This window comes from Melospiza melodia, chromosome 8 (assembly GCF_035770615.1).
Source record: "Melospiza melodia melodia isolate bMelMel2 chromosome 8, bMelMel2.pri, whole genome shotgun sequence".
NCBI classification, from domain to species: domain Eukaryota; kingdom Metazoa; phylum Chordata; class Aves; order Passeriformes; family Passerellidae; genus Melospiza; species Melospiza melodia.
In genome coordinates, this window is record NC_086201.1 from 16,024,046 (window position 1) to 16,240,647 (window position 216,602).

The following is a 216,602-nucleotide window of genomic DNA, read 5'->3' on the forward strand; positions in this document are numbered from 1 at the left end:
AACTGAACTTCCTGCTCTCCTAAGGCTATGAGAATGGCATAGGTGGGTTTGAGCAGGAAGGGAAACTTTACTGCATCTTTTCAGGGAAGCAGCAGGATGCAGTGGGGCCAAGTCCCTGCTGTTTTCTCGATGACAGAAACTGAAGCCACTGATACCAACTTTGGGCATGTGGAAAGTTTAAATGTCATACAGACTACTGTGAATAGCTGCTATATTCAATATCCAAAGAAAACAGGCATCAGGTCCCTGAATGTCAAATGCACATCTTCATAAAAATCAAGATCACATTGACATAAAATACAGGTTTGTCACTAAGGACTGAACAGTCAGAAAACTTGCCCTGAAGCTGCAGACTGAACATTCATAGGAAAACAGAAGCTGTTCTGGGAAAAGCTACCATCAGTAAAGATCCCTACTTAGGGTATCAGATCCCACTATCGGCACCTAATGTAACAGGTCCATTTCTGCCCACCCCCACAGAGAGCTTCAACTGCATCAAACATCACACACAGTTCTATCTTTGCTCTTCACTGGGCAGGGGCAGAGACTGTGAAATTAGCAAAGCCCTGGCCAGGCAGCAGCATTTTTTGAGGCACATTTAACTCTGTAGGAGAAGTTGAGACAAGGTAAACCTCTATTTGGGGAAGAACATAGAGGCAGGCACTCCCACCTCTACAGCCACACCAACAACAGCTCCTGAGACAGGCAGGCCTCTGAGGGCCTGTGCAGCCAGTAAGCAGCTGGGGCTGAAAGGCCACAGGATGCCCACATAAGGGCAACAGTCAAAGGAGAACACCACAACCTGTACCTGGTGTCAGTCTAATCCTGTTTAAAATAGTTCCTTTGTTGCTCCTTGGAAGAAAGTGGAGATTAGCCTAGCATCCCATTCACACCCACCCTGAACAGGACAGGGAGAATCCAGTGAGATGTTAGGGAACCCTTGAGGCAGCAGTATGGAAGCCCTTAGAAAGACATTACACCACTGCAAAACAATGAAACAAGGAAAACATGACAATTCAATAAATATAAGCTTTTATTACAATAGAAAATAGTAAAACTCATGTTAAAATAGACTCTTGCTTTTGGACTTCTCAGAAAAAGCCTAAGCCTTGCTTATTCTTGTTGGTGCCCATCAAGGTCCTGACCCCTAAGCAATGAGCAACACATTTCTGAGCTGAGAACCTCAAGGCTCCTTCCTCCCAGTGACAGTGAAAGACTACAGCAGCAGACTGAGCCATGCCCCATCAGGCACAGAGGCAAGGGCTCTCTGTGGGATTGTGCACAACATGCTTCATCCCCTTGTGCAATCAGGCTCCAGTTTGAAGCAGGTAGCTTTAGGGAAACCATGGACAAGAAGGAGGGAGAGGAAAAAAAAAATCATCAGCATATGATGATAGCTGTCCTGAAACAGCTAAGAAGGCAGCAAATGCATCTGCCAGAAATGGCACCTGACTGCCTTTGGGTACCTTACACACTACTTATTACAAGGAACACTCTCCACCTTCTCCTTGGGTGTCCAATCCAGTGCAAATAACTGACTGTGCAGCCCGAACCATCGTGTGCTCCCCTCTTATCCACCAGAAGGGGCCAGGGGCAAGAGTAGAGTGGAAAACAGAGGCCACAGGACAGCAAGGCCAGATGGAGTGGGAGACACTTGCGCACCACTGCTGGCACAGCAGCACTTGGCTGCAGGCCCTGGCTGCTCCAGCCCCCAGGCTCACTCCAGTGCCTCGTGCACAGCCTTCCGGAGCTCGATGGAGAACATCTCCTCCCAGGGCCCGCGGATCCACTCCACCAGCTCCACCAGGAGCTCCGGGCACTCTGTGCGGATGTGCCACGTGCTCTCTAGCTTCAGCACCTGGCAGGGAGGAAAGGCAGGCAGGTGAATGAGCAGACTGGCCCGACAGGCACCAATCAGCCTGAGCCACCATCCCCCAGCACAGCTGCCGGCTCCTCCTAATTCCTCTGTGACCTCCTCGACCCTCTCTGCTGCCAGCAGCCGAGTGTCCCTTGCAAGACTTTCCAGTGTGCTCCCCTGGCTCTGTGGTACAAGGCCCTGGGTTAGGATGGGAGATGACAGCTCCAAGACACTCCTGCAGGAACAGGATCTGAGCACAGTCAGCCCCCAGCACCCTGAGCCCATGAGCACCTCCCGCTTACCTCATCGTAAAGCATCAGCTTGATGTCACAAGGACAGAGGCGATAGGTGATGATATTGCTGATACTGGTGATTGGCTGCTTCTCCTTCAACTGCATGTTGCTCCTGGGAGGCATTTCTGCCTCATGGTCTTCATCCAAGGAGGGCTGCACCTGCCACTGGTGATTCTCCTCCAGCAGAAATAGCATGCTTCGGGTACTCAGCAGGGTCACAGGAAAAGCAGATGCCCCTAAAAGGATATGAGGGAATAAGAAATGCTTTGCTGAGAGCCTGAGTCACCACAGAACCAGCTTTGCTCTCCATTCCTTCCCTAGGGAAATCCTTTACAGCAGCAATAACTTGGGTGAATGACTTTATCCAGTTTCCTGAGTGAAGAGGGGACCAGGGTACTGAAATGTGGCTGGGCTTGACCAGCTTATCCAAGGTTGTTGCAGGAGCATGCACATGAAAGACCACTGCCCAGCAAGGCTTGTCCAGCTATGCCCTCAAGTGAGGCAGGAAGAGTCATCTGAGTCCTTTGACCTCTTAAACAACATTTTACTACTCCTTAGTTAAAATTTGACAGCTGCAGCTCAAAGCCTGCCTTTTTTGGCCTGAATTTCTCTGGCTGCAGATATCTGATGGGTGGAACAGAGAGCACACACATAAAGTTTAATACCAAGCTGGGATGCATCATAAATACGACAGGAAGTAAAGTAGTTTTGATAAACTTTAGGTAACATAAATATAATCCAGCTCTTTCAGTTGATGCAAATTAAAAGCACTACAACTTGGGAATAAGTTAGATGCACAGTAATAGAAACCATTAGCAAAACTGGCTGAGGTCACAGGGGATCACAAGCTGATGCAGCAGTTATGTTGCTTTTCTCATCACATCTCACTCTTGGGAATTAGTAGGACTATCAGAAAGGGGATGTTTAATTAATCCTGTCTACTTGGTAATGAGATCTCAGCTGGAACTGTGTCCAGTTTTGGGCACCATACTCTAAAAGAGGAGAAAACTTTAGAGTAAGAGAAACACACTTTAAGTTCTCCCTCTCACATACTATTTGTTCAGCTTAAGGATAGCAATAAACATACTTCCCACAGGTTCCTTCTGATCCTCACACTCCCATGCCTCCCTGATGGTCAATGGTGATCAGGGGTGCAAAAGCTTAGCAGATTGGTCAGAATGTGATTAAGAGTTAGGTTGCTTTTTTTCAGTGTCCCAAGCTATGACAACACTGGAATTATTCACTCAAACCTCAAGTTTAACATGTCTGTCCCTCAGCAAGGCCTGGAACAAAACCTGAAGGGCTCCAGCAGGCTCCTCCTGTACTATCATCTCAGGTTCTGGTCACCTACTTCTGTTTTCCCAAATGAAGAAGCCTTTCAGCAACTCAGACAAACCATCTGTTTTTATGACTCCTCATCTTTCCCTCAGATCAGGGCAATGATCCAGCCCTCACATAATCTCCAGCTTCTCAAGCTGTCACCAAAACTGGTGTGCAGGACCAGCTGCTCCCTAGAGCTTAGACTTCCATGTAGAAAAGGACTGGGAGATTTGCTGGATGAACAGAAGTATGCTGCTATTCTACACAGCCCAACACTAGAAAAGAGCCCTCACCCATGCCCCTAACCCATTTCATTGCTGGAAAAAAGGCACAGCTCTTTTCCCCCAGACTGTGCACTAAAATTACAAGCATGTAAGCAGACAGCACAATGTGCAGGACATCTGGCTGCTGAGATCTCCTGTACCTTGGATCAGGTATGCCAGCAGGTAGAAGAAACAAGTGTCATCTGCAGCTGCAGAATCTGTGCTCTTGGAGTCCAGCAGAGGCCTGGAGGAGATACAACATTGGACTGATAAGGAAGCAATCTGTTTCCAGTCTAGGCTTGCTGTGAACTAGCTACTATTCCCAGTCCTCCCAGTGAAGGGAAGGACCCATGCCTCCCAGATAATGCAAAGTCCCTCCTTCTCCTGGTCCTCTGACTACCACCTTGACAGCCAGGAGCCAAATGTTTCTTGCAAGTAAGAAGGCTGCCCTATGCCTCCCACTTTTACTCCCTCCATTATAGTCTGGCTGCTCCAGAAGAGCTGAAGTTGCCCTGCCTGGCTCAGCCCATGACACCCTTTGCCTGCTCACCCTCAGTGCAGCAGGCACTTGAGACAGCTGCCCTAAACCACTAACACAGGCCTGGCTGCAACTCCAGTGGTGCCTCCTTCTGTGCTACCCCCAATGCTTCCCAGGGTCTGCTGGACAAGCAGACATCCCTTCCTACCTGAAATCCAAACCTCTCACAGGCTCTTACCATAACCAGTGCTGGGGATTCATTTCCACAGTGGGGATTTCCTTCACCTTACTCCTGTGCTTAGCAGGCAGTTCTTGCATGAGATCTAAAGAGGGGGAGAAGGCAGGTGTCTTTTATTGCAAACCCAAGGGCAGCACAAAACAGCTCAGGACACTTCTCTACTGTTCAGAGAGGTGTTCCAAGTTATGATGGCAGTGAGATTCTCTCCCAGCTCTTTTTCTGACCTGTCAAGAAGTTTATTTCCAACATCTATCCAACAATAGCTGTCCTGATAGTTCCCCAAGAACAAATCTTTCAAATCCTCTGCCCAACGCCCCTACAGCTCTACTCTTACCTGTCAGGGTCTGCAGGAACTGGTCACAGCAGCTTTGGTTCCGGATCAGCAGATTGTAGGAAGTTTTTGGGTTCTCAAACTCCATTCTCAAGGTCTGGTGGCAGAGTCCCACTTCCAGATGAGAAATATCAGACAGGTAGTGAGAGTCATTCTTCTTCAGCCAGTCTGCAGGTTGTCCCCTAATCACAGAGCACAGCCCCCAGCTGCAGCAGGCTGCCCCATCTCCTCTCCCACTGCAGCAGGGAGTTTGCCAGCAGGGCCTGTGCATGTCACCACCCCTGCAGGGTAAGGGCAGCAAGGCTGGCACAGGCTGGCACTACCCAGCACTCACAGACTTGCTGCAGGGTCCTCACCTGATAGCTCCAGTGACTTCCAGCACATAAATCTTGAGGTCAGAAGCAACCAGGATTGAGAGGAACTCTCCTGGCCGGCCAAACTTCACCATGACCACCTAGAGCACACAGAGGGTGGGTCACAGCTTTGGCCTGCCCCTTGACAGCTCATCCACAGAAAGGCCAGACTCAAAGACACTTCAGCTCCCTTCGCACCCCACAGTCTCTGAGACGCCACCTCGGTGCAGAACTCGCAGGGTGGCAAGAGGGACAGCAGAAGAGCTGTAGGAGTGGTGCTGTGGGAGCTCACCTTGAGGAAGCACTGGAACTCCTCAGCATTCTCCTCAAACACTTCCATGTCCAGGTAGAGCTTCAGGCGATGATCCACTGCGCGGAAGTCCCTCGTGTTCAGGACGCTGTTTAGAGCTGAGGAGAGCAGAGGGCAGCAATGACACTGTCCCCTGGCCAGGGGCTGCCTGAGCATGCACACAGGCACCAGGGCACAGTGTCACCCCCTCTGCACACTTGCTTCCATCAGGTCTCTCCTCAAGACAAAGGGCCAAACCTGTGGGCTTTACAGGCCACAGGTCTCCATGTGGAGATAAAAGAGGAATTCATTGCTCCAACACTTGCTTTTTTTTTTCAGATATACAAAGCTTTGGTCTAAGTCAGATTCAAACTGTTCTTGGCTGTTTAGTCACAGAAGGACATTGCTTTGCTGCTGGATTTGGCAGGAGGACAATTCTTTATCACAAAGCCAGAAAGATATTTCTTATTTCAGCTGGTGTCAGCTCAGGTCAACTTTTTAACTGGGTTTGATCGTGGCAAGGTTAAAGAGGCCTGAGGAAGACACCAATAAAACTGCTAAAGAGTATATATAATTAGGTTTGTCATGAAATTGTATAACCAAAAAATTTACACAACAGCCATAGTACTGCCCGAGAGTTCACACTTCCCAGCAGAGCCTGTTCTCCACCAGAAATGCTACACTAATCAACCACTCCTCACCAGGAACTTTCCATAGGCTCCGTTTTAAATTGGGACCTCGCAATTTGACCCCAGAAAAGAGACTGCCTTATTTCTCATACTTCAACTGTACAAGACTGAACCTAGCAACCTTAAAACTTTGATTCTACACTGACTCCTCTTCTGAGGCACAGCAGTCTTGAAGGACTGGGGGAGACCTCTATAGATCAATAAAACAACAGGTTATAAATCAGAACTACACTCAGCTGCAGTAGAGTCATTTGCTGGGCTAGACCAGATAACCTCCACAGCTCCTCTCCAACTTGTTATTCTGTAAATCACAACCTGCTACCCAGCCAAAGGCAATCTGATACATCAGAAATCCAAGGTCCTTCAGAAAAATAATTTGTGGACCTCCTGTCTTACATGACAGCACTCAGTCATGTAAGACTTACACACAGCCAGCATGCAGTCTATTGGACAGGTTTTGTCATCTGAAGCTCACAAAAAAAAGTGAGGAAAGCACAAGAACTGTAGATCCACAAACCAGAGCCTCCTACTAGCCCACCAGCCTCACACTGCACTTAAGCCAAGAATAAATAGAGAGTAATTGTGCATACTACTCTCCAAAGGTAATGCTCCAGCTGGCAGCTCATGGATGCCACAGGAACCCAGAGTGTCCATAACTGGGCAATGCAGCTTCTAGAACAAGACCCTATTACTCAGAGTCTAAGCAATAATAGGTATTAGGAGCTGACTCACTTTTCCTACCTTCAGGCATGAGGATTTAACAGAGAGGGGAATGAAAATCTCTGCTTATAAGAACCACATGTTTATGGCTGCTCACACTTGATGTCCCCCTTCCCCATTAAACAGGAGAAAGTGTACCGTGCAAGCACCAGTGATAAAACCAGCAACAAGCTGCCAACACCCCTAAACCCTGCACAGCTTCCTCATACTCACAAGGACTGAGATTCCACGTTTCCTCGGACTCAGAGTTGACAGAGAGCGGGGAAGGCGTGGGCCCCCGAGAAGCGCTGTGACGGCAGCTTCCCACCAGGCTGCCCCCGCTGGTGTCCGGGTGGCTGAGGGACAAGGACTGGCTCTTCACACCCTGCTCCTTCCCAGAGCCACCCTCTGATCCACGGCAGGTGGGATGAGGAGTGCTGCCAGGCTCAGGCTCAGCGCTCAGCTCCGGGCTCCTGGCGCTGTTGCTGGTGTCTATCTCCGAGCTGTCCTCCCCACCAATGTAGAACTGCCCGCTCCCAGTGGCCAGGACAGACATTTCCTCTGGGCCCTCCTGCTGGCTGCCTCCCTCCAGCACGGAGTCTGACAGGTCCTCACTCGTGCTGTCGGCACCGGGCAGCAGAGGCGTGCTGGAGCACTCCTCTGAAGGCAGAATGACCACGTGGTCACTGGAACAAGTGGGACAGGCTATGGGCTCTCCAGCTGCTGCAGGACCTGTGAAAGAGTTTGTCAGGTATAAAGAAAAGGCAGGATTTTACTTCCCCCCACCCCCTCTGCAAATCAAGAAACCTCCCTTTTCAAAGTAGAGAATAGTTAACAGAAACCTCCCTTTTCAAAGTAGAGAATAGTTACAGTCTGACTTGAGCAGCTTGTTGAGCAACTTGTTCAGAAGCATATCCTACATACCTCCCCTCACAAATCAACCAGAAATTCTGGATCAGTGCCACATGAAATAGTTCTGCTCAGATTTAGGGTAGCCCAGTGTGTGCTGTGGTTGCAACTGAAACTGTACCAGGGCTTTGTCTCGTGACTTTCCTTCACTTCACATCTGCAAGTGCCCACAGAACCTCAGAAGCCCAAGCTCATGACCAGTCAATCCAATCTTCCTTAGCCACCTCCATCCCCAGCATGCTGTGTCCCTTTCCCAGCTGCCCTCATCCCTTCTGACACTGATTCCTGTTGCTCCCTTCACCCACACCAGAACAGACTCCCAGCTGGATCATGGGATTCCCATTACTCTGGCAGGGACAAGAAAGTATCCTGGGGTGGAGAAAAGTGTTGCAGCCAGGACAGCACTTCTGTGTTCATTGCAGTACTTCAATCCCAGGATACTTTCTCAAAACAGCATCTTCTCAGCTATGGCACTCCCCACTTGGAATATAAACTGAGCTTCAAAAAACACAGCAATCACAAGATGCCTACACAGGAATAGCCACATCTCAGCTGAAATACCACATTTAAACAGCCAAAGAAAAGCGTGGAGAAATGGGAAAAAGTACAAAGACCAGCAAGAAACTGAATGTATGAGATATGACTGACAAGTAAATTATCTAGATAATTGAGCTTATTTAGTCTAGAGGACAGAAACTAGGAAAAGTTGCCAGGGGAGAACAATGGCCCTCAAGTACAAAGAAAAAAATAAATTGCTCCTCCGAAGTGGCAGCAAGAGTGGCTTAAGATCACAGACAGGGAGACTTAGATTAGGGTTCTGGTTGTTTTTCTGATGTCTAACAGCCAAAGTTTTACCTGAAATACTGATGCAGATTCCCTGGAAACTTCCATTAGCAAAAGCTCTTTAGAACAAATAAAGTCTCCGTGGCAGAACTGACTACATGACCTTTAAGTCCTTTCCCAGACTTCAGTTTCCAGCACCCTTGTGTTCCCCCAGGCCACTCAGCACAGGAGTGGTGTTTACTTAACCTTAAACCAGTGGTTTATTCCTGCTAGGAAACAAGGCTTTTCCCAGTCCAAGTAGGCCAAGTGAGAGTTCATCCCAATTAGGTTTTAAATTCCAGTACAGACAACACATCTCCTATACATTCCATGCTCTGCACCACAACTGCCACCCTGGAAGTCTGCCTGGGCATTAATTAGCAAACATCCTTCTTCTTGGCACTACAGCCTACCTTGACCTGCGGCAACTAGAGTCTCCAGGATTTTGGTGTCTCCAAGCTCTGAAGAATAGGAACCTTGATGCCAGGGGGGCAGGGACTGTGAAAACTCCTGCTTGCATTTCAGGCACTGGAGCTTCATGGACCCCTTCTCTTGGTCCTGATTTCGCCGATTCTCCTCAACAGCTGGGGACAACACTTCAAGGATACACTATAAATAGCAGCACAGGGAAAAGGGTTCTGTCAGGTAGCTATGATTGTACTAATAAAATCAAGCTTCTGACACCAGCAAGTCTTTTCACATGTCTCACTATAGCATTTCAGAGTGTAAGGGGTGCAAGAATATTTCCCAGCTGTGCAAGACTTGCCAAGGGCATGGAGCTTCACTGCAGATGACCAAGACAACCTGTTTTTGCAGGTCTGTGCCTGATAGCTACATACTGACAGGCTCCCTCTGGAACTCTGATCACAAGGGTCCCATCTATTTGTGCCTTGTCTCTAACAACTTGTTCAAATGTACTTAAATCTTGAGAGAAATTACTGAATGAGAGACCAGAGTCCCTACAGCAGCTGTGTGGACATAGCACTGACATTCACTGTCCAGAGGACCAAGCACAGGCCACAAAACATTACATTGCATGTGTACAAGTAATGATCACTAGCTTGACTACAAACTTTTCATCCCAAGAGGGAGGAAACTGCAAGACTCTCTCCTTGAGAGCAATGTTTATGCTACAGGAGCTCCACTGCCCAAGCCATGCTCACAGGGCCCTCCACAGGTCACCTGTGCAGACGAAGAAATCCCTACAAGCCAGACATGGGCAGCAGGTGCTCGTGTGCTCTGAGAACAGCAGCCCTATGCTGGCTGGAATAATTCAGTGCCTTGCAGTGACAGTGGCCCCTCCCCAAGGCCCCCACCTGCAGACACTGCTCGGGGCAGTCGTCAAGCACCACGTATCTGCGCTTCTGCCGGTCCTTGCGGATGTAGCTGAAGTGCAACGTGAGGACAGGGAAAACTCGCTCCAGGTCCTGCAGGAGACAGAAAACACCCTTTCTAGGATCAGGGAGAAGCTTTCACAGACTACATTTGCTTGCAAAGGGCTGAAACATGGCCATACAAGCACTTAATTTAGTGAGTCCTAAGCATCCCTCCACAGCTGATAGCATTTGGGAGTCTGGTAAAATGGGCAGAAATAAATAAACAAATATAAAGCTATTAAGTGCTGACAAGACTTGCATTGAGTGCTTGAGAAATTGCATGAGCGCTTGAAACTTACAACAGTAACTCTCAAGGCCTAGAACAAAGCGTTTCAAACAAAACATCTTTTTCATAAAGGTATTTCAGAAGAATATCAAACCACAAACATTCAAAAAGGCACAAGGGCAGGGTTTAAAAATGAGTTGGAGCTTTTAGAGAAAACAGAATTAGAGAAACCTGTGAACATGTCTGTATGCAGACTGAATGTTAAAATCTTACCACATGGAAAAAGGGATTTCCAGACTCCCTTTCTAAAGAACCACAAAAGCCAAATAGGGCTGGTAATGCTAAAGTGTGCACCTAGAGCAGATGGCACACTGCCCACTGAGCTGCCAAACTAGCCTCTGTGCTGCTCTAGAGACAATGCAATCCACAAAGAGTCCTCCAAGACCAGGGTGATATCCCAGTGAGGAATGGATGGGAAGGAGATCTCCATTTCGTTTAAGTTCCTCTTGAGAAGCCTCTCATTCCTCCACACCAGAACAACTCCAGCCATTGTCTTTAAATTCCAGCTTTGGAACAGATTTGATGCTGGCTTCTGCTGCATTATCACAGTTAGTCTAAGCAATAGAGATGCCATTAGATACACATGCATTGGGTTAAAGGGATGCTCAATCAGGCTTTGCAGGAGCTAGGGAAAGACCTGCAGGATTCTCGACAGGAGCCCAAATCTAGAATGCTGCCATACACAGGGAGTAAGACAAAGGCTCACAGAGAAGTGTAACTCACCATCCTCTTCCAGGTCAACTCAGAGGTCTCCACATTCTTCAGGCATTTCAGCTCCAGCTTGTGGAGGACTCTGGCAGCCTTCAGTTCCACCTCAATCACATGCTTAGCTGTGACTCGCAGGAAGATCCACTCTGGCTCTGGGTCCCCTTCTCCTTCTATTTGGCTCACCAGCACTGGCTGGCACAGGTCCACTGCCAAACAAGACACAATACAGGTCAGTACATGCAGTAGGCCTTCAGTCCTGCTGGACCTAGGTCCTTAGCATTCCCACAATACTAGGCACCATGGTACAGCTTCAGAGACAAAACACATTTGATTAATCTACTTTGTTCTCCTCCAAGCCCTTAAAAACAGCAGTGAAAGGACCTGTTTACCTTCTACCTTCTCGTCTTCTTCCTCTCCAAGCATTAGCTCATCTGCCTCCTCCTCTCTCTGTTCTCCTTCCATAGGCTCATCCAGCTGTACTTCAGGCTCTTCTTCCTTTGCAGTGTCATCCAAAGGAGGAGAGGATCCTTCTTCCTGGGATACCTGGGGCTTTCCTTGCTCTGGGTCAGAGCTCTCGCTCTGCTGGTCCATTGCAGCAGGTGTGCCTGTGATCTCCTCTGCAGAGCGACTGTGGGACACTTGGTCATGCTCCTCCAGGTGTCTCTTGTACTGCAGCCAGTCAGCACCAAAGCGATCCCTGAAGCTGGCCAGGCGCTTCATCTCCTTCTGATGCTCTAGGACCAGACCTGCAAAGAGAAAACTTGGGAAGTATGAAGGTAGTCACCAGGCCAGAACATTCTTACTGTGGGCACTTTAGCTGTTATGTTATTAAGGAGACAACAAGGCTCACCAGCAGAGAGGGGTAATGCCTGGGGCTCATGTTCTGTGTCACTTGGCTCCGAAATACTTGCTCTGCGCACTTTGACCTTTCCCTGGAAAAAAACAGGATAAAAGTAGTTGTGAAACTAGAACAATGAAAACAGCACCTGATGAGGGGCTCTGCCAAGCTGAAGGGTTTATAGCTGTTACAGTATAGGCACACACCCTGAAAGAGTTGTGAGGGTATATGAAGATTAACATTAAAGCCCTTTCCTAACACACAGCAATGTAGAGGCTCACTAACCACGCAGTCAGTACCAGACCACATCTCAGTGCAGAAGGCTTTCACATCAAGGCATCCCCTTCACCCAACACACCAGCTACATGGCTAAGAAGCTACGTCAGTCCCTGACCTTGCTTTTCTTTCGAGAGACCTTGACAGCCACGTTCTCTGATGGGGACTGGCTGTCGCTGAAGTCTGCAGCACAGGAGCTCTCCAGTGCACTGCGGTCCAGTGCAGTCTTCTCTGAGGTAGAAGTGTGGATGGACTGGGACACACTTTGCACAAGTCTTGGAAGGTGCTAAAACAAGAAAAAGAGAGTATTTCCAGCTGAGTGCAAAGGGCAGACAAGGTAACCAAGCCACAATTCAGGCTGACAGCTTTCCTGCTCCTCACCTCAAGCTTTCACCATCTCTAAGCACTGGCAACAGATCCTGCCTGATTGATTGGATTGTTTATCACAACCACTCTCATTTACCTCAATCTCTGCCTTTCTTAAAAATAGCAGATGGGAAACTGATAAGTATTTTGCTGACATGTAGCTCAAGTGTCAAGTACCATACAGTACCTGAAGAGAAAACAGGCAAGGCTCCAAGTCCTGCAAGGCTACATAAGCCAGAATAAGTCACACTGGCCAGTTCCAGCAATTATTAGGAATCAGCATGAACTGAGACAAAATGATCTGTGTCAAAGTCAAGGTAGCCCATAAAGATTTAATAGGACACATGACAATGCAAAAACCTGTCAGAGTTCCCAGTCCCAAAGCCAGCAAGATCAGTTTTTAACAATTATACTTACCATTAGGTCTGAGGAAGAGAGTGGCTCCCCGTCCAAGAAGAACTGTAATTAGAGACCCATTTGCAGTCAGATTCCATTTGGCTGGCACATACTCAGGACAACTTCTGCTGACTCCTACATCCCTTCAGGCCACCCTAGGGTTGGGATCCCTGGCAAAAAAACTGCAAAGAAACAACCCTGTTCCTGCCTATCCACCACTCCTTTAGCTGTAGCTACCTAACAGCATGTAAGACCAGAAGGGACCGTTGTGGTTTTCCTGTTTACAGACTTTATAACTTCCAGAGACGTATCCAAGACAGTTCACGGAAGAGGTACAATGGATTATTCTACAACAACTCAAATTGTTTTGAAAGGTATTCACTTTCACCTCAAAGCCTTTATCCTACTTCTAGCCTGACTTCACATAGCTTCCAGTAATCTGAGCTTTTTCCAAGATGCAGTTTGAAGACAATGAATCCAGCCATTTGCCACTAATATGAAGGGCAGACCAGCTCTGGAACACCTTTGACCCTTAGCAAGTAAGTTTATTCTGCTAAACTGCCAAACACTGGATTTGCTGGCTTCTTTATTTGAAATCAGATTACCAAGAACTGACCTAAGCACTGGAGTGTAAGGGAACAGTAATGACACCTGACTGAGAGCAGAGTGAAGGAGACAAAGAGGTGGCCATGGCTGCCAAAGCAGTACATACTTTGGTCAGATGGGCAAAGACGTGAGCTCCTTCTCTGCACAGTCCAGCTACATCATTACTATCTAGCATGAGCAGAGTAAAGTTCCATCAGTGAGCAAAACTGAAGAGGTAGACAGTGAAACCATATTAAGATTTGAGGTGTTGCAAACCTGAGATCAGTATTCAACTCTGTGCTGGCCAGCACATGACATAAAAATGTAAGGTTAAACTACTCTACTGCAGGTAAAAAAAAAGAAGCAACCACAAAAGAATCACCACTGTTACACAGCTGGAATAAATCTACAAGTTTCTTTTCCCTCATTTGCCCCAAGTGTTAGAACACCCTATGCCTTCAACAGCAGGGGCAGAAGGCAGGTGGCTAATACTCACATTGGAGAAGGCTGCCCTGGGAGACACATGGACAAGGGCTGCAGATCGGTGATTTTGATGGAACCATATTGGGTTTCCCTCCAAATATAGCTGGGTGAGGGAAACACACAAGTTGTTATTAGAAGCAATATTCTCTACCCCAGTCTATCCTGCCTGCAGGCTCCAGTCTTTCTCTCTGCTTCAAGAAATATCCTTGCAGTGGAACAGTTATCAAGCCAGGAGAGGACTAGGCTTTTAAAATTCTTCTTGAAATTAGTTCAGCAAATAGAGAAGCGATTAAAGTACCTCCTATTCATGACCTAAATCATTATGAGTTTTTTCAGTACTGACTCTGAGAAGTGTTGAAAGAACAGTCCTTTGCAGGCCCAGAGAAGCCGTAGATGTCCCATCCCTGGATGTGTTCAGGGCCAGACTGGATGTGGCTTTGAGCAACCTGGTCTAGTGGGAGGTGTGTCCCTGCCCATGGCAGGAGGGTTGGAACTAGACCTTTGAGGTCCCTACCAACCAAAACCACTCTCTGATTCTATGATCTTCTTTCACAAGCACTATAGTGACTGCCAGGCTCCTTCAGACTTCTCTGAACACACAAATCCACAACAGGATTATGGGAGGATCTTAACTGAACTTGACAATGTTAAAATCAGAAAGGGCGAGCAAGGAAATGGCGGTGAATATATGAAAAAAGGTTAGCTTAAGGAAGGGTCACTAAAAATGAAGGCTGAAACACAGGTGTCTCTGTAAGGCTGCCCCATCAGTTTCCTGCAATAAAATTAAATGCTCAAGAGTTGAACCTATCTTTCAAAACTCTCTGGTTACTACAAAGTCTCCATCTTGCACACCCTCACCATGAAATCCCTAATTTACCAAATCATCAGGCTTTATGCTTACTTTTTTTAAACAGTGCAGAGTGGACAATGGTGCCAGCTGGGCATGTTCCAGCAGCAGGTTATAGGCCACATCCAGGTGCTGTAGATTCACAAGCTGTTCCACCCCTGTGAACAAAGCAAGAAGCCATCAGCATACTAGACAACATAACCTTCCCCACAACTGAACCCTAGTAAAAATAGTTGTGCCCAAGATTCCAAGTTCTGTTCATTCCCAAGGACGACAGAAAGGCTTCAAACTCAGAAATGCTTCTCCCCTGTGGGCTCACCATTGATGCTGTCGAGCTCATTGTTGCGCAGGATCAGAGTCACCAGCTTGGATCGGCTGAAGATGCCAAGGGCTGGCACCTTGGACAGGAAGTTGTATGCCAGATTGAGGTATTCTAGCTCTGTAAGGGTCTGTTCAGAGAGAAGAGCAGCATTGGATCAGTTGGGACCTTATCTCAAAGCCTGGCCCTGAACTCAAGGCAGGGCACTAGCTTCTACCATTTTTTTTCATCCCAACAAGGTGAACCAACAAGTGAGTTTCTTTAGACTGTTTCTGTAGGAAGAGTTCGGTGTTCACATTGGGAGTGGTTTGTTTAGGGGCACTCAGCATCATCTGACTGCTTTACAAAATTTACCAGGAGCACCTTTCTCTTTCCTCACCAACTCTGATGGAGCATAGGAAAGGACTGCACATCCTGCCTCAGCAAAAGGAGTGAACTACCAAAATAAACCCTTTCTTACCTTTGTAAAGATGATGGGGAATGATACATTGTGAGCCCACCAACTCCACAAAAAGAGTGTTTCATAGCTTTCCTTCAAAGAAGCAGATCCAGCCCAGCAAAGCATGGATTTCACTGCTGTTCCCCACAAACACACATGCCATTGTGATGGACTATTCCTTTTCTAGAGTAACTGACCAGTTTCTCAGAGCAGGAAGTAAATGCTGCTGGCAGTTTGGACAAACTGAACTACAGCCCCAGGCCTGGCTACATAATTCTCACCGGCTGCACAGACTACAGCAAAGCCTTGGTCACAGTGGAGTGCCCACCCTGTGGGGGGGCTGTACACCCAGAGTACCCTGTGTGTATCAGTGCATTTACCACTCAGCCATGCTGGGCTGCCAAGTGACAACTAGAGCTAACTCTCTGTCTTAGAGGTGAGGAACACAGCGTTCTCTGCCTCAGTGGCACTCAGACTGCACACACAGGGCAATGGTTTTCAGGCTGCAAGCACCAGCTCCAAGCCACATCACATATGTAACTTCTTTTACTGTATCTCACCTAGTAGGAAAGTGATGTCAATGATTACAGAATTTTAGCAGCATCCTCTGCATAGGAGGAAGCTCTGCTGGTCAGCCCAAAATACTCACCGTTAAATAGTGCTCACAATCCTGGATCTTGTTGTGACTCAAATCCAAGACCCTCAGAGCATTCAGTAATTGCTGAGGGACAAAAAGATACTATATCAGATCCTACAACTGTCTCTGTTACAGCATGAAAAGCCTCTCCTGCTGGGAGAGGCCAGCAAAATTAACACTGCCTGCTCCCTCCCACCCAGACCTAGCAGCATCAGTAACAGAAGGCCTGGCTCTTGGCTGTGATCACCTCCTCTCTTCTCCTCAGCCATGCAGGAAGGATGCCCCACTCACCAGTGAGTCATCCAAGGCAGTGATTGAGTTATAGCTGAAGTTCACAGTCTGCAGTTCCAACCACGGGAGAGCACAGCTCAGATCTCCACCGCATGCTGAAATTATTTCCTAGGAGGAAGAGAGGAGCCATACCTTGGTGAGTACTAGCTGCTATAGTAAAAGCAGATGAACACAGGAGAACAGTCTAGAAGGTGGCTGACATACTTGTTTTGCTTAGAGAGGCAGTGACTTTTATGTCCCTAATTCAAGTATTTGGAGGTGATGCGAATCCCATGGCCAGATATTTAGAAAGAAGGGAGATGCTTTTGTTTCCTCTGAAGTGGCAATAGTTAACCTAATCTGTTAGATTTCTTAGGCTCAGAACACTGAGCACAAAGATTCATGCTAACAAAATTATTTCCAGGTCTCCCCCAAATAAAAGCAAGATACACACTTGTATCCTAACAGATAAAGAGCTCTGAAAGCACTCCCTACCATGAGCCCCTGCTCTCCAGCAGGTGTCTGCTTCTACATCCCAGAGAGAAGCCCAGAGGCCCATGGCCAGCACAGCCCATGCTGCTCAGCTCTTCGTGGCTGGAGCTTGCCTTCACATCTCAGAAATGTGCTGGGCAGCAGTGCAGGTAAGACACTGTGGCACAGTATTTCCTCTGACAATAAGCTCTAAGAAGGCTGCTGAGGTATAATGAAATAAACCTTGACCAGCTGCAGTCCTTGAATGTGGAAACAGCCAGATACACAGAGCTGTCAGACCTAGCTGGCACAAATGTTGTCTAGAGCCAGAAATTCTCAAGAAGCTACAGAGAAGATTACAGAGCACATGTGCTTGCAAGCAGGGAATCCTTCAACACTGCTTGAGACAGGAGTAGGACCCCAGAACAGGGAAGGGAGATGAAACCATACACAACATGAATGAATAAAAGGAGTGACACAGTTTCCTACATTTTCCCTGTGTGAAGAGCTATAGGAGCTGTAGGATGAAGACAGCCTTTCTCTTGCAATTGACCCATAAGCTGTGTAGACACTCACCTCCAGTGTACTGATACATTTGCAGCAGGTTAGAGATTCCAGCTGAGAATAGACAAATCGCAGTCCCCGGAGGCAGTGTGGAGGGACAGACTTCAACTGCAGCAGTGATGAGAAAGTAAGAAGAACATACATCAAAATATTACAGTGGTGAAGCAGGTCCAAGTTTTACCCCAAGCAAGTGTTGCAGAAGCTTAATCTTAGCCTTCCAGGGAAGCCACAAAAGCCTACCCAGTTTTTAGGAGCAGAGGCATTCTGCAGCCACAAAACTAGCCAAGAAAACCCAAACAGCAAGACTCAAAATCACTCTTGCCATCTATACTTACTTCCAGATGCCGGAGGGACTTGAAAGGGAAGATCTTCACAGCAGATTGCAAAACACAGTTTGGAACATGAACAAGCTGGAGAAATTAGAAAAGAAGTCTCATGTCAAGCTTGATTTGTGCTGCATTATCACCTTCCTGATGCACCAACCGCAGCACCTTGAACAGGCTGTCCCTCCAGCTCGGGTGATCCCTTAAAAGCCCTCTCCCAGTGTTGGTAGTGGCACTGTCTCCCTGGATCCATAGTACAGTAGAGGTCACAGACAACAGCATGTTAGTTAGTGTGGTCTGCCAGCCCACAGAGCTCCTCTTCATCTCCCCTGCCTACATGGCTATGCCACTTTCAGCGCCACTGGGAGGTCTGACAGCTGGATTCCTCATCAGCCAAAACCAGCAAATCTACTAAAGACAAAACTAACTGCTGGAGGTATGTTTATCAAGCAGCTGAGTAGAACTAGCACTCTGGTGGGAGGTGTGCATGTACATTTCACCACAAGAGGCCAAATAAGGCAAATCACAAGCAGATAGAATGGGAAACAGAGTTGGTCTCCAAGAAACTGTTAGTGTTAGACTGAGGTACCTGCAAACCTCCTCTTTGCATTCTGTAGTGCAGCCACAGGTCCTTTCAGCACAGGGCAGTTAGGCTGTGTTCATGCACCATAAAGCAGCTTATAAAAACCACCTTCTAACCTTCTAGCACATAAACAGTATTTCTGGCTGCTACTGAAAGTGAGTAATGAAACAGTTACCACTTCCACTGTGGACAGCAAAGTACAACCAGAAAGACCATCTCTGCCAGTTACATATACTTTCACATAGAAGTGACTCATCAGATGCAGAACTGACATCCTAAGGTCTCATCACCTCTACTGCATCCACAGCTACAGCCCTGCCAGGAATGAATCACTGCCCACTGCCTGCCAGCACTAATGCTGCACGTTGAACAAGAGCATTTGTAAGTGGAGCTTGCACTGGCAAGCTTTAATGACCAGGTCTAGCAAAGTTTATTTCAGATGCCATTCTTGCTGTGTCTTGATCATCTCCTCTCCCTCCACCGTCTTAAAAATCTATCAGGCTGATATAAATTATTAGCTTCTCCAAGTAAATGAGTTACCAGACATCAATGGGCAGGGGCTTCTTTAGAGGCTTGTTCCAGAGAGAGCACATTTTCCAAAGAACATGAGCTCACCACAACATCCCTCTGATTGCGTGGTCCCTCCCTGCCTCCTCCTGCCAGGAGACATATGTTTCTCCCCAGACTCTGCGCCCCTCTTTACTACACTGTTACAAAATCCTCCCAACAACATTTTGATACTGCTCCACTCTCACAGGGAAAACAAGTTTTTAAAGACACCACGGATTTTAGTGCTCAGCCGCAATACCTTTTGAGCCCCATGGCAGAGCCCAGAACAGCTGCTAATGCCTCTTCCCCCTTTCAGGCTCCTTTCACCTCTGCTACCCACCCAGCATGTCTCAGTGCTGAGCAGAATCATGTGCAGCATCAATGCACATGCCACCTTTCGAAAACCTCTCGGAAGAATTTCTTGATCTGCAGTTATATCTTTATTACAGCCTCTTTACTACAGCCTATTTATTGTTAAAATTAATGAAGATACGTTACTAGACATATCCTGTGCTGTGAAACTCATCAACCAGAACCACTGCCCAGGCTGCCGAAGTAAGCACCAGCCTCAGAGTGTGCACAGCATCTGACCGTCTGCTCAAGTTCCCTGGCTCCACTGCCTTGGGCACATCAATCATCAACTCCAGGAGCACTCAGCTGTGCTCAGGTGCCAGATGCTGCCTGAATTGCTCAAGCTCTTCAGGAAATAATAATTTCCCCAACAACGACAACACCTTACCAAGGACGGAACTTAATTAACTCCTGTTGCCCCCGTTTTTAACTCCGAGAAACTTTCTGCTGAGTTGCACGGCTGACCCTAGGTAAGCAGCTATAGACTATCGTGCTAAGCGACGACTCCACTCAAGAGCCCTGGGGGAGCCCTGTGACCCACGGGGCCCGCAGGTCACACGGGGACAATGGGCACCTGAGGAGGCTGCTCTGAGGCTGTGCCTGCCACCTCCCCTGGCCGGCCCGGCCCCGCTGGGTACGGACCTTCAGAGAGTGAGTCTTCTGCAGGACATCGAAAAGGAACTGCGCCTGGAGGATGGCGGCTGTCTCGGCGGGGTGCGAGGGCAGCGCCACGAAGCCCCGGTTCTGGTTGCGGGAGCCCAGGTGCTGTTCGAAGACCTGCGTGAGGTGCTGCAGGGTGGAGGTGAGCAGCGTCAGCGTGCTGGAGCCGTCCAGGACGAGGTCCCCTGCAGGACAGGGAAGGGACAGGACAGGCCGTGAGTGCCCACACGCCGGGGGCACTGACGCGACCCGGCCCGGCCCGGCCCGCGGCGGCCGCCACTCACCCGCGTCCTGCAGCAGCCGCGCCAGGCCGCGCACCAGCGTCTCGGCCGCCGCCATCTGCAGCGGGGAGGCCGAGGCGACCCCGGCCCGGCCCGGTTCGGCACGGCCCGGCCGGTCCCGCCGCCGCTCCGCCGCTCTTCCGCGTTGCCGCCGAGGCGCGCCCTTCCGCCGCACCAGCGAGGCGGCCGCCGCTCACATCCGGTTGCCATGGAGCCCGCCCCAGCGTCCCCCTCCCGCTCGGCGGGGCCCTCGCCCCCCGGCCCCCGCCCCGCCGCCGCCCCGCGCCGCCGCCCCGCAGCCCTCCCGGTAAGCGGCGGAGGCCCGGCAGCGGCGGCGCTCGGCGCGGAGCGGGCCGGGCCGGCGGGAGGCCGGGGAGCAGCGCCGCCCGCCGCCAGCGCGGCGCGGCACGGCACGTGTCGGGCGGAGCGCGGCGGCGGCGGGGCCGGGGCGCGGCGCGGCGGCGGCGGCGGGCGGCTCTCCTGCTCCGGCGGTGCGAGGTACGGGCCGGAGGGAGGGGGTCGGGGGGTGGGTTGTACCTGCGCTGCTGCCCCGGCTGCAGCAGCTCCGCCTGGCTGCCCTGCCCCGGCCCGTCTGCGGAGCGCTCCGGTGCTGCACGGTGCGTGGCGCGGTGCGGGTGGCTGCCGGTGCGGGGCATGGTGCATGGCACGGCACGGTGCGGGGCGGTGCATGGCACGGGGCACGGCACGCAGCGCGGTGCTCGGGGCTGGATGCGGCGCGGCTTGGAGCAGTCCCGCGCTCCGCACCGTACGGGCTTGCACGGCACGGCACGGCACGGAGGTGGTGCAGTGACCCCGGTGGCTGTCTGTCTGTGTCCCTTTCCTTCCCCGACTGTACGTGTGTCTGTCAGAGCCGTCCGTACGTCCAGTGGAGGGGTGGCTTGTTACTGTCTGGTGTTGGCACTTCCTTCTGGAGTGAATTTTGTTCCGTGTGTTCGTTTATGTGTCTGTGGACCGTGCAGGCTCCGTCCCGTCTGGTACCCTGTGAAGGGCCTGTTGAGAGGGAGAGTCACGCAACAGACAGTGCTTTAGGAGTGAATGGCTGTGATGGTTCCAGGGTAGTTCAGTGGAGTAGAGGATTCATTGAAATATTTAAGCCTTCTAAAGTGTTTGTGTAATAATACAGATTTCAACATAGCCATGTGGGAGAGAGATCTACAGGTTAAAACCTTTGTGCCACAAAACTTTGTGTGTTTACTGTCTTATGTGTTGCCTTTTCATTCTGGTATGTGTGTCCTGTTCCTCTGCCATGACAGAGGAGAGGTAGGGGCAGCGCAGCCCACTCCTGTTTTGTTTGGCTTTGAGGCTGTGAGTGTCACAGTAGCATCCAAATGCTTTGATGTATGCAGCAGCACCCCTCCTGCTCCTTTTCTCTGTGGACACGCACATCAGTATTTCTTCCCAGGAAAATCTTCCAAGGCCTCTAATCCTTCTCCTTTGTGAGCTCTTCCAGTCTGTGCCTATCAGCCAGAGTCCCTTCTCCTCCCCTATCCTCAAACCAGCTTTGCCCCTGTGGCTTTATCCCTATCTTAACATCCACTCCTAGTCTAGACGTTCCACAGCTAAATTATTTTCAGCCAATGGCCAAGGGATTAAGGAAGAGCTGAGGGGATGGATGTGGGACCTGATGGCTGTCTCCATGCAGCCGCTTGCCCACGGAGCTGGGGCAGCCTGCCTGCAGCGTTACTGACTCATCTTTGTTACAAAGGGACAGCGTGAACTGCTCGCCTTGGCCCTCAAAGGTGTGCCAAATTTTGTTTTTCTCAGCAAAACAGGGAAGCACTGGCACTGTGAAGCAGCCTTTGGGGATGAGGGGGAGCCCCACTGGAGTCCCTGTGATCAACATGTGGGAGATGCTGTAGCTGCCAGCATCGCAGGGATGTGCCTGCTCACTTTCCTTCAGAATCCCTTAAGCCTAGGTGGTTGGTACAATGGTCAGTACAAGGTATGGTGGTTTTTGTGAGCCAGTTCTGTTTACCGATGTGCTCCTGGAGAGAGCAGGGATGTGTGAGTGCACACAGGTTGGCAGGCTGTGGATTTTTCTGGCCTCCCTTTGAATCTGGCCTGCTGGCATGACGCTTCTATTACTGAAAATTACTTCTAGCGGGAATGCTGAATCACGTACTCCCCATAACCAGGAGATACAGTAGGATGAAGGTATCAGTCATTTGCTTTTCTTTAGTGGTGTTTGGTTTTTTATTTTCCCATTTCATCGTGTGCTCTTCTTAAGGCAACCCAGGCAGTGATGCCAGCAGGCTGGGCACTTCAGCATGGTGCTTATTAGCAGAATTCTCCCTGATACTCCTTTTAAGTTTCTATTTTCAATTTTAACCTATTCTTAAGTCTCTTTATGAAGGGCTGCCTGACAAAAAAATAATCTTCAGTTGTGTTTTACATCCTTGAGATCTTTCCAGACTGCTGGTTTGTTCCATCCCCATCTTAGTCATCCCATATTGTGCTAGATAAAATTAGCTCCTAACCTTTCCTTATAAATCAATCCCTCTGGCCCACTGGCAAAATTTTGCTCTTCTCTGAACTCCATCTGTTGAGGGTGGTAGAAACGCCAGGCAGGATCCTGAAGGTTTCCATCCCACCTTCCTCCAGAGGTGTCACAAAGTGAGGGGCAAGTGGCCTCTAGTGGCCGTGGACAGCCGTGAATGTGCTGAATGGGAGCAGCAGTGTTTCGGGCTGTGGGCTCTCCATTCTTCAGGACCAGGAGAGCTGGTAGGGTTAGAATCAGAGAACACACCTCTCATCCTCACCTCCTCTCTCGTCCCCAAAGCGTCAGAGCCTTCCAGCCCCAAGTCCTGTCAGATTGAGGTGCCCACACACTGCATCGTGCTTTCATTGATGGAAACCCCGTGGGTATCTCCCAGTCCCTCTGAAATTTCAAAGCAAGTCCCCAGGGCTCTCTTACTGCTACTACAACTGTCTGGCTTTTAGCTGTTCAGCCTCATTAGAGTGATGGCTTCAGCATAATTCTGAATGTGCTGCTATGATGGGTAAAGAAAGACTAGGTGCTGGATTTTCCCTCCCTTTTAACTTCACTTTGGCAGTCGGGCTGTAGTTTTAAACTCAGTATAACATCTTAGAAATCTGGTGTCAGCAAAATATGTTGCACCCAGTAGTTCTCCAGGATGTGAGTTTCCTCCCTCCCAGAGCACAAAATTGAGCCTCTGCCTTGCTTCAGACATACCTAAGGTTTCCCTGAAACAAAGCACATTGCTTCACAGCCCTGCTGATAGTTTTAGTTTACTTCAAAGGCCCCACAAGGCATGTTAGTGGCACAGAGGTGAAGCTGAGCATTAGTATTTCTTTTGTTAAATTACCCTTACCATTTTGCTAAGTATTAAGGATTCTGCCTCTACAGGACCCGCTGTCCAAAGCTCCATTATCTTTTTACTCCCTAAGTTATAGTCCTTGCAACATGTTTTTTTTTCAGTCATTCTGTAGCTGTGACTGTTCTGTTCCTTAAAAATGTCTAATCCTTTCTTTAACCATGGTGATGCCATGGCCCTGCAAAGTGAGGCTCCCCTGCCAGCTCTTCCCACTGGAATAAAATGTTCCCTGCCTTCAGTTCCAAAAGTACTGCTGTTTGTTTTATAATGGAATTATACTCTTTTCTTGAATTAAATTAAAAAAAAAAATAAAGCTAAAAAAAAGGACAGGTATTAACCTTTTCTCTATCATGTCTCCTACTAAAAGGATGGCCTGGTTGCTGCATTTGCTGTTTAGATGTCTGTCTTGGCAGCCTATTTCTCGTGAGCTGTTGATGTCTTACTGAGGATGAAATTAGTGATGAGTCCAATGAAGTGTGTTTCAGGGGTTTCTTCCATTATGTTTTGCCTCATTCCTGATAATTAGGAAGGTAGAGCAAAGGACCATCGTTCATCAGTGGTCAGATTAGCTCCTCAAAATCTTGCCTTACAGATGGCCCTGGGATTTTTGATTTGAATAAGCTCTTCATGTTGGCAGAGTAAGCAGAGTGTAGACGTTCTGGAGATCTTCAAAGACAGAAGGAATGATGAAGTGACCTTACTGGTTTCCTCCTTAGACAATCTTTAGTGTTTTGGTCACCTGTCTTGAACAGTGTCCCATGCTAGGTACTTCAGATGAGATAGTAAGAAGCCCCTCAGCAGATAGCCAGGACATGGACTGTAGTACTTACTCCAAAGCTTTCATAGCTGGAGAATAGCTTGTTCTGAAAGATGGGTTTAATTTCTCTTAATTTTATTTGCCATAAATACAAGTTGTTACCAGAGAGATGGCCAAGCTATCCTCTGACATTGCAGTGTTTTGCTTCTTGATGACATCACTGAAAAAAAACCATTTTGTCAATTTTGAATTCATTTGTATTCTACCCTTGTAGTTTTAACAAATGTCCCTTTTCTTGTGCTGTGAGCTGAGGACACTTTGCTTCTCCCTGTGCCCAAATCACTGTGTATATGCTTACATCTTCTCTGTTTCAGATGAGTTTTTTGGGATCTTCCCAGTGCCAGCCTCTGTATCATCTCCAGTTCTTCCTGGAGTGCAGCCCATGCTGTTTAGGCTGTGCTGCTGCTGTAGATGGTTTGACCTGAGGTGTTTCTGTGTTAGTCTGTATTGCTGTCCTTGTCAAGCATAGCACCTCTTTGCCTTCCTCACCTGCAGTTGTATATTGAGCAGATTGTTCATTTGTGCTGTCCTCAGGGACTTGTGTGTCCTTTAGCCCTGCCAGTGCTGACAGAGCACAGATCTGCAGCCTTGGTCTCCTTGTAACATGTATTGTTTTGTGTGTGGCGTTTGAATGATGAACTGTTTGTCCTTGTCCTATCTCTGTGGTCTGCACAGCTCTCTCTGTGGTTCCTTCTGGCCTTTTTTGGGATCTGTCCAGTTAAAGCTAGGTGCCACAGGACCATTCTGCTGCCTGCTCCTGGCATGTACCCCCAGCACCTGATCTCTCCCACTTTTTCTTTCCCTGGTGGTCAGTCACGCCCCAGCTTTGCACTGGTGTGCTGCTGTAGAGATGGCTGAGCAGGAAGCTTTCCCTTCCCTTGCACAGCCCATGCAGGAGCTATATGTAGCTGATGTCTCCATTGGCCCCTGTGACCTTTCAGAGAAGGACAGGATCCCATTTATCCGTGATCAGCGGGGGCTGGTGGCCAAAGCAGCATGGGCTGGGCCACTTGTCCCTGCACACTGCTGGGGACAGGCCTGTCCTAGTGATGCCAGGGAGGTTCTCCAGGGGCTGCTGAGGTGACCTCTGGATCAGGAGCCAGGGGCTTGAGGGCAGTGGCCAGCAGTCTCCCACGACATTCCCTTGTCCTGCCCTCTCTCCACAGGTTATGCCACTCTCCAGGTTTGCTGGGTGCCTGCCGGTGAAAGAGAAGGGTTGATATTTTGCCCAGGCCCTTAGGTCCTGAACCAAAATGGCAGCTGGAGAGTCCCCTCCCGTAGGAGATGTCTTCATCAACTTGCAGCAGGTGAGCTGGGAATCCAGCAGCAGCAGCAGCAGCAGCAGTGGGGCTGTCTCTTCCCCGGGGGCCGTGCTCCTGCTGGCTGAGAGCAGGGCCGGTGTCCTGGGTGTCCTGGCAGCGTGCTGCAGCAGGGCAGGAGACACAGCTGTGCTTACCGCGACAGGCTGCACCGAGCTGCCCATGAGCCTCGATCCTCAGCACACAGACAGCAAACTGCAGCCCAGGAAAGGCCAGAGATTGCTCTCTGAGGTCCCTGTGCCTCCACATGCCATTGGGTAGGCTACACAAGTGACAGAGGGGCTGAGCTGCTTGAAAACAGACTGTCCCTCTTTAGGCTGGGCTTGGGACACCTGTGCTAAGGTGAGAGAAGAAGCAGTCTCACCCACAGACACAAAGCTGCTCCTAGGCCACAGCTAAGAACAGTGATGCGAGGAGAGGGATCTCTCAGCTAAAGCTGCCTTGCTCCCTCTTTCTGCCTAGCAGATTTGTCACAGTTGGGCCTCCTCCTGTTTCCATGGAAACACGGGAGTCCACAACAGCTCCACGCTGGCATTTCGGCTATATTGATGGAAAATTTTACCAGCTGCAGCTGCTCAGGAGAAAGGAAGAAAGAAAGAAAGAAAGGCCAGCGGGCACCTGGTGATGCTCGTGTCAGGGCACTTCCACCAGCAAAAGACAGAGAAGTTCCCATTGTCTGAAACTAGAGGAAAATGGGCAGAAAAGCCTGAAGAAGGCATCCAAGAGGAATGGGGAGTCTCTAGATTGTGGAGGGGAGGTGGGAAGGCACAGGGTAGTCACTGACCCAAGGGCAACTTACCAGAGCAGGGATGCTGTCTCCCAAGGGGAAATACAGAGGAGGTCTAAGAATGAGAGAGATGGCAGACTGGGCAAAGGGAAGACCAGAGAGCAGCAGTTAAATGTGAGGAGAGAGCAATTCCAGCCAAACAAAAGCTATGCATTTCCTGTAACGGGAAAACTGGCGCTGGCATATTCCCTTGATACCTGCCACTCAAGAGAGGTGTGGAGGACCACTAAGGAATCCCTGCAGAGTGTGCCTTGGAGCTTGATGGTCTGTTCTGGCACTTGATTTTGAGCAGAGCTGTGCCTCTATGTGAGACATTGTGCCCCAGGCCTGTTGTATGGAGCCTGGTGCTGTTGGAAGGGCAGGAGGATCCAGAGGGCTTTAGGGGTCTGCCGTGTTTGATTCTTACCTGGCGGTTTCTGTGCAGGGCAGAGATGACGCAGAGAAAGCCTCTCCTGGTGCCGAGGACGATGAGGACTTGGATAAGACTTTGTCAATCGAGAGATTTGGGGACCTGATAAGCAAGTCAGCATCAAGCAATCTGGAGAAGCAAAGTCGCAGCTACAGTGAGAGAGATTTTGAATGTATGTAGGTTTCGAAACGTTGTACCCCCTTCTACCCTCACCACCAGCCCTCTCTCAGTCCCATGTGCTCTGCAGCCTTGTGCCAGGACTGCAGATTGTATTAGCCTGCTATTCACTTCCTTCCTCCAGAGCATTCCCAAGGTGCTGTGTACACATAGTTTAGCACCAGTGCCCATGGCCTGTTTCCAGTCTGTTCCTGTTTTCTCTGTCTCCATAGGCATAGCTGCTGCACAGCCCACCCAGCAGCCGTAGCTCAGCCCAGGGTGTTTGTTCACCTTCTAGACCAGTCTCTGAGACCTCTGCAGCTACTTCTCCAAGTTGAATTTTCCAGTTTTGAAACAATTTTTCTTCCATGTGGCTGCAAAGAAACAACCAAACATGACCAGAAGCCAGGCTGTCCTCCCCAGTCTGAGAGCAGATGGCTCCAGTCAGACATGCCTGTGTATTTCTAAATAGCACTCGAGAATCCACTGGGCTTATCTGATCAAAGAAAGGAACTGCAAAATAAAAATGGAGTGTGAATTTAAAGTGCTGTAGTTATCTCACCTGAATTCATCTGAGCAGCATATCTATTCCTCTGTCTGCTCTTTCATGATGAAGGCAACTGGCCTGCCCAAAGTCACTTTGTGTGTTAGATGAGAATGTACTGACAAGAGTGACCATAAGCTGTTGCCTGGTGTAGGTGGGTGATGTTACTTTGTAGTAACAGCAGTGAAGGGCAGGAAGAGGCCCCCATCCAGCAGCCTGTTTGTGTGGCAGACACGTAGCAGTGGTTGGGAGATTTTCCCAGTCTGTGGCTCTGCACAGTCACATATTGCTTCTTTTCCAGTTTGGCTTTGATGAGCTACAACCTTGGGAACATTATGTCCCAAGTACATCATCAGGCTGTTTTCTGCTTGGCCACTCATTTCCAATGGCTGTTATAAAAGCTTGCTGGTAAAAGTCTATTACTGTAGTGCACCTCAGCTGCTGTTTTTTTGCCTGTGTCATTTCTCTACAGAGGCTCCATTTAAATAACACTTCCCATCTGGGCTCACAGTCACTCGTGCACATGGCTGCAAGGTGCTGATAGCTTTGCTGTGGGTTGAATTCCTGTCCTGTAGGACCTACCTGCTCAGAAGCTCTGCCTGTGTGCACAGGTGTGCAGGTTGGCTTGGAGGACATGGATGATCTGCTTGAGCATGCATGGCAGAAGCTTTTTGAAAATTTTAACTAGAGATTTGTACTGTTTGGGGTTGGGCTTTTTCCCCTTATTAATAGGAGAATAATTTTTCTTTTGTCAGAATCAAGCTTGTTTTCCTCTGAACTCCTGATGTATTTCTGTTGTGTAGGGCTACATCAACCTTGGTTATCAAAAGTTTTATGCAGTTTGTATTCATAAAGCTGGAAGATCTGGTTAGGTCATTAGACTTTTAAAGATAACCTACCAGCCCATAGAGGTGAATGTTCTCTAGGCTTAGAAATGTTTTCTGCCTCAGTCGAAGCCAGGAATTCCTAATATGTAGGCTCTTCCTTCTGGGCTCCTTATCTAAATTATTTTTTCATATCTCTTGTATCAAGTTCACCAAGAGATGTAATCAAACATCTGGGACACTAGTTTGGCAGTAACTTTCCATACAGGCAGGCAGTGCAAGGAAGGGAGCAGGGAGGGAGGGCAGGGACTGGGTGCACAGGAGGACAAGGAGGAAGAAGAGGGAGGTATGAATCCTTTCGTGTTTGGGAGAGGTGTGTTTTTCCCACCTGCAGACCACCTCTGTGGAGATGTGATCAGTTGACCTGAGGAAGGCTGAGTGCAGGGGTGAAGAGGAGAGCAGTGCTCCCCTCTTCTGTGCCAGGTCACACACCATCACTACCCTTCCCTGCAGCCCAAGGCTTCAGTCTCCTTCTGATCCAAAACATAAATGTTTCTGTCTTGGACTGAAGTGAACAAGCCAGAAGGGAAAGATGGGCTGTGTCCTCATCAGCAGCTTTGTGCTGTTGAAGGAGTAACATGTGTATAGTTGGGGTCTTCCTTGCTTCTTATATTAGAAATTCGTGCCTGACCTACCTGTGGCATGCTATGGAAGTACAGCAGCAGGACAGGAGGGTTTATCTTCCACATCTTGTGAATGAAATAGGGCACACCCAGTTAAGTCAAAGAAAAAAACACTTTTGAGAGAAAAGTGTTTCTAAAGAGCCCAAACTCTTTCCAATGTGCAGACGTCTGACCATTCTAAATCTCGTCAAATCTTGCCACAAGCTGCTTCTTCTGAAACAGGGGGATGTGTGAAATATCCCTGCTGTTCCCAAGGGGGGAAACAAGGAAGAAAAGACTTGAGAAACCAAAGGAAAGGAAACATGACAGCAGAACAATGAACCTGCCTGGCTCTCCCAGGGAGAAGGTTACAGCCTACATTGAAAATGTCCTTTGAAGGTAGTTTTCACTATAAACAGATTTTGCTGCCATGTCACAGGAAAGCTGGGAAGGAACCAAACCTAAACCGTCTGGAAACAATTGCTCAGGAAGAGCTGCCGAGCAACACCCCCTTGCCAAGTGGCTGGTGCCCCCTGATTTCAGCCTCTCTGGGTGCAGCCCCAGGACCTGTGTGTCCTGTAGACTGTCCGTGGGAGGCTTTGTGCCTGCAGCTAGCCCTGGCAGCAATGGCTTCTCTTTCTCTCACAGTGGGGTGCTGAACTTACCCTCTTCCTTGCCTGGTGTGTTGCCTTTGTTTTGGAATGAAGGCTCAGAAATGTCCTTAATTTCTTCTCATTCTGTAATTCCCATGACACCCAGGTCAAACCTGTATGAATTTCTCTTTGTAGATTAGTTTAAAGAAAAGTCCTTCTGCCCTGTTTCTTTACCCTGGTTTTTAAAAGACAGCCTCCTAACTGAACCTGAATTTCAGAGGCTGGTACAACACATACTCTCAAAGTACCTGGGATTTGGACTTAGGTTACTTCTGCACTGTTGTTCCTGTGGCTGTGTAGGAGGAGTTTTTTGTCAAAGCCTGGGGGATAAATAAGCTACGTCTATTCAACCCAAAGAAACATTATGCAGAAAAGAAATCATTACCATTTAGGATGGAAAAGACCTTTAAGATCACCAAGTTCAACTGTAAACCTAACACCAAGTCCACCAGTAAGCCATGGCCTAACCAATAACTAATGTCCCTAAAAAGTTTGTAAAGGGCCCAAATTATGCTTGTTTGAGGATGCAAGAAACATTTCCCCATGTTTAGGAAGAGGATGTTGCCCGTGGCAGGTCACTGCAGCTCTGCACAGCCATGCAGATGGCTTTTGGCAGCACAGGGAGAGTGCTGCCTTCCCCCAGGCAGTGGAGCTGTGTTGGGGTGGTTTGGGATTGCACAGGGGCTCTATCCCCACCTATCCCAGGCTGGACACAGCCTGCCACATCAGTGAAAGAGCTTTGCTATGTCCCTGTGGGCTGGTGGCTCTCCTTGCCCTTCCTGGCCCTTGATCTTCAGACCATGCTGTTTCCTGGAGGGGCGCCTGGCAGGTTCCTCCCAGCCTCTTCCTGCCCCTGACTCTCTTTTTCTCTCTCAGTCCACCGCCAAACCTCGCACCACATCCATCATCCCCTTTCCACTCACCTCCCTTCTGCCCTCAAGTTCCAAAAGAGGCCACCCCGTGCCAGCAGGAGGAAAAAAAGGAGGAGGAAAAAGAAGAAAACCTCAATACCTCCCTCGGAGGTGACCCCCACCATCCAGGAAGAGGACGAGGAGGGAGGAGAAGAGGAGGAAGAAGAGGAAGAAGAAGAAGAGGAAGAAGGAGAGTCTGAGGCAGAGGAGGTCCAGGAGAAAGAAATCTCTGTAAAATCTGAGGCTGAAGCTCGTGGGAAGGACACATCCCCTAAGCTGGAGTCCCCAAGCAAACCAAAGGCAAGGCCAGGATGTGCCTATCTGGATGGGGCTTGGAGTCTCTGGAGGGAGGTGGTAGGAGGGTGCCAGCAAGTTGCTGCTCAGGGATAAGAAGTTGTAGCTGTGCAGTATTGTGGGAAGAGTGTTTTTGTCCTTGCCTAGTAGAGTTGGTCTGGTAGAGACGGCTGCCAAAGGACAGTGACAGGTAAGTCATTGCTTGGTATGGATGCAGGGGTGGGTGTGCATGAGCATTTTGAGGCTGTAAGACCCATGAGGGAAGATCAGTGTGTCTTGTTCTTAAGTTTTATAGTACAGTGGAGGGCTCAATATGAGCAGTCCCAGGGTATGGGGCATGTGGGGAGAGCCACTGTGGCCCATTTTGGGGAGGATGCGTGTGCCAAGGATTGGGGTGAAGGCTGCCTGCCCAGCTCCTGCTGTCAGGGCTGTTGTCTCTGCAGTTCACCGTTGGCAGCGATGAGGAGGAGCCCAGCAGCACTGCGGCCCCCGCGCAGTTCCACGTGGAGGAGGAGTGTGGCATCCTGTCCCCCATGCCTCGCTTTGCTGACCTGCTGCAGGACAAGGGCCCTGCCTCTCTCCACAGGTAGGTGAGCAGTGCCAAGCTGCCTGCTGCTCTCCCTGGCTCAAGGTCACTGCACAGAGTCTGTCCCCAGGGGAGGTGGCTGTGCTTAGCCCAAACTTGCATGCTGAGTCAGAATGGACATGGATGCGCCCCAGAGGGAGAGCATCTGTGAGCAAGAGGGCTGCTCTCTGGAGGGATGATGATTCCATGGGACTCCTGCAACCTCCATGAGATCCCCATAGTGCAGGATTAGAGGCACTGGGCTGCACACCTGGAGTACCCTTCCTCCCAGCTAACTTGTGCTGTCATGCTGAGCTGCAAGCTGGGAAGCCCCAGGAGGGGACCATGAGGCCATTGACTCAGGGGTAGGTCCCTGACACTGGGCACAAGCTGATCCCACTCTGTGGTAGGGAAGAGAAGGAGCAGAAGGAGCAGCCTTCAGGTTTAGCAGGAGATGACTCCTGGACCTGCTCCTTCTCAGGGGCTTGCCAGTCAGGGCTGGGCCATGGGACCCCAACCCCTGAGGCCACTGGCCATTGTCATTCACCCTGCTTACTACTGTCAGTCTCTTTGGTTCCTACAGCCCCCCCGGGCCTCGAGAGCGTCTGTCCCGTGGGTGGGAGAAGCGCAAGGCCTGGGGCCAGGTGGCGAGCGGCCCCAGGGGTACCTATGACTTGAAGGAGAGGATGTGCATCGGCAGCATGACCACCCTGGAGAGCGCGGCCTACCAGCGCGTCCCCACTGACGAGGCCGAGGCCCAGATGCTGGCGTCTGCTGACTTGGATGGCATGAAAAGTGAGGCTTTACAACACTACTTGTCTTACCAGTGCCTGTGTCCCTTTGTCCTGTGCTTCTCTTGGTGTCCCTTTGTCCCATGCTTCTCTGGCTCTCCCCTAGCAGCTGCAGGCATGGTCTTCAGCCTGCCACAGGACCTGGTCCTCACCTTCCTGCTCCCCACATCCTTCTTTTCCATCAGTGTCTCATCTCTGTCAGCTTTGTATTGTCCACAGTGCTGATCTTTATGTTTTCAGCATCTCTACTCCCACCTACCCCATGGATGCCTGCTCCACCGCCCACCCCCCTGTCCTCTCCAGTTCAGGGTTCCCAGCATTTCCCTGAGACCCAGCTCTCTCCTCTCCTGACACACTTTCCCAGCGATCAGCCCTCTGTATGACACACTGCCAGCTCTGCTATTGCAAAAACCTGAGGTGAGGAGCCGCCCCTCTCCTCTGCTCTCCTGGCAGAGGCAGCTGCCTCCTCTGGAGCGCCTCAGAGGGGGACTGCCCCTGTGCGTGGCACGAGGACAGAGACAGAGACGTCATGGAAATGCACGCTCCGGGCCTGAGGACATGGAGAATTCAATAGGTTGCTCTGCAGGCTGGAGAGGGAGGGAGACACCAGAGGGGAGTGAGGGAGAAAAGCGGTGCTGCACATGCAGCCTGGCTGTGCCCGGGCCACGGGTGCTGCATCCCTGGGCATCTGGCACAAGACCCCACGGAAAAGCGAGGACCCTGCTCTGGAGGAGCTGGTGGGCAGCCCCCCACAGAAGCATCCCTGGGTGGAGCCAGGCTTCCTGGAACCTCATCAGTCCCCGGGGCTGCTGCAGCCGGCATCTTCATGCCCCGTGAGCAGGGGAGCGAGGCACCGGGGCTGGCCCCAGGGCTGTGCTGAATCCCCCAGGGGGGCAGCTTGCTTCCCACACGTCAGCCTGCCTGTCCTGGCTCCTCATCTGAAGGCGTGTCGTTCATGACACCTGACCCCTGACCTTCACAAGGACAACATGACAACCCTTCAAGAGAGAGAGGAGCCAGCAAAGGAATCAGAAGGGGGCAGCAGCCCGGAGGTAGTGATAAGCACCTGTATTCGCAACTCACTCGGCTATGAAGACTTTGATGAATTTGCCTTCAATTTTGAAGACTATGATTTATGGGAGGCCATCAGAAACCATCTGGGCTACCCAGGCGGGGAGCCCACCTGTAAGTACCAGAGCAGTGACCCCATGATTGCAGCTGTAGATCAGAGCCCCCTGCTACAGTGCATAACCCCCTCCTGTGTTTGTTGTCTGTACCCTCTCCATGTCAGGTTGGTCTTCTGGTTTAGAGGAAGTACAGTCTGCCCCACTGTGTGTCTGGGGACACCAGAGGAGCTGCCTGACGCCCGTGTGTCTGTGTGAGGTCTTGGTACCAATCTGTGTTGTAGTGCTGAGGTGCTTTCCCCTGTGTGTCTTGCTCGAGCAGCTCCAGAGGCAGCTGCATCTTGCTGTTTGTGCTTGTCAGGATGTGGCCCATGCTGTGGGCAGAGAAAAAGCAGCTGCTCTGAGGTGTGTAAAGACAAAGAGATTTCCCCTTCCATTTGTAGCACAAGGTGACAGTGTGCTGCTGCTCTTTTTCCTGGAATTTGAGTTAGGGTGCAGATCTGACAGCAGAGGTGGTATCAGGTTCTAGCTCTGCACTGTAGCCTAATTGCCCAAAGGAAAAAAAATAACCTAGTCTTTGTATCTGCATGCTTGAACATGGCTGTGAAACTAGCTGATGGCAGGCTGGCTGGTGTGCCTGGAGAAAAGAGGAAGAAAGGAAGCAAGAGTGGGAAAAGCAGGGAAGGAGAGAATAGAAATCTTGAGAGTCAAGAATGTCTTCCTGTTCTCTGCATCTGTTTCTGTACCTTCACATCCCCTGCAGAACAATCTCTGAGCTCTTTCAGAGACCATGCAGAAACCAGAGCCTCACTCCCATCTCTCTCAGGGCTCCTCCCTTGGTACCTGTTGCTAAAAGGTAGCCCACCTTGGGAGTGTTACTATTCATAGCCATGGCTCATGGGTGTCCTCATCTGGATCATGTGTTAATTTTTCAAGGGATTTTAGGAGCGCACATGGGAGGGTGGTGTCCCAGAACTAGCCCACTAAACAGTTATACACAGAAGAGTGGGAAAGCAGAGTGATTGTAACTGGAGCTCAGGATGCCTCGGTTCAGCTTCTGCCTCTGCCACAGACTGTTTGATCTCAGGCAAAAAACTTAATTTGCCCTGCCTTTCAGTCCCAATATTGTGTTCTCTTTGTCATCTGTTCCATCCTTATAAGCCTTCAGGAAAAAATGTCTGCCTGTGTGCTTCTGCAGGGACCAGCTAGTGGGGATTAGCTTCTGGCTGTTACATTAACAACTTTGCTACTTGTTACTGTAAATTGATAGGGCATATAATAGTAGCAAAGTTCAAAATAGAAACCTGGAGCAAATTGGTCCCATCAGCTGTCCCAAGCTGAATGACCTGTAAATTAAAAGTGTGAATAAATTGTTCCAGGTTCAGCTTGGAAAACATGGATATTCTTGGGAAGGTAAAAGGGGCAGATCACCTGCAAGGTGTGATAATGCATCACTTACCAAGTGGGGAAAATGGGCTTTCTAGTAGTTAACACATTCATTGATTGCTACGGCTAATACTGTAGGTGCTCTATACAGTAAACTCTTAATTGTATAATGAATCCACATCGTGGATCAATCCTGCAGAGAGGTATGGCAGAGTCAGACATGGCTGAGACACCAGAGTCTGTTTTGTGTAGAGCCAGCTCACTTTCAGCCAGTGCCACTTGCCCACCTATTTACTCCATGGCAATGTCTCTTCCAGAACCAGCTCAGATCCAGGAGGAATATATTTTGAACAGAATGGAGTCCTTGGTCTCCTTGCATTCTTTTAACTGTTTAGAGTGTGGAGAGTGTGGAGAGTACCTGGCACCTGGTTGGCAGCAGGGATGAGCTATCCCTATCACACTGAAATCAGCATCAGCCAGGAGAGACTTGGGCTCTGTGCATGACAGGGCAGTAGCTTTTTCCAGAAGTATCTTTTTATATATTTCAAGAGTCTGCGTTTAAAGTCCTTTTTCTTGCTATAGCTTAAGCATTAGGGTGAATGGGCAGTGTGCATTATCCTTGTGATGCCAGGATAGCAGGTTGCTGTCTAGTACTGATACAAATACTTGGATGCCTCTTTCTGGTCTTCCTTCTTGTGGATTGAGGGAAATGAAAGGAGGGGAGCAGGAGCTATTGAAGGTGTAAATTGAAGGCAATTGCCTGCTAGCGAAGGCATTCTTGGGGAAGACTTTAACCAGTGCAGTCATATTTGTCATATTCAGATGTTCATCTGAAGAAATCTGACTGTGGAAGCTAACGTGACGAGATCATCTTTTGGAAAGAGACTGTAGGAGATGCTGTGTGGGAGGGTGACATACCAGTTCATTGTAGTGGAGCTACCACAGGAATTGCAGTCTGTCCTCTGATGTCACTGTTTTCACACTCAGATCCTGGGGAGCACTGGAGAGGAGCTACAGCAAGAGCAGCACTCCTTGGGGAGTTTGGCTTCAAGCAAAAATGACAGATGTATATGCCCTGAGCATATCACCCTTTGGTCTCAGTCTAAGATCCTGTCCTGAATAAGGAATTTTAGGTGCTCTCTTGAGCTTGACTTTCATTAGGGAAGGCACCAGAAATGGTCTCTGTAGAGCAGCCTGGAGCATTTCAGCTGGGTTCTGCTTGGGACTCCCTAAGCCAGTGGTTCTCCTAAATTAAGACCAGGTGCCCACCCTGCTCCTATGAGTTGTATCCCCCAGCTGGCATCTCAATATCCACAAACACTACCAAGGAAGAGAAGCAAAGTAGATCTCTCCTTAGTCTGCTGTAGGTAGGGCTCTGGAGATATGCATTCACTGATGCTCTCTGACCCTGCAACACTCTGATTCCTGTCCCTGTCACTGAGTGTGGGAGTCACTGGAGGTGCTGTCAGGAAACGTGGCTCCTTGCTTTTTATCTGTCCTCCAGCCATTGTCTGGCTAAGACTGTGGATGCTTTCTAGGGCTGTTGTTAAAGAGCACTGTGTAATAAGTTGTCATTGCTGAGAGGAAAACTTGCTGTCCTTTGTCTTGCTGAGTAGAGTGTGCCTGGGGCCTGGTTTTCCAGGGACACAGAGAGAAGGAGTCCCAGGGTGCATAGGAGAATCAGAAGCTGCAGGGATTGGAGCAAAGGTGCCAGATACCAAGATCATCAGCATGCTGGACTGCTTGTTTCATGCATGAGCTCATACTGAGTGTGCTGAAGTGGCTGCTGTGCGTGCAGGAACGGAGAAATCCATGTGAAACTCAATGGAAGCCCCACACGTGCCCGGCTCCCAGAAACGTTCGTGGTGGTTATTGGGCCGGTATTGGCTCCTATCGACATTGCAGGGCAGTAAGTGGAGCAGGGAGGAGTCCCACCATCAGCAGGACGTGCATCAGCAGGGCAGCCAATGGGGGAAAATGTCCTCAGGCTCAGTATTGATTCCTTTTATATTTAATTTAGCGACCCAGATTTCCAAGGTGCAAGGCCATGGTATGCCTGGCCTGATGCTGGGTGTGTCTTTCCATGCCAGAGGTGTACAGATATTTTTCTGCAACATCAAAGAGGCCACTCAGATGTAAAACCCTGTGCTTTTTACTGTCTCTCATACCCTGAAGCTGCAGGTCTTGAAGCTAGGTGCAGAAAGCTGTATGCAAGTAGAACATTCACCCCAGCCAATGGAGAGCTGCCCTTGCTCTGCCAGGGAGAAGACCTTGGCATTGTCTTACAAGCACAGCCAGCAAACCTCAATTGACCAAAGCTGAGCAAGAGCCCTGACTCCATAATCTAGTTGGGTGAGCCTGCCCATCCTATAATGAGGCTCTGAGGGTTTCCACATTCCTGTGGGTTGTCTGTGCTGAGAAAGATACACTTGCTGTCCCTGGGTAGTGTCCAGGGAAATCCTCCCTGGCAGGCTGTTGCCTGGTGCTGTTTCTCTGGCATTGCAAAAAGGCTGGCATGGTTGTGGCTGCATTTTGGTGGGCACTGGCTAGCCAGCAGCACAGTGATGGGTCTGTGGAGCAGCCTTAACAGCCTTTGTGAGGCTTTGCCTCAGCCAGCCAGTCTCTAACTCAGACCTTTTTGAGGACATTACAGCAGCACTGCGGATCATTTAGAAGCAGCGATAGCTCAACTTCACTGCCAGCCTCTGAGCCAGCCCCAGGCTGCAGTGTTATCCTACAGTCTCGTCACACAATTAAATAAAACAGACATTGATATTTCCTTATGTCTCCCAGACCAGCAGCTAAATAGCCTTCCCTTTCACTGCCCTTCATGCTTGCTGAGCACCAGACCTTCCCTGGTGCAAGGGTGAGGCCCAGCTAGGTGCCTGCCTTTGCTGGGTGGGTGCAGAACTGTGCAGGCAAGGCTGCAGGTTGCTTTTTTTGGGAGATTATGGGGAAGATTCCCACACCACTTGTTTGAGTGCCACGAGTAAAAGCATTTGTGATGAAGCTCCAAGAGTAAGCACAGCCTAGGAGGAAGCCTTCTCTGTAAAGAGGTTAGCTCACATCTCTGGAAGAGATGAAAGTAGGCAAATGAGGCAGAAAGGATCTTCAGAATTCTGGCGGAGTGTGGTGAGTTCTACAGCTGCCAGGGCTTTGATAGCCTAAGTTAATGAGAGAAGGACGTGCTTGGATGTGTTTCCCTGCCAGACAGTGTATATCCACTAGACAAATTGGTGGCTTTTTTCCTTTCCTATGTCTTCAGGCCACCGCTTTGAAGATAACCCAGGTGTGAGGAGGCATCTTATGAAAAAACCATCTCGGAGTCAGGTCACCAGGACAAGCAAAAAATTAGCATCAACTCCATCTGTCAAGAAAAAGAAGAAGAAGAAGAAGTTGGATAGAAAGCCCCACGAGGTATCCATGTGCTGTCCTCCCACATTTGTTCAGAAGCCATAAATCAGGACTAGAAACATGCAATTCATAAAGTGATGTCTTTCAATATAATTAATTGTTTACATGACCTTGAGGGTGACATTTCATGCTGTTATCCATTACCATGAGAGCTGAAAATACACTTTCTTCAATATAAGGGGAGATTTCCCTGAAACCACAAAGCTCTGACTTTAGGAAAGACATTTAAAAGTCACAGAAATTGTGATGTTATTGTGGCAATTGGCAGCACAGTAACATTGCTATCTTTGGTAAGTGTGGGAAAATTAGGGGGACACCAAGAGGAAGGCAGAGGACAAAATTGCAGCAGTTTGGTAGAAAGGGATGCTGCATTGCATTATTCTCTCCTTTCTGCCCACATCACGTGACTTGGAGCTTTCTGGTGCTCCATGTGCTGATGGAAACTCCTGCCATGCTGTCAATGATATTTATCCTGGCTGCTTCTGTGCAGTACACCTCTGGTTAAACCATGGCAGGTCTGTTCCAGTATCCTGTCAGACCAGGCAGTACCTTGAGAAGAGAGCTGAGGCTTTCTGTGTGCTGCTGGTAGAGCTGTATGCATCTCATGTCCTTGTGGTCCACATTAGGTGTTTGTGGAGCTGAATGAGCTGGTGGTGGATAAGAACCAGGAGATGCACTGGAGGGAGACAGCCCGCTGGATCAAGTTTGAGGAGGATGTGGAGGAGGATACAGCAAGGTGGGGGAAGCCCCATGTGGCTTCACTGTCCTTCCGCAGTCTGTTGGAGCTCAGGAAGACTATTGCCCACGGTGAGTGAGGAAGAGCAGACCAGGGTTTGTCTCTTGCTCTAGGACAGGTTTTGTTGGATAGCTTCTGTCACTGTTAGGTGCCTCACTGGAGGCATGAAACAACATCTGTGTCCAGGCTTCATGTAGGGTCTGTGGAGACACACTCTGCAGCCTGTTTTCAGGGTTTGCATTAGCTCAAGGGTGCCTGTGTTAGTTCCACACTCTGCTTCACTGGTCTCAGGCACATGGAAGCTGCAACCCCCAGCTGTGCCTTGGCCAGCAGGCCTTGGAACCATCTTTGATGAGGTCAGTAAATTTGGTCAGAGTGGGAGACTGAAATGAAAGGAGATACCAGAATGACAACTGCATCTTGGAGCTTTTGGGTTCTCTTGGGGCAAGGGTTTACAGAAAGGACATGGGGCACTTGGGAATCTCTCAGCTGAATCTGTACCCCAACCAAAGCCTGGCTCCTGGTGGAACAGCTGTGTCCCCAGAGTGTGAATGCAATGGGGAGTGTTGCACTCTAGGAGCAGGGCTCTTCCCCTCATGCTGGCAGGTGCTGTCCTCCTTGACTTGGAGCAGACCACTCTGCCTGGCATTGCTCACCTCATGGTGGAGACCATGATCATCTCTGACCAGATCAGGGCAGAAGATCGAGCCAACGTGCTGCGTGCCCTGCTGCTGAAGCACAGGTGGGTGCATGTGGGTGCGTGCTCTCAGGGCTGGGGGTTACCTGTGAGCCCCAGGTGGCAAGGGAGGCACGTCACCTCATGGCCACCACTCTCCCCTCAGCCATCCCAATGATGAGAAAGAGGGCTTCTTCCCGAGGAACCACTCCAGCTCCAGCATGAACTCCATCGTGGGGAACCACCATCACAACCACACCACGGACACATGTGTGCCCCTCATGGGGGAGGAGCGCATTGAGATGGCTGACCCCAAGGCCAACGAGACTGAGTGCAAGGAGGTGAGGGTGACCTGGGGGGGGTTACTGTGTTTTTTCCACACTCTGGGGACAGCTGTTGGCAGGCCATGGTGCCCACCTCTGAGTCCCTTTGTGGGGAAACTTTGTAATGCAAGGACTGGATCACCTGGAGCACTGGACTGGACTGCAATGGTTGCTGCATTATGATTTTGGTACCTAGTTATGGCTTTGCACTGTGTGCAGATGTCTGCTTGAGCATGTAGTGGCAGCAGCAGCCCTGGCACTTGCAGGGTGGCCTTTGCTGTGAGGGTGCCTTGCTGTGAAGCAGGCATTGGGTGTGCAGCCAAGGCAAGCCCAGCTGCATTTGTGCCAGTGGGGTACGAGGCTGTGTAGGGAGACCAAAGCATGGGGACTTCACCCTTACTTATTTGTGTTCTTTCCTGGCAGAAAAACCCACATCTTCATAACTCTGAGGGCCATCGTAAATACTTGAAGCTAATGGAGAAAATCCCTGAAGATGCAGAGGCCACAGTGGTGCTTGTGGGTAAGAGGTGGCATGTAGAGTCCCCCAGTGACTAGTGCAGATCCTGGTGTGTCCTCATTCCCCTGGGATATTTGGTCCTCTCATACGTTTTCAGCTGGGGAATGAGCCTGGTACACTCCCTCCTTTGGTGATGGTTCATCTTCTGTTTGTGTATAGCAGATATATGGCCTCCCAGGCTAGTTCTTTTCCTAAATTAAAAAAGAGGTTGACTGATGTTGCTCCTGGGAGCTGGGGCCCAACTTAGGGGTGGAAGGCTCACAGTATGTCTGGTTTTGCAGCTCAGAAGTAGGTGAGTGGTGCCTGAGGGACTGATGGCCAAGCCATCACCCCGCCCCTTGACCATTGCTGCTCTCTTGTCTGGCCTCTTAACACCTTGCAAGTAGCTGGGCCCTGTCCCTGACCAGTGTTGGCTGCTGGCTGTGTGTGCCAGCAAGCTTTGAGCTGACAGAAGCAGGGCCTGGCTGGTGGCAAGGTCTCAGGTAATGACTGTAGCACTACCAGGACATATTTCCCTGTACAGGAGGGCTGTGAGCAGACAGGCCTGAGCATCAGTGGGCTTGGTGCCTTCTGATTGCAAGAGTATTCCTCTTGGCACTTTGCTGGCATTAACTTCTCAGCAAACTACACTACAAGCAAAATAAATGTCATTGTCTACCCAGTAGATTAAAAGCTCAGGCAAAGAGACTTGGCAGCTCAACCTAACTGATGCTTAATCACGATGAGGCCAACTCAGGTTCATAAGTGCACTTTTGAGTACTCAAATAACTAAACATTGGCTTGTTTCTGAGCTAAGGCTGTGTCTTGGGATTTGCTTTGACTCTCAGAAGGCCCAGATTTGCCAGCCTGACATAGAGCACAGCTCTTTGCTGGACACAGATGGCAGAAAGATCAGTAATAATGCCAGTGAAATACCAGTATTCAATAAACATTTGTGCTGGGTATGTGAAGGGAGTGGCTGGTGTGCTGGAGGATGCAGGAGTACTTCCCAATCTGTTAGGAACCAAGGAGACTGCCAAGCACTGATGAGATGCAGACATTGTAAAACAAAATGTGCAGTTTGCACCTATGAGTCTTTAGAGCACTGACTTACTTTTCTCTGAAAAAAAAAAAAAGTTTAGGAATACAGGGAAGATACCAGTTAACGGAGAAAACTCATAGCTCAAGGAGGGGAGAACAGTGAGCCAGTTCCTATAGGCTGTTTAACCTGACATCCTTCTCGGCCAGCATAGTGGCAGAGCTAATATGGGATTCAATTACTAAAGAGCTAAAGAATATGAATGTAATTATTACCAAGCAGTAAGGTTTATGGGAAATAGGTCATGTCAAACAAACCTGATTTCATTCTTTGATGAGATTAGAAGTTTGTTTGATAAAAGTAACATGTAAAAGTTTCCTTCCATAAGTGGGAAAAAAACCTTCTGATTTAAACTTAGACCCTTATAGTGTAAATAGAGCCCATCTGTAGGGATTGAGAATGGGCTAACTGGGAGGCTAAAGAAAGTAGCACTGCTTTTGAATGATCAGTGAAGCGCTTGGAGCAGTCCTCAGTGTGAAGTTCAGTGCTGTGTCTGTGGTCTGGAGAAAGTACACGACTGCAGGGCTTGTAGGAACCTCCAAAACCCCTGTCTGCTGTTAAAGGCAGCCCAGTACAGCCCACTCCAATGATTAACTCTGCTCCAAACATTGCCCCCTGGTAGGTTGTGTGCAGTTTCTGGAGCAGCCAACCATGGCCTTCGTCCGACTGAATGAGGCTGTCTTCCTGGAATCTGTCTTGGAGGTCCCAATTCCTGTCAGATTCATCTTTGTGCTGCTGGGACCTAGCCAGGCCAACATGGACTACCACGAAATTGGCCGCTCAATCTCCACCCTCATGTCTGACAAGGTGAGGAGCTGGTGGGCAGTGATGCTGTGGGGGAGCTTTGCTGGCTCCTCAGAAGACAGCCCTTAGATGAGAGCTGCGGAATGGCTCAGGTGGGGTAGGCAGGTGTGAGTACCTGGGATTTTTAAGATCAGCCTGGCTTGGCCAAGGTAGAATGCTCCAGTGGAGAGGAAAGAGTAGGACAGACACTTATTTGGCTGGGACAGAGTGTGCTAGGCTGGGTGAAGAAAGGGACCATGAGTAAAAGCAGGAGAAAAGGATGTCCCAGGGTTAGAGGAGTGGTGTTCAGTTGACATTTCACAGAGAGGTGGGGAGGCTGAGTGATGCCTGTGACCATGGCACCTGGCCTGGACTACACTAACAAAAACCCAGCAGTTCCTGGGGACTGTTTTCAGGTGTTTAGATGGAGCTTTTTTAGCTGAGTCCCATGGCTGGGGCATCCATGCAGAGGAGCATATCCATATAGGAGAGATGAGGAGACAGTAAGGTTTTTCACCCAAGCAAGTGCACTGCTAGAAGTCCCCCATCTGTCTAGATGGCAGAAATTGAAATTGATTACCTTAGAAAGGAAAGACAATCTGAGCATCTGCTGCATACATCCAGCACAAGAGGATCAGAGGTTCACAGGTCCTTCCTGCTGGTGCCACGTAACTATAAGCAAGTAACAAACCTTCCTGTACTGCCTCTATTGCACAACTTTCACTGAACTGGAGACTAAAAGGCTCAATCAGAAAAAGTGCATTAGAGGCAGCAAGACTGAAAGATTCCTTCCCTGAAGTTGTGTGGGGCTCAGCTGAGAATGTGTTTTTAGCCAGAAGAGGAGAGGTGCCATTCCAGCTCCAGTGCTGTGTTTGTGGGCTGAGCTCATTCATTTGAGTCTCTGGTGCTCCTGCTGGAAGAGCAGAGCCAGCTGCTGCAGCCAGGACTGGCCACAGCAAGGTTACACAGTCCTGGCGCCGTGGAGAGAGCACAGTATCATTTACATTGAAGCTGTGGCTCCAGGGAGTCTGTGTGCTGCAGGGACCTTAGCTGTCCCCTACCTCCTTTACAGGCTGTTCACTCATTCATCATCCTCCAGCCTTTTCTCTGGAGGCGTGTTCCAGAGGCACTGCAGCACTTCCACCTGTTTGCCAGCAGCTCCCTGCCCGGTCTCCTTAGTCCTTCCTTGCTAGCCTGCTCTAGCTGTCAGAAATATCTCCCCTTTTCTGCCTAGTTTCCTTTGCATGGCTTCCCTCATGCTGTAGATGCCTATTTTCTTGCTCTCTTTCTGTCTCCCATGTGGACACTCCCAAGAATCTCTTATGCTCCCTGCTCAGTTTGTGGTTCTTGTGCTTTCTAACTGTGATGCTTTAGGGCTCTACCAGCTTCTCCCTCGAAACAGGAGGTGGGATTCAGGAGTGTGGGTCACAGAGTGGCAGTAGTGAGATGAGTAGTGGATGGAGGGGGAGAATGTTCCTCTAAAGATCACAGCAAGCATTGTCTTTCCCGGCTGTAGTAGCTGGGTCTAGCCTTGGTATGACCCTTCTCCCTCTCTCTTTTTCCCTGCCCCTTCCAGCACTTCCATGAGGCTGCATACATGGCAGATGACCGTCAAGACCTCCTCAATGCAATCAACGAGTTCTTGGACTGCAGCATTGTCATTCCCCCATCAGAGGTGGAGGGGAAAGACTTGCTCAAATCCATTGCCACCTTCCAGAAGTTGCTGCTGAAGAAGAGGAAGGAGAGGGAACAGAAGTCCATGAAGGAGGGCACTGCTCAGGAAGCCAAAGGTCTCTCCATTCACATTTGGGCAAGTTTGTGCCTAGTGCCCTGTGTGCACCAATGGGCCCTCCCCTCCCAGAGCGTGGCAGAAGGGTGAGCAGGGCCTGGCTCCTGCAGTGGGGAGTGGGGAGCAGGAAAGGGGAGCAGGACAGTGACTGTGGGCAGCCCTGGTGGCTGGGGACAGCTGGAGGCAGTGGGATGTGCTGTTGCAGAGGCCCACCAGGCTAGTGCTGCTCTGTGAGGTACTGGGGAGAGGGACAGCCCAAGGGCCCAGCTGTGTTCCTTGCTGAAGCCTTGCCCTCCATGCACCTCCAGAGCTGTGTGAAGTGAAAGCTGAGGAAGAAGAGGAGGAAGCTGAGGATGACCCTTTGAAGCGAACCGGGATCTTTTTTGGAGGTCTGGTTCGGGACATAAAGCGCAGGTACCCCAAATACCTCAGTGACATCAGAGACGCCTTGCACAGCCAGTGTCTCGCAGCCGTTCTCTTCATCTACTTTGCTGCTCTCTCTCCTGCCATCACCTTCGGGGGACTCCTAGGTAATGGGCCTGCTTTCTGGTCTGCTCTTTGCACTCTGGGACACTGGCTGTGTCTGTGTGATGCTGTTCTGGGGTGGGCTTTGGTGCTGTTCACTCAGGGAGAGTGGTAGTGCTGTGCCTCAGCTGCTGCCTTGTTCCCTCCCTGCCATTTGGCCTCTCCAGCCTCGGCTGCCAGGGCTCCCTCCATGCTCCCTGCCTAACACAGGGCACCTCTGACTGATGGGATGGGGACCTGCCTCCTCTGTCGAGAACTGCCTGTCTGTGGTGATGGTGCCTGTGTCCGGGCTGTAACACTCATACATTGTTCTCTTTCCCAGGAGAGAAAACTGAGGGTCTCATGGGGGTCTCCGAGCTGATAATCTCCACCTCAGTTTTAGGGATCCTCTTCTCCCTGCTTGGAGCCCAGCCACTCCTGGTCATTGGCTTCTCAGGGCCTCTGCTGGTGTTTGAAGAAGCTTTTTACAAGGTAAATGTGAGGCAGTGTCTATGCTTGGCACCTGCTCACTGTGTGCTTGCTCTGGAGAGGGCAGCTGGCATTTCTCAGCTATACAAAGGGTCTTTGTTACTGTGAACTCTTTGAGTCCTTCCAGGCTGCTCTCAGCTCAGCCAGGGCTGCCCTTGGCTCTGCTGACCCTTGGCAGGTCCCACTACAAGGACTTCTACCTCCCACTGCTGTATCCATTGTATCCATAATCCCTTGAGATGTGACACTGATAACAGCACTCCTCTACATGCTGATTGTGAGGACAGCACTGTCTCCCAGCCCTGTGCTGCAGCTCATTGGGATAATGAGCACTTGTAGCTGCATCCTAAAACTTTATTGTTCTTGGGGCTTCTTTTGAAGTCCATTTCACTACTTTTATCTTTGTCAGGTTTCCTTTTATGGGAGCTCAATAACATTGAGTGTACCACCCATTTGGGATGTGCCACATATATTACTCCCAACTCTAAGGATGAGCCCAAGGGTGTGTGGAGGGGTATCCTGGCCAGCCAGGATGCATATGTTTCTTTCTCAAGTAGCATGACCTCTTTGCTCTTGAAAGCATCCCTGTATCACTGTACCTTCAAGCAGTGGATCTAATTCTTCTCCTTTTCTCTGACTCCCAGCATGTCTGTGTCTTTGAAAAAGCATGTTTTTTTCTACAGCTCGATTTTCACCTTGTCAAGAGTTTGGAGCTGGTGATGCTATTGCAGAGTGGGAATTTCTCTGCTCTCCTGTGACTGCACTTCTCACTGACCACTTTTGCTTTGTCCAGTCACTGTGTACAGAGGAGTACCTCTGCCTGTGGTGGTACTGAGGGAGGCTGCAAAGGGGAGGGATGTGATTTGTCCTGGAAACAGCTGGGGTGTGTAGATGAGAAGATGCAGTGGAGATGGTCTCCTCTGTGGTGGCAGCCTGGGGCCTTTTCTCCACGCACATACAACTGTCTGTACACAGGGTGCTGTGTGAGATCGTGGCCTTTATGCACTGGGATGTAGCAGGATGCTCAGGCTCTCCTTTGTAGGGAACAGGCTTGTGCTGTTGAGTGCATGGAACAGCGGAGAGCTGTGTTTGAGCAATGGCACCTCCATATGGGTGGGATGGGGAGTGTTATGCTGGGCTGGCTTCAGCAGAGCATGAAGGAGGTACTGTTACAAAGACTGGAGCAGTAAAGACCTGCTTGGTGTGAGCTGTCAGGTGTTAATGCAAAGTCTGCAAATTTACCTGTGATTCTAGCCATGAATTGACTGTTTCTGTGCTGGATGCCCAAGCAGATGTAGATGCTTTTTTCCAGGACAGTCTTTGATCTTAATGGGGAGTGGATGCAGGAGGCAGCCTGAGGAGACATGAGTAACTCCTTCCCCTTTCCATTTCAGTTCTGCCAGACACAAGGCATTGAGTATCTCACAGGCAGAGTGTGGATTGGTTTGTGGCTCATCGTCTTCATCTTCATTATCGTGGCAGCAGAAGGAAGCTTCTTGGTGCGCTACATCTCGCCCTTCACCCAGGAGATCTTTGCTTTCCTCATCTCCCTCATCTTTATCTATGAGACCTTCTACAAACTGTACAAGGTGAACCTTCCCTGGGGAGATGGGTTGCTGCATCTCTTAATCCCTTAGGAACCTTCTGCTTTAGCACACAGGAGGCGAGGGAACAGGGCCAGCTCGGCCACAACTTTCCTAGACATTCTGCAGAGCAGTTCTTTGCTGGTCTCATGCCTCAGCCCAGCTGACTCCTGTGCCACCACAGAGAGTGGCAGGAAGAGCCCTAATGTCTCTCTCCCCTTCTCTTCCTGCAGGAGGCATTAAAGAGGGGCCACTTTTCTCTCCCCAACCCTCTCCAGCTGGGTAGGTTGCGAGGCGAGGTGACGGATGCTGGGATTGTTCGTGCCCACCATCTACTGCCCTCACCTCTCCACAGAGCAGGACAGCTCCGCTTCCCCCTGCCCCAGTAGTGACAGTGCCCCCTGCCCCTCCTTGTGGTAATTTGTCTGCTGCTTCTCTCACCTGCTCAGGTGTTTGCAGAACATCCTTTGTTGAAGTTCTACCCACCAAACGTGCAGAGCAGCGTGAATGCCAGCGTGCTCTCTACGGATGCGATGTCACTGGGAACCAGGATGCAGCCCAACACTGCTCTGCTCTCCCTCATCCTCATGCTGGGCACCTTCTTCATTGCCTTCTTTATGCGCAAGTTCAAGAACAGCCGCTTCTTAGGAGGAAAGGTGAGAAGTGTGTGGGATTCACATGTCAAGGACAAGGGACACACCAAACAAATAATGCTTCTGGCTACAGATCTTTATTGTCCAGAACACTTGGACATCCCCCAGAGAAACACCAGAAACCCTTTAAATACCTTGCAGGAGGGATGGTAGCTCACCCTAGGGTGCAGACAAGAGCTGACTGTTGATGATGGTATCTGGACTGTCCTGCTCCAGTGAGGCTGCTGGAAAGTCCTCTGGACCTTGGGAAAGCTCCTTGGATTGGATACAAGGAGAATAACTTATATTCTAGTTAAACTAGAATATAAGAAGAAGAGCTTACAACTTTTTCTCTTTGGACATGTCTCTACATGCAGGGTACCTGTGTAGTACCTGGAGCACTGTGTAAATAGGCCAGCAGGAGCAATTAGCCAGTCATACAGGAGCATGTTGTGTGGGCAGTGGGATGCACAGCCCCAGGGGTTAAGGCTGGGTTTCCTTGCCCTGCCCATCAGCAGTGCTCAGGTTTGCAGTGGTGTTGGCCCCATTTGGGGCTTCTCTCTGCCGTAGGCTCCCTGTGCATGCACGGAGCTGCCCTGCTTCTTTGCTAATGACAGGTCTGTGTTCTGCAGGCGCGGCGGATCATCGGAGACTTTGGGATCCCCATCTCCATCCTGGTCATGGTGCTGGTGGATTACACCATCACTGACACATACACACAGGTAGGTGCCAGCCGAGCCTTTCCTGCAGCCCAGCAGTGATCCCTGTGGCACTGGCCTGCTCTTGTGCAAAGGGGAATTTGTATTTCCTGCCTCTTTAGTCATAACAGCACAAAGCAAACAGAAACATTCCCCTCATCCTCACTCCCACGCTGAAGGGAAGCTCCCAGGGTCTTGCTGAGGCTGAGGCCAGAGCTACAGGGACTGGAGTGCCCCAGTATCCTTCTGCTCTTCTAGCTGCTAGTAGGAGAAAGCTTAGGGGCTTTAGGGAGATTCAATGCAGCTCGTTCCTTCCTTTGCAACACTAAACACTTGCATTCAATCGACAAGACATAAACTGTTTATGCACCCTGAAGAAGGTGGCATGTAGAATAGCTTCAATGGGGTATTTGTCATGAGTTTAGTACTCAATGTACTTATTCTTTCCTTGATGGTAGGATACTAATATTTTGATAACTTTATCTCAAATACAATTTTTTTCCCAGTTTATGCACAAACTTAAGTTTCATAACTTAATGTTATCGAACAAACATATCTCACAGGTTTTATTTTTTTTCTCCTTTTTCAGTAGATATGGAATTATATATTGGGTTGGGTTTTTGTTTTTCTGGTTTTTTTGGGGTTTTTTTTTTGCACTAAGATTGGGAAGAGGTTGAAAAGTATTTCCTGTTCATCATGCAAGCTTTTTATCAAAACAGCCCAAGGCCTGGTGGAATCCAAATGCATTTTTATTCATTTGAATTTCAATGAAAAATTTCAGTCTATCAGACATTAGTAAAATCATGCACTTTGTTACATTCTTTTCATACCCTTCTACACTTTTCCAGTTAATATCAAAAGCATTATCATTTTAGTATTAACTCAGCAAATGTACAAAGCTTTCCGAGAAAATGGTACTTAGTTACACAGCTTAACTCAAGGACAAACATTCCAGAAATATTATTCATACTTATGCTGATTAACATAAATGCAAATCATAAACTCTGCCTGCAGTGCAGATAGCAGAAATTGCTGTAGAGCCGCACAGAGCCAAGGGTTCAAATGCTGATGAACGCAGGGTCAGGATGATGGGCAGCTAGGAGTCTGTGTGGTCTGATGGGAGCAAACATGATATTCCCTCTGAACATGGTCAGGGTGAGGTCATTTCCACAGAATGTGGCCACTTCTGGGGTTTGCACTTCAAAAACAATGCTGTAAAATGTCTCAGAAAAGCCTTGGAAAGTCTAGAAAGCCACCTCAGAAAATGGTAGGCAGTTCAGAACACTTAATTTGTCCAAGCTGAGGTCAAGGAAGCATTTTAACCATGGTCTGCAAGGACTGACATGGGAGCGATGTTCCTGAGAGAAATTTCCTTGGTCTCTTGGAAAAAATGAAGGGAATTTATGTAGCTGAAAGGAAATGACACAGGCCTATGATAAAGAACATGGGGTTTTTTATACTGAAGGGGATTATCCATGAGAAAGTCCTGCTCAGTTCAGGGTGGCTTATCCCATCATTGGAGTAATTCAGAATAGGGAGAGCAGGAGGATCAAAGCTGTGTGAGGCTGTGGGCTTGTTTGTATTAATGAGTAACTGCTGGGTTTTGCAACTACACCACCAGAAGCTGAATGTCCCCTCCGGCCTGTCGGTCACATCCCCTCACAAGCGTGGCTGGTTCATCCACCCCATGGGCAGTAGTGGGACCTTTCCACTGTGGATGATGTTTGCCTCTGCCATCCCTGCCCTCCTGGTCTTCATTCTTATCTTCATGGAGACACAGATCACTACGTGAGTACCTCCCCCTCCAACCTCAACCACTGCTAACCCCTAGACAGGCAAGGCCAGGATGGGTGCTGGTTCACTTGGAAATGCAACGGACATCCCAGAGGAACAGCAGGATTCTGGCCATTTCAGACTGTACCTTGGCTTCTCTCGTCATCCTTTGGTTCCCCTCTTGGCAAATGCTGTGGTGGAGACTGCCTCAGCCAAGCACAGGAGGAAACTGCTAACCTGAGGCTAGCAGCCACCATCCCCCTCCTCAGCCATCTTTTTGTTATCCCCATGTGTGCTGTCTCCAGAGAGCGAGTTGTCCCCAGCTGCAGTGCTGTCCCTGGGCCCTGACCTGGGCCTTGCACTGACCCAGGCTCTATTTTCTTCCAGGCTGATTGTTAGCAAGAAGGAGAGGAAGTTGCTGAAAGGCTCTGGCTTCCACCTGGACCTTCTGCTCATTGGCACTATGGGGGGCCTGTGCGCTCTCTTCGGGCTGCCCTGGCTGACGGCGGCCACGGTGCGCTCTGTCACGCATGTCAATGCCCTGACCGTCATGAGCAAGGCCATCGCACCCGGGGAGAAGCCCAGGATCGAGGAGGTGAAGGAGCAGCGTGTCACCGGAGTGCTCATTGCTGCCCTTGTCGGTGAGCCTCTGCTCAGGGAGCAAGGGAGGGGAGAGGTCAGCACCGAGCACTGGAATCTCCTGGCAGTGTCCCTGCCCCGTGGGCCTGTCCATGCTCTGCCTGCTCACTGCAGGAGTGCCCACACCTACCCATACTGAGCTTCCTTTCCCTTGTGCTCCAGGGCACAGAGGAGGTGGGGAGGCTGAGGTGCCATGTGGAGGGGCTGGTGTGGGACACGCATGCCCTGAGCTCTGTCTGTGCAGGTCTGTCCATTGTGATGGGGAACATGCTGAGGCAGATCCCCCTGGCCGTGCTCTTCGGCATCTTCCTCTACATGGGGGTTACATCGCTCACCGGCATCCAGCTCTACGAGCGCCTGCTCCTGATCTTCATGCCATCCAAGCACCACCCTGACCACATCTACGTTGTCAAGGTGAGCAAAGGCAGGTTGCACAGAATGAGGTAACGAGGAGAAGAGGAAGAAGAAACAGGTGAGGGGAGGATGGCATTTTGTTAGAGTGATACTGGGCTTAGTGATCCTGCTTGGCTGCAAGTTTGTGCTGAGAAGTGCAAGGCATGCAGAGAGGTGGTACAATGCTGGCAGGCTGCACCCAGGAGTGTATTGCCAGGATATTGTATGGATTTGACAGATAATTTGTAGGATTGATGCACTGCTTGAGGGGGTAGAGGGACACTGCCTTGCCAGGTGGGTATGCTGCCAGGTAGCACAGAGGCTGATGTGTTAGGGAGTTCTACCTGGCTGTAGAGTAAAGGAGGATGGACTCTGCAGCAGCAGTACTCTGCTGTACTATGCTATGCAGAAGAGTTTTGTTTTGCCAGTTGGGTCTTTGTTAATCTGTGTGGAAAGATAATGTGTTCTTAGACTGGATTTACCTACTAGGTGAAGACCTGGAGAATGAATCTCTTCACCTGCATTCAACTGGCCTGCATTGTACTGCTCTGGGTGGTGAAATCTACAGTGGCATCACTGGCCTTCCCCTTTGTCCTGATCATGACAGTGCCATTGCGACGCTTCGTGCTGCCCCGCTTCTTCCACGACAGGGAGCTCAAAGCGGTGAGCTGTCCTCAGTCTAGCTTGCAACACTGGAATAAGGTTGAGGAGATTTGGCAGCCTGAAAGGCTGGGAGATCATGGGCCAGCAAAGCCTTGAGGGTGTTTGCTCAATAGCAGTAAGTGGGTGGATGGCTTCCTTGGATCTTGTAGCCCTGGGAGCGCAGTAAGAGATGGATGGGCAGCCTGGGGCAAGGAAACAGGTTCCTACCAGGCAGAGGCCTGGAATAAGGATTTCCCCTTCCATCTTGTGGCTCATTCATCAAGAAACACACCAATTCCCCACTGAACCAGCAGCAAGAACAGCCCAGCAGCACATCAGAGCCTATGGCTGTAGGCACTTCAGCATGTAACCACAGTGCCAGGGTGCTGGCAGCTCTTCAAGAGCTGGCAGCTCCTCTGCTGCTGTCAACATCCTGAGCTTTTGTTGGAGGAGAGCCTGGAGCAGCACCCAGAAGTGAGTGCTGCCAGCAGGGGGAGAGGAAGGAGCTGCAGTGCTGAACCAAAGCCCCAGGCTTTAGAATAGAAAGGGCATTGGGCTGGGGACGCATGGATGGGCATGAGGGTTTAAAGAAGGAGCCTGTTGGGAGGGGAAGGAGCAAGAGCTTTGCTTTTCCCAGCACAGCTCAGCTGACTGGGTGGCTGTGTACTGATCCCTCTGTGCCAGACTTAACCCCACAGTGGGGGCAGCTGTGGCCTTCATAGCCTGGTCTCTGCCTCTTCTCAGTTGGACTCGGAAGATGCGGAGCCAAATTTCGATGAGGACGGCCGGGATGAGTACAACGAGCTGCACATGCCTGTGTGAGCTGGGAGCTGCCCTCCCTGCTCGTGAGACAGGCGGCTCAGGCCTGCTCACCCCTCCCAAGAACTAACTGGAGACTTGCCATGAGTCACACTGTCTCTTGCCTGGACCAATGAATGGCTGTTCCATAGCCCTGCAGGATGCAGCCTGGCTCTGGCTGCCCCATCGCTCGCTCAGCAGAGGCTGTGAGTCTCTCTCCTCTTGGACCTGGTGTGCTGAGAGATGCCTCTCACATCCCAAAGCTGTGTGGGTCTTGAGTGCCCCTGGGTCAGGGGTCTGTCCCCTCCCTGCTGGAGGCAGCCTGTGCCTGGTCTCCAGGCGGTGAAGGGGAACCATGCCAGCTGGTGCCACTGCATTCCCCTCCACTACCATGATGCTTGGGTAGCTTGGGCATCTCAGCACGTGACACTGAGCACTCACAGGAATGGGCCAGAAGCTGCCTCTTCTCCCAGGCCAGCAACCTCCTTACTCAGCTGGCAGATGCCTTGCTCCTGCTCTCTCTGCCCCCTTCTAGGAGTGCTCACACCGAGCCTCTGCCACAGCTTCTGGCCCACGAGGCTGCTGCAGCCTGGCAGACAGGCAAAGAGGGACTGGCACCCTAGCCAGTCCTCCAGACCATTTTCTGTCCTGTCGCCTTCCCAACTGACTGTTTTCAGCTCTTGCTTGACATGGAAGAGGCTGTTTGGCTCCTCTCCCTCTCAATCTTCCTAACCTTATTTCCAAAGGCAAACTGCACAGGGAGGGAAGGCTGGAGACAAACAGGTATTCAGAAGCCTTGACTACTTGCCCTCTTGCAGGAATTAAGAGGAGCCCTCTGCCATTCTGCACCTCCACAGAGGTTACAGGAGTAAACACTCATCACAGGGCTGTGTCCCAGTTCCTGATCCCCACATTCCTGTCTCTGAGAACAAACAATGTTTAAGAAGCTACACATGAAATATAGTGCTGGAGCACAAACCAGTCCTTTGGGTCCCCTCCTTTTCCCTGTGCAGTGATCCACTGAGTCTGGCTCCCTGCAAGCCTGCAAGGAAGTCACTGAAACCCCAGCCCCAGTTTTGCTGCCATACTGAGATCGCCTTTCACATCCAGTGGTGCCCTCCAGGTAGGAAGGAGCTGCACTCAGGGTGCCCAGCACTCAGCCCCCATCACCTCTGGGCAGCTCCACAGAATCACAGAATGGCTCAGGTTGGAAGAGACCACAGTGGATCATCTGGTCCAACCTCCCTGCCCAAGCCAAGTCATCCCAGAGCACATGGCACAGGATTGTATCCAGACAGTTCTGCAATATCTCTAGGGAGGGACACTCCACAGTCTCTCTGGGCAACTTGTTCCAGTGCTCAGTCACTGCACAGTAAAGTTCTTCCTCGTGTTCAGGTGGGACTTGCTGTGCATCACACCTTCCCGCCTGACAGACCTGTTCCCTGGGGTGTCCCCGAGCGGGCAGCCTTTGTGCAGAGCTGGTCCAGGATCTGTTTGATGGTTCCCTTGCTGCCCCTGGAAACTCCAAGGTTAGTGCCAGGACAGAAAGGCAGCTCAGCCTCTTCCTGATGGTCAGAGCTGGACTGTTCTTCCAGAGGAAGCTGGGATGCTCACTTCACCATTGGACTTGGGAGAAGATGCTGCCCCCATTCCCATGTACCAGCCTGGCTCCTGCGAGAGATGGTGGGTGCTTCATTACCGGGAGGGTCCAATGCCTTCCTCGGGAGGCTGCAGAAATATCCCATCAGAGAAAGAAGCCTCCCCACAGCAGGTCCTGCCCACAGCCTGGCCCCTACAGGGCCCGGGGCAGAGAGACAAGTGTCTCTGTGTGTCTGTGGCCGTGTGTGTCCTGTCCTCCCTGTGTAGTGTAGGAGGCCTGTTGTTTCTGTGCATTGTGACTCTTCTGATTGTAGTGGAAACAGCTACACCAATAAACTCTTCACAGGAACTGTGCCTCTGGCTCTACGCTTCTGGTTTTATCGCCAATGGCAATAAATTAAATGGATTGAAATTCCCCAGCACAAAACTTCCTTGCCCACCACAGCCAGCAAGGCAGCAGGCCCCAGCTGGAGCAGGGACTGTCACCATGTTCCCAGTATGGAGGTGGGCTTTCTGTCACCATCACTGAGCAGACTGGTTACTGTGGACTCAGCCTCCACACTGGCTGCTGGAAACAGGAGGCTGAGCCCCATGTTTCACCACATGAACCACAAGAAACACATTCTCCTGCCTGTTTGCCACCAGTTCTCCAGGGAGTGATCTGGGATTGGGCCAGTGTTCACTTTCTCCCTCATAGGGGACTCATGCCAGTCCAGGACTGCACTTCTACCAGAATTTTCTCCCTCTTTGCTATATGAGAAGGGGTTTATATTTACAAAAGTAAACCTGTCCAGAGACTTAAAAATAGAAGTTCTTTTCCCAAAATTATCAACCTTATTATTTCAAATAATTGTATTGTTTAACTAAACTGTTTGGGTTTCTGCCACCTGGGTTCAAGTACACTCAAGTTATCTTCTGCAGTTATTTTTGTTCTCTGCAGCCAGGAGGGACTGGCACACTTCTGTCAGATACCACTGGCAGACATTCACATGGCTGTGTGGCTGGGAAGTTAAGGAAACTGCTAGCTAAAGCCATTTCTACAACAAAACTATGAAGAAGGGCCAGTGGCAAAGTTTCCCCTTTCCCTTGTGTGTCTGAAAGTCCTTGCAGAGGGTTTTGTCTCTGCTTTTCAGACACTCAAACTTCATTGCAATAAAATGGGAAAACCTTGTTTCCTCTTCCCCATGAGGAGGGGTTTGGGGGGTGTGGGGCAGGTAATGGTGGCAGGAGGTGGCAGCACAGTCCATTCCTCACACTGGCAGGAGTGAGAATGGCTCTGGTTTGCAATCCCCAACACAAGTGGGTTTGTTCAGATGTGAATTCCCCATTTTGGGGAGGGCAGAGCTGATGCAGGACAATGTGTGAAGCTCCAAGAGCAGCCCCAGCTGAGTGGTGCTGGGGTCCTGCTGGCTGTTGCAGATGCCAAGGACCACCCTCAGCAAGTGCTGCTGAACACTGGGGACCTTGCACATCCCTGCCACTGCCCCAGCCCAATGCTCTCTGTCTCGTGCCCTCCATCCACTTCCCCTTTGTCCCTGCAAAAGAAGGGACTCACCAGCCCCAGGAGAAGCACCAGGAAGAGAAGAAAGAGCTGAGCAGGGCCCTGCTGACCACCAGGGGAGGAACCTGCCCTCTCCAAGCATGGACACAAACCTTCTTTCCCATGGGAACAGCAAGTTTGGACATGTCCCTTGTGCCATAGCCAGCCTTTCCCAGAGCCAGTTGCACAGACATTGCCACAGAACTACAGGGCAGAGATGAAGCTCCATCGAGCTCTTCTCCCTCACACAGGTCTTAGCAAAGGATATTTTCCTAGCAGGGATGTCTGAATCCTGGGCGCAGGCTCGGACAGCATGTTTCTTCAGTACAGGTGAGTGCTCCTGTAATTTGTCCTGCCTTCACTCCTTTCCCTGGGAGGTTTGCTTCCTGGCTGCTGCCCTGTGCCCCTGCCTCATCCCTCCCAGCTCATCATCCCCTCAAGGCCCTCCAGCCCTCCGGCTCTCTGACGTGCCTGTGCTGGGACTCTTTGCAGAAGTGATTGAGGCACTTCTGGGACAAATCTGTGCCTGTGTAAGGTTCCCCTGTCCAGGTGCATACTTTTGGCTGGGATATACCTGGTCACAAGCTGCTGTGTCTTGCTCAGCAGAGATGGCTCTCATGAGTTCCCATGCAAAGAGGGGGCAATGCTGCTGTGAGGTGTGGACAGGGAAGGCTCAGCCTGAGCTCTGAAATATGACTGCCAAAGCTTCCTCCCTGCAGGAAGCAGCAAGGAGGTGGGCTGGCACCCATGAGTGCCCTGCGTGGCTCAGAGGGGGCCATGCAGGAGTCAGAACAAGGAGAAGTGCTGAGCATCAGTGCTGCACAACATCCCCCATCTCTGCTGCCACTTTGTTCTGTGACCCCCTGGGCTGCCAGATGTGATCTTGTCATTGAGCAGGATGGAGAATAATCCTCCTCATGTGATTTCTGCAGAGAAGGGGGGACCTTGTGATCTCTGCTGCAAGAGCCCAGATGGATGATTTCCTTCATCCATCAGCCCAGTGTCCCTGGAGGATGTCCCCCCCCTCCAGCACGCAGAGTACAGCAGCCTCACTGGGGCTGGGACAGGCTGGGGCTGCCTCGTGCTGTGCCAGGCTCTCTTCCTCAGCACAGACACCTGGCCAGAGGCTGGGGCCAGCTACTGGTGCTCTGAACTGGGGCTGCACTCTCTTTTCGGCCCTGGAGGTGTTAGCACAGCCATTCCTGCTTTTTTCCTTCACTAATCCATTTCAGGTTGGCTCCCAGGACTTAAAAGGGACAAGCACAAAACAGGACAGGGATTGGCATCAGTTTGGCTGCAGGTGCACAGCAAGAAGAGCTCTCTCCTTCAGCACAAAAATGATTTTGCAAGCTGAAACTGTGCAGGGAAGATCAGGAAGAGGAAACGTGCATGGCTCAGGCTACCAGCACCCATCAGCAGAATTCAGCCACAGCCAGGGGTAGTGATATGACACCATTTAACCTCCTTGCTTGCTCGCCTGGGTTGCTGGTTGTGAAGGAGACAAAGAGCTCCCCTGGCAAAACAGCCCAGTCTGGAATTGCCTCCACCACAGCTGCCTGACGTACTTTCTACAGCGTGAATCACAGAGTAATGGTATCTGCAAGCAAAGCCCTGCTTATGCATTTAGTCGAGCAGAATCCACAAAGCTGCTTGTAGCAGAATCAGCTGTGACCTCCACAGCATTGTGCCATTAATAGCAAGGTTTGGTCTGGGTCAAACAAAAGCAGGGCAGACTTAATAGGAGAGGAAATGAGATGGATGCGCTCGGCTGGCCTCTCCCCACATGCTCCTACTGTAATTATAGCTGGTGCTGTTCAGCTCCCTCATTCACAAGTGTCATCACTGAGGCTGCATTTCTCGTGGCCAAGGTGTAAAAGCCACACACAGATTTGTTGTGGCCCCAAGCAAAGTGGCAGCAGCACAAAGGGAGCAGTGGCAGGGAACCTCAGCTCCTCACTGCCAGGAGCTGGATGTGTGGCCTGGGATGTGGAAGGGAAAGGAAGGAAGGGTTGGGCTGAAGGAACAGGAGCAGGACCGCTATCTGCAGAGAAAGCTGGAGATACCTGATTATGGGTTTGGTTTGTCAGCATGGCCAAGTGCAGAAGGGGCTGGTAGAAAGTCCCAGCTGTGGTGCTGGTCCCAGTGATGCAGCTCAGGAGGCTGCTTCAGAGAGACATGGGGGTGGCACATGGTCACAGGGGGGTGGGTGTGCCCACCATCCACCCTCTGGGCCCATCTGCTCCAGTGCTCTGCTTTTGTGCTCTGGCTGAAAATGAAGACAACATCCTGTTTTCCTGACCCTAGAGAAAGGGCAGCCCTGGAGGGCATTCCTGTGCCTGGATGGGATAAGAAGCTTTTCCCACTGTGATCAGACTAAGCAAGGGTGTAGCCACCCTTGACCTGAGCTCTGTAGTGTGCCGAGGCAGCGCTGTGCATTGCAGTGAGACGGGCTCACTGCTGGTGGCTGAAGTGATACAGGAGCCGGCAGGGTGCCCAGGACAAATAAACCCTCCCAGCCCACACCGTGCTCCCTTAGGAGCAGGACTCCCCCTCATGCTCTGCTCTCTGGGGGAGCAGGTGCCGCAGTGCTTGGTGTGACCCTGTGAAAGCCTCTCCAGACATCCTTAGTCACATTCCTCTGGAACAGGGACACATCTGGTACAAACATGATCCTGTCCCCAAGGAGCTCAGGCTAATTCCTGTCACAGAGCCTCGGAGCAGCCCCGGGCAGGGAGAGCTTCGGCAGAGCTTTGATCATCACCACTGTCACTTTGCAGGGGATGGGGCTGCAGCAGGGATCCACAGCTTCATCAGCTGAGCTCAAGCAGCCCAAGCCTGAGCTGGTCTGGCCAGGCTGACCAAGTCTGAGGGGTGGCTGGGCTACCCACAGTGTGGGAGTGGGAGAAGGGAGAACCTGCACTTTTCTAATGTTGATTTATAAGCTGATTTCAAGGAATTGTGAAACTAGAACAAGGAAAGGGCCAGAAGTGTGGGATCAGTTTGCACCCTACTGCATGGTCTGTGTGTCCCCTTCCTCTTGCATGCATGCAGGCTGTGTTAGGAGAGTGCTTTGGCATCGGGGTCTGGCAGTGGGTGGCATGCTTGATTTTTGGCTGCTGTTCTCAGTAGTTCTCCGTCTTTGGTGAACACATTCCTGGCTGTCCTGTGCTTTGTGCGAGGGGGGATTTGCCTCAGTGAAGCAGCAGGGCCTGGCAGGGGGGCTGTGATGGTGGCAATGCACAGCAGAGAATGGCTGCCCTCCTTCTGCATCTGTGCCTCCCTATGCCTTTGTCTGGTTCAAGGTATCCTGTCTCTGCTGCTGACTCTCCCAACTGAGATCATGCCAGGGATGACAGTGGAGGAAATCAGCCCTCCACCCTACAAGCACAGTTCTGATGAGCCATTGAGGACCTGCAGCCAAGGTGTCACAGCTCGTCCCCTCACAGCTGATGGGAGAGCAAGTCTGTCAGATTCTTCCCACCCACAGTGGGAAGGCCTGCCTGCCTCCCAGGAATGTGCCAGACCCATGGCAGAAGAGGAAATTAAGATATTGTCTGGAGTCCAGGAGGAATTCCTGCCTCAGCTTGTTCCTGCCAGTCCTCTGCCGACCTTCCCTCGGCATGGAAAGCCCAGCAGGAAGCTGACTCACTGTCTGCTGCTGCCACGCTGGGTGCGGGGCCGGCTGCCTGAGGGCTGCTCCTTTCATGGATGCAGGGATCGCTCACTGCACAGACCCACCAGCACCTGCCTGCCCTGGCTGTCCTCTCCCCGAGCCCAGCACTCTGCTGACAGGCAGAGAACAGCCATGGCATCCTGGTTCTTGTGCTGGGCTGCGAGGAGGGTTGGGAGCTCCTTGGGTTGCTGCCACTGCTGCCAAACACTCAGTGAGCGCTGCTGTGCCAGGCTTGGGGAAGGAGGCAGCCCCGAGGCTGGGGGAGGAGATGGGGGCTGATGGACTGGAGAGGTCCTGGGCTCTTCCTGCACAGTGGGGCTCATGTGATAGTGAGTCAGCAATCACTGCTTATCAAAGCTCTGTGAAGAAGTAGGTGGTCACGGCCACCCCTTGCCAGAAGCAGCACCTAAAGCCCCTAAAGCCAGCTAGGGAACAGTTCAGAGATTGCAGTTTCCAAGTGGGCTGTACGAATGCAGGACTAATGCTATAATCCTTCAAAAGAAAGGAACAAATTTCAGGTGTAAGTTTCTTGTCAAGATTCTTGCCACCTTTTCTACTCAGCTGATATAGGGCTTACAGTGTCTGTCACTGATGTCCCATTTGGGGAATCCAATGTTTATTGACTGAAGAGCTGGAAAGTTACTTTGTTCTAAGGACTGGGTCAAGGCATCTTCCATTTCCCTCTTGAAAAGTGTCAGCCAACAATAGTGTAAACGCTAAAAACCTTGCCTTTTTGAAAGGTTCTACCCTTCCCTTCTACCCTGGATGACAGGAACCATGACAGGAACCATGGCCAGAGTTTCTCCTTAGAAGTCTGGGAAGGGATGTCTGGTGGCAGAGATGCTTGCTGGTGGAGACTGCTGGCTGGCAGGCAGATCGAGGAGAAAGAAGTGTGCTCCTCAACTTTCCCTTGGTTGTGAGGAGCTCCACGGCCCCCTGGTGACCAGCCAGAACTGAGAAGCTTAGCAGCCAAAATTGTCTGCAGAAACAGCATCAGCAGGAATCCCCTCTCCTCCTGTGAGGAGAAGGCTGGCTGTGGCAGAAACAGCCAGGTGACAAATGTGTGGCTGTAAGGACTGTCAAGGACACTGTGAGTAGATCTATCCCCTTGTCTGACACAGTGATTGGCCTTGTGGATAGAGGTATTAGATGTGAGATAAGAACTGCAGTTGGGCTTCTGGTGCCATCTTGCATGGTGCTTCCATAAAACAGGGAAAGTGGTGTAGATTAAACTAATCCAGCACAAGTACAAAAGAGCCTGCACAGTCACGCTCATGATAGCTCTCAATAACTTGGTGTTAAAATGGAAGGACACAGTGACAGTGACTCATATATCAGGAAACTACCAAAAGGCCCAGAGAGTGAGGGTGGAAGAGTGGTGGGGGTGTCATCACAGGTTAGGCAGTGGCCTCAGTGTGACTCTGTCCAGTGGCAGATGTCAAACAAGATATTGCCAATCTACCTCAGAACCCTCTCCGTGTTTTAAGCAGTTTAAAACCTTCCCATTATTGACTATAATAATACTAAATTAAAGTACCCTTCCCCCACACCCCTCCATTAGATTTCCTTTCTTTCAGAAAAAAGAAATAATTTCTGATGGAAAGAAACACCTTCACAGAGCACTTGTGAATCATGATCTGGCCACACTTCAATCTGTGATCGAGTTCTATCTTTGAACTATGATTTGGAGAAACTTTGCTCAGAGTACTGCTCTTTGCCACCTGTTCCAAATCTGAGAGACATCATTTTGAAGCTCTATCAGGATTCCTGTTAGCGGTTCCTCTCCCTGCATCACGCTACGATGGTCTGCTGAAGGAGCCCCAAACCCGAAACGTTTGCTGTTCTGGGTGACATCAGTTGCCCTTACAAAGGTGCGCACTTGGCTCCTGTGCCCTGTCCACCAGTGTCCCCCGTCCCCGCCGCGTGTCCGTGGGTGGCACCGGCCGCTCGGGCCTCCCCCACCCCAGCCCTTCTCAGCCCCCTCCTCTCGAGAGGCGCTCCTCTTCCTCGCCACTCTCACCCCGCTGCTGCTGAGCGCTCCGGCCCCGGCACGGCCCCTCCGCTGCCGCAGCAGCCGCGCTCCGGGGCGGGCGGAGCGGGGCGGAGCGGGCGGCCCGGCCGCTCCCCGCTGCCCGCGGCCGGCGAGGCGGAGCCAGCGGGGCCGGGAGCCGTGCCCGCCCGGCCGCGGCGGTGCGGCGCTCAGAGCCGGGGCTGCGCTCCGCGGGGCTCCGCCGATGGACGCCTCTCTGCGCCAGGTGGGCAGCGGCGGCACGGGCGCGGCGGGGGCCGGGCGGGGGCCGGCAGGACTGGGTCTCAGCCGGGCATCGGGGTGCCGTGCCCGGGCCAGGAGCGCCCCGGGGCCGTGGGACGTGCGCTCCCCGCGGGCCGCGCCCCCGCTGCCCCCTCGCCGAGACGGTCCCGGTTGCACTTTCTCTGGAGCGATGGGATGCGGAGGGTTTTGTCCCCGAGCGCTCCCCAGCCCGGCGCGGCACCGCGCAACCCAGCGAGGGGCTGAAGGGGCTGCGGGAGCCGGAGCCCGGCCGATGTGCGGTGCCGGCAATGCCGACCGGGGCTGCTTGCGGGAGGAGAGGTTTGTCGCATGATAGTCATGGCTGCCCGGTGCCGGCTCCTTAATGCTCTGGAACGACTTGAGGGTCCGGAGCCTGCTCCTGCCTGCGTGTGTGTGTCTCAGAGCGGCTGGCCTCGGGGCCCCGGGCCGGTGGGCAGGCGGGCAGCGTGCGGCGGGAGCGCCCTGCCCTTCCGTGCCGCTGCCCAGTCACCGTCACGGCGGCGGGCAGAGCGGCTCCCGAGGCCGGACCCGTGCTGTTACCCGCGGCTCTGGTCCCGCCTGGCCGCGGTCCCTCCCCGGCTGAGCGCACGGCCGAGCGGACACGGTGCTGCCGTGGGGAGCGAGTCACTGAGTGCGCGGGGCCAGGTGCCGGGCACAGCCCAGGCGCTCCGAAATTCTCTGTGCCTTTTTTCTTGCCTGAGCAAACACAGGTCTCCAGCCCAGCCTGGTGATGCCTTTGGTTGTGAGGGACAGGTGGGTGCAAGGCCAGGGCAGCCCATTCTGGACCCATGGTGACAGTGGGTGCCCGTGGCATTGGCAGTGGGCATGGCAGACACTGTGGGGTGACGGGGCCTTCTGGAGGTCTGCGGCTGAGGTCTGAAAGCCTCCTGTTTGGGTCATGACACATGTGCCCCCTCCAGCCCCAGATGGTTTCCAGGCCATTAACCCCAGTGTCTGGCCCTGCGAGCCGCGGGTACGGAGGGGGAGCTAGCAGCGCTCGGAGCGGCCCGTGGTCGCTGGGCTGGAGCCCTGATGATGGGCTCGGGCCTGCCCCCTCCCTGGCGAAGCGCTTTCTTTATCAGAGCAGATGTTTTCCCAGATCTGGCCCCAGAGAGGAAGGAGTGGCTGCCCCCGGGCTGTGCAGCTGGGGCTGCCCCGCAGCGCATCGCCAGCATCCCTCAGCCATTAACTGATTAACCTGCTGCTCCTGGAAGTCTGGGCCGTCTGTATCTAATCAGATGGAGGACAGTTTCCCAAAGGGCCATTTCACCACAGCCTTTATGCCCACCCCTCTGTCAAGAGGAACCTCCAGGCCTCTTGCAACAGGAGTAGCCACTGAGGAGGCTGAAGGAACTGATGGGAATGAGAGGCTGGAAAGGGGACGCCCAGAGGTGCACGCCTCAGCAAGTAGCACCCTTCAGAGAACTGCCTGCTTTGTCCAGCTCCAGGACGCTCTCCAGGCATGATTCTGCCATTATCTGAAGAAACAGGGATTTCCAGGGGAGGGCTGAGGGGCAGTCCTGGAGCCAGAGTCTCTCTAAGTGTCACACATCTCTGGTAAATCACAGACTCTAATCCTGATGAAGCAAGGTAGGCTAGGCTGGAGAACTGGGGTGAGTGTGTGCAGGAAAGCATCAGACTCTGCTTTGCAGGAAAGGCAGTGGGGGTGGGAGAGAGGGAATGTGACTTCCCCAAAGCCGGAATGTTTGGCATTTGCTGCACCCCAGCCACTCTTCCTCCTTCTCCATGGGGGGTTCTTAGTGGGAGGGAAAGCCTGAGTAGAAAGGAGTTGCCTCACTTCTTTCTGCAGCAGCAGAATACAAGCTCGTCCCAGGAGATGCGTGTCATGTTTTGGAGTGAATAGCTTAAACCCCAATGTGCTCTTGGTCCTGCCTTAGCAGGCTCCCATGCTGTGCTTGCAGCATTTAGATTATCACACTCAGCTGTGGATCAGTATCTGGGATTAGGTGGGGATGCCATGGGTGTGCACAGCTCCCCTAGCTCCCCCTTTGGCATGCTGGAGACCAAAATGGCTTTGTGAGGGTTCAACCCGCTTGCCATCCTGGTTCTGCAAGGGAGGAATAGTTTTGGCCAGGTGTGCCAGCTCGACACTGTGGGAGGGTTTCCCATGTGCTGTGCCCTCCTCTGCATGCAGACCCCAGGGGCAGTGAGCTGCTGGGGTGGTGGGTGCTGCTGCTCTTCTCCCACAATGTCCCAAGCGGGTCAGATTAGAAAACCTTCATCCTCAGTGAGTGGTACAGCACTAAGATGTGTGTGTGCCTGTGCCATGGGAGCTCTGCTGTGCAGCATGGCTCAGAGATGTATGTGATGGATGAGGCCTTTGCTGCAGCAGGGTGTGAGTGGAGGAGCCGTGTGTGTGTGCTCTGCCATCCTTGCTTGGCTGCTGCAGGGAGTCCTGTGCCCAGGCAGGAGGAGGGCCCTGGAGGCCCGGGCTGTGGCACGGTGACAGATGATGGTTTGCCTGTGTGTCTGGAGTGTGGGCAGGATGTGGGGTTGACACAGAGGATGTGACTCGCTCTCCAATTCCCCCTAAGGAGCAGGAATGTCATGGACAGGGTTAAAGGAGACACTTCTCCCATCCTGTCCTTCTGCACTCCAGTTGGAGTGACCAGTTAGCTGGGTCCCATAGTCAGTCAGCACTGAGGAGCAGCATCCAGTGGAGTCACAGATGATGCTCTCCTTCTCATGTGCCACTGGCCTAGAAATGCTGGCATTTAAAGTGTTAAACAGTTTTCCTCATTGCTCTTGTGGTGAAATCCAAAGCTTTTCATCTGTGTTGTAAAATAAATCCCCTGAAATTCTTAAGCTTTCTGACATGGGGAAAGGCGGGGTAAGTCTGTGTTCATTTCCTGCATGGCTGTGGTGATTGGAATTGTCCTCTCTACAGCTGTCATGGTCTTCACTTACTCTTCCCCATGTTCCCCATCCTTTCCTGGCCACGGCCCTTCTCTTCTTTGTGGCCTGAGACATCTGCCATGGAGACAGGGAGAGGATCCATCTGTCTGGGGAATGCACGCAGATCAGGGAGAAGCCTCAGAGTCAAGGCTGTGAAGGAGTACTAAGGCTACTGAAGATAGCATCATGCATGCCCTGAGCTGCTTTCTTGGCCCAAACTGAGGTGGAAGCAGCTACCTCTGCCAGGTTTCTTTTGCTCTGGCAGCTTTGCCCTGACTGCTGACTCCTTGATGCAAGTGGAAAGTGCCTGACTGCTCCAGAAAGCCATCAGGGAATCTACAGAGCCTGGCCCTTTGCTGGCCACAAGACACTCAACTAAATTTGCTGTGCTTTGGGCATCTCATGGTGTGAAGTCATGTGCATAAACATCTGCAGGCAGATGGGGAACATGGGTAAGGAGAACAACTGAAAGGATTTGACTGTGAATGCACCTTTGCAGTGTGGAGCCTGCCTGATTCATGGGTGCAGCAGGTACAGGACTGGTCTGATTTTTGGTTGCACATGCAATTCTCACCACCTTTGGGCTCTCTTGAAGCTGTTTGGATGCATCATCCAGAGACCTGTGTCCCCAGGGAGCCCAGGTTGTGCTGGGTGGGAAGGGTTTGCACATGGCTGGATTAGGTTTCTCAATAGCTTGGTTTGCCCTTCCCATGCTCCCTGCAGTTGGGAGAAAGAGGAGCTCCTGTGAGAGAGGAACATGGCCAGATGTCCAGGAGAATCTATCCAGAGACTCTTGTCTGAGATAAGGGAAATGGTTCAGCTGACGTGGATGATGCTGACCATGAGTGATGGGCTGTCTTTACAGATAACAGTAAGCGGAGTGCCCATGGGTTAACAACCATTGTCTTAGGAAAATGCCATCTTGGAAAGAAAAGGTACAAGAACATCATCTTCTTTAGCAGTGAGGCTGCTCTTCGAAGGAGTATTCTGGCCAAGCCTGTCTCCACCTCTCAGGAACACGTGCTTTGCCAGTTTCCCCTGACAACCTCCTCTCAGTCTACTCAGAATATTGTGACCTCTCAGAAAGAGGACCTGTAGGGATTAAGAAGAGACAGAGGAATGCTGACTGTTACATCCATCTTGTGTATGTAATGCTCTCTGTATCAATACCACACAGAGCACCCCCTCTCTGTTTAATTAGCCTGTATAGTGCGGCTGAAGAGCAGTACCACAGTCCTTGAAGATACCCATGCAGCTGGTGTAGCATGGATGTTCCTACACACGGGATCCTCCATGCAAGCTGTGTCTCCCCTGAACCATTCAGAGTGATAAAGAGGCAGATATAGGACAAAAGGGTTTGACTGCCCTGTTTTGGAGCAGCAATTGCAAGGAAGAAAGCTCTTGTGCCAAAGGTGACATGAAGAAGTGTCTGGCGGAAGAGAGGGAGTCCTGCTAGCTCCCTCCTTAGGGCATTCATCTGGAGCCAGGCTGCGTGAGCCGTGACCTTGTCACATCCCATCAGCAGCAAGAGGGTGGGCTGGCACAGGCTCTCAGTGAGAGCCCCACATGAAGGGAAGCCAGGCAGCCCTGGGCCAGCATGCAGCTGCCCCACTGTGGCCTCCAAAGCCACCTTGTTCTGCTGTGGTTTCACTTCTTGCCACGCTTACATTTAACAGAATGATCACAAATGTTTTGCAATTTCTTTTTCCCGTTTTGCTGTAAGGAGAATATGTGAACTATCTAAATGTGATTATTAAGAATGAAACTTGTGAGAGTCTGGATTTCCTGGTTATGTTGCAGTTACCCTAAACTCTGCAGTTCTGCCTCCTCATTTCCATCTGAGATCACCCACAGTTCAGTGGTGATGTAGAGCCAAGTCTCAGGGAAAACACCTATGGGGGGCCTGTTATGCCTCACTTTGCACAGTGCCCAGGGGACTGAAGGGTCGTGTCATACAAATGCAATAATTATCACAGCAACTGAACTGGTGGTGGGGCCTCTCACAGATCCAGTCATCAGTCTATTTGATGAGAAGGTGGAAATTAGGGTTAGGATGATGGGGGGTGTATTAGTGCTGTTTATTTCTGTTACTTGCATCTTGAGCCAATGATGAAGATTTGGCTGAATCACACTTTCTAGAAGGGCTTCTTATTTCTGGAAGATCCCTTGCTTTTTGCAGTTTCTTCAAGTGGTTACACAACCTTGTTTTAAAATAAATCCTTCTTCATTTCTGAGGTGTCTGGCAGATCCATCCGTTTTCAGGTCCTACTTTTCTTCTGCTTCATGAGACTTGCTTTGTCCCAAATAACTTCTCTGTCTGCAAAAAATGATTTTCTGGCACCAGGTTGCCTCTGGGTTGCTGGCAAAGGTGAGCCAGCAGGTAGCAGAGAGGGGTCTCAGTGCTACTGTCTGTCGAGTGCTCCCAGCAGGGTTGAGTCAGTGAGGATGCAGGGGCAGAGATGAGGTTTGCAGCCCATGCTGGGCCACATGCTGCTCTGATCCCCCACTATCACTGTCTGGGCTAGATAGGTCAGCCCTAGCTCTGGAAAATCTACATAATGACATTAACATCTTCACAAATACTTTTGCACTACAAGGGATCCTTCTGAATAGCAGAAATGACTGAGCCTTTTATGTTGTCTCTGGAAGGCTTCTTTCTCACACCTCAAAGCATAAGTAAGCAGTAAACTTCCTTACTCCTGTTTATACATCCCAGACATGCATCAACTCTTGTTACCACCAAATGTCCTGGGAGTTTCTGCTCAGCAATTTGCAATCTTCTTTGGGTCTGTGACTTTCCAGAAGACATTCCTCTGTTTGAAGTACTCCTTGCATTCCTTCTCTCCTGATGATGACCTTTCTGTTTGGCTGTACTTTAATCCTGTTTTGTTCTAACAGGGGGCTGTGGAATCCACACTCCTCTGATGGTCACTCCCTTGTGGGGACTTACTTATCTGCCAGATGTTGGCATCTGCTAGTACTGTCAGAATTACATGAGATTTTAGGTCCTTGATGAGAATGTAAAATACTACTGACCCTGTCACTGCAGACATTTGTTGGAAACTCCCTCAATTAGTAGTGATCTTCCCCATCATTACAACGGTTTTGAGATCCCTTTGCTGCTGTTTGCTCCTCAAGAGCTGACTTTTACTGAAATTCTGTGTTCTACATGGGCAACACCATGAGAGTCAATCATGATCCTATTTATCTCATGTGCTTGGATGCTGAGGAAGAAGAAGCCTTTTTGACTAGACTTCTTTACCCATGTTAACTGGCACTGGACAGCAGTTAAAGCCAGAGTATCCTTAAGATGGAACAGCAGAGAGCAAAACCTCTGTATTTTCCCTTGGGTTCTCAGACTCAGAAACCCATGGTTGCCAGGGATAATCCTGCTATCAATTAGACTCTGACTCTTTCAATCTCTTGGAATTTCCTCAGCATTACCAGACTTAGAAAAAAACTAATAGCAACTGTTGAGAAACTTTATTGGACAGATCTCTGGGAACTCTTGGACCTGTTGATTTTTAAAATGTTTTGTGTCTTTTCCATTTACTGAAAGCACTTCAGCACCACAATGTGATGCAAGATGGGTGCTTTCCAGGGATGTTTATTAGAAACTTCTGTCTGTCTCCATCACCACAGCACCAAGCCTGCCAGAGTTAAACAGGAAGTGTTTGGACAATGCTCTGGAGAACATGGTGTGACTCTTGGTCCTGTGGAGGGCCAGGAGTTGGACTTGATAACCTTTGCAGGCTCCCTCCAACTCAACTTATTCTGTGATTCTATGATAAATCCCAGTGCTGCCATCCACATCTAGTAGTTGGAAGCTGCTACTAGCACGTCTTTGTACCCAGTTATTTTAGAAAAGAGTGAAACAGACTCTACTGTCTTTCCTGTCTCCCAGCTTCTTTCTTACATGGGTTGTTTGCCCCAATTTTCCCTATTTCCACTCTTATTTCGGATCAAAACACTGCATCCCAGCTCAGAGGCACTCCACTTGCTTTCTGAGTGGTATTTGAAGGAAGGACACAGAGGACGAGCAAGAACCAGGAAAATGTCTCACATGAAGAGTTTAAAAACCTGAGATTACTTTATTAGTGAAATGACAAATAGGGGGAGACATGGCAAAAGAGCAGAAAATAATGGATGAGACAGAGAAGGTGGATTGAATTCCTCTGTGTCTCTACCTCTGCTAGAAAAAGGGATTTTGTGCTTCACACTGGTTTAAAAACGTACGTTTCTGTATAATGTGTGAGTAGGTGGTAGAACTCCACAAGGTAGGGAAAGTCAAGGATGTGGCAAGATGCAAAAAGTTATTGGGCATAATCCCAAATTATGCATAATAACCATTGCAGAAGAAATACTGTTTCAGGGCTTTTGTCTGAGATTTTTACAAAACATGTGGCTGCCCAGTGACAGACCGCTGTATCCTTGTGGCTGCCCGAGGCCCTGGGCTCTATTCTGTGCACCTCAAACACTGTCCCTCGGCCCAGCCTCACCCTTGAAGCCATTGGCTGAATTTGAGAGAGGGAGGGAACTGCAAGGGAGCCGCCTCGCTGTGTATTTGGTGGCGAGGGGGAGAGGCTTCTTTGAGAAGCGCTGCCCAAGTTGAGAGCGGGCAGGAATATCTTTTACTTGCTCAGTTTCAGCTGCAGGCTGGTCAGGGGAAGTTTTGCTGGGGCCAGGCTGGGCTTTAGCAGATGCCACGTTACCTCCTTCCTTTCAGGGCTACAGAAGGGTTGTAGGAGGGCCAGTGCTGCTCTGATGTGACAGGTAATATACATCTGTAGATACCTGTGTGATTAATGTGCTTAGGGAACAACTAATTTTAATTCAGTTCCTAACTGAAGTTTTAGGCAGGGAAGAGCTTGTAATGAAGGCATGGAAGTGGTGTGTACTTTTATGGACATAATGAAATTCAGTATGCATTTTCAAGACTGGTGAGAATTGTTCAGGTGGTTGCAAACTCTGTAGGATTATTACTTCATCTGAGGAGAGTGACTCCACTGCCCGTGGTGGAATTGCAGGGGGCAGCTCATCTTAAACTGAGCTTGGAGAGAGTGTAAAGTGGAGTCTGGAAGGATTCACACCTGCCTCCTTTTGTGCACCTTGTGCTCGTGGCAAAGGGCAGCTCTGAAGTATGTGGAAAACAGCTGGGGGCTCGTTCCCTCCCTGCCCATGACGAGCAGTTTGTGTGGTTCCTGTAGTGTGTAGCTGCTTCTTTGAGAAGGTTAACAATTACCTCCACAAACCAGGCATTTCCTGGGAAATATTTGGAGATGTTCTGGAGAATGAGAAGAGAAGCTGTGCAGCAGCCAAACTGGGGGAGGAGACAGGAACAGAACAGATGGGAGGGGGAGGCAAAAGGGGAGTGGGAAGCAGTGCATATACATTAGTGACCAGAAGTGACAAACTCTTAGTGCTCTTAGATTATTTAAAATGCACAAACCTTTTCCTGATACGGCTATTCTGCAAAGCTGCTGGCAGACTGAGGGCTCTGCTCCTTAATTAGTGGGGAATGGGGCTGCTAATTGGCAGAACTAGGATGAGTCATGGGCTCAGCCTGGGCTGCAGCTCTGGAGCAGCAGGACCCGCGGCTGCAGTTTGTGTCCAGCTCTGAGCCCTGCTGGCTTGCAGGGGCTGCCCTAGCTCAGTGAGCTGCTCTTTGGGAATTGTGGGACCAGACAGGTACAATCCAGCCCCTTTTTGCTCTGCACTGTGTCTCCCTCAAGCCTGACAAGAAGCAGGCTTTAGTTTCTGTTGTCCCTACTGCTGTTGCAGGTATTGTCCCTCTTGCCAGCTGCTCCATGCTGGCTGCTGCCAGCTGAGCTGTTCCTTCTATCTCTCTTACCTGTGATCTCTGGGCTGCCCCTCCCTTCCAGGAGCTGGTCCTGGTTTTGCTGATCAGACACAGCCCATGGCTTCATTTCAGCCTGCCATCAGAAAAACAGCACAGTTGCATTCCTTACCATATGGGGCTAGGCTGCAGGGACTCCCCCTCCCCACCAATCCTACATCCATTAGATAAGGCTCTTTATATTTGTCCTATCACTTATTCATGATCATCCAGATCAATCTCTTGGAAAGTGCATTTATTGAAACCTGATTCCGGCTTTGTCTGAATCGCAAGGGCCTTTCTGGCCCAGTCTCTGCCTCGTGGTTTGCAGCCACAAAGCCACTGGGGCTGGGAAAAGAGCTGGCTCAGCACTGTGCTGCCAGGAGAGCCTTTCCTAAGCCTGGGAGCATATGGATCCATTGCCAGGAGAAACACAAGGCTTGGATGCCCAATACCCACTGAACAGCCTCAGTGTGCTAGGAGGACAAAGGTAAGTTATGTAGGTAGTACTTGTAGTTGAAAATTTGTTGCACCCACAGAGGTTTTTGTCTCAGACTCTCAGTGCAGGGGTGTACATTTTTGAGACATCCCTGCCCCTTGCAGAATGGGTGATTTGGTATAATTACCTAAATCAAGGAAGGCACTGCAAGCATCTCTTGTAGTATTGTGTTTGTAGGTAGATCTGGAGGCTGAGACAGTCAAGTTCAAACACAAAGAAAACATTAAAAACATCCTGTACGGGAAAAAGCAGACAATTGTATGCACCTTTCACACACTGAAAGGTGTCTTTTAAACAAAACCACTTTTCCTCTGTGAATAACCCTGGACAATTGATGCAGCCAGCCTGGTTTAGCCCCTCCTGAGCATGTTACTCCTGGCAGTTGTGTAGGTTTGTGCACAAGGAGGAGTGGGATGTCTAAGTGCACTCAGAGAGGGGCAACCCTGCTGTGTCCTGAAGTTCAGTGGGACAGCTCATTCTTGCTTGTGCCTGGGAAGAAGCAGTTCCCAGACGACAGAGGGTGTCCTGGGAAAATGTGAAGATCCAAAGGTAGTCCAGAACATGGAGTAAGGGGAACAGAATAGGAAGACTTGTTTCTGAAGAGTGATACAGCTGTGGAATTTCTTCCTTCATGTCAGTCCCTGAGTGGGTCTCCTGCTGGGCTGGGAGGCCCTGGAGAGGCCAAGGCACCTGCATGTACAGGGTTTTGTGTCTTGTGCTCTGGAGCTTACCTTGCTGCCTTCAACAGCTGACAACTGATGAGGATGTAGCTGCTGGCTACACACTCTAATGTGTGGGTGCCTTGCTGCTGCAGTAAGGGCTGTGTGCTGCCTTTCTGCCTCTCTGCCATTCCCTGGGTGCAGCACACAAGATCTCCCTTATTCTTTCCCTGCTGACACACCATAATGCATCTCCTGAGATCAGATACAGGCATGTGAATGCAAGGGAGAACTTCTGGTTTCAGTCACTCTTAAAAAAAATAAAGGCATAGAAGGCCAAGAAATCTGTGGCTTCAATTGAATTTTGATATCATGAATAGCAGGAAATGTTATTTATTTCTGAGTCTAGGATCCAAAGTGCCATGTGTTATTTGAACTGAGAAATGGCAGCTTAGAGTTTACTGTCCACAGTGGAAGGCATTATGGTGTGACCTGGGCCAGTACTGATGAAACACTGCTCTCTGTATGCAAGCTACTTTGTTTTCTAAATCACACCCCCATGGTACAAGATCACTTTTCAGGATTGTGCTTTGCTGTGCACTTTGTGGCAAGGCAAGTTCATGGACAGATTGTTACTGAGGCCATAGGAATGAGGATGTTGGTCTCAGAGTTTAACATCTGAGTGACCTGCCCTCAATATAGGAACTGGTACATTACTGTTCCATTCTTCCTTTCTGTTCCTGCCCTTGTTCCCTTTAAAACCAAAGCAGCAGACCAACCTAATAAACTCCTAGTAAAAGAATAATTGGGTGGGGATGAGCCTATTATATAAGGGGCTTGAGTTAACTATATGATCAGTATTCAGCCAGCTTTATTTGATGGAAAGTGGTTACACAAAATCATCACTGCTGTTCCTCCTCTGTCTTACAAAGGTGTTCTCAAATTGGTGTTGCTTGTTGCTTCACATTGTTAAACTGTTTTGTCTGTGGGTGAGGGTGGACCTTTTGTATCTCAGAATGGAAATTGAAGGGTTTTTTCTCTTGTCCTAGAAGTGCAGGGTTTCAATCATGGTGCTTGTGGGACCTGGGGCCCCAGAGCTGGCGCATCACGCTGGGCACTGCTCAGTCCTGCTCACCTTGCTCCTCCTATGGAAGTTCAGCCTTGCTGCCTGGCAGTTTTTGGAAGTTTTCTTCTCAATTTAATCTTTTCAGCTGATCAATGAAATGTGTAGCATTGGGGGACAGGGGAGTAAAGTGGGGCAGTCTCTTTGGTGTCACCATCTGCTCCCGTATTTAGTCAAGGCTCCTTGGGGAATTTCATGTTTAGAGAAAAGGGCTGGTGGAAGGAGATGCACTAAAACAAACTCTGCCTTTCAGGAAATGGGGCTATGGCTATGCTGGGCAGAAGTTAAAATAATTATTTGCTCTGTGGTTCCTTTTCTGGCTGTCTCAGCACAATATTCCTTTTGGAAACAGCATAACTGGGTGCAGTTACTCTGCTGTGCAGAGGCAATTGCTGTTGTACAAACAGCTACAACATCAGAGTAAACTGAAGTAAGTCATTCTGGGCAGCTGGAATATCACAGGGCCTGGGAGTTTCAGAATTCAGTTGCCTTCTATTCCTTAGCAGCTCACAGAAGAACCTGCCATAAGCTTGTGTGGTGTTGTACAAAAGAGCTGTGTCCCTTGGAGGAGTATTTGTTAATACTTTTGCACATGGACTTCTGCTGGGAAAGGGGTCTGAATCAGTCTGGACTTTTAGATAATTTCTATGTGTTGAAGATAGCTGAGTGATCCCACTGCCTATCTTCCCTTTTCCCTTCTGAGTAGTACCTATTAAATAACAGTATTCATGCCCATGGATTGTCTATTCTGTGTCAGATTATCAATTGCCTGTAGCTCCAAGTTAATTTCTGAGCTCAGGGAGTGGGAAGTCTGCGTAACCTGGGTGTCCTGGTCTCCAGGGGCAGTGTGTAGGGTGCTGTGGTGGTGGCACACTGCCATACACAGGGTGTGTGTGCTGTGGCACTGGGGCACAGTGTGCATGGCGGGGTGCAGACTTGTCTTCTGATTAAACTGCACTTGCCTCAGGCTCTCATCCCTGCCACCCTGGGTTACTGGTGTCGGAAGGCATTGAAATGCACTGTTGGGGATGTTTACACTTAGTGTCTTATAAAAGGCTTTCTTTCATCCCACTGTTTGGAGACACAACCTTCCTGTTTTCTGACTCTTTGCTTTCTACCATGGCGGTAATAGGAGTCTGGTGAAAGTAGCAAAAAAATCTTTAAACATATGTTGATGTGCATATGTTTATGCACACTAGTCAGAATGTGATTTGGGGAATTGATGATTTCTCAACAGAAATGTCTTGCCCAGATGCCTCAGGACACTTTATTTCAAGCATCCAGAATTTCGGAAAATCCAAGAGGATGTAACAAATCCTCTGTATAGTTCCTCAAAATCTGTGTGTGATGTACTGTCCACACCAGTGCTCTGGGATCTCAAATCTGTAATGTAAGATTCCATTTTTTTCTATTGCTGTTGTTCACTGGCCATGAGGATGATCTCTGCAGACCATCCATGGGCTTAGGTGCTGATCAGATGCAATGGTGCTTTTCGTTCACTTGGTGAGGGAAGATTAATCTGCTTGAAACTCTAGACCAGAGCGCAGCAGTAAAGCTAGAACTATGTACACCTTTTTAATGTCATTAAACCCAGATCTTTTATTGGGAGGACTGGAAATTGGCCTATAGATGTATCTCCTACAGCAAAGAAAGTCCAGGGTACTAAAGTGTTTAGAGTGACTTAAGCAGTTTAAAAAACCCCACCTAAACTAAAAACAAATCATTAAAAATAGAATTAGTGTTTCACATTTTGTATAATGTAATATAGAAACACTATTCAATTTCTTCAAACATATTAAGCCTACAAGCAAAGAGCTAATGGTGCTGATGGGATTAAGAGGGTAGGAAGGGCTTAAAGCTCCCGATCAATAATTTAGGGGCATAAAAAAAAAGGGAAGAAAGTCAGTCTATGAATCAATGAAAGGCAGCATGGCCCTAATGTTACTCAACAGTTGAGCACTTTGGATTTTTCTCAATATTTATCTAAGCAGAGTTTATGTGATTTCTATGGGAAGACATGGAAGTGATTAGTTTGCAATAACTGAAGTGTGGTGTGACTTCATGCCTAGCTCTGTAATTGCAGGTCATGCCCTGATCTGCCTTCATGCTCCTGCTGTTTCCCTTGTACCAGGTCCCACAGGCAGAAGGGGCCAATCCAGCAAACTTGTTTTCCCTACTATTTTGGTAGGCAAGCTGTGAGATTTACCTGTCCTGCAGATCCCTGTGTGTGTGTTACCAGAAATCTGAGCTTGTGCTCAGACTTGTCTTGAGAGACATGGAGAAGTTTAAGATGTTGTATTGTATGTGAAACATCATATATAAAACCAGATATAAACACCAGTGCATACATACATCAGGCATCAGGACCATCGTGTATACATCAGTGTGTATATACATCAGAGAAACACTCAGGTCATGTCATTTACCAAAGGAAACTCTTGCCAGAGTTTGCAAACAAAGCTCTGTGAAATCCTCTTAGCTGGTGATTTCTGGAAACATTCTGACTTACAATGATGCGTGGGTGTATTGTTTACATTGTAAACATGCTTTATTTATATTTTCTATTATTATTATAGCATGGCTTTTAATGACTGGCTATTCCAAGTTTTAAAATATTTAGACAGTCAAACCAGCTATTCTGTGTGTTCGTATCTTTCCATGACACTTTCTGTAAAAATTGGTCTTTCCTTACTTTAGTTTCCGCATGAAGCTCATTAAAATTGCTTTTTCTTCCGCTCCTGTTACATAAGGAAAAAACAAACCCAATTTCTCTGAAAATGTCAGTAGAACTTACTTAAATATTTTAAGCAGCTGTAGCTTGGAAGTAGCTTCTGAATACTGCAGCTTCCCCCAGCTTTCCTTGGGTGCAGATCTCACGGGCTCCAGTTCTTTCTAATGGGATGTCTTCTGGTTTTTGCAGGGTGCCAGGGTATGGCTGCAGGAGCAGGACCAGCTGCAGCCATGCACTGTTGGCGTGTGTGCCAATGGAAATGTTCTCTTCACCTCAGATTATGGCATGGTAAGTGAAGTTTGCATGAGTTTGTACCCTAAGCCAAGCTGTAAGATGGACTTCTTGGTTTTGCATGACCATCATGTTGAAATTTATCAATGGAAGTGCTGCAATTCTCTCTGAAAAGTGACCTGGCTCTGTTACACCAAATACCTAACAAATGTTAAAAGAAGAAGATTGTTCTTCTTGTTCTCTTCATTTCTCTGCCTACCTCACTTTTCTTGGTTTCCCTTGTGCCATCTTTGGAGGAGTTGCATTAACAGCCTAACAAAATCATTATATTGGCTAAGTGCTCCTGGAAGGAGGCAGCTCCAATAACCAAGCAGCCCCTCCTGCCAAGCTGTGCCACTCTAGGGGTTCTTGTGCTCACCACCAGCTGCTCCAGCAGCTTTTGCTGTCAGCCCTTTGGCCAGGGGCACGTGGCAGTGGGCTCCCTATGCCAGTCAGTGTGTGAAGGCTGCAGAGATGCACAGAACAGCTCAGCAAGGCAGCCAAGCTCCCCTGAGAGCAGATTTCTCCAACAGGGATAAGAACAAGCTCCTTTCCTGCCTGATTTCCAGCCCTGTGCTCCTTGTGGTTCCCTGGGGTGCAGTACTCATGGAATAATATTGGTAGGAAGGGACCTCTGGGGATCATCCAAGTCCTCAGTGAGTCAGCTCGCCTGGCTAACCCTGGGAAATCTATCCACAGCCTTCAGGGAGGTGCTGGGCGAGTCAGACTGATGCCTGGGCTGGGAGGAGGATGGGGAAATGGGCAGGACTGTGCCCTCCAGCAGTGAGCAATTAGACCTGCTCAGCCGTTGAGGTGAATGGGCCCTGCAGGTGGCTGCTTTGTTACAGAAAAATGGACAGGTTTTCTTCGGCCTCTTACCTGGCAAACAAAGGAGGGCACAGGGGGAAAGGGGATTTAGAACTCTGGTTTGTGGAGTCAGTGGTAGGACTATGTTTTTCAGTCTTGCCTTGAAAGATTTGAAGTCATCATTATTTTATAAAGAGCCTGATTTGTTTCTCAGAGATGGAAATTCCCTTAGCAAACACAGATTTTTGAATCTGGTTACTGTAGTCTCCTAGACCCCTTCTTGAGGAGTTGACTTGTTTTGGGAGTGCTGGATATCACTAACACATTTTAAGGGATCACAGGTAATGCAGCGGCCTCCAGAGGGACAAAAAGTGGTGACAGGACTTCTGTGACTTTCCCAGTTCTGTCTCTTCTGACATGCTGCTGTGGCCTTCTAAAATCTTTCAAACCAACCTGGGACCTCTGAAAGGACACCAGAAATCCCATTTTAGAGCTGTCTGTCCACCTCCAGCCTGTGCCCTGCATGCTGGAAAATATGTTCAGGATAATGCTTAGAAAAAAGCTGGGTTTGGGTTTTTTTCTTCCATGAAACAAGAAACCGCTAGGCTGGAGGAGCCATGTGCTTTATGGCTCATGGAATAAAAGCTCATGGAGATCATTAAAGGGCTTTCTTTGTTCAGTGCCACCCACAGGAGCTGTCCTGTGTGCTTCCCTCACCTGCCACATTCATTGTTTCATCCCTCTGGGAGGGACTGGCACTCCTACCCCGGGTGAGGACTCTGATAAATGTCTTCACTTTGGCTTGGATGGGGCAGGTGATCCCTGTGATTTTTAGCACCCCAAATCTAGTTGTCCTCATGTTTGCTGTGGCCCAGCATCCCTGCAGCTCTTGCAGCTCTGAGGTAAGAAGTCCAGTCATGCTTCAAAGCTTTTGTCATTTGTTTTCACTTCCTTAAAAACACCTCAGGCAGTAAATCCATCAGAAATGTGACTTCCTGGGAGGAAAGGAGGAGCTTTGCTTGTGAAACAGAAGATTGGAAAGCACGATCCAGACAAAACAGCCAAATGCTTTATGGATAAATATAACTTGGATGCCAGGTGGGAGCTTTGCTGTGTGCTCAGGATGGCACTAATGGATGGAATTGAGTTTGAAAAGGAATCATTTCTCCCTTGCTGAGCCTGGTGAGCAGCACTGGCAAACCTCATCTTGGCTTGTTTGCTGCCCAGATTTTGCTTTATTCCTGACCATTGCAGGGCCTTGGTGAGAGTCATGGTCATTTTACCCTCACTTTGGGCTAAATTTGAGGCAAATTGAGTTTATCACTGGTAAGAAAGTAGAAATCTTTGGCTGTGAGGTGCCTATTAGACTGAAAGGTGATTATTTTCTTTCCCAAAAATAAAGATCTGCTTATTAACACATATAACTTTGTGTTTTTTATATTAGCTTGTTAAAAAAGAGATATTCTGGGGGCAACTTTGCTGAGAGATCCATTTGCCTGAGTTCTTACTTGCTTCAGGAAAAATCAGCTGTCACATTCAGCTCAGTAGTGCTGAACACCAGCCTGGCATACTCTTCCTGGAACAGGATGATGGAGGAGGATCTTTGAAATTGCTCTCCTGCAGATTGCTGGAAGCATCCAGGGGTGAGCAGTGGGGTAACAAAAGCTTCCTTACTGGGACTCCGAGGGTGGAGCATCATCCTGCTTGTGTCTCAAACCTCTGAGCTCCTTGAAGAAAGTCACTTTGGCAGTCTTGGGACATGTGTCTGTGTCCAGGAGCGTGGATGATACTTGCAGCCTGCCCCTGAAGGGCAGAGAACAAATGAAAAGTCAGCTTTCTTCCAGTGCCAGGGATGACCTGAAAACTCTCCCACATGTCACAAGTGTCTTCCAGAGGCACAGAGCCATCTCCTCCCAAACCTCAGTTGGGCTGGAGGCCCCAGTCAAGTGGCTCAAGACAGGTATAACCTGAGTTTCTAAGCCCTATTACTTATTTACTTGTGTATTTAGGACCCCTGTTCCTCTTCAGGGTTCCATTTCCTGCCATGTTGTCATCAAGAACAAGGAAATGAGCTCTGACCCATCACTTTTAGTGCATGGCAGCCTCTGGACACAGGTACTGTCAGCTCCTGATATCTTTTAGGACACTTGTCCACTCAGCTTTTTGTCTTAATGTTTTCTTAATGTTTCTCTTCTGGCCCAAATGGCTGCAAGTGCTGACAGAGCAGTAGTAGATGAGTAAGTACCAGGTAGCTATAAGGGAAGATCACATCATGCTGTTTTTTACTTGTCCTCTTCCAAATTTTGGGTAAGTCAGCTGACAAGAGAGAGCCAGGGTCATCTGCTGCCTCCTGGTTTGAAAGTGCTGTATTGATTTTGTTCCTGACAGTCCAGATGTTGTGCATCTGCAGCTTGTACTCTCTCCTGAATTTAGTTGTCTCATTCTCCCTTTCTGCTCCCTCAGTTTTCTTGTGAAAGTGCCTGAGGTCTCTGCTCTGAAGAAGAAAAAAAAAGTTTTACTTTTTTTAGGATCATGCTTGCAGAGTGAGGGTCCTTCTGCTGGCAGTCAGACCTCTCTGACACCCAGGAGCAGAACTGCTGTGGAGAGGCCTGGTGAGAGCCTTTTTGCAGGACTGGGCTTTGTTTTACACTGATCGTGAAGGTGAACTGTGTATTTTTGAAAAAAAAAAATACAAAATTTTTTGAAAAAATTTTGAAAATTTTGAATTTTCTTTTTAAAAATTTGAAATTGAATTTTTGAAATTTTTGAAAAAAATTCACAAAATTCCTGGCTGGTGGAAGAAGTGGGCTGTGAAGGAGCCTGCCAGTGGAAGAGGCTGAATGGTCCTTGCCACACAGGTGTGACTGGTGAGAAATGGGGCAAACACACCTGAGGGACTGAGCCTCCCCAGCTGCCTCCCAGAACAGAGCTGCTCTTGTGGTTGTGCATCGCGGTGGTTTGCAGGGGATCTGTGCTGGGTTACTGCTGCCCTGCAGTGGCAGGGTGCAGCTCAGAGCCCTGGGGCTGAGCACCTGCAGTTGCTGCAGCTGTGAGAGCCCTGCAGGGACTGGCAGGGGGCTGGGTGACCTCATTCTGTCTGCAGCCTGCAGCTGCATGCACGGCCTCTCCCCAGCACAGACAGCAGCCTGAGCATCCAGGGAGGTGGGCAGGAGAAACCACTTAGGGCAATGCTACAGATTAGAGCTGGTTCTCTGTGGGACCGGTCAGATTCTCCCTGGCACTCAGGAGGGCTGACAAGCAGGGATGGAAATGAGGCAGGGACCAGAGCACTGGGAGAGGAGGAAAAGCACAAGATTCTTTGGTGGGGTTACTGCGGACCAGTTTCCTTCTCCAGGATGCCTGTATGAAGTCTCCCATCTGTCTCTCTTTGGGTCTTACCATCCAGCACAGCTTTGGATGCTGGGTGGGAGATGGCACATGGCTGAATCCAAGAGTGGGAAGCAACTGAAATAACCTGCGTGAAATGCCAGCATCGTGCTTGAGGAGGTGGAAAGGAGGGCTGGGATGTGCATGTGGTGGAGGGGAACAGTCACATAATCTCAGGGAGTGAAGGAGATGACCTGATAACTGAAGAGGGGGTTATTGAGGAGGGGAAAGCTCTAGCAGGAAGAAGGATGCTGCAATTGAAACAAGATGAGTGCAGCTGCACAGAGAGATGAGCACTTCCTAGAGCAGTGATAGAAGTTAATAGGTGTCGCTGTACAAATATTTTGAAAGCTGTATCATACACATAAGTGTCATCACACAGAGAGAATGTCACTACTTTATTTGGCTTCTCATGTGCTTTGCTTTCCTTTGCTCTTGAGACGACAAACTCTTCCAGATGCTCTCTGGCTGCTGCTATGGAGGGTGCAGGGCCAAACTCGCAATGTGAATTAGCTTTTCCTCTCCTTCCCCACAGTCAGAGACATGATCTCACCTGTGTTTTTTGTGAAAGACTGTTCCTGGTCTCTTGGGAGCAGCTGCCATCATTATTCACAGTCATGAGTGCAGTGTGTAATACCTGTCTAGCCTAGCAGCTGTGCCCTGCTTCTGTTAAGGGGAAATTAAATAACCTTGTGTTGATTTGTCCCCATCAGTGGTGAGAGATTGACTGTGTAGCAAAAGAAGGGAGGGAGTATGCTGTATAGTTTCTGGCCAGAGGGCTCAAATATATAGGAACAGGAATGGAAGAGTGACTGTAAAAGTAGGGAGCAGATCCATGTTTTATTAATTTCCTTTTCCAGTGCAAAAATATAAAGGTGCGCATTTCTGCTAGGAAATCCGACCATGTGCCCAGGTGTCATTAGACTATTTGTCCTTCTCCCCATTCTTCCAGGTGTTCCAGTACCCCAAGGCCGCCCTGTCCAGAGAAAAGGTCTTACCCATGCACCAGACCAGCATTGATGGGGTGGAAGACATGTCCATGCTGGGAGATCTGCATGAAGCTGCCATCCTGCTCAACCTTCACCAGCGCTACCAGCAGGGTAACATCTATGTAAGTGCTCCTCCCTTTTGCCTTAATGGTTTTTGTTTAGCTTCAGGGCTGCCACTTTGCATGAGAAGTGCTGATGTTATCCTTGTCTCTTGAGGATAGGAATTGAAGGGGATTTCCTGCCTTGCCAGCTCCATCATCCCTGTGAGATCCTACCCTTATCAGAGGGGCCTCTTTGCCTCTATGGAGGAAATTCCAAAACATGAATGTTCACCTCTGAGCTTTGTGGTGATTGCACAGCTCTGTATCCTCTGTGAACATCCATGTTTGATGAGCTGCCATTCACATTCCCCAGGTTCCCCATTATGCTGTTCCATGGTTTATGGCCAAGCAGACTGGAAAGTGCAATGTACAGAGAGACTTGCTGAGTATCCCTCCTGATCTGACAAAGATACCGCCTAACAAAACTAGGAATGCAAACCTGTTGCCCAGCTGTTCTGCTTTTACATGCAGTTGTACCTTTTGATTTTGGTTTTTTTTTTTTTTTTTGATTGCTCTGCTGTCCTTGCACAGATGAATGAATACTCATAGCATCTCCTGATTTCCCTCTCAGGAAGGAGACAAGTACTAGGAAAGGGACTTGTGAGGAAAAGCACACCTGGGACAAGACATTCCTGAACTGCTGGGATGGCAGTGCTCTGCTAAGACTTGGAGAGAACAAGGAAGATAGATTGCAAAGACTGTCTTACCTTGCTTGTCCATGCTATGTGCACACAGAGTTTTCAGAATATGACAGAAAAAATGAAAATCTGTGTTGCATAGCAACCGTTATCAAGGCAACCAAACCATATGCACCTGTGTTCCAGTAAATTATCAGTAAAGTGACCCTGTTTCTGAACCACCTCCTGCACTGGATGCAGAGGAGACTGTAATTTCTTTTTTCTTTTCTTTTCTTTCTTTCTTTCTTTTTTTTTTTCCTGTAGGCACCTTTGCCTGTCTGTCAACAGAGCCTTGTGACCCTGTGACAGTAGCCACATGCACACATTATTTTGATGGCCCATGTCCTTGCTGCTCTTTTTGTCCTGTGTTTGACACATGCTATGTGTTTCTGCAGCTTTTGACCCCGTTTGGGCATATTGCTCCTGCTTCTTCTTCCTCGCACCTTAAAATGCAATGCAGGATTCTCTTCCTTTTCAGTCTGTGCCTTGCACCAGAAATGCCACAACACCAGCAGTATCATAGCAGCTGTACCTCCTTAAGCCTTTCAGCTAGCTCTGATATGTCATTCCTCTCTTATTCAGCATTGGTTCTGTGCCTTCTCCATCTCTGCAAAAAGGTGTTGAAGTTTAGCACCTTTACACCTTGTTTTTTGCCTTTGCATCATGCATGAATCTCAGATGTGCATCTTGGGTCTGAAATTTTTGGAGATGTATGAAGGGGCCTGACCTCTGCAACATGCTCAGCACTGAGAAGAACCCCTCAGTGTTGGATTATTAACCCCACCATGAGCTCCTAAAGGGGATTCTTTCTGATCAGGGAGTGTAGGTAGCAGTATATCTAGACTGCTCTGGCACCCATAATTAATTTACTACAGCAATACTGACAAGCTCAACAGTACCTTTTGTTTTCCAGATAAATACTATTCAAACTCTACCCAACTGTTGAAGGAAATTATGTGAGCACAGCAACAACCTGCATATTCCCTCTTCATTCTTACAATTCCTGTATTTCTTAATAAAAGTAGACCAAACATAATGAGAGTGATGCAGAAATGGCCGGGGGCTGTACTGCCCCATTTTGTGCTCTCCTTAGCAAAGCCATGCCTAACCATCCAAGTAGCATCTATTGTCCTGAAAAGTAGACTTGCCCCATGTGGCTTGTCCTGCTCTGGAGAATTCTTTGGGGGCAATTGCTTTGCTGATAAAGTAGCTGGTATGTACATGGCTTTACTGCCATTAAAAATTATTGATATAAATTGTCTATAAGGGAATGCATGTGATGAGGAGACTGCAACTGGGTAGTGGAAAGGTTTTCTAGGAACACCTTTGAAAGGGATGGCTGTACTGGAAGAAGTTCTGGAAAGGAGCTCTGTTCCTAGTGAAACTACAATGGAAAATGCAAACTGAAACATCTGAGAAGAAGAGATGCTGTAAAGGACATAGAAATGTCTTGTAGTCTCTGGGCAATGCCTCTTCCTCAGCTGCCTGTACAATGCTTTTCCCCAGTTCATGTTTTGGCACCCAATGCTTTCCTCTCTCTCTCTTTCTGCACCTCTCTGGCCAAAGATCATCTGCTTCTTATTGCTTTCATAACCAATTAATTCTATTTCTGCCCACAAAAGTCCCTGTCAGAGGGTCCACAGGACTTGATCCATGATAGTGTGTTTATACTGATAATGCAATTTGTCCTAGGTGATTTTCCCTCCCACAATGATCTCTGAGTGCTGCTTTAAAAAATGAGTTTTAAATATTTTGGTGACTGCGGCATCTTATCAGTCTGGCTTCAGAGCTTGGCATTGCTATAGGCTCAGATTTCATTTGGCCTGATGAGTCGTCCTTGTCACCACGTGTTTAATTTACAGCTTCTCCAGCAGATACATTCAAATGCTTTTATATCTGATGGGTGACTTATAGTTAGTTCATGGTTTGAGCTAATGCTAGATGTTGTCCCTGACCGTAAAGCTTGGCACCTCCTGCAGCAATCTAAGTGTTTATTTGGTCATGTCTGCTGAGAATGGGTGTTCCTTGAGTAGAGCAGTCCAAGATGTCCCTGTGAGGGAGGCCACCACACCAGCAGCATGGATGTTGACCATATTACAAAGCCATCATTAGGAGAGAGGTGGCACCATTGCTCTGAGCTGCAGCTCTGAGAATAACTGGATTTGAGCTGGTTGGCTGAACCGAAAAAGTCATGCCCCAAAAAGCAAAATTAATTTCCTTCCACTGCACAAAATAATACATTTGAAATTCAGTGTTGTTGTCTGGGTATTTTATTTTAAATCTTGCTACCTCTTTTTTTGGACTGTGAGATTTTCAAAATAAATATTTTCAAAATAAAATGTTTAGAAAATATAAAAATGTTTAGACTTGAAATCTAGAGCTTTATCTTCAGCTGTCAATTTTGATTTGGTTTACCAAATGATTTAAGCTGCACCAAACAGCATTTTTGCAGCAGAAGAAAAATTATATGCTTTAGTGGTTCTTTGCACATGTGTGTAGTGTGTGTGTTTGTGTTCTAACTCTGTTCGGGAGGTTCTTGAGCCCTGCCAAGCCCCCTTTGCTTAGGACTGTGTCATTGAAGGTATCTCCTGACTCCTTCAGTCCTGGCTCTGCTGCTCAGCTGCAAGCACAGTGCAAAGTAGCTGGGTATGAAGATGGCTTCATGTTTTTAAATTGTGTAAGCTTAATTTAACAAGGACAATAGGATAAGAATGTTATATTATAAAGCAGCAAAATTCAGATTGCCCCATCCATACCCAGCTGTACAGCTCCTTCTCTGGAGTTCGACATCTTTGCCAAACTGTGCAGCTCTCTGCTGAAGCTCAGTGTCCTTATTTAGGCTTTCTCCTCCACCATGACTTATTTCAGGGTCTGGCTTTGTTGTGATTTTTTTTTTCTCCCTAGGAGCTTGCTTCATTTCCTTTCTGTGTTTTGTTTTTTCCCCGTAGACAAACATTGGCTCCATCCTGGCATCAGTAAACCCCTACAGAGCCATCCCTGGTCTGTACGGTGTGGATGCCATGGAGCTGTACAGACAGCACCGCCTGGGTGAGCTGCCTCCCCACATCTTCGCCACCGCTAACGAGTGCTACTGCTGCTTGTGGAAGCGCCATGACAGCCAGTGTGTTCTCATCAGGTCAGAGATGGACAGCCAGCTACTCCATGGCTGCATCACACGCCTTGCTCCTGCTCTCCCATTTGCACTGACATCTGCCTGAGTACCCTCACCACCCTCCCCGCCTTTGCCTGATCCCTGCTTGTCACAGCGGAGACGTCACATGTTTGTTCCTAGAGATGTGCCGCGGCTAGGATGGTCATCAGCTCTGTCTGTCCTGGATTTGTGAATGAAATGTGTGCTTTTTCTTAACAGTGGAGAAAGTGGAGCTGGAAAGACTGAGAGCACCAAGTTGCTCCTGAAATTCCTGTCAGCCATGAGCCAGACCTCCCTTGGGGCCCCTGTGTCTGAGAAGAGCACTCACGTGGAAGAAGCCATCCTGGAGAGCAGGTACAGTCACCCTCGTGGGCACCCAGAGTGCTGGGTCAGCCTGCTTTGGGGGGCCCTGCCTTTGGGGGGCCCTGCCTTTGGGGGGCCCTGCTTTTGGGGGGCTCTGCCTTCTGGCAGGGATGGAACCAGACCTGGTAGAGAGGATCACAGAGGTGAATGATGTCACATCAGGGAAACACGAAGGTTGCCATCCTGCTGGGATGCCTCGCCCTGGCTGCTGTCCCAGCTGTCCATGGATGGATTAGGCTTCTTTCCAACAGCAATGTGGGATGTGTCTCCTAAGCTGGAGAATTAATACTCTAGCTCTGGACTGTAGCTGTCCTCACAGGGAGTCTCTGTCATACTCCTGCTTTCCTCCACGAGCCCCTGCTTTCCCTCAGCCTCCCTGTGTTTCAGGCTGCTGGTTTGTCTGGCCCACAGGAGTCCCATGGGCAACCTGGCAGCTCTCCTGCTGTCCTGGCAAGTGATTTAATGGAGAACCATCCATGGGAGCTGGCACCAGGGAACAACCACCACCCACCTAAACCCTGACGAGGCATCAGGCAGGCAGGGAAGCGCCTGAATCAGATGTGTTTGAGAGAGAAGCTGGCAGCAGTGGGGGAATGGAGACACGTTTCAGGGAAAATGCTTCATGCCAGAAGAGGTGCTGACACCCCTGAGGGACCATGACCCACAGATGACCTACGCTGGAACAGAGAGATGAAAGGAAAAAGTATCTGCAAAACCTGAGGAAGAAAAGTGTGGCTGAGGAAAACTAGTAAGACGCAAAGAGCAGCAGAGAAAATAAGGAAGCAAAGAATGACAGAGAGAAGCAGTGTGACCCCAGGCTCTCGTGCTGTGATGCTGGGGAAATTTTGAGGGAGTGAGTGTAACCTGAGGTATAAAAGAAAGCTGAGGCTAAGAAATGGAGGGCAGTAGGTGTTTGACATCAGGTAAGCCTGGGGAAGAGGCAGGAAAGGTACATCTGTTTTGTTGTTTGTGTCCTTGTTTTCCTTAATACCTGAATTATATTAAACAAATTACATTAGAATTTCCCAGACTGTCTTGCCTGTGGCTGAAGGACCTTGCTGGCAGTCCTGCAGTTTGGTACTGTCAGGGTGAGGCTGCAGACTAGTCCCAGATGGAGCCTGTGATAGTTGCAGAAACCTCCAGACGAGGCAGCTGTGAGAGCACTGTGGGTTTTAGGTCCTTATAAAGCAGAGCAGCCTTGAGCAGAAGGGCTGCTGCCCTTGGACCTGGTGTTCCAGAGACTGTTGTTGGATGATTTATCCTTTGCAGGTGTGCAGGTCTTAGCAGGCACGGAGGCAAATCGGAAAAAGCTCTGAAGAGCAGTACAGTCATGACTTAAGATCTGCAAAATCTGCTTTAAGGCAAGCGGCTTAGAAGGCTCAAGCACTCTTAGCAGTGAACTGATAACCTGACAGTGATCAGAGAGCTTATGGTGCTGGGTAGGTGATCCCTGACTCTGTAAGATGCCACAGCTGTGAGCTGGAGTGAAGTTAGAGAACACAACCTGTTCTGTGTGCATCTCTAGTGCTACATGAACCATTGCAATGTGAATGCAAGAGAATCTGATTTGTCACCGTTTCTCTGAAGACAAGAAGCTGAAGGCCTGGCCCAGACCCAGAAGCTGCTGCTGCTGCTTCTCCTATGGACCCTGCCTCATGTGTTTGAATTTCAGCTGCACTTGCTCTGATATTGGCCCTCCTCAGGTTCACTTATGGTGGATCTTCATGCTTGCAGCCCAGCACATACCAAGGAACAACACTGTACTATTTCTCAGTTTCAGACGACATTGCAAACACAGTGTTCATCAGCTTTCTATAATTTGCTTGTTTTGGAACTTCCAACTTGGGGTATTTCTCACAAATCAGGCTCTCAAAACTCCTTTGGCACTGTTGATTTTGTCTCTTTTCCTTCTTGAAAATATCCATCAGTTCATTAAAAATTCTGTTAACTTTTCAGCTTTTTTTTCTTGCTTCACTCTGAAGCTCCCTTCTCCATGTTGGGTGCCACTGCTAACCACAGCATAACCACCTTTCCTGCTATTCACCCCCCAAGTCTTCAAATCTTTTTATCTTCAACTGTGCATCAGAATCCTGAGCTGCATATGGTGCAGTATTTCTGAACTCCATACTTCTCTTTCTGCTGCCCTGCTGAAACTGGTTCCCATTATTTTGAATGCTTTAGTGCATCCTGCCCACACCCAGCAAGCAGCCAGCATCGCCTTCCTGATGTGCTGCTCCACCTTGCAGTGCACTTCTGTCTCAGGTGCCACACTGTGATGTGCTGCTGGCACAGCCCAGGCCCCTGCCCTCATTCCTGGCTGAACCAGCTCACCCCACCCTCTGCCTTGCCACTGCTCAGACTCCCTCCTCCTTATTTTCCCCCCTAAGCCTGAATGACTTTGCACTCATGTGTGTGAGCCCATTGCCAAACTGAACTAGGAAATAAAGACATTTCCTTGTGCTTTTCGTATATAATTTAGCATGATTTAGAGCCACAAAGATTGGCCAGCTGGCTCCTGCACTCTCACTGCATCTGGGGTGGTCATATAACATAACCCTGCTGTCCCTTTTCCTGCCTGTCCCTGTTAATTTTGTTGATTCGTGGCAGTGGTGTGGATATTTCTGTGCAGTGTCCTTATTTGCATACTTGTTTCAGAGGTGTGGGTCTTGGAGTTCAGATTCTCCAGGGCAAGGAACTTTCCTGATCTCTAACTGGCATTTCAATGGTTGTAGTGTGTTATAAGAGAGGAATTTTCATTTCTATTCTTGTTACTTGAAAGCCATTGTTTCAAGAGATGTTAGAAAAATTCTGCCTGGATTTTCCTGAATGTTGTTGACTATTTCCTTAAGCACAGCTCTCCTTTAGGTAACACTTGCAGGGCCTGAAGCCTTCTGCAAACTCCAGGGTGTCTCTAGTTGTGGTTATTTTTTATGCTGTATTTACTAACTTTGTGAATAATCCCATATCTGCCCCAGTCTCCAGTGGGACTGCACAATAGATCTGTGGAGATGTCTAAAAGTCAGCATTTCTCAGGGTAATAACAGCAATAATTTTTGTTTAAAACTATGTATGTTTTAAAATTAGACATGAAAACATACAGGCTGTTCTTGCAGCATCTCTGTGATTCCTTGCTTGTCAGCCCTTCAGATTATTTTAGAATTGGTTTAATTGCAGAAATGAATATTGTGATCCTGGATTCTGTGTGTCATTTTGAGTGGTTTAGGCTTTTCCCTTGTACTGTTCTGTTAAGCAAGTACCAAGCATTTTACTGTTAAGCAAGTACCAAGCATTTTAACTGTTTTTTTCTGAACATGGGAAGGTGAACAGCAGACAAAATTCTTCAATTTATGGCTGGTCTGATGTTTGGTGATAGATTTTTTTTTTTTTTTTTTTTTGGACCTGAAGTGGATGATGATGCTACTCTCTGAGAATGTAATTTCCAAATCTATAGTGTGTGTATAGTCCCTACACTTGGAAACGATGTAGCTTATATCAGCCTAAGCAAGATTTAGGTAACAAGGGCTTGTGTGTTCCAGTACCAAATTGAAGTACCAAACACATTGTTTTATTACCGTTTGTTAATTTGAAGATGTTTGCCTGTAATTTTAAGAGATGATTTATCAAAGGCAGAAGGAAAAAGGTAGAATGAATATAGAAGTATGTTGTTTGAAGCTACAGAGTGTTTGCCATATATGTCTGATGGTTCTGAAAATCCTTGAAAAAGTACACTTGTATTCATGGGATGTGCTGTGTAGAGGACACAGCCTGGCTGCTCTTGCCACCTTTCATTTCCTGAAGCCACACTGGTGGGGAATGCCCTTGACAGTGTGAGCACCAGCTGCCCATACAGACTGGAGACTGATTTAATTAACTGCAATCCCAAAGGGTTAAAATTTATCTATCAGCCTGTTAAATTGCTCTTGCCATCCTTCCTTTCCCTTGAGCTCTTCCTGCTTGTCCAGGCTGGTGCTGTAACAAATAAATCTCTCGTGTCAGAACACAGCGTGCAAAAATGTCAAAAGACTGGGCAGACACTTTGTTTTAATGATATCCCATCACTAATCATATCTTCATTGCCTTGTTTCTACAGCCCCATTCTGGAGGCCTTTGGAAATGCCAAGACAGTTTATAACAACAACTCCAGCCGCTTTGGCAAGTTCATCCAGCTGCACTTCTCTCAACATGGGCACATCCAGGGAGGCCGAGTCACTGATTGTATCCTTTTCTGCAGCGCACCAGAAATGGATTGAGTGAGAAAAGACCAGGACGAGCTCAGTGTAGGTCAGGAAATCCCCCATCAAAGTTCTTCAAAGTCAATTTACAACAGTGGGAAAATTTGCAACTTAAACAGGGAATAAGTGTTTGCTTTGTGGCTCTGCAGTACCTAACTCTGGGAACCTTTTGTCTCAGTACCGCATTAGGTAGGGGCATAGTTTGACTTTTCACTTCGTTAATCTCAACACTCGATGCTTAAAACCCTGGAATTTTCTACCTTGGAGGATTCCCTAGGTTGATTACATTCTGTTTGCTCCACATAAAATTGTTCATTTATCTTAGCTCTGCCAATGAATTTGTGATTGAGAAAGGTGAGGCCAAAGTAAGAATAAATATATTCTGCACAATATTTGGGTGCAGAAGAGAATTATGAGTCCCTGTTTTGGGCTGTCATCTTCAGTGGACCTTGGAACCCTAGTCATAGAATCACAGAATATTTCAGTTTGGGAAGGACCCATAAAGATCATTAAGTCCAACTCCCTGCTCCTCTCAAGACTACCTAAAATGAAATCATAGGACTTATGAACACTGTCCAGATGCTCCTTGTTGAGCTTGGTGACGTGACCACTTCTGTAGGGAGCCTGTTCCAGGGACAAGAAGGACAGTGGAGATTGGACACAGTCAAACTGTGTTGAGCCATGATGACTTTCTTCCCTGTATGGCCAGGTACTCCTCTCCCAAAGGCTTTGACACATCTTTTGTCTCCCTGAGGGAGGTAAAGCTGCCCTGGCTGCATTTCCTGATGTGTGTTCAAAGCTGCTGCTGACTGCAAACCACACCAATTGGCAGTGGAGTAGCAGCCAGATGAATTTACAGCTGTTGTAAATGACAGACTGGGATTGTTTGGCCTCTGCTCTTTGTGCTGTGAGGAGATTTAAGATAGTGGTCTCCTGCAGGAGCAATGAAAACTGATGCAAGACTTGCTGTGTGCAATGCAGGCTTTCAGATAAGAGTGGCCGCTAATCTTTGTAGGTGTCCCTTATGTGGCTCATCTTTTGTTATGTTATCTGTGCTCTACATGGCCCTGCCCTTTTAAATATCTCTTTGGCACATCATACCTCCTTGGACAGTGAATAGAGAGGATGATCTAAGATGATTTTAGAACCACTCTACTGGCTTTCCAAACTGTCAGTTATTTCATGATTCGTTGCTGGTTGCAGGGTTCATCTCAATGTGCCTATCATCAAGAAATCTGTGCTTCTGTCACTTGGATGTTTTTTCCTTAACGTGCTATTCAGATTTACTGGAAAAGGTAGGTGTCACCTCCACTGAGTGCTGGGTGAGCCCTGTCCTCAGAGAAGGTGTGGCAGTGCCAGATCACCTCCCGGATGAGGCTGTCTGCACTGCAGCTTGCAAGCATCAGCTCCTGTGTTACTACTGCAACTGCCCCAGATGAGGAAGAGGCAGAGCAGCCTCTTTGTGAGACTCTGTGTGATAGATACAGGCTGTATTTATCACAGCCTGTTCTCCCATCTTTGATAAACTCTGTGCGTAACAGAAAGAATCCAAGAAAGAACTGTTAACTGAGGAGAAGGGGAGAGAGAAGTACCTGGAAAAGCGGCTCCACAGAGAAGCACATGGGGTACAACTCCAAATGCAGGCATCTCTGATTGGATGTAGTTTACTTTGGAGTTGGGAATTCACTGAGGAGCAGGGCCAGAACTGACAAAGTTCAGTTTGTTAATGTGTATGCCCAGCACAGCCACAAAGATCTTGATATAGAATTTACTTAGACAAAACCATAATTAAATAGCAAGAAGCCCCTCTTGTGCATTGGCCCTGGAGATTTACCTGTATCCTGGTCCTCTCTTGGCCTTTGCAACCACAAGTCTGATCTTTTTCTGCTGGCTACTCTTGTATTCTTTGTTTCAGAACAGGGTGGTACATCAGAACCCTGGGGAGCGGAATTACCACATCTTTTATGCTCTACTAGCTGGTGTGAGCGGGGAGGAGAAAGGTAATTTCATTTTCTGGATATGTCTTTTGTGCTGTTTCCAGTCCAACATGTGAAGCAGGTGTAAGTGAGTTAGAGCATGGAGTGTTCATGTACTTGATATGTAGCTTTTTCTTGAAGGCCAACAATGTGGTGATTTTGTGGCAAACAGAAAGGAGAGTTAAGAGAAGGAGGCTGAGGATGACAAAAATTCCTTATGAGAAAAGACTTCAGGCATTCTGTGCTGAAGGAAAAAGTATGTGCAAAGTGATGAGGTGATGTAACTGGCTAGAGGCAGAGGAAGGGTAAAGAATCTTGATTCAGTTGCTGGTGGGAGCTGTTCAGGGAGTTCAAAGGATGGACTGATAGATATATTTTTAGAACAAATCTTCAGTATAGGTAATAGTAGAGAGAAGAATTGCAAAGACAAGCGATGTAGTGAAGGTACTAGAGTACTACACAAAACATGTCTTGTGTTTGAACAAATGGTTTATAGCTCTGTACCAGGGGAAGAGGGGTGGGTCTGAAAAAGTGCACACAGAGGAAGTGGCAGCTGCAGCCTGTGGACAAACCCTCTCTGTAGTGCAGCATCCCCCTAACAACTTTTGTGTGTGTCTGTCCCAGGCATTGCTGAGCACTGATGGTGTTTCTGGAGAGGTCAGATAGGCAGGCAGGGACATGCTACAGTTGTACTCTGGTTTTGAGGGCCTGGGGAATTTCTTTATGCTTTTGGTTTCTGTGTGTTAGGATAATCAGATGGAAGATTTGGGCCTGACAGAGTAGGAGGGAGTAGGATTTCAGTTTTAGGGGGTATGTGCAGGAATGGCTGCTTAGGTCAATTCAGAGATTAATCTAAAGCAAAGGAAAATAGTGGGGATCATGGTTATTATCAATTGCTTAGGGATAACATACAAAACAGATTCTTTTCTTCAGCAGATCTTTGCTATTCTTCCCCATCTACTTCTCCAAGCTTGTATCCCAGGCTGCTTCAGCTCCCCATCTGTAATGTGGTTTTGGCTCTTGACAATCCTTGCCTCCTTTCTCCATTGGTGTTTTAATTCTCCAATGTTCTTTTCAAAATGGGGGATCAAATCTGCAGATAGTGTTTAAGATGTGGTTGCACAGCAAATATACAGAGTCCTAATTCTGGTTTTACATTTAGTTTTGTGAACTATGCTCAGTTTTTAACTGCTGCTTAGCACCGAATGTCTTCAGAAATCGGACTGTGACTCTCTGAACTCTGTGTCAAGTGATGATATCTAATTTAGAGGTCATTACCATATATATACAGTTAAGACTATTTTTCTGTACACTTTTGGAGCTAGAATTAAAAGGTTTTTTCTTGAGTCAATTCAGTATTGAGATATTATTCTGAGACTCTGCAGCTTGGGATTTGACTGTTCTAAATTACTTTGCATACCATCTGCAAGCTTTGTTACAGCACACCCTCCCACCTTCCTCTTCTATGAACTAAAAGACTGGTTGCTAAATGAATTGTTGTTTCTCCCCTGCCTCTTTTTCTCCTGTTGCAGAGAGCCTCTCCCTGTGTGAGCCAGAGACTTATCACTACTTGAACCAGTCTGGCTGCGTGACTGATGAGAACCTGAATGATGCAGAGATGTTCAGGAAGGTCATGGTGAGTCCAGTCCTAACTCCTCCTGAACTTTTGGGCACAGGCTAATGGACTAACATGCTGCATGGTCTAGATCTCACAGGCAGAATTGATTTGCCCTAAACCAGAATTTGGTGTTCAAGTCCAAAACCCAGCTAAAATGAGACTCAAAAAGTGGCTTTAGTGTACAGAAGTGGGGGGATTTGGAAAACAGTCAATATGAGTGATAATTTAGAATGATAGAAAATTTGGGGGAGCAGAACCCCACCCCATAATGGTTTGTGGGAGCTTCCTAGATAGCCTGATTCAGGGAACCTCAGACTGACCACTGGAAAGGGAAGAGTTTGGCCTGAAGGTACTGTTCTCCAGAAATATTCCAGTGAAGTTATATCACCTGGGCAAATCCCCTATTCTGAAATATCACAGAGATTTAACAGACACCTGTTTATCAGAGGTTAAGGGATTAGCAGGATGAATGTGCAAACTCATGTTTTATTTGATAACACTTGTTGGCCTGAAGGCTTTAATAATGTCGGTGAAACCAGATAGGCAAGATGAGTAGAGTCAGCTTAGGGTTTCAGTACCTCCTGGTTGGGTGTGATTTAAGGGAGGGAGGCACCGCACAGCAGAAGTTTCAATGGCAATATGGCATTTATTCTTCAACTGAAGAGATGCTGGAGGAAAGAAGGGAACTAGAAGCCCAGAGTCCCCCACTGACAGGGTGCATGCATGAAGGCTGGGCCCTACCTCTCAAAGTCAATTTATGCCCCAAAAACTCTGGCTCACATGCAGGCATTAAGAGGGAATGTGCCATACTTCCTCCTTATCTGATAATCTCTTTCCAACCATCTAACAGTTAATGCTGAAAGCCTGGTTTTAAGTCTTGCTGCATAAATCTACTGTACTAAGAATGAATTAAGAGGGTTATGTGGATCAGAGTAAATTAAGTATCTTATATGGATCCATCCTTCAGGGAAGAAAATAAGTGAGAATGTGGAAGCCATCCAGTAACATCTGTAACCTGTGCTGCCAGTGTTCAGGGTAGGATTTCCTCACACAGGCACAAACATTCTCTTTCTTGTGACAGACTGTCAGTGGTGGCAGCAAAGTGCAACCTGAGGATGGGGACAATGCCCACCTGCCTTAGGTGGCAATACAGTAAATGTAAGAATGAATGGGAGACAGTAAAGATCACTGACAAATGTATAGCTCAGAGAGGTGCTGTGCCATCCCATTTCATTTGAATTCGTGGTGACTGTAATTCTGAGTTTTACATCTTACACACACCTGGCCCGGCTCCAGTGGTTGCATTGTACCTGGCTGTACCTGCAGCTAACATTAGCTGTTTGGTTTTGCACAGACTGCCATGAAGGTGGTGGACTTCAGCACTGAGGAAATCAGAGACATCTTCAAGCTTCTTTCTGGCACACTTCATTTGGGAAATGTTGAATTCATGACAGCTGGTGGGGCCCAGATTACAACAAAAGCAGGTAAGTAGGACCTTAGCAACTTGGTAGACCATGCAAAGCCCCATAAGGTGCCCAATAAAGCCCTCTCCCTATTCCTTTCTCTCTCTGTTATGCTGGTCTGCAGTACCCTCACCAGCAGCTTCCCTGTAGCTGAACTCTACAGAAACATTGCCACAGGATGCATTGCCCCTGGGTACCAGTGGGATTTAGTTGGTCTGTGGCCCTGTGATCCATTTGTGCTCCTTGATATTCTCAGAGTCCACAGCCTCACAGTTTCTCTTTAGAATTGAAAGAAATGGAAGAAATAGATCAGGAAGGAGTTTGAGATAAAAGTGCTCTGTTAGAGCCTTTCCCCCATCTTCATTTGAAGCAGTTGCTAGTGTGCACTCTGTTACGGTTATTTAATCTCAGCTGGTCTGCAAAGTGAGTCCCAAAACAGACACAAGCAATAAAAATGTATTACAAGTGTTTCAAGTCGTAAATTAATTGCCTCTCAACATCCAAGTTTAGCAATCCCATGCTCAGACTGCAGTATTGTGCTTTTACAAAAAGATGTCTTCTTAGGCAGTGTTTTGCTGGTGCTGAGTCTTGCACACGGTTTTGCTCTTGCTGTTGTCAGCAGGAAGGCTGACTTACATGAGTACCTGACTGTGCTCTGTAATGGGCACATGAGCCTCAGACTGGGTATGTGAGCCTACAGCTTTGGGTATGCCCAAGAGAATCAAGTAAGAGGGAGTGTGTTTTGTGCTGGAGTTTAATCACCTCTTTTGTAGAAGTCCCTGGGATTTCCTCACTGAGCTGCAAAAATATCCCTATGAGTGATGGGGATCCATGCAAGAGAAAAACGTGTGTCTTCCTTTTAGTGCTGAATGTTGCCAGTGACCTCCTGGGCTTGGACGCCTTTCAGCTCTCTGAAGTGCTGACCCAGAGGTCCATGATTCTGCGTGGGGAAGAGATCAGCTCCCCTCTCACTGTGGAGCAGGTAAGTGTCCCAATGCGTGCTTCCACTTCTGCCACTTCTGCACTCCAGGCCCTGAGTCTTCCTCTGTGTCACCCATTCCAGCCTAGGGCCTCCTGTTTCTCAGGTATTTTGCCCTTATTGGTAGCTCAGGTCCCAGTGTTGATTCTGCTTTTCAGGCTTTACAGGGGAGTTCACCTGCACAATACTGGTTTTAAGTCACCTTCACTCACCAGGATCTGGTCATACTTGTGTCATGCAGAAGGTGCACCAGATGCTTTGTGGTAATTGCACGTGTGCGTGCTTTAACCTGCAGAACTTCCAGGCTGTGCTGTGTTTACTGGAAAGTAAAAGCTGGCACACAATTCCCACAAAATATCTGGCAGTTGGGCTGTTACCCCACAGCAGCTTCTTTCTGGATCCCTACAACCACAAAGGAGGATCACATAAATTGACATGCAGCTCTTGTGGTGCTGCTGATCACTTGAGGGCACTCTTGGTGTTTTAGGCCATGCACAGATAACTGCAGAAAATCCTCTGTCATTAATAAAATGCAAGGCACTGGAAGGCAGGGAGTACTATTACTAGGATGGAAAAGGCACCATGTTATAGCAAAATGAACATCTGTAATGGAAATCATGTGCTGGCACAGACTGCAGAGGGTTATCAATCCAACGCCTACATTGGCAGAGAAGCCAGAGTTACTAGACTCTCTCTGATGGATGTCTGTCTAACTTTCCTTCAGATTTCCCATGGAAGGAATTTCACAGCATCTTTAAGTATCCTGCTTTAGCTGCAGTGGAGTCTGGAGTTGAAAAGATTTTCCTCATAATTTAGATTACCTTTGACATCCCAGCTGTCCACCTTACAAGCTTTGGCTTCTGTGAAGTTTTTCATGTGGTGTTCTCTTTTCTAAGCTAAACAATCCAGTTCCTTCAGTGCTTCCTTGTAAGTAATTTTCTAAATCTCTTTGTCTTCTGTCTCTGTTTTCCCACATCTTTTAAGAAGTGGAGTGTCCCTAACTGGGCACTGTGTTCAAGCTGAAGTCTCAGCAATGCTTATTATGGTAGCGTAGTTGCTTATTTTCTTGCTGTAGACACACATGCTAATATATCACAAACTGAGCTTTGCCTTTAAGAAATGGTCTCCTTTTTCTGCATAGTCTGTGACCTTTCTTTGCAGTGAAATTGTGTGAAAAATATTTTCCAGCCTGTAGTCTGTGGTAGATATCATCAATATCAGACACCACAGTTTTCTTGTCAGCTGTCTATTCTAAAAAAGCCACATCGTTCTCTAGCAGTGTGTAAGGTTGGATAACAGATAATACCAGAGGCACTTCATGCAGTCCACAGCAATGGCATGCAGTTGCAGAATTGACAGAGTCTCCCTGAACAGAGCTTCCCCTGCTGTATAGCTGTTCCTGACATGTGTGTGTATTGGGCCCCACACTTACTGCTTGGAGCCCAGTGAAGTACCAAGGCCACAAGAAAATTGTGATAGCAAGTGGATGCTGCCATTTAGCTGTGAGCCTGCTGCACTCAACACTGGGCCTGTAAAGGCTGTTCCTGCCTAAGCCCTAAGTGCTGCACCCACCTTTTCCCACTTGTGGGGTAGCATTGCTGGGGATTTCTCATTATGTAAGGGGCTCGTTACCCGTCTGAGCTTTGACATTTCAGTGGGCTGAAGGGATGAACTGGCCTAAGGCAGGCAAAGCTGGCAGGATGAAAGGCGCCTTTGAGAATCTCATTTGAGCCATACTGTGGGGAAAGTGATTGCTTACAGCTGGATGGGGAGGTCCTGTTCCTGGAAAATGTGTCCAGCTTACTGTGTAGCCAGATACACTGCAGAGGCATGGCCTTGAGGGCATTCTTAGTCCCAACCAATAAGGCAGATCATCTGATGGAGAGAAGAAACAGCCAGAAAAGGCGTGTGTGCCCATGCTTTGAAATGATCTCTTTAGTTGAGAAGGGAGGTTATTCTGTGTCAACTTTGAGCTGCTGAAGAGGAAATAGTACCTAGGAAGAGAAAGGAGGAGAAAACCAGTGTGGTTGGGTGAAAAGAAAGATCTGGCAGGTTGGGCCTCAGAAGTTTGTGAGACACTGGAAGGGATCAGAAACAGCTGGCCTGCCTGTGCCATTAGCAAAGAGCTCATGTTATTTAGGGTTGTAAAACTGAAGGGGGCTCGGGTGCATTTGGAAGATCTGTCATTGCTGGTCTGGCCTACTGAAGGAATTTCCCTGCTGGTGTCACAGGTGAGACAGGGGAAACAACCTGCAATCTATTTACTGCAGTTTATTTATGAAATGACAAGATTACAGCTTTCACCGTACTTGATTATTTAATGTACTGGCTCGCTCGCCCCTCAGCATTACATTCTCTGGAACTCTCAAGATGTCAACTTCTTTTCTCAGTTGGGAGTTTGCAGCTTGTCCAAGAGGGCTGGGCAAAAGCTTGTCTGGGTTTATATTGTGCAGTTGCAGTTATCAGTCTCCGTACTACCAGCCAAGGTCCTTGGGCATGCCCTGACATTTATCTCCATGTCTCTGATCTCTAGGATCTTTCCCCACTTCCAGCATCTTTCTTCCAGTCATGATCTTTGCCATCTTCTCTCCTGGCTCCTTTTGCTGTCCTCTGAGATCATGTCTTCTTGTTAGGGACCCTTACTTTTGGCCTTCTTGTCTTTCCATAACCCTAAACTCTGGTTTCCCATTCTAAATAGTGTATGTGCAGAAGGACAGCACATGACATCAGACTCCCAGTTTATGGTTCTGTATCATGTCTCTTTATTAATTGGAGGACTTAAGGTGTGCCTCTTTTGTGTGTCCAAGTGTTACCAAAATATGCAACCAGCCCATCCCTTGTGCAGCTATCAGGTAGTAGGCTTTTGCTTAAGATAGGAAAAGTTTGATTTTGGATGTTCATCTACATGTTTTCATACACTCAATTATCTCCTGCCTGTTAGTGATTGCAATTTAAGTTATTTTTCCCATGTGTGACACTTGGTTGTGGTATCTGAATGGGATGTTGGGTCAACTGCAGCAAAGTTTCAACCCATGAACTTCTGGGGCATGTGTCCTGGCTGTTGGGCAGCCTAATTGGATTCTGGTAGGATAATGCTGTTTGCAGGAATGTTTTGGAAAGGGAATTTTTGAGGGTAACTTGGTGACAGAATATTCTATTAAATCTTGCCCTACCAGTTTTTTGAAAACTGAGCAGACACCCATTTGACAGCTCTGCTAGGAGTACTGAACCGAGATACCTTGCCTGTCACTGCAAATGTTGGCTCAGGTGACACAAATTACTCCTGTGGGCTTAGTTGTGAGGTATTTTGTCACCTTCCCTGTCCCAGCACTTGTTCCAAAAAATGTCACTGATTTTGTTACTTCCTTCACCCTCTCAAGTGCAGTTACCCAAAGATTATGGCTTGTCTGTGTGTGGCCTGGCTATTTGAAAACTTGTTACTAATAAATACTGCACTGTACACAGCCAGTACAGAGGCTGAGAAACCTGAAGAGGAGTGGAGGAACCTGAAGTCCCACAGAGATTCGTGTGGCCCTTATGTCTTCTCTTTTCTTTGTGACTCATTTTTTCTCTGTGTATTTACAGGCAGCTGACTCCAGGGATTCCCTCTCTATGGCACTCTATTCCCAGTGTTTTTCATGGCTCATTAGCAAGATTAATACAAAGATCAAAGGCAAGGAAAACTTTAAGTCTGTGGGCATCCTGGATATCTTTGGCTTCGAGAACTTTCAGGTCAGGATTTTGTTTTTTGTGGGGTGGGTTGGTTTTGGAGATGTTGATGCATATTGGAAGAAACTTTGGTGGGTTTGCATCCTGGTAAGGATAGCATAGGGAATTCTGGAATCTCTACCCTGCCACTTTCCCCTGAAAGCAGAAAGATATATTTAGCTGCCCATTTCTGCCAGCCATATTCATAGAGGCTGATGTTCAAGGTTTGTGATACAGACCCTAAGCAGGTCTGCTGTGATAGATAATGCAGAATTTTTTATTTGTATGTGAACCAACTCTCCAAATCCTACATGTACATTGTTTGTTTACATCTGTTTTGTGTTGTGTGGAGAATCCTGCATGTGATGCTTCTCACTACAGCTGATGTGGGATGTGTGTTGAACAGTCATAGAGTGACTACTCAGATATTTCACAGAAGTTAAAGCCCTGTGACCTAACTGTTAGGGAATTTATTTCTTCCAAGAAGTGAAACATAATTGTCTTTGGCATGCTTTACTATGAATCAGGTTTACTGAATTAACCTTACATGGGCTACAAAAGCTGTTCTAGTGGACCTCTCCATACTGTCCTCCTCATATCCACCTGACACCACTATGTTCTCTGCCTTTACTCCAAGCCTGGCACCTTCCCTTTTGCTGCTATAGATTCTTTTAGAGCTCAGGAACAAGAATGTAAAATTTGCTAATTGTTTCTTCTTGCAGGTGAATCGTTTTGAGCAGTTTAACATTAACTATGCAAATGAGAAACTCCAGGAATATTTCAACAAACACATCTTCTCCTTGGAGCAGCTGGAGTACAACAGGTGACACACAGTGGGAGTGGGGCCCCACTGCTTTCATGGGTACTGGGAGGGAGGACATCATTCCTCCTGTGCTGCTCAGTCCCTACCACTGAAGCAGGAGAGACCTTAGTACAACCCTGGCCGTGGATGTGTCTTGTTAAGCATTGTCCATGTGCTTTGCCAGCATAAGTCACTTGTCTCCAGGAAAAAGCATTCTCCATTGTAGTGTGCAGAAATTCCAGATTTCCTTCTGTCTCTCAGCTGAATGGAAAGTTCCTGGGCTTTAACCCATTAGACTGCATGGTCACTGGGTGTGTTACTGACTTTGCTAATGATTTATCCATGGCAGTGGTGGTGTAATGCAGATGGAATCCTGGTGTACAAAAAGGAAATTCCCTAAAGATAGGGAGAGATATCTGACAGCTCCTTCTGTCCTAGAAGTTCCTATACTGGGAAAAGGACTCTTTTCCTTAGCAAGATTAACATCAGGCTGAGCTTGGGACCTTCTGCACAGCTTTTTCCTCTTCTGTGGGCTTCATATTGGATTGTATTTTGTGAAGTACGTGTGATGTTCTAGAGTATTTCTGCTTCTAGAGAAGGCTGCTAGTCAAATACTTCGGTTGTTGCTCTGAAACAGAAGCCTTTATGTTTGTGAATGAAGGAATTGAATAGGGTCAGTGAGGGCAAATGAGAGCAGCCTTGTAAAGTGAGATGGTTGAATAGGCAATTCATTAAATTCTAAAGATTACAAAATTGCAAGGCTATTTATGTGCTCACTTCTCAGACCAGTTCCACCATTGCAGGAATCTTGTATTAAAAATGGTGCCATCATGACAAATGATTTTTTCCTGATGGTTGCATAGAAGTTTAAGTTCTGTGGCTGAACTTTGGAAGGAGTAAGATTTTTTTTGAGTGAAATTTTTTAATTGACTACATATCAAATAATTCTAAGGCAATATACTTAAAGCTCATCTTTCACCATATAAGCTCTGCTTCCTCAGGCTTAGTAAGTAGGTTCATGTATCTCATCCTGATGCTTTGAACAATAAAGTATGAAGCCTGGGCTGAAGCATTTTGAAGGCAACAGCTCCACTATCTTCAAAATGTTAGTCTCCACCTGAAAGGAGGCGTTATCAGAATGTCACTAAGTAGCTTCACACATAGCCTCTAGTCTTCCTTGTATTCTTAAGATTTATTCTAGGCTTCTCTGAATTCTGAAAATAGGCATATCCTGTATTATGGGAGTATAAGAAGATGGTAAGGGGGAAAAGCCCATTCAGCATTTACAGGATGTCATGGGTGATTTTCAAGCACATTATTGCACTACTGTCCCTACATCAGCTCCTATTCCGAAAGATGCAGGGCCACCCTCTAGGCTCCCTGCACGACAGGCCAAAGCTTGTCTGTGTCATCCTCTTCAAAACTCTCCCTGAAAACTCTCTCCAGTCTCTTCTCCTGGTGGACCTGTGAACTGTGGTTCAGTCTTCTGGCAGATGTGCTTCAGGCCTGCTTTCCAGATTGGTGGGTCAGCAGCTGCCTCTTGAAGCTGTGTAGCAAACTGTCCATCATCACCACTGTGTGGCTGCTGCTTTTCACTCCAGAAAGAGCACAGTCTTAAAATTCATGTGAAATTTGCTCAATGACTATAAGAAAAGCATCAGTCTATGTCACTGGTGTGGATAAGAAAGGCTGGCTCTTATTTCCATCTCCTTGTGTTAGCAGTTCATTGTGTCCCTTATTCATCTTCCTCAGCCATAAGCCATAACAAAGCCTAATTCCTGCAAATCACCTTGAGTCCTGGGACAGCTGCCAGGCTCAGTTACTTCTGCTTTTCTACACCCCAAGACATTGGATCTTGCATTTCACAACTTTGTTCTGTTTGTTCTTGTCTATCAGGGAAGGGATAAACTGGGAAGCCATTGACTGGATGGATAATGCAGAGTGCCTGGACCTTATTGAGAAGGTAAGCAGTTACCTGTGACACTTTCTAGGGATCAGTGGGGACTCCTGAGTGTCTTGAGATCTTCCCTGGCATTTCCTGGTTTTAAAAGCAGATAGTTGCTTAGATCCTCTTCCCATAGTGACCTGGCAAATGTATGAGCTGTTCTACCCGTGGTTCTGGCTCAAGAAAGCAAGAAAACGTATTGTTGAGAGTAAGCTTAGGAAGGGGGTCATAGTTTTAGACAGGGATTAGCATTCAAGTAAAACCTTAATGTGAATTTTCTATAAACAATCTCCACTTATGATCTGCTTGCTGAATGCATTAACTGTCCAGAATTCTGCTTTCAGTTTGAGTTTTGCTGGGTATAGCTCAAGGGTTATTGCTCAATGGTCTGTTCAGATCTCCAGTTCTTGGCTTGGTGCTGTGTAGTGAAAGCTTTTGCTGACTGTAAAAGCTTGTCTCTTGTTTGGCTGTAGAAACTAGGTCTACTGGCTTTGGTGAATGAAGAGAGTCGATTCCCCAAAGGCACAGACAACACCCTTCTGGAAAAACTTCACAGCCAGCATATGGTAAGTAAGAAAATAACCTGGCAGGCAAATGATCAGTATGTTAGCCCCATCAGCATTTCAAAACCTAAAGTGAAGGTTTTGTTGATGTAAAATATGTGCTTTGTGCAGTAAATTTAAAACGCCTTAGGCCCGAACCTGCGAGTGTTTAATAAGGCTGCCCTGAACACCAGTAATATGGAAAGGAACCTGAGCCTGGGCTCCTGTGCACACAGGGAAGAGGGAGCGTGCATTCCACAGGCCGGGGGCACAGGAGGTTTGGCTCTGCAGGAGGGGATGGGGTCAGGTTCTGCTGCTCTGTGACGGGACACAAGGCAGCACCCCAGGCACAGGATGTGGCTGTACAGTGTGTGTGGGTTTCTCCTGCCAGCTGACTCACAGCAGTCTGCTCCAAAGCATGTCAAATCTGTCTCCTGGGGCTGGGGACGGCTTTTGCCTCATGACTTTTAATGAAAGCTCTCTTATTGTTCCTAATTAATTAAATTCTTTCATCCTCTGTCTTGTGTTCTGGACACAGTAGTGGAACTTTTTCATGCAGGTCAGAAAGCTATCCTGGGGACACAGAAACCCCACTGAGATCACTGTAGCAATCCCTTGTTGTCTCTGGTACAGCCAACACTTTGTTCTAAATAGCAAATAGACTGAAAACAAAGCAAATTAAAGCCTGTAGCATGGACTTATGGAATAATTAACTACTTCAGTGAGAGCATTGTCAGCAGATATGTTTTCTAGTCATCTAATTCAGGCTTCATCCAAGCCCAAAAACATACAAATCTGTATCCTTTATCTGAATTTTTAAAATTGGCACAGATGCAGATATTCTCATTTTTCATATATGCACTGTAACTCTGCTAGTAATACTCATTACTTAGTTAGAAGAAATAACAATGACTTTTGGTTGGCTACATACAGCTCTGAGGAAATATATACTTTCCTTGGGCTTAAATCAAGACCTTCAATTTTGTCCACTGTGGCTTTGCCTTGTCTTGCAGGTCAAGAAATGTGAGAATGCCTGTTTTAACTTATTTTTAAAAAACAGTTGTTGGTATTTCTTAATATGGAACTAATGAATATTTTTAATGTATCACTTGTTATGAATTTTCTTTCTCAACTGTCCCAAACTCTTTAGTTTGTATCCAAATGGAGAAGTTTCAAAGCTCCTCTTTCTTTCTGCTGTTCATTTCTGAATTTGTCTACATATTTTTTTCTCTATTCTTTTCTGAGATAAATAATCAGACCAGAATGCAGTTCCCTTGGTAAGAAGGTACCTGTGGTTTATTGTACAGCAGCATGAGACTGCCAGTATTATTTTGCATTCCTTTATGCCCCACTACATTTTTGGCTGCTATTTTTGGTGATTTCTGTGCATTGAGTAGCCTTCTCATTAAGCTGTCCATAGTGTCACCTCTGTCTGCTTTGAGGCAATAGCAGTTAACGTGGAACCCTAGGAAGCTTGCAGGAGATGGAGGAGGCTGAGTTATAAGTGCAGGGAGGAACAGTGGAGAGTGCTCTAGGACTTGCATTTGCTGAAGGCAAAAGCATTTTTTATACCAGTTAAAGTCTCTAGTTCTGGCTGGAAGAGAATTGGAAGACATCCAGCCAGCATTGCTGGGAAGCCTGAGGAGAACAAGCCCTCTTCTCTGTATTTTCTGTGGAATGCTGTAGTCTTAAGGAGGAAAAGCTTAAAGCTGAGATTTAAGAGAATATGACCTCTGTAACAACTGGAGAGAGGAGCAATAGGGAAGATAGCAGAAGGAACCAAAAGTGTTGTGAGCATGGGTGAAATATAAGGGCTTGGTGGAGAGGGAGAGGAGAACAGGATGCCAATCCACATGAGAGATCCAGTAGCAGTCATATTTGGAGTGGGAGGCAGGGAAGTTTGTGGTTGGAAAAAGATGACTGTATGGGGGAAGGGTAGAGCAATGAAATGGGATCAGTGTGAAAAGAAAAACACATGAAAAAATTTTCAGTAGCACTAACAAATTATCAGCATCAGAAGCTGCCCACCTGCTAAATACTGCTAAAAGATATTGGAGATGAAAGAGCTGAATTACAAACAGCATCATGCAACATGTTACTTAAAATTTTCTTAGTACTTTTGTCGAGGAGGTGGGGGATTATATTAATTTTTAGAAAGTGTTGTAGGAAACTATAGGCTTGTAGTTCTGTTTTCACAATTGGGTAAATTCACAGAATGTAAAAGGTCAATTACCTTAATGACAGGAGGGCCTACAAGTGAGACAAGCACTGAGGATTTCTGCTGACTCACAGGGAAGGCTGGTCTGAGAGGGGCCTCATGAGACTGATTGCGTTGTAAAGTGAAAATGAAAATGAAAAGCAGAATAGATAAATGTAAAGTACTGTACCTGAAGGAAAAGAGCCCTGATTTCACCTTTGAAATGATGGCCTCTGAACTGACTGTTGCTCTTCAGGAGTGAGACCCTGACAGAGGCTGTGATGGAAATACCAGCAAGGGGCTCAGCAGTAATACAAATCCCCAAAAGAAGTAGTGAAAGCTGCCAGGAAACTAACAGTAAAAGTAGAAACATTGCTATGGAACTGTATAGTCTGTAGATCACCTTCACTTTGAACCACGTACACCATGGGACCCCTCCACTCGTGGAGAGCTTCTGTCAGAACTGGTAAACAGCAGGTCTGGTACAGCTTCAGTGCTACAGAAAACTGCATTGAAGGGACCTGCAGTGTGGAGACAAGGTGACTTGGGTGGGTGTGATGGGTGTAAAAGTCACACATGGCCTGTAGAAGATTAATGGCACTAATGGAAGCCAGGCTTAAATCCAAGCAGCTCTAGTTCCACACATGTAGTTGTTTGAGAGTTCCCTGTGAAAGGACACTCCAGATACAAGAAGTCTGCAGGGGTTCACTTGTGGAATGAGCAAGTATTTCAAAGAGAAATCTCTTTGGGGTTACTAGTTAGGCAGGCCTCATAGAAAGAATTAGAGTTTGAGGGAATGTTAGGATGAAAGTATGATTTACTTGCTTTGTTTTTACTTTTTCCTACATAGCCAATGCTAGAGGCAGAATACTGCTGGATAGATCTTTGGTCTAGAACAGCATGGCTACTCTTAATCAATTAAAATGGTTTCCACAGAACAGAGAAAGGAGAGGGAAAATGACAGAGGAAAAAGAGAAAGGAAAACTGAATATTGAATGTAGGGGAAGAGAAGTGCAAGGAAAGATAAAGAGGAAGACAGTAAATTGGTATTTTATTTTCTTTGATGAAGAAAAGGTGTGGAGGTGTTATACAAAGCTGCCATCTTCCCTGCATCCTGATCCTGTGTCCTGCACCACATGGTTTGTGTGGAGCTCAGTCTCCTCAGGTGTCAGACACACAAGAATTAACATTTCATCCATGGCATGCCTCCGCAGCCTTGATTCTGCAAGCCCTTGCTCACATGAGAAATGCCTTGAAGGGCTGGATATTTCCATTTTAAATTTGAGTAGCATATTTGCAATGTGGCTGCAGCCAGTTGCAGCAGATGTGGTCGGGCTCTGCAAGAGCAAAGGTCCTTGCCCATCCCAGCCTTGTCATAGTCATGGCAGAGTTCCTGACTGACTTTCTATTCTTATACCAGCATTATAAGACAACTTCTTTTTCTTTCATTTCAGAGCAACCCCTACTATGTGAAGCCTCGGGTGACAGACCATCAGTTTGGCATAAGACATTATGCAGGGGAGGTAGGTTTTCATGATGTGTTTGTGAGATGCTTGGTATATTATGGACTTGAGGTCCTCAATTCTAGATTCCAAAAACCAAGAACATCTCTGATCTGTGTGTTTCCACACATTTAATGTCCCATACCAAAGCACAACGAGTGTGATGGGCTTAAAATAGCATGTCACTCTGCAGTACTATATTCTCCAACTTGGAGAATATAGTATACCTGAGTTTCTCAGGTAACTTTTTGTTTGGGGGATAAACTCCTTACTTCTAGTATCCTTGTTGTCTTTTCTTGGACATTCACAAACAAACAAAACTCAAAGGAAAAGTCACAAGGAAAATTTGACTTTTGAGGAGGAGGAAAGACTGAATACCTATTGCAGAAAGGAAAAGGTTCCTGACCCTTCAAGGTTAAATGTTGCTCTTTGTTGTGAAGAGATATGAAGCAGATGAAGGTGTGTCAAGGGAGGACACCTGCACATTAAAGAAGGACTAATTTCCTCCCAGAATAATCTGCTGAGCACGTGTGGTTGGGAAGTTGGGGCACTGGGTGGCCATTCTCTTCACTCTCCTGAAGTGAACAGAGTACCTCACACCTTGCAGAGGATTTCCCCACAGACCCTCTCCTGCCAGGAAAATCTTTGCAGCTGTTTCACGTGGCTCTTGTTTTTTAGGGTTTTTTTTTGTGTTTTTTAATTGATGGCTAAAAGCCCCTCTCTTGCCAGGAACTGCAGAACTCTGTAGCTCTTTGACCCCAGAAATTCAGATCTTGGCATATGCCTGCAGTGTTCCTGTGTAGCTCTGCTGGAGGCCTTGTACATTGGCATGTAAATGTGGAAAGACTTCATGATCTGTATGGTGCTGCTCTAGTGGCTGTGTCTGTGTTGCAGGTGCTGTATGATGTCAGAGGCTTTCTGGAGAAGAACAGAGACACCTTTCGTGATGACATTTTAAACATGCTGAAAGACAGCAGGTATGCTTGTCAGGAGGCCACATCTGTTGGGCAGAAATAATTGCATTCACGTAATAAACCAGACCAAGGAAAGCAGTTGCTTTTGCCAGAGCATCAGGCATCATTCTTAATCATTCTTCTCTTTGTGCTGAAGTGTCCTGATAGAAGAAAGCAGAGCTGGAGAAGTCAGATGAGGCACAGATTTAATCAGGACTCATGTTGTCCCAGTTTTAAAAAGAGCTTTAACAGCATGACAGACATCTCTCCTGGCAATTTGGTTTTTTCCCTTTTTCCTTCCCTTTTCTTCCTTCCTCTTATCTCTCTATACCTACAATGGCAAAGTTTCCCCTGAATGAGTCAGTGCTCTTTGCCATGCTGTCAGTTGCCAGCTTCTGTACAGATGCTGCTTGTTTTCCAGCCTGCTTGTTAGTGGAAATCATCTGTCCTTATCCTGAGCCAGAGTGAGCTGTTGCTGTGGGACTGGGCATGGACTCTAATGTTATATCCCAGAGCTGCAACATGATCTTAGAGAAATGAGCTAATTTTGATCTTGAGCAAGATCTGGGAAACAGAAGCAGGGCCTAGTAGGAGGAAGACATTTAATACTACAGAGGATCCTACAAGTCTTTGAGCAGCAACTCTACCATGTGCCTCTTACCACAGTCCATGTATTGCCTCTGGGCTCCAGCCTGATGAGACTGTTTCAGAACTGCATCTTCTTTGAAGCTGCTGCAGAGTGTGCACTGAGAAGCTTTGAAACAACCTGAGGGAGCTGAGACTATGAGCTGCTCATAGTTGTCTTACTTGGACAGTAGCATCTGGGGAACATTTTACATGAGGCTTGAGGCCAGAATTGTGGTTGTTATTGTCCAGCATAATAGAAGGACTCAGGCTTTTTCAACGTGCCAGAAGGGAAGCTGGGCCAGAAGCAGCCATAACAATAAACTGGCACAAGCAGTTCTGAAGAACTTTGTGCAACTTTGTAAGAACCAGCACCAATGTCTCAGGAGTGGCAAAATGGTGGAAGATTCCTTAGAACTGGAGGGCTAGCTACATGGAGGGCAGCTCTAGAACTCCTCTGGCTGCAGAAGAGCTGGGCTTCCAATTTCATGATCGTGTCATGAGGGCTGATCATGATTTGGGAGGCATGACAGCATTAGTCCAGCTGGCATACCTTCAAGGCAGCTTTGCCTAGGGGCATATGCTTGCTCAAGGGAGGTGTCCTTGAGATCCCATCCTTGCTCAAGGGAGGTGTCCCAGCCAGTGCAGAAGGGAGATTTTCCTTTGTGTAATATCCTACTTGAAAGTGTGGGAGGGGACTTCTGGCTTTGCATCTGAGTGTGGCATATAAGGCAGCCCACAGGGATCTGGGCAGCCATGTGGGAAGTATTAATTTCCTCACTGAAGTGCCAGCTGAACTGCTTCCTCTGGCACAGCAGGTATAAAAATGAGATGTTTCACAACAGGACAGGGCAGTAGCTGACAATAAAAACCATCTTCTCACAGGTGGTAGGTGTCTTTCATCTTCTTTAAATCTTTTCTTCTCCCTTAGGCTGGACTTCATCTATGACCTTTTTGAAAGAGTCTGCAGTCGTTGCAGTGAAGAGACACTGAAGATGGGCACCCAGAGGCGCAGACCGACTGTCAGTTCCCAGTTCAGGGTATGATGTTTTCCAAGAGAGCAGCAGGCTTCTGGGGAGGAGCAGATGGGTAAAGCAAGGCCTGCAGCCAAGAGGAGTCATTCATCCTTGTTTTGTGTCCAGCACTGAAAATGTGCAGGAATGTTGCAGTGCTAAAAAAAGACAGTGCCACTGCCCCAAGGATTTCTGTCTGGTATAAAATGTGAGATGATCAGATGGAGCAGAGTGGCAGAGGAGAAGAGTACTTTGCTAAGTGTATGAAGTTCTTGAGGTTCTTTAATCTTTCATATTGGTTTGGTGTTTCAGCTAAGTGTATGTGTCCTTTTAGGCCAAATTTTTGCAGGTATGGTGACAATTCCAATAAAACCTTATTAGGAGGACCTTGCAAGTATGAATCTCACACACTTGAATTGTCTGCAGACCTGTTCATTTCACTGGGTTTTTCTTCCTATATTTAAAGTTTGAGAGACTTGTAAAACTAACTCACAAACGCTCTACAGCTCCAAGAACAAGGATGACTATATAAATAGTCTTAAGAGCAGACTGTGTGGGTATGTTTTGGACAGAAAGGAATCTCGTGGGTTAATGAAATTTTGGTAGGCAGAGTCAAAGGAAGACATTAGGAATGAGAGGGCTGCATGAAGACCTTATTGCATCAAATGTAGCCCTTTTCCCTTCTGTAGTGACTGATCCTTTGGGTCTCTCCTGCTGTTCTTTAGGATTCTCTCCATTCCCTGATGGCCACGCTCAGTACTTCCAACCCGTTTTTCATCCGCTGCATCAAACCAAATACAGAAAAGGTAAGTGTGAGCCCCAGCCACATGTGTGCATGTGACACAGGCCTGCATGGGCATGCCCTTGCACAAATACCTAGCAGGTGCCTCAAACTGAGGGTAAGAGCAGTTCCTCCCACCTTCCCTTTTTTATTCTAGTTATTTTACAGTTGAGAAAAAACACACCCTCATTCTGGTAATTTGATGGAAAGACTGCATTCTAAATATGAGATTATATAGCCATTCCCACCTCTTCCAGTGCTTATGAAGCCTGGAGGATTAACCAGGCTTGTGCAGAGTTCAGAGCTGTGCTAGAAGAAGCAATCACTCCTGTTTATAGTGCCTGTAGAGAAATCTGTTTGGGAATGAAGGGCTTGTGCAGTAGGCACTGTCTCCTGCAGATCCCTGGCTCTGAGGCAGTGGAGGTGGATGCATCATGAGCAAGTCACAGTGCTTAGGGACAGGCTGGCTCTTGCTTGGACTGTGAGCTGTGGCGGGAGGACATCCTGCTAACTAGATCTGAACTGATCCTTTTCTTTGTGTGTTTTGAAACCATGAATGATATGTCAGAGGATAGGTTGCTTAGGGGATTTATGCCAGAAAAGAATTCTGTAGTTTGTCTCCAGTTTAATTGAAAAGAGAGACTACAAAGAGAACTGAGTCAGGGTTCTACACTCTGAGTGTGTTCAGACATTGTATCTTTGCTTTCCTACCATAGTCTGACTGTGAGTGCAATCTGCAAACTCTTTTCCTTCCTCCAGAATCAGCCCAATTCCCTTTTGTCCCTTATTCTGCACTGTGCAGTGCTGTGAGGTTGCTTTCCCCTTGACCCAAACTTCCCCCTTTTTACTTGGCATGCCCAGATATGCAGGGTTGGCTTTTTACACCAGAACAGATACACAGCCAGTGACTGCCTCACTTACTTGGTTTTGATTCTGGATCCCTGTTTAGGCGCCGAATCTCTTTAATCCAGACGTGGTGCTGAATCAGCTCCGCTACTCAGGGATGCTGGAGACAGTGAAGGTTCGGAGAGCGGGTTTCCCTGTACGGCGCCTGTTCCAGGACTTCCTCAGCAGGTAATTGCTGCCACTGTATTGTATGCTGGAACAGCCCCAAAGTATAAAATTCTAGGTGACTGCTCCCTCTTTAACTGCTTCTTCTGGTATGGATCATCTGTGGGATGTTTTTCTAACCATGGCCTTAATGCTCATATCATCGACTGATCTGGGAGGCCTTTTGGAGACTTGCCTTTAGGCTAAAAGTCAGAATGGAAAAATAGCCAGATGGTCTTTGGTCTTTTTTTCTTCGTCTTTTTTTTTTTCCTTGGTAGCTTTGTCACAGATTTGCTAGTGTGATGCTGTGAAACCCAGCTGGTCATAATATGTAAAAGGAAAATACCATGCTTAAAACCTTTAGGCAGCTGAAGAAAATTCTAATGGACAGTATAGTTGATGATTAATATTGGAAGAAGTGATTATTTCTTTTAATGAGCTACATCAAAAGGATTTTTTTGAAGTTTAAGGCTAGAAGGGACACTGAACATTGCTTCCTTTGTCTCTTGGAGCACTAAATGCCACCCCAACACTGAACAAAATATCTTGTGTCTGATGAAAGCACATGTTTCAAAAAGACAGTTGTTCTTTACTGAAAAATTCTGTTGAGTTTGTATTCTTTTACTGGGATTGCAACAATAATTGCCAGTGTGGTAGAAACAGATAAAGGTTGGGGGATGGAAATTTCCAAATTGGAAGGTAAACATGAAGAAGGAGGGTCCCAGAGGAAAAAGGACTAATGAGAGGAGGATAATTAGAGTTAAAAGATTGGGAAGAGAGAGGAAAGGGGGCAGTTACTGTCATCTGTAATCTGATGAGATTCTGTTTTGTTCTTAGGTACAAGATGCTTGTGAAGGGGCCAAGCCTCTCAGAGAACAGCAAAGCTGTATGTGCAGGTTTTCTCCAGACCTATGACAGCAGCAAGAAGGAATGGCAGTTGGGTAAAACCAAGGTACTGCATCGGTGTGGGGAAGGGTATGGCTTTGCTCCAGCTGCAAGGGGACAAGATTGCATCTGGTCAGATTGCAAGGCATTGCAGTCATGATCCTTTCAATCCACTGGCCTGTGCCACTGACCTGCAGCATCTCAAATATTTCCCATATTATGTACCTAGAGACATAGCAGGATTTTTGATTTTATCTAAACTCCTAATTGACCAAGCCAGCTTGATTTTGTTGTGTCTGATCCAGTTTAAAGATTCAAGGGGAACAAGCGTGGCTCTCATTTATGTAATTGTGATGTGTGCCATTAACTCTTGCCTCTTGTGCCAGGTATTTCACTCTGCTTGACTAACTGAAATTCTTGCCCGAGGCAGTGAGCTGAATCTTGGTGTATATCTAAGCTGTGAATAGCTACATCACCAGATGTATGACAGCTTTCTGTTGGGGAAGCTCAGATGATGCTATTGCATCTAGCCCAGATGCTAGCATACATTTTCTGTGAAGAGGCATCCAAATGCTTCTGCCCATTTGCGTAATTCAGATCTTGCTTCTGTTTTGGTGAATGTTTAACACTTCTCTCTTGCCTGGAATAGTCTGGATTTTCATGCAGAAATACATGTGAGCATTTTGAGGTATATTGCTATAGAAATCTGGAAGTGTGAAGCTGTCTCTATCACAACTTTCCACATACTCCAGTAAATTCTTCAAAGAATATTCCAAGATGGATGGTGTCCAATGCAGGCAGCATTTCTCAATAGTGGGGATGCAGTTCATATCTAGAGCAGATGGTAGCACATCAAAGCAACTTCTTGCATTTTTTTTTGCCCTTCAGCCTTTAGAAATGTACTTCAGAATATTTCCAGTGCCACAATGAAACCAGAAGTGATGCAGTGATTCTAGTGAACATGCACATTTAATTTGTCCAGGAGATCAGATGATGACATTTGTTGCTTTGAGTAATTATTTCTCAGTAAGTGGATAGACTATAATATTTATTAAAGCAAGATCTCTTTCCTCTTCCTAGAGGACTGGTGGTAGTCCACTTAAGAGTCTGGGCTATGAGCTCTATGTGGCAATCAAGGAAACCACTGGCCATTGTTGTGGGAAGGACATGTATTAATCTGGAGTTTGGTTGTTTTGGTTTTTTTTCTTCCCCCATGCCTCCACTGATGCTCCAGAAATAAGATTTTATCACTTAGCTGTATTTCTGGTCTGTGGTTAAAGTGTTCCCTATCTTTGATTTTGGAATCAGGAGTCTCCTCACTGGTGCCTGCAAACCAGGAAGCATTTTGGTGATTCCTGTCCCTGGATAATCCACATTGCTTGGGTGACTGCCAGTCTCCAAGCATTTCAGTGTTAAAGCCTATGAGGAGACTGTGTGTTGCAGAGCTGTCTGGAAAGCTTAGAAAATGGTGGTTAGAGCTGGTAAACACAGAGTCTGAACTTTCTTCCAGCATGACAAGAGGTGGAAGATTGCTGCGCTACAGTAAGGGCAGCAGGATGGAGGACCAAACTCACAGGCACACAACTCACCTTTTAGAGTACAAAAGGTTATAAGCTATACAGCTGAAGTCCAAAGCTTACAGCAGACTAACAACAAGCAGGAAATCCAGGATGCTTTGAGCCCCTGGAAGCTATAGGTCCCTTTTCTCTTCAGTCCCCATTGTGCATCATGAAGGACTGAGTCCATCTGCTTGTTTACACTCACTCCTTGACCTGCACACATTATTTGGAAAAAGACAATATGGGTGGTAATTGTGGCAAAGAAAATGTGTGTTTGTTTTGTCAAAACTCTGGATATAGTCCAATGTATTTATTTTTTAATTATTGTGTTCTGTAAACTAAAACTTGACTGAAGAGCTGTATGTTGGTACCCTGCAATCTCTCTGCTTGGGCGCTGGCTGCTGTGAGTCTGGATATTGTGGAAAGAAAGAAATGATTAAGAGAAGCAATCTTTGTATTCCTGATGCCTGAGAAGCAAAATTTCCTGGAGCTGGGAAGCAGTTGAGCCATGTTGTTTGGCTGTAGGAGTTACTTTCTATTGGACATGGTTTGTATTAGAGATGTGTGTCCTGGTAGAGGGGAGAAGTTCTGTCTATTGAAAGAATGGATCATTCCAAGGCTGTCCTGGCATGTTCCACACTTGCTGCCATGCTGAATGGCTGGCCAGCCCCTGGCTGCTCCAAGGTACTATCATTCCAAGGTGTACTACCCTGCCATTACATTCTTCAGATGAGTTGCTTGGCATTCTTTCCCATGCAAAGCCATTTCATTCCTCCCTTGGAGACCACCTTGCAACTCAGCTTTGTGACAGAAAGCCTGTCCCTAGGAAAGCAGCTGCCAAGGTGAGGCCTTGCAGAGCAGTGGTGCTTCCTGGTAGGACCTTCCCTGCTGTCTGGATCCAGCTGCTGTGCCTTGGATTACAGACTGCTTTGTCGGCATTCATGTTTCAGCTGGTGCTAGGTAACATAGGCCTGGAATACTTGGGTTGATGGAGAAATGAGCCTTATTTTTACAGAGTCTTTCAGGTAAAGGTGAAGCTACCAGCTAAGGGGAATGGAGCATAGGTTATTGTCCTGAAAAGGAAGTCCCCTGCATGGCCTTACTGCCACTTTTGTTGCTACAGGTGCAGCTCTGGGTACTCAGATTGGTATTCCCAGAACCAATCTTGGCTTAGTCAGGAGTAGCTACTGAAAAAGGTGTGACAAGCCCATGGGGATGTAACCTAGGAAGAAGTATAAGGGGTGGGTGAAGAGCAAGGCTTATAGAAGGGGGAATACTTCCTGCAAAATGAATGGAAGGATAATTATATCCCTAGCAATTGTTTGAAGGAGGAAGGAAAGAACTCTGTGAATTAGTGCAGGGGATTGTGAAGCTTGGGAAAGGAAACGGAGGAGGAAGGGCAGGATGATCTTTGTGTTTTTCATTAAGAATAGAGCAGCTGCTGTGCTGTCAATTGTCAAATTAATGTTTATAAGAGGTATTAATGTATGCAATACAGGTTTAATATGGTGGTATGGCGGAGTTGAGGGTTTGGATGCAAACAAGCAGTGTGATGATGAAAGAGATTGTGCTAAGGTGCCTTTGCCTTCACTGGGGATGTGCTGGGATGGGGCAGCAGCTTCCATATGACCCTTCCTTCAGTGCACCTGGGCCTTCTGCCATACTTGCCATACCCACAACACAGATTTCTACAGTGGTTTAACACAGTAACCTTTACTGTTTGAAGGCATAAATTTCCACATTTCAACCTGCTGGTTTGCAGGGCCTGTTTGAAGGAGGAGGTTGCTATACACTGTTTGGCATCCAGGTCACAGTGACCCATTTCCTGCTTTCCCAGTGTTGTCCCCAAGAATCATATGATCCCACTTATGTACACATGGGTACCCAAGCAGTTACACTTGTGTCTGCTGATCTCTGTGACACCTTAACATGTTCACTGTCCCACTGATGGTGCATGCAGGCTTTGAGGTTATGTGAGGAACACTGTGGTGATGCACTGTGGTTTAAAACCTGGCCAGTGTCTAGTATCAGCAGAATGTGATAGATGTAACCTTGTATGTTTTGTTTAGCCATTCTCAGATGAAAACAGTCCCATGTTTTCAGAAAATGACTATGAATAATGACAAAGAAACAGCCACTTTCTAGTTTATTTCCACAAGGCATCAAAAAAACTTCTGGACTTGAAATGCATGTTATTCTTCCTTGTCATCTAGTGGAGTCTGAAAAACCTCCAAACCTTCAAAATACCAAAAGTTTATAACTAGATATTGCTGGTTTTTTTTTTTTTAGATTAACCCCTCACTCCAGCATGTATAGATCCTGTAATCCTATAGGATTAGGGTTGGGTCTCATGGATCTCTGTATGCCCTGAAGTTCTTCCCCCACCCCAAACTGGCCTGGCTCAGCAAAGACTGTGCTTGCTAGGGAAATACTGATGGCCTGAGTATTTTTGCAATTTGATGAAGATAATGGACCGAGACAGTGTTTTGCTGGTTGCATTCTTGAAATGGGTGACTGCTGCTTGGTTCTGGAATGTAATGGAAAGAGCAATCCCTGCCTCAAAGAAATCTTTAAAAGATTGTTGAGTTGACAGAGGGAGTGGATGTACAACTTGCAGGGAAGGATGCCAGCTTCATGGTTGGCAGTACCTTGATAATGAAGCTTCTTTTCAGGCTACCCATGGTTATTTAGTCATTACAAAACAGCTCATTTCTTAATGGAAGCTGCTCCCCAGGAGAAATTCAAGTGCAGGAAAGCCACTGGCTATGGGTACTAAGTCAGGGAGGGGTGTCAGTACACCTCAGTACACAATGGTAATTGCAGGGGGAAGGAAGAGCCTTAAGGGATGCGGCCAAAAGCAGTGATGGAGGGGAAGGTATAGAGGGACATAGAGGGGAGCTAAATGGGAAAGAGGGGAACTGGTGCAGGGCACTGGACTAAATGGCTGTTCAAATCTTTGGCCTCTCACCACAACCACATGAACCCAGTACATTTGTAAGGAGTTTCTACTGATTAATGTGGTTTTCAATTCTGCAGATTGATGAATGTCAGCTCACATCCTGTGTCCATGCCAGTGCTTTAACAAGTGGGGCTGCACTTCCCTAGGGTAGCCTGTTCTGCTGCTGGCCCTGGCAGGGATTTATCCAGTGCCAGGCAGCAGGTCACACGAGCATGGCCATATGGCACTTGCTGCTGTGCCTGCGGCTTGTATGGACGTGTCTCACCAGCTTATTCTAGTCTGGGTACTGCTAGCAGTGTACCCACAGCACCGTGGAGCTCCCTGCAGGCTGCAATCCATCTAAAAAGCAGCACATTTATTTCAGGAATTTCTGCTGAATCCTGTGCTAACCTAATGCAAGCCAGCTGATTTAACATTGCTTAGACATGTCAGCACAATTCCTGTAAACATGGCCTTATCTTGCTTGTATCTCAGTTCTTTTGTCTTTAACGTAGCACCTGCATTCTTCACAAGCATTTAGCGCCGAGCAGAAGCTGTAAATACAGGCGGTGAAAGATGCTTGAGAATTAAAATACTGGACACTGGCGTGCAACCAGTAATACTTGGAGAGTTCTGTGGTCAGAGCTCAGTTGCCCCTAGTGCATGCTCTACTGTGGAACCTCTTCAGCACGGGAGCATCTCAGCCCAGAGTGTCTGGAGGTCGGTGGAGGGCTTCAGCACCGGTGGGCTTGAGAGTAAGCGCAGCTTTGTGCCTCGACTGGGCTTTTGGCTTTCCGCCTGCCTTCCCTTAAGATTCCTGTAAAGGTTACTTCCTGGAGCCTAGAAATCTTAAAAGTTCCTCCCTTTCCTTGAAACGCGGAGGAGTTTCTTCGCAAAATATTTAATCACCCCCGGAGGTCCCAGTGCCTGCTGCAGGGAGGTACCGGCTTGCGCCGGGCGAGCTGTCAGCTGGGAAAGAGTTAATCACAGGCGCAAACTTGGGCTCTCCTCCTCCCTCCTCTTTCCCTCCTTCCTCTGCTCCCTCCCTCTCTCTTTTAAGTCTTGACCACAGAGTGAGGGCGGCGGGGGTTGGGCTCGGAGTTTGGCTGCCGCCGCTGCAGAACTTTTCCCGGCGCTCCGAGTGCGGGCGCCCGGGGCAGCGCGGGGGCGGCGGCGGCGCGGCCGCCCGGGCACGGAGCGCTCTCCGCGCCGCACACCCGGGGATGAAACCGCCCGGCTCTCCCGGGGACTGACTTCTTTCCTCTCTTTGTGTTTACTGAAACTCCTCCCCGTGGCGTCAGGTTTTCCTGAAGGAAGCTCTTGAGCAGAAGCTGGAGAAGGATCGGGAAGAGGAGTTGAGGAAAGCAGCTATAGTCATCCGGGCCCACGTCTTGGGCTACATGGCAAGGTCAGTGCTGGGGGCTGCCCCACCATCCCTGTGCTTGCGTGCCTGGGTTGCCCCGACACCCTGCTTTGCTCTCTAGTCCCCTAGCATCCGTCCCGTCTTCCCCTCCTGTATTCTAAGGGAGAGTTGCAGAATCTGCCCTCCCTGCCAGCATCAGCTCTGCTGAAACCTTCCTGCACCTTTGGCACCTCTTTTTCAGTTATGTGCACGTTTGCACCTTCCCTCAGCGCTGCTCAGCAGGCTTCCCGTGGACTTTTGTACCCATTGCTTGCCTGTGATGACACCTTTTCCTTGCCTTCAGGGCTCTCCTGGCTGGGCCCCACCTACGCTTTGGGTCCCCTCCTTTCCCTTGTGCCTGTCAACTCTGTTTTCTGCTCCCCCTGCCAATTGCTTCTTCCTCACTTGCAGTTCTGCCTTTGCTCACCCTCCTTCCTCGCCCTGCCTGTTTGCCTTGTGATCTCCCTCTCCTTTTAATTAACTGTTCAGAATTGGTTTTTGGCCAGCTCTGCAACAGTAATCTCCTCTTGCCTCTCCCTTTTGCACCTGACCAGTGAAGGTTTGGGAGAACCAACTGCAGACAAACGGCCCCTCCTCTGCCCTCGAAGTCAGTGCAACAGCTGACTCCTTAATGGCTGTGGTATGCACACTTAATCCCAGTAAGATGCTCTTTCCTGGCTGGTCTTTGCTCCAGACACCTGTCAGTCAGGGTTGTGAGGAGGTGAAATCCCTGGCCAGCAGAACTGTTTCAGCAGGCACTCTTCTTAGAGCTCCAGTTACACCAGGTAGCTCATTTTTCATTGGGAAACGTGTGCAAGGGTTGTACCCTGCCTTGCCAGTGTGGAATATCAGCAAAATACACATTTGGTCTCTGAGGCTTTTTATTCATTTATTTATTTCCCTCTAGGAAGACAAATGAGCTCGCTCTATTGTTTGTACATGAGATTGCAAGTTCTTTATGTCAGGGCCTCTTCTCTCTTTTACTTTCTGTCTAGCATTTGGAGAGAGGGGTAGGGATTAGCACAGGAAAATTGATTTGCTGGAAACACCACTGCAGGCCTACTGGATTATTGCTTTTCTGAGATCCTTCCAGGTGAGGAAGCTGTCCTGCAGGGCTGTGATGGAGACTGTGTGGCAGCAGTGTTCCTCTTGGTTAGAAATCTTGCGGTCCTTCAGCCTCCACACTTCTGAATTCCTCATCCCACATGTTGCTGTTAGAGTCTCACCCTTAAGGACAAGCTGTGCTTCTGCAGCCAGAGTGTAGATCTTCACAAGCAGCTGGAGGTAACTGGACTTCACAGGGGAGGAGAGTAAAGAAGAGCTGGAAAGGGGGTCTGTAAAACTTTCTGTGAAGAGAGTTTCCAGTTGCACTGCACCTGGATTGAAAAAAGTCCAGCAGGCAGGAGTTCATCTGGGCAAGTGCTGAATGGTCTGTGCAGAGTTGGGCAGGAATACCAGTATGTGCTGCCTTAAGCTTGATACCATTTCTGTTAGTTTTGCAAGTATAAGTGTATTTAAATTCATTTGGTCTCATGCAAAGTAGACTGGCAAAGGAGGGATTTTACTGGTTTCTCCCCCTTTGTGAACTTGTTCTGTGAGCCTGGAGAACCAGATTTTCTTCGCTCTCATTCCCTGCAGCCTATGCCACCTAGTATCTCTGATCACTAAAATGTGAGACAAGAAAATCAAACCCTTTGAAATGATCCCATTCTTATGTAGCTAATCTGTAGAGCTCTGAGATGCAGGTAACAGCTTCACCAGCTAAAAACCACATAGTATGGGATCCATGGATGAAATTGGCTGTGTCCCTGGTTTCTTCAGGACTGTTCTTCATGGGAAGAAGACAGTAGCAAATTGCTCCATAGCCCTGTGATCTCTACTCCTTGGAGGCATAACTGCTAACTACAGCTCATTGAGAGACTAATTAAGTAAATTTCAAATACAGCATTGGAGTCTTGCTGCCAGCCTGCCTTCTCTGGTGTGCTGCATGTTTGGGTCTCCCAGCCCCTTTGCTTGGTCTCAGGTTGAACTTCTTTGGCCAGTGCAGAAGGGTGAGTGGAAGCTTGAACAAGGGGAATGAGATTTGCAGCCTGCAGCAGCAATTCCAGCTGAAGGGCATCTGCAAGCTTGACTGTGGTCATGAGGAATGAGGGGGCACTTCAGCCTGGCAGATTAGCAGGCAGAGCTGGCCTGGAGCTGGGCAGGGCTTGGCACATGTTGCACTTGAGAGAGTTTCTGGCAGATGCATTTTGTAAAAGTCAGAGTACCCTTTTTGATGCTCTTAGTCTGCCTTGGCAGAGAGTGCATGTGCAGCTGTTCACACCCCATGTGCAGGGCACAGGGTGGACAGAAGGAGTGGGGATGAGGGTACTGCAGTCCAGGAGTAATTAACCTAAGATCTCCTACTGCTTATCACCTCTTGCTTTTCCTTTTCTTTTCTCTGTGCTTCCTCCTTTTGACATAATACTTATGGAAAAGAGCATGACCTCTGCACACTGCATCTATTAGCATCCCTCTCCTGATTTTCTTGACTGGGCTGATGGATCTGATGTGCAGGGAGGCGGCAAGCTGTCAGCACAGGTCCCTGTTGCCATTTGAAGGGAATTTCCTTGCCAGGAGAGGGATTTTAAGGTGTGTCTTTTCCTCAGGCTGTTGCAGAAGATCTGTGGGAAGTTTATGTGAGAATACTGTGCTATTTCCAATGTGCTTTCTAGGACTGTAAGACCTCAAGGATTACTGTAGCCTTCTGGCCCAAGATCCTGTGCAACAGCCCCAGAGAATTTCTCTCTGCACGTTTTGTTTGGATTAAAAAAGTTTTTGATTTGACTAGTACCAATGGTTGTTTCTCCAGTGCAAGATACTAAGGCATCCAAATATATTAAATTACTTAAAAAAATGTCTGCTTATTTTCAGCCTTAATAGATTTCTGGTTGGTTAAATCTTATGGCCCCTGTTGGAAAAATAGAAATGTGGATACTTTAACTGGGGTAAAGCCTTTCCTTAGGCTTTTCTATTTCTCAAGGTTCTGCATGGAGCAATTGCTCTCATTCTGTACACCTGAATTTTTGGTTCCAGTCCTGCTTCCTCAGAAATCACTTGAGGGTCTAACATTGTTCTTGAAATGGGGGTGCTAGCACAGAGCACAGAATAAAAGCAGTATTCTATACAACAATATTTCTACTTACAAGAATAAGAATCCCAGTAGTATTTTTTTCTATAGTATTGTGGTGGGAGTTTGCCTTTGTGTGATGATCTGGAGCCCAAAAATCCAGTTTTGACTTGCTGCTTCTCAACATAGTCCCACATCCATTGTGTTTGGCCTTTGATTCTTCAATACAAAACGTTATGATTGGCTCTTTTGGATTGTTTAATGTTTGCTTGAATCTAGTTTACAAATTGATCCAGATTACTGTGTAATGCTAACTTCTGTTATTTGCCCAGTTTATGTATCATGTACAAACTTCTACCAGGAACTTTTTTCATGTCCTTGATAGTCTGTAAAACCTCACTTTTCTACAACATTACTAGACTACAGAAATACTGAATGGTGATTGTTGTGGTTTGGGGCCCTGTCATGTTCTTAAAGTGCCTGTAAAATTGATTTTGGTATCATTGATGATCCTTGTGGGTTCCTTGCAACTCAAGATACTCTGTGATTCTTGTTTAGGCAAAATGTTGTGCAATAGAAGTATTTCTTTATGTGAACTTGTTACAATGTTTGATTCAACTATCAATATTGTAGTTTCAGTGTGTTTTCTCCCAGAAAATGTGAAATTAATGTCGCCAAATCTATTTTTGCACTGGTTTTGCCTTTCCTGGGGTGCTTTGCTTTTGATCACTTAAGAGATGGCGCAATATTTGTTTTCATATAGTAAGGGCATTTGTACGTTTCTATTATAATAAATCCATACTGAATGATTATGCCCACTGCACAGTGAATGTGTTTATGTGCAATGCAAGGAGACTTTGAGCCAGAGGACCTTCCCTTTCCATGGACAAATGGAAAGCGAAGGTCCTCTCATCATCTGAGAGTCTTCACAAAAGTAGGTGCCCATTGAAACAAGCTATTGGTAGATTAGGAGGGAGAACAGTGAGGTGAATATGATTTACAGGTAGTGAGTGGCAGGAGAGAAACAGAAATCATGTCACTTCTGACCTGTGTTTTTCGAAAAGGATTTTCCTGTGGATGTGGTCAGTGTGCAAGGGCATGAGGAGTGCAGAGCACGTATGGCTTAGCGATGCATTAAGCGTGTGGTTCTGTTTCCAGGAAGAAGTATCAGAAGGTGCTATCCAGTGTTGTAATAATCCAAAAGAACTACCGAGCGTACTTCTGGAAGAAGAGCCTGCAGCGCCTGAAGGCCTCTGCGGTGACGCTGCAGAAGCACTGGCGTGGCCGCCTGGCTCGCAGCCTCTACCAGCACCTGCTGCAGCAGGAGCTGCGACGCGGGCAGGAAGCCGAGGAGAGAAGGAGGCAGGAGGAGGAAGAGCAGATCAGAAGAGAGGAAGAGGAAAGACAATGGCAAGAAGAGGAGGAGCGTAGGAGGAAACAGGAAGAGGAAGAGGTGAAGGAAAGGTACAAGATGGTATCTTGCATTCTGTCTTGGGTTTAGGCAGTTTAAAGGGGAACATTCTAGAATGGGTTCTCCCCCTTTGTTTTAACCAGTCCCTTACTACCAATAAAGAATGAATATAAGTAGCTATGTGTGAAAAAATAAGTTTACTAACAAGTGAAACTGCAACAGGCAAAAATCAACAGTAAATAATCACTATATACAAAATTGCTAAATCTCACAAACTCCCTGAGAACAGTCTGAAACCCAAAATGGTGGAAACCCCCCTTTCCAAGATGGCACCCACCACAGGCCATGGTGCACAGGGAGCCAAAGGGAAAATGGCATCAGAGCCTCCCCCTCAAGATGACAGCCTTTGCAGGTGACCATGCTGTTGGGAGACAAAGGGGAAGGATGGCAGGAATCTCCCATGGGAACGAAGGAACTTACGCAGTAGTTCTTGTGGCAGATGGGAAGTGCTGCAGTCTGTGGAGTCAGCACTGCTGCTTGCTGCACTTGCTGGACTCTGCTGGGTTTATTATTATATAATTTTCGCATATAATGGTGTGGTGGTTTGCTTTTCAGAAGTAGTTCTCCTAGGCTTTTGTTACGTACTTTCCCAAAGGGGGATCTCATCAGACTGTGTGGCAAGCATCAAAAAATTCTAAGGTTAGAAGCACTCACCTTGAGTCCTGTGTGCAGTTTTGGGCACCAGAATGTAAAAAACATTAAACAAGAGAGTGTCCAAAGCAGGACAGTGAGGATGGTGAATGCCTGGAGAGGAAACTGCATGAGGAGTGACTGAGGTCACTTGAGGAGACTGAGGGAAGATCTCATTGTGGTCTTCAGCATCCTCATGAGGCGAAGAGGAAGAGTAGGCTCTGATCTCTTGACTGTCGTGCCCAGTGGCAGGACTCAAGGAAATGTCAGGAGGCTGAGTTAGGGAAGATGCAGGTTCAATACCAGGAAAAGGTTTTTCACCCAGAGGGTTGTCAGTATTGGAACAGATTCCCCAAAGAAGTGCCCACAGCACCAAGCCTGACAGAGTTCAGGAAGCGTTTGGACAATGCTCTTGGGCCCATGGTGTGACTCTTGGGGTGTCCTGCACAGGACCAGGAGTTGGACTCATTGATCCTGGTGTGTCCCTTCCAGCTCAGCATTTGATTCTATAATAAAAGGAAGGACCTGTCTAGTTTATTTGCTATAGAGTGGTTTTGCCCTTCAGTTCCCAGAGCATGAGAGATGTGTTCAACCCATCATCATGGCAGAGAAGTGTCAATGTTTCTAGGAATCAGGCAAACTCATTTTATTTTCATTTTCTAATAAATGTTAAATGGCACGTGAGTGAGTAGCCAGGACGGTACTAGCAGACCAATGTGTCTAACTTTGGAACATCCATTTGACCTAAAAAATGAGGTGGAAGTCCACTGAGAACAAGCAAAAAACAACACAAATGTAGAGATAAAGTCAGAAGGACCTAGGCATGATATGAGCTGTAGTGAACCAGAAGTTGGCATACAGTTCCTGTACATACACTTTTAGCAGAGGGGAGACATGGAACAATTTGGTCTAATATTCAACAGGAAGAAAAATAGTAATGTTGAGAAAAATGAGGTATTTGATCTATTTTTATCTTCCCCAAAAGCTTAACTGTTGGATACTAAATATGATTAGGAAGGATGTACAAGAATTCAGAACATGTCATGGAAATAAAAGGTTAGAAAATGCTCAGATAAATCAAATTACAAATGATAAAGAAGGTATGGGATTTGATGAAAGTAATGTTTGGGTACTTCCAGAGCTAGCTAAAGCAGTTTGAAACAATAGCTATTCTCTTTCTTGTTCTTTGTGGATAATATGGATAGTAATTTTTCCACAAAAATGGAAAATACCAAACAATTACGACCCCCTTTTAAAATGGGAAAAGGAAGATATTTAAATAAGGGAATTGTGGACCAGTCAGCCTGACCTCAGTTCCAGGAAAATACTGAAACAAACAATCAAACAGTTGTAAATGCTTGATAAAGGAATTAAGCCAATGTGGATTTCTGAAGAACAGTGCTAGAGTTACCTTTTCCCTTCTGTGGTGTCTTATGGCATGTCTTGTGGACAGGGAAAAGCCATGGAGGATAGGTAACTGGACTTTGGGTAGATAAAAGCTTGGTAAGGGCTTTGATATGTTATGACAATACTCTAAGATGCTTGAAGAAATTTGCTGTGGGAAAAAGTATGCGCAGCAAGATTAGGATTTGTATTTTTACTGCATTTAATTAATAAACAGCTTTTTGTTAAATAAAAGAGAACTCTTGAATGGGATTTTTCCATGATCTGTGCTGGATATGGTACTTGTGCAGTGTTTTCATAAGAACTTGGATAAGGAAATATGAATATCCTTATTAAATTTGCAGATAAAACCATCTGCTGAGGGGCTGTGGGCATATAGCCTAGGATTACAGTTCAGATAATTTTGGCAAGTTAAAGGATCTGAAAAACAGGATAACTTTGGATACAGACATATGCAGATTTACAGTCAGGAATAATCAAGTGCACGGGGAGCGGAGGAGGAATGCTTACTTCAACAGCAGGAGGAAGGTCTGGAGGCTAAGTTGAGTGTGTCACCAGTGTCATGCTGTGTGAGAGGGGAAAGCAAATGCTCTCTATAAACAGAATTGTTTCTGTAGGATGGGGTGATGCTTCAGTACCCTTCATTTGGAATACTGTCCCAAGTTTTGGGTATCACATTTCAGGAGGAGTGTAGATCAGTTGATGAAGACTAGAAAGCAGGAAGAAATACCAAAGGTTTAAAAACTGTGAGCGACAGTTGCAGGAATTTGTATGTAGATTATAGGTGGCACTCCTAATGTGTTTTAAAATGGTTGTGCTTTTGAGCTCTCTTGTAACTTAAGGCAGTAGTTTTACTCATGGTGACTGCTAGGGATCTTTCAGTGGAGTTGGAACCATCTAGATCTCACTTATGTCAGCTTTCATTTACAAATATTTCCTGGATTTTTTTTTTTTTTTGAGAGTGTGAGCACAAGAGTAAGCACTTTAAGGACTTTGTGACTTACAGCTGCAGTTTAGAATTTGTCTGGGAAAATCTGCATGGCCTGGGAAAAAGATATTGCCTTTCTGTTCTCCCTGGGGTTGAATTATAGGTTTGAAAGTCGCCACTGGCAGTGGTCACTTCCTTCCATCCAGCAGCATCCTATTCCTGCTCCCTAAGCATGACCCTGGTATTTGTCTGTCTGCTGGTTCAGTTGTTTGTGGCATACTTGCTCTGGAGAAACTGGCCTTAGTGGCAGCTTTGCTTTGGAGTGTACCCTTTTTGAACTGGGTAAAGCTGCAACACCGTAGGATAGTTTTTTTCCTCTGCTCATGTTTACTAACAAACTCTGACTCTTACAGTCTTCACTAATAAACTGGATTTTGCATGCCACTGAGAAGTTATGTGAGTTGGGGCTTTAATACAGTAAAAGCAAAACAAAACACCAATTCAGTGCTAGTATTGCAATAATTCTATTTTTAAAAAATGAACAGTTTCCTGATAGCTGTCAATTACGCAACCTCAATATGCACAGATTTATTGTACTTCAGAAGATTCTATTTACATTTATCATGAGTCTGATTTGTCTTTCTGTCACTGTTTCCAATGTCCTTCCTGGTGTGTTCCAACTAATCTAATTTCCTAATTGATCTGAAAGTTAAGTGCATGGGGAAAATCTGTTACATCCACAAAGGTCATGCCAACCACAGAGAATTGGATTTTTACTAAATTGCAAAAGCTTTTAAATCAGTCTTACAGCAAGTACCTCATTTTAACCTTATCCACACAGGGATGATGTGTGCATGTAATTCTGAAAACCTCACGTAGGAGAACTAGGTCTGTCTCTGACTGTTATGTTTTGTTTTTAACAGAGAAAAGGAGCAACTGAATGCACTATTGCAGGTGGCCCAGGTAAGTTTAAAAGTTGTTCTTTTCACATGGTTTCTTGTGAGTATCTGTGATGAGTCCTTCATTGCCTCTGCTTTGCCTGGATACTGATACTGTTGTGGCAGCATCAGTATTATGGCAACACTATTTAAAAAATGAGCTTTGTTCACGCAAAACCTGCAGGCAAAGGTGCACAGAGTTGACAAGGTAGGGCTTTTTTCAAGGCTCTTGTATGAGCCTGCGCTGGTTCTATTTGAAAATTTCCATATTGAACATGCAGCATCCTATTTTTATCTCTACTGCTTGAGCTTGTTAGATAACCTTGTGATGTGCTACACTGTGACACAGTCTGTTTTGCTGGATTGTTGCCTGTAACAGCCGAAATAAGAGTGCAGCCAACTGCTGCCATGGCTAAAATAAACCCCTTGTAACTGATCTAGTTGTTGGTACTTGACATACCAAAGAGCAGACGACCTACCATGAGGTGTGTGAAAATGGCTGTGTATTTCATTGGTGTTTTTCCCATACCACTTGTTCCCCAGTTTCAGGCCATCTTTGTTCGGGAGAGGTTGGAAGCGTAGGAATGCATTCATCCACAAGTAAGAGTCAAGTAGAGAACCAGCAACTAGATAAATAAAGAAAACAAGGATTAAGGCTTAAATGAGTGAATATATTGACAATTATGCATTGTCATAAGTCCTATCAAGAAGTACAAGAAATCCTGTTGGAATTTGTTTTTACTTTGTCTCATGTGTGTATCTGTTCTCTGATGTGTATGTTTTCAACATCCTCTGTGGAGGGGAGGGTGGCTTTATCCAAAATGTCAGGAAAGCTACCAGTATCTTCCATCTTCCAATTATCATGTATCTGATAGAAATTTCCTGTTACTTCAATGTGGAAAATTTAGAGTAAGACAGAGAGTCTCCAGCAGTCAGCCATCAGCCATCTAGTGATGGTAAAGAATGCAGAGAAATTCTGGATGGAGTTGTGTTGGGCTGTGGTTGGAGTGGATACAGTTCCTGCTTCATGCAAATAGCCCTTCCAGCCCCAGATTCTAATGGTCAGATCCTCATTTCAGGAAACAGTGAAATTTCCAGACCTCTTAATGAATATCTGGGAGATCTTCAGCTCTTAAGTAGCCTATGCATGTATGTATTCATATATAGTTGCTTTCTCCTATATGTGTGTGAGTTCAAAAAGAGAGAACAGAACTCTGAGGCTGCTTTTATTCGAATTGCAGTGTACAGTGACCAACAGATAGAGAGGCTTTTCTAAAAATTCACTGAACCCAGTGAGCTTTTTTGTATGATTCATAATGGAGGTAGATTGCTGGGAAAAAGGAGGTACCTGAAGATCCAGTAGTTCTACCTTTAGCTTTTACACCATGAATGATTGCAGGATGCTTGGAGTCATCTTTCTGCAGGTGGTAAGTATAAGGCGAGCACAGGAGACAGGAAGAATGAAAGGTCCAAGCAAGGAACACAGACAGGTTGAAGAAAGTGCTTTAACACTGTTCTAAATTCTTTTAAGGTGGAAACAGTAAACACTGAGGAGGTGGATATTCCCCTGCAAGAAGAGGAGAGACGTCAGATGGAGGAGATCTTAAGACTGGAGAAGGAGATTGAAAAGTTGCAGCAGCAGAAAGAGGATCACATGTCTGTCATCTCTGAAGACACCAGGAATGAAATCTGTCGGCAGCGAGAAGAAGAGATACAGAGGTTGGAAAAAGAGGCATCAAGGGTTGCCCAGGAATTCTTGGAGCTGCTGGATTTTGGCAATCTGGATGAAAGTGTGCAGAACTTGGAGCGCTCACTTTCTAGTGAGGGGACACTCAACATTGACTGCAGCCTGGTGGCACCACTGGCTGAAGAAGAGGTGGATGAGGGTTTTCATGCCGATGATGAAGGACGCCCAGCTTCCAGTTTGGTGGTCTCAAATCAGCATGGCACAAGAAATAGTGGTAACTACTCAAAGGAAGTTGCAAACACAAGCCTTTTGCTGCTCCAGAGGGAAGTGGGAGAGGTTGCCCCTGCTCCAGGGCTGCCTGTGAAAAGAAGCAGTAGCCCCAAGGAGCAGAGAGCCCTGTCTGACCCAGCAGAAAGTGTTTACAGCAGTGTCTCTGATACACAGAGGAGTAACAGTGGAGAGGCAGGAGAGCCCATTTACACCTCCCCCCCTGATGTGGAGTCTGACTATGACCATGAGGAGTTTGATGGCTATGGAGATGCAGGTAACGCCTCAGCTGAGCCTCTGAATGATGAGGAGGGTCTGAGACACTCCCATGGTACCAGCCTGGACTCCAACCGTGGCAGCTTGGACTCGGTGAGAATCTCTCCCTTCACCCTTCTGGACATTAGTGTGACTTTGTTGATGTTTATAATACCTGTGTCTTCTTACTGTACGCCTGCTCTCTCTGGGTATAATTACTGATATGTAACTCTCATATCAACAATCAGCTTGAAAAGTAGGGAAGAGTCATAGATAGGCTGAAGGCCAGAGGGCTTGTGATTGTCTGGTGTCTGCTGGCACACAAGCTAGTACATGTGTACCTATTTTAGATTGTTTCCATTGCCATATATTATTGTAACACCCTTTAGGAGAAAGGAAAGCAAACAACTGGTGTTTTGTAGGTGTATTTTCTGCTTCAGAGAGATTTCACAGAAAGGACATTGCACATTCCAGTGTGCAATGACAAAAGGAGCTGGGAAAGGCTGATATGTCTCCATCACTAAAACTTCTCTTGTTGTAAGTCTGTTCAGAGTCAAGGGTTTATTTTCAGCTGCTGTATACAAGTTAAGCTATTCTAAAGCTGGAAGAAATTACTGTGCTGATTGGGCTGGGTCCCAGTGCACACTGCCAGGATCACTGAACCTTTTCATTCCTGCTGCAGGGACAATGACAGGGTGGTAGAGCTGGGCTATTGGCCTTGCACTTCAGCACCTCAGCTGAGATCCCACACTGGCTCTGGACCTCCTGAGTGCTCTCAGGCCAGCTGCTTAATAATGCAGTGATAAATCCCCTTACAGGACCAGGATGTCAAGGCCCACATAAGATAGTGAGGAGTTCAGGTGTGAAGCCAATGACAGCCACAAAAATACTTCTAATAAATGATATCCATGAGAAGAGACACTTGAACTACAAAATATCTTTTTTTATGGAACTCAGATTTACTTCCTTCAGTATGTTTTCTCAATGACAGATTGTGACCTTTCTTAAAAAAGTTGCATGGTTTTCTTGTTTGCATTTCCCTAATGTCAGCTGCCAGCCATCCAAACTTTTTATGTGACCTGCTTGAGTAAAGGTACCTTCTCTGTGGGCAGGTACTCACAGATCACTGTGAGGTATTCTTCAAATCATGAATCATTCTGTCACAGTTTAGGCTAGTTTCTACCATTAAAATGCAAATAGAAGTGGAGGGTTTTACTGGGCTCATTGGTGAGTAAGACTAATGAAAAAAACAGTTGATATTTTGTCATAGTGTGAGCCACAGAAAGTGATAACCACTGGTGAGTCAAGATGCTATCAGTAGCTACTGTTTGAAGACTACCTGGTTTTTGAAACTTAATGCCAAGGGAGGGAATGAATGAGTGGACCAGGGATGAGACAGAAGGGTTACAGAGAGAAGACGGAAGGGAATTCAAAAGAAGCAGCATGCATTTGAGGGAGGAAAAGGTCTAAGGAACTGCCTTCATTAGTATTAACAAAGCAAATCAAAGGAAATTGTATTTAAGGTAAAGGAAATGATTTTGTGTGTGAAATACTTTCTTATGGCTGAGGGCCTTTATCTAGTTGGAGAGCAGAGATGAGTAAATTCAATAATATTATTTCAGTAATTCAGATTGATGTTTTTAGGGTTCAATCTTCCTGGACTATGGTTTTTTTCTTAACCCAAAGCAAATAATTTCCTTGCTGGGGTTACATCACTCTTCCATCTTGACTGGCATTGTGGCCAGAAAAATCAGAAAACTTCTCCAAAATGAAAAATTCTCTATTAATCTCATCAGATTAGATTCTGCAAGGTGAGTGGTGCCTTGAAACAGGGAGTTTTGTTACTGCAGGGAACTGGAGCTTTCTAGGCCTGTCCACTGCTCTCCTTTCAGGTATGAAAATTCCATGCTCTTGCTTTAGGCGTTAATGGATAAGCTGTCAAGCCTCTACTTTTACTGTAGTGCTTTTTTTACAAAGGGACTGTGTGTAGTTTTGCACCTTCTCATCATGTGACTTCTCTAACCCTATTAACTGCTCCAGTCCTCCTGCCACCAGGAGAACCCAAGTAGCCTGTATCTCTTCTTTTTTCTTTAGTTTCTGGAGAGTGAGGAAGAAGTGGATGTTTACATTGATACAGATGAAGAGTTTTGTAATGGACGAATCACTATCTTCAATGGTTCAGGTCCGCCCTATTTTCACAGTTACCTCTACATGAAAGGTAAGTGGATTTTGCCAAAACCATGGATAGATGGGGTCCAGGAAACCTGCTTTCCTCTTCTGTTTGTCCAGAATCATCATCTTTATTTGCTCTTAGTTCTCAGTTTATTCTTTTTTTTTTCCTTCTTCTTTTATTTAAAAAAGCAAATAGAGAGAGAGCTGGATGACAGAGATATCTTTGCTGCTGAGACTTCATTGTGCCTACTTGGTATGGGCTTAAATGATTCATTCTCAGCTATGAAACTGAACTCAGAACAAAAACACTTGAGTAGTGCATGTATTTTGCTTTTGTTTCACTAATTTTGTTCTGTTTTTTCTATGTTTGAAATTAGGCACAACTTTGTTTCTCTTCTTCAGTTCCTTTTTTTGATGTAGGAACTGAAGTGGCCACTATTCCTGCCTGGGGCAGGCTCAGAGTGGAAGCATGGCCCCTGTTGTGTGTCTGCTGAAGATTTGCTGCCTCTCTTTTGCAGGAGGTCTCATGAACCCGTGGCGGCGGCGCTGGTGTGTCCTGAAGAACGAGGCCTTCATGTGGTTCCGCACCAAGCAGGAGGCCCTCAAGTCAGGCTGGCTCTACAAAAAAGGAGGAGGAATGTCAACCCTGTCGCGCCGCAACTGGAAACGCCGCTGGTTTGTGCTTCGGGAGTCCAAGCTGATGTACTTCGAGAATGATAGTGAGGAGAAGCTGAAGGGGACTATTGATATCAGAAGGGCAAAGTGAGTGCAGAAAGAAATGCCTTTGATGCCCAGTATGCACTCTCTAAATCAGTAATGAAGGGTCCAGTGCTGCTGTTCATTGGCCTGCATATCTCCCATGCTACTTGGAGAAACAGAAACAAAGGAGGGAAAAGGCAATTACAGCATCTAGTTTTACTCTGGAGGGAGTCTATGATTACTTGATAGTTCTTTTCCCAGTCTTGCCTTTCATAATCCAGCAGCAGCTCTTTCCAAGCCATGGATGGAGCCAGACCAGGAGGGGCTAATTAAGTACATACCCCATGCGTTCTCTCCTACCCAGACTCCATCTGTTTTCTGGCTTCTCCAGGCATTTCACAGAGGTATTATGAAGCTCACAGCGGGGTTTGAATTTGGCAGCATGTACTGTGCCTTTTCCTGAGTCCTGAATGCTCTTTCTGCTGCCATAGTCAATTCCTCAGCTCCTGCTGTAAGAAAGGACAGACTGGTCACCTATTAGCATTATGCAGGCCTGTAAAGCGCCAAAAAGAATGGCACACCCGACTTTGTAAACAGATCTCTATATCAGCCTCCCTGTTATCTCTTCTTCCATTTAGTCTGTTGGTGTCTTGAAAATCTATATAATGCCTTGAGCTTTGGTTTTTAACTGTACAGATCTTTTTAAACATCTTGATGTGTATTGGCGGAATTTTGTATTTCTGTCGGAATTACAAGCCATCTGAACCAAGTGCTTTCCCTTCTGTGTGGTGAAGGGTATGATGTGAAAGAATCAACCAGATGGAATTCAGGCCTGTGAAAGGTTTTTAGCTTTGGCTCTTGTGCTTTCTTGTGTTCCAGAGAGATTGTGGATATTCATGAAAAGGAGAATGCCTTGGACATTGTGACAGAAGACCGAGTTTACCACATTGTTGCAGAGTCACCAGAAGATGCCAGGTACAGCAGGGAGTTTTGTTAGGTTTGTTCATTCAGTGCAGGCCTGACCCAGCTACTCATGGGAGAGTTTTAGAAACATAATCAATTCTCTTTTACTGGAGAAAATGGGGGATTTGTTCCAGAGTGTCATTTCGTGATTCCTGGGATGCATCACACCTACTTTGGGGACTTGATGTTACAGCTACCAAGGTTGTGGTTCAGTCTGGCAGTCACAGGACTGCCAGCTTCTCATGTGGCTGTGAGCATGTGGAATTCAAGGGTTACTTCAGCAGACACACAAACCTTAATATAAACTGGAACATCTAATAGTTGATTTATTTATTTAATGGAATCTTGAATCAAACAAAAAGTCTATTCATGTTGTCTGTAAATGATTGCGAGAGCAGCTGGGTTTTATCCAGGAGACAGAAAAAGGCTGCAGCTTATCGGAGTCTGTAGTGTCATCTGATAAAATCTTCCAAGTGCAAAGTAAACAAGTGACTCATGTCCTTCCTTCTTGGCATCCTGGCCAGATAGTGGGAATCAGTTGTTTAAGGGCAGGTTGGACAACCTGTCCTGGCTATGCAAAGCCAAGTTAGGAGGTTACTGTCACCAACCACTCATGTCTTCCCACTTTTACCAAGGCTTTTGCTCTCTCAGCCCTGACAGTGTAACTGTTTCTCTGATCTACTGGTTCTGTGAAGTTATTTAGGGTTTATTATTATTTTGGTGTAGGAAAGGGGCAAGGTGTTTGGCTGCAATTTAACAGAAATAGACTGAAGAACAGCCACATGGACAAGAAAGGGCAAATGTACGGAGCAGTGGTGGAAGGAACAGTAACTTACCCTAGAACCACAGCTGCAGTAGGCATGCCCTAAGATAACACTGCAGAATTGTTAGGATGAGTGTAAACCAAATGTGGCCTCTGCCTATGCCCCATCAGTCTCTCTTCTGAGGGAGAAGAAAGCACCAGCACTCACAGTAGCAAAGGCAGATTAGCAGATGTCCTAGAGTATCCAGTCTGAGAATCCTCCATGAAGTATGGATGTTTGCTGATCTCACTGGAAGCTGCAGATAAGAATCTGCTTTTTTTGCAGCAGTGATTAGCCTCCAGATATGTCTGTAAGAGAAGCCCTTTCACAGACAAAAAACTTCACTTCCAATTCACATATAAACAAACCCATGATTAATTGCCAGCCATATGACTTTCAAGTTTATTAGCAGATCAGAGAGAGACTAATCAAGGAGGCTCCCAGGCGTCTCTAGGACTCTAGGGCAGGAAGATTCCCAGCTAACCCTGTTTTTACAAGTGCTGTATGCTTTTCTCAGTCTGCTGACATGGGCTCCCTGTAAAGCCACTGCCTACTTAAGAGTTCCTTGAATAACAAGTGGAAAACTGGATTTTGCAGGAGCAGCTGTTAGTGGGTTGAAGAACGTGCACAGAATTTTCATGGATAAATAAGGAGGAAGGAAGACATTGGAATCTGGTATGATCAGCCCAAAAGATATTTTGACATAGCATTCAGGAAATTGTGAAGGAAGAAATTTTCCCACTGAAATCTTTCCAGGTTCCTTAATTTGTGTTCTCGAGCCAGTTTCACTACTGAAAGTTTAACTGTGATTCTGTTTTGGTTGGCAGTGGTTGGTTTAATGTTCTGAGCCGAGTGCACAGCGCTACAGCACAGCAGCTGAGGGAAATGCAGGATGAGCAGGCCAATCCAAAGAATGCTGTGGTGAGTTACTGTGCAACCAGCCTGTGGGCATGCTTGGAGCCCTCTGTGTTTAACTATTTGTGTGTGTTTTTCCAGCACATGTAGTGCTGTACTTCTTAAGCAGTGTAAGAAACTGGACATTGGTAATTATAAAGAAACAGCAAAGCTGGTAGCAAAGAGGGTAAGCAGTGGAGAACATGGTGCTTGTTATGGGTTGCTCAGCTTGATGACAGATAGCTCTTTTCAGCTGGAAGAGAAGAGGGAGGCTGCCTCACACAGATAAAATGTCTTTGGGTGCAACTAGTCTGGGTCACAGTTATCCAGACAGAAGATAGCAGTTGGGAAAAACGGTGTATTTATGTAATTTTGCCAGTACAGAGATAAAAGCTAAGGTTATTTCAGACCTTCATAATACCCTCTGGAAACTTGTAAATGTTTTTGCTCCAGTCCTGTGGAGCCCCTTGCATGTCTTGTGCTGTTTAAGGAGCAAAGATGACTCACTTGTACCTTTCTGGTCTGTTCATTTCTACTCAACCTGTTGGAATTCAGATGAATGGTTTCAATTCCAGTCCTATTCACAGAGGAGAACACCTGTAATCTAAAAGGCAATATATGTATTCTTCACTCTGCAGGGAACCCTGGATGTTGGGCTTATTGACTCTGTCTGTGCCTCAGACAATCCTGATAGGTAAGTACAACAATCTGACCATCTCTTAAATCAGAAACTCCCTACAATATTTTTGTGGGTAGGTCCAGGTTTCCTTTGGGGTTTGTATTTGTTGAAACTCATACATCTCTTTCTCTAGACAAATAACCATAGCTGAAATCTGTAGCTTGTTTCAACCAATGTCACTTCACAGGCATGAAGTCCATATATGTATTGTCTTCAAGTCAAAGTTTCTCCTTCAGCTCCTAAAAGTGAAAACAGTATAATCTCAATGTCAGAAAATTATAGTTTTATCTACCACTAACATTGAACAGATATGTCCAGCAAAAGCAGCGCTTCCATTTTTTCAACAGAGTAATTTTGAGTTAATTTTGTAGATTCAGGGGAAAGAAACAGCATTGTGGAAGAATAATGGATGAATTTAGAAATTGTATTAGTCTTGATATCTTTGCAATGCAGAGCACAGACCTTTAGTTAGTTTCAGAGAAGAGATGATGGGATGTTTCATATCCCTTTATGTTAACATTTAATTATTTCCCACATATTAACAGGTTCAGCCAGGGCAAAGATACTCACCACAGTGCTGAAGTAAAATGTTAGCTATTAAGTTATTTATCTCTGTAGTCTGGGGACAGAGCTTTGGGCTCTGACACAGGTTGCTAGGACTTTGTTTTTAGTAGTTTAGAAAACGCACTTCAGAAATGAACTAAGATTTCATTGATGGAAACATTTTAGGCAGTTCTCAGCCTGTACTCCTCATAATTAATCTGTGAACCAGTGAAAACTAGGAACAAATAGTAAGCTTAACAGTGAAAATTTGTTTCTGTGTTTGCTGATGTATGCTTTTCTGGAAAATCAGTGCTTGAAGCAATGTTAAACAAATTCTGAGGAGAATGCTTATTCTCAAACAACATTTTTATGCAGCTTATTTTGATCTTCCATAGATTTATGCATTTTTCTAACTGAGCTTGATTGCACCTTTTGCTTCATACTTGCATTCTGCTTTTCAATTTCTCTATTTTCTCATAGAAACCTGATTTTGCTTTCAAAGATTTATGAGTCTATCCTCCTAGAACTGGTCATACTTCTATTTTTCAGTTTTCCTGTAAAGCATCAATTCTGTACAGCATTGTGAATATTCTTTTGGTAAGATATAGTTGCAGGGGAAGGACAAAGTCATCCAGGAGCAACACAACAATTTTTCCTCTGTTTTGTCAGGATCAGCTCATCCTTTGTAAAACCAATCTCAAACATGTTGCAGCTGATCCTACTGAGACCAGTGTTTGCTGTTGCATCACTGATTTTAATAAGTACAAGGAGAATGGCTGTACCAGCTCAGCCCAGTGGTACAAACACTGGTTCACTCCAGTCAGTCAAAGTCCTTTGCTAATGAGCCAAGGACACTTAACAGCTGCTTATTAATTAATTAATATTTTCTAGTCTTTGGAAGTAGCATTTGAAAGATATTTAATTTCATTTAGCTGGTCTCTGCATTCGTCAGTTGACAGAGCCACTGAAGAAGAGATGATCTTAAGTATTTCTGCACTCCTTTGTAGTTCATATTCAGAAAGTTTTTCTGTTCATGGGAAGGTAAAAAGCATGACTCTGGGTGTGCTGTGAGTTATTTGTGTGGTTATGACTAATTTTAATGCTTTTGTTTTCTGGCAGACCGAATTCTTTTGTGATCATCACGGCCAATCGCGTGATTCACTGCAACAGCGACACTCCTGAGGAAATGCATCACTGGATCTCCCTGCTGCAGAAACCCAAAGGCGAATCCAAGGTGGATGGCCAGGAGTTCCTTGTGAGAGGTGAAAGGAAATACATGCCGTTACATGTGAAACTCATCTTCTGCTTATAATCTGACAGGGAGACTTGATTGTTGCTAACTCAGTCTAGGGTTTAGCTGCTCCCCAAAAACTGTCATTCTCTGCCCCCCCCTCTACCTGCCTGCCTGCTGCTTGCCATGTCACATGTGTGCTAGCCTTGGCTCTTATCTAATTCCCTGCCAGGTGGGGGAAAAAAAAAGGCTTCATATGTTTCATTTTCTGATGATAGTTCTAGCCTATTTAAACATGTCTGGCAAATGCCACCAGGGAGTAGGAAGAAGCATGGCTGCTGATGAGGAGCAGCTGGCTTAGATGGACTAAAACATGACACTGTGGCTTTTGTTGGCAGCTCAGTTCCTTCTGACACCTGTCATGTAGAGAGGGAGGGAGGGAGGGAGAGAGATCTTTGTGGGATTGCTGCTGTCCTCAGCTAAACTAACTAACCTGGTTAGGGTAGACAAAGTGAGATGAGAGAAATTCTCTGTGATTGAGCAAAAGCTTTGAATTACATCCTTAGTCGGAGCTTACTTGAAGATGGCGGAGCATAAGTAGGGATCACACATATATTGCAAAATATTCACCCATTTGTTTTAAATATTTTTAAATTTCCTCTCTACTTTGAGCTCATAACATGGTCTTATATGTATGAAGACACTCCTGATCCAGTCTGTGGAAAAGGAAGTGGATGAACAAATTGCCTTGTATCTTCCAGAAATGTCTATGAAGAAATAAAGGTCTTGGAGTGGTCGTGGCAAGGCAGAAGGACAGGAATAAAAGGGTCACCAAAATGTGGCAAAAGCCTTCCAGCGTAGTCTTGAAAATTTCAAGGAGATTGAATGATACAAAGGAGACTATAAGACAACAGTTTGAGTACCTTAACTTCAAAATACTTAATTGCAAGTCAACAGTTCCTTTTATCTGGTATTGTTCATTAGTCAAAGAGGAAAAAGAAATGATCCTTTGGGGAGTATGCTCTGCTCTTCATAAGATGTCTCTGTAACAGCAGAGTAGACACTGTAGACAGAGTAGACACATAAAAGCCTATGTTCAGTAAGATCTATATATTTTTGGTTTTTTCTGAGCCTCTTGGTTCAGTCCCACTGTTTTTGAACATTTTGCCTTGTGGGTGGACATTGCTTTTTACACCTCTGAGTAGAAAATTATCTTTTTGACAGCTTTAGCAATGCAGGCTGTAATTTTTTTCTATTGAAGTTTTTCTTAACCTTTTTTTCTTTATTTTCAACAAATCTAAAATGACAGTGAAATTATTGGTCCTGACCATGGGAGCAAGAGATGCATGTAATGATATGTTTGTGTTTCCGTGCCAGGCTGGCTTCATAAGGAGGTTCAGAGCAGCAACAAGATGTCCTCCCTGAAGATGAAGAAGCGCTGGTTTGTCCTGACCAACACTGCCCTCGACTACTACAAGTCCTCTGAGCGCACGGCGGCCAAGCTGGGGACGCTCGTGCTCAACAGCCTCTGCTCTGTGGTGCAGCCCGACGAGAGGGTCTTCAAAGACACAGGTGAGAGGGAGAAGGTGGTAAAGGGCAGGCTCCAGGTGTGCAGCACCTGAAGAGGGGATGGTGCAGGGCTGTAGGGGTGAGGCATGTTGAGAAGGCAGTCTGGATGTCACTGAGGCTTTGTGTGTAGCAGCGAACGTCTCTGCCCACAGACACTGTAAGAGATTTGCAAAGTGTGCAAAGTGCCTCACACCTGACACAGGTACACAGTGCTGATGTTTCTCACTGAGTAGAGCCACTGCTGATCTCAGTGTTCCCCAGGCAAGGTAACAGGTGTGAGTTCCTGTAGTTGACAGTAATTATTATTACATCTCCAGAACTGTCACTTTGTAGCATGACATGCGTTTGTCTCTGGGGTCAGTGTTAACCTGTTAAATAGCAGCCATCCCATACACTGTAAGGGATGTAAAGTGCATGTGTTATGGTACTCAGTTTAATAGAAACAAAAGATAGCAAAGGCCTGTGTTTGCTTTCTGTGCAACATGACAGAGTTCTGGGAGGGCAGGATCTGGCATGATCCTCCATTGCTTGCCTTAGGAGTTGGAGGGGAACCCAGGTTATGTGATAAAGGGTGAATCCCTCATACAAGGGTTGTGAACCTTAGAAAAATACTTAAAATACTGGACATTTGAATACTGGAGTTGTTTGGGATACATGGGATAAAAGGGCTGGAAGCTGGAAGTATTTAGTAAAGGGAGATAAGAGGAAATTTATTCTGCTCATTCACAACAAAGTGTCCACATTTTTGGTATCAACAGATGTCTAGAGCTGCCTTTAGCAGATAGAATTGCTATCACCTTGACACATTCTCTCAGGTTGTCAAACATATTTTTGAAAGTTCTAAGAGTTGATTTGGCAATCTGACTAGGTGCTGTGTGTAGAGTGGTCATTTTCCAAGTGATTAACAGGATGGTGTAGTCCAAATGCTGTCTGTGAAAGTGAGCTGCCTGGTTGGCAGGCAGGTAGTCAGATTGCACTGCAAGATACTTCAATCTTGGAAAGCTGTCTTTGTATCAAAATCTGGACTGGGACTTGCCTATTGATAAATCTGTTTTGGCAATGGGGCTGTTAATGTCTGTCCTAGAGGATTTTAACCAGACACACTGTATATTGCTATGAAAGCAGCAGGGGTTTTACATCAGCCACAAGCTACAGGCAAAAAGAGAATCAATGATCTCTTAATAATCAAGTCCAACCACTAGCCTAACATTGTCAAATCCACCACTAAGCCATGTCCCTAAGTGCCACATCTACACATTTTTTAATGCCTCCAGGGTGGTGATTCAACCAATTCCTTGGACAGTCTGTTGACAGTCCTTTCCTCTTGTCCTGTTGCTTGCTACCTGCGAGAAGGCACAGACCCCCAGCTGGTTACATCCTCCTTTCAGGTAGTTGTAGATAGTAATAAGGTCCCCCTTGAGCCTTATTTTCTCCAAGCTGAACACCCTCAGCTCCCTCAGCCACAGAACTTGTGCTCCAGCCCCTTGCCCAGCTCCATTGCTCTCCTTGAGAGCTGATCTGCTCCGTAGCCTTCCCTGGTATCAAGGCTGACCTGACGGACCTGTGGTTCCCCAGATTCTCCTTCTGGTCCTTCTTGTAGGTGAATGTGACATTTGCTAATCTCTAGTGAGCTCCATAATAGGGCAGCCAGTTTCACCTTGCAGCTTTGTTCCCACCTTTGTTTCTGGCAGGCTACTGGAACATCATCGTGCACGGGCGGAAGCACTCGTACAGGCTGTACACCAAGCTGCTGAACGAAGCCATGCGCTGGGCCTCTGCCATCCAGGGGGTCATCGACAGCAAAGTGCCCATAGAAACACCCACACAGCAGCTCATCCGTGACATCAGGGTAGGTGGCATCCTGCTAGTCCCCACGTGACTTGGGAGCAGCCAGACCACTACAGGCCTAACACAGTCATTGCTGAGAATGTGGCAAAAAATGAGGTTACTGTCTTAAGGGGAGAATGAAAAAGGGTAAAAAAATAAATTCACACAACTGTGCAACAAAAAAAAGAAAAAAAAAACATTACATGAATTTTATTTTGCTAGCTGGTCTCCATAAGTCTAGACTACGACTCTGTGCAATTAAAAATTGCATTCAGGATTACACCATCGAGTATTTGCAAATCTCTACTCCATCCTTTCCGCTCCTAAGCATCCCTCAGACACAAATACAAAAAATTCCATTCCTACCAGCCATCTGACTTTGATATACCCTGAAGTTCTCTTCATACCTTAGGCTTGCATGGTTAAATATCAGAGTAAAGGGTGGAAAGATAATATCCTTAAAAATAGCAGAAGTTGTACCACAGGAGAAATTTTTGAGAATAAACTTGCCAGAAACTTTGGCAAATAGACCTAGAATCATTTAAGAAGACACACCAAAGCAAATTCCAGAAGAGGTGCATACTCTAAACTAGATGCAATTAGATAGTTTATATTTAGGAAGAAAGAGCTGGGAGTGATTGTAGAAAACGGTGGAAAACTTCAACTTGAGGTTCAAGGACATTATTAGGAAGAAGTCTAGGACAAAATGCAGAAGAATGTGATCCAGTGTGTATGGTAGTGACAGGCCCAGATTTTGAACACCGTGTGGAGCATTTTGGTTGTTCATTCTGTAAACACGTATAACACAACCAGACAAGCTGAGAACAGGCTCATTATTACACACTGGAAATGGTTGTGGTCAGAAAGTCCATTACCCATGTCCTGTTGAAAGCTTGAAGGACATAGGAGAGAGGGATCATGCCACATGTATTATGCACGCCATGCCTGAAGGCAAAATTCTGTGCTTGGTGACTTGTGGAATGATGTAGCATGGCTATTCTTGTGTTTAATTTTCAGAAATAATGTACAGGGTAATTTCTAGATACAGATTATGCTTTGATCACTTAGTCTCTCTAAAGATGCTTGAGCTTGAGCCTAGATGTGTAAGGGCACCCTGCAAAGGACTGTGTCTATTTGAGGATAATGATTTTTTGCTTTCTTTTCCAGGAAAACAGCACAAACTTTGAAGTAGTGGAACAGACATATAGGAGGAACCCAATCTTGAGATACACCCAGCACCCCTTGCATTCCCCACTGCTCCCATTACCCTATGGAGATGTCAGTGTCAACTGTAAGTATTTTACCCAAGTGGCAGAATCCACTCACATTTTGAGGGTCACTGAGGAGCCTGAGCACCACAAAATGGGCCTGTAAGCTCTCTCTGTGCAGGTGAAGTCTGTTTGGGGCAGTGTGGCCCACAGGGTTCAGGGAGGGAGCAGGTCCTTTCTCTTCCTTTCTTCTCTGGACTGTGTTCATTTTCACTGCCTCTTACGGGATCATGGAATCTTAGGGTAAATGGGAGCAGATGGTTTTATCATCCATCCAGGGGACATGCAGCCTGTCTTCCTTTAGCCACAGCTGGGTTGTGAGTGGCTCCATTGGAAATACTACAATAGAATTACATCTTGCAGCTGGCAGTGGGGTACTTTTCCTACGGAAGTTTTCTTACAGTTTTCTGCTGCAAAACCAGATGAAATGAACCCTTTTTTCAAAAGTGTCAGAAACAAGAAAGAGCTAGAGTAATGGGCCACCAGAAACCAAAGTGATTTGTTGATGATTACGGACTGTTTGACATACTGAAACTGAAAACTGGTGAAGAACTATAGAAAAATGTCTCTTTGGAGTGACTGAGCCACAGAATCTTTAAGAAATTAATTTCAGTTAAAGCAATGTATTTGGGAAAAACAGTCTGCCACACAGGTAGTGATCTAGCTGTGCTTATGAAAGTGAACATCAATTTACATAGCTTACGAAAATGTCAACTCTAGTGGTACAGTTCTGAGTAAAGAAACAAAACAGCTAATGTAAGGTTTTGAAAGCTTAGAAAAGGAAAAATAAAGTCTTTGTGCAGCTGTATATGTATCATACACCTGCATCGTGAGTACAGGAGACAGTTTTGTGTTCTACATCTCATCAAAGATAGAGGAGATGTAAAAACCTACCCAAAGATGATCAAAGGTACAGAAGAACTTGCCTACAATTATGTGACTAAATAGAGAGCAGGATTCTTCAGCCTCAAAATGAAATTTTTAGGATCAGAAGAATGTCATGGAGAGAGTGAAAGGATATTAGGTCTGTCACAATCCAATTACATGGCAGATTAAAAGCACAGAAAAGGAAATTCTGAAATACAGGAAAAATACAGAGCAAACACACTGTGGAAGTTACTTTTTAGAGCTGTGTCTTTGTATTGTACAGTTAATACATGGCCACAGGGGAAGCAGTGGCTGTACAAGAGATTCAGAAGGACCTGAAGCCCAAGATGTGCACAGGAGGATGCAAGCCTGCCTCTGAATGTTATCACACATGTCTGAGGAGTTCAAAAAGCAGACATTTAGGTGCTCAAAAAACTCAGGTTTTGGTGTAAGCATTTTAAATCTAAACAATAGGTACAAGATGCATTTGTGGTACAGCAATTTGCCTAAGTTCTCTATTGGCCCAGGGGTCAAAGCTAATACAGACACAACACAGAATTTTGGAATTAAACAAGCCAGGCTTCAGTGGCCACATTCCATTACTTTGGTTGCAGACACTGAAGCCTGAACTGGATTTCAATGTTCATTTCCCTTAAAAATATTACTCTGCTTTTCTGTGCAGTCTATCCAGAAATGGATTGGGAATGGTGAACAAATCAGATGTTGGCAAATACAAATTAAAACTACATTTGAACATTTGGAGAGGAAGCATTGATGAACTTAAAGTATAAATTTAAGTTCAGGATATGCACTAATGCTCAGGTTGCTGTTCTTCCATGACAGAGGAGTAGAGTTGACTGTAGTACTGCTGGGCCAGTAGAAAATGAGGGAGATGTTCATCTCTTGTCATCTTTGTGATTGTTCCCCAGTGCAACAAGAGAAGGGTTACAGCAGCTTACAGGATGAAGCAGTGAAGATCTTTAACTCCCTTCAGGAAATCGAGACAGTGTCTGACCCCATACCCATTATCCAAGGCATCCTGCAGACCTGCCATGATTTAAAGCCCCTCCGAGATGAAGTGTACTGTCAGCTCATCAAGCAAACCAACCACATGCCGCATCCCAACAGTGCTGGCAACCTGCACCACTGGCAGCTGATGACCTGTATGAGCTGCACTTTCCTGCCCAGCAGAGGGATCCTGCGCTACCTCAAGTTCCACCTCCGAAGGTGAGCGTCTCTTTCATTTGCACTTGTTTCCTTTGCTCTGCTGATCTTCCACTGCCTGTTGTAGTTACCTGTCTCAACCTCTTGCTGTGCAAACATCTTCCTGTGGTGTTCCAGCCTCCTACCTTTGCCCAATTCTCACCACCAGCTTTTCTCTGTACTCAGACTCCCCTCCTTGTCACCCATCTGTTGTGTCAAAAGGATGTGGAATAAATGTAAGTTACCCAAACAGAATACCATGAGGCTGTGTTGCAGTGGATTTACAGCTGCTTACTAATGTACATATAGATATTATCAAGCTGCAGGAAAGGTGAGATCTGTACTTTCATACTCATGGAAATCTGTCCTACCTTGCAGCTGGCACAGGCAAAAAGCATACTATGAAGTAGGAGAGAGACTGTAAATCCAATTTCTTTTTCAAGATTTCTTTAACTAAGCACATAATGCTTGCAATTAATATTTTTAATCTGTTTTAACCTCCCATTTTCATGATCTAAATAATTTACATTTCTTCCCAAGTCATCTTCAGCATCTAATGCAGCTTTACAAAGCAGTCTGCACTGGGCCTGATCTGCAGCTGTGTAACTTTGCTCCTTTCCTAATGATGAGCAAGATCAATAAAATCTATTTGATTCCTTCCAAGCTAGGAAAGAGTGATATGAGTTTTGTGTCAATATACCAAATAGCTATATCCATGGCCTGGGTCTAAGAGATGCGGATACTCCATGAAGCCATTTCATTCTTATCACTGAAGTTGAAAATCATGTTATACTTAGACCTGCTGATCTTGGAGGGAGGAGAACAGTGTACAGGCATCTGCTTTCTATCTTCTTAATTCTCAAACATACTATAGAAGTGGCTCAGTCACAGTCAGCAAATTAAAAAAACAACAACAACAAAAAAAAACCAACCGAAAACATTAAGAATAAATAAAAAAAATTAAAAGTTTAGATTTGATTTCACAGTTTTTATTCTCAGTGTTGTAAATTGAGATTGTCAATCCTACTGTCTTCAGCTGTCACTAAACTCCTGAAACTTTGAACTGCTTATTTCATACATTGCTGAGAAATGCCACTGAAGTGACTTTCAAATTACTAGTAAAAGCAGATTGTATTGTTTAGGAAATAAGCTTGATTTTTGTGTGGTTGCATTTGACATCAGCATCTCTACCAAACTCTTTACTTGCAGTTGTCTCATTTCTAGGGTAACGTGTTGTTCACTGTGTAATGGGATTTTTTTTTTGCTTCTCTTTCATTTAGGGTAAAAGATCTCTTTCCAGACTCAGAAATAGATAGGTATGCACAGTTCATAAGTGATTCCCTGAAGAGAACGAAGACAAGGGAGTTTGTGCCCTCCCAGGAGGAAATACAGGCTCTTCTTACCCGTGAGGAAATGACCACAACAGTGTATTGCCATGGTGGTGGCTCCTGCAAAATAACCATCAACTCCCACACCAGCGCTGGGGAGGTAATGCATCAGTGGGGTTAACCAGATGTGAGCACATCTGTGTCTGGAGAGTGGGTCTGTTGAAGAGACACCCTTTTCCCTTTTATTTCCAAATTTTTTATTTGTTTTAATCACAACTCTTTTGCTATTTCTTTGGGCAAAGTTCAGCTTATTCTACAAGGCCAGGTTGTAGAGTATCACTTGAAAACTGTTGCAAAATCTAAATGCTTCTGGTGTTCTGCCCTTTGTCTGAAACTTGCTAAACACAGTTTTCTGGACAAGGAGAGATTCCAGTTCATAATGGAATCCTTCTGAGAGGGTTATTCCACCAGTAATCATTAGCAGGTCAGAAGCAGGATTCCAGGTTGCAGTAGTCATGTCTGTGAAAACATTAGTGCTAAACAGAGCAGAAAGTGGAATTGTTACTAGAGGAACTGAGAATGTCACCATGACATCTGAATCCATTATGTGCCTATGCTTGTGCAGAATTCTAATTCCCCCATCCTCAAAAGGGTAGGGAAGATTGAAAAGATTCAGAGAAGAAAAGCAAGGATGATCAAATACAAGTAATGACTTTATTGCAGGGAATGATCTTTTAGGGTTAGAATTCTTTAATCTGAAAACATGGTAATTAAGGGAGATTAAATGTGATGGAGATGTATGAAAGATAGGTGTCCTGAAGAGGTACTGATCTTCATTGTGAAAGGGGGAGTGATGCCACTGTGTGATGTGTCTGGTTTTGCAGGTGGTTGAGAAGCTGATCCGAGGGCTGGCGATGGAGGACAGCCGCAATATGTTTGCGCTCTTTGAACACAACCAGCAGGTTGACCGTGCTGTGGAGAGTCGGGTGATTGTGGCTGACATCCTGGCCAAGTTTGAGAGGTAAAAGAATGCTTCATTTAATTCCTAGTTGGATGTAACACTGGATTTCAGAATCCCAGATTACCTTCAGATTGTGATTTGCACTGTGTACATTCCAGGACCATGGGTACTTCTCCTTACTGGCTTTTCTCATTCTCTGTATATTTTACAGACTTGCTGGCTCTGAAGAAGAAGAGGAGGAGGGACAGTGGCAACTGTATTTTAAGCTTTATTGCTTCTTGGATATTGAGAATGTTCCCAAAGATGGTGTGGAATTTGCCTTCATGTTTGAGCAGGTAAGCAAACTCTGGGAGAATGATTTGTTTTCCAGGATGGCAAAAGCACACAAGAGGATACAGAAAACTGGTTTACCTTTCATTAGAAGTGGGAATTCTGTTTGTAGCAAAAGAATTTAGTGTGTTGGATTTTTGTCTGGAATCTACTAAGCAGATAGACCATGGAATTTTCTAGGGAAGATGAGTATTAGAACAAAGGCAGGAAAAGCTAGCAAAGGCTTAGAAAAAATGAAACACTAATAATTTTTTTTAAACTTGGTCTTTAACTTTAGAAGGCAGAGAAGTTCAGGTACTGATTTGTGAGAATCATTAAAAGTAGCTGCTTGCAGAACATAAATGTAAAGAAAACTGGAACATCTATCTCTCTGTCTATCTGCAAATCGGCTTACAAGAACAGCTGATCCTTGGGGTGTTACCAGAACTAACTAAGAACCATCTTTTGGGAAATTTCTTTTGATTAACAGAGAGGCACTAGCAGAGTACTGCAGACAAAGGAAAGGAGAATGTAGTTAACAATATTTATCTGCTGAGTAGTCTAATTTTTTTAAGTCACTGTATTCCGTAGCACAATGATACTGGCAAGATCAGAGGTCACACTGGTATGAAAGAGCCTTGCAGCTGGGAAGTAAAACTAAACCAGCTGGAGCACCCAGCTGTGTGATTTGTCCCGTCTGTATTACTTCAATGAACACTGACCTTGCCTCAGAAAATCAGAGAAAATTACTGATTCTGTGTTAATGGCAGTCAGTCATGAAGACTGAAACTCACTGATAGTCAAATGCATGGCGTGCACATCACTCAGATGATGGTTCCATTCTTGAAATGAATAAACTCCCTCTTGACAAGGCTTTCAGTCTACACAGCTTTAACTGGCAAAGAGAAGTAACAGTAGGGAGAGTAGGTGTTACCCAGACATAAGATGGATGTGCAAAAAGCCCCATTAATAGATTTCACAGAAAAACAGGCAAAGGGAAGCAAGAAGATGGTGGAGACATCAGGTGAAGGAGGAAGATGTGGGAGGTGCTTTTGTGTAATGAAACTGAGGTTGAGAATCTTGAATTTATATAATTACTCTAGTGTTGAATATAATCGTCACACAGGAGCTGTAGCTGGTACAGCACAAAAACAAATTGCTTCAATTCTCGTTTTGTCCGTCTGTTCCAGACCTAAAAGGTTCTCATTGTAGGACTTTTTGTACAGGATAGGAGCCCCTCAAAGATCTCTGTCCTGTTCATGCTTGCAGAAAGGGGTGTTCCCCCCCATATGAACCACTTGCAGACTTTGACATATTTATTCCAACGTCTGCTCCGACCTCCTGAATTATGTCTGTCCTACTGGGATCAGCAGAGGTGACAGGAATCTCTGCATGCACCCAGATGTGAATAAAGTGTACTATTGTTTTCTAATGAGTTTGGGGCACTTTTTGTTTGTAGGCTCACGAAAGCCTCATAGCTGGTCATTTTCCTGGCCCAGAGGACACTCTGCAGCGTCTGGCAGCTCTGCGGCTGCAGTACCTTCATGGAGATTATTCCAAAATAAGCTGGACCCTTGATGGAATCTACCCAGTTAACAGGCTGAAATCCAAAATACTGCACTCAACAAAGAGCAGCAGCAGTACCAGTCACACCCTGGAGAGGAGGCGGACCAGCTTCCTTGAAGGGACGTTGAAGCGTAGCTTCAAGACAGGGTCTGTAAAGAAGCAGAAGGTAGAAGAGGAGCAGATGATGGAGATGTGGGTAAAAGAAGAGCTGTCAGCTGCTCGGGCAAGCATAGCACAAAAATGGACCAAGCTGCAGGGGCTCTCTCAGCATCAGGCCATGGTGAAATACATGTCCATTGTAAAGGAGTGGCCAGGTTATGGGTCAACCCTCTTTGATGTTGAGGTGAGTGAATAATAAATTCCTAAAACCACAGCTGAGGAGAGGTATCAGTCTGGAGAACAGATAAAGCTGTGTGTAACAGATGGGAATTTAGGGAAGTGGATACATTTTGCCTTAGTAATCTCAGAGAAAGCCTGCAGTATCACAGTCCCCAAGAGTTATGGCACAGAGAGCACAGAGCAAGCAAGGCAGGGCATCCTGGTAAATGAAGGGAGACAATGGATTCCCACTTTGTTAGAATAATGGTGGAATGGGGGAGGAGAGAGTGGTTTAAGAAAGTGGTGGCTAGCAAAAGTCAAAGTAAAGCAAAGCTCTGCTGTTCTTGCCAGCAAAAAGTGCAGTCCTGGTCTGCAGCAGTTCAGCAGAAACTGGGCAGACTGGGGCGTGTTCAGCACTGTGTCAGCCTGCTACAGGCAGAGGCCACAGTTCAGTTCTGCCAGTTTGGCTGCTGCCAAGGTGGATCACCATGGGAAGTTGGTTGCCTGCATTATCTGTAAAATAAGAAGTGGAATATTGACTTGCTCCATCACTTTAAAATCTGATGAGAGCTGTTCCCTATTACAATTATTTATTACTCAGCTAGTATTTGACTCACAGCTGTGTCACGTCTGAATCTTTGCAGCAGGAGTGCCTCCAGCTGCAAGTTCATAGATTCTGCAAGTACCCTGGTTTGTGTATTGAATTGAAACGTCCTATAAGAGCTAGAAACAGAGGGCTTTTTCTTGAATGGAAAATTATGTGATCCTCCACTGCATTTATGCAAAAGGTCATATTTCTCTTTCTGCAGTGCAAGGAGGGTGGATTCCCCAATGATCTCTGGCTTGGAGTCAGCACAGAAAATGTGTCTGTCTACAAACGAGGGGATCCTAAACCACTAGAAACTTTCCAGTATGAGCACATTGTTTTCTTTGGAGCACCACAGCCCAACACCTTCAAAATCACAGTGGATGAGAGAGAAATGTTCTTTGAAACCTCCCAGGTACGTGAAAGCACATAGCCACTTCAGTTAAGCTTCAAGGGATAGAAGAACTCTTGACTAGTGGACTACACAGCCAAGGGAAAACATGAAGGGAACTTAAGCCTAAAGGGCATGATACCTCTTCTTGAATACAGGGATGAACAAAAAAAATAGGCTGGTTAGAAAGTGAAGGAGGTTGATTGGTATTCCAGTGCATCAAGAGTTTCCAGTTCTGGGTGGAAACTCTGGCTCTTCAGTTTGGCTGTTTTGTTTTTTTTTTCATTCCTTTCCAGAAGATGAATGGGGAGTTTCACACACTTAAAAGAAATGATTTAGTAGAATGGGAGTTCCTTTTCTTTGAGCTAAAAATGTTTTAAAGTGTTGCTACATCAGAGTACAAACTTGTCAAGCCTTTCTGTTCTTACTGTCATGTTCACATTTAGTATTAACATGCAAAATTGATTGTGTCATGACTTTGGAAAACAGGAATCTCTTCCAGCAAAATGTCCTATATGCCTCAGTGAACTGAGGTTTTCAGAGTGCTTATGCTGTGTGCTGTGTTCTCTCCCCAGGTGGGTGAGATAATAAAGATCATGAAAGCGTACATCAACATGATCGTGAAGAAACGCTGCAGTGTCAAATCAGCCACCAGCGTGGACAGCCATGCAAGCATCTGGACTAGGTGATACGGATGAACTGGCACTAGTTTAGTCATGGGTGTCTGCAACTTGCCAGCACAAGTGTAGCAAAGATGTTTTTTAAGAATTCAACTGACTACTGTATTTAAAGCCTAAAGTGACATCTACAGTACCATAGGATTTGCACCTCTGCCCAAAGACATTAAACAGTTACAACTGTTGTGAAATACTAATGGCCCAAAACTTGTTTTCCCCTTGCCTGTTTGATGAACAATGTACCTTAAAGAAGCAAAGTCAGAAGCATCCTCCTCCTCCGTGTCCTCTCTGCTGCTTTCACTGTCACCTGTCATACTGGCAGAAAAATTGACAAGGATCATTTCTGCAGGACAGGAGACAGACTTAAGCTTCCTTAAGAATTTTGAATATGCAGACATCTGGGATCATGTGATCACAGCATGGTCTGCTGAAAGAATATTTATTTATTTTGCAAACAAATCTAAAATATAAATCACTGTGGGTTTGTTTTGTTTTGGTTTTTTTTTTTTTTTCAGGATATACTAACAATCTGATCTGGTCTTAAAAAGCCTTTGTATAATTGAAGTCAAGTGGTCAAAAGAGATCAAACCCTACGCAAGAGAGCATTAAACAAAGAAACAGAAACACCCAAGGTGGTTGTTTACCTTCCAATAAAAGTTCATAGGTACACGACTGTAAAAGTGGCACTTTCAGTTAAACTATTAAATACTCCAGTCTGGGAGAGAACCTCTGGGACTAGCACCACTGAAACAGGTCCTAAGGTCACACTTCAAGCAGTGCCTCTTGCATAAAAAATAATGACTGCTGTTCTCATGTACAGCCCACGAGGGGAGATGGTTTTAGTAGCATTTCCAGAAGAGCTGCTCTTCACAAACTCCAGGTATTAGATGGAGGTTGGAGATTTGTGGTGAACAGCTTGCTTGCATTAAGATCCTTCTTTCTTTAGGGGGGCTTTTAGGTGACTGGGCTCCCTGAACTTAGTTTTAAGTGAACTGTTTCCTACTGAGTAAATAGGTGCCTAGATAAATTGTTACAGACAAGATTTTTACTTCCTCTTTACTGCAGTAAGCAAATGTCAAATCCTGAATCCATCCCAAATTTAACAAGAACTGCTCGCATCACTGAATCCCCAGATCCCCATGCAGTCTCCTCTAGGTCCTTAGTCCTCAGCAGAACTTGAAAACAATTCTATTTTGCCAAAACAACTGCTTCTTGGAGGTTTTTATAGCTACCTGCAATTTGAAGAAGCAGAATTTTTTTCTTCACTATGAAAGACATTCATCTTCAGTTTTTTGACTTCAGAAAGTTGATTTAATTGTTTAAAACAATATTCACTATCAGTTCCATCATAAATTAGTTGCATTAACAACCAAGAAACCTGGTGGTGAGCAATATTCCATGACCCTTGTCTAGTCTTGGGATCCCAGAATGCAAATGCCCATGAAACTGCAGAGCTGTATTTAATATGGGCCTTCTTCCACATTTAAAATTGGCTGTCTCCATTCTGTAGTAGCAGCAGCTAAGGCCTGTTAGCTATGGAACAGAAATTGCATAGTAAAATAGGTGTCAGTATGCAACAGATTCCATTCCAATTCATCATTAAATTGTGCCAATATTATTAATACTGTGTTGCAGAGCACTGGTTTTGAGGGTGACAGTACAAGAAGAAATACTGTACATAACCCCTGCTCCTCTCTCATTTCCACTACACTGCAGCATGTGCAAGCACACCGGGCACTTGCTACACGATCAGTCAAAGAGGGTGGCCCCTGCTGTGCATCATCCCTCCAACTGGAGTTTTGCCTTAAATAGCATCACTGATGGAGCCCACAAACACCCCCTTGTTGTCACGAGGAATTAAAAGATGACCAGGTCACAGATGGGAGAGAACAGGAATGCAGAGGCCACCTGAGAAGCAACACTTTGTATACACTGCATACACTGGCTCGATCTCTAATGTATCAGACTAGGCTTGATTATCCATGTCCTAACTCTGCACTAGTTCTGTGTTCTGGCTCTTGGGTTGCTGCAGGCAGCTTGAACCCACTTGAAACATAACTCTCACTACTATTTGTTGTAATTTTGCTCATTTCTATTATAGAATTCCTTCTTCTGTCTTTTTTAATTTGTAACTGGCTTTACAAGATGAAAGTTTAATAAATTATTGGATTGCACAGGCTGTATTCACTTACAGGCATTGTGTGCCCATGTTGAGGGGTTTTCTCAGAGCTTAACACTCGGAACGTGCAAGTGAAAATCAGGCGACACCAGCATGAGGATACAACAGCCCTTCCTCCCAGAAGCAAGTTTTGGAAATAGAAAATAGTTTGCTGCTAAAGTGGGGAAGGTTTGTTTGCAGCTTCTGGTTTTCTCTGTGGCTGTCACACCCTTGCCCAGTGGGAGATGTCCCACTGGTTCTGAGACAGCAGAGCAAGGAATTAATTAATTGTCTCCCAAGGCCCAGTCTGTGGCATCAGCTCCATACCTTCTCATCAGCACCTCCAAAGTCACTAACAACAGAAAATCACTTCTGGCTCAAATAAGCTGCAAGTTTGCACTTCCCACACAAGTGCATGGCTGGGTCACGGTACTCACCTAAGAGCTTGTGTCACTGAAATTGGCACTGGTAGCAGCTGAGCTCTCAGCAGCACAGACAGACCATCCCACTAGCAGACAAAAGTTCCCTCAATCCATACACAGGTATGGAATCCAAGCAGTGGTGCATAATCCCCATCATTATGCTCCCCTTTATACCTTGGTCAGATCCTCTGAGAGCCTCAGGACCCTGGAGATCAGTGCTATACAATATCACTTCCAACTGTTCAGATTCTTTGTTCTCCATCTTTATCCTCTTGCATAGATTTTCCATGTCTTTATTTGAGGCTGAAAATGCCTCTGCTTACTGCCAGCTAGCCAGTCTCCTTTCTGGGCAGCTGTTGAATTTCAGACTGCACTTGTTTCATTAATACATCTCTATAAAGACAAGAAACGCGCACTGCTGCAGGTCCAGTATGATTACAGCAATGGACACAAAGGCAGTTACTGAGTGCTAGCCTTGAATAACAACCCAAAGTGGTCCCCTACTAAAAGCCTTCTCTGACTCCCTTTTTAAACGTTTGATCACCCTGTCAGGTTGATATGCAGTCCCTCGGGGACCCCACCCAAGTATTTCTGTAATAGTTAATTCAAGTTTGAATGCTCTGTTTATTTTATATGAACTAGTTTCTAGACAATTTATAATCAGCACCTACACCATAAACACGAAATGGTTTATACACAAAGACACTGCCTCAGGTAAGTTGTTTCACAAAGTCATGGGTCTAGTTATTATTGGCAGTAAATTGGAAACATTTATTTGTACCTGGTTTTAAAACACACAGCCTCTCCCTATGTGGGCTGTGTATTTTATTATTACCCTGTGCAATTGCTTCAAAGTAACATGCTCCCCTTGGGCCTTCAGGCAAAACTCACACAAGAATTCCAGCCCCCTCTGTAAAATACGAACTCCTAAATTGGTAGGATGTAAATTTGCCAGGCTCTTGGCTACTTTTTTGACCAGGGATTCTTAATGTACAGCTGGGATACATAAATCCTGAGTGACTATCACAGTGACAGCCCAAGAAGATGAACTCAGTTGGCTCTGTACTGGGTTAGACACTGGGCAGAGTTTTTGCAGGGCCACTGATGAGGCACACACATCATTAGGAGCAACTTACCTGTCTTGTACCTTTCTCCTGTTGCAGTGTGAGTTTGAAGGCAAGGCAGCTGCCTGATGTGGGCTACAAAGGCACTGAATCTGCATTGAAGGCAATGAATCTGCAGGGAAGAGATACCCTGGCTGAATAAGGTGTGGAGGGAGTTCCTTGGCGCTGGAAGAAGGGAGAAGTGGCTGTTGTCCACAGCAAACTCCCCGTTGTTGTGTCATAAATACTCAGGCCAGGATCAAGAAAGCTGCTCTCAGCTTTCTTGCTTGCAGAGGAGGGGGACAGACCCACCCTGCCAAGGTTGTGGTGTCCTCCTGCTACAGGATGTTCCAGCTGGCCACAGTGGCTGCTGCAGCCCTTTCCCTGCAGCCCATGGCAGTGCTCCTTCTGGTGTCTTAATGGTCAGTGCTGCAAAGCCGGGGTGAGAAAGGAGAGGTACAAGGAAGAATGGTATCCACGGGAGAAAACAAAAGATGGAATTTCAGAAACCCGGTCTTTCCCTCAAAGCAGCTCACGATGCAAGCTGTGGACAAATGTGATTTCCCATTACCCATCTCCACTTATAATTCACACTCTCATTTAACACAAGACACTCTTCAAATACCCAGATTATGTTTATGAAAAAAAGACATTTCAATGAAAGTACAGTTGCTAATGGTGATGACATTCAATCGTGCATATTTGAAATCCACCTCAACCCACTACTTTGTAAGTTTAATTCGGATATGCATATAAGGCCTGTTAGCTTTAACAAAGTGAAAGCACCATGGTTTTATACAATTATCTGCTCTGAAAAGTCCCCTTAAAGGGAACATGACACATGGCATTTGAAAAGAGAAGTTCTATAGAAAGCAGGAGCAGTACTCTTACTATCTGTATGAGTGTCCCAAGACACAGCATGCAGGAAAAGATCTCTGTTATCATTTGTTCTAGCAAAAATGTATAAGAGGCCAGCATAATTCAGGAAGCACATTTTGAAATAATTATTTTTTATTGCTGGAATCCACTTTTTCAAGAGTCACCTTGGAGTAAATTACTCTATTTATGATGAAAAGTAGTAAAACAAAGAACTGATGTACCGTTTGTAATTATAGTCCCTTCTGCATTGGTAAAGAGAAATCCTAAAGGACTTACCGTCTTTGTTGCAGTATTGTCTCATCACAATAAAAGCCTCATCTAGTATCCTCCCCTAGCCCCTCAAATCTGTAAAAAATCTTAGTTACTGACAGATATTATGATAGAGCGTGCAGGAATTTTCAGTGTGCAAATACCATTGCTGTGGTTTAGCCATAAAGAATACACCCAAGATGACAGCAGTGTTTTATAAGGGCATTTATACTATGCACCATTTGCAAGTTAATTTGCTATTAACAGAATATTCCCTGTAGTACTTTGCCAACTCTCATCGTAAAACTCAGAACTAAATGGGAAAGGTCCATTACAGTGGCAACTGAATTTATTCTCCAGTAAGGAATCTGTTTTTCCTAAGCTCAGTTGTTTAATATTGTTCAGAAGTCTTGCTTTAAAACTGTGCAGTGTCTGTTCAATTTGGTCAATAAGAACTTGATGTACTTCTTGACAACAGAATGAATTTGACTAACTTTTAGAAACCTGGGTGTTATATATCCCACTGTGCTCCACACACACAGCAACAGCAGATGCATGAAGGGCCCAAACAGTAGCTCCAACTTGTAGCAACAAAAATTGTAATATTAGGTCTTCATTTTTTGCAGCCGCACCAAAACCAAAGAATCACTAGCAGGCCATGAAATTTACTTACTCCTTTCAAAAATGTTTACATGTGTAACATATGTCCAAAGCAACAAGCAGATGGTGCATTTGGTTTAAGGGAAAAATGCTGAGAAGTACAACAAAAGCATCAAGTCCAAAGAGTGCTCATGCATAAAGACTTGTTGACTTTTATGTCCATTAAGCTACTGATGCAGAAACACTTTTAAAATAAAAATGCTGGCTGGTGTAAAGGCAATTGTGGATTAACCTTTCCATGACCCAGAGTTTCCAAGGCCTGGGCAAAATTCAGGAAGAGGAACTGAAGTAGTACACTTTTTGCCTAAAGCTACCACAGCTGGCAGATATTCTGTGCTCTGGGATGAAGGAGTTTTAGGACTTCTCAACTCCATTGCTCTGGGACCTGGGAAAGCATTTCTCTGCTGCCATTTCCCTGTACATCATCTTCAGTTTTAACATTAATGTTTGTGAAGCAGATGACCTCGTGAGTCATCTTGCACAATAGGATGTTTCTCCCAGGAAACTAAAAATAACACTGCCCTTTGACCAGCAGTCAGAGGTTTTGGGCATCTGGAATTCAGAGCTCAGACATCACTAAAAATGAATACATCTTATGCTTTAATTGCAAGTGTTACTTAGCTGGAAGTAGTTTAACTTTGCTTATATTTTAAGAGGCATTATGGAGGGAGCCTTTATACCCTGCCATAATCTGCGCCTTGAGGTGCTAATGAACTACACCCTGATTAGAACAAAAAGGCACAGAGGAATGTTCCCTGTGGAAGCCTGAAGCAGCTTGATAAAAGCTAGGTATAACTAAGTTTTCAACTGCAAAAAGAACATTAAAGGCATTCTTTTTAAATACATCGAAGATGATGTATTACCTCTAAAAGTTTTCTTACTGTAGTAACACACAGTCACTGGCTTTAATTCGGATCACAGCCCCTGCACTGTGCTTTTTTACCCAGTGATTAATGACCCATGCCTTAGCTCTGATAACTGCTTCTATGGAAATAAAACCAGTGTAAGCAGTTCAGTGTTTTATTTAACTTTATTCTTTCAATAACAATACTGCCAAATAATCTTCCTGTGTATTTCAAATGAAGTAGGTTATTCACCTGCACTAAGGCCATAGTGCTTATGCAAAGGAATTACCAGTGATTAGACAACTTGGGTGTGATGAAACAAACATGAGAAATGGGGCCTGAAAAAATTATTTACATCATTTATAAGAATAAAATATACAATTTTAATAAAAAGTATATATTCTTTTGTGTTGAACCAGGATCTTAATAATTTCCACTTTCCATTTCAGACTCACACCTAAAAATGCTCAGAGTATAAACATCTATAAAACTATTAAATCTCAAAACATGGGAACTTGGAAATTATTTTTCCCATTTATTACCGTAGTTAGAAAAAGACAATAACTAATATTTATTTAGTCCATTAAGTTAGAAGTCACTTGGCAAAGCACTTAGCCATAAAAGCTAAACCAGAAGACATCAGGAACCAGACTTTGCAACATTTCAAGCACTTCTCATACCAGGGTAAGTTAGAGAATGAGAGTTATTTTCCTCATAACGACATTTTCTACAATGCAGTTTCATTTGTACCTCAGGAAAAGCAAATGTTCACAATTGTGCCCAAAAGTACCATAACAAACAACAAAAGTGCTTACTTTGATCAGCAAACTACCAGAATGGCTCCCTTGCTGTGCCCCTTCAGGCTGCTCTTTTAACAAGCTCAAAGTGTATCTACAAGGAGTTCTCTACTTCTCAACACAAATGATAAACACTTCCTTATCAAAATAGTGCAAACAGGAACAAAGAAAAGTGCCATCAACATAAGTAAACTGCAGGAAAAGAAGGCAGTTGAACACTGTGACCTTGCTCTGCTGCTTCAGAGAAATCAGTAGTACTCTTCTCAGCACACCAGGCCAATGTATTCCTATTTACCACCTCGTGCCACCACTACATGCAGAATGGATTTGGTCTTTGGCATATCCTCCTTCATAAAAGTAAATGCACCTGTTCTTTGTACTGTGCATTCAAAAAAGTCAAAAGACTTTTTCAAAACAATAATTGATCAAATCATTGAGTAATTAATATATACAACTCTGTCTTCCCTTTTTCCCTTTATAGCATTCTTTGGAGTGCATAGGAAAGTCTACAGCGACACATCACATACAAAAATCAAGTTTCAGTTTTATGAAAAATACTCAAGTATTTTTAGCATTTATGTACACAAGTTTGTTTACCATATATTCTCAGTCTTTCCTTAGACATATCTTTTATCTTCTTTCTTGGACAGATGACATATTTCACTTATAAAGTTATAGATTGGTAACTATAAAATTAGGCATTTAATTCTAGTATAAATAAGAGTATTGGGAGAAGTAAATTTTAAGTGTATTCATTAAAGTGATGTTGCGTGAAGTACTGTTGGCATTAATTTGTTCCATCAAAAATTCCAGTAAAGAGAGAAAATACTATAAATTAAAAAAATACAACCGAACTCTAAACACCTTGCATCTTAAAAGGCTGAGGCCAAATATAAAGAATTACCATTAAATGGGAAAAAAATTGCACTTGTATATAAACAAACTAATTTTAGCCTCCATTAATAACCTTGTTGCTTTTCAAAAAAGAAGTAATAAAACATCAAGTAGCTCACTTCTTATGTCTTCACATGGTGAAGTTCAGGCTTAAATTGAACAGAAGAAAGCTTTTCAACAGCTATCTTTTAGCTATCTGTGAACATATCATCAGTTTCATCATCATTCATCCCTCTTTGGTAGCGTACGGAAGAGAAGGCACTCCAGTGAAGACGCTTCTTTTTGTAGAGGTAAAATACCAGTCCAACTATTAAAACCAAGATAATTAGCAGGGCAAACGCTACAGCCACACCAGTATGATTAGAACCTGAAATAGAACAAAAGAGGAATGTTTTTTATTTAAGAGTTCTGGCAAGAATACTTTGTCAAAGAGTTGATGCTTAGGTAGCTACACACTAATACTGCACAGTTAGCTCAAGTCAAGGCAAACTGCTTCCTATCAGTAGTCTTCACTTCATCACATGGGAAGTTAGATGCTAACTCATGCAGGAATGCATCAGTCATTTTTTTGATCAGCTTATTTTTGATCATTCTGTTGTTAATTTACTAATATTTAGGTTGGAAGGGACATCTGGAGTTCAAAAAAACCTACTTGCAAAGGCTGCACTCATTTGGAGGTTTGTATACTTCATAAATCCAATGAGATCCTAGGCTCTTGGAAGGGAAGGTAATTATACTTCCCTCAGACTGAAGAGATCTTGTTGAGGTCTTCCTTATTGGCACAAAGTTTAATCTATTCCTGCATTTCCACTTAAGTGAAAATGTATACAAAATCAGAAAGATTCCACTGCTTCTTCAGGAACTTGCTTGCTTAACGCTCAGTTAACTGCTTGCTTTCCTGTACAAAGCCAAGAATGAGGGAATAAAGGCCTGAGTCTTTTTCTGGAGCTACGGGGTGACATTCCCAGAAGCCTCCCCAAGACTGAAACCACAATGTGCAGTACTCGCTTACAAGCAGAACTCTTTCTTATTCCACCTACATAAACTCACCCACAACAGACACCCTATGGTAAGAAGCAATGGCAACAACTCTATGCTTTCTGGACATTTCAGTTCTGTTCCTTACCCACTGAGTGGATAGTGAGAGCCAGGAGAAGTAAATTCCTAGACAATTTGCCTCTGAATGCAGTTTTATGGCTAAACAACTCTTGCTTAGGCAGAAGTATTGATGGGCTCTTTTGTGAATTGCACTTCCAGTATTTCAACACAGACTTTATCCAATAAACCAGAAATTCCTGAAAACAGTTGCTACAAAATCAAGTCTCTGCTAAAACAACTCTTCCATACCTAAAGGAGCTTTACAAACCACTCTGCTTCGACTACGTGCACAGTCAACTTTGGACCACATGCCAGTTGTGGACAGGATAACACTGCATTTTTCATTGGCTTTTGCAGTTTTATTCTCCCAGTTGACATATTTAACTGATGAGCCATCCAGCCAGTTCAGGGACTTCCCTGTTAAAAAAAACATTACTTAGTCTAGATCACCAAAAGATCCTGTAATGCTACACAATGTCATTCATAACCTATTGATCTCTTTATATTGCTAAAAAGAAAAGGGCTGACTAGCCATCCCACACATTAAAAGCAGTAAATATGAACACAACTTTTAGCCACCCCTCTTCTCTAGACCTTTAGCAATTGATGCTCTTGCATCAAATATTAGGCAGAAATAACAGAGGTGAGAAAAATTAATTTCAGGGACTCCTGATTACCCTAACTGCAACAGGAAGAGATTTAACTACAGTGAAGTCCAAAGTTCTTTCAAATGTAAAATGACAGATTCCAACGTCAAGTAGAAGTTACTGTAGGCTACCAACGCTGCAGAACTGTTCTTATTTGAGGATTTATGCATTTATATTTACAATATGAAACATTTATGCTCATTCATTGTTGCTACTTCTTACCCTTAAAGTTCTGATCCAGGCCAAGCCATACATTCTTGGTGATGAGATCATGTTCCTTTATGTGTGTGCTCACAAATGCATTTTCCTCAGCATCCACTATAGTCAGAAGGGTTGCTGAAGGATCTAAGGGACAGAGGAAATCAGTCAGAATGGCAACTTACACAATTTTTCATGAAACTGGTACACTGAATTTATTTGGGAAAAATTACTGTGGGAAAGGGCTTGTAAAATTAGCTTAGAATAACCTTCTGAATAAAGACATGAACCTCCCATCCCCTAAAATACAGCATGTTTTACAAGAAGGCTTCAGATGGCTTGTTATTCTACCAGGTTATAGAGAATAAAATGGGAGTAAACTTACTGCAGCTGAAGACTACATACATGGAAGATATCAAGAGATATGCCTGATTACTAGTCTTGCCCAAGTAATAGGCTTTCAAAAACATAGTTGAACAAAAACTCAGCATTTTGCTGAGTCTAATTTCTAAATCAATCCTCCCACCATGCCTCAGGTTTTTATGTACAGTAATTAAGGAATAAGAGGGAGGAAAGGGCATGCTCAGAGTGTACCCATCCTCTACAAGTATATAGAAATATAAGCCAGGTGCTTTCTCTTTCAACTACCAGAACAAATTTGACTCAACAGAAAACTGCATCCAGGACTGGGTTTTTTAGATTCTAAATAGTGAGTCCAACGTCACACCATAAGATGATTCCATAAAAGAAAGTTACATCTGTCAATAACTTCTGTGTTAGGGTGATTAAACCTTCTGTCCATGAAACTGATTAACATTGTCTCTGCAATACAATTCTCCACGTAGCTCAGCAAAGAAGATAGACAATTCTTTAATGTGACATAACATTAAGTTTGTTACATGCTTTAATATCTATAACATACATACCCTTTGAACCATTTCATAGGTTAGCAAGCTCCTCATCATCAAGCAGCTATGGCAAGGATAAGAAAGCCCTGCCAACAGCACTAACTTTGCATGCAGATAAAATGTCGTCCTTCAAACCACAAGCATTAAACCTCTGAATCTTCTTCAACTGGCTACCTGCATTTAATCTACTGATACCTGTGTGCCAAATGATCTGTAGCATGTTGCAGTATTTTATTAAGAATTTTCCTCTTGCTATAAAGCTTGCTGTTGCATTTCCTAAACTCAAGGAGCATTAAAATGGCAAAGCTGAAGTATAACCAGTGTAAGATTTTAGGTTGCTGGGTTTTATTTCTTCTCAAATAGTGGACTTCTATTACATGTTGTAATGTGATAAAGAGTCTAAACCTACTTAGCTTCTTGCAGATTCTCTTAGCCTCTTCCACATTATACACAGAAAAATTGTAGAATGCCATGTCAAAAGCATAACAGTGATCCCTGTACTGTTCCCACTGCAGGGAGCCACTGCTCTGTGGGCATCCAGAAGATCTACTTGCTTGCTTTGGCTCTAATTTTCTCTCTGCAAAGACAAAGAAATGGATGTTATTTCTGCTGCAGTTTGTGCCCAGTCTCTGGAATAACACAACGATAAGTATTAACAAGGGCTACTACTCCTACCAACAACCACTATTCAGTTAATTTACATTCCTTCTTCTTGAGTCATGGATGAATTTCTTTAAAAATGAGCACAAGACAAATCCCAAATTGTTGGAACAACTTTTATTGCTTTTTTGTGGGTTTTGACATTTATCGTGTATATTTGATAAGTATTTTGATTTAGAAAAGATACATATATTTGATATTCCGATCTCAAGTGCTCAAGAAGTAACCAGATTTGATTTAAGTTTTCACCACTGGATTGATGAGAATTTATGTCCCTGAAGTATTAAAAAGTGTTTTATCATTCCTGATAGAAAACTCTTCTTAAAAAGGAATCATGTGCAGTATTTCAACCTTGATTTCTACTTCTAAATACAACATGTAAACACAACTACACAAAACCTTAAAAATAACACTTACTGTTTGGAGGGCTGTAGCAAATGGCACCTTCAGCAACATTAGTACATTTTGTACGGTTCCAAAATCCTTTAGTATCCAAAAGAACACAGTTCTCAGTAGTATTTGAGTTTTCTAATTCCCAGGGGTAGTAGTCAAAGTCACTTCCATCTGACCATTCAAAATTAGCTTTACTTCCCTAATAAAGGAAAAAAACAAATTTTTTAAACCACACATGACTGTGCTTTAAATCTCATCCGTTGTGAATTAAGTCATGTAGCAATATTTGTCCCTTGTAGAGTGACAAATTAAAGAGCAGGTGGTCTCATCTAAATTCACAGTAAATAAATGTACAACATAGTTTGCATTTTCTTAACATAGAAATTTTTATTATTTGTGGGAACTTAGAAAGTACAGCATGTTCACAAGTTTAAACCTGCAATGTGCCTGTTTTATCCTGTGGGGAACATTTTACTTGGTTCCACCCTGCTGTTCCATTTAAGCAATCTGCCTTCCCTGCTATGAACACTAGTGGATATGTTGCAAACTGCTAAATTCTTGAGATGGCTGCAGTGAGTAGAACTGGGCAGCTCAGGGATGGTTTGCAGTGCTACCTCCTATTTCAGATACCCTCCTGGAAACCCATGACAATGAAGAGTCAGTTGGGGGGGACCCATTCCCAGGTATGCATAGAAATGACACACCTCTGCAGAGGACTATTCCTGCCAACTAACTACCACTAGCAGGTCTGGCAGTTAGTGAGGGGAGCAAGATGAGGCCCACAGGCTTTTGGCTCCACAGTAAAGCAGACAGAGGAGGAAGCAGATCTGCAGCTGCCTCCTGCTATTGTGTGTGGGAGGATGGACACTTAACTTACTGAGAGGCTGTTCCTGAACTGCTCTGGAGAGCCAGTCCTGACCTCAACTAAGCAGGTTCCACACAGCCTTGTCTGTCTCTATTTGTTAATGAAATCTGATTCTACAGAGGGCCATAAAGTCTGAAGCCTCTAGAGATAGCACGGCAAATCATGCTTGCTTGTGCTGCAAGGAACGATGAGGGAACACTCTATTATTTTAAACTGTCAGGTAGTAGGAAGAAATATCTTAGTGTGCCTACATTCACCAAAATTTAATATTAACACATTACACAGGGTTGAAAATATACTACATGGAAAAGAGATTCTAAGGAACTGGAAAAAAACATCAAAAATATTTCTTATCTTGTCCAAAACATTATTTACAGATCTGTTACTGACGTCCCCAACAATATATACTTACATCATGAATTGACAGCCCAAGCCACAGAGGATAACCATCCTGTTTGACAATATCTTCTAGAAATAACTGTTCTGATTCACTGTGTACACTTGCTAAATCACTGTTATTTTGTTGGCACAATCTCAGTGCCTCATACCACGTTAATTTTTTCTGAAGGATCCTGTATGTTCTGTTTCCATGTGGAATAGTGTCGGGCAATGGAGGTTTGTGCTGTTGGTGTCCTATTGCAAAGAATAAGAAGAAAAGTTGAGTGCATTTCTTTCATGTTACTAGGAAAAATACAGAAAGCATTAAAATCCATCTATCTCAGTGTAACTCAAGCATTAAAGTGCTCACTACAAGCCACTTCTATCAAGGTAAGTTTACTTTTGCTACTTGGAGCACTGAGTTCAGCAGTTACTGGATGAGCACAGCAAACACATTTCTCCTCATCAGAGTATTACAGCAGTGATGCAGACTGACCAGACGACCCCAGATGCTCATTTCAGCTGTGCCATGTGTTTCACTAGGAGCAAAACCAAAGCCTTATTCAGCAGGAAGGAGCTATGATTTAAATTATGACCCCTCACCCAACACTCCAATACTACTCACCCCTTTCGATTTTACAGGCGAGAATACTGTACATGTTGTAGTGATTAGCGTGCCAACTTTGAGAATAATTATAAATATCCCAAAACCCATCAAGATTTACACCAGCAAAAAAATTGTTCTTCTTTATGATAGGTCTTCCCAGCCTCCAGTTATTGTAAGTCAGATGAGTTTCATCATACCACTTGAGAACTTTATCTGTGGAAAATATTTCATATTTATTAAACCACTAGCATTATGTATACAAACACCATTTAACTTTGAATACATTAATGATATTAAGAGATGTTCACTTTGGAAAAAATGCTGGGATACTGCAAATTATTCTAAATCAGTTTCATATCCAGTGCTAAATACGTTAGCATTACTCATCTTGGCCACTTTACATCCTGCTTTCCAGGGAAATCAAATCTAAACTAAACAGAACATATTGGATCTAATTATCACTCAAACAGAGAGCATGTCAGGTTATTTTGTTCTAGAAGATAAGTACAAATATAAATCATCAGTACAGGTTTGCATTCACTTTGACATTAGTTATAAACTGAAACGTGCAAAGAATGTGCCCTTAATGCTCCAAATTTTGTCTCTGATCCAGTTAATAAGAAAAAAACAAACCCTTAAATCTTACCACTGTCATCATAAATCACACCCAGCCAGACCCACAGAGCCAGACCGCTGAATGAATGAAGCTGCTCAATAACAAAGTTATTCTCCTCTTCATCTCGAACACTCAGAACAAATGCTTCGGGGTCTGTTGAAACATTTTTTACATTACTTTCTTACAAATCCACCTTTAAGTTAAAAAAGAAACTTTTTTTTCTATTAATGTTAACAATTATTACAGATAAGTCAACCTCTGTAAAGGCCAGATCTTTACAACATAACTAATTGAACAGTGCAAAACCAATTTTCAAATGTATTATCAATGGTTCTATCCCTGGTTTTGTGGATAAGTGAAAGATTTCAGCTCCAGAGATGAAGTGACAAACAAGTTGTATGTAGTAAAAGTTCTCTGCATAGAACATAAAAATACCAGTGAACTTTCATGATTGAACTGCTCTATCAGAGAAACAGTATAAATAAAACGACTGAATTGTAATCAATTAAAAAAATTTAAAATAATTTTTGGAAAGATGAATGTCTGAAGGTTTAATACAAGAGGAAAGCTGTTCCTAAGATTATACTTTATTCAGGATGGACAGAAAATGTCCATGGGCTTTTCACTCTACTTTCTTTGTTCACTTAAGTGTTCCACTCAGCAAAGCTAGAGGCAGCAGGAAACCACGAAGTAAATGCAACTGTAAAGCCAGAATGTTGCCAAAGGTATAACAATTACCCAAACTATTTAAAACTGGCACATTATCATAAAATCCCCAAACAGACACAAAACCTTGCCATTTTTCAGATTTCAGAGCTCAGCAGCTCCAAGCCTCTTTCCTCAACTCTCCTATCCATGCTCTGGCACTTTCCATCAGGGTAGTGCAAAGGCAAACAGCACCAGGCAGTGCTACACTGCTGCATTACTGCCACAGCCTTTCCCCACATTCACTCTGCTCTCAGTCATTGTAAGACAGTGACTAAGATCCAACACTCATCTCCTCCAAGCTGATCCAAGTCCATAAACACCTGCAGTATGACAAAGTACTTACTCATATTCCTGCATAAATGATGAGCTTCGTGAGGCTTCAGTTCTCTCCATCTATTTTTTGTTATCATAAAAGTGTAGCAATTGTTTCTAAATGATATCCAGGGTGTATTTTTAATCTTATGTGGGCACTTCACTTGTGTAACTTGTTCTTTTTCAGTCTTCTCTAAAAAAAAGACAAGACAACATCAGGACATGAATTATTAATAGCACCACCTGGCCTGGCATCCCACAAAGCACTTTCAGGTACCACTTAAAAACATGTAAGACAAATTGTCATCCTTTAAATGTGTTATTTTCAGTTTCCTCACGATAGTGATTTTTTTAAAGTAACAAACCAGCAGTAAGCTCTACTAAAGAATACAGATGCTTGCAAGTTTTCAGTTATTTTAAATAGGTTTAAAAATAAATCCTTACATAAAAGTGCTAAGTGCAGGCCAATAACCAAAAGCTCTTACTGCCTCTAGTGCAGGGCAGACCACTGTAACAAATAAACTACTTCACAGCTAGCAACACCTCTTAGTTCTAAGGCTTTATCTAATATTTGTGGAGTGAGAGTATGACATCATTAACTGCAGTTCCCTGGCCTGTAAGCACAAAATAATTAATCATGTCATAACACCACACTTTACTCTGACTCAGGATGTACAGTGGCTTGTGTCCCCTCACAGAATAAAACCAAAACAAATCATTATGGTCTCATAGAGAAAAAGTCTGTGATGATCTCTCAGAAGAATCTTTTTCTGAAGGATACACAACTAGCACAGCTCTTTCCTGGAAATAAAAAAAAAAAAACACATCCTAATGCATTCCTGTCTTGTTATAATTAGTAGGTATTTAGAAAGGTTTTGTGAACTTCAGATGATGATTTTCAATTCAGTGTCAACCTTCTACCCTTCTCCATATAGCCATATACCTTCTCCCTGTAGATTTCCATGTCTGAATAGATTTCAGGAGGTTCCAATATTAAGATGTAAACAGTACAGAGATATTTTAATCTTCTCCCACAGGCAAGTGGGAGAGATTAGTATGCAACAATCTCAGAGAAGCAGTGCAAAGACAGGATCAGTTGGCAATAAGGGTACTAACCCAATGCATCCATGCTGAATTTATTTCTAAGGTACAATTAGATTAAGACCACCAGGTGCATGTCCCCTGTCTTTGAAGACAGTTTTTTTTTTTCTTAAGGGCATAGAAATCAGACTGTTGGAGAAAATGTAAGTTTTAAAATATTGTAATTTTGAAGTTACAAGCTGAAATCATTGAATTCATTTCATAATAAAATAAAAGTCAACTTTTATAAAAATGATGGTTGCATACATACTTTCTGATGCATAGCAAATAGCTCCTCGATTTTCAGAGGAACAGTCAGAAGTTTTCCAGAAGCCATCAGTATCCAAAAACACACATTCTTCATTTGTGTATTCATCATCTTCAGACCAGCGACTAAAACTCACATGTTTCCCATCCAGCCAGCCATAATGTTTTCCACCCTAGCATTTTTTAAGCAAAAGGGATGAGCTTACACAGAAAAAAATAAGGTGCAGATAATACATTTACATTGGCTAGACATTTTCAGTGTCTCTGATGAGAACTGTAAGTGTTCCACTGCCCTCATGAGCTGATTTCCTGCTCACAATATAACAAGCTTTGTTATTTTAAGTTCTGCAGTTGCAAAAATACAAATTAGCTGAATGGTAAATTATCTAAAAGTAATGTCTCACTACTGTTCATAGGAAGGAAGGCCTAGCAATGGGATGTCCAAACTGCATCATTTGCATCTGGATATGGTGGATATCATCTCCTAATCTTGGAAAACTGCTAATAACTGAGAAGAAAGTCCAGTCTCAGTTACTCTATATTGAGTTGAAAGTAATTATTAAATACTTAATTGATTTAATACATCAGACTTGTTCCTGCCCTGGAGGATGCAGGAAAAAAAAAAAACCACATAACAAGCAGCATGCTATCTTTAAAAAAATCTTACATTTGAAAGTCTTTGGGAAATCCCCCTACTGTTGTGTAATTTGTCTTATATCTTTCTTTTGTGTCTGATTTCAGCACTGGAGTAACAAGTTCTGTTGACCAGTTGCATTATAATATCCTTTCATGTGACATTTTAATTGTGCCCAAATAATGAAGTGTTGCAATAGTGAAGAGCCAGTGCATGCCTGAGCTCTATGCCCCAAAATGAATCATTTGATCTTCACTTACAGATAAAAAAAACCAAAAGAGATGGGAAAATAGGTTGTCTGGTTTCCCCATTTTCACTAAGATTAAATGGTTATTTCCTTTAAAATTTTAAAAATATTCTCCATAAATTATATACTCAAATTTCTGTTTTCCTCTATTTGCTAAAGTATCCAGCAGCCCAGAAGTGACAATAGAAAAACATAACACCACAGTGCTGCATGAACACCAACATACTGTGTAGGTAAGGCACCTCTAAAAAAATTCTAACTTTTTTCTTGCAGTTATCTCCAGACTTATGTGTGTGACAAAAGAGATAAACTTAGCCAGCAAGCCCAAGCCATCCCATTAACAGCTGAGACATCTCTCAATCCACAATAAAGATTTTCAAGAGGTCCTCCAGCTAATAAAGATAAAAAGCAGCCCCTCCTGCATGATTTTATTTTTTTTTACCAAATACAAACCATAGGGAGAAAGAAAAACCCACTAACCTGTCTCAGAGATGCCTCTCTCAGACTCACAACATGGATATAAATAACATGAAGTAACAATAGAATCTAAGTTAAACTTCAAAAATGCATCTCCACAAGTATTCAATGATTCATTTTGAATTTTATTTGCCACTTGTAGTTTTGCCCTTCCAAAACAGATTTTTAGGTCATCTTTCCAAAGTGGTACTGTAAACAGTGGTGATGATATTAAATGGCAACACTCATTACTCATTTGTAAACAAAAGAGATGACTCAGTAACCTATGTTGCTGCCACCCTACAATGCATCCCTTCATCATCAGTCTTTTAAAATAATTTTATCATCATCATCAATTCATCCAGTGGAGTTCAAGAATATATAACTTGGAGAACTGAAGGTTTAAAACATTTATCTTGAGATGGTTATCCCTAAATTAAAACAGTTTTCAGCCCAGAGAGTAATTTGTTACTGAATTTCTTTAACTCAGGTTTTGTTTCACACAACTGTAGAAATTACCTTAAGCCACAGTCTGAGGAAAAAACAAAACTTACATCTCTGCTGAAGAGTCCAGTCCAGAGTGGGTAATTATGAAGAGCAGCCTGAACAGCAAGAAAAGCCTGCTGGAACTGATCTGTGATGCTAACCAGCTGCATCTTGTTATTTATGCATGCAGCCATTGCATCATTCCAGGACAAATTCTTCAGAATTAACATGTATTGAACATTTTGATAGCTCAATGTTTCATTAATGACTTGCTCTGTCTGGTTATCAGCAGTACCTATACATAAGAAAAGAGGTCCAGTAATTAGGTAGTTAAATACTGTAATACATTTTAAACTCCCAATATCTCTGTAACAATCAGAAAAACCTGTTTGACTACACTTGGGAAAAAAAATCTTAGATAGTAGATTATGCTGATAATTGTAGTTAGAAGCAAACATCATTGATATCTTAGATAGAATAATATATATTAAAATAATTATTATTTTCAGCCAATGTATTATTAAATATATTTTTGTCAATTTAGGTTCATTTATTTTTATATGTTATTTTAAATTAATTGCTAAATAATTTATTGAATTAAAAACATATTCTCTAACTTCAATTATACACAAATATGAGAGAGCAAGTGCTCTCTGCTGTAATATAGCAACAGCCAAACATGACTCATTTATCTCTGTGGAGCCTGTGGATTTATGCTTATGCAAATCTATTGTGCCACAGAACCTGTCTATGCAGATCTTGGTACAGCAGTCCCAGAACTCCTTACTGCCATCCATGAATATAGTGAGAACTGTTTTCACCTCCACTTAACTAACTGCAGAAAATCCAGCTTGCTTGGGGAGGGAGATAATTCACTATTTGTGCTCTGAGCACAGAGTGTTACCACAGCTACCAGCACCACACCTGAAGGCACAGCTCAGTGATGCATAGCCACTGCAGTTAATAGAAGATGCAAATACTCCTGTGGGTGGTAGGGTTCAGCATACAAATGGTAAACCCAAAAGCTTCATACACAACCAAAAAGAAACTCATTCTGCAAAAGGCAGAACTCACCCAGTATTTAAAACACTTGAAGTAGAAAAATGCCTGCAAGGGGTGAGGGGAGGCATCACTCTATAATACCAGTATATAAATGGCTGATTGATTGGCTGACAGGGCCATTTTCCAAAACACATGACGACAGAAACACAATATTAATTTGATATTTACAGCTTTCAATAGATCAGAAAACTGACAAGGCTCAAACAGATTGTTTCAAGTAGTTTGTCTGCTGCCAAATGCTTTCACTTAGTAAACAGCTACAAAAGAGAACCATGGAACCCAGGGTGCCATCACACATCAAGGGGTACCAAATTGGAAACAAGGCAGTAAGCAAAATGTTCATTTCTGAAAAAATAATTGCTGATGATTACCATCTCAAGAAATTCTGCAAAACACAGTCATGCCAAGATTTCCAATGAACATGAATTATCTTTTTCCTGATGATAAAGCCCTAGACAGCTTCGACTCTCGCACAGCTGTCCCTACAACCTGCTGAGGTCCCTCCCAACCCAAACTATGCTTGGATCCCTAACACAGTACAAGACCAGACCATAGCAGGACACATTCTCTGTCACTCCAAAAACCTTTCTCATTACACCTTCTGCAGCTGTGGCAAAGAAACATTGAGTATTTAGTCACTCCAGACTAATAAGAGATTGATATAAACAGATACACTGTCAACCTCCAATTGATAAAAGTCTCCTTTTCACATTTTTATGACATCTCTTCCATCCAAACTTCTAATCTTAACACTTAGAATTTCTGGAGTATTTGGCACTGAATAAAGAAGATTTTGTATGTTAAATGGAGGTGGGAGGTGGAAATCTCTGTCTATTTGAGACTGAAGAAGGTGGGTGTAGTCTTGGGCATTTTGTACACCTAGGTTTCTTTGTGTTTGATTCTTTTTTAGAAGATAGCATGTTCATTACTTAAAAGGATTATTTATATAAAGGAACCTACTCAGAAGTGGGTATGCTGAACATTAGCCCATAGCAGTAATTAAATGCACATAATAACTATATGTGTTTGATCTTATTCCAGTAATTGGTATTGGCCAACCCACATGGGGACATCTGAATATTATTTTTAGTTCAGATTAAAAAATCCCACTCACGTCAACTCTCAAGTTTTCTCTGGGGAGAGACCAACTTCAACATTTAAAGTCTATGATACTTTATATTCTCATAGAACTAAAAGACAGAGGATGTACTTAAGGAGGATATAAATATTGTGTGATTCCCTCCTAGGGCTTCTCACTTCCACAGCTCTGAAAAGGAAAAAGGAACCACTTGTTCCACCCCTCAGTGTACATGACCTCTATACACACAGAACATTAAAGACCCATCTGCTGAAGTGTAATTCCACTGAGACTGCACAAAGTCTCTCAGGAAAACAAATTCTCCCTGAACTGGCCTATGAAACACAATAGGGAAAATTCTGAATGGCTGACAAAACAGGCCCCAGATCGTCCTCTACACTCTGCTTTTCTAGAATTTACCTGCTCAGTCTCTACAAGAATCTTGCTCTTCAAGTGAAATCATTTACAAGCATTAAAGTCTCCTGGCACGTGCACCTTTAAACTCTTGCTGCAATTTATTTTGACTCTTCAGACTTACCTACAGACCGCTGGCATATACCCAAGAAGTGCCTGTCAGCACAAGCAGTGAAATTCCATGTTCCAACATATTGTGATTTGGGATCATTGAGGATTACACCACACTGATTGTTAAATTCTTCATCAAAAAGCTGAGAAACAGAAATATCCTTATCAGACTCAAATAGGGTAAAAACATACTTGTGTAGAGGTGAAGTAACATGAGTCTAGGAGAACCCCAGCTGTCTGAACTTGTTTAAGAAGTTTCAAAGGAGTGGTGCAATACAGCTTATACAGCTTACCTGTTTTACAGACACTACCAGGTGCCTGGACTCAGAAAGTTTTCCTAAGCTAAATACATTTCAGAAGTCGTCATCCAAGTAAAGGTAAACAGAACTCCAGTACTGTCAGCCACCCTGTTGGCCAATTAAAATGACTAACTGGGGAATCTGGTCTGTTACATGGGGGGTTTTCTTGACACAACATTCCAAATTTCATTACTCAATAGGCAAAAGAAGTCAAAAGTCAGAACTTACATCCAGTGGAATTTTCCTTAATCTCCCTGTCAGGAGTGGGTGAAAGTTACTATACAACAGTCTACTCTCATCTATCCATTTGTTTTCCCTTGTACTGAACAGGAACTGTAAACCAATCCAAATATCTTTTGGCAGGCCAGGAAGCAAGGATGTTATATAGTCTGTTGGACAGAAGAGTAAATATACATATTGTGGTTAGGAAAACAGTAAACCTCCAAAAGAAGACTTCATGTAAGTAAGACAATGCAATCCTTGTTTGTGTTAATTTAATTTTTCCAGCCCTTCATGATTGATGAATGCTTACCATCCCTTCCTTCCATTTGATAACACCTTTCATATTGATTTTATCTGAAAGGAGCAGGCTATTGGTATTTGTCCTTCAAATTCTGAGCTGAGGAGAAGTTAGGTGATTTAACCTGTTCCTTTGCCCACTAATTGGGAGTCTTTTATTCACACACAAATTTAAGAAGCTGCTTTTCCACAAGTCTGCAAGATCTTCTCTTGTCTTGCTGCCCTTTCTCAATTGATGGAGGAAGCCTTATCTCCCATCTTTCTCTTTTATATATCATAACTCAGAATGTTTTTTGGATTCTGGCAGACTTTGTCCACCTCACCATCAGAGATGGCAGGACAGGTCAAATAAAGTCAGATTGAGCTGAAAAAAAATTCAGCCATGTGCATCCTTGTATCAGACCCCCTTAGTGACCATTCCGGCAAGAAATAATGGGCTCTGGTAACCCCTCAGGCAGCAAAGACATTCACTAAACTTGACTAATTTAGAAAGACAAATCAAAGCTGTGTAATTAGCTACTGCTGGCATGTTCCAGCTATTGGTCACATGCCAGACTAGCCACAGCCCATTTTCTGAAGCAGACAAAGCCACTGTAGATTTGCAGGTCAGGGCTAGCCCCCAATACCACTGGGAGGAGTAGAGGCAGCCCACAGAAAGAAGCACATTTTAAGAGGACTTTGTCTCCTTTCCATATAGGTGGTCTCCATCACAGAGAAAAGAAAAACAAACAAGACAAAATAACAAACACTTCCAAATGCACCAAATCACACAAGGGATCCTGCTATGTTACACTTCAAAATGGCTGTGCTTTTCCAACCTTAAATACATACAAAACACACAGGCCTGAGACATGTATATTCCTGTACATAGCCCTATTCCTCCCCAATAACAGCAGTAAAAGAAAATTACCATTAAGCTGCTGCCTGCAGGTACACTCCTGACTTCTCTAGTCTATTTACCATATTTTGTTTGGCAAGGGGTTATTTGCTTATAAAGAAAATATGCACTGTGGGCACTGCAGAATTCAACTGAGCTACTTCAGATACACCCTCGGAGACCTCTTAATTATCCACAAGAATATAGTTGCAAATTCAGCCATATCATTCATCAGTTTACTGTTGAACATTACTTGCAGCCAATATGAACCCATTTCTTCCTCACTGCATTTCTCTCATTGACCTTAGTTGATTTAGGTGAAACAGTTCTGTCTTCCAGTCCTCCTGCTTTCCATCCTCTCCTCAGTGTCCTGAAGAGCTCAAAGGGGGTCACTTTGGACACATTGCCACATTAAGCTGCTCAGCACATGCAGAAACAGAGGGTCCTGTGCTCCAGCTGGCATTGTATTTGCCACCTCATCCCCACATACAAAGCTGAGCTTCTCTTGGAAGCAGCTTCTAAGGTGGTTTTTCACATTGCAAAGTCTACAGTCTCAGTTATGCTTTAGCTAAGAAAGCCAAACAAGTCTTCATTCAGTGATGACCACTTTATGCTCAACTCTCAGTGCAAAGTTTTGCAACTTTTTCCTTTTTGTAACAGGTTAAGATCATATAGAGAAGCTGCTCTTCAAACTGGTTCAAGTATCTGGTAATTGCATTACCATGTTATGTTTCCAGTGATGCAAACAACAGACAACACATTTTTAATCAGTCCTGGATTTTTAGAATGCTCCTAGTATGCCTGTGGATAACCTGGACTTTTTGAATGCCTGTGGATTTTTAGAATGCTCCTAGTATGCTTGTGATTTATGCTCAAGCTCTTAAGCAGAACTATTTTGAATATAGAAGAGAAGCTGCACACTAAAGTGCCCTCAGCTCACCACCATACCTTGGTCAGCTTGATCTGAGATAGATGGAAGAGAGCCTCCAAAAGTTACACACTTTTCATTAGCTGCATTAAATGTTAAATGGTCAGGTTTCATCTTTAGAAAACACTGCAAAATAAATATAATTAAAATTATTTTCATCATACCATTCTGCCTAAGACATAAATCAAAAATCTTAAACCAACCCTAAAAAGTCACTTCTCATTTCCTGTAATAAAATATAACAATTTTTTTGCAGAAAGCCAGAGACATGATACTAGCTGCAAACATTTATTTGGTTCAGCAGAGTAGCTAAATGTAAATGATCTCCCTGACAAATGCCTCACTCATATTCAGTAGTTCTTATTTGCCACCTCAGAATCATGTACTGTTTTAGGAATGACAACTCACACATGAACTCTGCAGTCAGACAGTGCTGGTCAGGAACTTGCAATAAGCTACCTTTAGGGAAAAAATACTTGGGAACTCCACGGTCTATTCTGCAATGATGTAAAGTAAGTTTGCAAACTTTGGCACAACGTAATGGGAAGATTTGATGCACATGTAAAGAATAATGGTGGAGCAAACAACAGGAATGAGTCTCACTAAGACTTTAGACAACTGCCTTAAAACATAGTACTGAAGTAATTAATTATTCTATGGATTCTGACTTATTGGTTAATTCTTAAAAGCTGCTCACTTATTCTTAAGTAAATTTAATCATTAAGGCAACTCAGGAAATGGTGTCTGCCACCTTGCTGCCTGCCTATGATTACTCCAGAAGAGACACAACATGCTTCTGCCACAGAAATCTCATCCTCTCCCTTTCGAATCCTTCTCTTCATCCAAAGAAGAAGCCCAAGTCTAGACACTACAACCAATGTTTTTGGACCTAAATGTGTGGTGATGGGAAAGCAAAACAATCTGAATATGAATGCTTTGAATTTAAGAAACCATCAATCCTGAACAAGGAACAAAAAGGGGAGGAGATTATTTTAATCACTATACTTAGTTTTCAAAAGTCCATTTCTAGTCTATTCCTTAACAGAGGGTCTACCTCCTCCTTTCTTTCAGACAGGCATTCCAGCTTACTGGACTGTGAAGAACAGGCAAGGATGATGAACTTGTGTTATCTCTGTACCTTATTCCGGAACTGATGCCAGCCCTTAGGGCAACCTCCTTGGGCTGGGCGGTAACTGGGATAGTGTTTCTCTAGTAAGGAGGCATTGTTCTTTTCACAGATGAAGGGCAGTTTCACATTACAATTAACTGGGTAGTCTGCAGAAATAGAAGTTTAAAAAACAGTTATGGTAATGCCCATCACACTCCAGCTGCTTTATGACATGAAAAAGACCAGACTGAAGGGAAACCCTTTTTGGTGCAACCACAGTGAACTACTGTGCAATTGAAAGCATTAAAAATAGCAGTAGAGCAGAAGGCAAGCATAAATCATTTATATCAGACAGTAGTACAATATTCCTAAAGATCCAGAGTCTCAACCTTACTTACAGTATTACCAGTTTGTATAGGCAGAGAGAACTTGAAAACAGAATATTATTGAAAAAAGATTTTGTATATGAGGACTAACCTTGTATTCTGGCAAAGAGGGTACACCTAATTGTCAAAAAAAAGCTAAAAGGAATCCCTTAATGTCTACATGGAGAGCATCTGGCCTGCACTGCTTTACATGACTCCTGCAGTCATAAATGGACTGACTTCCTGGTCTAGAGCAATTTTTAGCTAACAGAGATGAAAACAGTTCAGCAGCAACCAACTGAATAATGGGGGAAACAGGCTTTAAATGGAAATGGTAGAAGACAGGAGGAGCTTCTTGTTCTCTAGAGGTTATACATTTTCCTCAACATAAATGTGTTGAGGAAAGGAAGCAATACACTTCAAGTACCACCAGGAGGCTTTTTCATTACTTTGTCTATCCCTTACAATATGACTCCAACAGTTAATGGAATTTGTGTCTCCAGATTTGTACACGGTTGGCAGAACAGAGTTAACCTCTCTAACTGACAGATCTCAGACAAACTCCAGACCTCAGAATATGTAGCATAAACACAAAAAGGTAGCCACCAAAACCAGATTTCACCTAATTAATTTCTGTTGCAAAAAGAGTGACGAGCTATCATAAATAAAATGTCATTTGAATTCAGGTTTCCTTCTGGCCAATAAGAAATATTACCATGGTTCTACCATGAGGAAGTAATAAATCAGTCAATCAGATAATCATGAAGAAGCCATTCACTCCTATTTTGGTATTGATCTGCATTTAATAGAAGAGTTTGGGTAGAACAGTAATTACTACGTTTTTTCTTTTCAAATAATACAACAATAGCAGAGGGTGAAAACTAAAAGCAACCTTACCTCTATACCAGTTCTTTCTGGAAATATACCAGCAATCTCTCAGTAATCTATCATGGAAGCGTGGAAATAACTGTAAACTGGATATAAATATTTCAGTTAATCTCCAATCCAATGTGATCTTCACAGAGAAACTCTGATAGCGACAGTGTCAGTGCAAACAAAAATTTGGCTATTAACTGTTATCCTTGGCTATTAACTGCTATCCAATGTGATCTTCACAGAGAAACTCTGATAGCGACAGTGTCAGTGCAAACAAAAATTTGGCTATTAACTGTTTCTAGATGCCCTACACAAAATAGGCAAGAAATAAATATGTGGTAGGTTCAGCAGTTATGTGCCCAAATTAACTGTGTCGAGATGCGCAGAATGACGTTATTTATCACCATGCTGCAATCACAGCACATTGCCAGGACAAGTGAAGGGAATAGGAACTAGCTCTCGTTTCCTTTTCACAATAGTGCATTGCTATAGTATTCTGGAAAGTGAAGGACTTTCCTTGTAAGAAGCCCATGAATCTTCCCTGCAGCCAGAAGGGAATGATGCAAGAGTTGCTGTGAGTCATCCCAGTTCTACAAGGCTATACTAAAAGTCCTCCAACACTTTGGCATTACCTAACTAGAAGAGTGATGTCTTAAACCAATTTCCTATTCCCTGTTTGAGCAGTTTTTCCAATACCTGTTCTTGGGTATTCCTCAATCCTCAGAATCAACAGACTGGGCACTTTTTTCTGGTCAGTTCTCCAAATGTTAACAGAACACAGAAGTTTGCCCAAAACCCCAATAAAAGCATTTCAAAGATCAAGGGAATATATTAGCTACTAGGATCACACATTTCAAGGATTCACACAACAAGACTAAGATACCTAAGCCCAACAGCTCAAAATTTAGAGGTTCTGATAACACACATAAGAAATGGATGACTAACTCAGTTACAATAAAATTCCTATGAATTAACTACTCTAGTTAACAATTCCTAAAAAGCACAAAATAAAGCTTACAATAAAGCAACTCATAATTATTCTACATACGGTGAATGATAGCTGTAGCCATAATCAATAAACTTCAGCCACCACTTCTGTTCGCTGTTTGATAACTGTGGAAGGAAAGAAAAAACCCAGTATTTTACAACCCACATAGAAAGAGCTCCTGACTCTACCAAACATAGAACAATGTGACAAAATTAGTCACAGAGGTACCGAAACTTGACATGTTTTTCTCAGATGCCTTACAAGAATGTACCTTTATGCCATGAACAACACAAGGCCCTTCCATATCAGACCATCCAGAATTTCTAATTAAATCCTCTCACCAGGTGAAAAACTATATGTTGTCCTGTGCACAAAATTAAGACCTAGCACAATTGTTAGTGAAATATTTGCAGACAATGGGATGCTTGCATGGTGGGCCTGCTTATGACACTTCTTCCCCATTCAGAGAGCTTTGTGGTTTTTTAGTGTTGTTAAACCTACTTTTAAATTTAAAAATTCTTTTACCAGACTGCCATTAAAATAATTCTCTTTTATCCCACCTTTTCCTTTTAAGTACAATTGAAAACTATTCAGATCAACAAGAAAAATAAAGAAACTAGGATTAACATTTTCTTATATTGGAAAACTTGGCAAGTAAATTTCCCTGCAAGGGAAAGTAACTGTGAAAACAGATTACACCCCCTTACCTTTTCTATTTGAGATAGTATTGTCCTGAGTTTTGGGTAAGACTCTACAGAGGCTAAATCACTATCATTTTTTTGACAGTAGGAAATAGCTTCCTGGTAGCTCAGGTTTTTATCTGGTACAAACCACAGCTCTGCTCCATCAACAACAAGCGGGGGTCCATGAATTCCAATTTCATCTACACAGAAGAAATATCACATGTGTAAGAAATGAATTCTGAAATACAAATATTTTCTTTTTCTGAATTTATTAGGGAATCTCAATTTGACACTGGGAAGAGTCAATGCTCTGCATTTTGAACTCTCTCAAAACCAAATTCCATCAGTTATAATCTTTTCTGGAATGAAACAGGCATTGCAGTAGCAATGTAACAAACCTAATAAAAGATACTGAGTACAAACAACCCTACAACATAGTGGAAAAATACAAAAGAAGTCAAATTACCTGGTATATACCACTCTGGTGTCTTTGGAGTGCTACCTGTTCAGAAGAAAAAAGGAAAAGTCACTGAATTTCCTTTCTAACAACACTATAGCCACCAATAATAGAAGTGATTGCTAGTACTCATACTTCTCAGCATTTATGATGAAAAAAAGGAGAATGAAATCATACATGGGCTTAATAGTTTAAAATTAGCCAATATAAAATTAATGGGAGCACTGCATACCTCCATCTTGCATATCTGTGGTTCTTTCATCTCTCAAGCATCAAAGTAGTATTTCCACCAGAATCTCACCCCAACAAGAAAGTTTCATCCCAATACACCTTTTAATCAACAACCCAAATGTAAAAGTCTACTGTATTACAAACTGCATCAAAAAACCTGGATCTGTGCAGATATGCCATGCTATTCTTTTGTATTCCCACTCCTCACTACAATGAGGAGCTAGTACACCTGTTTTACAAGAAGAGGGCTAGTTGACCTAAGGTTGAAGCAAACTGTACACCCAAAATACTTGTGGTGATTTAGTTAAAAATATCACTAAGAACCATTAAGTCAAGTCCACAAATGCTGCAACTCAGTGGCTTATATCATCACACAAGAAACCACTTCTTACTTCATGGGACTAGAAAGAATACATGAGCAGTGATACTGCATTCTCCTCAGGGTCAGTTTCTAAGTGTACATCTGTTTGTATGTGGCATCAGTGAGACATTTAATGTATTGTCCTCTTTAGCAGTTCAGAGAGGAAACAACAAAATGCTGTTTGCAAAGTTTCTATTATAGGGCAATAATTACAACTCATTGTATTAAACTCCTTATATGAACAGATGGATGTAACTGCAGTTTACCTTTTGTTATCTGGCAGACCCATTCAAGCTTAGCTTCACAATCAAAAGGCCTGAAGTAAAATTCAAGGTCTCTGGCTTCATGGAAGTAAAATCTCCAAAATGATCTCCGTGAAAACTGTGAGGTCTGCATATAAATAGAAACAGAGAACTGAGTTAGGATAGCATAGGCCTTTGAAATTTAAAATTAAACTGTAATAAAAAGGTCCTTTGGCAAAGTCAGTGTATTTTACTGTGTTGTTAGTCACACAATTTATTTTGCAAATAAAAGAGCAGCTATAACTTCAACTACAACTCTTCATGTTAGTTAATGCTGTGAAGCAATTACATAAAGGGCTTAAGGTCATCTACACACAAACAGGTGGTTTTTCTAGAACTAATGTTTCTTAGGGTTTTTGTAGTGCCCAGTTTCTCATAGATGCTTATTATTAAATTATCTATTGCAACTTGTTCCCCTGAAATGAATCTCATTTCTGTTGAAAAGAACTGGCACAGAAACAATCATTCTTATTTAAAATTATTTCTTACAATCAAGCTTGAAGAACTGACTTCACTCCTGCTGGTGTCTCCAGTAAAGAGAATTCTTTATCATTTACTGAAATGGCATGTCTATAACTAGCAGGCAGGAGAGGAAAGTTACTATGTTCACAGCATTGCCTTCAAAGTGCCCTCCTAGGTCTAAAATTTTAGGAGCGCAATGCTGACCAGGTTCCCAGTCTGGGTTCACGAACACAGGAAAAGCAAATGAGGGCAATGGCTGTGCACAGAAGGAAAGGGATGCAATTATCCTTTCCCCCAGTAAATCCTAAAAGCAGAGGTGGTTCTATTTAGGTTAAAAGGGATGGTAGGTACTGCAAAAAGTCAGATGATACTTCAGAAAAATAAAAGGCTATTTTAAAACTCATGCCATCAAGACTAAATTAAGTGTTGAAGAGCTTAATCAGGAATCAAGCTGAGGTCTGACATTTGAAATTAGAAACCAACAGAGAACATACAGTCTATTTCACAAGTAAACAAGGAAATACACACAATAAACACAAACACATGCTCTGTCCTGGCTACTGCACTCCCCTTCAGGCTTTATTATTTTTTTCTTAATCTGCAGTTCAGAAAAGCTAGTATAGATTTTTTTAAAGTTACTGGTAGGGCTCTCTGTGCTTTTTTCTTTTCGACTCCATGACACATCCTTAAGAATTATATGTAATATACAAGAGATCCATAGTATGTCACTATGCAATACAGAATAGCATTGTTACTAAAACAGTTTGTAGTTAAAAAGATACAAAAGAAGTCCTATGAAAGGTTATCATTAGCATAGCACTCGTCTCATAAAAATACTTAATTAGGGGAAAGTTTGTAATAGGTGTAGATTGATAAAAGGAACACTACAGCTTTTTCACTATCCTTAGAAAACATCTAAACCTAAATTCAGTTTACAACAGGAAATCTTTTTTTTCCAAGTACTTCCAAGTAAAAACACACATTACTAAAAGCCTTGAAACTAACCTTTAATGCAGCACAGTCTCTTGTATCATACTCATCTTCCAGAAAGTCGAGTGGCATAACAACACTGGTTACCTACAGGATGAGCGACAGGGTGAAAGAATCAGCATCTGACACTCTGCTGTGGCAATCCCAAGAGATAACCTTTCAAACCTGGGGTCCCATTATGTTTATTACTATTAAAGTATGTGTTGAATGGCAGTTAGTCCTTCAGTTTTGAGTCTCCATGTCTGTTTTTTGGAGGGGAGGAGGAAGAACTCACAATTTCAGACAAATAAAGCAATTACAACGAGGAAGATACTTTTGGAAAAGTCTGACAACAAGGAAATGAGCTGATAAACCCTTCCTTCTGTTGTGGCATGAAGACACCTTGTTTTCTCCACCATATCTTGGATGTTTACTACATACTACATTTCTGTGAAATTACTTTAATATAATGGAGATGGAAATCAGGTTAGCCTTGTTAAAGATACGTTTTTAATTGGAAATCTGTTTGCATGACACAACCTTCTTCTGAATTATTAATCTGTTGAAAGACTTGACAAATTTTAATTAAGATATTTATCAATTTACTTTCAATGCAGTCCTAGTTGAAACAAATCAGTATGTGACACTTCCTGATTAAAAGTTAACTTACTGGTTTGTTATCACTCCATTGCCAGGTTCCCAAAGAATCAGGACTCCTCTTATTCATTCCAATCCAGACCCATCTGTCATTGCTGTAAATAAACAAGATACAATCTTATGCCAAGCATATGGTTCAGTTCATTTAATAGGAAGACTGACCAATGGCATGGCATTATTTAGGAACAAGCAGCAAAACCAAGGTTTCAGTTGTAGCAAGTCAAAGAGAAAATAGACACAAGGGCTGGGACCTCTTCTGTACAGAAGAAAACTAACTTTTTGTGGGCTGCATCACCACTTCATCTGTTGTCACTTGATATAATGGTCTCTTCCAGAATCACACACAGAGTGTTAATATAGTTTGGTTCCCTTTCTCTTGTACACCTTGGGCTATCTCCTAAATACCATCAGCTCAAATTCATTCTTCCTCAAATCACACAAAAGCTTCTACACAAAGAACTGGCCTATTTTCCTTAACTCTGTAAGTGGTACAAACACACTAAACCTGGGCACCTATTTCAATTATGAACCCTCACAAATGAGGTGCAGACATAAATCAGCACCTAACACCACTGACTTCAATGGCTGCATCAACAAGTGGCAGTAGAAATTTTAGTCCTGTCAGAACTGGGTTTTTTCCTAGATTTTACTTCCTCATTTTCCAAAAGCAGCAGACACTTAAATCTAAGATTTCAGTTATGTTCAAAGATACAAAATTACCTGAAAAAAACAGGTTTACAACGTAAATACTCAAATCTGTAGTAAGAACCTTTACAATAATATTTTGCTTATGAATCTAAAGATGCTGTAACAAAGATAAAGGTGCTAGTCCAACTGCAAGGTTAGTTTTGTACTGCAAATTCTCAAAGATTAAATAGTGTGCAGGGCTCATAAACTGAACTTTATGATAACTCACTCCAATCTAATACCCTGCCCAGTAAAGTCAATAGACACTGCTCTGAATGACTGTATCAGCTGGAAGCAGCAGAGGGGAGAAAGATCATGAGTTTCTTCTGAAATCACAGACTACACCAAACCCTATTGCAAAAGAGCTGTGGAAAAGGCACCCTCACCAAGATGGTCTGACAATAAAGCATTGATGCCAAACTGCAGGGCTCCTGCAGAACTGTATCAGGAGCAACATCCCATCAGGATGCACCAAATACAAAGAAGGAACACAGGACATTTGAGGAAATTAGGAGCTTAGGCTATTAACAAGGATTAAGGATATTCTTGTATAGTCTTCCCAAAGAAAGACAGGGAAAGGATACAATTATTCTTTGTAATATATTTTAGGAGACTAGACCTGCAAGAAGAGGAGTGATTTTAGCAAAAAGAACACCACGTCTGAGGGAACCACAACTCAAAAATAAATTTAAGCTCAAAACTGGACAGAGACATTTGACCAGCAGAGGTCAGAGTTCGTAAAAGGCTCCCCAGAAAGTAGTGCTGACAAACTTTGTGATTTGAAGCCAGAATTTGGAAAGTTTATGAAAATTACTTTATTACCGAAACAGCTTAACCCAGGGTTTGTGAGCTCAGTATGTGAAACCCAAGAAGGGCAACAGTACTTTACTTGGTAAAGTTTCCTTTAGGAAGAAAGTACCAGCCATCAACAGATCTATTTTTTTTTTTTTTTTTTGTTCTTTATTCTCAACTCCAGTAATAGTTTTCTGACACTGGTGAGACAGTATGATCATTCTAGTGTGATTTTATCATATTGATCAATCTTTAGTCTTTCAATGATACAACCAGGGAGCTTTAAAGAGCTTAAATGCCCCAAACCACTGCAGTGGAAAACTGTGAGCCAAATGTCCACAGCTGTCAAACAGCTAAGTGACTTTTGGCTATTTGCCTTTAGGAGTTCATTCTTCTGTGGCTGTTCCTCCAACTAAGAAGCAGAGATCCTGTCCTAAATGTCACCTACAGACTTAGCACAGTTTAAGCAGTTAATCACCACATAGGAATATCTACTAAAAAGAAAATTTGAGACACTCATTTTGAAACAATTTGCAGTAATTACCTGAGGCTCTAGAGCAATTTTTCAAACTTTCAATTTATATTTGGCTATTATACAATAAATAAATTAAAAACAAGAAAGGTTCCAGGTCAAGAATTTCTCCAGCTTATCTCCCAATTTACAATCACTAGCCTGCAAACAGAACATGTTTTCAGCTGACTGGGCTCTTACACTTTAATGTATCTCTTTTGCTTCTTTTGGAATTGTTCAGACATGACCATGAGTAATTTACTAACTGCTACACTACACTTGACAGTACTTTTAAGCTTCAGTAAAGCCTTCTGATAACCCTCTGAAATTATACTGTCATCTCATCATAGGAAAGAATTCTACCAACTATTTAAGACAAAGATAAATTAAGACTCTCTATTGCAATTAAGCTTGCAGCAAGGAATTTGCTTGTGCTTCAAGTATCTGTCTCCTCATTGCAAAGCATTAAAATTCATCCTGCGGACTGATATCAAAATGGATTTTTCAGTGACAGAGTATTCTTTGAGCTACAATCCTGGAACTGTCTCTAAAAACCTAAAGTATTCTGAGTTTTAAACTAAAACATACATGCAATTTGTGCTTTACTATGGACTCCACACTGACACTGAAAGACCCTAAATCTCTAGCATTCCCTGTAGAATACTGCTGTTTTTTCTTTACACAGAGCTAAACATTCATAAAAGTCAAATACTGCAGGAGTGAATAAATACAGTTCAGATTGTAAAGGGACTAAAAACCTGTAATTTTTCTGATCATATTCTAACTACCAAAATAGAAAATTATTTTCTCTGTCCTTTATAACAGCTTCAACACAAGATTAAGAGTGAAGTTTTTAGGGCTTGTAGGTCAACCTAGTTCTTGACAAGAGGCAAAGTATACATCTGGGCCAACTCCTTAGTGGTGCAATTTAAGGCAGTGCTGGCCTAAAACTCTGCATGAAGCCCATTGGGTCACCTTGTTATCCCTGCTGTAACAGGCTACTGCACTAGTTAAATCACATCCTGCTAATTACCTGCTTTTGAGTGGAAGAAAAGAGAAGTTGAATTAACGCAATTACTACAGCTTGCATCTCAGCTTTATTGCTGTTTTGGCCATTCTGTTAAGGTGATTTTTTTCTTTCAAACTCAAGTGTTTGTGAGGCTTTCTAGACCCAAATAAATTACAGCAGCAGAGCTGTTCATATAAAAGGCAACCTGGATTTCTTTCCAGTAAGGCATCCTTGCTGAAATGTCGCTTCTAACCAGTCCAAGCTGCTTCTCCTCCTGTGTCCAGCATTGCTACCAGCCATAAGATGCAGAATGCTCACACAGTCCAAAAAGAATGGAAGTAGCTGAACTGGATCTGTTCTGTCTGTATCACATCCCTTAAAGCCAAAAGAGGTTATCCTACTTCTTCCAGAGAGGGGAAGGCTGGCAGGCAAATTTTATTTTCCTTTCCAATGGCAATAGCCTGACTTGGCTGGAGTGATTCTGGCTCTTATTTGACTCTAAGGTGGAATCTGAGTAAAGAACAGAATGGACTAGGCAAGCTGCCCTTTTCCTGGTGAACCAAAATGACTCTTGCTAACATTTAAAAACAAACAACTCTCAATGAGTCACCAGAGAACTGTGCAAGGGGAAAAAACCTGAAACCAAGAGAGTCGAGGTGTGGCTCCTTCCCCACACTGAAATGAATGCACTGAATGAATGCTTTAGGTTGGAGTTTGCACTGAATAAATACAGAGAGTATGAACAAACTGCATGCCAGCACACTCCAGCAGCTAATCATATCTAATATCACCTTAGCGTGATTTCTCCCAGTTAGCTAAAGTATTTGCTCTTGGTGAAATAATTCACATGGTTTCCTATCTCAAATGAGCTTGATTTTTATATTAACTACCCTTGACACCTGACCTCCAAAATATTTTATGTAATCAACACCTCTGAGTAATTTAAAAGCATAACTATCTTCAACAATTCATCATGTTATCTAAACAAACATTATTTAAAATACCTCAGGCAATATTAACTATGGTGTATTTCAGTTCAGAATGTTCTGTAGTGCTCAGAAAGGGGTTAGCCCAGAAGAAAATATTGTGTTTTCAGTTATATTTGGAATGAGCAGTTACTGCAACATTAACTGCAGAGTCAATTTCTACCAGACTCAATATATTGCCCCTCATTTTAAGTTCTGCTGGAATAATATTGAAACACTGGGACTTATCAGCTTTCAGACTAAGTTTGAAATTTCTGAACTATGGGAAATGCAGGAGCATTTTGTGTCAACTGACCTCCTGGAAAGACAGAAGTCTCCACCTTTAAACTCCTAACAGAAAATGTAATTAATACCTCAGACAGTCTTCAAGCTGAAAAGCAGCTCCAAGTACTTATAGGAAAAGAAAATGTGACTTCTCTATTCACATTTCATTGTAGATTAGGTGCACTAAAACTAAATTCGTAACTGCAAAACCATCTAATAAGGTCTGCAGCTAGAAATCATTTGTGCACTGATTTTTATTGTGGGACTTCAGCCAGTTTAGCAAAGGAATCACAAGTGGCTTTTACATAAGCCAAGCTATCTATATATAGAGCATACAAGTTTGGTTTTGTCTCTTATTAACATAAACACTGAGTAATCTTCATGACTTGTGCACTTCTAAAAAAAGTTCACTGGTTTCTCAAGAAGGCACCACTTCAGTCATCAGGTCTAAAAATTTAATCACTGCTGTATGCTGGCAGCTTCTGCAATAATCCTGATTTAGTTTGTTGATGAAAAAATTTACATCACATAACTGGCAGCATTTGAGTTTTAGAAGGTAAAAAATTCTGAAAAAACAGACTGTCAATCAAAAAAACCATATTACACAAGGATCTGACAACACACCAATGCCTAATAAAGCTTTGCAGTGACAGTTCATTTGATTAAAAATAAAGCTATAAACTCATAAATTATTTAGCATTTAATCTGTTGATACCAGAACAGTCAGCACACCCATCTAATGCCCATATAGTGTCAGTGTAGCTATGCCAAATAGGATCTGTGCCAACCAGATTGCTGGACACTACATTATTCACATTTTCAAAAGTTAGCACCCAGTTTATTCATGAAGCATTTCATGAATAAAAATGAGATGTATTTGAAAAACTGAAATAATAACTCATCTCTAAAGCATGTACCAGTAAAGAGTAGGTACATTTACTATCTAGGTGTGCCAAAATTCAACACAGAGAAGGAATAATTTATTGTAACAACAGACTTAGATTTGAGCTTTGAGCATTTTCCATTACAGTTACTCTTCCTGTGCTGCCTCTAGCACTGTGAAATATCGGCCCAAGCTGTACTCCTGTGACATTTCCCAGCAAGGGAGTTCAAATGCCACATCAAAGTGTTCTGTGGGAAATGCAGGTGGCACACACTATCTTGTATTTGCCATTTGTGGTCAGCAGCATTTGCGATCCACTGCAGAATCAAAACTTCAGAACATGGCTAGTTTGTTACCTGATAATTTTCCTCAGGATAGAATGAAGTGCCTTAATTTCTTCTGAGTGGCTAAAACTAGGCAGATGGCCTCCAAGGGCTTCACAGAACCTTTCTGCCTCTTCCCAGGTCCTGGTTCGCAGCACTCTTTCACTATGGAAGAACTTCACAACAGCCAAATGTCAGAGCAGAAAATGACACAAGGCAGTATTTTTAAAACACTCCTGTTCTACTAAAATATGGCCACCTGAGAGCCAATAACTGGTATTTCCATAGGGAAAGAACTTGACTTTTTAACATTTTTTCTTTCAGTTTGCTTGACAGCAGCCAGACTCTGAAGTTTAGCTGACAAAATTTGTTTCAAACACAACATATTCCACATGACAGACTTTCTCTGCTTTTCTTTACCAGAAAGATTTTAGAAACCACCAGCCAGCTCATTCCATAACTGCAAGTCAAGTTATAAATTTTAAGGGATGTTGTTCTTTCAAATTTATGGTGAACTACAAAGCCTAATGCTCACTTAAACTAGTCTCACTTAAGCGCTGTGCATGAAGAAAGTTCTTTGGCACACCCTTTGGAAACCTGTATGCATCTGAGGTGCAAGTTTGGCTCATACACCTCAGCTAACACATCCACTTGATCCCCTTGGTTTCAGTCCAAGACAATTCCCATCAGCTGGATCTCTGCACAGACATGCTGCATTTGGTCAACAGCAGTTGTGGAGAATGTGCCAGGGCCAGCTGTCATGTCCATCAGCTATGGGACAGCTATGCTGCACAGCAGCACAGACCTATCCCTTCAGGGTGCTTGCCCACACCCTTGTTATTCAAGCTGGGTTTCCCCACTTTGCTGTATGAGCTGTTTACAAGAAACAGTTCATTGCAGACACTGAGTCAAAAAATAATGAATCCAATGAACTGCCTCAGTTTTAACTTGATTTAATTTTTAATAGAAGGAAAAACCCTGCATTTCTAAATAAAATTTTATTTAAGCCATTCCAGCTAAACAGCACAGCTGCTTGCTTCCACTGGTCACCTCAAAACAGTAAAATACAACTGAGGCTGAATGTTTTTATATATTCATATTCAAACAAGAGAAAATCCTACCTCTCCCATCTATACTCTTGGAGTACAGAAAGGAAAAGGGCAAGGGAAGGTGATGCAAAATGCTTTCCTTCCCTAACCAGGTGTCTGTGCATGCCTGAGGGCAGCAGTACAGGGCCAGTGCTGTTCCCCAGTCAGCTGCCCACAGAAGAGGCACAATGCACCTCCCAGGAATGGCAGAGGATGATGCAGGGCAGTATCTACAGGCAGTCAATCTGAATCAACACCAATTCCCTCTCCTGGTGAGAGCACCTTGAAAATGCCCTCAAGAGCTGCTATGTCCACAAAATGTCTGATCACTCACTTCCTCCAAGACAGTAATCAGCAATTAACATCAAACAAGAATAACATTTTACCTTGTAGCAGGCAAGGCCGGATCCATTATGCCACCCAGGGGGACAGGGATCGGTTGGCTTTGGGAGCACTTCTGGCTCCTTGGGCTTCCCAATATATTTTTTGCAGACAGAAAATGCTTTAGTGGTTTTACAATCCTTAGTTTCCCACTTTCCAAGAGAATTTCCACTGGACATGGCCACACATCCTCCTGAAAACTCTAAAATTAGAGCCACCAAAACCACATTTAAAACCATTGGCTGGTTTCCAAAAAAACCCGACATAATTGTGAATTACTACTTTATTGCATGCTTGGAGTTCTGTAACATGGTACTCCAGTGCTTGCTCAATAGAAAAGGACAGTATTTTTATGTGTTTTTAGTTTTCAAATGTACCTGGTTGCATGGAATTCCAGTTGGTGTATGCCACAGCTTCAGGTGTTTCTCCATTCACTGTACCCCAGGAATATATTCCTGACTGGCTGATATCCTGCAAACCGGTCCAGAAGTATTTTTCTTCAACTTTTGTGTGCTTTCTAATTAGACTGTTAATAAATTCTTGTTCAAATCTGAAAATTCACAGATTAATCAGAGTCAATATTTTAAAGATACCAAACTACTGAGATAATTTAAAAATCAGGGACATTACATGAGTCAGTTCAAGCAGTCATCCAGGAAGTCCCATATTCAACATGGGGTCAGCAAGCTGGGAATTCTCATACTTCCAGGAAGATTTCACATTGTAGGTTTACCATTGTTACACATTTCTAGTTCTTGGCAAAAGCAATTCTCTTTCTGCTTTTTCTTTATAAACCATTAGCTATCATAAAACAGTTTTAATCTCCGATTTTATCTCCGGGATTGTGATTTAAACTTGCTCATAAATTACAAATGTGCTTTACCTGTTCATCACTGTAAGATTGCACTGGGCTCCAAATGAAACTTCCATTTTATCAATCTTGTAACAGTAGTTTCCATGTCTCTCCCATCCCTGGTTAGAGAACAAAACCCACATTTATACAAAACAACCTAATTTAGGCATTACCTACAAGAGAAAATAAATCATTGCCAACAGTGGCTGGTGCCCACAAGCTGGCACAGCATATACAAGAAAGAAATGCACTGTGTTGCACACAAGGTCCACTATCATCAACTCTCAGATTCACAGTTGTAAAAAATAATGCAGCCACAGGAATAAAATACACCACTGTTTTAGCTTGCCTGGGCAGAGTCTTCTGACCACTATTGCATTTACAAAGAAACACAAGGGCAACAGCCCAGTCCTATTCCAAACAATAGGAGTTTTCATGCTGTTCCACCAACGCCAGGATTCAAACACAAGAATACTAGGAAGGCATACACCAGTATCTCTTTACTTCTGAGAAAAATACTTGATACTGAAAATGTGTGAACTTACAAAATTTCTCTATTGCTCAAATATTTCTTCCCATATTTACACTGAAATTTCAAGAACCATTAATGTGTTAACTCTTTTCTAGTCTAGCAATGCCACTGGTGTCTGAATAGCACAGAAAGCTGTAACTCTATGTGCTGGAAGTCTCTGAAAAGACAGAGTAAAAAGGTCATGTAGAAAGAAAGATAAGGGGTAAACATCTTTCCTGTTGCAAGCAATATGCCACACAAAACTGAACCAAGTAACTCTGAAATAGCTAGCAATACCATCCCAAGCTAGCTCAAAAGACAAGAGCTTTATTTAAGCAATAAGATGTCATACTGTAAAAAACCAAACAAAAAAACCAAAAAAGCCGCCACCTTAATTCAAGTCATAGAACAAAAATGAGAGCCAGTGAAGTGCAAGAAAACATAATCTCAGTTAACAATCTCTGCATATCTTTATGTTGCACATGCTTATTCTAAATTTTAAAACATAACTTGAGCAACACCAACAGAACAAATGGTGTTATCAATAACATTTCTATTAAAATCAAATTCTTTAAAATAAATAAATAAATAAAACACAACCTCTCCTGGGTCCAAACTCATAATACTTTCATCAATAAACAAACTGATAATACATCCTGAGCCTGCTTAGAAGAATGTGAAATTTGGTTTATGCTATATAAATGTCCTTTTTCAGATAAAATGCTTCACAGACTTTACTGAATAGACGAGAAAGAAATGGAAGTAGAGGAAGTAAGTGATTTCAAGCAAGTTTCAGAGCTAAATGACAATAAAAGAAATAGAGGCTTCCTATTACCTCTTCCAATGAACAATTTTCATCTGATTTTGTTTCATTCAAAATCTCTCCATTTTTCTTGCAAACATATTTCAATTTTTCTTCACAGGATTTGACCCTCCACTGTCCCAGCTGTAAGAATGCAAGGAAAAAGAAATATTTTAAATTCTAACAATCTTTGAATTTCTGTGTTTTCAGGGGCTGTTTCCATTGCGAGAAAGCCAAAATGCCTCCAGTAGAGATATTGGGTGGGATGCCCTGGATTATATGCACAGGTACATGTTTGGAAGGGAGAGAGAAAGCTGACACACATGCAGATGGGAGGATTCTGGATCACAGCCAGAAAGGAAAGAAAAGGTCAGGGTGGTGCAAACTCTCTTAGTTCAGGAAGGGAATGGGTGCAGGAGGTGTGCTCAGTGTAATGTGGAAGTAGCTCAGAGACAGCTCAGAGGAGCTGAGCACAAACTCCAGTGCCAGGCTGCTGACACAGCAGGCAAATGCATGCTCCACTTTTCTAATGAATCTGCAGGATAGGATACAGCCTGCTTCCCACTCTTAGTGACCTCCTTTCTTCACCAACACCCTTTTTAGAACATTCCATCCTCAGACTGGGTGACCCAAACTGCTCTGGGAGATGACTGAACACCGATATCTCTTCCTTCCCACCTTTCTGCCAGAGACATGCACAAATACAGTAACCCAAAATACAGTCTGGCCAACAATGCATTAGTCTCAGAGCTAGGAGTCATTTCTTCCATTCTTTGCAGCTATGAAGTTCCAGCTATAAATAATTCTAAGAAATTTGCTAGTAGAAAAATGTATTTTAAAGATTATTCCAGAAATAAGATCAGCTAGCTGCTTTATCCTCCTCCTTGACTTTCACACACACCAATGTTCTCTCTACTACGATGAAAAAATACCAACTAAAAACCAAACTCAGCACTGTATTCCTACCTTGCCTGAATATGACACGCAGTTAGGAGTGCTGTTAAAGGGAACTCTTGGTTCATTCTGATCCCAGTAGGTGAAAACCACAGGCGAGTCATCTGACCACTTGAACAAGGTTGGCACATCGTCATTCTTGAGACCCATCCAAATTTCCTCTTCAACATCTGTAATTTAAAATTAGGACAACATTTTTGTTTCAATATAATATTCAAACTAACAGGAAAGCAATGTGTTATTAGCAAAATTAAATTTTTTATCATACTGTGCAGTAGTATAGTGATACCATTTTTCTTACAGTGAGAAGAGACCATATGTTTGTTATCTTGTTTCTTAACTTATACTCACGACCATGAGTAAGCTTAACAGAGAAGGAACAAACAGGAAAGAAACCTAACCACAAACAAACGAACACACAAGAAAGCAAAAAAGCAAAATACCCTCAACCAAATTTAGAGTGTATGCAAAGACATAACATCAAACACTATTGGTACTATTTATTAGTGCAGTGACTCAGCAGTCAAAATATTGACCATCTACTATTCTCTTTGAATGAGCAAATTAAGCACAAAGTATTACAAAACTAGAAGCAGATTAGCCCAGTAAATAAATAAATTAATAGACTGAACCAGAACAAGTCCTAACACAGGGGGCCTGGATCTGCACAGCAACATTCAACACTAGTCTGGGTACAAGCTCAGCTTTAACACCCACATTTAAAAGCTAGAGGTTATGACAACTGTATGCTAGAACATGGAAAGTAGTTTGTAATTTATGGCGTGCAGCACTTGGTGCTTGACCTTTACAACTACCCCAACTCACCATTATGAAGCTTTGTAACAACCAGTTCAACATCTGCTAATGAGTGAATGCTGATAAGGTTACTCTTATTTGCTTTGCACAATTCCTCTGCTGAACTCCAAGGGGCCTGGTTGTTTATCAGCATGTAGCAAAAGCCATCGTGGGGGAGCCAGCCGGGATCACACCGAGTGTCCAAGTGTCTCCAAAACTCTAATAATGAAGAGAAATGGAATTAGAGGCTTTTGTTTTACAATGCCTAGTGCAAAGGATTGGCTTTAAAGTCAGCAGCCCCTTGAAAATAGCCAGAAGGCAGCAATCAGAATGTGTTCATATCCCTTCAGGGCTCATGAAAGAAAGGGTCACAGCTTAGCCAAACAAATAGACTTCAATGCAGCATTAGGAGAACTCATAATATTTTTTTGGGGCCATGAAGTAGGGTGAAGGAGAAAGAAGTTAGTGGGAATGGAAGCAAAAGGCAAGAATGCATTACATTAAACTGGTCTTAGTGTAAGTGAAAGGTTCAAAAGTAATTGTAAGCAAGATTTCAAAAGCAACTGAAGACAAATCAAGTTGATTAATTGCAGGAAAGAAACACACAACTCAACAAATGCCTAGTTTTAAATATTTTTTTCTTCTCAAGATATTCAAGAGTCATTCAAAGACAATTACGTTTCACTAAAAGTTTTTGCAGAAGAGCCCTGGGAACTGGGTAAGGCCAAAGCATGCATAGAAGAGGTCATGGCCATGGGAAGGGTTGGACATTCAGGTGTAGATAAATGGCCAAAAGCATGGAAGCAGTTACACGTCATTGCAAACACTGAAGGCCTCTGTATGTGTGTGTTGGGTGAGATAAAGGAATTATTATCTTGTAAGAGCTGTTCGGGGTCAGTAAAGATTACACACTGAGCAAACTACCAACTCTTGCACTCTGATTTTCAGTGCTTGGCCTGGTTTCAGAGGACAGTAAGGTTACCTGACTGCTTCTATTTGAATTTAACAGAGTTTGATCCAAGACCCAGGCAAGTCCCACTTTATGTCAATACACACCAAGAGCAAGAGAAATGGGCTTAAAGCAAAGGTGGAAAGGTTTGGGATGCAACTGCCAGTTCCAGACTCCCAGTAATACATGAAAGAAGGCACAAGCCATGGAGAAAAATGTGATGAAAAGGGCAGGACTGCTGCAAAATGCTTTATGTGTGAATGAGAAAGCTGCAAAAAATGAAAACTGTTTGTGATGCATCATCTTGACACTGAAGAAACAGAGTTTGCTTCTGCTCTGCTAAAAAACCAAAGCTGTTGTGAAAATGTTTTGGCAGAGATGCCTGAAAAGGCTTGGGAGGGAAAAGAATGATTCCATAAGTGAACATTATACTTGCATTAACATACAAAACTCAAAAATGCAAACTGTCCTACCTGGAACACTTGAAACTTCATTGAGTGACTTCTTGCAAGCATATGGAAGCTGAGCCCCACAGTGGTAACTCTGCCACTGCCCTGAAGCAGCATTCATCACCACACAACTCATCCCATCCAGTGGGGATGAACTCTGCACATCTACAGACAGGAACAAATAAAAACATAACAGCACAAGTTATCACACAGTAAGGCAGTGACTGCTTCTTTTCACTACTGGTGTTCAATACAAGAATAAGACTCTGGATAGTATGGCTCCTAGTATTTATTTGAAGGACATAATTTGCATCAACTGAGGGCAGCTGTCCTAGCACAGGTCACACAGAATGTCTTTTCTGAGACAGAAAGTTTCAGAATCAAGAATCTTGACTTCTTTTCCAATGTTTAATCATAGAATCAGGAGGAATGTTCTATTTACAATACAAGAAACCCTTGGCTGAGCACTTTCCCAGACTAGAAATATCTCAGGGGAGAGCCATTTTCACAGCCCTCAGTTTCCTTTGGCAGTCCCATTCCACCCCCACTCCAAACACAGGTCTGCACTTTCTCTCAATGCTAACCATAACCTTTACCATAACAGAAACCTTAGACAAGGCTCCAGATTTGAAACAGCACAGAGAATAACTCTTTTTTCAGTCTTCAGCTTCCCTTGGAGCCCTTTCCAATGGAACTTTTTGATTTTCTTTTTCTTTGAGCCTCAAGGCAAACCCAAGCTGTGACCTACACAGACCTCCTCCTGTACTGAGTTAGTTCAGGCTCACAGGAAAAAGGCTCAGGGTAAATCTCAGTTCTCCATGAAAGAGAATAGAGGGACAGGGTCTTTTCAGAGCAGTAAAGGGAAAGGAAAAAGTAATGGGCTCAACTTACAGGTATCAAAATTCCTATAAGGAACCAGTAAATACTTTCACAAGAGAGTAGACATGAATATGTCTGCCATGACTGCAGACCAAATTATGCCACTGTATCTCAGGATAGTCTGGCCTCTAGCTCTGCATTACAGTCACCCAGTGTGGTCACAGCTCCAGAAGAAGGTTCAGTCAACAGTACAAGCAGTAAAGTTCTTAACCTTTCCAAAAGACAGAGTGCATTTGGAAAATCCCACAGAAATTTCTTAGCCAAGTAACCAAAGAAGTAACAGAAACCACTTCTCAACTTTTCACAGAATTCCAGTTGCAGCACTGCTTTAGAAACTACAGGAAAAAAGAGAATTCCACTTAAAAAAAGCTCAAATTCAGCTTGAATGACAGCACAACATTAGCTTCAATATTCCTGACTAAGACTCTGGGATTCTCAAATACACATAGATTCAAAAAATATTTGTGAGAACATTACAAATTCATCCTGGAAATTCCAAATAGTCTCACTAATCTTACCAGCACCTCTGGAGTAATTAAAAAAGGTTTTTCAAGGGTTTTTTACTCCTTTCATCTTCACCTTGACATTTAGGCAACCTTGAAGTTTAAAAAACCCAAGTTAATCTTCTAAGTAACATCAGCCCTTGCATGAACACAAATCATATTCCCTCAGATATTCATCAGAATATCTGAGGGAAATCAGTGTCATTCTGACAGTGAGAGGAGAAATTTAGCAACTAGGAAAGCTGTGGGTACTTTACTAAAATGGACTTCAAAAATACTATTTAAGTTTTAACTTTTTTAGAGATTTATTAACCTAATCAGCTGTAAATATAAAATGAGAACAAAAAGATTTGCTGGCTAGGAGGAAAAGATGCTTCTGAAAATGGAATGAGATGGAAAAAAAATGGTAATACTAGTTACTGTTGAGAATATTGTCAATACCATCAGAAATATCAGTACCTGGATGCCAGTTGAGAAAATTCAAAGGCTTGTGATCTGACCACTGCCAACCACCAGAAACATCCAGTTGATTTAAGCCAATCCAGAAGACCTCAGCAATGTCATCCTTGCCTAGAGATATTTTTTTAAGAAAACAATTAGCATAAAATGCTCATCCTTTATTGGTCTCTAAATTGAAAATGCATTCTGAAATGGCATGCATTTCAGGAAAGAAAGATTGCTAATATAATTGGGCATGCAAACTTTCTTGACTGAGGAGGAATTAAGCCACTCAAGCCTTCCCTCCCAGTGTCTTCACGTGTTTCTCCTTTGGTTTCATAGTCCCAAAGGCACTTGGGTAATTTCTCCATGTCAAGACTGAACATCAGGGAGGACAATTTCATAGCAAGAGAGTAACATGTTGCTAAAACAACAACTGCCACTCTGGCCTGTATTTAAGATTTTGGGGATATTCCTCATTAACAATATAAACAACACCTAACTGCTATAAGGAAATCATACAAACAAATTTAAATAACTCCCTAAAATGAGATTAGTACCTTAATTTTGCTACACAAATGAAAGCCAAAATATTTGAAGTACAATCAACTTTTGCCCCGGAGATTTAGGACAGAAACTAAAGTGCTGCCTCCACTTTATAAAGATTTCCCAGTATTCATATGTGAATAATTACACCTACCTTGTATGTAACTTAATTCAGATGCATTTTGGATGCTAAGTAAATCTCCTCCTTGCCTTTGACATGAAATATAAGCTTCCTTCCAAGAAAGAGCAGACTGTGTATTAAACTGGTAGCAATTTTCAGACCCTGGATCATGTTCCCAGCTATCATGACAACCATCCTCTGTTTAAAAGAAGCAGAAGGTACTTGTAACTACAACTATACAGAAACATTACAAAAGTTTCAAAAGAAAAGGTTTTGAATATAATATATAGGGTCTATTGGTTTTTATATTGGTCATCACTAATACTTGCAGTTTAAGCCAACGCGGCAACAGAAAAGCTTTTACACAGCTTAACAGCCACACAAGGGTGGAGCTGTACATCAAAGTGACAAAATGCTTTTAGGATGTCTGTTTAGAAGCCCAACGTGCCTGGCTGTAAGCAGATTCCCCATTTTCCATCTCGAGAATAATCTTCAGAAGTGGCGCACCATTTCCCGCCCGTGTGAGTTTCATCCTGGATGCAGTCATGATGCCAAACCTTGTTATACAGAAAGGGGAACTCACAGGGTCTACCATAAGAGTTGCCATCTTTGGTATAAACCTCTGCAGAAAAAGAATAATTAAATATATGTATATATATATATATATATATATATATATAATAAAAAGTAAATACATTCCCCTTGCTAGACATGGAAAATACAGCAAATCAGTGTTACTTCTTGTACAGACACAGTTAACCTAAGTGCATGCAAATCACACTTGTGGTCTTAAAATACCATATCTTCCTGTTACAGATAATATCCAGCAATGCCAGAACTGAAAAACTACATTGAGAAATATTTTTCTGTACATTTTCTTCTGAGAAACAGCAGAAACTTGTCTCCCCCATCCTGGTAAGATAGAGATAATTCATTGTCCTATTGAAATCCAGGTGCTTTGCAGAGTCCTACCAAACAAGGACTTTTAACAATCAACACATACAGGAGAGGGAAAAAGGCAAAGCACATTTTCACCACTTCTTCCAGGCAGCATGAGGTTTCAGACAAGACTGGCTTCCATGGCAAGTGCACACACTACCATACCAAAGCTCACAGCCCAGCAGGCTGTCAGCATGCTCTGAATTTGACTGTGTAGCCTACCAGCAAAGAAAACATCCTCAAACCCTGCTAACAGGAAAATTCCCATCATGGTGAGGAGGGCAGTGTCAGTTCTGATAGAAGGTGGTTGGTATTTCATAATTAAATAGGTGTGCACTGAAACATGGGGCAGGGGGGATTTAAACCTGCTAAGAAAGCCACTCAGTACCAAAATTTCTGCAGTTGTGCTGTTATTTTTTATTAAAAACCTTTGAAGTTTCTCTCTACAGCACAACTTTCTACTGCTTTACTGATCAATCTTTTCACATAGCTAATTTTAAGAACTTATTGGCTCAGACATACTCAAAAAGCCCTTAACAAATAAAAAAAAAAACTTCAAAGTGCAAACTTACTTACCATGGTAGGGATACCGACATATATCACTGGAGGAACTGTTGCTTTTCCACTGGTCTGTTGCATTTATGCTTGCAGTCACATAGTTATTCATGATAGTTACTTTGTACTGAGATGCACCAACGACGGAACCATCAACACATCGCCACCACAGCATCAATTCTGAGTTACAACCCACCATTTTCAGGCGAGACACTGATTTGGTGAATATATCAAGTCCCAGGCACTGCTTGGAGCCCAGGTGGAAGAGGCGATTCTGGGACACCCATTTCCATAAAGCTTCACTCGTGTCCCTGCAGTCTCCTATGACTATCAGCGAGTTTTGAACCTGCATGCACTTGTTCTGTTTCTCATGGCGAATGGTAAAAGCATCATTGCCTGTGTAAGAACAAACGTATGGCTATGATTCAGTATCATTTTCACAGGAAGCTCATTTTTAAAAGGGTAATCACATTCTGAGCAATGCTTTCAGAGAAGTACCACAAATGCTGTTGGTATGTAAAACCCCCTCTTTTGTAGAAGCCACAGTGAATTTTCCTGCTCTTTAGTGAGTCTTAACTTCTTTGGAAAAAGACCTTTTTCCAAGTCTTTATAAAATGAGGACAGACAAATGAGACTTCTAAGTCCAATTCTAGTAACAAGAATTCTTCCTCTATATTTAACATATATTGATTGCATCAGCCCCTGATTAATTTGCAAGCTTACTGGGTAAAGAATCTTGTCTTCATGCCTATCTGTGAACACAGTAACACACACAACAGACACCATAAAATATAATTAACAATAATATTAACTTACTAAACATTTTTTTTATAAACTGTGTATCCTATATGATACACAACATGAGAGGTTTACATATGAACCAGTTTGTGGGTGCAGCTGCAGTACTACTAAGTTAAATAGCATTTCTTTGAGGAGAAAGTTTTAGGAGGAGTATCCCACCAAAGACAGCACACAAGAGATTAGGAGTATAATTTTAAAAATTATATAGGGACCCTAGTTTCATTTTCAGTTGTGATGAGTTTCATTTTCAGTTCTGGCAGAGCTTGTGATTAAAGAGAAAAATTAAAGTTTATAAAGTACAGTGTACCATTTAAAAAGTATATGGATCACCCTACTAAGAAAAGCTAACACCTCTGTCAGTACAAGAACACTTCTTACAGGCAGCAGTAGAAAAAATGCCATGAAAAAATGCCCTAAAACTATTTCTATGCCACAATAAAGATGGCTCCACGGTACAGAACTTTCACTAATCAGGCTGAAATGGACCCTAGCTGTACCAGACCCACAGGGCTATTATTCTGCTGCTTAAATAAGGAATCTGCTGAGTAGTATTTTGTATTTAATAGTAATGCACTGTCAATCACATTCCTACTGCGTTTTTCTGTTATGACTTCCTAATAGGTTTGGCAGAACAGGGAGGAAAATATTCAGTGATGTTAACGCAGTGAATTTTACCACTACTTCCCAGTGTACCCATGAATTTTCCACTGTGTAAGTGCCAAAAAGTATTTAAATAGTACCTAGCTGATCACACCGTAAAGAAGACTCTGTAAGTCACCCACCTACTAAAGTGAAATTTTTTAAGGAGCACACCAACACCAACTGTCCCTTTCATCCTACTAACTACGACATTTTAACAACCAAACCTGCCTTCATGGTATCCTTTAACCCTGTGCTTTACCTGCTTTTGATTTTTATTCTTCCCTTATGACTTTCTTCCTCTTTTTATTTAATTTAACAACTTTTTAGCCTCTTCTCACATCTTCTTTCACTTCTTCCTCCACAACCCTCATGCTGATGCCAAGTGGAAAATCGCTTTTTAAAACTTCCCTGGGAAAACCGCTGATACTGTCTCACCAAATCTCTCTGGCAGCAATTTATTAATAATTACTCCAGTTCAGTGCTCTGGCCATGAAGTTTTAGTGACATCTTCAGCTACCAACCTGAGCCTGTTACTATCACGGATATAAAAAAAATATGTGAGGTGCAACTTAGCGAAGGGCTCAGCTTGTTTCCCAGAAGCTCTGACTAGGCTAGCGGCTGTGCCTTACGAGAATTTGCTCAACGTGAAACTTTTCCACCTGCTTCTTGTCGGGAAAGGCGAGCTCCCTTTTCTGCCTCGCTGCGCACACAGCGGCGGACAGCAGCGCCGGCGGGGCGCGCTGCCGGGACCTGCCGGGGCTCGGGCACCGCTGGCCCCGAGCTGTCAGGCCAAAGGCCGCGGCCCGGCCCCGTGGGCACCGGGAACGTGGCAGCCGCGGCCGCCGCCGGCTTTCGCGACGCCCCAGGCCAAGCGCACGGTCCGAGAGGGCGGTCCGGGACTTTTTCCTGCCTTCTTCGCTTCTCCTTCTAAGTTTCCCAGGTTGTTTCCACCGCAGTCGGACTTTGCCACCGAGCGCGGCGCCCGAAGGAGCCGCCGGGGCGGAAGGCCCGTCACGCCGCCCCCCGACCCGCCCAGGCGCCCGTCGGGGCGCTCAAGGACCCTCGGCTCCCGCGGCGCACCCGCCTCCCGCTCGGCCCCGGCTTACCTGCGGGGTGGCGGCGGGCCGCGCAGCACAGCAGCAGCCAGGCGAGCGTGAGGGCGAGGCCGCAGGCGCGCACGCAGCGCCCGGCGCCCGCCATCGTGCCCCGCGGCGCGCAGGCTGCGCGGGGCTGCCGGGCTCGCCGTGCCCCAGCGCCGCGCCACCGGCGCCGCCCATTGGCCGCCCCCCGCGCGTCACTTGTTGCCAGGAGGAAAGCGGCCCCCGGGGTTGGGGCGAGGCGGGGCCGGCCCGGCCCGAGCGGGGCTGCGGAGCCGCGAACGACAGCGTGAGGGGGACTGTGGAGGGAAAAGGCGGAAAAATAAGAAAAAATAAAGGAAAAGTAAACGAGGAAAAAAGAAAGGAATTAACAACAACATCAAAAAAAAAAAAGGTGGAAAACATGAAGAAAGACTGGAAAAGCAGATCGAATTGTCGCATGGTCAGGAAAGTTAAAACTAAAAAGAAACCCCAAAAAAACCTTAGAAGCTCAGTTGGGGGAAAAGGGGAACGCGTAACTGCTAAACTGCTAGAAGTGAAGAAACGGCAAAAGGTGAACGGAATAATCTAAAATTAACAAACACACGGAAGTAAAATATTTCCAATGGTACAAATGATGCACATCAGGCTGCGACCCTCGATCCCCCCTGGCCGCGGGCCAGCTGCCGTCGCCGAGCCAGGGGCAGCGAAATTGCAATTGCCCTTGCCGGGGATGGGCGAGGAGGGGCTCGCAGTGCCGAGTAAGTGTTGCTGAAAAAAATTTGCAACAGAAACCAAAAGTAAATTGTGTTACACCAGTAACGAGCACATGGAGAGAACCAGGTGGCCAGACGGAAGAAAGGAGAAAAAGGGGAAAACTGACAGAAACGATGTGAAATGAAATCAAGTTTATAGCTACATCCTGTCTGATTCAATGCTTACATGGACAGGCTGTATACCTCGAGCTCCAGCTGCTTAAAAAAATGATTTGCAAAGTCACAAGAAAAAACCTTTTTTTTCTAGGAAAATCCATTTTGATTAGACTTGGAAGAGCCATTGTTCATGGAAAGAAATACTAAATTTACATGAAGCTGGGAAATGCAATGTGCAGTTTGTTTTATATGCTTCCAATGTGCCCATCATGTAGGAATGTGTACTCCTGGGGACACAGGATCTGAAGGTATGCCAGGCTGGGAATTGAGTGGACATGCAGTGAACAAAAACAGACACCTGCAAGTCAACAAATGTTCTCTCCTGCTGGAAACTGCACATGGCTGCCAAGGCAGGAGCTATTTGAAAAATCAGAAGTCAGGTCCAGGAAGAGAGGAGTCTGTAGATGTAGCAAATTCGAATCTGTGTTACCCGAAATAATTCATTTTCAGGAAGAGCAAAGCTTTAAAGTCTCCACACAGAGAATGGAGAATGGAGAAAGCAGAAATTCCCCACTGGTGACCCTGATGCAAAAGCAAGCTATTGAAACTAAAATTAAATATGTGGTGGGATGGCGTGACTCTTTTTAAATAAAAGAAGAAGCAGGTGTGCATTCCCATCAATGTTTTCAAATGTGTGTTATTATTAATGCACTGACTGTCCCAGTTTGGGAATGGTTAGTAGTAGAGTTTCACTTTGAAACTAATAGCATGCAGTGCATATTTTCTGAACACATGCCAGCAATTCTGAAATTACCAGCATTCAACTTACTACAAATATATCAACAATATGTATATTAATAGAGGGGAGGTTCTCTAAGGTATCTCAACATATATAACATATACTTTCAGATGCTTCTGATTTCAGATCCTTTTTTGCTTATTGGTTTATAAAATATTATCTTTGATAGTATAGACTCAAACTCTGATCCTGGCTCAAAAATTAAAGAATGCCCAAGAATAGGAAAAATTGCAGTTTGCATCGGTGCCTCTTAGTTTCAGTTTTGCGTTCATGCACATGTCCTATACTTAAATTCTGTTTTACATTAATTTAAGAGGAGATACAAAATGTACAGTCCTGGCGAGCCCACCAACCAACAAAAATTTTTTGAAAGAACATGCAGGAAAAATGGTATTTGGTGTATGTCATGTGATAACATATGGAACTCTAATACAGTTTTCTCTTGTTGAAAAAGCGGGTTTGTATTAAAGCTTATCAAAGTTGTAATAATGCCAAAGCCTACTTCTTATAGGATTTATTATTTATAAATGAGTTTTCTGCATTTAATGTGAGCTGCACATTATCACTCAGCATAATCAGTGAGCAGTTTCTGTATTGCAAGTCACAAGCATTATATATCCCCATGAATACCTACAGCTCACTTCAAAGCAGAGCTAATGGCTGAGCAAATTTCAACCATGCCTGTAGAGATAACCAAATACAGAATTTCAGATACAGGAGGGCCCTACCACAGAGCTCCCAGTAATGCACAGCAGCCTTTTGCTTCCAAGAAGACTACTTTGCCTTTCCAAACAAAAAGCCTTTCAAGGTGCCAACATCATGACTAAGTGCCTTGTGTTTCTAGCAGGAGTCTTTATTGCTTATCAAAGGATAATTTTTTTGCCCTTATGCCCATATGTTTTTAACAATAGCAATGCCTGTAGAAAGTGTCAACACCAATCTATCCATAAATCTCCACCCCATCTCTGTTCTGCTCACCACATGAAACAGATACTTTGCATGAGCAACCTTCCTCCTTTGCCATTGAACACATTGCAATCCAGTTTTTCTGGCTAAGTTGAGTGCATCCACATGTGCCAGTGAGCACAAAGGGAATGGTGGAAAGGATTTGCTGCCTACAGCATCTCATGAAAATAGGAAGAGGATTTGGAGATGGTAACTTCTGCTTTTCTCTGCTTCCTCCAGCAATGACTTTGAGACTGGGACATCTGAACAGGGATCACTTCTTATTTACTGCCTTTTTAACCTTGCAACATGGGTGCTCACAATACCTAAGTCCTTACAGGAGAAAACAAAAAAACCCAAAACAGACAAACAAAAACCCAAACCAAACCAAAAACAAACTAAAAAACAAAACAAAAAACAAACCCAAAAAAGAAATAAACCAGACCAAACCCAACAGCCACATGAAGGCTTACAAGAGTTACAGGAGCAGTTATTTCCTGAGGGACAGGACTCTCTCCAAGAAAGTGATGGTACCCACAAAGCAGCCAGCACACAAAGATTTCAGTGCTACCTAGACTCTGCTGCTAAGTTTAATATTAGAACATGGCTCTGGTTTGGGTAAAGTGCCTACTAATAATATAAAATATCAGCCTTGGACATGTTTAAAGATAGTTTAATGGAGAAGAAATTTGGGCAATTGCAACTTTTACCATAAATGCAGCTAAAAGCCAAATGGTTTTTTTTTGACAGATACACAAGTTTAGCTTGATGGAGTTGATCCCATGCATGGCTATGAAAAAAGCCACTAAAAAAGAAACTGATTTGGATAAAGAGAGGCTGTAACCAGAGAGGTCTTTAAGCAGTAACTTAAGCTTTGCATTAAATCCATCTGGATGGTCTTTTCTTCATGGACACTTACTTTGTTTGCTGCCTTGTTTTTTTAGATGGATATTGAGGATTTAATTATTTTTGAACATCAAAGAATGTTTTGCTTTCAGCAAAAAGGGAACACAAAGGAAGATGGCTTTTCTCCCTTGTTGCTCTAAATTTCCTGTTTCCAGTTGCAGTGGCCCAACCTTTCAGCACATTATGAAACTGTCATATTGCACAGTAAACTTAAGATTAATCATATGCTCTCTCAGCTGAGTTTATGTGTATTTCTTAAATCTCTTCTACAATCTCTGTATGCATCTTTGGCATGAGTTCCAAAGTTTTGAGGCTTTTGTTGTGCTTGAAGGGTTTATTATTGCTAGGGACCCTTAGATTTGATTCTCTTTAAGTGTCACCATTCATAATAAATACCTAGATGTTATTATAGCATTTTAGACACTGTTCTGTTTCTTCTACTGCATGTGGTAGATAACTTTCAGAAATAACAAAGGAATTACAGACCTTTTTTGTAATATCAACCTCCTTTTTTACTCAAATATGGCAGTGCTAACTTCTGTAGTGCTGCCTTCAGCTCTGCCCTGATGCATATTTAAATGTTCATATTCAGGCCCATTGAAATACTAGAAACAGGTTTGGGAAGTAAGACAAAGAAAGGAGTGTGGACACATCCACATTGCATGTTTGTTGAGAGCCAGGAATGTCTTTCTCTTGGTATTGGTTTGGCTTTGACTCCTGCTAGGATCTCTGTGTGCTTCTGGAACAATGACAAAACAATAAAAGCAGTACTTTAACATTGAGACAACTGCTTGAAATAGTAAAGTGGTAAATGATACTCTTCTGTTGCAGTTTAAAAAAGGGTCTCTGACATCTGTACTGTGCATTTTCAACGGAAAGTGTGCCTTGGTTTAGTAGATCTACTAGCAGAGTTTATATGCTCAATCTCCTCAAAAGTGGTTCTCTCTTGTCACTGTGTCAGTATGGGTTATTACTTAAATTAGGATTGTGGGAACTGGCAAATAACATGATATTTTGTACCGCATTATAATTGTTGCAGAAAGCATCATTTGAAGGAACGATTTAAAAGAAAATCAGTTATCATTTGGAAAATGTTTTTTGAAGCAAATAAAAATTAATTCAGGTAGAAGACCTTTTAATTTTAAATTTGAAAGGTGTTGGTGGGGTTTTTGTTTGGTTTTATGGTTGTTGTTTTGTTTATTTGTCTTTGTTTTGTTTTTGTTCTTTAAACATGCAAAGCAGAATAATTTCGTAAGAGTGCTGAGGAAGAGCCTGTAGTTTTGAGTCTAACATATTTTGGAGGCAAAATTCGTCCCTGACTAATAGCAGTCTCCAAAATGCCTTTTGTTTGACCAGGAAGGAGCAAACTTTCAACAGGTAGATGAGAATGGTTTAAAAGGCAAAATTTCAGATAGAGCTTGGGAGTAGTTCTGAGATAAAAAGGGTCTGTACAGAAACATTGAACTCACTGAGGGCTAAGTTGCTGGTGTTTAAAGGTTTTGACTGATTGAGATATAAACTGAGTAGCAGCAGGAGTGGAGAACATACAGTTCAATATGCCATAAGCAAATGTTTGGAAATTGTGTCTTTCTGAGTGCAGGAGAGGCCAGAGAGCAAAAATAAGAAAACAAATAAATAATAAAAAAATAATAAAACAAATAAAATACCTTTCAAATGGGAGATGAAGGAGGAAACAAACACCAGAACAACACATACCTTTATAACAATGTAAAACAGCAAATGAATAACTGGAGGGAAATCAAATGTCTGGTCTTAGACAAAGGCAATGACATGTTACACACATACAGGACATTTTAGTACCAGAATATAAAATATATTATATAATAGGAGAAATAATAGGAGTCACCTCTGCTGGTAATGGGATATTGAAATTTATTAATGAGATCTTGTAAGCAGATCAAGTAAACAAAACAGGAACCTGGCAGGTGGCACAGAATGCCAAAGTGCCAAAATGTCACCTTTCAGCATATGTAGCCCTGAGTCTGCCACTGGCCTGCCTGACCAGAAGGACAGAGAGAGCATGCTGAGAATGATCAGATGGGCAAAGAGGGTGGGAAATGCAACCAGCACTGTACTTCATGTAACCTCTGTGCTGTCTGGACACTGCAGCCTTGTTATGTAACACAGACCTCATCAGACTCCACCAATATTGCTTCACAGAGCAGTGGGACAGGGAAGCCACAGAATAGATGCAGCCCCTCACTTGGTCCTCATTTATGTGCAAGATCTTGACCTACATCTTCAGCTCATGGTTTCTACTGCTATGTTTACATTCAGAATTCCCAGAGGCTTGACAAAGGCCAAGCATTCACAGCAGTGGCACCCAGTTTCAAAAGGGAAGGAGACACAGCAGTGAGAAAGCTTGTGAAGAGGAAACAAAAGGCAGCTGCAGGAACAGCAAATTCTCACCAGTGGAGCTGAAATCCCTGAAGGATGCACAGCACAGCATCAGTGTGTGCCATCTACTAAAGTCTTGAGAACTGGCAAAAGGAAGCAGGCACAATAACTTCGCCACTGAGTAGATTATTATTAGAAATCAGAAGTTTAAATCTTCTCCAAACGCTAAACCACAGAAAGGATCACAAACCAACATGTTAATGAAAAGCACAGTGAAGGAACAATAAAAAACTGTGAGCAGCAACTCACAAAACAAATCCAGACTAACATTAAATCTTGCCTTATGTACATCAGGACCAAGAAATCCACTGGATTCTGACAAATCAAAGGACAATTGCAGGGTAAAAAAAGAGGAGAAGCTAAATTATCCAGAGAAGCTAAATTATCTATTTGCATATGTTCACTGGAATAAGCTGATGGTCCCCATACCTGAACTCTTCTTTTTGAGAGTCAGCACAGACTTGTCCTGAAAGCGTGCTAACTGGGAAAAGCTACAAACCAAACTAGACTAAGTAACAAATCTGCAGATATCTGAGTTTTTTAGGGCAGTGTTGAGCACTGAGTGAGAGCCTACAAATGGACCTACTTTTCCCTTCACACTTGCCATGTGCCTGTGGTCTGGAGAGTGGCAGTGTGACACCAATCTCTATAAAGAAGATTCCAGAGGGTAAATGAGGTGTCATGATGGAAAACACTAAAGGCTGGCAAGCCTCACATCAGTAGCAGGCAAAGCAGTAGAAACTGCAATACAGGGTAAAACTCATGTGCACCTGGATAAATACAATCTATTTGAGCAGTGCCAATGCATCTTCTCTAAATGTAGTATTTACCATCTAGGCCTCTAGACAGCTTTTTGATGAGGTCTACAAGCATGCAGACAAGAGTGACCTAGTTGATACAGTCGACCAGTTATTTCTTTATCTGGATGAAATCTCCTGCTGGGTGAACAAATCAGCAAATCCTCCTCACAAGAACTTGCTTTTTGCAATATTCTGTTGATTCAAGGGGCCCTTGTTGTAGGGAAATTAGTTGTACCTTAGTCATTATTTCTGTGAGACTGAAATAGCTTTTGTTATTACCCACAGCTGGGACTTGAACAAGAACTACCTGTCTGTGACTCAACACTCACACAACCTGAGATAAAGTGGGTGGACAGTGCATATAAATGAGTTTATAAGACTTCTGTCTGTGCTTGACACCATGGGTGAATCAGGGAGAGGCTGTGAGGGTACTCTATCAGCTGTCATCACTGCACAAGTATTGATGCTGAGCTGGTTTCGTGTGCTTGACACAGAACGCGCGAGGGAGAGTGAGAGAGATGAAGATAGCACAGAGCAGCACAGATCCCTCATGACTCACATCTGCAGTGCTCTGCCAGACTAACCAGTAATGAGCCTCTAGGCAAAACCCCAGAGAAGATTTTAAGCTATAAAGGCTTCAGGATTTGGTCACTTCAGAGATGACCTCTGTGTGTGACATATTTCTATTGTAGAGATCATTAGTTTGTCCAAGCTGAATCTGCTCCTGGCTTTGAAAAAGCAAAGCCCACTCTCTTTCCTTCCTAAGGTTGTCAAGGAGTAATGCTGCTCTTTATGGCAGCTTCTGGGAGACATACTTTACAAAGCTGCATGAGTAACTCTAATTATATTTTTAAATGTCAAAAAGAGAAAAATGAAAAATATTGTATCACTGTATATTCAGCAAAATACCTAAACAGTACTATTATCACTCTTTGATTTGTATATGTCTTAATTCTCAATATACCCAAATAAATCACAAAATTACAAAAAACCAACAACCAAAACAACCAAAAACCAAACAAGCATTCATAGTAATGAAGTGTGTGTAGATTTCTAATTAGTGATCTATTTAATTGATGCTTACCTAAATAGTCCTGTTAGTTTAACAAGTGCATCTACATTTCTTGTTCTTTTTTGGAAGCAATAATATGCCCATAGTACTGAACCATCTATTTTTATATATATTCTATTAAGCATTGGTGCTTCATTCTATGAAGTCCATAAGTTCCTTAAGATTTGTTTTTATTTCAAACTGAAACAGTTTGGCCATGAAGAATGGCCATGTAAAGTGGGCTGGATCTACCATAGGCAGTATTTAAATGACCCAGCAGGAACCTGTGGCCCACAATTTAAGTCCCATCAGAATGCAAAACTTTGGAAGCATCAGAAATCTCTTTATAAACAGTGAACCTGATAGAAATACTCAGATGCTGTGGAAATAAATTAAAGTACCTAAGCCAAAGAATCACAGGATCTGAAGAGACCATTTAGTGAACCCTCTTGCTTAGAGCAGAGTCAACTAGGGCAGAGTACCCTGGGTTGGTTCCACTTGCATTTTGAATATCTCTATGGATGAAGACTCCACAATGTCTCTGGACATCTCTCTGATGGCCACAATAGTAAAAAAAAAAAAAAAAAAACCACCTTTTTTCTTTTATTAAAAAAATATCCTATGAATTGAATCACTTTATGCCTAGTGCCTCTTGTTCCTTCACTGATTTTAATTGAGAAGAGTCTCGCTTATTCTTCTTTACTCTCCCTAACTTTAGATCTTTAGATACACTGATAATATCTCCCTGAGGCTTCTCTCCTCCAGCTCTCAGCCACTCCTCATATGACAAACACTCCAGTCCCATAATCATCTTTGTGGCTCTTTGCTGGATTCAGTCCAGTGAAACCATATTTTTCCTACATTGGGAAATCCAGATAGGGACATCCAGCCCTCCAGATCTGTCTTAATGCCAAGTAGGGGGAAATTATCACCTGCCTCAACCTACTGGCAATACTCGGGATGCAGCCCAGGATACTGCTGGCCAGCTGTGCCAGGAGGACACAGCACACTGCTGGCACATGTTCAAGCTGGTGCTCACCAGGGCTCCCAGATACTTTCCTGTTAAGCTACTTCCCAGCCAGCTGGCCCTCAGCCCCTTGTTATGTGTGTGGGGACACTACTCAACAGGTGCAGGATTTGGCATTTTCCTTTGTTAAATTCCAGGAGATTCCTCTCAGCTGATCCATCCAGCTTGCCAAGATCCCTCTGAATGGCAGCATAACCATCTGGTGTACCAGCCACTCCTCCCAGTCTTCAAGTCAAAGTTGCTGAGGGTGCACTTGTTCTATCACCCAGGATCATTAATGAGGGTGTTCAACAGTATTGGCCCCAGTATTGACCTCAAGAGCACATCATTAGTGACTGGCCTCCAGCTGGATTTTGCACCACTGATTATAATCTCTTGAGCCTGGCATTGGAGCCTGTTTTCAATCTATCTACTTCACTATCTACTTATCTAGTCAGCAGTTGGTTAATGAGGATACAGGCAGTGATGAAAGTCTTTCTGGAGTTAAGACAATTAATGTCCTCTGCTCTCTCCTTGTCCACCAAGCTAGTCATTTAATCACAGAAGGCTCTCAGGCTTATCAGGCATAATTTCCCCCTTCATATATCCATACTGATGATTCCCAACCATCTCCATGTCCTTAATATATTATGAAATAGTTTCCAGAATGATTTGCTCCCACACCTCTCCGGGTATTGAGACCAGGCTGACTGGCCTGTAGTTCTCCGCATCCTCCCTCTTCTTGAAGCAAGATATGGCATTGAATTTCTAGTCCTCCTCTGATCACTGTGACCTTTCAAAGATACGTGACACTGGCCTTGCAATGACATCTGTCAGCTCCCTCAGTGCTTGTGGATGCAGCCCACTGGGTCCCACAGACTTGTTTGTGTCCAGTTTGTTTAAATGTTTTGGTGTACTCTACTGAGGGTAAGCCTGCATTGCTCCAGATGCTCCCACTGGTCTCAGGGCCTGGGATTTTTGGAAACAAATCCTACAGACCAGTGAAGCAGTCATTGAATATCTCTGACTTGTCTGAATCCTGTGTTACCACAGCCCCTCTCACTCAGCAGCGGGCTCACATTTTCTCTAGTCTCCCTTTTTCTGCCAATACACTTGCAGAAATCTGGACAGTGCAGAGCTATTCAGCTCCTCACTGTTCTCTAAACTTTCAATGAACTGGTGCCCTCGGAAAGTTCCCAGACAGTGAAAGAGGAAATGCTGTTGTCCCCTTTTTAATCATACACAACAGTTTGAGCATATTTGCTATTAAAAACTCAAATGCAATCCCTTTTTTAGAATATGAATCCACATTGATCCAGATTAATTCAATAACTACCAAGCTAAAGTAAGGATTCAGTATTTCCTTTTGGAGCTGATGCACTTCTAGAGTATTTACTAGAGTACAAACTGAAATTTATGTATCCCTATTCTGTTTCCCATGAAAAGTACTGCTACTAGTGGAGCACAGTCTCACTCATGTTCTTAAAGTGAGCTGTTGAATATTTACTTATTGGTATAAAGTCCAGCATCTGGACTATGCTCCCTTCATACACCCAGCCCTTGAGTTGATAAGCTGAAGTCTTCAGAGATAGAGTGCTAAAAGTATATTGATTTTAACTCAAGCACAAATATGGAATGCAACTGGGATCCTACCCTAAAAATAGGATGAACCAAACACTAACTTCAGAAGTCAATCCTTAAGGCAAGAATAACCATGTTTGTTAAAGCTAGTATATATCTTTAACCTTTACTCCCTCACACTTTTATAGCCACGAGCCCTGCCAGAGAGCATGTGACAGAGATGGCAAATAAGAAACGAGCAAGAGGGAAGCCAAGAGTCTTGACTTTCAAAGCAAAGGTTAGTGGAGATTCCAAGTCCAAGTATATTTTATTATTCTAAAAAAACAAGTTCCAACACAAGTGTTGGACGTGAAAACAAAGCCTGAGCAAACACAAAAAGTGCTAGAGATCACTTTGCCTTCAATTAGTTTATTTTTATAAACAGTACCATGGATTTTGACAGATTGCTAATGCTGTAACATAACACCATAGGAATACTAATAAAAAAGTACAAGATGATAGTCTCAAATTTTTAACCCAACACATAACTGAAAATAGACTTAATTTTTCCATTTCTTTACACCGCCATTTTAGCCCCTACCTGTTACTGCTATTAGATTAAATTTAGAACTAAAGTTACTTCAAGTTTAGTTCGAAAAAAACTCTCTGAAAATTAAATTTCACCAAAAATTTTCTGACAAACTATGTATCTGACTGGCCTTGGAAGCAGCCTGCAAACAGTGATGGAATGAGGCACTTCACACTGTTGCTGCAAGGGGGTTTCCCTTTAGTAACAGGGTGTTGGTTTTGCAGCCTGCATGCAATTGTGTATTTAGCAACCTTTCTCAAAAGAGCATTGTCAAAAATAAGTTTTTTTTCCCTATTTTATATGTGGAGAACTCAAAGCAAAAACCAGGTGAGCTGGCCAAAATGACACAGTGATAGTGCAGCCAGGAAACAAAGCCTGGACCTGCTCCCCAGCTCCCTGTGTTGGGCAAATTCTTTTGTCTGTACCTGGCAACAAACAACACAAGAGTAAAAGGCAGAGTTTTCTTTTCACTTAGCCCAGTTTTTCTATGAAACAGAGAAATAAAATCTGGTTTACTCATGGACTCAATCACTAACCTCTCATGTCATTCGGCTACTTACTAGTATTGCACCTATCCAAGCAAAGAAACAGAAGAGAATGCCCAAACACCCTGAATATTCCACCTGTTGGGTTTGTTTGCTTAGCTGGAGGCCTGCTCTTACTCTCCCACAGGCAGGATGAAAGCAGCAGGACCCACAACTGAAGGCATCTCATACAGCTGACACTCAGTCAGGGCTGGATCCCTTTTGCATTAATTCTTGTGCAAATGTGTGAATTTCCCCTCTAATCTTGAAGTGTGTGGTAACAAACTAGGATTCTCATTCGTGGTTACTCTGAGATACATGAATTTAATTAGTTTTCTGCCAAAAATACTCTAAGTGTTCACTTTACATAACCATTTGCAATTTTAAATCAGTCCTTGGAGGGACAGTGGGCTGTTGCAGCACTCTGGAAATGGCATTCTCCATAATTACTCCAGTTCATAATTTGTTACAGCTGTCAGTACACACATACACATACCAAATACCAAAGCAACTAAAGAATTGCAAATAGTCAGAGAATGAATAAGTTTAGAAGGTACTTTGCTACCTACCACTTTCTCTGCTGGAGAGAGTATAACATTAAAAAGGCAAAAATATGCATTGTTCTGATATTAAACTAATTTTCAGGGAGCTTAACTTGAAAAAGTTTCTCTACACTAAGGTATTTCTTTAACTGACAACTAATGGCATCACACTGAACCATGGGGAAGAAAACAAAAATCAGTTCAGCATCCTATATGACCTATTTGTTTTAAACATTAATGCATTCTACTACATCTATTTTGACACTTACTTGTAACAGCCAATATCTCTGTGCTGCAACAGATTTGTCAAGCAGGAAAATAGCTCCAATGTTAAACAAATAGTGAAAATTATTCCTAAATTTCTTTTCATCTTCGATCTTTGGTTGCTTTATGTTTCTACCAGGATTCCACTCCCTGCCCCCCTGTTATTTTCTTTTTTCTGTTTCCATTTCATGCTATAATTTTAGCTAAGATGGGCACTAGTTAAACACTGAACTGCACTGAATTTTGGGGTGCTCATATCTAACTCTTCCTTTGCTCCTAAAACTCTTGAAATGGAGGAAGAAATCCCCTGTGCATTCTATACAGCCACCTCTGGCCAGGTTACACAGGAAAGATTAGAGCAACCAGGTAGAATGAGATGTAAATATGTCACAGCAAAGCCTGCAGTTTAAGACTATAATACTTTTTTTCTTACTTTTCAGGACTGATATTTTTACATTTGGGTATCTGAATATTTATCACAGTAGCTTCTGAATAATATTTTGTAAGTCACAGTATGAAATTATTACTCATCTTGAGAAATTCAGTCATGTATCACAAGCTGTCTCCTCCCTTCCTCCTAAAAATACAAACCAGAGTGTAAAGTATTTCTTTCCCAAAGAGATCTACATTGGATTTTATATTTTCCCAGAATGTTTGGAATGCACATTTCCAACCCAGTCTCTTCCCTAGAGGGTTAATAATTAGCAAACTGACTTACCCAGCTGGTTTTGTTCAAAGTGCCGTCATCCTCCTGAATTCAGTCAACATCTATCAGAAACAAAGACGTCAAACAAAACATATTAGGCTTCAGTACTCTCTTGTGAAGTTTTGGCCTCCAGCCAGAATATTTTGTTATTTTCTGTATAAGCTTTATTTTTCTTTCCCTGACCAGCAGTTAGGATGGATCAAAAGAGTGACTGCTTAAAAATACAATCATAAAAACAATAAACACTGGCCCTGACATAGCACTGTGCACCTTTGGTTAAGCTCTGCATCTGTACTGGATGTCCTTATATTTGGGAATGCGCTCCAGTGTGAGGTTTTTAGCTTTTTTCAGCATCCCATGAATGTTCCTCTGTCCCCAGAGGGAGACAGAAAACCTCCAGGCTGTGTTAGGGCGCTGTTAAAATATCTTTTCCAGAAAGACTGAAGAATGTGCACATAGGAAATAATTTTCTTCATTTTGCTGTTGTTGTCTAAATGGATTAAATGTATCAAATTTCATAAAGGAAATTTTTAAATGATTTTATGATTCTGGTTGAACTGGGGTCAACCATTCCTGCCCTTTCTCATAGCTTATGGCTTTGCTTTAAGCATCGTGGGCTTTGCAGTGTATCCCACAGCCCTTGAACCAGATTTGGACACAGATCTACTTCAGCAGTTCCACATGGAGCTAGGAGCAGATATTTGAAAGCCTGCCAAAAGCTGTCCTGTCAGTCAGTCAGATCTCAGTGCTTTGAACCAGGCAGTGGCTGTGCAGGAAGTTGATGTTTCCACTACCATGTTGCACAAGAGGAAGAAAGGGGAGTTTGTGACATTGCTCCCTCCTGCATAGCAGGGGGGGCTGCTGCTTGTCCCCACAGGCTGTCCCCACCTGGGTCCAGTTCCAGACCCACTGAGGCAACGAGACCACTCAAAGGTGCATCACAGAAACGTCCTCAAAGTGCAGCCCAAGTAAAGAGATCATCAGGCATCCCATTGTCAGGGCCTGTGACTTCAAGGGCTAAAAACAAACAAACAAACAAACAAACAAACACCCAAAATTAATGTCAAAGAACCAAAAGGAAAAAAAGTTTTCAATTTTTGCATATATCTTTCTATTTTTGTGCTCTTTATGTAACGATTCTGGACCTTCACATCCTTTACCCTAGATCTGGATTTTAGGTACCCAGGACAAGTTGGGTGCCTGTGCCCCATTGGCTGATGTAATAGATGAATTGGATGATTCAGCTCCACTAATTTTGAAACAACTTCTTCTGTCTGGAGGGAAAACACAAATTTAAGTGGAGCTGTTTCTTATGTCCCAGTTGCAAAGAATTTGTGCCCAGAGATCCTGCATTCTGGCTGTTGAATACTTGTGTGGGTCAGAAAGCTGGAAGAGAGGTTTGGGCTAGAAGGCAGTGGGATGATGCATCAGCTGTCCCACAAACATATACAAACCAACATTTTCAGGTCAGGTTTACTCATCTTTACCCAGGGTGACCTGAAAGAGCCATCCAGCAGTGCTGTGAACCAAATACCCAGCAGCTGTGGTGGATTGATTTGCTTATTTCCAAATCACAGTTATTGAATGTAACAGTGCACACTGACCCTACCACTTGCACTGGCTGCTTATTCTCAGCCCAGCTATCCCCACAGTTACCTACCAAGTATTTCCTGCTGCTGTTCAGTCACTTCTCTTTCTAGTCTCACCAAATAGCAGAAATAACTGTTCCCTGTTCTCTTTATACTTTTGCTTTCACCAGTGAACAGCTCCTCCTTTCATCTTTCCTTCCATGAGGGTTTGCTTTGTGCTACATCAGAGCGAGTGATTGAACAACCTGCAAGAGCAGCTGAGACTCATCCAACTTCACCTTTACATTCTTTCAATCAGACAAGAATTAAGCAAATTTACATATACATAGCAATGAAAGACCATATCCTCAACCCAGACATGATTCTGGAGGGTTGGGGGGGGTGGATGGTCAAGGACAAGATGAAGAAAAGAGCCCACATTGGTTTTCTTCCTTCTTCCATAACTCAGCTACACCCAGATGCCCTGACATGTGGTGTGTCTGTTCCAGAGGTGCCATGTCAGTGGGACAGGTACTGCAGGAGCCTGCAGGGATAAAGGCTCCATCAGCTGTGTTCCTGGATATGGTGAGAGGGGAACAGCCACTCTGATATTTATAATACAAATATTTTAAAGGGTAAAGTAGCCATTGTTTCTGTAGGTATTCTAAATATCTGTTCTTTCCAGATAGAAGGCCTCACAGTTCTAATGCATTTCCACATTTAACTGAATGGTAGCTCATGTCTCTTATAGCCATGATGTATCCCATATGTATAATTCCATCTTTAGGATGTGCTTTTGAAACAATAATTAAAGTAATTCAATTTGCCCCTCAACACAATCTTCATCCCACAAGACTAACAGGGCATGATATACAGCAGCAGAAATTTTACCTTCTTACCTTTTCAGAAAGAATCCTTCTGATGTTCTTGAATATTAAACACCAGAAATATCATGCCTAGGTCGTGTGATCCTTTAGATAGTTGTCACATTTCAGGTATGTAACAGGTAAGCCTGCTAGCATGAAGAGTAACTTACCAAAAGAAACTAATTCAGATGAAGCAGATTTGGATTGGGACCACAACAAATGAAGCCTTACATGACTTAGAATATTGTTTTACTATGTTTTAAAAGTCTGTGTACTTCAGCTCATTGGCAATGTCCAATGTTAGGGATTCTGCTTGCATACCTCAATGAACCTGGAAGCATCAAGCTCTGAGATGATATCCCAAATCCAGCGTCAGTGAAGCAACACAGCCCAAAGTTGCTGATGAGGTGGAGTCTGTCTGTCCTCAGCTTTGTGGGGACTTTCCAGGGCCTTCTCATCTACAATGCACACAAGGTTTATGGCAGAAATAAGTGGCAAAGCAGATTTAATCAGGTTATGGCTGGGATCAAAGGCCTGAGATCACACTTTAGAACAAATGACCTGAATAAATAGCTGCAGAAGAGGATTTGATGGGATAATTTTCAGCGTTCACTTAAAAAAAAAAAGGATTTTTTGGTACAAAATAAATGGAAAATTTTACTTTCTAAAGATGAGCATCCATCTAGAAAAATCTGAAAAGATACAGGGATGCTACTGTTCTTCTGTGTTTTCTGAGACACTGACCCAGCTATTGCATTCTCCTGGTGCACACGGTGGTGTTGGACACCCTTCATGCACCCAGTGACAATCACCACTGCTGCTGGCCATCCACCTCTGTAGGCAGCAGGTTGTTAGTTTTGTGCCTTTCTGTGCATGGTTCAGAAAGACAGGCTTCCCTATTTTCCTTTGCTAGCATGCAGAGGAGAGAAACTTTTGGCCCACTCTGTATTTCAAAATTTATTTTGTATCTAAAAGTTTAGCTGTTGTGCTCACTAAAAGAAAATGTTTTCAAGCGTTTTTTTTTTCTGAGAATCACAGCAGAAATTTTGTCTCTAGGCTAAGGTTAAGAAAAAGGTAGGATAAGGTAGCAGAAGTACTTTTTCTGTTTCCTAGCTATGCACTTTTGGGAACAATTGAAGTTGAGAATCACTTCCATGCATAAATAAAATGGATATAGAAAGGAATCAGGAACTCTTATGCTTTGGGCAACTTAGAGAATAAATTGGGAGAAGAAGAAAATACTACTTTCAACAGTGCTGTGAAATGATTACTTATGTAGTCATTGCTATTTCTTAATTTTTCATATCCCCTGAAAAGTAGTAAGCAAATGCCTGTACTGATAAAATACTAAAATAAATCCAGAGAGATACATGGCTGAAGCATTTTCAGTAAGTGGCCTTTCCATGAAAGGCGTGAGAATCAAAACATAATACAAAGATGTCCCTATTTATTAAGGAACCCGACAGGATTTTCACTTTACTCACCATAGAAATAAAAAGCCCCCACACCAATGTAAGGACTTGCATTTTCCCTTTCCAAGCACTTCGATGCATCCCATTAAAGTGGCTGAGAAGAAACACTGAGACTCGGAAAGCTGTCTAAACACAGCTCTGTAACATTGTGGCCGGGGTTCAGAACTCACACCGTTGTTTGCTGTCCTGTGACTGGGAAGCTTTGCTGCTTGTTTAACTAAACTTCTAAAGGATCCAGAGCAGATCCCTGCGCTATTTTCACTTGCACAGCTCGTTTTGTCAGCTCTGTGTGTACCACTACCATCTACTGGCCAAACCGAGACTGACTGTGTTTCCAAGCGCCACGATCCATCTTAAATCATTCCATCTCAGAGCAGCAAGGACCTTCCGCCTGTGGGTTTGTTCCTGATGGTTACTCACACATCTGCAGCAGGGCTGCACCAGACTGCAGGATATCACTGCTGGCCTGCAGAGGTTTAAAATCAACATTCCACCCATTGCCAAAGGAAATATTATAGCCCAAGTAGAGGCCTCTATTTTTTGTGGATTTGTTTTTTGGTGGGTTTTTTGTTGGTTTTTTTTTTTTTTTTTTTTTTTTTTTTTGAGCTGAGGATTTAGAGCCCAGTTGCTGACTGTGTGCAATTTAGCTTTTAACCAAGCAAATGCCCTGGAGGAAGAGTATGCCATGGTTTTCATTACAGTGGGTTTATTATTACAAGAGACGGAGGATGCGTGTTGCTACACTGAGGGAGGTAACATGAAGAAAAAAAAAACGCAGGGGGTTAAATTAAATGGGAATTTGTGCAATGGAAACCAGAGCTTTTCAACTGTCAACAGAGCACGCAAACCCACTATTTTTTCCCTATGGTCCCTCTGGACTGTACAGCACAAATTTCAAACAGCCCGTGGCTCCTTGGTCATGCCCCAGCTACAAAAGTGTGTGTGTGCAAAGGCAGCAGAGGCAGGAGAGTGGGAGGGAGGGGGATCCCTGCACAAGGAAGGGCAGTGCCCAGGACAGGCACGGCCAGAAAGGACTTTGCTGAGAAGTCATGCTGCCCACTTAAAACCTTGTGCCACAACCACCCTTTGCTGTGTCCTGCCATGCTGGGCATCACCAGCATACAA

The 216,602-nt window shown here is 44.6% G+C and overlaps 4 protein-coding genes across 10 annotated transcripts; 2 read left to right on the forward strand and 2 right to left on the reverse strand.

Moving 5' to 3' along the window:
- Nucleotides 1-1,015: 1,015 nt before the first annotated feature.
- STK11IP (serine/threonine kinase 11 interacting protein) lies at nt 1,016-20,226 on the reverse strand. Of its 2 annotated transcripts, XM_063161968.1 has the most exons (24): nt 20,154-20,226; nt 19,852-20,054; nt 17,739-17,813; nt 17,416-17,511; nt 16,390-16,497; nt 16,111-16,182; nt 15,023-15,152; nt 14,758-14,861; nt 13,870-13,959; nt 12,810-12,851; nt 12,145-12,312; nt 11,763-11,844; nt 11,302-11,658; nt 10,928-11,118; nt 9,859-9,969; nt 8,956-9,151; nt 7,046-7,543; nt 5,427-5,542; nt 5,138-5,235; nt 4,785-4,963; nt 4,451-4,535; nt 3,896-3,978; nt 2,161-2,387; nt 1,016-1,858 (listed from the first exon to the last, which is right to left on the reverse strand). In XM_063161968.1, the coding sequence occupies exons 1-24, from the start codon at nt 20,206-20,208 to the stop codon at nt 1,718-1,720; spliced, it is 3,507 nt and encodes a 1,168-aa protein (XP_063018038.1). In that variant the 5' UTR covers nt 20,209-20,226; the 3' UTR covers nt 1,016-1,717. The 2 variants fall into 2 exon arrangements, 1 of the variants encoding a protein (XP_063018038.1); XR_010028552.1 differs by lacking the exons at nt 1,016-1,858; nt 2,161-2,387; nt 3,896-3,978 and having other exon boundaries at nt 4,785-4,895; nt 20,154-20,213.
- SLC4A3 (solute carrier family 4 member 3) lies at nt 19,990-54,168 on the forward strand. 4 transcript variants are annotated; one of them, XM_063161965.1, is made up of 23 exons: nt 19,990-20,011; nt 25,490-25,630; nt 26,854-27,010; nt 30,554-30,888; nt 31,326-31,468; nt 32,031-32,242; nt 38,014-38,165; nt 38,789-38,969; nt 39,505-39,640; nt 39,741-39,915; nt 40,321-40,417; nt 42,115-42,299; nt 43,852-44,065; nt 44,373-44,594; nt 44,912-45,060; nt 46,452-46,646; nt 47,090-47,296; nt 47,905-47,994; nt 49,592-49,758; nt 50,131-50,384; nt 50,627-50,796; nt 51,265-51,438; nt 52,162-54,168. In XM_063161965.1, exons 2-23 carry the CDS (start codon nt 25,577-25,579, stop codon nt 52,237-52,239), a joined length of 3,747 nt encoding a protein of 1,248 aa, XP_063018035.1. In that variant the 5' UTR covers nt 19,990-20,011; nt 25,490-25,576; the 3' UTR covers nt 52,240-54,168. The 4 variants fall into 4 exon arrangements, with proteins under 4 accessions (XP_063018035.1, XP_063018034.1, XP_063018037.1 ...); XM_063161964.1 differs by lacking the exon at nt 19,990-20,011 and adding an exon at nt 20,586-20,648; XM_063161966.1 differs by lacking the exon at nt 19,990-20,011 and adding an exon at nt 20,724-20,767.
- A 7,032-nt stretch (nt 54,169-61,200) lies between these two features.
- Nucleotides 61,201-150,712, forward strand: LOC134421272 (unconventional myosin-X-like). Of its 2 annotated transcripts, XM_063161969.1 has the most exons (41): nt 61,201-61,282; nt 75,271-75,369; nt 80,498-80,656; nt 84,261-84,448; nt 84,683-84,817; nt 88,917-89,041; nt 90,340-90,353; nt 90,974-91,058; nt 92,567-92,670; nt 94,007-94,136; nt 94,979-95,097; nt 98,680-98,826; nt 99,525-99,625; nt 101,501-101,567; nt 102,023-102,115; nt 105,743-105,811; nt 106,685-106,767; nt 108,299-108,407; nt 109,106-109,186; nt 110,111-110,235; nt 111,049-111,163; nt 116,895-117,001; nt 121,263-121,568; nt 125,461-125,500; nt 127,007-127,798; nt 129,779-129,902; nt 130,375-130,618; nt 131,435-131,530; nt 133,149-133,242; nt 133,854-133,909; nt 135,557-135,699; nt 137,046-137,240; nt 138,929-139,086; nt 140,232-140,355; nt 142,129-142,426; nt 143,683-143,890; nt 144,615-144,751; nt 144,903-145,026; nt 146,460-146,909; nt 147,694-147,885; nt 148,437-150,712. In XM_063161969.1, exons 1-41 carry the CDS (start codon nt 61,262-61,264, stop codon nt 148,548-148,550), a joined length of 6,171 nt encoding a protein of 2,056 aa, XP_063018039.1. In that variant the 5' UTR covers nt 61,201-61,261; the 3' UTR covers nt 148,551-150,712. The 2 variants fall into 2 exon arrangements, with proteins under 2 accessions (XP_063018039.1, XP_063018041.1); XM_063161971.1 differs by lacking the exons at nt 61,201-61,282; nt 75,271-75,369; nt 80,498-80,656; ... (6 more) ...; nt 94,007-94,136; nt 94,979-95,097 and adding an exon at nt 95,883-96,021.
- Nucleotides 150,713-155,020: 4,308 nt separating this feature from the next.
- LY75 (lymphocyte antigen 75) lies at nt 155,021-211,604 on the reverse strand. 2 transcript variants are annotated; one of them, XM_063161973.1, is made up of 35 exons: nt 211,584-211,604; nt 196,092-196,466; nt 195,025-195,198; nt 194,610-194,774; nt 193,931-194,041; nt 192,114-192,254; nt 190,722-190,910; nt 189,909-190,066; nt 188,976-189,086; nt 187,660-187,748; nt 187,154-187,326; nt 186,782-186,978; nt 185,341-185,483; nt 179,866-179,947; nt 179,232-179,303; nt 177,729-177,852; nt 176,880-176,915; nt 176,438-176,613; nt 175,791-175,855; nt 174,764-174,840; nt 173,532-173,668; nt 172,414-172,519; nt 170,298-170,458; nt 169,784-169,913; nt 167,174-167,400; nt 165,287-165,455; nt 163,967-164,128; nt 162,946-163,068; nt 162,318-162,512; nt 161,727-161,947; nt 160,474-160,648; nt 159,806-159,973; nt 158,513-158,635; nt 157,893-158,060; nt 155,021-156,912 (listed from the first exon to the last, which is right to left on the reverse strand). In XM_063161973.1, the coding sequence occupies exons 2-35, from the start codon at nt 196,420-196,422 to the stop codon at nt 156,734-156,736; spliced, it is 5,058 nt and encodes a 1,685-aa protein (XP_063018043.1). In that variant the 5' UTR covers nt 196,423-196,466; nt 211,584-211,604; the 3' UTR covers nt 155,021-156,733. The 2 variants fall into 2 exon arrangements, with proteins under 2 accessions (XP_063018043.1, XP_063018042.1); XM_063161972.1 differs by lacking the exon at nt 211,584-211,604 and adding an exon at nt 198,620-198,713.
- Between the last annotated feature and the right edge of the window lie 4,998 nt (nt 211,605-216,602).

What these genes read in the sequence shown, in the direction of transcription:
- STK11IP (XM_063161968.1), bottom strand. Translation starts at nt 20,208, where the DNA reads ATGGCGGCGGCCGAGACGCTGGTGCGCGGCCTGGCGCGGCTGCTGCAG. An exon ending in CTGCCTTGGATGACTCACTG is followed by an intron (nt 16,183 to 16,389) that starts GTGAGTGGGGCA and finishes TTTGTCCCTCAG; the next exon opens with CAATTACTGAATGCTCTGAG. An exon ending in CCAGGGCAGCCTTCTCCAAT is followed by an intron (nt 12,852 to 13,869) that starts GTGAGTATTAGC and finishes CTCTAATTACAG; the next exon opens with TTCTTCTTGGACGGGGAGCC.
- SLC4A3 (XM_063161965.1), top strand. Translation starts at nt 25,577, where the DNA reads ATGGCAGCTGGAGAGTCCCCTCCCGTAGGAGATGTCTTCATCAACTTG. An exon ending in CCACCCTCATGTCTGACAAG is followed by an intron (nt 42,300 to 43,851) that starts GTGAGGAGCTGG and finishes TGCCCCTTCCAG; the next exon opens with CACTTCCATGAGGCTGCATA. An exon ending in TCACTGACACATACACACAG is followed by an intron (nt 47,995 to 49,591) that starts GTAGGTGCCAGC and finishes CTACACCACCAG; the next exon opens with AAGCTGAATGTCCCCTCCGG.
- LOC134421272 (XM_063161969.1), top strand. Translation starts at nt 61,262, where the DNA reads ATGGACGCCTCTCTGCGCCAG. An exon ending in GGCAGTTGGGTAAAACCAAG is followed by an intron (nt 111,164 to 116,894) that starts GTACTGCATCGG and finishes CCGTGGCGTCAG; the next exon opens with GTTTTCCTGAAGGAAGCTCT. An exon ending in GAGGGTCTTCAAAGACACAG is followed by an intron (nt 137,241 to 138,928) that starts GTGAGAGGGAGA and finishes TGTTTCTGGCAG; the next exon opens with GCTACTGGAACATCATCGTG.
- LY75 (XM_063161972.1), bottom strand. Translation starts at nt 198,713, where the DNA reads ATGGCGGGCGCCGGGCGCTGCGTGCGCGCCTGCGGCCTCGCCCTCACG. An exon ending in TATATGCCAGCGGTCTGTAG is followed by an intron (nt 167,401 to 169,783) that starts GTAAGTCTGAAG and finishes TCTTATGTATAG; the next exon opens with GTACTGCTGATAACCAGACA. An exon ending in GAGAATCTGCAAGAAGCTAA is followed by an intron (nt 158,636 to 159,805) that starts GTAGGTTTAGAC and finishes TCTGTCCCTTAG; the next exon opens with ATCCTTCAGCAACCCTTCTG.